The sequence below is a fragment of the Aquarana catesbeiana genome, linkage group LG10 (genome assembly GCF_042186555.1).
Source record: "Aquarana catesbeiana isolate 2022-GZ linkage group LG10, ASM4218655v1, whole genome shotgun sequence".
In the NCBI taxonomy this organism is placed as follows: Eukaryota; Metazoa; Chordata; class Amphibia; order Anura; family Ranidae; genus Aquarana; species Aquarana catesbeiana.
In genome coordinates, this window is record NC_133333.1 from 126,222,584 (window position 1) to 126,466,464 (window position 243,881).

General features: G+C 41.7%; 1 protein-coding gene across 1 annotated transcript; it reads left to right on the forward strand.

Annotated features, from left to right (window-relative positions):
- The first annotated feature begins 41,082 nt into the window (after window positions 1–41,082).
- Window positions 41,083–234,637, forward strand: TECTA (tectorin alpha). The gene is made up of 23 exons (XM_073601118.1): window positions 41,083–41,134; window positions 46,452–46,585; window positions 51,836–52,123; window positions 56,483–56,620; window positions 73,383–73,548; window positions 90,393–90,805; window positions 99,471–100,041; window positions 117,313–117,905; window positions 120,843–121,416; window positions 123,567–124,168; window positions 126,329–126,890; window positions 128,317–128,516; window positions 150,971–151,354; window positions 154,881–155,167; window positions 158,444–158,724; window positions 189,404–189,514; window positions 190,848–191,050; window positions 192,584–192,747; window positions 195,003–195,251; window positions 198,079–198,241; window positions 200,177–200,264; window positions 205,894–206,010; window positions 234,612–234,637. Exons 1-23 carry the CDS (start codon window positions 41,083–41,085, stop codon window positions 234,635–234,637), a joined length of 6,366 nt encoding a protein of 2,121 aa, XP_073457219.1.
- Window positions 234,638–243,881: the final 9,244 nt, after the last annotated feature.

The following is a 243,881-nucleotide window of genomic DNA, read 5'->3' on the forward strand; positions in this document are numbered from 1 at the left end:
CAAACTATGGGAATTTCCGGTAGGAGCTTTTTCTGTCGGAAAAATAGAGCAACCTGCTCTCATTCTTCGCCAGCAAAAGTACGATGGAGCATACACACGGTCGGAATTTCCGATCAAAAGCTCACATCAGACTTTTGCTGGCGGAATTTCCGATCGTGCGTACGGGGCATAACTGGAGTTGGGGGAACAAACTCACATGTGCCCTGTGCATGAATTTTCACCAAATAGGGAGTGAGTTGAGAGAGGTCAGAGTCTCAGGAGAATCCTTCACTGTGCTTTTAAGCACAGATCTGGGGACTCTTGTACCATGCATGTTCTGATAAAACCCAGGTTTCACCAACTGGATCCTCTGGATATACCAAGGTACTATTTAAAGATGTGGGTGTGACATTTGAGCAACTTATGGATGAGGGAAGTAAGTGTACAAATACAACAATTTGCCCTTGGGACTTTAAATGAGGTGCGACACTCCTATTGATGAAATATAAAATATACATTTATTGATACATACAAGATCAACAGTAGCCACAGGCAGATGTCAAATTGTCAAACAGATTTGGGATGTTGTACATAATATTTTACAGTCAGGTACAATTTTACATAGACTAATCCATAGTAGGTACAAGAATGCATCCTAGTGGCCCGATGCATTTCGTGAACAACCGTTCACTTTTTCGGGAGTTGATGCACACTTAATATCTATGAAATAAAACAGTGTAAGGTATATATAAATGTATTGTACCGGTGCAAAGAAAAATCACATGCTCATGTTTACTTGGCAACTGCTAGAAATTTCTGTCCCAGGAGCTGTGGACATGGGATCAAACAAAGGCCTGATAAAACAAACAGGGAGGACGCAAGCCCAAACCAACATAGTGTGGTATCCATGGTGATGACTGTAGAAGACAGAGTATGAGACTCACTACTGCAATGTATATAAATATGGTGTCAGACTGAATACAACAAATTTAATGCGGTACAGGAAGTGGGAATGTATTTTGGTATCACTGAGAGGGAGCCTAAGTACATGGAATATGTCTAATGCTTGGTGTAGTAGCTGAGGGTAGAAAAGTGAGTAACAACATGTGAAACAAAGTGAAAAAAGGAGAAATAATAAAATGAAAAAGTGAAAAAGAAAAAACAATAGGAAAAAATGTGATTAAAGTAAAAAGAAAAGACAGAACAAGGCAACCACCTCCAGGAGCAAATAGCCCTGGAGGGAGAGGTGGTGAATAGGAGTGTCCTGCATGGGTAACAATATGTAACAGCAAGGTACTGTATTAACTAATGTGTAATCATGATGAGGTAAGCATGGCTGCTTAAGTATGTCAACTTTATTGAATATGTGAGGGTCAAGGAGTGGAGAGGCTAAAAATGAAAAAAGAACTCAATGGATGTGGACAAAGTAAAAGGGACAGAAAGCCAACAGATAAACCAGCACCGAAAAAAGTAAAAGTGGGTAGAAATGACCTACCATGGTGGAGCATATGCTCTGGCACAGAGTAATTTTACTTCACTGATCATCGTGTAGCCACTGAAGGGCAGTGCACCGCTAACAACTCACTATTAGTACCCACCGGAGGTCCCGTGGGTCCTTCCCAATGTTGGGTGGGTGCGGCCGGAGGGGGAAAGAGGCGTCTTATCACTAACCTTCACCATGTGGGGAGGACGGTGCTGAGATGGGGTGCAAATGCATGGTTCTCCTAGGGATGGAGATGGAGTAACCACCATGCATGCTCAGTTACCCGATGCCTGCATAGTACAGTATGTCTGATGTAAAAAATGTAGTTTTCAAATCTGATGTCAATGTATTGCCAGTGTTAGCAGTTAGAACATATGGAGGATAATGCTTACAAGGACACTGGCAGATGCGTTTTGCAGAAGTTACAATTGGTATTACCAATATAGAATTTGCCACAACTACATGTGAGGAGGTGTACTATTCCCATGGTGTTATAATTCACAAAATGCTTCAACTCCTATGTTCATCCATTAGGCAGAATGAAAACCCTTCTTGGTTGGATGTAGGTACAGTAACTACATGCACCACATTTGAAGGTGCCTCGTGGAAGGGATTCACAAGGATCCAATCTTTTCTTTCTAGTAAAGTGGCTAGACACTAACATGTCTTCCATAGAAAAATTTCTCCTAAATATAATGTGAGGGGCATCCTCTATATAAAGTCGAATACTAGGGTCATCTACCTATAAGTGCCAATGTGTACCTAAAATTTGTTTAATTTGACCATGTTGGCTATTCAATTTTGTTATGGGTCTAATCTTTAGATTGGTAGATGTGCAATAGCAGTAAGTCATATGGGTTGTCCTTAGCTGATCTATATGCTTTTTCAGGAATTTGGCACTATAGCCTCTGTCCTTAAATTGGTCATGCAGAAGATGCACCCGTTTCAAAGTTCTCATCTTCCGTGCAATTCCTCCCAACCCTGAGGTATTGGCCTTTTGGAATTACTCTAATTAAATGTGGGGGTGTGCACTTTCAGAGTGTAATAGTGCATTGCTTGCTGTACTTTTTCTATACAGATCTGTGTGTATTAAGCCAGCTGGGTCTTTAACAATGGTTAAATCCAGAAATGGCAGCGATTCAGTGCTCCATGATAACGTAAATCTAGGATTAAAGATATTTGACGTATTGAGACACTCAACAAAATTTAGCAATGTGTCAGAAACCATGAAATCAGACCAACACAGAAGTACAGTTAAATCACACTTGTTTAATAATAAAAGTAAAAAGAACAAACGTAGTCAAAGCATAGCCAAAGTTCAGTAACCAGAACAGATAGTCAGCCAACCCAGAAGTCAGGGATCAAAGTAGTGGAACAGCAAGCAGGATCCGGTACCAGAAGGGATGTCAGCAAAGCCAGTCTTTAAACAGGAACACAGGAGATGTTTCTTGTGATGTTGACCAGGGCAAAGGCAGAGCTCCTCTGGACTGGACGGCTTAAGTAGGAAGGACTGACGAGCAGGATATCAACAACAGCTGAGTAACTGTGGAGAGAGATGGGAGCTGGCAATTAGCTGACAGCTGAGCGGCCAGCTCAGAGAAGGAAGGGCTGAGCCCAGCCCTGACAGTCCCCACTCCTCAATAACCCCTCCCCCTGGGAGGACCACCAGGCTTGAGGGGAAAACGTCTATGGAAATCACGGAGGAGGACAGGGGCATGTACATCCGAGGATGAGACCCAAGAGCATTCCTCCGGACCGTACCCTTTCAAATGCACCAGGTACTGTATTCGTCCACGGAACCTACGAGAGTCAACAATGGATTGTACTTCAAACTCCTCATGGTTCTCAACCTGTACAGGGTGAGGATGTGGCACCGAGGTGGTAAAGCGTTTGCAGACCAAAGGTTTTAATAAGGAGACATGAAATACATTTGAAATACGCATATTAGAAGGAAGGTCTAATGCGTAAGCCACTGGGTTAATCCTGCAAAAGAATACAGGAAAGGCCCAATAAACCGAGGTGTGAACTTCGGTGAGGGAACACGAAGTCGGAGATTGCGAGATGACAGCCAGACCCTGTCAACAATCTGGTAGGAAGGTGCAGGCAGGCATCTGCGGTCAGCATGGAGTCTGTACCTATCATTAGCATGATGCAAAGCCTCCTGGACTTGTGCCCAAGTGGAACGAAGACCGTAGAGATGCTCCTCTAATGCAGGAATACACTGCGAACAAACGAGTTAGGCAACATGGCAGGTTGGAAACCATAATTCGCCATAAACGGGGACAATTGGGCAGCAGAATTCAAGGCACTGTTATGAGCAAACTCTACCCACGGTAATAGGTCTGACCAGTTATTATGATGGTCAGAAATATAGCAACGTAAGAATTGCTCCAAGGACTGATTGGCTTGTTCTGCAGCCCCATTAGACTGTGGGTGATACGCAGAGGAAAAAGCAAGCTGAATTCCCAACTGTACACAAAAGGCTCACCAGAACTGGGACACAAACCGACTACCCCTGTCTGAGACAATCACCTTGAGTAGCCCATGTAAGCGAAAGATCTCCCGAGCAAAAATGGAAGCCAGTTCCTTAGAAGTGGGCAACTTCTTAAGTGCAATACAATGACACATCTTTGAGAACCAGTCAACCACATAAGGATAACTGTGTTGCCCTGGGAGTTGGGTAACTCCAAAATGAACTCCATAGACAGGTGGGTCCAGGCCCTTTCTCCATTGGGTATGGGTTGTAGGAGGCCCACTGGAAGGTGTCGTGGAATCTTACTCTGAGCACACACAGAAAAGGCAGCTACGAAGGCAGTTACATCAGCACGTAGACTAGGCCACCAGAATTGTTAAGAAATGGCCCAAACGAGTTGATTCTTCCCAGGGTGGCCAGCTGCCTTGGGAGAATGGTAAGTCTGGAGCACGGCAGTATGGAGGCTCTCTGGGACAAAGCAGCGGTCACAAGGTTTCTCAGGAGGAGCATGGACCTGAGCAGCAAGAATTTTGTCACCCAAAGGAGAAGTGAGACTGGTGCGAACCGTAGCAAGCATACGATCAGGAGGAATCACAGGAAGTGGAACCGACTCCAACTTGAAAGTGGAGGAAAATTGTTGTGACAAGGTGTAAGCCCTTACATTCTTAGTACCGGGTAAGAATGAAACAATGTAATTGAAACTTGACACGAAAAGAACCCATCGCACCCTTCTGGGAGAGAGGCGTTTAGCCTCAGACAAGAATGTGAGATTCTTATGGTCAGTAAGAATGAGAACCGGCACAGTGGTACTTTCGAGGAGATGTCTCCATTCTTTCGAGCTGAAATGATCACCAACAGCTCTCTGTCACCAATCTCGTAATTGCACTCCACAGGTGACATTTTCTTGGAAAAGTAGCCAAAAGGATGCATAGCGCTCTCAGAGGTAGGATGTTGAGACAGAAGGGCGCCAACACCAATCTCAGAAGCATCAACCTCAAGGATAAACGGTAACGTAGGATAAGGATGTGCCAACACAGGAGCAGAAACAAAGGCAGCCTTGAGACTCTCAAAGGCCTTAATGGACTCTGGAGACCAACTCTGTGGGTTACCGTCCTTTCTGGTCATATCAGTCAGGGGCTTGACCAGAGACGAGAAGTTACGACTAAACTTCCAATAATAGTTGGCAAAGCCCAGGAAACGCTGCAGAGGATGTAAACCCACGGGTCGGGCCACTGTAGGACTGCTGAAAGTTTCTCTGGGTCCATTGAAAAACCAGCAGTGGAAATGACATGCCCAGGAATTTAACCTGTTCACCATAGAACTCGCACTTCTCCAGTTTCCAATAGAGATTGTTCTCTCTTAGTTTCTGAAGCACACGACAGACATCTGTGTGGTGGCTCTCCAGGGACTTGGAAAATATGAGGATATCATCGAGATAAACCACCACACATACCTGCAACAAATCTCGGGGGATATTGTTAATAAACACCTGGAAAACTGCCGGGGCGTTACAAAGGCAAAAAGGCATTACGAGGTACTCATAATGGCCTGTGCTGGTATTAAATGCAGTTTTCCACTTGTCGCCTTCCTTAATCCTCAATATTGTATGCCCCTCCCAAATCAAGCTTCATGAAAACCGTTGCTCCCTTGAGGCAGTCAAATAACTCCATAATCAATGGAATCGGATAGGCATTCTTAATCGTGAAATGATTGAGACCCCTATAAACAATACAAGGTCTCAGTTCACCACTCTTCTTCTTCACAAAGAAGAAACCAGCACCAGCAGAGACAAGGATTTGCGGATGAAACCTCGAGAAAGTGCGTCTGCAACATACTCCTCCATGGCCTTATCCTCCAAGACCAACAAAGGGTAAACCTAGCCACGAGGGGGTATGGCACCAGGTTGAAGGTCAATTGCGTAATCATACGGCCGGTGTGGAGGCAAACTACCAGCTTGACCTTTGTCAAAGACATCACTAAAATATCGGTACTCCTCCGGCAGGGAGAAGAGTGAAGAGGTGCACAGGACCTTGGCTACCTTCTGGAAGCATGTCTCACTGCGTTGCGGAGACCAGGAGAGAAGCTCAGCACGAAGCCAATCAAAAGAGGGGTTGTGCCTCTGTAACCAAGGATAACCAATAACCAGCTGAAACTTAGGTGAGGAAATAACTTGGAATTGGATTATCTCATGGTGAAGGGCCCCTACGGCCATGGACAATGGAAACCGTCTCATGAGTCACATGGGCAGGCTGTAGAGGTCTCCTGTCAAGAGCCTCAATGTCAAGTGGAGTGTCACGCAGCTGCAGTGGAATTGAGTGCTTCAATACAAATGCAGCATCAATGAACAGGCCTGCAGCCCCAGAGTCGATTAGAGCCTGTATCTCGACGGATGACCCAGCCCAAGAAAGGGTGATGGAAACCAGGGGCTTATCCTTCTGGATAACTGGGGATGAAACAACACCACCTAAGGTCTGTCGGTGAAGGTTTGGGCATTCCCTGGACGGGTAGGACAAGACTTTAAAAAGTGACCTGCCTGGCCACAATAAAGGCACAAACTCTCCCTCCTCCTAAAGGTTCTCTCATCCGCAGAGAGACGCGTGAAACCCAAGTGCATGGGTTCACCTTCACTGACCGACTCGGTACCAGGAAGCATAGGAGGTGAAGGAGGCACCAGTGGGACTGCAAAGCTCGGAGACAAATGTACAGGAGACTTCCACAAGCGTTCCTTAAAAGAGAGTCTTTCTCTGAGTCTGGAGTCAATGAGGATGGCAAATGTGATCAACTTCTCCAGCTCAGTGGGTATATCTCGGGCTGCTATCTCATCCTTGATGGTATCTGAGAGACCATGAGAAAAAGCAGCCACGAGGGCCTCATTGTTCCACGCAACCTCTACTGCCAGAGTACGGAATTCAATGGCGTAGTCAGCAACAGTTCTAGTAGTCTGTTCAATAGACATGAGGCAACAGAAGCGGAGCGTGTGGGAATGTCAAATACCCTTTTAAAAGAAGCCACAAGCTCAGGGTAACTTAAGACAACAGGTTTTTGCGTCTCCCATGGAGGGTTTGCCCATACCAAGGCTCTCTCAGAAAGCAAAGATATCACAAAACCTACTTTGCTTCTGTCCGTGGGAAACGCCTGGAGCAGAATCTCAAAGTATATCTCAACCTGGTTGAGAAACCCTCTGCATTGGACTGGATCACCCCCAAATCGCTAGGGAAGCGGAGCAGAACCAGACATACCTTTTATAGAGGTAATACTCGAGGCGGGTGCCTGCACAGAGACTGGAGCAGCAGCCTGCAACATAGGTTGTATCGGGACGGCCACAAGTGGGAGATTCCAGGTGAGCTGTGCGACTCAGTAGCATTTGTAACGCCATGGCGAACTGATCCATGCGATGATCCAGTTCATCCACTCTAGAAAAAATTTTACCAACAAGTAGATTGACTGCATCTTCTGAATTCATGGCATTCGCCTACTGTCAGAAACCATGAAATCAGACCAAGACAGAAGTACAGTTAAATCATACTTGTTTAATAATAAAAGTAAAAAGAACAAACGTAGTTAAAACATGGCCAAATTTCAGTAACCGGAACAGATAGTCAGCCAACCTAGAAGTCAGGGATCAAAGTAGTGGAACAGCAAGCAGGATCCAAAGCCAGAAGGGATGTCAGAAAAGCTAGTCTTTAAACAGGAACACAGGAGATGTTTCTTGTGATGTTGACCAGGGTGAAGGCGGAGCTCCTCTGGATTGGACGGCTTAAGTAGGCAGGACTGACGAGTAGGATATCAGCAACAGCTGAGTAACTGTGGAGAGAGATGGGAGCTGGCAAATAGTCGACAGCTGAGCGGCCAGCTCAGAGAAGGAAGGGCTAAGCCCAGCCCTGACACAATGACTGACTGGATCCTATCCAAAAAATGAGAATATCATCTATATACCTGCACCAAATTAAAATGTGGCGCAGGTAGATCGACATTCACTCAGAAGCAAATAAATCTGGCTTCCACCCCCTCAGGTACAGGTTAGTGTATGATGTGGCACATGTTGTCCCCATCGCCACTCCTTGCACCTGAAGGTAATGGGACCCATCAAAACTGAAAACATGTGTAAATATAAAGGCTAATATGTCTAAATTGTATTCTGCTGTTGTAGTGCTCCTCTCACTGAGAAATGAGGCAATCGCAGAGAGACCTTTGTTGTGGAATGCTTGAGTAGAGTGCCTCCACATTAATTGAAGCAGTAATTGTGTCCCTGGGTACATGTAAATTAATATTGTCAGTCTAATATATATATATATATATATATACTCTGCATTTATGCATTTAGCATAGACTATATATTCGGTGTTTACTCTTTATTCAGTGCAGGCAGTGTTTTGATATATATACAGTCTAGTGTGTATATATATATATATATATATATATATATATATATATATATATATATATATATATATACTCTGCATCCAGTGTAGCCTATATCTACAGTGCATTCCATGGTGCACTGTTTCTAATACAGTGCAGGCGGTGTACACAGTATCTAATACAGTGTGTACAGTTTCTAATACACTTCTGGTGGTGTACACAGTATATAATACAGTGCAGCTGTTGTACAGTTGCTAATACAGCGCAGGCGGTGTACACAGTATCTAATACAGTGTGTACAGGTTCTACTACACTTCTGGTGGTGTACACAGTATACAATACAGTGCAGCCATTGTACAGTTGCTAATACAGCGCAGGCAGTGTACACAGTATCTAATACAGTGTGTACAGGTTCTACTACACTTCTGGTGATGTACACAATATACAATACAGTGCAGCCATTGTACAGTTGCTAATACAGTGCAGGCGGTGTACACAGTATCTAATACAGTGTGTACAGTTTCTACTACACTTCTGGTGGTGTACACAGTATACAATACAATGCAGCCCTTGTACAATTGCTAATACAGTGCACGTGGTGTACATAGTATCTAATACAGTGTGTACAGTTTCTACTACACTTCTAGTGGTGTACACAGTATACAATACAGTGCAGCCGTTGCGCACTTTCTAATACACTTCAGGCAGTGTACACAGTATCTAATACAGTGCAGTGTGGTGTTGCAAAAAAAAAAAAACATCATGTCCGGAAGGCCACAAAGGAGAGGCAGACGCTCTTGGGCCACTAAAAGAGGGCAAGCAACCTCTGTGTCCACAGTCAACAGTGGTGGTCATGGACATGGTGCATCCTCTGCAGGTGGCCGTGGGGCACGCTTGTCCTTTTTTGCTGCTGCTGGCCATGTTATTGAGCCACAACATGCAGAAGAGTTGGTGAAGTGGATAACAAAGTCGTCCTCATCCTCTGTCACCCAGGCTCAGAATAGTTTGCATTCCAATGCAGCTGCCAAAGTGGCTTATTCCACCGACTCCTTGTCCACAGTCACTCCTTCCATAGCCCCACCATCATGCACGGAGGAGTCCCCAGAATTATTCCACCATAGTGTCGGTTATATGCAGCTGGAGGATGGGCAGCGTTTTGAAGGCTCCGATGTTAATTCCCAGGTTGAGGAAGGGAGTAACAAGAGCCTAGAGAGATGGGGTGCCACAGAAGGACAAGAAACTGGCAGTCATGTTTCACAGCAGGGCCTGTTCCTGCACTCAACAAGAGTATCTGTGAGGAGTAAGTGTTGTGGCACCACCACCCAAGGCCCAGTTTTTCTGCCCCTGTTTAACAGAAACATGTAATTTCAATTTTTTATATAATATTTCACATCAGGGCCCGTTCCTGCGCCCAACTTGAGTATCTGTGAGCGGTTACAGTGTTGTGGCACCACCACCCAAGGCCCAATTTTTCTGCCCCTGTTTAACAGGGGCATGTAATTACAATTTTTGATATAATATTTCAACGCAAGGCCAGTTTCTGCACCCAACAAGAGTAACTGTGAGGGCTTACAGTACTCTGCTATCACCAACACCTAAGGCCCAATTTTCTGCAGAGTATACAGGGCAGGCTGTATAGTATATATACTGCTGTTCAGAGTATATAGTGCCTGGGGGACCCCCCACGCCATTCTTTTAAAACATTTTGTTGCGAGGTTCCCTTTAATATCAATACCAGACCTGAAGGGCCTGGTATGAATTTTGGGGGGGCATCCACGCCATTTTTGTTATTTTTATCTATATTTTGCTGTGGCACTGTTATAAACATGGGAAAGATGCGTTACTTTACAGACATATCAAGGACACCCCCAGGCATGATATTTAAAGGAATATTTCATTTTTATTGTTTCACTATAAGCATTATTAAAATCACAGCTCCCGAAAAAAACTACCATTTTTGAAACTTTTTTTTGCATTGATACATATCCCCTGGGGCAGGTCCTGGGTCCCCAAACACTTTTTATGGAAATACCTTGCATATAAGCCTTTAAAATGAGCACTTTTGATTTTTTACATTCGCTTTCTATAGACTTTAACGGTGTTCGTGTGTTTGAACACATTTTTTGCCTGTTCGCACGTTCTGCTATGAACTGAACCAATGGAGTGTTCCCCTCATCCCTATTGTACATCTATCTGGGAAGTGTATTTGTTGGAATGATACCTACATCTCTTGGTTTTGTTTGTAAGCTAATGCCAGCCTCTTTATCTGAACATTAATCGAAGGTAACTATAAGCTATGGTTATTAACAAAATATTTAGCCTATAAAAACGTGTTATGTGACATGCATATATGTTTTAAGGTACTTTTTATACTTTATCATATACTTGGCTCGTTTCATTGAACTCATATATTTTTGATTATGACTGTATGGAATTTTGTTGTTTATATACCACTAATTATAATATTTTGTTTAATTATATTTTTAACGTTGTTTTGTGTCATATGCAAAATATAAGAAAGGCCAAAGAGGTCCTGAGGAAGCCTTATTCCTGCAAAATGCATCAACCTTACCTGTTACGCATTTAGGATAATTTCAGTGGAAATTTCCCACTCTATATATATTTTCTGTATTGAATTTGAAAATAGGGATGATATCTCCTTAAGTAGTATTTAAGGAGTCACGAGTTAGTTCAGTTGTTTATATAATTATATATATATTGTGTAAGGACAAGACGTTCAGTAGGTGGAACTGCCTTATGTAGTATGCAGCATGCTGTGTCCTGCAGCTGAAGGTCGAGCCTCAATATTTTAAGCAGATAGTCAAAGCTGTTAAAAATAAATTGAAATAAAGATTAATGCAACACGCATGCCAGTCTGGGCACAAAAGATATATATATAGAAAAAACATGAAGAGAAAAATAGGGCAAACAGCCCGGACAGGATTCTTCAAAGAGGAACAAAACTGGTTTTATAGCAAAAATGAATAATTCGTTTTTATGAATAATTCCACCATCTAGAAAAGATTTGTTTAAAAAGAAGAGAGATACCTCCACCACATGGTTATATAGACTGATAACGTTATCAGAACATGGATAGCAACACCAGCCTCACATTCATTCAAACCCCAATCACACAGATGTCAGCTTAGTAGCAGTTAATACAATAAGTACACTAGTAGTATGTGTATTTTGGAGCTCAAAGGTTTAGCCGATTAATCATCATTTTGAATAATCATGGATCTGCAGCTGAAAACTTCTGTATAGTAAAAATAATGGCCACTTTCCAAAAGTTATGAAATGAAAACCACAGGACAAAAAGATATAGACATAGCTTTGCCGAAAAGTAGTTTGTAATAAAGTGAGAAAAGTGCTTTCAGAGGGGATTTGTTTCTCATATAGAGTTATCTTAACTTATTTTTCCAATTGGGAATTGGTATCAACAGCACTTGTATAGTCACACACTTAAAGGGGTTGTAAAGATGTTTTTTTTTTTTTTTTAAAATAACAAACATGTTATACTTACCTTCACTGTGCAGCTCGTTCTGCACAGAGTGGCCCCGAACCTGGTCTTCTGGGGTCCCTCGGCGGCTGTTTCAGCTCCTCCCCGCAAGCATTTACCACCTTCATGCGAGCTCCCTCGCACGGTGGTGAGTGCTTGCGGGCGCGCTCCCGTGATACAGCCGGCGGCTATAGCCGCTCGCTGTATCACTCGGCCCCGCCCCCCGGCGCGCCGCGTCATCGGATGTGATTGACAGCAGCGCGAGCCAATGGCTGCGCTGCTTTCAATCCATCCACTGCAGCCAATCAGCGACCAGGCTGAGCTGCAATGAAGCTGACGAGGACGAGGAGCGAAGATTCGAGGCGTCAGGTAAGTAAAACGGGGGGGCTGGGGGCGGCGGTACTGTCAAAAGTTTTTTCACCTTAATGCATAGAATGCATTAAGGTGAAAAAATTTTTACCTTTACAACCCCTTTAAGCCGGAAACCTTTTTGTTTTCCACACAAAAGATATATACCAGCAATTAAAATGTTAGGACAAATATTGCAAAATTTTACATTACCTTCATATAGACATCTGTGTGTAAAACTTGTCAGGAAAGGAACAAAGGTCATTGTAGAGGGTCCAAAATTGCCCTTTGCACTTTCTGTCAGCAGAAGATGAATCCTGAAATTACACCTTTGAATATGTTGTCTTAAAATAACTATAGCCAGCACCATGATCGTGCCAGTGAGAGCAGACATTGTTCAAAAATAGGATTGTAGGCGGGCCCCAACCAAGGTACCTGTTTGGGAGGAACCACATACACAGGGCCTTCAGCACCATTGTAAGTTTGTACTTATTGTCCTTAGGTAAAACAGTTACAGTAGAATAACTTTATGGCACACTGGTGAACAAAATAGATTCAGTATAGCTTTCTGTAGTATAATTCACAGTAAGGCGTGGCAGTATCTTATATGACCATAGCTACACAGGCTCACTGGGAGAATTCTTTACTGTGCTGTCTCTAACCAGCAGGTTCCTTTCCCTAGCCTACCACTCACTAAAAACATGCCTAAATTAAGTTTGATCCCCTATTTAAAATTTCCCTCATCAAGATGCCCCCCTGAACTCTCGCAGGAATTTGTCATCAACTCAGACACCTACCTTTCCATAGAGACTGATGGAGTCAATAAGGGGACAATTTTCCTTATTGGATCGTTCTTCCCTTTTAGCATTGGCACAGTGGGAAGAATATAAAACAGTCCACCGCGCTAGATTTGGTACAGATTCTTTACACAAATATGAAACAGTCCCAGTATATAGTGATATAAAGTGCTCGTGCTCAAAGTTGATATATCCCTGCTCATACTTGGGTGCCCCACATAGATGTAAACTCACCCCCTAGAGTTGACCAACTATCGCTAATATGGTCGTTTGCGCATGTGGGAATACCCCTGTAGAGGTCCATTGCTGGTGTCTCATGTAGTGCAGTGCCTCATACAGATAGACAAACCAAAGAAATCCTCACTGTGCAAAATATGGTTCCAAAAATGTATTAAAAAAAGTTAACAGTAAAAAACATCACTCACATGTTAGGGTGCCTATACATCCTGGGACCTGGCGTGTGTAACAGGTGATTTTTTCTTAGGGGAAAATCGGCCCACAATGGTGGTGTTGCTGCTTGATTCCCTGTATTCACTTGGGCGGAAGTAAGTCATAAGTCGTGATGACACGATAATACTTCGACGTGTTTCAGCCAATTGGCACTTATACCCTTACACGGAATTCCATAAATTAAATATTGCGATTACCTTTTAGTACCTTGGCAGTGCGTACAATCTAATAATTACACATACAACCATATATACCAATAATACTAAGTTAATTTGAAGAGAATATAGTTTTATAATAATCTGTGTTAAGTGCAAAATTATAAGAGGCCCTCTAGTGGTAGTAATTAGATTTGTGTTTAAAGGGGGAAGAATGCCTGCACCTGCCTAAAGGATGACACCACTATCAGATTTTTATCGCCCAGACACAATTGAAAACGGAGCACTGGATACACATTTTCAGTGGGTCCATTAAATATTACTGGGCAGACTGGCTCTTGTTTGGCAGCACTCCACAAAACTCTTAAAGAAGAGAGGTGGAGACAGAGTTTACCCAGATTCTCAACTCTAGGTTTTGCAGTCTGAGCCCCATTAGGGAGATTCACTCTCTCTAATATAACTGGTCAGCAATGTCACAGGAAGTGAAACTGAAGGTAAATCTAAAATTTTAAGTTGCCACCAGAACAAGAATGGAGGGTAAATGTTACCAAGACAGCTGTCTACAAAGGGATTTCCCTGACATTCGAAAAATATCCTTTCACTTCCTGTTCAGTCTGCACAACAGGAAGTGACGCAAAATTGGAAAATCTCTCTAATGCAACATAGATGCCTAAAAGAAAAAAAGAAATAAACAAAAGCACTTAGCCCCCTACTCTATCCAAAAACTTTGGAAAGGCAACTCATTGTCTGTAGTATGAACGTGATAGTGGGCTTGGATCTGCACAACATAATTGAAAAAAAACAAAGTACAGTGATGGGTACAATGTACAAGGCGGTAGTAGGTTCAAACAACCCAAACAGTTTTCTCACACAATCTCTCAACTAATTCTAACTTGACAGGTACCCAGTCATACAGCATTTCTAGTCCTTCATCTACTCAGACACAATTATCCAATTTTTGGAACATACAACAGAATACACTAGAGAATAGTAAGTCCATATCACCAGCACAATATCAATCACATATGACTATCAATACTATATGGTATGGATCCCTCAATATACCTGTTGAGGGTGCTGTTGCTCCAAAATCACAAAGGACTTTCTCTTTTTTAGAGAATCAGACACCAGAACACAACAAAACCAACATAGAGCACTACATGACACGAGTACAGACTGACAAACCCCTTTAGAGGCTATTCATTTATCTTTTACACCTTTATCTAAGGTGAAATTTAAATCTTGTCATTAGGACTAGGATTTTGTCCAGAAAAAGATTTTGACTCCTTTGAAACGATCAAAGATATTCATCTATTTGCTAGTAAACTGGTTCTTAAAGTAACTCACAATAAAAAAAAATCATGTCAGGATTGGATAAACAACGTTGATTGGTCCCACTACAAAAGAAGTAAAGGCTCTTCAACAACTTTTCAAATATTAGAGGAGAATGAAACCTCAGAATGGGTAGATGAAATTAACCAAATTGACTTGGAAGAATTGTTGGAGATCAATGATTCGCCCTCCAGTTCTGTAGCTTTCCCCTTACTGAATGAGTTTTAACATAAATCGCAAACTTTGCCCTCCCTGTCATTGAATGGAAATATTTTAGCATTTGTTTGTTAGAGCATTTTAGTGAACAAACAGCTTCATGAAGGCCAAGGAACACATCAGACACAGTCACAGGTCAGCAGGGTTAGGTTAGAAAAAAATATCCCAAGCTTTGAACATCTCACAGAGCACTATTCAATCCATCATACGAAAATGAAAAGAGTATGGCACAACTGCAAACCTACTAAGACATGGCCGCCCACCTAAACTGACACGCCGACAAGGAGAGCATTAATCAGAGAAACAGCCAAGAGGCCCATGGTAACTCTGGAGGAGCTAAAGAGATCCACAGCTCAGGTGGGAAAATCTGTCCACAGGACAACAATTAGTTATGCACTCCACAAATCTGGCCTTTATGGAGGAGTGGCAAGAAGAAAGCCATTGTTGAAACAAAGCCATAGGAAGTCCTGTTTGCAGCTTGTGAGAAGCCATGTGGGGGACACAGCAAACATGTGGAAGAAGGTGCTCTAGTCAGATGAGACCAAAGCTGAACTTTTTGGCTTAAAAGCAAATCGCTATGTGTGGCAGAAAACTAACACTGCACATCACCCTGAACACACCATCCCCACCATGAAACATGGTGGTGGCAGCATCATGTTCCAGGGATGCTTTTCTTAAGCAGAAATAGGGAAGCTGGTCAGCGTTGATGGGAAGATGGATGGAGTCAAACACAGGGCAATCTTAGAAGAAAAACTGCAAAAGACTTGTGAATGGGGCAGAGGTTCACCTTCCAGTAGGACAATGACCCTAAACATACAGTCGGAGCTACAATGGAATGGATTAGATCAAAGCATATTCATGTGTTTGACTGCAAGACTTGAAAATTGCCGGTTCACAGACGATCTCCATCCAATCTGACAGAGCTTGCTCTATTTTGCAAAGAAGAATGGGCAAAAATGTCACTCTCTAGATGTGCAAAGCTGATAGAGACATCCCCCAAAAAGTCTTGCAGCTGTAATTGCAGTGAAAAGTGGTTCTACAAAGTTTTGGCTCCGAGGTCTGAATACAAATGCACATCACATATTTATTTGTAAAAATTTTGAAAACCATTTATCATTTTCCTTCCACTTCACAATTATGTGCCACTTTGTGTTGGTCTATTACATAAAATCCCAGTAGAATACATTTATAGTTTTGGTTGTAACATGGCAAAATGTGGACAATTTCAAGGGGTGTGAATACTTTTTGAAGGCACTGTATATCTGTGGTAGATAAATTTCTACAAGAAAGTACCAACCAGTTAAATGAGTTCATTTTGACACTATTGAAGATTATTTTGAATTATTACTTTTTGTCTGATGGTTCCCACCACCCCCAGGTACAAGACATAGCGATGGGGACATGTTGTGCCCCATCCTATACCAACTATTACCTGGGGATGGGTCTCTCTTTCTCTATCCTGAGTGATGAGTTTCTCTTTGTACCTGTGCCACATATTATCGGAGCACAGGTACATGTGACATTCTCGTACTTTGGGATGGATCTAAGGAATGCCTCACAACCTTTGTTCAATTGCTTAACAGGAATGATTAAAATGTATCATTCACTATGGCATGTGATCAACAATGTATTTCTTTTTTGGACATTGAAATATTTATCAAACCAGACTCCTCACTGGGGACAACCATTTTCCGCAAACCCACAGCAGGGAACACCGTACTGAGAGCCAACAGTGGCCATCCATTCAGTCGAGTTAAATCTATACCTTATAGGTAATATTTGCGCATCAAGCACAATTGCTCATCACTGGAAGATTTTCAGAAACAAGCCAAAGATTTACAACATAGGCTATTACTTCAAAAAAGTGTACCAAGGGGCAAACAAATATGAAAGGGTAGATTTGATTTTGCAGCAAGGCAATAGTAATCAGAACCCAAACAAACCTAATACGATCAAAATGATTTTGAGATATACTAGACAGCAACATCAGATCAGGCATATCATCAGCAAATACTGGTACTTATTAAAAGCAGTCTAACAAGTAGCAGAATGTATAAAAGATCAGGCTGAGATAGTATACCACAGGAACAACTCAATTTCAAGATTATTTTGTACATAGCCAAAACATTTTGTTACCTGCCAAACGATGGGAAATGTTTATTTAATGGTATGTAAATGTGGCAGTTATTATGTTGGCAAAACCAAACGTTGATTCTGGCAGCGCATATATGATCATATAAAAATAATTTATGTTTTGTCAGATTTTGTGCACTAGACATATGAGGTGGTGATTGGGACCGCCTTATTTTACAAAGGGAAGTTAGGTGGATTCACCATATAAAAGCAACAAAACTACCCGGTTTAAATGATGCTGTTAGTTTAAAGCCTTTCTTATAGTTTGTACAGATATTTAGTATATAATTTATTGCTTTAACTTTACTGCCAAAAAGTTTTTTTCTTTTTTCCTTTCTTCTTCACAGGTCATATACACATTTTTGCTACCATAAAGAATTGACAGCTATTAAAATGTCGATTATGCGAATAAATTGTTTTTGAAATTCAGCTTGTTTTTTTTTTAATGTCTACCTATTTTGATTCTGTACCCTCTTGGTACAAGGTACAAGGTAATTAGGTTTAAGCTAATAGATATTTGTAAATATTTGTAAATAACATACAGTATCTCACAAAAGTGAGTACACCCCTCACATTTTTAGAAATATTTTATTATATCTTTTCATGTGACAACACTGAAGAAATGACACTTTGCTACAATGTAAAGTAGTGAGTGTACAGCTTGTATACAGTGTAAACTTGCTGTCCCCTCAAAATAACTCAACACACAGCCCTTAATGTCTAAACCGCTGACAACAAAAGTGAGTACACCTCTTAGTGAAAATGTCCAAATTGGACCCAAAGTGTCAATATTTTGTGTGGCCACCATTATTTTCCAGCACTACCTTAACCCTCTTTGGCATGGAGTTCACCAGACCTTTACAGGTTGCCACTGGAGTCCTCCTCCACTTCTCCATGACGGCATCACAGACCTGGTGGATGTTTGAAACCATGCGCTCCTCCACCTTCCATTTGAGCGTGCCCCACAGATACTCAATAGGGTTAAGGTCTGAAGACATGCTTGGTTAGTGCATCATCTTTACCCTCAGCTTCTTTAGCAAGGCAGTGGTCATCTTGGAGCTGTGTTAGGGGTCGTTATCATGTTGCAATACTGCCCTGCGGCCCAGTCTCCGAAGGGAGGGGATCATGCACTGCTTCAGTATGTCATAGTACATGTTGGCATTCATGGTTCCCTCAATGAGCTATAGCTCCCCAGTGCCGGCAGCACCCATGCAGCCCCAGACCATGACACTCTCACCACCGTGCTTGACTGTAGGCAAGACACACTTGTCTTTGTACTCATCACCTGGTTCCTGCCACACATGCTTGACAACATCTGAACCAAATAAGTTTATCTTGGTCTCATCAGACCACAGGACATGGTTCCAGTGATCCATGTCCTTAGTCTGCTTGTCTTCAGCAAACCGTTTGTGGGCTTTCTTGTGAATCATCTTTAGAAGAGGCTTCCTTCTGGGATGACAGCCATGCAGACCAATTTTATGCAGTGTGCGGCGTATGGTCTGAGCACTGACAGGCTGGCCCCCCACCCCTTCAGTCTCTGCAGCACTGGTGGCAGCATTCATACATCTATTTCCCAAAGACAACCTCTGGATATTATGCTGAGCATGTGTACTCAACTGCTTTGGTCGACCATGGCAAGGCCTGTTCTGAGTGTAACCTGTCCTGTTAAACTGCTGTATGGTCTTGGCCACTCTGCTGCAGCTCAGTTTCAGAGTCTTGGCAATCTTCTTATAGCCTAGGCCATCTTTATGTAGAGCAACAATTCTTTTTTTCAGGTTCTCAGAGACTTCTTTGCCATAAGGTGCCATGTTGAACTTCCAGTGACCAGTATGAGAGAGTGAGAGCGATAACACCCAATTTAGCACACCTGCTCCTCATTCACACCTGAGACCTTGTAACACTAACAATTCACATGACACTGGGGGGGGAAAATGGCTAATTGGGCCCAATTTGGACATTTTCACTTAGGGGTGTACTCGCTCATGTTGCCAGCGGTTTAGACATTAATGACTGTGTGTTGAGTTATTTTGAGGGGACAGCAAATTTACACTGTTATACAAGCTGTACACTCACTAAGTGTAATTTCTTTAGTGTTGTCACATGAAAAGATATAATAAAATATTTATAAAAATGTGAGGGGTGTACTCACTTTTGTGAGATACTGTACATATACTGTTGAGGCACGAGCTTATGGAACGTGATCAATGCTAGCAGCTCTCCGTAGGAGGTTAACTCATTTCAGAAGTAGTAGCTCGCAAGATCTATTTAAATTTGTTGAAGCCATTTCCTCCTTGGTCACTTTAGATAGTTTAAGGGATTGTACACCCTACTGAGATGGGTGCCCTCATGTGGGTTCATATTGTAATTTCATAACAATGTGTATAAACTAATTTACTTGTCTTTACATTGAGCACAGATTATACTAAATGGGGTCCACCTACCAAATACTCTTTATTTGGGGAGCAAGGGTGCAGGTGGGAATTTGAAGGTCCCATTATCCCAATTTAAGAACATATATATCCATAACAGGTGTGAAGCACATTTGCTGTTTCATGATGAAGCATATGCCCACATCAAAAAAATCTGTATTTAATAGTTTGGTTTGATATATACATTTTCGATTATTCCAATACTTTACTGTGCTTGCCTTCCTGATGAAGCGGGTTGTTGACCTGTGAAACACGTCAAAGTTACATCAAGCAACCCATCACCTGATTGTGGCATGGATGATGAGGAAAGCATGATGTGATATATGATATAGCATTATTTGTATGAGATTACTATATGCATTATTCTACATTTTTAATAGAACATTGTTTTACCATTTGTACTAAGAACATTTTTATATTTTATTGTATTTCTTGTGGTACCGTTAAAGTCTTGATCTTTCTAGTTTTTCTCTTATGCTTCTATATAGGATGTGTTACAGGACATTAATATTGTCCAATATGTAGAGGGTTTCCCTATTGGGGTTTTTTATCCCACCTGTTGAACGCTTCTATGCTATAATCATTTATTGGAATCAGATCAGTGGTGGCTGGTGTTTTTTTTTGGGGGGGGGGGCGGACATCGGGTAGCGGTGGGCATCTGGCAACAGGCAGTGGTGGGCATCTGCAAGCATCAGGCAGCAGCGGGCATCAGGAAGCAACAGGCATCAGGCAGCGGCGGACATCGGGCATTGGCAGGCATCGGGCATTGGCAGGCATAAGGCAGCGGCTGGCATCGGGCTAATGTGTCTTCTCCTCCTCCTCACTTCCACTTTTCGTCTCCTCCTCTTCCCTCCTCCTAGACATCCAATAGGATCACCTTTCCTTTCAGCCAATCGGGTGATGGGTTTCAGACCCACTTACTGATTGGCTGGGAGGAGGATCAGTGTTACAACAGTAAATATGCATTCACTAATGCAACACACCTGGATAGGCTCCTGATGCAATGCTCTGTGTCCAGAGCCCACCCTATTTTGAAGCCTATTAGAGCATCTGGCTCTAATCGGTTGCGTCAAAAAAACACCCCTGCTACTGTTATTCATGAGCCCAGTGTCCTGCAAGCGGCGGGACGCATGGATAGGAGGGCAGCGGCATGGATAGGGAGGTGGCGCCCGTGTGCCCTTAATCGACGGGCCGCCCCTGAATCAGATCAGATTATAAAATGCCATCTGTCACATGATTTGACAATACATGTGAGTTTGGTTTTTGAATTACACGGAACTCCAGGCATTATAAACCTTCCTACATGCACCAGGTGTTTTTTACCTGCATAAGAAGTGTATTGATCATTAGAGATGGGCGAACGGTTCGGCCTGAGCATAAGTTCGGGCCGAACTTTCGTTGTTCAGGCGTTCGGTTAATAGCTGAACATACGGGCCGTTCGGCCGTTTGTTCTCCCCCCGAACCGACCACAATGCATTGCGCCACTGAACAGTGCATTGCAAGCCATGATTGGCTGAAGCAGTGAAAGCTTCAGCCAATCAGGACACAGAGCACTGTCTGAGTCATGATTGGACACTGTCATCATGACTTTATCCAATCATGGCTCATTCCCGCCCCACAGTATAAAAGTATTCTTTCAATGGCAGCCATTTTCAGTGTGATTTCGGCGTGGAGAGTGATAGTACTGAACAGAGCCCTGTTCTATTAGTTAGTGTGCTATACTGTGCTATTTTGCTTCAATTGTCAGTGTAGAATATTAGTTTAGCGTCATTCTAGGGATAGTGTGAGGGTAGTGAGTAGGACCATCATTCAGCTTTGCATAGTGTGCAGCTAGAGTAGGGACAGCTCAGATAGTTCCACTGTAGTGTAGTGAGACCGTGTCATTAATACATACATTAGTGTAGAGTAGGGACAGCTCATATAGTTTCAGTGTAGTGTAGTGAGACTGTGTCAGTAATTTTGACATTAGTGTATAGCTAGAGTAGGGACAGTTCACATGACATCAGTGTAGTGACGGTTGAACACCGTCTATTTGATTGCGTTACTGCCAGTTTAACGCCATTTATTTCTGTGTGCGTTACTGCCAGTTTATTGCCATATAGTTTTGCGTGCATTACTGCCAGTTTAACACCATATAGTTTTGCGTGCGTTACTGCCAGTTTAACGCCATATAGTTTTGTTTGCGTTACTGCCAGTTTAACGCCATATAGTTTTGTGTGCTACTGCCAGTTTAACACCATTTACTTCTGTGTGCGTTACTGCCAGTTTAACGCCATATAGTTTTTCATGTGTTACTGCAAGTTTAACGCTATATAGTCCTGTGTGCATTACTGCCAGTTTAACGCCATATAGTTTTGCGTGCATTACTGCCAGTTTAACATCATATAGTTTTGTTTACATTACTGCCAATTTAACACCATATAGTTCTGTGCGCCACTATACATTTGGTGCATTATATTGCAGTATATTATAGTTTATCAGTGGAGTGTGTCTGTGTAGTGTGAGTACTCAAATTTAAGTGCACCAAACCCCTTTTTACATTGATTAAAGTGCATCTTCGTACAGATTTAAACTTCTTCTTTACATATGTTTAAAAGCACCGCCCCCTCCCTCCCAATAATGTCTGGGAGGACAACAAAGAAAGGCAGACGTTCCCTTGGCACTGTAAGGGGCCAGCAACAAATGTGTCCACAGGCAAAGGTGGACGTGGTGGTCAGTCCTCAGACAGGGCATAATTTCTTCTGTTTAGTGAGTTGTCCATGCTATCCAGCCACACCATGCAGAGGAGGTGGTGGACTGGCTTACTAAACCTTCCTCATCCTCCTCATCCTCTGTCACACAAGCAGAGACAAGTGTGCAGTCCCCTGCAGTTGCCAAAGTGGATAAACCTGCCCCCTTGTCACATCTATTACTGCCATAGCCCCAACATCAGCCATTGAGGAGTCAGCTGAGTTATTTGACCACAGCATCAGCCACTTGCCCCTTGATGATGCCCAGCCATTACTGGATTCAGATTTTGGTTCTGAGGTTGAGGATGACAGGCACATGAGCCTAGAGAGAGGGAGGAACACTGGTAGACAAATTGATCTTCATGTTCTCCAAGCCACAGCGTATTACCAAGTTGTCTCCAGTGGTAATAATGAAGATGGAGGAGATGGAGATGATGATGATGAGGCCACTTAGGTGCCAGATAGAGCAGAAGAGGAAACTGAAGGTGAGGCGGCACAACCCCAAGGAGGCCGACATCAAGAAAGAGTAGAGAGCAGCCTCCCTATTCCAGCACATTCTGCAGCTGTTATCTCCCCGCCCACTCCCCAAAGCTCAGCTGTCTGGGTCTTTTTCAGCACATCTGCAGCAGATCGCACTGTTGCTATCTGCAAACTGTGTCTCAGGCACATCAAACGTGGCAAAAACACCAACCATTTGGGTACTACATGCTTAACAAGGCATTTAACGTCCAACCACTGAGCCCATTGGCAAGAGCACCTAAGAGCCACACAAAAGGGGCACAAATCTGTCCCTCCTCCTCCTCCTTACCCACTTCAGTCTGCCCCTGTGATACCGAGTCATTACCTCTCAGCAGCCTCCACTGACAGGGATGATGGTATAACACAGGGTGTCCCAGGTCCTAGCAGCACATCTGCCAGCAGAACACCAGCTGTAGACTGTAGCCAGCAAATTTCTCTCTCTGCCCCATCTTCTTCAGCGGAAAAAAAAATACAGTCCCTGTCACCCACATGCCTAGCATCTGAATGAAAGCCTGTCAAAGCTGTTGGCTCTCCAACTTCTGCCTTTCAGCCTGGTGGATTCTGCCCCCTTCTGTGCATTTGCACAATGTGCTGTACCATAATGGCAGGTTCCCAGACGCTACTACTTTTCGCGTAAGGCCATTCCATCTCTCTACCATCACGTGGAAGGGAATGTTCTGGCATCATTGGGCAAGGCAGCCAGCCCTAAAATCCACTTTACTGCTGACACGTGGTCCACCAAGCATGGGCAGGGACTATATATTTAGTTCACAGCACATTGGGTAACCCTGCTTGCAACTCGAAAAGGACGCAGGACAGGGCTCTGTGCTGCAGCTTGTTGTGCCTCCACATCTCCATACAGCTGGTGGTGATGATGCCAGACCTGTGAGCTCTACCCCCTCCTCCTCCGCCACCTCCATGCCCTCCTCTGCTAAAAGTCAGGCTAAAAGGTGCTGTGCAGTGCTTCAGCTGGTGTGTTTAGGGGACAGGAACCATACCGAAGCAAAGATTCTTGCAGCTCTGCAGGGACAGGCCCAGAGGTGTTTCACGCCATGCCAGTTGGAGCCAGGAATGGTGGTGTGCAATAATTGCTTAAACCTCCTGTCTGCCCTTAGACAGGGAAAGTTGACACATGTGCCCTGCCTGGCACATGTCCTCAATTTGGTGGTGCAGCATTTCCTAAGTACGTACCCAGGGTTGCAAGATGTACTAAAGTAGGCCAGAAGAGTCTGTAGCCATTTCAGGTGGTCATACACAGCCAGTGCTCGAATGGCTGAAATTCAGTGGGAATTCCACCTGCCTGTAAACTGCCTGATTTGTGACATGCCCACCAGGTGGATCTCAACTTTGGGAATGCTGCAGCAGCTATACATGCAGCAGAGGGCCATCAACGAGTACCTGTGCCAGTACAGCACGACGACAGGCTCAGGTCGCCTCTGCTTTTTTTCCCCACGTCAATGGCTGATCATTAAGGATGCATGTACTGTATTGTCACCATATGAGGGGGCCACAAGGATGGTGAGCAGTGACAGTGCATGCATCAGTGACGCAATCCCTGTTGTGTTCCTGCTGGAGCAGACTCTGCATGGCATTATGGACAGGGCACTGGAGGCATAGCAGCAGGAGGAAGAGGACTTCCTTTCCTCTCAAGGCCCACTTTGTCCAGACACCATCATTCCTATGTCACAGAACACACAGGAGGAGAGAGGGGAGGAGGATGAGGAGGAGGATTCTTGACCACGGTTATAAGGGGAAGGTCTCAGAACTCATCCCGTCCCCACAGAGAGTGCAGAAGATAAAATCTTTGGAGGACACGTTAAAGAGGATTTTATTTAATGTTTTTCCTGACTCCAGTAGGTTACAGTGTCGTGGAAAACTTAGTTTTGAGTCTTCAGTTGGTCAAGAGAGGAGCGTTGGAGAAGGCGTCCGCCTAAGTGAGGCATTTTGGGATTTTTTTTGTCCTCGCCGCCCAGGGCTGTCAGCTTCCACATCCCATCGGCAGTGTCTGCATCACATGGTGGATGATTACCTTGGGGCCAAAATGGAGATGGAGAGCTTTCCAGCTGACGAACCACTGACTTACTGGGCCATGAGAATAGACTGGGCAAGTTCTAGCATACTGGGCCAGAACTTGCCCAGTACGCTACTGAGTTGCTGGGCTGCCCTGCATCTAGCATGCTTTCAGAATGGGCATTCAGTGCTGTAGGAGGTTTCGTTACTGATCATAGAACGCGTCTGTCCACAGACTCCGTGGACCATTTGAATTTTATAACAATGAATCAGTACTGAATTCCAAGCTATGAAGCCCCTGATACTGATGTCACTGATTAAGTCTTTTTGGGATGTGGAATCTCTGCAGGACTTCAAGGCTGCCTAGCTTTGAGGGTGTTCATTCATTTCATCTGGTAGAATGTTTTTGGGATAGGTTTCATGGGCACAATTAACACCCAAAGACCAATTTGTCAGCACCAGTTTGACAGGTGCATGTCATTGCATTTTTTTTACAGCAAGGCTAATTCTTGCTTTCATCGAGATTACCTCTATAGGGTTACGGTGGCGCCACCGACACCCAAAGACCAATTTTTACTTCTATCCAAAGTCAAAGGGACACCAGAATGTATCCAAAAAATCTCTAATCTTGTTCCCAGTGTACTACCTTGTGGCCTCATCATACACATTGGCTCCCAAGCTGTTGCTGAGCAAAATAAGGCAGCTTGCAGGGAAAATGTCATTTTTTTGGCTTTATAAATGCAATTATTGCTAAAGCCGATTCTAAACATGGTACAGATCTGCCACTTTACAGGTAGACTAAGGCGACCCCCCAGGCACTATATTGGAAGGAATTTTCATTTTATGCTTTCACTTTAAGAATCAAAAAATCACTGCTCATTTAAAAATGAACTTTTTCACAAACTTTTTTTTTTTTTTATTGATACATGTCCCTCAGGGCAAGACCCGGACCCCTATGACCATTTTATGCCCAACTACTTGCATAAAAGCCTTCAAAATTGGCACTTTTGATTTTTGACGTTCGGGTCCCATTGACTTTAATGGGGTTCATTATTCGTGTCTGAACTTTTGCAGTGTTCGAAAGTTCTGGTGCGAACTGAACAGGGGTCTGTTCGGCCCATCCCTATTGATCATGTAGTTTCATGCTGTCATTTGTTGGCCTGTACACACAGCCTATAGTAAAGTAAATCTTCACATTCCGGTGTCAGAAGTTTTTCTTTTGTGTTTAAATATGAGACATGCTGTATGCCACTGCATAGGTTAATGCCTGACCACTGTCTTTACTCTAAAAGCTTACACTTCCTTGAAAAAACTATATACCCCACAATGCCTGGGTCTTTCAGTTTAATGTTCTGCAGGTGAAAACTGCATTGTAATTAAATCTGAAACAGGCACAAGCAGGCAGACCAATGAAGGGAAGAGAAAGAGGTGTAACTAGAATCTTCAGGTCCCTGGTGCAAGAAACAATGAAGGGCCCCCTGACCCCATCTCGAGGGCCCTTGTCACTGGTCCCGGGGCCCTTCCCACTGATCAAGGCCCCCTTATTCCAGTCACAGGGCCCTTTATTACGGTCCTGCAGCGTGACCCTTTCACGTGTTCTGCAGCGGGACACCTTCCTGCATAGTTGCCAACCTATCCAAAAAAATTTAATGGAGACCTTTTTTTTTCTATGTGTTCAGCCAGCCATTGTGGGTGGAGAACGTATATTAATTAGGGGTGGGACATTTAAAATGGGCATGGTTCTACAAGAACCACTTAATTCCATACCCCTTTGCACATCTCTACACCCCTCGGAATGCCTCCGTACCCCTCAGCCCACTTTTATACCGCCAGCACACTTTTTTACCCCTTTGCACATCGCTGCAACTCCTACACACACCTCTGCACCCCCCCAGCATCCCCCGTACCCCCCCAGCACACCTCTGCACCTCATAGAATCCTCTTTATCCCCCAGTATGCTTCAATATGCCCAGCAAGCCTTTGTAACACCTCCACCCCCCCAAACACACACATACACCTCTGCACCTCCAAGCATTCTCTGTATCCCTCCAGCACCACTGTACACCACAGCAAGTAATCTTTGCCCCCCCCCCCACAAATTTCTGCACCCATGTGATGTGTACCTCCATAAACAAAATAAATATGCATGCACTAGGTGATGATAACCAAAATAAAAACTTTCAAATCATGCAAAGAAGCACTCAGTAATTGTTCATATACCAAACAATAAAACAGTGCATATACATAAAACCTGTTGCGCTGCCCCTTTAGATATATATGGACCAACAAAGATGCAATTAATAACCAAAATATAATGTCTCAATAAATATATACTGGTGAACAAATCAGTTAATAAAAATGCATTAATATAAAATAGTGTCCTACAATTGCGAAAAATTGAATTAATATAAATGAAACCTCCACAAAAGAAACAAAGTCCATCCATAGGTGAGGAAGTGCTGATTGGAAATCACTGCGCTCCAACACCAAACAAAACCTTTTACCAGAGATATCAGACCTCTCATATAAAGGTCATAAATGCACAAGGACAATCCAGGGTAACTGTCAGAAGAATTCAATCAGGCAGGCATCCCAACTCCTCAAAACACCATCAATGGACCATGAAGAGAGGAAAAGAACAGACTCATAGTGCAAAACTGTCACAAAGTTCTATATAAAAGTCACCAATGGGTACTTACATGGGAAACAACAAAATATAGCATGTATCAACAGAACGCTGTCCTTTAGCAAGAGTGAAAGTGTCAGCCACTCAGACTCTGCACAACGTGTTGTTGCTAAAGAATACCTTTGGGCCAGTGAATGATGTCCATTTATGTGTTTTGAGGAGTTGTAATTCCTGCCTGAGGGAAGGGGAGCAAAACACGTTTTATGTACATTCTGCTTGTGTGTGTAAAGGGTTAAGTGAGGAGATAACTGCACCAGTGATAATCACTTTCAGTTTGCTTGTTCTTGGATTGTTGTCCCATGAACTAAAAAATCATTGCACAGGGTGAGGCTGGGAATGCAATCCCTAACACAACCAACTTCTTTCAAATCCCTGGCAGTAGGCATAGAGTCTGTTGCCAATTTGGAGGGGTTCTGTGTGTTGGATACAAGTCTTTGAGCAGCTCCCCTTCTCCAGTCGATGATTTGCACCAACCTAGCCATGTACAGTAGGACCTGAACTTCAGGTGTGGGACAATTATAAGGTTGGTGGATGGCTTATAGGTGGAAAGGCTCTGGAGATTTTAAAAGATGCCAAATGAGAGCAGAGAAAGAGAATTTGAGAAATGAGATGAGAGTAATAGGTACTGAAATTCCAGGGATCCATTATGTAAAATCAAGGCAAAAAATTTTTTTGTAGTTTTCAATAGAGTTCTTCCTGTCCTTCTGCCATCAGGGATGGAGGCGCTTGACGTTCCATGTTTTGGCCTCATATAAAGTCCCAAACCTCTTTTTTCCTTAAATAACTAAATAGGGACGGAAGCATGCGTTTCCGACTACCATTTTTACCTTTTCCTTGGTACTTTCCACTAACAATTAAACTGGTATGGTTAATACTTTACATCTCTTGTGTAGTTCCTGATCAAATGTGATATTTTTGTCCTTAGACAGGTTTAGGGGATAGGCTTAGTTTACCTTTACATGTCCATTAATTAGTTACGTTCCTTCCAGCTATCTGTGGGGTTGGGTGTGGGTGGTTTGAGTTATGGGTATTGGCTGGGGATCTCAGTCCCGGGCGCTGCGATGCGCACTGTGAGCCCTCCCCATCCTTGTGACATGGGGCTAGGGCTGACGTCACATTGTGCATTGATGCCATGCCCCCAGCACTGAGCGTATGATTTAAACTTTCGCGTTATTACGCCCACGCTGTCTATACATCTAGGCGGCTTTCATGAGGGAATCATGGCGCCAACTGCCGAGCTACTTCTGCTCAGGTAGGGATGACTTTCCTCTAATCAGCCGTCCGCGTGACATTGGCGGTTACCCAATGGCTACATTGAAGTATTTATACTCCTCCTAGCTGATCAGAATTCCCCTGTCGAGCGTTATGTCAGTGGCCATTATACACCAGCTGTACTATATGGGATGACGTGGGACACTTGAGTGACATTGTGGATTATTTGTTTGGTTTGTTCCCTACACAACTTATTTTGGTGGCTCCGTTGCAGCCTTTTTTCACATACTTTTCTTCATTGGGCCACACTGTCACTTTTTTACTTACCTCTCATATCTATCAGAAGTTCACCTTTTTACACAGCACTTCTACCTATGTCGTTAATAGTACATATTTTGCATTTATGTAATTCACATACATATCCTATTTTTCTTAGGTAATTGCTTTTATCATTGTCACAGTTTAGGTCACATGGAGCACTGCTCCCCAGGAATGTCTGTTCTTTGCTGGCTCTCCACCATCTTGCCCCTGGGGTTCACCGCCTCAGCTCCCAGGACTGATGATATCTTTTTCCCCCAGTCGGTCCCAGCCCATGGCGTTGTCACCCACACTCACAGTTTATTTGTAAGTTACCTATGGGATATTTATGGTTATCACCCTAATTATCTATATCAATCTTCCTCTCACTCCCCTCCCCACCATCCTTGGCCGATTATATTAATTAATTTTACAATATGTTTATAGATACTGATTTGTGCATCTGCTCCTGAAGATTGGGGGTCATCCATGAAACGCGTCAGGCTATATAGATGCCTTCATTATGATTTTTTTATCATAGTGATTATAATATTTTTTAAAATATTTATAATATTGTGTTGTTTTTATTAGCCTATACCAAGCTGTCATGGACCTGATATAATATATGAACATAAATTTTAGAGTCTGGCGGTTCCCTTTTATCATGTTGTTACCCACATGTTACTATGTTATTTTTCTACTATGTGATTCATATGTAATAAAACCATATAATCATGCAATTGGTTCATGCTATGTTACTATGTACATGATATGACACAATGCAATCAGGTTATCTACTATTTTATACCCACCATACATTCCCTGTTCATATTGTCCAATTTGGCCGTTTGCTTCACATAAAGTCCCAAATTCTCTCTATATGCTAATTGCCAATAGGGATGGAGGCACTTGACGTTCCATATCTTGGCCTCATATAAAGTCCCAAATCTCTTTTTTCCTTAAGTATTCTTATTATTCTTATATTTACCGGGAAGAGCTATGCAATATTATCTGAAATCTATATTTTGCATTTATATTGATCAGAAGCCCCTGTTAAGGTCTGACCTTTTTAAGACACCTGTAACTGGTAAGAACACAAAATGAATCCATGCTTTGGCCATAAAAGGGCTCTGTCAAACTGTACCTACATCCTGTTTACCTTCCTTTTACCCCCAACTACCCTCCCGCCCCATACCCTCCACCCTTCTGTTTGGCCACTAATTCTCTTTCTCTCCGTTATCATTTGATAGTGTTAGGTTCTTTAGCAGCCAATCACCTAACACCAGAGCTTTCACGTGAATGAAAGAAAGTATTTCTCTTTTCTCCTCGTCCTGAACAGAGTGGAGGGGAGCAAAAGGTAGGTGAGATGCAGCAGCTGAGGAGGGTAGTAGTTAAGAGAACCTTTGGGCCAAGCACAGGTTTACTTTAAACAACAGCATAAAAAAAATTTCAGCAGATTACTGACCCAGTACAGTGCTACGTTTTAGTGGTGTAGGTATGTTGTTCTACTGACTGTTTCATTAAGAATTAAATAAAACATTTTTACAGAAGATTGACAGCACAGACCAGCCCCATATTACAGACAGACAGAACAGCCATTCTTGCAAATGCCTTAGTTGTGAAGTTTACCAACTCAGTCCAGTTTATATAGGTTAGAAGATGCCTTTACCTACAAAGAACCCTGTCAAGAAAACAGTGAAAGGAGAGTAGGCGTGGTTGCTGGCTTCAAACTCTCACAACAGGACAATACTAATTTAATCCTTCAGTTCTCTGCTCTATAGGAAAAAAATGAAGAGAACTGTTACAGAAAATTAATTAAGGTGACTATTTCACCATCCTATGCTCTTCTTTTTATTAAGGAATAGGAAAAACAGATAAAATCAATTTGGGAGATTGTTCATGAACAAAAAAGCTTCTATGCAAAGCTGACTTGCTCATTTAAATGCAAACTCTGCGTCTTTTGTCTAGTGTTTTAGACAAATGCTAATTTTGTAATTTAATAGGCCAAGGTTGTTTTTTCCTGCTTTTGGAAAGGTGAAAGGGGTTTTTCTCTTTTGTGTTCTTTAGATGAAAGTATTTCTGGTCAGGAAGATTAAACTAGTCCAAGGAGTTGACATTTTCATCTGTCTTTTTTTAAAGCAGGTAATCTTTCAGGGAAAGAACCCCACTCCTATTTCACAGCCCAAAAAAAAAACCACAGCTACCCAAAACGATTGTTAGATTGGTGTAATCAATAGGAATAGACATTACTCTGGCTCTTCTCTCTGTACCTTCCTATATCATCATACACACTCCACATATCTTCCAGGAGCAGGGGCCACAGGATTTACTTTCACTGCCAGAAAAGACAAGCTGGGGAAGAGAAGACAGCAGCTATAAAGACTGGTGCAGTTCTGCCATTAAATCTGGCCAGGTATGCCATTTAAATTAAACCAATGCTACTCTATTACCAGCTGTAATTTTCTTAATTTTCCTATAAACGTGTACAATAATGTATTGGTGTTGAGGATTTTTATCTCATAAATTATAATTGAGATAACAACGACATTCTATTACTTATATATAGTATATTTAAACTTGGCATGAAAAAATATGCATTCTTGTGTGCATATGGCATTAAAGGTGTTTTCTTGTTTATTTCCAGATGCTGATTTTTAAAAGGGCAATCAGGATACTATTCCACTGATTTGTTTACTGAAGTATGTATTTTTCAATTAATATACTCTCAGTGACAGAAGAATATGTAACCTACATTTTCTAGATGTCAGTGCATTATGGAAAAAAGAGTTCATGTTTACTTAAAATAGTTTTGGTGTTTTGGTACCTAAAAAAAATGCTTTGAATACTGTGGAGATTGCATTGTTAATCACTGCCATATACAAAGTTTCAGTTAGAAAATTAGAAAATTAGCCTGTTTGAAACTAATTAAATATATCATCAAATTAAAAAATGTTACTTGGTTTTTTACAGTCTGTGAAAATCTACTGTATATACCTCTGCATACTCAGTACATGACCAAAGCTTGGGTAACACAGATTAAGCTGTCTTAACTGTTACTGGTAACTTACATATTGAAAAAGGAAAGATAAAAATAATAAACTACAAAAGAACTGTTGTAGGTCACCCTACAAATAGAAAGTTGGGAACTTGGAACTAAATTGGTTATACATATATAAACAGTTTTACAAAAGTAATAAGTATTAGGCATTTTTATTTTGACATTATGAATCATAATTACAGAAAATAACATATTTGTTACAAACTAGGTACGTGTTACCATTCATTTTACATCATAACAGACTTTGAGAAAATAATGATTGAAAATATATGTATTTATTAGATTGTATTAAAACTACATGCACATTCTAAAAATGATTTCTATTTCCATGAACATAAAATGTGATTATTTTAAAGGGTCCCATGATTGCACTGATTATTTCGGACCAAACAATTATAGCTAGCCAGTGTGTGATTTATATAAAATTAGAAAAAGGAGGGAGGGGCAGAAGGGAGGGGGTGTGGAGAAAATGTTGAAAATACGGGAAGTTAAAATGCAATTTTACACCTCTGTAGATAGTAATGAGCCATTTCATTCATTTATTTTTGAGGACTGCTTAGTGTGATATACTGTAGATACAATCACTCAACCACTTGAAACAGAAAAAATGTTTGTATTTATAACTCCACTTACATTTTTTTCTGTTCCGTCAGGTACAACAGGCAGCTATTGTGCTCTTTCTTAAACATCTTTTTCATAGGGTCAAGTTGCTAGTTCTGTATCGATCCTTCCTCCTCCCTTAGCACAAGCTTATGTTTGACCATAGTGAAACAAGAAACTTAGGTTACAACCAAACCAATGCTTTCCATAGCTTTTAGCACAAGTTTAAAACACATATATAATGCATTAAGGATTATGTACCATTCTTCTCATTGGAACAATCCTTATCTTCACTTCACATTTTTGTGGGACTCAGTCTGAAAACACTGTGATAACAGTGTTTGAAGTGTGTTTGGTGTCAAAATGCAAAGTACATACAAATGAATGATAACACGTGTAAAATGCATGGAAAAGATGTGTAACATGTTTGACGCACATTAACAAAAATACAAATGGTGGCATAAATTACATTTCTTGTATTGTATAAAGCAGTTAAAAGCCACATGAAACGCATAGAGAACACATCAAAATCACAATGCAGCACAATAATAATGCATGTATAACATGCATGCAAATGTGCATTAAAACATGTATATTTTCAAATGCATATGGGTGAATGCATACTTAGACTATGACCGTTTCAGTTAGATGCCAGTTAACCCAAAAGTATGTAAATGGGAATGGGTCTCAGGACTAATCCCTCGGCAACCACGCTGCTCATGTATAAATCTTTTAATAATAGAAAAATATTTGTTAACACACCAATTCCTCTATAGATTAATGAGTTTGTGTGCTTCTAACTTCTGTTTATGAATATTATATAGTATATTATAATCTTAATTCCAGGGCTTAGAAAGTAGCACCTACAAATTATATGTCATTCTTTAAAATGTGGAATTGCTCCCAACAGATTTCACTCTTATCAATGTGATCATTACTTTTCAACTATTCTCTTTCTACTGGCAGAAAATTGCAAAATAAAAATGGTAGTGGTATCTTAGTCAATGGACTCATGTTAGGTTTGAAACTTTTGCCGTAAATTATTAAATACGACTAACCTATATTCTACAAGGTAAATATTGCCTTTATAGGTTTACGTTATTTGTAGGATGTTGTCATTTTATTTGGTACTTGGAAATTTAGAATAGGTAGATATGCTGTGTTACTGGTGTTCTTTTTTTTATAGAGAATTAATTATTTTCTGTGGTTACCCACTTAGCCAGGTTTTTTATGTTACCCAAATAATCTGGTGTATTGTTACTACACTTACCTTCAGCTTATATCAAGAAAAATAAAATTGATTCTATATACAGTATGTGTGACAGTATGAGTGACAGCATCATGGTCTAACATTCTCTCATTTCAGACCAATCAGCTGTTTGACAGCCATTTTTTCTGCAGCCACTGAACTGCATGGCTTTTTAATCTGGAGTGCGGCTCTGGCCCTGAAAACTCCATGGGTTTAAAGTAGATCTAGATCCCAACTGAATTACGTGTGTTTCATAAAATACTGTTGTCACCTCCACAAGCCTTTTACAGCTATTTTCTTGGTACTTGCATTCATTCGAAAATTTTCTGCATTTCATTGCTTTTGACCTGTTTCCTAATGAGAAAGGTGTACCATGCTTATGTGATGCATGTCAGAACAGCGCATGTAGTTTCCACTAGGGGCGCACTTACAGGATGACAACGGCGAGGCACCACTGAGGGTTGTCACCCTATAACAGGTAGTACCTGAACAATGATCTTCATAGCATATTGATCAGGTATATTTTTAATGGAAGCTGCAGATTTGAAAACAAATTTTAAAATGACAATAACATGGTAAAACTAATATGAGGGTTTAGTGATTGGGTTTAGATCTACTTTAAACTAACTCAAAATGTCTGGCTGTTCTCGAGGCCCAACCTTAGTCTGTTCAGATGTACAGATTGCACTCATGTCTGGCTTCCAACCTTCTCTAGTGGCTGTGCTGACACATGTTTAGCCATGTTCCACTCCTGTTACAGTCAGAAAGTCATTTCAGGACAATGATGTGGCGCAAATGATGCAATAAGTGCATGTAGATAAGTAGTGGCTGAAAAGGAATGGAGTAGATTAGCAACATTGCATGAAAAAAAGGTGCATTGTTTTTGCTCGTTGGGGTGCTATTCAAAGCATTGTGGTAATGCACATGGTAAATCATGCATTACAGCAAATTACAGAAGTGTTCATCTTGCCTAAAGTTTCCACAACTGTTAAATGAACTGAGCCTATTTATACAGTGAAAAGACACCCTTATGGGAACAGTAGCAATCAGTTGGCAAATATGTGGTCAATTAACTTCTTCTGTTGTCTTTAGATATGTTTGCACTGACTGACTTGTGATATTTAATTTTCCACTTTAGACAGAGATTACTTTATATAAAAAGTCATATTGCGAAAAAATATATTGTCAGGTTAGAGTTTCGATGTTATACAATGCAGGTAATCATTATCTTCAACTTCCTTCTTTTTTTAGAAATATATTTAACCCAATAGATTTAGCCCCAGGTTAACACAGGGGCGGCACGACTTGCAGGTCGCCTCACCGAGGCGACCTGCACACGACTGCCACGGCGACTTGCAAAACGACTTCTGTATAGAAGTCTATGCAAGTCGCCCCCAAAGTAGTACAGGAACCTTTTTCTAAGTCGGAGCGACTTGCGTCGCTCCGACCTAGAATGGTTCCATTGTACAGAATGGGAGGCGACTTGTCAGGCGGCTAGGTCGCCTGACAAGTCGCCCCTGTGTGAACCGGCACTAAATGTAATAATACTTCAGGTATAGCACCATGGTTTGCTACAAGTATATTTTTCAGCATCAAAAGTATGTCCATTTCAATATTTTTATTAATATATTTTGCACACATATGAACATTTCCATAAATCCTGGCATTAGATGAAAATGTGACTGACGTGGGGATGTACAATATCTATTATATATATGAGCCATTCCCCAAATCTCTGAATTAAAGAGTCACAAATGTTATGGTCACAGAAGTCCATCTATTACTTGAGTATAAAACACACTTAGTGGTCATCTGTAGGTTACAGTATGATTATAAATATTGTAATTGTAAATCACTGGCCAGCCAAACCAATCTTGATGTTACCTCTTATCCACAGCTGGGTCTTTGGGTGGGGTCTGGCTTAATGACATCCTATCTTGTCAGTAAAATTGTTGTCATTCTTGCCCAAAAGTCCCCTTATTAGAGCTGGGCGAACGGTTCAAGCCGATGAAATGTTCGGGCCGAACATCGCCTTTTCGCCCGTTTAGCGAACACCTGAATTTGCAGGGTGCCTGGTGGGATGTTCGCTGGAGCGTACCCCACAATGCACTGCGTGCTGCTCAGTGCATTCTAGGGCTTTAATTGTATGAAGATCCTTAGTCAGGTGCAAGGCTTTGCCAATTAGGGCACAGAGCCCTGATTGGACAAATTAATGATGACTTTGTCCAATCACAGCTCAGTGCTCCCACAGGAAACTTTTGCAGTATGTTGTTGGAGTGGAGATAGATAGAGCAGGGCTCAGTTTGCTACTAGTGAGTTAGTGTGTTCACATATTGTGACTGAGCTTAGAGTGTTAGTGCAGTGTTAGTATAGTGTGAGTATAGTGTAGTGTGTGAGTATAGTGTAGTGTGGGAGGATAGTGTGAATATAGTGTGCAAATAGTGTAGTGTGTCAGTATAGTGTGAGTATAGTATAGTGTGTTAGTGTAGTGCAGTGACTCTGGTGTTCCCTCTTTTTTATTTTTTTTATAGTTTTTACATTTCTGTCAACGTCAGTCCTCAATTTAAAGGCTAAGGTACCTTTGTTTACTTTTTTCTTTTCTACATTCCAGCTTCCCTATGTACCAGTATAGCATTAATGTACTTATTTTGCAAAAATAAAACAGCTTTTTATTAATTCTTCACAGGCTTGCCTAACTCTCTTCATAGCTGTTTAAACACACTACTCGATTACTTCTGCCTTACTTCCTGGACAGACTTTAGGTCATGACACAGGAAGGAGTTGACCAGCTGAGGGTAGATGATGCAGGGTGTGTGCTAATGAGATCAGCTGGTTGACTCCTTCCTGTGTCATGACCTAAACTCTGACCAGGATGTAAGGCAGAAATAATCGAGCAGTATGTTTAAACAGCTATGAAGAGAGTGAGGTAAGCTGGTGTAGAATTATTGGAAAGCTGTTTTATTTTTGCAAAATAAGTACATTAATGCTATATTAGTACATAGGGGAGCTGAAATTTAGAAAAAAAAAAATAATAAGGTGAACAAAGGTGAACTTAGCCTTTAAAGTGCACCAAACACCTATTTTCATTCAATAAAGTGCATCCAATCACACATTTCCCAGTTTCTATTCAATTTGGGTAATAAGCCCCCCACATCATATCTGGGAGGTCAACAAGGAGAGGCAGATGTTCCCGTGCCACTATGAGGGGGCCATCAGTGTCTTTGTCCACAGGCAAAGGTGGACATGGTCCATACTCCTTCAGGGCGCATTTGTCCCTGTTTAATGATGTTGTCCATGCTATCCAGCCACAGCATGCAGAAGAGGTGGTGGGCTGCCTTACTAAATCATCCTCATCACCTATTACCCAAGTTGACACTAGTGCGCAGTCCATTGCAGCTACCAGAGCAGCCTTTTCTGCCTCCTTGTCCTTGGCTACTCCTGCCATAGCCAAAGCTTCTTGAGGATGCATAGACATGCATCTGGCACTGGCCATCTCCTCCCCATATTCAGGTGTCTCACATCTGACCCTATAATGACCAACTGAGAAATGCATCCCAGCTTAGTCTCCCTATAAATTTATGGCAGCTTATGGGGTGGCGCAGACAGGGGCAAGGCGCAGACATCATGGCTCTGTCCTGAGTGGCTCTGTCACGAGTGATGCGCAGTTTCACCGACGCAGTTTAATGAAAGCAGGATAACTAAAGCTGCATGAACAACAACAAGAACTCTGCTCCACTCTGCAAGACGACAAGCAAACCAGCTTTGACATTTATTTTATATTAGGTTAGTTTCCCACTCTCTGTCCACTAACATGCTCCTTATTCTCTTCCTTCTCACATTGGTGTCTTCTATCCTCAAATTATCTTTACTCTACCCCTCCTCTCTTCCCTGCAGCATGCACATATCACCCTCACTCCTACCCTCTCCCTACTATGGCACCCATCATCTCCTGCATTTGCTGCACCCACATGCTGACATAAACACCAGGGCCACTAGACACGTGCGCTCATGCACATCCCACTCCCACCTTGCCTTCCTCGCCCTCCTCCTTCTCCTAGTCTCAGGTGACATTTCTCCTAATCCTGGTCCGCCATTTTCCAAATGCAAGCCACATATCCAATACCCCTCCCCCTCTGGCAACCACCGCAATCCACTTAGTTTAATTTCTATCCCCCTGCTTCCTCAAAGCACCCCACCAATCTCATGCGCCCTTTGTAACGCCCACTCCATCTGTAACAAGCTAACATCTCTACATGACCTCTTCATCTCTCATGGCTTGAACATACTCACCATAACAGAAACCTGGCTTCAAAATTTTGACTCAGCTTCTCCTGCTGCCCTCTCCCATGGTGGTCTCCATTGGACTCACTCCCCCAGACCCAACAAACAGAAAGGAGGTGGAGTTGGCTTCCTTCTATCCCCACAAAGCACCTTCCAAGTCCTTCCTGTCCCTCCCTCTCTATCCCTCTCTTCTTTCGAGATGCACTGTATTCGTCTGTTTTCTCCCATTTCTCTGAGGATTGCAGCAATTTATAGGCCTCCAGGACCGGTATCACGCTTTCTTGATGACTTTGCTGCCTGGCTACCCTACTTTCTCTCCTCTGAAATACCCACCATTATTCTTGGTGACTTTAACATTCCTGTCAATGTTAACAGCCCAACTACAGCTAAACTTCTCGACTTAACCTCATCTTTTGACCTAACCCAATGGACACATACTTCCACTCACTCCAATGGTAATACCCTTGACCTTGTATTCTCCCATCTCTGCAACCCTGGCAACCTCACGAACACCCCCTTTCCTCTCTCTGATCACAACCTCATTACTTTCACTGTATCCTTGCCTCCAACCACCCATCCCTCCAAGCAGCAAACAATTACTTGTTGAAACCTTCGCCACTTTAACTCTTCTCTTCTCTATTCTGCTACTGACCACCTATATGACATAATCTCTCCCCTGTCCTGTCCTGGCCACCTCTGTCTACAACAGTTCACTCTCATCATCACTAGATGCACTTGCTCCTCTAACCACACGCAGAATCAGGCCCCGACCGTTACAACCCTGGCAAACTGACAACACTGGAAATTGCCGTGCTCTTGAACGACTGTGGCGTAAAACCAAATGCCTGCAAGACTTCACCCTATATAAATCTGCCCTTCTAAATTACAATTCATGCCTCCATGCTGCCAATCAAGCCTACTTTGTCTCTCTTATTAATTCCTTGTCATCCAGCCCCAGTTGGCTCTTCTCAACCTTTAACTCTCTGCTTCGTCCCCCACCCCCTCTACCCACTAACTCGCTCACTGCCCAAGATATTGCCAATTACTTCAAAGACAAGATCGATGCAATTCGTGAGGACATCTCCACTGTGCGTACCTCTTCCCCACCCAACATAACTTGCCTAGCAGCACATTCAACACTCTCCTCTTTTGAATTGGCTACTACTAAAGAGGTTACAAAAATTTTCTCGGATGCCCACCTAACCAATTGTCCCTTGGCTCCTGTTCCCTCACAACTACTACGGTCATCCTCTTCTTCTATCCTATGCTCCCTCACCCACATCTTCAATCTCTCCCTCTCTAGTGGCATCTTCCCCTCCCCTCTAAAACATGCGCAGATCACTCCCATTCTTAAAAAGCCTTCACTGGACCCTACCAACCTGAATAACATAAGACCCATCTCATTGCTCCCAGGTGTTTGGTCCATCTCTACCCCTGATATGTTGTCCAAAGATTTTCATAAGCATGACGTAGCGGAGGTAGTGTACATTCATATTTGCCTCCATTCTGTATTCCAATCTTCGGACAAATTTATCTTAGAATTAAGGCCATTTAACAGAATACTGATTTCCGTGGACACTGGGAGGTCCAGAAAATTAGAGTAAAGATCACCATTGTTAGTGATATATAAATACTGAACTTGAGCAGTCATACTTAACTTCTGCTGAAAATCATTGGCCTATTCTTAAAAATGACATTTATTACAGATGACAAAATTACAGCTTTATCTTTTGGATGTTAAAGTCCCTAAAGAGTCTATAGGTTGTTAACATTGAGCTATAGGACCAAATTTAAAAATACATAACTGATGGAGTTTAGCACTGGAATGAACACAGCGGTTTTTGATTCCTCCCCACCCCCAGGTAGGTAGTGTTATTACCAGTGGATCCTGATGGTACTATTTTCCTACTTTCGTCAGTGAATTCAAACAACAGTGCTGTCAGAGTAGTTGTACATGTACACGTACAATTTAAATAAGTGACAAAAGTCATAAAACTGCAGCTAACACTTTCAAAACAATTACAGCAACAGTTTTTTGTTTGTTTTTTTTTTTTGGGGGGGGGGGTGTAACCTTATGAAGATCCTTGAAAGCACACAGAGCAGATTATATGGTTTATCTCAAATCCTCTCCGCATGTAAATATAGAGTAAAAAAAAAATCATATACTGAATACTATTATTACAGATGTTAATCTTATACAGTTGCCAAAATACAGTATTTTTCAGTATTGTAGGACTAAAATATATTATGCTGTTATGTACAGCTGACTGACTTACTTTATAGAATAATCTTTTATTTTACCTAAACTTATAATAAACAATGAAATAAATAGTAAAGCCCTGACATAAAAACGATGATAATAATTCCATAAACCACTGAGTATCAGATGCTGAAACAGTACATTGCTTTTACAGTACAAATTTTGAATTGAATCTTTCTTATACATTGGGATGGTTTGAAATGCTGGGCTATGCTGACTATGCTGACTACAGTACAGTTGGAACGCATTCCCCAAAGGTCTCTAAATGTCAGCCTTAAACGATACCGTTGTCCATTGTTGCTCCTATTCATTTAACAAAACAAGCACCTTCCAGCTATAACAGGGAGCACAAGAAACATAATATAGCTGATAATTAACCCTTGCTTCTATAATGGCCTGTGTGTGCTGCCATAACCTAATGTTCAAGCTGTAATGACAATAGAAAATGGGCATTAAACAAACTGCTGCATACAGTCTGTACAGGAACTAATAAACTCCTTACTAACTATATTTTATTGCTGCAGAATGAATTATTCTTCTCTGCTTGGGCTGTGGTCTGCACTCTGCTTATTACAAGGTATGTAGGAGGAACCTTCAATAAAAATTTTGACATACTAGTATACTTGTACAATCATTAGGTGTATTAGCTGGTGAAAAAAATATGTTGTCAGCAATGTTAAGTAACTTATCCTGTTATCTGAATCTTTACAAAAATACTCATTGTTCCTTCTTCTGCTCAAAGAATGAGTCTGTAAATATATATAAGTTGAACTGATTATTAAATGTTGACTAATGAAACATTTACCCTGCATAACATTAATGAAAAGATTAGAACATTAGGTAATAGAAATGATAAAAACTGCATGACTTTCTATAAAAGGTTTGTGCTACTTCCCTATACTCTGCAAAAACCAATGTAATTGAAACCAAGGACTTTGGTCAAAAAATGCTAAAGAAAGGGCAGATAACTGGCCAGCTCCAATGCTTTGGCATTGGATTGACTGGGTGGTGTAGTGTCAGACATGCCAATGAAGGATTTAGCAACGAGCCAAGTTTTAAGAGCTTCCTATTTTATCTCTGATAGCCAGCTGGACATTGTGTAATTATTTTTTTCCCCAAAGTTTATTGACAAAAAATAAGAAGAGAATGTAATTATCATTGGATGACTTTTTCTACATGTTTGGTGTTGGTATACAGAATGCCCCCAGAAATGTTGTCTCTTGTTTGTGTGATTGAGCCAATCTTGTGATTTAGTGCCGATGTCTGAGAGAATGAGTGACATTGGCACTATAATACAAGTACAATTTTAGGCACTGTCTGCAATAGGACTTTCAATTTTGGTGAGATACCTCCTAAGGTTTAAAAACTTCTAAAAGGATGCAGGCAACTTTCCTCTTTAGAACATTGAAAGAGCACCAGGTGGTTTTAATGAAACAAGCCCTTGTAGTCAAGAATCAATCTTGAAAGGACATAGTACAGGGATATGCAATTAGCGGACCTCCAGCTGTTGCAAAACTACAAGTCCCATCATGCTCTGCTTCTGAATGTCATGCTTGTGGCTGTCAGTCTTGCTATACCTCATGGGACTTGTAGTTCTGCAACAGCTGGAGGTCCGCTAATTGCATATCCCTGACATAGTAGAACAAACATATTTTTCTTCAAAAATAAGATTTTTATAACAGCTTACCTGTAAAATCCTTTTCTTGAAGTACATCATGGGACACAGAGCCACAGTAATTACTGTATGGGTTATATAGGCACCTTTAGGTGATGGACACTGGCACACCCTAGACAGAAGGTTTAGCTCCCTATATAACCCCTCCCCTTACTGGGAGTACCTCAGTTTTGTAGCAAAGCAATACACGTGTAATCAGAAAGAGGGGATGGACCTCTGTGTCTAGTGATGTACTCCAAGAAAAGGATTTTACAGGTAAGCTGTTATAAAAATCCTATTTTCTTTATCGTACATCACGGGACACAGAGCCACAGTAATTACTGTATGGGATGCCCCAGAGCAATGCTATCTGAGGGGAGGGAGACACAAACAAAAGTAGGGTGCAATCAGACCTGAGGACCTATACTGCTGCCTGCAGCACACTGCGCCTAAAGGCGATATCCTCATGTCTTCTTACATCCACCTGATAGAATCTGGAGAATGTATGGACTGAAGACCAAGTTGCGGCCTTGCAGATTTGAGCCATGGAGGCTTGGTGATTTTGATGACAAACACATCGGAAAATCTAGCGCCTGGACCTTCTTGTTCCAGGCAGACAGGATACTGTTTTGCAGCAGTCTCAAATGAAACCGAGCATAGGGAACTGCTTCAAATAAAGCCACCATCTTTCCCAACGACCTCATGCAAAGGCGAATAGAAGGACCCTTCTTCGCCCTGACCACCAGAACCAGCTCCTTTATGGCGCTGATCTTTGCCTGGGGTAAAAACACCCTCTTCTGGGCTGTATCTATAACCAGACCCAAGTACTCTAGTCTTCTTACTGGCTTTAAAGAAGATTTCTCTAGGTTGAGGACCCAACCTAGGTATTCCAGGTAGTTGACTGTGGTGACCCTGCTTTGGTCTAAGCAGGCTACTGATCAGTCTATCAAGAGCAGGTCATCTAGTTATGCTATAATTGTTATACCTTAAGTCCTTAATCTGGACAGATGAAGGGCCAGAAGTTTTGTAAAAACCCGGGGTGCAGTAGCTAGACCAAAAGGCAGAGCTACAAACTGAAAATTAAGTTTTTATACTTCAAAACGCAGATATTTCTGATGAGTGGGGAAAATAGGTACATGCAGGTATGCATCCTTGATGTCGATTGACGCCAGAAGTTCTCCTACTTGTAGGATGGAGACTACTGATCGGATTGATTCCATGCGAAAAGAGCGAATTTTCAGGAACCGGTTTAGATCTTTGCGATCTAGAATGGGCCTGACATCTCCATTTGGTTTTGGCACCGTGAAAAGGTTTGAATAAAACCCCAACCCCTGCTCTTCCATGAGGACCACCATGATCACTTTTTGCGACAAAAGTGGTCTAACGCTTGAAGGAGAGACTGCTTTTTCTCTGGATCTTTGGGAACATTTGACCTGAGGAAATGAGGAGACGGGAATTCTCGGAACTCTAGTTTGTAACCTAGAGTTATTGTGGAGACCACCCATCTGTCTTGAAACTCCTCCTGCCAGACCCTTAAGAACTGTAGCAGTCTTCCCCCCACTCGATTGAATGAGGGTGCCCCCTCATAAAGAGACTTTAACATTCTGTCTTGTAGGTTTCCTCTCCCAGGACTTCTTTTGTCCCTGGGGTTGACCCTGAGATTTACCTCTTGAACCTGACGGTGGAGGCCGTCGCGACTGCCTGGAGGCTGATGTCCCCGGCACTGGAGAAAGAGCCTGTTTAAATGAGTGACGTTTACTCCTTTTCTTAACTGGCAAAAGGGTACTTTTCCCACTTTATATATTTTGGATATATTTGTCCAAATCATCCCCAAATAGCCTTTCACCACGGAAAGGAAACCCAGCTAGGAGCTTTTTGCAGGGCACTTCGGCTGACCAATTTTTCAACCATAAGTTTCTATGCATATGCACCAACCCAAGCGTAAGGCAAGAGGTTTGAAGAATAGAATCTCTGATTGCGTCAATTGCAAAAAACAAAGCCCCTGGCAGCTTGGCTAAATCCTGGGCCTGCTGTTCAGAGAAAACCTTGAGCACCTATTTCAAGTGGTCTCTCAAGGATTAACATACCCCAATTGCCGCCACCGTAGGTTGAGCTACTGAACCTGCCAAAGAAAAAATGTTTTTTAACAGGAATTCTAATTTTTTATCGATTGGATCCCTAAGCATTTGAGCAATGTCAACAGGACAAGTTGAACTTTTATTCACAGAGGATATGGCATCGTCAATTGCTGGTATAACCCACATCTTTGTAAACTTTTCCTCCATAGGATAAAGTGTTGAAAACTTTTTAGGAGGGAAGAAATGCTTATCTGGGTGATCCCACTCAGAATACATAAGCTTTTCCAGCAATGAATGGACAGGAAAGGCACGCAAGGCTTAAAGAGGCTTCAGTGAACCCGAACAAGAAGTGGGCTTTTCAACCGATTCAGTTAAGGGTAGCTTAAATGTGGAGCGGACCATTTCAGTAAGAGACTGCACCAGAAATTTCTCAGCCTGTGAAGCTGAAGAAGGTCCTCCCCCTCAGAAGAGGAGTCATCAGCCTATTCATGGTCCCCTGAGGGGAAATTATCTTCCCCCTCCCACTGTTCCCCTGTTTGAGGGTCCTGGGTGGTAGAAGGGGACCTAATGCTTTTTCTTCCACCCTGTGAAGATGTGATTAAAGCCGCTAATCTTTCCTCCAGTCCAATCATGGCTGAGGAGAAAACTTCCTCAGTAATATATGCAGGGGCTAAAATGCCAGAAGCAGTTGCAACCCCTGACAACCCCGATGGCTTGCTCTGACCAGCCTCCCTAGGCTTTTCAGGGGGGGTGGTGTTGCAGAGGGAGGGTCCTAAGAGCCTGAGGGAGATCCCTTTGAGCCCCTCTTTTTTTGGGTATTTGTATCTCCCCTTCTGCTCATAATGCTAAGCACAAATGCAGAGTTACTACCAGAAAATGCACTCATTACTGAGCAAATAGTTCAGCAACTGCCGCTGCAATCAAGGCTCAGGCTGATGCTTAAGTAAATGTGCCCCCGTTTGTTCTGTGTCCCTCCATCAGTTGAATGCACCTGCAAAAGGTGTATTTATAGCCTACACAGTCCCTGCATTGTGAACGTTGAAGCACGCTGATGCCGCACTAAGCCCCACCCCTCCCTCCAACTTCCCACTGTGCCCCCTCACTCTTTCAAAAAAGACTGCTTTCCCATGCGAGCGGGGCTCTGAACCGACCGGATCGGCATGTAGGGGGGCTGGGGTGGAGGAGAGGAGGAAAAGTGCTGGAAGAAAACCGCCATGCTATGGTGGTGGTGGCAGGAGCGGCGCAGAATACTGCTGTCTGGTCCCTGCTCCCTCTGCCTCCTGGAGTGAAAGAAATACCTCAGTCCAGGTGGGGGATGTCTAAAAGCAAAGCCCCCCTTCCAACATCTTAACTGATGCTTGGGACTACAGGAAGCGTGCAGCTTGTACTGACACAGAGCAAGACTGGCATGCATGGAATCAGGCTCTTGACAGCCCCCGGTGATGACTTTAGGCATGACAACATTTACTTAAAGGAGAAAACCCATAAGAATTAGAAAATTCCTTAGGATTCTCCACTTACCTTATCCAGCTGCAGGGTTCTTTGGTAAACCAGACAGACCCAATCTTCACCACTCATGGTGGGCTCCGTTTAAAAAAACCTTCAAGGACAAGGGCCCCTTTTTATCGGGGGTTCCACACTCTTGGACCCGTAAAGCACCCCGCCAGGAAATATGGCTGAAAAAACCAAGCACTGGATCCCGGCTCTCTAAAAAGAGAAGCATTACAGGCAAAACCTAATTTCTTCCGATACGAGGCCAAGGTACATTCAGTTTGGCCTAAAAAGACACTTTGAATGGATCCAGTTGCATAGCTTGCCCCAGCAAAGGAATATTCTAGTGGAGCTCAGGCTAGCACATCTTTACTCGTGACCAACACCTAAGACACTGGTGAAAAAACTGAGGTATTCCCAGTAAGGGGAGGGGTTATATAGGGAGCTAAACTTCCTGTCTAGGGTGTGCCAGTGTCCATCACCTAAAGGTGCCTATTTAACCCATACAGTAATTACTGTGGCTCTGTGTCCCGTGATGTACAGAAACAGATTTTTTTTTTGGAATCTTCTAAAGGTTGTTAAAATTCTTGCAATGTATATATAACCCAGAGTGGATTGTTTTCTTCTCAACAAAAGTGAAGTTACATTTTAAAATATATTTTTATTTACAGCACAATCAAAGACAATTTTGTACCCATTCTGGCAGAATGATACTAAAACTCCAAAAGTGGATGATGGAAGTTCATCTGAAATTAAGCTCTCTGTTCCTTTTGTATTCTTTGGAGTTCCATACAAAGCACTTTATGTGAGTGTTTTTTTTCCCTAAAACTGCATTTCCAAAAGTTATTTAATAAGGAATTTTGTTTGACACCCACCTTACAAAGTTTTGCACTATTCATAAAGAATTATTAAAATTTCAGGGTCTGAGAAGAGGTATTCCAGTGTGAATCATTTTTCCAGACTGAAAGAGAATCGTTTTTTTTTCAAAAACAAGTGAATATAACTTAATTACTTTATGACTTTTTTTGTAATTACATAAAGTAATACATATTTTTAATTAATAAATAAATACATGTATGCTACTTCTTAAACGGGATACCAGCTTCAGTTTGCAGTCATTTTTTAAAATGTGTTTTTATTGGATTTTCACATCTTTAATACAGAAAAGGAAATTGGTAGTATGTTGTTACAAGTACTTTCGTAGTAGCGAATTGGCATATGGTTGTACAAGAATCAAAGATCAGTATACATAAAATCAATAGGTCTACATCTAGATAGTTATGTATTTGATAGTATCATTGTTGGTGGAGGAATGGACCTTTATAATTGAAGCCCTCAGAGAAAGTGTCAAATTCAACAGTAAAACATACAGCTAAGAAATAGTTTAGCTCTCTCTAATATAATTTTTACTAAACGCGGTATAGTCACTAGATTTATACACATTGGAGCATAGGCAGGTGAATGGACTGGTGTGATCAGTTTGGATAGATGTGAAAGGGTATCTATATAGTGGGGGAAAAATTCCACTGCTACCAGTTACACGTACTGATCTCCTGTATAGTGGATAATTATCTTCTTGCTGCTTTCTTCTGCGTGGAAGATGTCTCTTAGAATGAGAATCTCAACAGAAAATGTATTGAGTCCAAACACTTGCTACAAGACATCCACACCTAGATTTCAGTGTGCTAACCACATCATCAGCACTGGTTAGGAATGCAAGGGTTGTATATATGTAATTTGGCAGTCATAATATACCAAAACATTAGTATCTCATACTGCATTTTTTCTATATGTTATACAAATAGAGTAGTCTGTGCCTCCTTCTCATATTTGTTATCATAGAGGCAGGGGAATTTCTACCTTTTAAGTCTGTTCCTATTTCTGCGTATACAGTAGAGATTTTGCAACTCAGTGTCATCAAAAAGTTGCATAATTTAAAGAGGAGATCATGTGTTGTTGGCTGGGATCATGAAAACTTAGCTTGTTAAAAGAGGACGGATGTTCTATGTACAGGTCTGGGGTGTATGTCAGTAAAATATGTCTTACTTGTAAGTAGGAATATAACTGGGATCTCAAATCAGCTTGTTTGTCTTTGAGGGTTTAGAAAGATCTTAGTTGGGGGATCACTGAATTAGCTATATACCTAAATTGTAAGAGCCCAGGGGATTTAAAAATGATGTGAAGCTGACTGGAATGGAAGGATTAAAAATATAATGGAGGGGGGAGGTAGTTTGAAGGTGAGTTTGTAGCATTTATGGCAATGGTTTCAAATAGATACAGTAAAATTTTTTGTGGAAAGCAAGGGCATTTGTGGTTTATACTTTGTAGAGAACCATATACGAAGTGAGATGGTTGGACAGATATTAAATGATTCCTAATAAGGAAGTTCAAGTTAATCTCCATTTTTATTGGGATTGCTGGGCATCTGTGTGGGAGCTTACAACAGCTCCTATGCTACAGTATGTGTACCATTTAATGACATAGCAAAAGGGGTCAATTTTGGGGTCAACTAGAAACACATGCTGATTTCTTATATCTCTTGGTGACTCAAGTGGCATTTCTAATTCTGCTCAACAGGCGCAGCAGCGCAAGTATATAATTCTATATTGCCTTAACCATCTAAAATCCTAAATTATATCTATCTATCTATCTATCTATCTATCTATCTATCTATCTATCTATCTATCTATCTATCTATCTACAGCAGGCATGTCCAAAGTCCGGCCCGCGGGCTGTTCCGCTTTAATATGGCCCCCCTGGTAGTTTGGATACATATATCTTTTGTGGCCCCCAGGGCCACAAAAGATATATACTGTATTTATCAGCGCTGCCTCGGAGGGGACAGGGAGGGGGCGGGATGAGTGCCGTCAGATTACATACAGAAGAATCTCCTGTTTACTCGGCGGCTTCTGTAATAGGTAGTCCCATCTCCTGGGCTGCCATTGGACAATTGTTCTGTCTATTATAGGAGGCAGTACTTTGTATTAAAGAGGCCGCAGTGTAAACAGGAGAATCTCCTGTATGTAAGCTGTTGGTGCTCATCCCGCCCCCTCCCTGTCCCCTCTGTGACTGCAGATGGGCATCGATCTATCTTTATGCACACACATGCCTGTGAGGTTTGAAATTATTACAGCTTAGTCTGATTAGATTGCCAACCTGTGTGGGTATCTATTATTGTCCTGTAAAAATGCACAATAAATCATTGCATGCATTGCAGGGAATCTTGATTCACTGAATGTCATAATTCACCGATTAGCATGTGGGAACAAATTTTGAAAATGAAACAAATTAGGAACTCAGAAAATTGTAGCAATAGGCTGTTTATATTAAGTAGCAAGTGATCACCTTTCTGCTCATTTACTCTGGCTTACCCATTCATTATATATGTACAGCACCGTGAGAGTGATTTGTAGACATGTGCAATTCATTTCATAATGAAACGAAATTCAGGTGAATTTTGCACCTTTCAGACATTCAGGTGCATCCGAATGTCTGAAGAAAAAAATAAATTTAAACTAATAGGAAAGAAATTATAATGAAAATAACAAATACATTCGGCATGATTTAATATTTTGTTAAAGGTCTAATGAAACAAAAGGTCAACTCTTAGTAAATCTTACAGTCCAATCAGCTGATTAATTTTGTGCTGGAGGTTGGATTACTTGCAAAGTGCATTCCTGAGAACTGAGTGAGAAGGGTATTGTATTGTATTTGAACATAGAAGAAGAGTTATTGTCATTGGGTATGTTAATGGATTCAATAAACAAACGACTTTCTGAACTACGAATCGTTATAATGAATATATATACAGTATCTCACAAAAGTGAGTACACCCTCACATTTTTGTAAATATTTTATTATATCTTTTCATGTGACAACACTGAAGAAATGACACTTTGCTACAACGTAAAGTAATGAGTGTACAGCTTGTATAACAGTGTAAATTTGCTGTCCCCTCAAAATAACTCAACACACAGCCATTAATCTCTAAACAGCTGGCAACAAAAGTGACACCCCTAAGTAAAAATGTCCAAATTGGGCCCAATTAGATTTTCCCTGTCATGTGACTCATTAGTGTTACAAGGTCTCATGTGTGAATGGGGAGTAGGTGTGTTAACTTTGGTGTTATCGCTCTCACTCTCTCATACTGGTCATTGGAAGTTCAACATGGTACCTCATGACAAAGAATTCTCTGAGGATGTGAAAAAAAGAATTTTTTCTCTACATAAAGATGGCCTAGGCTATAAGATTGCCAAGACCCTGAAACTGAGCTGCAGCACGGTGGCCAAGACCATACAGTGGTTTAACAGGACAGGTTACACTCAGAACAGGCCTCGCCATGGTCAACCAAAGAAGTTGAGTGCACGTGCTTAGCGTCATATCCAGAGGTTGTATTTGGAAAATAGACGTATGAGTGCTGCCAGCATTGCTGCAGAGGTTGAAGGGGTGGGGGGTCAGCCTGTCAGACCATACGTTGCACACTGCATCAGATTGGTCTGCATGGCTGTCATCCCAGAAGGAAGCCTCTTCTAAAGATGATGCACAAGAAGGCCAACAGTTTGCTGAAGACAAGCAGACTAAGGACATGGATTACTGGAACTATGTCCTGTGGTCTGATGAGACTAAGATAAACTTATTTGGTTCAGATGGTGTCAAGCGTGTGTGGCGGCAACCAGGTGAGGAGTACAAAGACAAGTGTGTCTTGCCTACAGTCAAGCATGGTGGTGGGAGTTTCATGGTCTGGGGCTGCATGAGTGCTGCTGGCACTGGGAAGCTACAGTTCATTGAGGGAACCATGAATGCCAACATGTACTATGACATACCGAAACAGAGCATGATCCCCTCCCTTTGGAGATTGGGCCGCAGGGAAGTATTCCAACATAATAACGACCCCAAACACACCTCCAAGACGACCACTGCCTCAATAAAGAAGCTGAGAGTAAAGGTGATGGACTGGTCAATCATGTCTCCAGACCTAAACCCTATTGAGCATCTGTAGGGCATCCTCAAATGGAAGGTGGTGGAGCGCAAGGTCTCTAACATCCACCAACTGTGATGCCGTCATGGAGGAGTGGAAGAGGACTCCAGTGGCAACCTGTGAAGCTCTGGTGAACTTCATGCCCAAGAGGGTTAAGGCAGTGCTGGAGAATAATGGTGGCCATACCAAATATTGACACTTTGGACCCAATTTGGACATTTTCACTTAGGGGTGTAATCACTTTTGTTGCCAGCAGTTTAGACATTAATAGCTGTGTGTTCAGTTATTTTGAGAGGACAGCAAATTTACACTTCTATACAAGCTGTACACTCACTACTTTATATTATAGCAAAGTCTCATTTCTTCAGTGTTGTGACGTGAAAAGATATAATAAAATATTTACAAAAATGTGAGGGGTGTACTCACTTTTGTGAGATACTGTACATACATACATTTTAAATTATTGAGAAAACGCAACAATTAAACAATAAAATTAATCGATTAGTTATAACGAATATCTATATGATACAGAAATAACAAATTACCCGAAAACAAATTAACGTAACATAACAAATATAACAGAACGAAATTATGTGTTTTACGAATGCAAATGAAACAAAATTTAATTTTACGTTGTGCACAAGTCTAGTGATTTGATCCAACCAACATTTACTGTACATGTTTGCTGGACTGAGTCACTCTCACAGCCTTTTCTTCTTTAAAATGTGGTACATACTGTACAGTATCCCGTATACTATGGTAAATTTTAGAGTTTCTGAGCCTGATCTGTTTTTTGAAATTCACCCTTTGAAAATGTAAAATTATTGTATTTATAAAATAACCCAACCATTAACCACACTCACTCCAAGTTTTGATCACATTTCATGCAAATCTGAAAACCTACCTTTAATATCCTCATTTGCATTTCCCAGAATTTGCCCTTGGCGCCAAGTACTGTGAAAGTCTGTAGCTTACGCAAATATATGAAATGAATAGTTTTATATGCAAATATCTGGGCTGTTAAATGTGCTTATAACTGTAGTATTATGTCTCTGACACCTCTTTATTTTTTACTAGGTTAACAACAATGGAGTGATTTCATTTAATGTTCTCGTCAGCCAGTTTACTCCAGAAGCTTTTCCTCTAGCTGATGGTCGTGCTTTTATTGCTCCTTTCTGGGCTGATGTCCATAATGGAATACGAGGGGAGATTTTCTACCGTGAAACAACAGATCCCGTAATTCTTAAAAGGGTGTCTAAAGAAATTAGGAAACATTTTACAAATATACCATTGTTCTCAGCCACGTGGGTGTTCCTGGTCACATGGGATGAGGTCACGTTTTATGGAGGAAGCAGCGCCACTCCTGTAATGCACAATTAGGAATTTGAATATTTAAACATAGTAGATCATATGTTGCTTTAAACTTTTGATGATTTTTGTTGTTTTCCAGATTTGCTGAAATATAATTTATTGTGCTGGCTTTGCAATACTAAGAAAAAAATATTTGTAATTGATATAATGCAGGATCTGTTGAAATCATTCAATTCTGGTTTGTTTTTTTTTCCTTGTTAAAAGTCAATGAGAATGTAGGGTAAAAGCATGACAAACTCGTTGGCAAGTGCTTGGTAAACATGTGACAAAAGCATTCGCAATGTCAAGATACTTGAAACTTTAAAGCAGAACTTGACTTAAAAAATGTATGAACATGTAGATTTTTAATGCAGAAGAGACATGTTCACAAGCTTGTTTGGAATGTACATTGAGCTGTGCACAGGAGTTCTGAAATCCCTGCCTGGCCAATCAAGATGGCCAAAAATCAGAATCAGCATGATTTGGCCAAGTATGTACAAATATACAAAGAATATGTTTCCGGTTTATAAAATCATGCTCAATGAACATAAACATACACACCCATCCCCAAAATATATACATTTATACCTCAACACACTTATAAATCTACTCACAACATTTCAAAAAATAACAGAATATATAAATCCTATTTACACAAAAATCGGTAAAAATACAAACCGTGTCTCACTATAAAATCAGTAATCATCTAAAAAATGAAATACTATAAACTACAAAATAGCAGTTGTACAAAAAAGATTCAAGGATCATTGAATATAACAGCTTAAGACCTCATGCACATAAAATGTAGCCCCTGTGCATGTGATTCCAGTGTTCCATCCATCCCCGCAGCTTGTGAAACCCAATAAGATGCTGAAAACTGCTGGGACAGGACAATGTACCAAGTGGCTCTAACATTTAGGGCAGTATGTACCCAGGGATGGATGCCCAGCCAGAACTCAAGAATCTCATGCATAAGGACTTAGAGAAAAAAACTATTTTTAAATCTAGTTGTCCTAGCATACAGTGGCCTGCAGATAAAGCAAGTAATATGATACATATAAAGGATCCTCAACAATCCTCTCTGCCTGTTTCCTATCTCAGGAATTATATAAACCCCGAATTATAGGCAAATCAGTAACAATGATTTTTCCTGCACATGTTGCAGTCTACAGTAATCTGTTCCTGTCTTGCTTGAAGCCAGAACCAAACTAAACAGTAATAGTGTACAAAGACCAAACTCAATTCAAGCAATGAAAACTGTATTACTAACTCTTGGGGCAGATTAAACCTCTTGAGCAGTTGAAGGAAAAATCCTTCGCTGACCCTTTTTGAGAATTGTATCGATGATGGATGTCTACCACAGATCTAGCAAAAATGTGAATCCCAAAAATCTGAAAAACTCCACAATTGACGAATTGGGATTGATCCAGGAAGAAGTCTGAGTGAAGATGTTGTGCCAGTGGGGAGCTCCCAGTTGTTGTATCACTGGACGGCAAGGAAATATGTATCATTTCTCTTTAAAGTGACTCTTACTTTAAAGGCACCATGTCACCAGGCCATTCATTTCAACAAAAATCTACCAATAGGATTATATATGCTTCTAATATATTTTATGCATGTTATTTGTTTACCTGTAAACGCCTCCAAAGACATCCAAAAGCCCTGAAACTGTTGTTGGGCATGCCGTCTTGAATGAAATGTCACACGGTTTTATTTAACTTAGCAAGCTTCCAACAAGTATAGAGACCAGACACCTAATTGTGTCTGCACATACCTGCAGCAGCTTTCAGTGCACTCATCTGCCCAAATTCCATAGCATTCTGATCCATGAAAGCTTACACTGCTTACTGATAGTCTTGTTCCTGCCTCCATATCCTCTCATTGTCCTAGGGATGGAGTTACCATCTGTAGTGACACAGGTTTCACCACAAACTCTGGCTGTTTGCCACTTGGCAAATAAGTGAACCAAAAAGCCTGTTCCCCAGCCCGCTTTAAAGACCCTCCATGTGCTGCAGGGAGTAGTCCTAAATTTAGTGGCACTATTACTACTGCCACTAAATGCGATAACTTTCTGCTCAGGAAGCTTCCCCATGCATCTGCCCCCCTCCGCCTCGTTGGTTGCTAGGAAGCTGAGGGCCCACCAGTCCTTGGTTGTTATGGTACACCATAACAACCAGTGATGTTGTATAGAAGAAAAATGATGTGGGGTTGCCCCCAAAATCAGTACCAGACACTGATCCTAGGAAGGGGTCTGGTATTGATTTTAAGTTTGTATATTTGGTCAATAACATTTTTCAAGATTCTTACCCCTTTATTTTACATTTCTTTGCCAGGCCAGGAAATGTTTTCTTTGTGCCTAGAGTCAGTCAGGAGTGCATTGAGCAAGCTTGGTTTGTTTTGATGGGTTAGCAGGCATTGTTCATCATGATTTACATAGATTTACATGTGACATGTGATTAATAGTAGGTTTAAACTGTGGGACACTTTTTTTAGCCTTTTACTTAATACAGAACTTATATGTGGTATTTTCATTTACTGCTTAATATTTCTTTGTAAAAGAGTAACTAGAGGTACCACATACCCCTTACTCATTTGTGTGTGTGTGTGTATGGGGGGGGTGGACATCTAGAGGCCCCCTTATTTTAAAGCGGGCTTCCAGATTCTGATAATCCCCCCCCACAGACCCCCAGATCCACAGGGACAAGGATGTGGGGAAGAGGCCCTTGTCTCCATCAACACGGGGACACAGTGCTTTACCAGGGGGGCCGCCTATGGCCCATGCTTAGATAAGGTCCCAGTATGGATTTTGGGGGGTGGCTATGCTTTTTTGTGTGGGCTACAACCTTAAAATCCATATCAAACCTGGAGGGTCTGGTATGGACTTTGAGGACCTCACTCTGTTTTTTTGTTTTGTTTGCTGCTGTATTTATATACTGTATATCCATATGTACTTCTTGCTTGTTCTGTATAGGAGTATGTCAATGGCATTCCTCTGGATGTGCATACTCCTTGCTTATCCCTGCAGTAAATTTAAGCTGTGAGCATTAACTTCTAAATAGATATGTTCTTTGGTAGAACTACTCCCATTTATAAATATCTGCAAATAGCTTTATCAGCCATCTGGCAGAAAAACTTTACTGTCTGATGGTCACGGAGCCTGATAGGGATCTCAGGGGACAGCAGCAGGATAAATGAAGAAATAAAATTGTATCTTTGTAGACGTGCGTCAGATGCCTGGATATTATAAATGAGCTAAAGTATATTAAAATCAGATCTATTCTTTAAAATTTATAAAATAGGTATGGACAGTACTAGATTATGAAATTAGAGTTGACATTTAAAGAGACCCTGTCAACAGACAGTTTTGACAACAGTTTTTCCATAAGATTATTTGTACATTTAACATATTTTAGGCAAGTTAGTTACCTTCAAAGCCTCCCTTGTGCAGACATCAAAAAGCCCTAAAACTGCTGCTGGACGTGCCATCTTGCATGTGATGTAAGCAGTCCCAAAAGACTAGCTATGGTATTGTATTCCCCTTTGCTCCCAACTGGCTGCTACATAAACCGTTATGTAGTGAGGTGAGGGCAGAGGAGCTTGGCCAGCATAGAGATTCCAGAAGAAAAGGAGACTATGATGTGAAAAGAGGAAGGGGGAAAATGGGGAATTGATTCTTTCTTAAGCAATACGTGTAATACATAATGTTTTGTGAAGAGACAAGTAGAGGGGGGGTCAGCTATAAAACAGAATCTCGTCCCTGTATCAGAGCCACAGATCTCACAGCCACAGCAGACTGGAAGTCCAGTGATCTCTTTAGTACCTGGTGTCATCACAAGTAGTGATTTTAAAGGACACAGAGGGAATCAGGCACTGAGCTACACCTCAGGAGAGGAAAGTGTTGCAATCACTCCTAATGTTTAAAAAAATCTGCCTAAAGTTCTACTTTAAGACATAAACAAGCATATTCAAATGTAAAGTTAGAATGCCAAAATTATGAATCTGCTTATTTATTCTGTCAGTGACTTGACAATCAGAAAAATAGTGTTTTCAGAAGGAAAGGTTGACAATGCCAAACTACAAAGTTCCCAATTACAAATTTTGTTCAACTACATCATGTTCCAAATTAGCTTATACAGCCCTTTACAGTCTTTAAAATACTTTCAGCTGCTTTCAATACCAGATAGTTTGTATCTGGTATTTTAATGCCCCTCAAACAAAATATAAGCTCTTGGTTTTAAAAAGTTCTTTGTTAGTTGTAAAGTAATCATATAATCACATTGTTGCATGTTTTTTGTTTCAATGTAACCTGCCAGTCTTGAAAAGATGATAAAGAATGGAGGAAAGCTTTTCATGATACTTTAATTACATTTTCAGGTGAATACATTTCAAGCTCTGCTGATTTCAGATGGGACATCAAGCTTTGCAATGTTCAATTATGCAGAGATTACGTGGACCACAGGGACAGCGAGTGGGGGAGACCCTCTTACTGGGCTGGGTGGTGTTATGGCTCAGGTAAGCAATATGCCGTAAAAGTCATATACAGAGTTACTACTTCCAGTCAAATTATAACTAATATAATAGTAATTATAGTGCTGGAAATGTTATGTGCAACATTTACCTGTTTCTACAAAACAATTGTTCTCACAGAGCTATTGCTTAAAAATACAATGGGATCCAAAGATATATGGTAAGCTATCCTAACATGTACTGTGGATTTATTCTTTAGTGATGATAACAATATGTTTAATAATTACATACATTCATATATATATATATATATATATATATATATATATATATATATATATATATATATATATATATATATACACACAGTTTCTCACAAAAGTGAGTACACCCCTCACATTTTTATAAATATTTAATTATATTTTTCATGTGACAACACTTTGCTACAATGTAAAGTGGTGAGTGTACAGCTTGTATAACAGTGTAAATTTGCTGTCCCCTCAAAATTACTCAACACACAGTCATTAATGTCTAAACCGCTGGCAACAAAAGTGAGTACTCCCCTAAGTGAAAATGTCCAAATTGGGCCCAATTTGCCATTTTTCCTCCCCTGTGTCATGTGACTCGTTAGTTTACAAGGTCTCGGGTGTGAATGGGGAGCAGGTGTGTTAAATTTGATATCGCTCTCACTCTCTCATACTGGTCACTGGAAGTTCAACATGGCACCTCATGGCAAAGAACTCTCTGAAGATCTGAAAAAAAGAACTGTTGCTATAAATAAAGATGGCCTAGGCTATTAGAAGATTGCCAAGACCCTGAAACTGAGTTGCAGCATGGTGACCAAGACCATACAGTGGTTTAACAGGACAGGTTACACTCAGAAAAGGCCTCGCCATGGTCGACCAAAGAAGTTGAGTGCACATGCTCAGCGTCATATCCAGAGGTTGTCTTTAGGAAATAGATGTAGGTCAGCTTGTCAGTGCTCAACCATACGCCGCAAACTGCATCAGATTGGTCTGAATGGCTGTCATCCCAGAAGGAAGCCTCTTCTAAAGATGATGCACAAGAAAGCCCGCAAACAATTTGCTGAAGACAAGCAGACTAAGGACATGGATTACTGGAACCATGTCCTGTGGTCTGATGAGACCAAGATAAACGTATTTGGTTCAGATGGTTTCAAGCGTGGGGGGCGGCAACCAGGTGAGGAGTACAAAGACAAGTGTGTCTTGCCTAGAGTCAAGCATGGTGGAGGGAGTGTCATGGTCTGGGGCTGCATGAGTGAGGGAACCATGAATGCCAACATGTACTGTGACATACTGAAGCCGAGCATGATCCCCTCCTTTTGGAGACTCGGCAGCAGGGCAGTATTTCAACATGATAACGACCCCAAACACACCTCCAAGATGACCACTGCCTTGCTAAAAAAGCTGAGGGTAAAGGTGATGGACTGGCCAAGCATGTCTCCAGACCTAAACCCTATTGAGCATCTGTGGGGCATCCTCAAATGGAAGGTGGAGGAACGCAAGGTCTCTAACATCCACATCCTTGATGGAGGAGTGGGAGAGGACTCCAATGGCAACGTGTGAAGCTCTGGTGAACTCCATGCCCAAGAGGGTTAAGGCAATGCTGGAAAAATATTGGGGGGCCACACAAAATATTGACACTTTGGGCCCAATTTAGACAATTTCACTTAGGTGTGTACTCACTTTTGTTGCCCGGGGTTTAGACATTAATGGCTGTGTGTTGAGTTATTTTAAGGGGACAGCAAATTTACACTGTTATGCAAGCTGTACACTCACTACTTTACATTATAGCAACGTCTCATTTCTTCAGTGACGTGACATGAAAAGACATAATAAAATATTTACAAAAATGTGAGGGTGTACTCACTTTTGTGAGATACCGTGTGTGTGTGTGTATATATATATATATATATATATATATATAGTTAAATTATAGGTCAGTAAAAAAGATCTCATTCTAATAGCAATCTGCCATTGGTGTATTACTTGTATAAAAGAACATTGCAACGTACTGTGCATGCAAGTAACTCTGATCTAACTACAGTAAATGCTCTTGTTTAACGGGCTCTATGTGCAAGTAAAGCAAAAGAGGACTGCTCAGTCTCACTCCATTAATTCCCCAAAAATCTATAAGGTGGTGACTGATTTGTTTTATATAATACAATATAATAAATAATACATATATAATTTGTTTTATATAAATTGTTTTATGGGTTCAATACCACTTTAACTCAGTTTCTCATAATATAGCACCCACCAGCTTGCTTACACATGTATATAATATTTCTTCAAAGAATAGTGCCATTACTGGGATCATTTTCTATACACTAGTTCCAAAGTTACATAATGCAAGGTGATCAGGCAGACATTGCCACAACTTTCAACTTTTTGAACTAAAAGAAAGTCAGATTGAATTAGCTATATCTGCCAACTGGCTTAGAATTATTTTGGATTCCCCCAAGTTTGACCAATAATTGGTCAAAAGCAATTCAGTGCTTGTCCAATCTACCACCCCATAATCCCTACTAATATGAATAGAGTAACAATCATGATTATGATATTAAATGTATAAGGTAAAACAATAGTTTGTAACCACATTCCTTCATTTGAGTACATCTCTTGGCTGTGACAAGATTATACACCTTGGGAGAGTGTTGCCCCCACTCTATCCACATGATATTCTACCACTTACTGTTTCAAACATTCTCTTTTGAAATTAATTTCTTTGTATCATTTTAATTTTAAAAATTATAAAATAAATTATAAAATAATTTTTTTTTAAATTATGATGGAGACATGGTTATTGTCTCTCCAGCAATTTGCAAGATTTTATAACCCATAGCAACCATTTTTGGTGATCACAGTGAAACAGAAGGGTTGACCCATAACTTCCTTTTATGTTCCTTTTAGTTTTAATACAAGTCGGAACTGTCAATCTAAACTACAACATATAAGCAATCTGAACTATAAGCTAAAAAGGAAAACCCATTTGGAGTTGCTTCATGCACTGACTATCCCAGTGGGGTCCAAATTAAAGGGGCCAAAGAGCCATATTTGTATTCATTAGTCTATTGGCAAGTCTACAAGGTCTACAAGTCTACAAGGGCCATTGACAGTGCATGCTCTGGTTGTCTGTGTTTGGAAAATGCATGTTTGTCATTATTGTGGGGTAATTTAATATTTTCATTCTTGTCTCTGCTGCGGAAGTCCACCCTCTCTATTTGTACTGACGACTACTAGGGATGAGCCGAACACCCCCCCGGTTCGGTTCGCGGCATAACATGCGAACAGGCAAAAAATTTGTGCGAACACCGCTTAAAGTCTATGGGACTTGAACATGAAAAATCAAAAGTGCTAATTTTAAAGACTAATATGCAAGTTATTGTCATAAAAAGTGTTTGGGGACCCCGGTCCTGCCCCAGGGGACATGTATCTATGCAAAAAAAAGTTTTACAAATGGACGTTTTTTCTGGAGCAGTGATTTTAATAATGTTTAAAGTGAAACAATAAAAGTAAAATATTCCTTTAAATATTGTAGATGAAAATCATTGAGAAAAACGGCATGAGTACACCCCCCCAGCCCATTACCAGGCCCTTTGGGTCTGGTATGGATATTAAGGGCCCCAGGCCCTATATACTCTGAACAGCAGCAGTATACAGGTGGTCCCCGGGTTACAAACAAGATAGGGACTGTAGGTTTGTTCTTAAGTTGAATCTGTTTGTAATTTGGAACTGGTACATTTTTAAAGTGTAGCTCCAGCCAAAGCTTTTCGGGTAACATAGGGAAGGGTTTTCACCTCTGTAACATTTTTTTTGCTGTCTGTGCCCCTGTTCAGAAGATTTCACCTCACTTTCTGTCCCAATGAGAATTGGATTTTGAAAATTTTGGGTTATTAGGGAAACTAGAATTGGTGATAAAGCATCAGTGGAGACACCTTTTTCCCATATTAACTCTTAAAAGAGAGAATTTCTCTTCCTAGGAGTAGATTTCCTCTCACTTCCTGTTGCCTCCCTCCGTTTGTAAGTAGGAGTCGTTTGTAAGTCGGATGTTTGAAAATAGGGGACCGCCTGTATATACTATACGGCCTGCCCTATACACTTGGGCCTTAGGTGTTGGTGGTACCAGAACACTGTAAGCCCTCACAGTTACTCTTGGGGGGCGCTGGAACAGGCCCTGCTGTGAAATATTATATCAAGAATTATAATTACATGCCCCTGTTAAACAGGGGCAGAAAAATTGGGCCTTAGGTGGTGGTGGTGGTGCCACAACACTGTAACCCCTCACAGATACTCTTGTTGGGCGCAGGAATGGGCCCTGCTGTGAAATATTAGATCAAAAATTGTAATTACAATACAGTGCAGCCGTAGTGCAGTTGATACTACTTTTCTGGTGGTTTACACAGTACACAATACAGTGCAGCCGTAGTGCAGTTGCTACTACTTTTCTGGTGGTTTACACAGAACACAATACAGTGCAGCCGTAGTGCAGTTGCTACTACTTTTCTGGTGGTTTACACAGTACACAATACAGTGCAGCCATAGTGCAGTTGCTACTACTTTTCTGGTTGTGTACACAGTACACAATACAGTGCAGCCGTAGTGCAGTTGCTACTACTTTTCTGGTGGTGTACACAGTACACAATACAGTGTAGTGCGGTGTTGCAAAACAAAATATACATCATGTCCAGAAGGCCACCAAGGAGAGGCAGACGCTCACAGGCCACTAAAAGAGGGCAAGCAGGGTCTGTGTCTACAGTCAACAGAGCTGGTCGTGGACATGGTGCATCCTATGCAGGTGGCCGTGGGGCACACTTGTCCTTTTTTTCTGCTGCTGGCCGTGTTATTAAGCCAGAACATGCAGAAGAGTTGGTGGAGTGGATAACAAAGCCGTCCTCATCCTCCTCATCCTCTGTCACCCAGGTTCAGAATAGTTTTCCTTCCTATGCAGCTGCCAAAGCAGCCTGTGGAACAGGCTCCTTGTCCTCCTGTACAGTCACTCCTTCCGTAGCCCCACCATCATGCACGGAGGAGTCCCCTGAACTATTTGACCACAGTGTCGGGTACATGCTGCTGGAGGATGCACAGCGATTTGAAGGCTCCGATGTTGGTTCCCAGGTTGAGGAAGGGAGTAACGTGAGCCTAGAGAGAGGGGGTGCCCAAGAAGGACAATGTCATGGTCAGTGTCTGAATGCTAGCTTGGCCAAATTGCTAGCACTGCAACTACTGCCTTTTCAGCTGGTAGACTCTGCCCCCTTTTGTGAATTTGTGGAATGTGGTGTACCTCAGTTGCAGGTTCCAAAACGCCATTTCTTTTCATGGAAGACCATTCCAGCTCTCTACCGGCATGTGGAAGGCAATGTTTTTGTCTTGTTGTACAGGGCGGTCAGCAGTAAGGTGTATATTACCACTGACTCATGGTCTAGCAGGCATGGGCAGGGATGTTACTTTTCCTTCACGGCGCACTGGGTAACTCTGCTGGCAGCTGGGAAGGATGCAGGACAGGGTTCAGTATTGTTGGAGCTTGTTCCACCACCACGCCTCAAAAATACTAGCAGTTATTCTGCCACGGCTCTCTCCTCCACACCCTCTTCTTCTTTTTCCTCTATGGCCTCTTCTGCAGATTTGTTCTCTGAACCAGTGGTGCTCCGTAAGTGTTCAAGGGGCTACGCAAGCACTCAGGCAAAAAGATGCCATGCGGTGCATGAGTTACATAGGTGAGGTTGAAAAAGACACAAGTCCATCAAGTCCAACCTATGTGTGTGATTATATGTCAGTATTACATTGTATACATGTTGCGGTCGTTCAGGTGCTTATCTAATAGTTTCTTGAAACTATCGATGCCCCCCGCTGAGACCACCGCCTATTGAAGCGAATTCCACATCCTTACCGCTCTTACAGTAAAGAACCCTCTATGTAGTTAAAGGTTAAACCACTGCTTAGGGGACAGGAGCCATACTGGGGCAGAGATTCTGTCAGCTCTGCACAGGCAGGCTCAGAGGTGGTTGATGCCACACCAGCTTCAGCCAGGAATGGTTGTTTGCGACAATGGCACCAACCTTCTCTCTGCCTTCCGACAGTCACACTTGACCCATGTTCCATGTTTGGCACACATCCTGAATTTGGTGGTGCAGCGGTTCTTGAGCAGGTACCCAAGCTTATAAGATCTCCTGAGGCAGGCCAGAAAATTCTGTGGTCATTTCCAACGGTCATCCAATGCCAGTGCTCGGCTAGCTGACATTGAAAGGGAATGCAACCTGCCCACCAACTGCCTCATTTGGGACATGTCCACCAGGGTGGACCTCAATGTTGACAATGCTGCAGCGGCTGCACATGCAGCAGAGGGCCATCAATGAGTACCTGTGTGAGTATGGCACCAGGACAGGGTCAGGGGAGCTTGGCTTCTTTTTGCCGCACCAGTGGCTACTGATCAAGGATGCATGCACTGTCCTGTCACCATTTGATGAGGCCACGAGGATGGTGAGCAGCGACAATGCATGCATCAGTGATGTCCCTCTTGTCTTGCTGTTGGAGCACACGCTTCATGGAATAATGGACAGGGCACTTGAGGCAGAACAGCGGGAGGAAGAGGAGAACTTCCTTACCTCTCAAGGCTCCCTTTATTCAGATATTATTCCTGCAGGCCCACCAAACACACAGGAAGAAGAGGAAGAGGAGGAGGATTGTGTCAGCGTGGATGTGGAGGATAACACTCAGCAGCAGTTTTCAAGGGATGGTTTTCAGTCCCCAGAAACCCAAGGAGTTGTATGTGGCTGGGAGGAGGTTTTTACAGATCATGTGATCCTTAGTGACCCAGAGGACTCAGAATCGAATGCCTCTGCAAACTTTCGCAGGCTTTGCAGAATCAGGGAGGCCATGCAGCGTAAGGACCCTAGGATTCGTGGTATCAAAGAGAGGGATCATTACTGGCTGGCAACCCTTCTTGATCCACGTTACAAGGGTAAGGTCGCAGAACTCATCCTGCCTTCGCAGAGGGAGCATAGGATAAACCATCTTCAGGAGGCCTTGAAGGAAGGTTTGTGCAATGCATTTCCAGACCCTGTGAGGTTACAATTTCCTGGTGCTGGACAATGTGTTGCTGAGGCTTCGTTCAGTCAGAGGAAGAGCAGTGGAGAAAGTGGCTGGCTGACCGATGCCTTTAGACAATTTTTCAGTCCTCAGCGCCAAGGTCTGATCGGTTCAAGCAACCATCGCCAGCGTCTGCATTACATGGTGCAGGAATATCTAGGGGCAAGAGCAGACTTGGAGACCTTTCCAACAGAGCATCCACTGGGTTACTGGGTCTTGAGGATGGACCACTGGCCAGAACTAGCTCAATATGCAATTGAGCTACTGGCCTGTCCTGCATCCAGCGTTCTTTCTGAACGCATATTCAGTGCTGCTGGAGGGTTTGTAACGGATCATAGAGTGCGCCTGTCCATAGACTCCATTGATAGGCTCACATTCATAAAAATCAATCAGTCTTGGATCAGCAGCAGCTATCAAGCACCAGATGCTGATTTAATTGATTGCTTTTTCTATGGATGTGGGATCCCTTAAGAGACTGCCTATGCTGAGTGACTATCCTATTCCTCCTCAAGCTTGATGATGCTAGCTTCCAACAATATTTTTGGTTTAGGGCACCACCACTACTGCCTAAGGCCCAATTTTTCTGTCCCTGTTTAACAGGGGCATGTAATTACAATTTTTGATCTATTATTTCACAGCAGGGCCTGTTCCTGCGCCCAACAAGAGTAACTGTGAGGGGTTACAGTGTTGTGGCACCACCACCACCAAAGGCCCAATTTTTATGCCCCTGTCCCAGCAGCTGAAAAAAAGGACAACAGTGCCCCACGGCCACCTGCAGAAGATGCACCATGTCCATGACCAGCACTGTGTACTGTAGACACTGAGCCTGCTTGCCCTCTTTTACTGACCTGTGAGCATCTGCCTCTCCTTGGTGGCCTTCAGGACATGATGGGGATTTTGTTTTGCAACACCACACTACACTGTATTGTGTACTGTGTACGCCACCAGAAAAGTAGTAGCAACTGCACTATGGGTGCACGGTACTGTGTACACCAACAGAAGTGTAATAACAACTATGGGTGTACTGTATTGTATACACCACCAGAAAAGTAGTATCAACTGCACTAGGGGTGTACGGTACTGTGTACACCAACAGAAGTGTAATAACAACTATGGGTATACTGTATTGTGTACACCACCAGAAAAGTAGTAGCAACTGCACTAGGGGTGCACGGTACTGTGTACACCAACAAAAGTCTAACAGCAACTATGGGTGCACTGTTTGTATTGTGTACTGTGTACACCACCAGAAAAGTAGTAGCAACTGCACTATGGGTGCATGGTACTGTGTACACCAACAGAAGTGTAATAACAACTATGGGTGTACTGTATGGTGCACACCACCAGAAAAGTTGTAGCTACTGCACTAGTGGTGCACAGTACTGTGTTCTGTGTACACCGCCTGAAGTATATTAGAAAAAAGTACACCAGGAACGGCCTGAAGTCAGATATAGCTAAACTGTATGCAGTGGATATATATATATATATATATATATATATATATATATATATATATATATATATATATATATATATATATATATATAAGACTGGGACTTATCTGAATTTGGAGAAATACCCTTCACTACCTGTTGTGTCTACAGAATAGGAAGCAAAAACAAATATTTAGAATGGGACACAATATGGCGGAAAAATCTTACAGAGGGTTTAACAATTCCCTATTCTACCAGAAATAAAAAAAAAAGTTTGCCTTAGATCCTATTTAAAGATAACGCACGCTTTGACTGGCTTGTCATTAGGGTGTGGTTGTATGGTTGTTTGCTCATTTGAATGCATTTGGGAAGAAATTTTATTTTAAAGGTAGCACATGCTTAGTCTGGCTTGTCTTTGGGATTTGGTTGATCACCACTGTACATATGTAGCTAGGAGGTAACATTATCTTAAAGTGGTATTGAACCCAAAATAAAAAATGTAATATATTGCAGCTTACCAATTATTAGATGTGGTGGATGCACTTGTTTTCTTTTTTAGGATTTCCCCCTCTGTTTTCACCTGGTGATCTGGCCAGAAACAAACGTCAGTTCTGAGTGAAGAAAAGTGTTTTTTCAGGTTTTTCATCTTTTTCAATGTTTTGTATTTTCTTAATCAGGGTTTGGAGCACAGGAACTTTTCGGAGGGAAGGAGTCTCCAACTCAGTGTCTGGGTCTTGCCAGAAACCAGCAGGCTGAGTCTAGTACCTGACAATAGTTTGGGGCTCCACCCGAGAGACAGGAGTTCTCTGGATAGGGGTCAAGGAGAAGGAGGTTGGAGAAGTAGGGAGTGAGATATTTTACACAGATGATCAGAAGTGTTTTGTGATGTGATGAGAAGTAAAGAACATGTTCTCCAATCCTTATCTCAGCTACATAAACTGACACACACGTGACACTGGCCGTGATTATCACGTTCATGGCTTATCTCTCCATCATAAGTGTACACCTTACTTTAATAGATTAAAAATCCTAAAAAAGAAAATTAACGCAGCCAACACATCTAAGAATTGGTAAGCTGAAATATAATAAATGTTTGCTTTTGGGGTTATACAGTGTAAAATGTTGCCACAAAACCAGTGTAACATTAGCGGCATTTAGTGGAAATACACTCCTCTCAGATTTTCTCTAAACTGACCAGGATGTATTCCAGTGCAGAGTTTATAACAGAATATATGTATTAGGTATCGTTTTCTTATAAACACAGTGTAACCTCAAAAAAACAGTCCTCCACTCTATTCATAGCCATCTATATATATATATATATATATATATATATATATAAGACTGTCTGTATATATATATATATATTAAATACACTGCAGCTAACTGAATAACCTGCCTGCCCGAAGTATATTAGAAACAGTACGCCAGGAACGGGCTGCTGTCAGATATAGCTAAACTGGATACAGTGGATATATATATATATAGATATATATATATATCTATATATATAGATATATATATATATATCTATATATATATAGATATACACGAGACTGTCTGTATATATATATATATATATATATATGTATATATATATTAAATACACTGCAGTGGATATATATATAGGAGACTGTCTGTATATATATATATTAAGTACACTGCAGCTAACTGAATAACCTGCCTGCCTGAAGTACAGTATATTAGAAAAATTACACCAGGAATGGCCTGCAGTCAGATATAGCTAAACTATTTATATACACAAGACTGTTTGTGTATATATATATTTAATACACTGCAGCTAACTGAATAACCTGCCTGCCTGCTCAATCTAAATGATACTCTCTCTCCGTCCACGCCAACACGCACCCTGCCTTTGGCCAATTATGGCTCTCATAGCTGAGGGCGCTAGGATTGGACAAAGCATGCAGGTCATGGTGCATGCTTTGGTCAATCATCATACACCAATGCATTGCGCTCCCGCAGTGCATTATGGGCCGTTATGCCTCGCTCAAATTTGGAGCGAACGGCCCATAATGTTCAGTTTTCGACGAACGTGCGAACAGCCAATGTTCGAGTCGAACTGAAAGCTCATCCCTAACAACCACTGTCACAAGAAATCTTCAAGTGACAACTGTCTGAGAGGGGACTTATCTGAATTTGGAGAAATACCCTTCACTACCTGTTGTGTCTACAGAATAGGAAGCAAAAACAAATATTTAGAATGGGACACAATATGGCGGAAAAATCTTACATAGGGTTTAACAATTCCCTATTCTGCCAGAAATAAAAAAAAAAGTTTGCCTTAGATCCTATTTAAAGATAACGCACGCTTTGACTGGCTTGTCATTAGGGTGTGGTTGTATGGTTGTTTGCTCATTTGAATGCATTTGGGAAGAAATTTTATTTTAAAGGTAGCACATGCTTAGTCTGGCTTGTCTTTGGGATTTGGTTGATCACCACTGTACATATGTAGCTAGGAGGTAACATTATCTTAAAGTGGTATTGAACCCAAAATAAAAAATGTAATATATTGCAGCTTACCAATTATTAGATGTGGTGGATGCACTTGTTTTCTTTTTTAGGATTTCCCCCTCTGTTTTCACCTGGTGATCTGGCCAGAAACAAACCTCCTGCATTAGAGTGCCTCCACTCTTGATTAAGAAGTACAAGGGACACCTTTGGAAAGCATTGTCAGTCTGTACTCGAAGATTTAAAAACACTAACAAATTAAAGCCAATCTCCAGCTAGCACTTTCTAAGCAGCTAAAGCAGTTTTTTTCTTTGGGGGGGGGGGGGGGGGGGGATAAAGGTTTTACATAAAAAAAACTGAATATTTTAAGCACCCCTGCCAGTATTGAATGGGTTGTCTCACCTCTGTAACTGATACTTCTGCAAGACAACTTGTTCTTTTGAAAAACAACAGACTTAGGCCGGCCATATAAAAATCAAACCATTAATGGGCAGGCTGAATGTACCAAGTTGATCAATTGATCAACTTGGGTACAACCAGCCTGCTGGATTCTCTTGCGTTAGGGGCTGCTATAGCCACTAGCGATAATCACTATCTTCTCCTGAGCCTTAGGCAGAGTTTTAACCCCTGTACATTTTTTCTTTGCAAGCTATGTCCCTTTGGGGAGATTTCCCTTCATTTTCTATTCATAGCCAAAACAGGAAGTGAGAGGAAATCCCTGCAAATTAAGGAAATCCCTTGGAACCCCCCAGGTCACCAGGATTAGTGTCCCCATTGGAAGATTTTGCCTCTATTATTTTTCTGGGGCGATAAAAAATGTGGGATTTTCTTTTACTTTCACGTTCGATGATAACAATAAACATGACATTAGAGAGGGTGAATCTCCCTAATGGGAGAACAAACAGCAATAAAAACCTGAGATATGCTTTAATCCCTCTCTACTTTATCCAAATCTAAAAAAGTATTGCATTTACTTTAAAAAAATATTTTTTACTTTAAATGTGAGCCCTGGTGTTACAATTATTGCTCTCACTTTGTCGTTCACAGTTATACCTCGCATGTGTGGTACAATCACTGTTTACATGCGCATGCTGCGTGTTTGCATTTGAACATGAGCAGGGAGGATAGGGGTGCTTTAAAACATTTTCTTATTTATTTTATTTAAATGTATTATTTTTACACTCCCTTGTAAGAGCTTTGGGCAGTAACAGGTTCACTTTATGATGAGATCAGGGATCTATTATGCCGTGTGCACACGACCGGACTTTTCGACAGCAAAGGTCCGACGGAACGAATCCACCGGACAATTCGTTCGTGTGTGGGCTTCATCGGACCTTTGCTGTTGAAAAATCAGACGGACTTCAGAAATAGAACATGTTTCAAATCTTTCCGACGGACTCGAGTCGGGTCGAAAAATCAGTTCATCTGTATGCTAGTCCGACGGACAAATAAACGATGCAAGGGCAGCTATTGGCAACTGGCTATGAACTTCCTTATTCTAGTCCCTTCTATTCTAGTCAAACGAATGGACTTTCAAATGGACTTTAGCCTGTTCGTGTGTGGGCAAGTCCGTTCGTTCGAAAGTCCGTCGTAACTCCGTCGAAAGTCCGTCGGAAAGACCGTCAGACCTTTGATGCTGAAAAGTATGCTCGTATGTACGCAGCATTAGACTTCTAATGACTCCTCTGTCCTTCAAAGCAGCTGATCAAACAGAGGTCTGTTTAATCGGCTGCTTCCCTCGCTGTAATAGAAACACAGCACTGAAACTGCAAGTGGCAAAATCCTCATCACTTCTATCTTCATGTGTCACAAAGGAGAAGGAGGAATGGATGTTTCCTCCTTTCTAGTGTGGGCAACCAACCTGACCAGTGACCACTCACAATGGTCCCGGGCTTTCTGGTGGAACATGAGAGCACAGAAGCGGTGACAGGTAGTGGGAAGGGGGTTCAATTGTGTTTTTCACCTGTTTTCGGATGTTACACGAAGGCCAGCCCATTCCCTTCAAAGGGCTGCCCTTTGCATGTCAAAAGCACCCAAAAGGCTTCTGAACCTTTTCTGGTATGGAGCATTGCATGTTTTTTCAACTTGCATTTTGTAGCGTTTGTCACACCACAAAATGTGAGGAAAAATGGGTGTCTGCTAACCAAATTTGGGGTGCCATTACCCATAAATGACACTCAAATGCATGTTGCAAATTTTTATGCGATTTTGGCACAATCCAAAATTGCAGACAGTATCCCACAATGCTGCATCACTCGGATGTAAATGAGGCCTATAAGACAATGCAGTTTAACTATATATAACATTATATATTGTGACAGTGCAAGGCCCGGCCACTGTGACAGTTTTAGGGGCTCCAGAATGTCAGTTCTGAGTGAAGAAAAGTGTTTTTTCAGGTTTTTCATCTTTTTCAATGTTTTGTATTTTCTTAATCAGGGTTCGGAGCACAGGAACTTTTCGGAGGGAAGGAGTCTCCAACTCAGTGTCTGGGTCTTGCCAGAAACCAGCAGGCTGAGTCTAGTACCTGACAATAGTTTGGGGCTCCACCCAAGAGACAGGAGTTCTCTGGATAGGGGTCAAGGAGAAGGAGGTTGGAGAAGTAGGGAGTGAGATATTTTACACAGATGATCAGAAGTGTTTTGTGATGTGATGAGAAGTAAAGAACATGTTCTCCAATCCTTATCTCAGCTACATAAACTGACACACACGTGACACTGGCCGTGATCATCACGTTCATGGCTTATCTCTCCATCATAAGTGTACACCTTACTTTAATAGATTAACATAGAAGAAATCCTAAAAAAGAAAATTAACGCAGCCAACACATCTAAGAATTGGTAAGCTGAAATATAATAAATGTTTGCTTTTGGGGTTATACAGTGTAAAAATGTTGCCACAAAACCAGTGTAACATTAGCGGCATTTAGTGGAAATACAGTCCTCTCAGATTTTCTCTAAACTGACCAGGATGTATTCCAGTGCAGAGTTTATAACAGAATATATGTATTAGGTATCGTTTTCTTATAAACACAGTGTAACCTCAAAAAAACAGTCCTCCACTCTATTCATAGCCATCTAAGTGGTGCTTTGGTTTGGCAGTAGCACTGTCCTCTCGTGGGTGGCCTTGGCACTGCTCTCTTCTTACCTTGTACTTGCCAGCTGTTCTTGATTACCAGGGCTGTCCTAGATTCTCAAGCTTTATCCCTGCATACCTTTATCTCTGGAAATGTATCTTTCCGTACCATATGTGTTCATTCACACCAGCGCATTGCAGTAATGAGTGGTAAAACCTAATGGTACCACATTGTGCAGTAACAATCCACCATGCACGTGTTTGTGTGTTGCAGTGCTATTCATATTGAATGGCACCCCAGCACACATGTATTACAACACATGTAAGGGCATCCCAACACATGAATGCAGCATGACCCAAACTTTGGCGTGTTAAGGTACATTAAGTCTATTTATTTTGTTGTTTTTTTGAGTTGACCAGTGCACTGTGTCTCAATGAAAAAGCATCTTTTGTAGCACAGTGCTTGGTAATATGAATGGCCCCTACATTTCTTTCTCTTTCATAAGGATGAGCAGAGTGGCTTTAGGCAAACTGATTCTGTTGCAAAGCTACTAATTTTGCCAAAGCAGGAACGTATTTTCTTTCACTAAGCTGCTAGATAAAATTTTCTTTAAAAGGAAAATCAGTCTACTCTTTGATTTTTCCTACTTAGGGTGGGTTTTTTTAGTATATTTAGGGTACTTTTGTTTATTTCATTTTGTGTTCTTTATATTTGTGGGGTTTTATGTATATTTGTAATATTATACATGAACTACTGGTTTACATTTTTATGTCAAAAACATAATAATAAAACACAAGAGGATGTTTCTCAACAACAATACAAGGATATTTTAGAGCGGTAATAAACTCAAAACCAAAAATGTAATATATTGCAGAATAAATTTACAAGTTATGCGCTGCGCTTGGGTGACCCCAAAAACAAAATTAATAATAACCAACTCTGTGCTTACTAGTGCGATCATATTAAATACAAATAATATGAATGTTGAATAAATAAACAAGGTGTGAAAAAACAAGTGCTTGTTACACCATACATTAGTGCTTAATAGTGCTTGTTATACCATACATAGTGTCTTAATCGACATAAAAAGTGCTTAGTGCTCAATATAAAGTATCCTGCTTGTTTAAATGAAAAAATTAATAAATAATGAAAAAAGTTCTCTTTGGCACTCTAAATAGTGCGTGCAAATAATGTCCAGCAGTGATAATAAAACAATGCGTGCAGGTGGTGTTCAGCTGTGACAACAATCCAACATCATGCCGAAGATATCCTGAGTGCTGTAAAACATGCTCCGGTGCTCCTTCGTGACCCCCTTAAGCTAATGTGCTCACCTCAGAGCGTGTGACTCAGCTTCTACCCTGAGTCCAAATATGCTTTGGAGCCACCCCTGGGCTCAGTCTCAGTGTCTGCTGCACTGCTCCAGCTAGAAACAATGTGGCTCCATACATATAAATGAAAAGGAAACTATATAGTGTAATATAGTCAAAATACTTTTATTAAAAGAAAACGCTCCCCACACCGGGGTACTCACATGGCACTGGTGCGTCCGTGCACCATACTATAACGGCTTTCTATGCAAAATCACTGGATGTTTGGTGCGGTATGCTGTGCTGGGACAGCGCTGGTGTAAAGTCCGTGTCAGTCTCTCCGTCCTGGCCCCCCCTTTTTCCTGTTTGCCTTTAATCTGGCAAACAGGAAAAGCAGAGAAGTGAGGAAAGATCCCTGGTGCTGCACATCCACGGAGTCCTGTTGTGGTATAAGAGAGAGAACTCCCCAGGTTGAGGTTTTCTCTCTTATACCACCATAGGACTCTGTGGATGTGCGGCACCATGGATCATTCCTCTCTTCCTTCCGGTGACTATTGGAGCTGGGAGGAGCTCCATCCCTTGCTGGCATTCTGCTCCCCACAGTGATCGAGCCTGAGTGGCACACTAATAAACCGTGGGTCACAGGAAGAGCAATGACATGGTGTAAAATAGGAAGTTCATGGGAGGAGCAAAGAGTCCAAGTTCTACCAGAAACAACATACAAAGTAAGGTTGTCCAAGGAATCATTAGGGAGGGAGCTGTTTAGTATCTCAATTGGCTCAGTAAGACGAGTTACTGCCAGGCACAACAGATGTCCTGGGTTCAGATCTGGATCCTGACAGAGGGTGTGTCAGAGCAGGTCTGTTAGATTACCAAGTCAAACTTTGGTGTTCATATAATTTAATCACACTATGCAGCTAGAGCAAGCAAGTGGAGGCAAAACTATAAAAATGGAGGATATTAGTACAATGTCTAGATGGATATCTACCGTATTTAAAATATTCTTCAGCAACCTACTGATAGCTTAGTGCATGTACTGTGTTTTAAACCTTAATGGGTAAGGAAAATTTTAAAAAGTTTTCTTAATGATTTGCCCCCATCAACATAAGCTCAATTAGCCCCACCCCCTCCCCAAAACGTCATACTTTCTTAGCTCTCAAACCAGTGGCTCTTTGCAATGTTTACATCCTGCAGGCTAGCTTTTTCTTCCTAATGTCTGCATGTGCAAGGTAAAACAACTTAGACTTCTCTAAATCTCATAATTTGGGACAAGACCCAATAAAAAAAGAAAAAAAAATGTAAAAACTGACAGAGGTTTTATCCTCCAAACAGAAAAGTTTTACCTTTAAATTTACTATGAGATCAGTATATATTTCAATCAACAAAAAATTAACCAGCATAACTATTTTTCAGGCTGGGTTTATTGGTGGAAATAGCACAAATTTTTTCAGTGTTCCTGGATCCCGTTCACCAGAGATTGTCAGCATTGAAGAAACCACAAATGTGAACATACCTGGACGCTGGTTGTTTAAGGTAGATGGAAAGGAAATTGATCCAGCTAATGGCTGTAGTCTGAAAGGTATGTTGATCTGATAACATGTTATGCATGTGTAATATGGTAAATGTGTCAACTGAATAGATGTTAAGATGATAATTATTAAATGCTATTTATTCAATCATACTTAACACAAAATTGCAAGTATTTATTCTCATTAAAGATTCTGCAAGATCTGAATACATTTTGTGACAAGTATGAACAAGTGTGTTTGCTAACCGACTGATTAATCTGTTATTAGCTGTAAGGCTAGCCTGTTAACTAGCTGCTAAATACATCAGTCCGTACATGATGAAAAATGATCCCTGTTACAATAGCATTCAATAGCATTGACTGTTAGTCAAGCTCTAGTACTTTGCAATTACTTGAAATTAATGAGGCATTATCAAGCAAATGGATCAGAATCCAGGAAAATAACAGTGGCAGCAGCCCATATATTTTCTAAGAAATAGAACTTCCATTGACAGGTTGTATTTCCAAGTATAGTAAGGCTTCATTCACATGGGTGCTGAGGCCCTTAGTCCATAAATGGGCCATGTGTTTATGCGGCTAGAGCCAACAAGTGCTGTATGCAGGCAGACCATGTAAGTGTAGGGGGATGAATAAAAATTGCATTGTCGCTTTAAAAATAGATCAAGTGACACAAATAAACAAATTCATGAAAAAACACAGCATCTACATATGCAAAGTAAAACTGTAAAAATAATTGTGCAAAACCATATACAGTACAAACTTAATAAGTACATCAGATGCACATATGTATCAAATGAAATGATTCATCTATATATATACTATTGTTGTGAACACTACAACTATGCATCAAATTATTTAAAGTGGAACTATTATATGTTGTGAATAATACAATATAAAAGTCCACATTTTATGTGAATAGGCTGTGATAACACTCCACTTGTAATGATGTGTCCAATTCGTGTTCCACCACATGCTTGCACACCAGCTCCTTACCGGATTCAAATGACTTCTCAACCATGAGGTCCTGAGCATTTGATAGAAATAGAGGCTATGCCTCAAGGATGTCACCTGGCTCTTTAAAGTGCCTTCACTGAGTTCTAACCTGAACTCAAATAGGAGGAAATAGGAGGCACATAGGAGGAAATAAATAAACTGAATAGTATGATACTGTTAAAATCACAGTTTATACAAAGCAAAAAAGGGTACATATAGTAGCAAAACAGCATACCAGCACACTGCTCGAACTGCCGTGTGTAGTGACGTCACAACTAAGCCCCACCTGAATGTGTTTCAGAGTTCCCTGAAGATGTCTTGTGTGATGAAATGCTGTTTTGTTACTTTATGTTTGTTAGTACCCTTTTTTGCTTGTTCACTAGAAAAGTATTCGTAAATCTGAATCCTTTGATACATTTAAAGAGATTGTGCATCTGATGTATTTATTAAGTTTATATATGGTTTTGCACAATTATTTTTACTGTTGCTCTTTGCATATGTAGATGAAAATTTGGTGTGTTTATTCATGCATTTGATTATCTCTGTCATTTGATCTCTTTGTAAAGGAATAGCGCAAGTAATGTTTTGTTCAGTTTGTATATGTTATTGTACTCTGGCAACTACTGAGTGCAGCTGGCCACATTTCTTTAATGTCACAGTGCAGACATTTTTGGTTATACTTTCAAGTGTATGGGATGCAGTAATTGCACGGACACAGCTGCTTGGCCCAATTTGACAGGCATGCACAAATTCTCTTTAACAATTATGATTGATGTTTTTGCTTTGTTTTATGTTGAAGATACTGTTTCTAATAAAATTGTTTGTATTGTATATTTGTAAAGTGTTCCTGAAAACATTGAAAGAATAATTCAAATGCCTTACAAACTTGAATGTAATTGGTGATTCAGGAAGCAGGGGGAGTGAAGGTTACATAACATGGGCTCCAGGAAGTATACATTATCTCTGTATACTGGCAGAGGATTAGAAAACTACAGTGGATTAGAAAACTCAAATTAAAGTAAACTGTGTTTACTGATTGGCATCACTTGTTGGCCGGATTTTCTCTTTAATGCTGTATATCCTTAAAAAGTCTAGAAACAGTGTAGCCAAACCATTGTTCATTCCAAAGTCTCATGTCATGTTCATATTGTTATTACATAACATATAACTGAAAAGTTCTACCTTCCTCCTATTAATGTTTAGTAATGATAGTGGCTCTATAGGCTGCACTGTGCAACTTTGTTCACTTTTAACCACTTGAAGACAGACATGTTAAATCCCCTTCCTGCCTAGGCCATTTTCCAGCGTTGTCACATTTTGAATGATGCTGGAAAACAAAGGTACCCAGGCTCTGGATCGGTAAAAAGTGTCAGAATTTATTGGACACAAAATATCCAAACTTACATTTAGGAAAACAGAGAGCAGCATTGAGGTAGAGGGTGGTAATCCATAGCACAGCAGCACAGACCAAGAGAGGGATTGATGAGTTTCAACCCCAGCCTGGACTCCAACCAGGCCACACTCCCAGGAGTCGGGTGACGTCACTTCTGGTCACGGCCGAGACCGGAAGTTCGGATTCGTCAGCGTTCTGCTGCTGTGTGACCCCACAGTTACCACTGCTGGACTCAATAGTGTTATTTTAACCTAAGTGCCTATATTGTTTTTAATAAACCTGCCTTATATACTACACCATGAGGATGTTTATTCTTATTCCATGTGTGAGCTTGGTATCATCCATAATGGGGTGACATTCACTCCATGAAGATTTGTGATTATATTATATTATATTGATATATATTGATACCTTGGTGGTGAATTGGTGTGATTGAGCATTGGATTACATAATTCTTTGGATTCCACAGGATTTTGAATCAGCAATTTAGCACTGCACTAAGAACTTTATCTTTATTTGGGGTGTTTTAAGTGACATTCATGCGTTGGTTTTACTCTTTAGGTCACTATTGTCACTGAATATTTATGACACATACTATGTTTATTTGTTTATCAATTATTTTTACGTCATTATTATCGTTATCTTTGTATGATTTTGTGATTTAATTTAGAAATATATTGATTTAGTGCCACCCCATACATATATTTACTTTGTAAGTTATTGTTAGTACCTTGAACTCAATTCATTGGTTGATTGGTAGCCAATGGAGGGATTGGAAGAGAGGGGTAGCAGATGCAGAGCGGTTTGTAAGGTAGGTGAGCCTAGCAGCAGCATTCATAATGGACTGAAGGGGTATAGCCTATTTAAAGGTAAGCCAATGAGGAGTGAGTTGCAGTAGTCAAGACGAGAGATGACCAGGGAGTGGATTAGAAGCTTTGTGGTGTCATTGATTAGGAAGGGGCATATCTTGCGGAGATGTTGTGGAGGATGAGGTGGCAAGCTTTGGACAGCGATTGGATGTGGGGCCGAAAGGATAGTTCAGAGTCCAGGATTACACCTAGGACCTTAGCATGGGGGGATGGGTTGATAGCTGACAGAGAAATCAGGGAAAGGCACGTGGGGGAGGAAATATCCTGAGCTCGGTTTTGGATAGGTTGAGTTTGAGTGATGTGACATCCAGGCTCATATGTCTGTTTGTAAGCTGGTGATGCGTGAGGAGACTGATGGCGTGAGCTGGGGGGATAGAGAGATAGATTTAGGTTTCATCCACGTAGAAGTGGTATTGAAAGCCATGGGAGGCAATCAACTGACCCAGGGAAGATTTGTAGATTGAGAAAAGGAGAGGTCCAAGAACAGAACCTTGGGAAACCCCGACAGAGAAAGGAAGAGGAGAGGAGGAAGTAGAGTTTTAAGTGACACTGAAGGTGCGGTGAGATAGGTAGGATGAGAACCAGTGAAGAGTACAGTCACAGAGACCAATGGAGTGGAGTTTTTGAGGGGGAGAGGGTGGTCCACTGTGTCAAAGGCAGAAGAGAGGTCCAGGAGTAGTGCAGAATAGTGTCCATTGGTTTTAACCATTAGTAGGTTGTTTGTGAGTCTAAGGAGAGCAGTTTCCATGGGGTGTTGATGGCGAAATCTGGATTGAAGGGGATCAAGAAGTTTGTTCTTAGTTACACCCCAAAACACATTCAGCTACTCCTCTTGAGTATGGGATACCACATGTGTGAGACTTTTTCATAGCCTACTGGCATAAGGGGGCTTAAATCCCAAGGACCACCTTTACACGTCTAATATTATACTTATCATGTTTCTTGAGTCCATCAAATGCCAGGACAGCAGACAGCCACAAAATTACCACATTTTGGAAAGCAAGGTATTTTCTAAGAGACATGATGAGTCTTTTGAAGACTTCATTTTTTTGCCACAAGTTTTTGGAAAATCCGTAATTGAAATTAAAATGTATTTTTTAAAATAAAAATTTATGTTAATAATTAATAAGATATTTCTAACACACAGCATAGACATAGTTACAATTACACCCCAAAACACATTTTGCTACTCCTCCCAAGTGTGGCGATGCCACATGTGTGAGACTTTTTCACAACCTAACTACATAGAAAGCCCCAAACTCCAAAGAGCACCAGGCTTTCATGGGGCATAAATTATGCACCTGATTTTCCTGACTACCTATAATTTTTGGAAGCCCTGGAGAACCAGAACAGGAGAAACACCCACAAAATGACCACATTTTCGGGAGTAAACACCCCAAGGTATTTTTTAAGTGGTATGGTGAGTCTTTTGAAGACTTTTTTTACACAATTTTTTGAAAAAATGTGGAAAGATAATGAAAATTATTTAATTTACACAGTTTTTCATTTATTTTGATATTTGTCATGCTCAGCATGCTACTCCTCCCAAATATAGGAATAAGGGATACCGCATGTACAGTATGGGACTTTTTCAGTGTTTGAACATATTATATACCAGACATGATATATTTTGTATCACAAAAATCAATCAATTGTATCAAAAACAGTTCACTGTAATGGTTGACTCTGTACAGTGTTTAGGAAATATAGCGCAGCATCACCTGTAGCAGTCCCCATTACTATAAGCAAAGCAGTAGAAAGGGCGGAACCCCAATAATGTCATAATGCTGGTGCATATGTCTAAGCAATCCCCATAGAGGGAAGTGGTGGCCACAAGTTCTAGGTTGCTTGGTATATCTTCACCACTGTATCTCTCATATGTTTTTTGCTGCATTGTTTATTGCAGTTTGCTCATTGTGTGTTTTGTTTAGTGCAATTGATGCCACAGTAACCACTTAAGGACCGCCCCACGTACATATATTGTGGCAGGGTGGCTCTTAAGTGCAAAATCATGAACCTGTACGTGACTTTTTTTTCTTCTGGGCATGCTGCCAGAGCCCTGCTCCTGCTGTGATTAGAGATAGTGGGAGCCAATCAGCAGGCTACCGGAAACCCAGCGATCGTTCCGAGAGAGGCAGAACAGCGGTCTGCCTATGTAAACAAGGCAGATCGCCGTTATGCTTGTAAGGAAGGCAGAGATCTTGTGTTTTTGCTAATCAGGAACATGGATCTCTGTCTTTCTACAGCTAGACCTTCCCCTACACAGTAAGAAAACACTCCCAGGGAACACATTTAACCCTCCTGATGGTAACCACTTCCCTGCCACTGTCATTTAGCACAGTGACAGTGCATTTTGTAGCACTGATCACTGTATTGGTGTCACTGGTCTCCAAAAAGTGTCAAAAGTGTCAGTTAGGTGTCTGATTTGTCTGCCGCAATGTTGGAGTCCCGCTAAAAATCGCTAATCGTCACAATTACTAGTAAAAAAAATTTAAAAATTAAAAAATACATAAATCTATCCCGTAGTTTGTAGACGCTATAACTTTTGCGCAAACCAATCAATGTACACTTAGTGGGATTTTTTTTTAACCAAAAACATCTAGCAGAATACATATTGGCCTACATTGATGAAGAAATGGGGGAAAAAAGGACATCAATTTTATTTGGGTACAGTGTCACACAACCACTCAATTGTCACTTAAAGCAACGCAGTGCAGTATCGCAAAAGATGGCCTGGTCAGGAAGGGGGGTAAATCTTCAGGAGCTAAAGTGGTTAAATATAAAGTGAACACCATGGTCTCTGGTTTTTGTGCTTTCTTACATGGATGTCATGCTGCATGTAGTGAAAAAGAGTTAACCCTTCCCTACCATTCTGTCTACCTTTTATAGAGCTGGATGTGAGAAGTTTATCTCTCTTTATAACAAAGTGTAGTTAGATCTCTTTTAATTTTAGGGGTCTAACAAGGTGAGCAATGTGTACATTTGTTTCAAGAGGTGGATTTGGGACAGCATGGTTTTTCACAAGGAGCTGTGTGTTTTTTATGTATGTTTTGCTGTCTCATATTATCACTGTTTTGCACTTCATGAACTTTGGATTCTCTTTTTGATTGCACGCTTCAGCTAACATGCAATGAGAAAGCTGTTGATTTGGATGCTTATTAATGGACAATTAAAATTTTAAGTCTTGTTTTTTGGCTTGTATATTATTCTATCATTTATGTTCTTGTATTGTATTTTTACAAAAATGCTGGAGAATCATTCTTTTTTTTCTGAATAGTGCTTCACTAGTTTATATATTTCCTTTAAGCCTAGCAAGCCTAGCCTACTGGTATATGGCTTCCCCCGGAATGCCATGTTTACTGGCCAGGAAGCACAGGAGGCTGAAGAAAGGAAGAGCAAAAAAGTTCCTGTGGTTTCAGGAGTGCAGTTGTCCACAGAGGATGGTTGGGAATGGATTGTTGCAGGGAAGACACAAAATAATTTCTGAGAGCAAAAACACTGGTCCAGACCCAGCCACTTTCCCACCTGTGAACCTGTGGTGTTATTTTATTTGGAACAACATTTAGGAGTAGAATTTGTTTATTATTTTACATTTTTATCATGAAAATATTGTTGTGCTACCTTTTCATCTTAAGGCAGTATCTGCTCTGGGCAAACAAAGGCAGCTGGCTGAACTATTGGGTGTCCAGATTGTATCGTTATCCTGCTCTACTGCACATGTCATGCCTTCACTGCAGCGGAGTAAATAAGTAAATTTTAAGCTAGATTTTAATTACTTGGCATGAGGGTGTACATTTTTTGGGGTACACGCACTGTTTTAGTGATCACATTCATTACTTTTTGAAAGTCCATGCTAGAGGACTGGCTGGAGGTGGTCCTACATGCACTTTAGGTATTAGCCCGCCCTGCTGCATGTGTCATGTCATGTGTTATGCGTCATGAATTTTTGACTGGGAAGCATTTAAATAACCTGAGGTGAGGGTGAGGATGCGTGTTTTGTTTTGTATGCATAGTGTTTTTAATTTTTTGAGCCAGATGTTTTGGGAGGGATGTTTAACCTCTTGGCATCGAGAGTACACAAATATGCAGCCTCTTGGCGGGTGTGCCTTGATGCAGAGAGGCGCATATTTGTGTACATGTGTAAATGTAAACAAACATGTGCCAAGAGCGTGAGCTTTGTGCACTCCTGGCACAGTTACCGCCACCTAACGAAAAGCTCCCAAACGCTACTTGAGATCTGGAGCCTTCCGATCATCAACCCTCCCCATCTCTCGACATCTGAAACCCCTTAAAGGGCCAGGAGGTGCCGGTGTTAAGGGGTTAAAGAGTGCAGTGAGGTGCTGGGACAAAAAAAGGTAACTCTTGACCAGAATTTCTGCCATGGCTGCCTTATGCGATTTAATTAACAGAAAGGTAAACTTTACAATTAAAAAAAAAAATATATATAAAACTATATAGTTAAAATACTGTATAACAAATTATATATTATAAATACAAATGACAGAGTATTATTTCAGAGATACAGCCAGAAATATTGTGAGGGTTCATTTCACTGTATGTAAGCACTTTTACACGACCACCACATTTTAAGAGGGAAAAACCAGGAAAGTTTATATTTAGGAAAAAATAGAGTGCATCCAGAAATGTTGGAAAGACCCACTGTACACTATGGGGTTGATTTACTAAAACCAGAGAGTGCAAAATCTGGTGCAGCTGTTCATGGTAGCCAAGCAGTTTCTAACTTCAGTTTGTTCAATTAGAGCCCTTGCACACTGGGGCGGTTTGCAGGCGCTATTGCGCTAATAATAGCGCCTGCAAACCGCCCCGAAAGTGCCGCTACTTTCATTCCAGTGTGCAAGCCCCGAGGGCTTGCACACTGGAGCGATGCGCTGGCAGGACGGTAAAAAAAGTCCTGCTAGCAGCATCTTCGGAGCGGTGAAGGAGCGGTGTGTATACCGCTCCTTTACCGCTCCTGCCCATTGAAATCAATGAATGGGACGGCGTGGCTATACCGCCAGCAAAGCGCCTCTGCAGAGGCGCTTTGCGGTGGTATTTAACCCTTTCTCGGCCGCTAGCGGGGGGTAAAACCGCCCCGCTAGCGGCCGCATACCGACGGTAAAACGCCGCTAATAATAGCGGCGTTTTACCGCCGACGCCGCCCCTCGCCCCAGTGTGCAAGGGCTCTTAAGCTTTACCGTAAAAAACCTTAGAGCTGATTGGTTTCTATGCAGAACTGCACCAGATTTTGCACTCTCAAGTTTTATTAAATCAACCCCCTAAGAATCTTTAGTAGGTTGCAGTTTAGGAGGGAGACCCCATTCAGTTATTAATTGAAAAATCAAATTTAGTGTATTGTAGTGCACTGGAAAAAAAACAGCAAAATATTGTAGTGCCTATGTGCAAAGTAATCACTTCTACCACCCACAGCAGCCATTTTAAAAATCAACATTAGACTGTAATTTATTCACAGAAAAATATGAAATAATGTAGTGCCTACATACACAGTATTTATTTACTTGTAGTAGACATCACTTTGAACATGACCCACATCAGCCATTTTCAAATTAAGAAATTAACATTAAAGTTTGATTTATTCACTGAAAAAGTCCCCAAAACATTGTAGTACCTTTTTTCACTGTATTTAACCACTTGCAATAAGTCCCATTTTGTACAGGACCCACACCAGCCAGATTTTAATCAGGAAATGCACATTAAAGTATAAATACTTAGCTGACAAAAAGCCTCCAAATTATTGCATTTCTCATGTGCACAATATGTATTCATTTGTACTAAGCCTCATTTTGAACAGGACCCACAACGAAAATTTTAAAATGATGAAATTGACATTACAGCTTCATCACTTGAGTACCAGCCTGTAACACCCCTTCATGTGAAACAGCACCATAGCCAAAATGTTGTCAGTTCCAAAGTTTGAGAAACCTCATGCCACGTTCACCTTTTATTACTTGAGATATCAGTGAAAAGTTCTAAGCCCAGCCAATAATGTTAAGTAATGATAGTAGCTCTATAGGTTGTAATGTTTACTTTTAACCTTTTGAAGAGCAGCATATTAACCCCCTTCCTGCCCAGGCCATTTTTCAGTTTTTAATCACTGTCACACTTTGAATGACAATTCCTCTACCATGCAACACTGTACCCAAATTAATTCTATATTATTTTTTTGCGACCAATAGAGTTTTATTTTAGTGGTATTTAATAATTGCTAGTCATTTTTTTTAATATAAAAAGTAAAAAAGCCAACAATTTTGAAAAAAAAAAAATTCTTATACTTTCTGTTAAAATAGAAATACCAGGACAGTATGAAACACTCACAAATGATCCATTTTTGGAAAGCAAACACCCATTTGATGATCTAATTTTTTTAGCCACGATTTTATGGCAATTAAAAAAAACATGCTGGTATTTAGGGGCTTAAACAATGAACTTGGGAATGGTGCACCAGATTCATTAAATGTACAGGTCAAACACAGAGGAAAGCGAAAGTGAGGGGGTTAATGTACTGGTCACATACAGTGGCAGGATGGAGGTGAATGTGGTTAATGTTCATAATGTGTAGGATAAGAGAGATGAAGGGTAATATTTAGGTCCCCAGAGACAGCATGGCAGTAATATGTGTAGATGATAAGGGAGGCATGAAAGGGTTACAAAAAAAACATTCCATGTACCTGAAATAGAATGAATGAATCTGCAGCTGCAGCCGCTGATCCATAAATTTTTCCCCATTGACATTATGTTGTCAACCTTCCGTAAATTTATGGACGATTTGTAAAAAACTGCCACTTTTCTCCTGTCCGTAAATGACCACAGCAGGAGAAAAGTGCACATCGAAAATTCCCTTGCCGGCACCTTTGAACTGCGCATATGCCTTTCCAGAGCCAGCCAATTAGAGAACTGCGAGGCTTAGCCTTGAATCGAGCAGCAGATGTGGCTTATATTCACACACCATGCCAATGAGGTAAGGCAGAGCTTGACAGTTCACGAATTGGCTGGCTCCAGAATTGCACATGCACAGAGTTGCCAACAAGGATTTATTTTTATAGTTTTCTTGCCAGCTGCTTGCTAGTTGCTACTGGAGGAAGATGTAAGAGGACAATCTGGAGGAAGATGTACGGGTGCACTAAGGGGCACTCTGGAGGTACTAAGGGGGTACTCTGAAGTATGTAAGGGGGCATTCTGGAGGATGTGAGGGGGCACGCTGGAGGTACTAACTTAGTACTCCCAGGTCCCCCCTTCATCCTCCAGAGTGTCCCCTTAGTAGAAGAATGCCAGGGGTCACTTTGGAGAATGCAAAGAGATGGTCTGAAGGAACTAAGGAGGCAGTCTGGAGGGTGTAAAGGGTAACTCTGGAGGTACTAAGTTAGTACCTCTAGAGTGCCCCTACATCCTCCAGAATGCCCCCTGTAGTACATCCAGAGTGCCTTCTTATATCCTCCAGAGTGCCCCCTGGAAGCACCTTGGGGGTACCTAGGGACCACTCTGAGGGCACTAAAAGGGTCCTCTGGAGGATGTAAGGAGGCATGCTGGAGGCACTAAGGGGGCATTCCAGAGTGCCCCTTTACATCCCCCAGAGTGTCCCCTTAGTAGTACTAAGGGGGCACTCTGAAGAATGCCAGGGGTCACTTTGGAGGATACAAAGGGACACTCTGGAGGTACTAAGGAGGCACTCTGGAGGAGGGTGTAAAGGGTAACTCTGGAGGTACTAAGTTAGTACCTTCAAAGTGCCCCTTGCATCCTCCAGAATGCCCCCCTTAGTACATCCAGAGTGCCTACTTTAATCCTCCAGAGTGCCCCCTGGAGGCACCTTGGGGGGTACCTAGGGACCACTCTGGGGGCAAATAAAAGGGTCCTCTGGAGGCATGCTGGAGGCACTAAGGGGACATTCTGGAGAATGTATGGGGGCTCACTGGAGGCACTAAGTGGACACTCTGGACGATGCAAGTGGTCACTCTGAAGGATGTAAGGGGGCACTCTAAAGGCATTCTGGAGGATGTAAGGGGGCACTCTGCAGGCACTGATGTTAAGAGGCACTCTAGGGACACTGATGAAAGGAGGCACTCTGGAGGATGTAATGTAAAGGGGCACAATGGGGACATTGATGTAAGGGGGCACTCTGGAGGATGTCAGGGGGCTCTGATGGAAGGTAGCATTCTGGGGACATGGATGTAAGGAGGGACTCTACGAACTCTGATTTAAAGGGGGAATGCTGGGGACTTTGATTTAAGGGAGGACTGATGTGAATATAGAGCTCATCCTGACTGCTGCACTCTATATGTTGTTTTGTTTGTTACTTACTCCTGACCCCATGCACTCTAAATATTATGCCGTACATAGAACTGACCAAATGTGTATTGTTTCAACAGTTGCTGGTTTTGTTGAAGTTCTTCTTTATAAAAAATATATATGTAATAGAAATGTTTAATTAAAAAAACTTCCTGTGTCCTGAGGTTTTTTTGTGTGTAAGACTGTCAGTTTTGCCATAGTAATTAATACTTTGTGGATACAAGGACCGTGGTATATGTGTGCAGTGTATACAACAGGCACAGGCCATTGCTTGCCAAACATATTTTTCATTTTTTTTTCTAGGATGCCCCATGTCTTTCATAATCTTGGTCTTGCTCACATTTTGTCATTCTGTTTTGACTTTTTAATTTTAAGGCTATACGGATTACTTGGTATGAGTATTGTTAATGTTTACATATTATGGTACTTCTATATTATATGCTATCTATTAGTATATGAGGCTATACTCAAATTTTGGTAATGTTTACATATTGTTTGTACTGTTTGAAATTGAATTGAATCTGATGAAATTGGTATGCGTTAAAAAAGGATGCATGCTGTCATAAACAAACTGCGCCCGTCCTCCTGGTTCGATCGCATGGTGACGTCACTACGTGCCTTCCTCCAGATGCGTTATCATAGATATAAGTGCAATACTTTTAATAAATATATTTAGGTAATATTACACTATGGTCAGTCTTCTTTCTTCTGGGGCATCCACCTGAGCAAAGACGGACTCCATAGTGGGAAAGAGGGAGCGATCTGCACGATCCAGTCTGCTGATACCGGTGTTGACATCTGCAAGCTAAAGGCCGCTGGTGGGTTATAGCCACCTGCCCTTTATGCTTGCCATCTGGTAAGCAGATTTATATTACGGTGGTTGGGCACTCTCTTGTCTGTGTTGGATTATGCTGTGGTGACATCAAGAAGCTGAAGTGATTTAATATGGACTTTTATATATTTTGCATGTTTTGATTTGATTGATCGATCAAAACTTTTGCAGTGCAGCTTTCCTATTCTAAGTTATCCCTTGTGTGTATCTGACTTCATGCTGCTGCTGGTTTAGGGTGTATATGTATTTAATTGAGCATAACTTTTAGCGCGGTTGTTCTTTTTTTTTAACTGAATTTATAACAGTGATTATATCACTGAAAATCCCGCAAAACAATGTAGTGCCTACACGCTCAGCATGTGATCACTTGTATTAGGCCCTATTTGGAACAGGACCCACAATAGAAATTTTAAAATAAACAAAATGAACATTAGAGTTTAAATTCTTCTCTGAAAAAAGTTCCCAAAGTACAGTGGTTCCTAGATGCACATTTTTTAACCATTTGTGCAAAGCACCATTTTGAAAAGGACCTATACCAGACAGCTTTTAACCGATAGCCGACCAGCCGCTGTCATTATACTGCAGCAGGTTGGCACGGATGCTTGAATCGCCGTAGGTGTATGTCGTCCACTTTAAGAGCTCTAGAAGCGCCCGTAGCATGACGCTGGAGCCAATACACATGGCCAGCGGCTGCGATTTACGCCCATGACCCGCGATCGCTCCTCAGAGATCCAGAACGGGGATCTGTCAATGTAAACAGACAGATCCCCGTTCTGTCAGGGAAGTAGAGAGAGACCTGCTGTTCCTAATGATCAGGAACAGCGATCTCTCTCTACTCCCTGTCAGTACACTCCCCCCACAGTTATAAACACCTACCTTAACTCCACTTAACTCCTTGATCGCCCCCTAGTGTTAACCCCTTCCCTGACAGTTACATTTATACAGTAATCAGTGGCTATTTTTATCTCTGATCGCTGTATAAATGTCAATGGTCCCAAAAAAGTGTCAAAAGAGTCCTATCTGCCGGCCGCAATGTCACAGTGCCGCTAAAAATCGCTGATCACTGCCATTACAAGTAAAAAAAAAAATTATAATAAAAATGCCATAAATATATCCCCTATTTTTTAGACGGTATAACTTTTGCACAAACCAATCAATATACGCTTATTGTGATTTTTTTTTACCAAACATATGTAGAAGAATACATATTGGCCTAAACTAATGAAGGCTTTTTTTTTTTGGATATTTATCATAGCAAAAAAGTAAAAAATATAGTTTTTTTTTCAAAATTGTCGCTCTTTTTTTGTTTATAGTGCAAAAAATAAAAATCGCAGAGGTGATTAAATACCACCAACAGAAAGCTCTATTTGTGGGGAAAAAAAGGACATACATTTTGTTTTTGTACAACGTCACATGACTGCGCAATTTTCAGTTAAAGTGACACAGTGCCGTATTGCACTGGTCATTAAGAGGGTAAATCCTTCTGGTCCTTAAGTGATTTATCAAGAAAACAACATTACTGTGTAAATATTTAAATGGAAAAAGCCCACAAAATATTGCAGTGCCTACATTTACAATATTTAATCACTTGTACTAGAGTTTAGTTAATTCACTGAATAAAGTCCGCAAAGTACTGTAGTGCCCATGTGAAAAGCATTTAACCAATTGTGCCAATTGCTGGTGAGCAGTTTGTGAGCATGAGGAGGAGCACTGTTTTCTGGATGTTGGACACTCTTCTTAGTGTATGAAGATTCAAGCATTTTGTCACTTAAATGAATTGTTCTCATATGTGAAACGGATACAGTGGGGGAAATAAGTATTTGATCCCCTGCAGATTTTGTAAGTTTGCCCACATACAAAGAAATTAAGGGTCTATAATTTTTATCATAGGTGTATTTTAAATGATAGAGACAGAATATCAATCAAAAATCCAGAAAAAACACATACAACAAATGCTATAAATTAAGTTGCAGTTCAGTGAGTGAAATAAGTATTTGATCCCCAAGCAAAACATGACTTAGTACTTGGTGGAGAAACCATTCTTGGCAAGCACAGAGGTAAGACGTTTCTTGTAGTTGGTGACCAGGTTTGCACACATCTGAAGAGGGATTTTGGTCCACTCTTTTTTACAGATCTTCTCTAAATCTTTAAGGTTTCTTGGCTGTTGCTTGGCAACTCAAAGTTTCAGCTCCCTCCATAAATTTTCTATAGGATCAAGGTCTGGAGACTGGCTTGGCGGCTCCATGACCTTAATGTGCTCCTTCTTGAGCCAATCCTTTGTTGCCTTGGTGCTATATTTTTGGTCATTGTCTTGTGGGTAGACCCATCCATAACCCATCTTCAGTGTTCTGGCTGAGGGAAGAAGGTTCTCATCCAATATTTTACAATACATATTCTTCCTCCAAACACGGCGAGTTGAGTTAATGCCAAAGACCTCAATTTTGGTCTCATCTCCACAGCACTTTCTCCCAATCATTCTCTGAATCATTTAGATGTTCATCAGCATGACCGTACATGCCAATGAAGGAGGGGGACTCGCTGTGTTTGGAGGAAGAAAACTGCTGACTATGACCCTAAGAACACTGTCCCTACAGTCAAGCCTGAAGGTGGAAGCATTATGCTTTGGGGCTGTTTCTCTGCTAAAGGTACAGACTGACTTTGCCTCATTAAGGGGTCAATGGACGGAGCCATGTATTGTAAAATATTGGATGAGAACCTTCTTCCCTCAACCAGAACACTGAAGATGGGTTATGGATGGGTCTTCCAGCATGACAATGACCCCAAAAATACCACCAAGGCAACAAAGGAGAATCTCAAGAAGAAGCACATTAAGGTCATGGAGTGGCCTAGCCAGTCTCCAGACCTTAATCCTATAGAAAATTTATGGAGGGAGCTGAAACTTTGAGTTGCCAAGTGACAGCCAAGAAACCTTAAGGATTTAGAGAAGATATGTAAAGAAAAGGGGACCAAAATCTCTCTTGAGATGTGTACAAACCTGGTCACCAACTACAAGAAACATCTTACCTCCTTGCTTGCCAATAAGGGTTTCTCCACCAAGTACTAAGTCATGTTTTGCTTGGGGATCAAATACTTATTTCACGCACTGAACTGAAACTTAATTTATAGCATTTGTTTTATGTGTTTTTTCGGGATTGTTGGTTGATATTCTGCCTCTATCATATAAAATACACCTATGACAAAAATTATAGACCCTCCATTTCTTTGTAAGTGGGCAAACTTACAAAATCTGCAGGAGATCAAATACTTATTTCCCCCACTGTATATGGACACTTTGTGGTGAATTGTGCACTATATGAATTTACAGGAATATCATTTTTTTACACATTGTTGTTGATCTTGTATGCTTTTGAGTTATAGAGATTTATTTTGCTTTTCTTAGAGTGCTGCACGTTATATATTTTATTATCAGCTATGACAGTAGGGGTATTGAGGATTTGGTGCCTTGGTGCAATTAACAATGAGGTGATTTGGGTTAACTAAACTGAAAAGCACAATTATGTGGTGATGTGCTGCAAACAAAAAGCAGCTTTTCCTGTGTCAGAAGCAAGGTGATGCTGCTGATTCTTTCTGTCTATGTAAAGACAGTTTGATCTCTGCCTATCAGTTACAGGGAGATTGAATAGTAGGACTGACTGTATTTCCTCATTTGCAGTCCAATTGAGATAATACCTAGTTTACACGTGTTACATGCCCCTATTCACATAGCAAAGCTTAAATAAAAAAATAAAAATTGCAACTTACCTTTTTTAGATGCTTTATTCTGGACCCTCCAGCAAGGAAAAATGCTAGCTTATTCTTGTTTAGGAGGGGGCTGGGCAGCTGTGTTTGGCATAATTAACCCTGTCTGTGCTGCATAGGCAGATCTTCATTATCAATTGTACCTAGATTTGAACACTTCTCTGTCCTAATAATGAAAGATGTAGAGGCAGGGCTTCTTGCATTGCATGTTAATGAGGACAGACATGGGACAGGCTCACTCCAACATTGTTAAAAAATGTTTTTTATGCATGCTGTGGGAATGAGAATACCAAACATATAGTGGGTTTTCTCAAATTTGACTGCAAAAGCGGACAACACTTTAAGCAGAAGTACTGGTAAAATAGCAGCAACTATCTCTTGATGAAAACTCTTTGATCACTCTTTGATCTCCCCAATCTTACCAAAAGGCAATGAGCTCTCCCTATCTACCACATGCCTCCTACAACACATACAACAAAGGCTGCTGGGAAGGGAAAGGAACTTTTATATGTAGGAGACCTGAAACATTTCAAAACCCTAAAAATTGGTCATTTTAAGTCACTGGACCACAGTTTAGAGGCCAGGAGGTGCATTGTTGGTAATTAGTTGCTGTGGGCATGAACGACTGTATTAGTATGCATTTTAAAACTCAAACTGAGAATCACTTTGTCTCAAGTCCAATTTATGATTGAACAAATGCAAAACATATTCCATATTGGTGGTAATGATGTTGTTATCTTCTTTTCAGGCCATTTTATACGAGGAGGACAGCAATTTTGGGAAAATGCAAACTGCTCTACAAGATGCCGTTGCCTCGATTTAAATAATGAGATATCTTGTCAAGAGACAGTCTGTGGCCCATATGAAGTGTGTGAACCAAGGGAGAAATATTTCCAGTGTCTACCTGTTGAGAGCAGCACATGTGTAGTGTTTGGAGACCCTCATTACCACACATTTGATGGACTCCTTTTCCACTTTCAAGGTTCATGTGCCTATTTACTTGCAAGAAATTGCCTGACAGGGAATCAACTTCCATTTTTTAGTGTTGAAGCCAAAAATGAGAATCGTGGATCATCCTTGGTATCATGGCTAAAGGACATTTCTGTGGAGGTGTATTCCCATAATATTGTCATTCCCAAGGGAAGCTTTGGAAAAGTAAAGGTAAAACTATTTTTAATAGCTACTTGAGGGAGATTTGCTTGACACAGATATATAATCTCTGCTGTCTGAATTAAATGTAGCTTGGACGTTCCTACGGAAAGCTTTGCCACCAACCCACGTCCCACAAAAGCCTAGCTATAGCCATTATACTGACCAATTATTGATTAACGCAGAATGCATTACAACAATGTCTCTTGATTCCTCCACTGAAATTAGTGAAGAACTTAGGACGCAGGATTAGTGTTTCCTTGTTTGGCATGGATCAGAATGTCTTCTGGCCTAGGGACATCAACTGTGTGCAACACTCTCCTCTCATATAAATTGACTTTTGCTGCATTCTCTTGCTAACCAAATTTCACCCAGTATAGAAATTTCACTGGTAGATGTCAGTTCAAGCACAAACATTTAATAGGGGGAACTGACTTTCTTTTAAAAATCCAGAAAATACATAATGGTCAGAACAATGCTTGCAACGGCAGGTCAATAGCTCTTTTTTATATATTAATATGCTGTGCCCCCTTGTGTTTACCCCTTCACTTTGTGACTGTAATGCCCTGTACACACGATCGCACATTTCGACAAAAAATCCATGTTTTTTTTCCGACGGATGTTGGCTCAAACTTGTCTTGCATACACACGGTCACACAAATGTTGTCAGAAATTCCATTTGCCAAGAACGCTGTGACGTATAACACGTACGACAAGCCGAGAAAAATGAAGTTCAATAGCCAGTGCGGCTCTTCTGCTTGATTCCGAGCATGCATGGAACTTTGTGCGTCGGAATTGTGTACACATGATCGGAATTATAGACAACAGATATTGTTGTCGGAATATTTGAGATCCAGATCTCAAATTTTGTGTGTCGGAAATTCCGATGGAAAATGTCTGATGGAGCCTACACACGGTCGGAATTTCTGACAAAAAGCTCCCATCGAACATTTTCCGTGGGCAAATCCGACCGTGCGTACAGGGCATAAGACACAACAGGAAACGTTTAAAGAGGAAGTAAATAACCTCTAGAACAGTTGTTATCACAATTTGTGAAGATTTTCTCCCGCATCTTGTGGAAGTTACAGCTGTAGAATTTTGGATTTACTGTTACTTTATGTACCACAAACAGGAAAATTAGTCTACCCAGCAGGGGCACAGAAAGCAAAAAAAACTATGTTTTAACCCTTCTCTACTCAATCCCAGACTAAAAATACAAGTTTAGGCTTTAGACTTTTATAGTCTGTATAAAGTGGGTGTAGCGCTATAAATTCAAAGTGATTCAAAGTATATATTGATGAATAATATTACATAAACAATATTAATAAATATATAGATAATAAGTGTCCATCGTGAATGAGTCAAAATAGTCTATTATTATTACTATTTTGACTCATTCACGATGGACACTTATTATCTATATATTTATTAATATTGTTTATGTAATATTATTCATCAATATATACTTTGAATCACTTTGAATTTATAGCGCTACACCCACTTTATACACTCTACAGTTTTCAGCAAAATTTCTATTTGCAGTGTCAGCGGCTTATATGTCTTTTGGATTAGCATGGTTTAGAGTTAGCGCAAGGTTATTTTTGTTTTTGTAGACTTTTATAGTCATCTAGTGGAAACATTTGGAAAGCTGGCGTGCAGTAAGCTATAATTAAATTTCCATTGCAACAAAATTATATTTTCTTTAATACTTTAATGTGCACCAAAATACATTGCATAAGTACGTTTTTTAAATTCCCATAGGACCCACAATTGTAGTAATAATTTGAAGGAATACAGTATTTATGCGTGGATTATTAGAATTTATGGTGTTGTTTGGGAAATTAAAAAATATCTTTTTCTCAGCTTTATGGCTAGCGCATGTTGTTGAAACTGTTTGCACTGTGAACACTAGAAACATTTAGGTAAAACTTTACATTTTAAGTTTAGTCACAGTAAATGCAAGAAAACAATTTTCAGTATTTCTAAATTGGCCCTATAAAATGAGACATGTAAAAAAAAAAACATGCTGTATTTTTTTTATTTCAGAGACTTGACATTTCCTCTCAAGTCTGTTAAATACAGATCTGTTAAAACAAATTGAAAACTTGTCGAAATATGCATTAGTGAAATATTTTATGAGGTTAATATTGCTTGTGAGTGAGCCCTTACTGCTGTACAAAGCAGTCTGGTACAGTTGTGTACTTGTTAATGGACAGCTGTGTAATGAGTACATGCCATGTGAAAGTTACACTTACCTCTACAGCAGGGGTGGATTGGGGGGGCAATGTGGCAATTGCCCCCCCCCCCCCGAAAATATCACTGACTGACTGCAAGTCTCTCTCTCTCACACCAGTATCATCAGCCGATCAGCGGTGCCGAGAGAGAGACTCTGTGTAATGTCATAAAGCCTGGCTGGACCAGGACGGAGGAGGTGGGTGGAGCCGCGCGCTAGCTTGACCTATAGTTTTCCCTGCACTCTGGTTGCTAGCACCTGGGCCACCTGGTGTCTAGCAACCAGTGACGTCAGTCAGGTCGGAGCAGCGGAGGAGGAGAGCCCCAGCATTCAGAGAGGAGCCTTCTTCCTTCTCCGCCCTGAGCTGAGAGTGTTGGCTCCACCCACCTGCTCCCTCCATCTTATCCATACTGCAGGTTGCAGTGTGGCATGTACACAGGAGGAAGAAGCAGTGAACACTGTCATCTGATGCTGCCCTGCCTGCAGACAGTGCAATTACCGGGACCCTGCTCATCTCCATTGCTCCTGCATGGGAGCCCCTCCCCCCACCAGAGCACCAAAATACTTTATCAAAAGTGAGTAAAAAAATTAATCAATGTGTAAAAGTACAAAATACATGTGTGCCATTATTTATGAAAAAAAAAAAGTCTTGTTCAAAGTTAACTCCTTCAGCTCTGGAAAGTTTTACCCCCCACCCGTTCATGACCAGGCCATTTTTTTGAAATACTGTGCTGCGTTACTGATTGACAGTTGCACAGTCGTGCAACGTTGTAAAATTGATGTTCTTTTTTTCCCACAAATAGAGCTTTCTTTTGGTGGTATTTGATCACCTCTGCGCTTTTCATTTTTTGCGATATAAACAAAAAAAGAGCGACAATTTTCTAAAGAGAAATAAATATTTTTTACTTTTTGCTATAAAAAAATGTCTTTGTCAATTTAGGCCAATATGTATTCTGCTACATATTTTTGGTAAAAAAAAAATACCCCAATAAGTGTATATTGACTGGTTTGCACAAAAGTTATAGCGCCTACAAAATAGGGGATATAGTTACAGCATTTTTATTTATTTATTTTTTACTAGTAATGGCGGCGACTGCAACATTGCAAGGGACAGATCAGACACCTAACTGACACTTTTGACACTTTTTTGGGGACCAGTGATACTAATACAGTGATCAGAGCTAAAAATATGCACTGTCACTGTACTAATGACACTGGGAAAGGGTTAACATCAGGGGCAATCAAAGGGTTAACTGTATCCCTAGGGGGTGCTTGCTAACCGTGTGGGGGATGGATTCACTAGATGAACAGAGTGATCCGTGTTAGCAGGAACACAAGATCACTCTGTTCATCTCTGACAGAACAGTGGTCTGCCTCGGTAGACCGCTGTTCCATCTCTGTGGGGAGCGATCGCGGGTGGCCGGACTGTATGATACGTTAAATACAGTTCTGTAAGCAACACATTATTTTCTGGTAGTGCCCCTCCCAAGACTAGACTCTGGATATGCCACTGCTCTACAGTGGCCTTTGCTTGATCTGCTGCTGCAACATCTGCTGTTAAGACTCTGCACACTTCTACACAATACTTGTAAACTGTTCTTTTAAAAAATATATCATATGCAGTTGTAAATTTTGCACAATTAAAAATATCAAATACAGGAATGTGACCCAAAGATAAACATGACATTTTCCATATACAGTAGCAAGCGTTCAGCATATACAGTATGTCTTTTAAGGATTGGATATTACTTTTTCACCAAGGGCTTTTAAAGTTGATGCTCCTAATGAAAAGCTTCATAAAATATCTATAGAAAAGTTAGTGTAATGTGTTAATTACACTTATCTGCATGCTATCTTTCCTCAATTATGGCTCCCCGAAAATTGTGACTGGAGTGCAGTGGTCCAGTTAGTGTAAAGTGAGTTTCCACTTTTACAGTCAAATTTGAGAAAACCTCACTATAAGTATGTGTTCCCATTCACCATGTATGGGCAGGCTGAATGTACCAAAGTTGATCGATCAACTCATGTACAACCACCCTGTCAGATTTTACATTTGATTATTGCTAGAGGCTGTTATAGTCACTAGTAATAATCACTGTGTTCTCCCAACGGGGACGGCTTACCCCGCCCCCCCTCCCCCAGGAGAACACAAGGACTCCATGGGAGGGATTTCCCCATCAACAATGACTGTATTGATAGGGCAAATCAAGCAATTTTCTCCGTCTATGGCCAGGCTCACTCTATAGCCACCTCCTAAACGTTACAAAGCAGGGAGAGCATGTAAGGATTTTTAAGCGGTTATTGCCGCTTGCAATAATCACATGAAAAATCAACTTGGGTGCAACCAGCCTGCCCATAAATGGTTTAAATATGGGATGGTCCCTGCTGAATCGGCCGAGATTCAAACTGTCTATTGCTGGCTTTAGGCAGGCCATACATTAACCTATTTTCTTTCCTTCAACCATGGGTTGAAGGGAAGAAAATTGCTTGATTCCCCCACCAGCACATTCAGAGTAGATGGGGAAATCCCTCCCACAGCACTATTGTGTTCTTCCAGTAAGAGGTTTTCCATCTACAGTATCAGAATGCAATGATCACTGTTTGCAGCTATAGCCACCGGCAGTTATTGCATGAAAGAAATCCAACAGGCTGGCTGTACTGTTAATGGATGGATCAACTTCAGTACAACCAGCCTGCCCATATGTGGATCGAAATTTGGCCGGTTCATGATGACCTCAATCTGTCTGTGTCCAGCTTTATTTCAGTTTGACTGACAATTTTCCATCTTGCTCCTTGGATATGTTCCTTGGATATTCCACTTAAAATTTGTTGAGCCGAATGGTACCGAAAAGGCCACCGATGGCTCAAATTTTGTCCGATGTAGCAAAAGTTGGCTGAAATCTGAAACATGTATGGCAGGCTTTAATATGGTAATTCTTTATAGAGAAAACATTTTCTCAAATTCTGGCATGCAGTGCAGATATCTGTTGTAAATGGGATAAAATGCAATAGAGAAATCATGACATTACAAAGGGGATTTTTTACAATGGAACATAAATATTCTCTTATGAGGTTCAGAGATAGAACAGTGCCCCTCTGTGCTCCCTATATAAAGATATGGGGAAATGCAAATTGCTGGCAAAGCACCAGGTGTGCTCTAATGTCTGGCCCCGTTAGCACAAAGTGAAACTCAACTGCATCTCTGAGCACCACAAACTGAAAACACTATTTAGTTCATTTTTAATGTCCACAGCAAGCTCACTCATCCATCCATGTCTCAATGCTTTAGTTGCTGAGAACCCCCCCCCCCCCACCTAGTATTTTTAATAGGTATCTTAAGCGGTGGGCATCTTGAGTAAGGGCAGATGATTTCATGCAGCATAGCTCAGGCATGCAGACAGGGGGGCATTCTTAGCTGAAAAAGTTCCTTCTGTCCTCCAATATGAAAGTAAAAAAAGGCCACAAAAGACTCCTGGGATGTATAACATATGTTGTTTGGCCTAGGCCAGAAACCAGGAAGCAACTGATGAAATATAACAAAAAAGGTTAAAACAAGTAAATTAAATATACTTTCCTATCCATTTACTAAGGCTAGTAGCTTAAGGCTTAAAATATTTATTGCGAATTGAGAGAGTTGAATTCTGCTTTAACATATCATTTGCTGGCCTGCCATGCCATTCATCTGCCAAGAGAGAAGAAAATACCTGGTATTTTCAGGTGCATGAGCATGTCATTTATTCCCCTTCCTCTCATATGATAGCACTGGTGCTTGGCCAAACACTGTCATATGGGGGCAGTCCTCAGCCCTGTGTAAGCTTCAGCTAGAGCAGTGGTTCTCAACCGCTCTAGTGCCGTGACCCCTTGATAAAATTTCCCAAGTTGTGGAGACCCCCAACCGTAAAATTATTTTCATAGCATGGGTTGTCTGCACCCAAGGCAAGACAAGTAATTTGCACCCCTAACCCACGGACATTTAGTGCTCCCCGAGTCCCTTCCACTCGCTCAGTATTAAAACCCCTTATGGTACATTTTAGGATGTACCACTCTTTCTCTTTGTTCTCCTTTCTTTCCCTTTTATCTCTCTCTATCCTAATTTCTTGTTTTTTCCCCACATCCCTCTTTCTAGCCATCTTTCTTGTTCTTTCTCTTATTCTTTCTCTCCCTTTTTCCTCCCCCTCTTTTCCTATCCCTTCTATGTATTCTCTATTTTTATTCCTTCTCTTACTCCTTGGTGGTGGGGGGGGGGGGGGCAGTGGGGGGAATAGGATGAGTGACAATGTTGGTGGGGAGTTCTGATCAGCCAACTTAGGTGCTCTTGATCAAGCTCATCTGCTGATCTGAGAACTGTAGTGGGGACTTTTAATGGCAACTACAGTCACAGGTAGTGTTACTCACTGTGTCTCCGACTTTGTGGTGTCTCGTAGCAGTGACACCTATGCCGAAATCAGGAGATAGGGTCTCCTCCAGACGGCGGGCGGCTGTAGGCTCAAGGGACAGCTCTGCTGGGAGGCCACAAAAAGGCTGGGAGAGCGGTGCGGGCTTCAGAAAAAGCCAAGGATTTGGTGACCCCTGGCAAATCATCATTTGACCCCCAAGGGGGTCCCGACCCCCAGGTTGAGAACCACTGAGCTAGAGGCTAATTAGAACAGTAGGAAAGTGAAGGTAGGGTGATTATGTGCTACTGGAATATGTTGCTGTGCCCTGCATGACCAAAGCATAGGTTTGTTCTAAGATATGCCTTCTCAAGTAGAAGTTTTTATTATTTGACAAAGCAGTCGTCCAGGAATGTGTTAATTTATCATGACAATAATAATCTAGGATCATAAAATGGTCAAAAATTGCAAAAATACCATTAATTTATTAGGTAAATGTATTTCTATCAGCAGACTATAGTTTTTTCAACCTAAGGGCATTACCTCAATAAGATGAGACTGCAGTTCCTACGTTTTCTTTTTCTTGTGTGCTCAAAGTCAGATAAGGGTTTTTTGATACACATCCTCGTGAATTTACTTCAACAACTAGAATCATTTGGCTCCATTTGCAGTCTGTTAGCATCTATGGCAAATGTCCAGCCATTTCTTCCAAATGGTTTTTTGTTACATTCTGTAACTTAAGGGTTCATTAGGGGTAACAAGAACAGAAGAGAAACAGAAAAGTGGGTTGAATTCTAACCAAATGATTATACAAAAACAGACAAAGAGGGCTTTAAAAAATATGCTTAAAACTGGAAGACATTTAACACCCCGAATCAATTATCTGAAAGATGCGATAGCGAGCAGTAAAGAATTTAGAGACAGACTTGTCTATATTACAGTCTGTCCACCATGGAGAATCTCGCCAAAATCTAGAAAGACAAATTAGGCTAAAGTGAATAATTTGATACAAAATACAACTCACCTCTGCTTGGATCTTTTGTAAAATTTGTAATATTTACATTTTTTTTTTTTATGAATTAGGAGTTACTATATTAAACCTAAGCAACTGAGAGGGTTATAGCTAAACTTTCATATGGAAAGAGGTCAAATTTAAAGCAAACTGTCACTGAATATACTGTTCCTGAATAATCCTATTATTTGGGAATAAGTACCAGTGCCTGCAAAAAGCTGTATATGGCCTTAAAGTATCTTGTGTTTGAACCACATTCTTACATTCTTCCTTATTCTGCACAGACAGCAAAAAGATGGTCTTGACTTCTTTTAATGTGCTCCATCGGATTTTTGGATCAGCACAGAGCACTAATGCCTGAGAATGCACAAAAGATCATTTAGGGGCCAATTATAGATACATGCAATAAAAGAAAAAAAAAATGAAAGGGAGTTCCATGTAATTCATTTGTATAATATTTAGATAACTACCTCATATTATCTTAAATGTCGAAGAATTGGAAATTACTTTTGTGTAAAACACTGAGAAAAAAGGGAAGAAAAGGGTAAAATTATACTGCAATTAACAATGATTGTGTCTGAGAAGAAAAGAAAAGATAAACATTTTTAGTTACCTGAGATTCTCAAAGAGGAACCACATTGTGATTCTTGCTAAATTGCTTTGCCTACAAGCTAAGGCATGCCATCCAAGATCAGGGAAGTCTCAGAATTTCATTATATAAACTTTGTGTCTTTACAAAATAGATTGCCCGTGCATAAAAGTACTGCGCTAATTAACACATATTAAGGGCCTGTGTTTTCGGACTTCCGTTCACTTCAAATACATTTTGTTCTCAGTAGCATCTCAAACTGATGTCAAACTAATGCTATTGACACAAACCCAAAGCTCTTTGACACAGGGCCTTACATTGGTTCCTTTTAATTTTGAACATTATTCATCATTAATATTTCTTATTACCACAGGGATATTAGCTTTCTAAGTAGTGTGGTTTTATGTGTGTGGAATTTGTGTTGTTTAAACAAACACTGTTTAACCATTATCACATTTGCTTTACTACAGGTAAACAATCTGATATTTTCACTTCCGATAAGTTTAGAACATGGTGCCATTAAAATATACCAAAGTGGACTCACAACTGCTGTGGAAACTGATTTTGGACTACTAGTGATGTATGATGGAGAACACTATGCTTCTATATCAGTACCTGGCACATACATCAACTCTACCTGTGGGATGTGCGGAAACTACAACAAGAATCCTGAAGATGATACCCTCCGCTCAGATGGAAGAGCAGCTATATCTGTCATAGATCTGGGAGATAGCTGGAGAGTGTATCATCCGGACTGGAAGTGTTCCTCTGGGTGTGTAGATAACTGCAGTATGTGTGATTCAGCAATGGAGTCACTTTATTTTACCTCAGAATACTGTGGGTTTATTAACCTCACAGGAAGTCCACTGTGGGAATGTGGCACCGTAGTGGATCCCACTGCCTTTGTCCACAGCTGTGTATATGACCTTTGTGGTTCTCGAGACAATGGCACTAGCCTTTGCCAGGCAATTCAGGCTTATGCACTTGTTTGTCAAGCACTAGGGATTAGTGTTGGTGACTGGAGAACACAGACTGGATGTGGTGAGTAAATATATGTACCTTAAATTGATATATATTATTGATCATGACTGTTTAAATACAACAAGGTAGAATGGCATTCTGAATATAATTAGCAATTAAGGTCTGCACGCCAGTTTTGTCTACACCATTAACAACCAACAGTAGATTATATTTAAGGGTGCTTAAGCCTAGTACACACAGGCCGAATGTTGGGTGACATCAGCCAGTTAAATAAAAACCCGGCAACGTTCGGCCAACAGAACGGACATGCATGCTGGAAAACCAGCAGCCGACCGGCTCATGATTAGTGCTCTCAGCCAGAGGTGCTTACTGGAGTATTCTGGCGGGGGGGCTGTCCCCCTGTCAGAACACAATAGCACAGCAGGGGGAGATCACTATACTAATATCAGATTGTTAGTACAGCGACTCAGATCTGAGCTGTGAGTTGAGCTAAAAAAAACCTGGTAGTGTGTACCAGGCTTTAAACCCCTTCACAATGTATCAATCTGTTAGTACATTTGTTTTAAATATATGCATGCTTTTACACACACATGAACTTTAATGGCACCCCAGTCTTAGTCCGTAGGGTTCAATTTTGAATTGGCCCACTCTTTTTAGCTATAACAGCTTTAACTCTTCTGGAAAGGCTATCCACAAGGTTTAGGAGTGTGTCTATGGGAATGTTTGACCATTCTTCCAGAAGTGCATTTCTAAGGTCAGGCACTGATGTGGATGGGAAGGCCTGGCTCGCAGTCTCGAGTCTAAATAATCCCAATGGTGTTCTTACCAAGCTTACCAAGACATTTTGGACAATTTCATGCCCCTAACTTTGTGGGAACAGTTTGGGGATGGCCCCTTCCTGTTCCAAAATGACTGTGCACCAGTGCACAAAGCAAGGTTCATAAAGACATGAATGAGCGAGTTTGGGGTGGAGGAGCTTGACTGGCCTGCACAGAGTCCTGACCTCAACCTGATAGAACACCTTTGAGATGAATTAGAGCAGAGACTGCGAGTCAGGCTTTCTCGTCCACATTAGTGCCTGACCTCACAAATGTGCTTCTGGAAGAATGGTCAAACATTCACATAGACACACTCCTCAACCTTGTGGACAGCCTTCCTAGAAGAGTTGAAGCTGTTGTAGCTGCAAAGGGTGGGCCAACTCAATATTGAACCCTACGGACTAAGACTGGGATGCCATTAAAGTTCATGTGCGTGTAAAGGCAGGCATTCCAATACTTTTAATAATATAGTGTATATCACATTGCTAGAAGAGCAGTTAAATGATTTGATTAAAAATGTTTTTCTGTGTAAGCATGGCATTCTGAAACCTGAATGGTGGCTTATTATAACTTCTAAAGCTAATCTAAAGCATATGGACAAGGCACCTTAAAAGATCAAACAGAATCTGTACTGATATATTCAAAATGTTTTTCTTGTAAAGAAAGAAAACAAACTAAATATTCAAGTACCTAACTAAAAAGACCTAAGATGTACAACACATTGAACTATTTTGTAAGTGGATGAAAGCTATTTTTTTAGTCAGTAGTGTTGGAAGCAGTATTTTTACAATATAGAAATTGTAAGTCTCCCTTCTAAATAAATTGGTGGTGATGGCAAAGTTAGGCCGGCCATACTCTCCCTACTTACCCTCCAGCCATGTTGATTACCTAATCTTGGTGGTCATAGACATTATATGATCATTGGATATGCAGGGATATTCCAACTATTAGAAGGTTTTTCTTCTTTTTTTTGTTTTTACAGTATACTGGCATAAACATGTTGTACGAATGCTCAGGTTGTCTGTGCACTTATGTTAATAGTTATAACTGGAAGTAGTCAAGATTATTTTACCTCCAGGGGAACAATAGATATCAGATAAGGGCAGACTTGTCCAGTCTTTTCTCCTGCCCTTAGGATGGTTAACTTTTGTTGCTTTTTCTGTCACCCAGTCTGGCTCAAAATAGCTTTATTTAATGACCCACACCTCATATCTCTGGCCAGATAAAATTAGTTCTTTTATAGCAACTCTCACAAGGCCAAAATGAATAATCTTAAATTATTATTTTGTAGGCATACTGCAGACACACATTGATAATAGTGGTTCAGGCTGAAGTGAACACCCTTCTAACTTGCCAATTGAAGAGTATCTTACAGAAGTCCACTTTAATTCCACTTTTTAATGTTTAATTTGAAAATGCACTGTGTATACTGTATACCGTATACTGTATATAACTTCCATTCTTAAAGTCAAGAAGATTTGTCACTCGTTTTTTTTTTTTTTTTTTGCAGAATAATTAGTTTGTTCGTGCCTTACTCTGGACTAAATCTGTATAGATTTCTTAAAGCAGAGCTCCAGCCCCCTCATCAAAAAATTTAAAGTCAGCAGCTACAAATACTGTAGCTGCTGATTTGTAATATTAGGATACTTAACTGTCCAGGGATCCCGTGAATTTGGCACCGCATTGGGTTTTTCTACCGGCTCTCGGGTGCTGCCGACGCCATTCCTTGTAAGGGGAACCGGCAGTGAAGCCTTTACGGCTTCACAGCCGGTTTCCTACTGCACATGCAGCGAAGCGTGCTGCACTTTTTGAAAAGCCTGGCAGCGGTGGAAGGAGGAGGGTGGGCGAACTTCCGGGGGACTTCGCCACGGTGAGGTCTCTTGGAAGTGGGGATGGGTACCTGTCAAAAGTAGGTACACACTCCCTCCCTCGAAAGGTGCCAAGGTGTGGCAGTGGAGGGGGGGAAGGAAGAAAACAATGGAGCTTCCCCTTTTGGGTGGAGCTCTGCTTTAAAGTTATAAAAAATATTGCCGTACCAGCTATGAGATTTGTTAGTCACAGGATTTGATGCTACAAAGAATCATAAGCAATTAAATAAAATGCACATACTAAAGCTAAAGTTGCTGCCTATTAGAAAAATTGAGTAAAGCATCCTGTATACATGTACAGTACACAGTTTATTCTAAAGCTGCCATAGATGGATCGAAGCTCAGTCGATTGTTAGGTCAACTTTTGTTTTCTATTTTTCGCTCAGCCCACTGACTGAACAGAAAAAAAAATGACCCATCTATGGCCAGCTTTAATGTATTCCCTGTCACAGCCACCCATTCTCTATATACACAACCAAAAGGTGTACAAAAGCATCTTTGCTCTTTGCACATAATCAGCCTTTAAAGCAGTGCTCCACCCAAGCTTTGGTTGTTTGCTCCCCCCCTTCGCTGCCACATTTGGTACCTTTCGTGGAGGAGGGGGGAGCGGGTACCTGTACCTGTCTCCCACTTCTGGGAGACCTCGCCGCGGCGAGGGTCCCCAGAAGTTTGGCCCTCTCCTTCTTCCACCGCCGCCGGGCCATTCAGAAAGCACAGCGCGCTTTGCGCATGTGCAGTAGGAAACCGGCTGCCGGTTTCCTTTACAAGGAATGGTGGCGGCAGCGCCCGAGAGACGATTGGAAAATTGGCTGAGGTGCCAACATCATGGGATCCCTGGACAGGTAAGTGGCCTAATATTAAACGACAGTACAGGCATACCCCACTTTTAAGTACACAATGGGGTTTATTTACTAAAGCTGGAAAGTGCAGAATCAGGCTCATTTCTGCATAGAAACCAATGAGCTTCTAACTCCAGCTTGTTCAATCAAGCTTCGGTAATAAAAACTGGAAGCTAATTGGTTTCTATGCAGAAGTGAGCCGGATTTTGCAATTTTTAGCTTTAGTAAATAAACCCCATTGTGTACTTAAAAGTGGGGTATGTCTGTATTTGTAGCTGCTGACTTTTAATTTTTTGGTGGGGGGGCTGGAGCTCCGCTTTAACATTGCTTTATGCTCTGCTATCTTCCTAAATGTTCACTAGTATTGGTGATGAAAAAAGTGCATCCAAACAGGAAGTGGTTGAAAAAAGAGGTTAGAGTAGATAATCAGCTCTGAGATGTGGAAGGGATGAAAAAAATTTAAAAATCTAACTCGGTGAATGGTTATTATATGCAGTGCTTTAGAAAACGACTTACCATCCATGTAGGGTTTCCATCTAATATAACTCAGGAGTCCAGTACTGTAAGATAAGAGTGCTTAGCACGTAGCCCCCATGCTGCATGCTGTTTTTCTCTGCAGTCTGTAAACTGTCATCTGTTCCTACAATTTGTAAAAGGTAATTTTTATTTTTAGCTGGTACTCGGTGTAGGACAAAAGATTAAACAGGTTGTGTTAAACAGCCACAACAGGGCTTCCTATTACACCAGTCAAATACAATAGGCATATTCACTGGCTTCCAGATGGCTTGAAATACCAGTAGCTTTCCTGATTACATTCCCACATATGTACCTTTGAAACTTTCACTGGAATCTGTATTCACTGGAAAATCAACAATGAAATCCAAGAATAAAACAAAAATGAGGTACTAACATAAAATCCCTTTTAACCAGTATTAATAACAAAAATAGTAAAAGGTAAAACAGCAAAAAATGTAACCTAATCATTGATGTTCTAATAGGAAACAATACAGTGCATAATCTGAGCAAAAAAAAGGGAACAAATCAATGGGACTTTTAAGGTACAACAATGATGACAGTTTTTCGAATTAATAAAATCTAAGATTTTATTTGATACCAAAAATGTTATTGTTTATAAAACAACACATAAAATAGTGCAATAGATCTACAAAATTGTATTGCAAAAAATGCAACAACAACACCACCTCATAAAATAGGTCCATCCACACATATGCTGTAAAAATTATGATGTTAAAATCCCAATATATATATATATATATATATATACCTATATACCTCTATTACGCTAAAAACACCTTGACGGGTTTCATGGATAATCCACTTCTTCAGGAGAAATTTTGAGGAGAAAGCCCCTCTTAAATATGCACTTACTGTATCTGTGGGTGCACCAAATGAAGAGGGGGCCCCAGAACCTATTAAAGGTAAGTAAACGCTAGCAACCAGTAAGAGGGCCAGGATGCATAGCATGTACTAAGAAACCATAGGGGTTGATTTACTAAATCTGGAGAATGCAAAATCTTGTGCAGCTGTGTATGGTAGCCAATCAGCTTCTAACTTCAAGTAAGGTTTGACAAAAAAAATGGAAGTCGATTGGCTCCTATGCAGAGCTGCACCAGATTTTGCACTCTTCAGTTTTAGTAAATCAACCCCATAGTAATACCACTGTATTGATATGAGGTGAAAATGAGGAGGGGCTCCAGGGACAAAGTCTTTAAAATGGAGGGACCTAGGAGAGGGAACATGCATATTCAGTGGGGACGGAAAGTATTCAGACCCCCTTAAATTTTTCACTCTATTTTATAATGCAGCCATTTGCTAAAATCATTTGAGTTCATTTTTTTCCTCATTAATGTACACACAGCACCCCATATTGACAGAAAAACACAGAATTGTTGACATTTTTGCAGATTTATTAAAAAAGAAAAACTGAAATATCACATGTCCTAAGAATTCAGACCCTTTGCTCAGTATTTAGTAGAAGCACCCCTTTGATCTAATACAACCATGAGTCTTTTTGATAGATAGTTTTTCACAGCTGGATTTGGGGATCCTTTGCCATTCCTCCTTGCAGATCCTCTCCAGTTCTGTCAGGTTGGATGGTAAACGTTGGTGGACAGCCATCTTTAGGTCTCTCCAGAGATGCTCAATTGGGTTTAAGTCAGGGCTCTGGCTGGGCCATTCAAGAACAGTCACGGAGTTGTTGTGAAGCCACTCCTTCATGATTTTAGCTGTGTACTTAGGGTCATTGTCTTGTTGGAAGGTAAACCTTCGGCCCAATCTGAGGTCCTGAGCACTCTGGAGAAGGTTTTCGTCCAGGATATCACTGTACTTGGTGCATTCATCTTTCCCTCGATTGCAACCAGTCGTCCTGTCCCTGCAGCTGAAAAATACCCCCACAGCATGATGCTGCCACCACCATGCTTCACTGTTGGAACTGTATTGGACAGGTGATGAGCAGTGCCTGGTTTTCTCCACACATACCACTTAGAATTAAGGCCAAAAAGTTCTATCTTGGTCTCATCAGACCAGAGAATCTTATTTTTCACCATCTTGGAGTCCTTCAGGTGTCTTTTAGCAAACTCCATGCGGGCTTTCATGTGTCTTGCACTGAGGAGAGGCTTCCGTCGGGCCACTCTGCCATAAAGCCTCGACTGGTGGAGGACTGCAGTGATGGTTGACTTTCTACAACTTTCTCCCATCTCCCGACTGCATCTCTGGAGCTCAGCCACAGTGATCTTTGAGTTCTTCTTTACCTCTCTCACCAAGGCTCTTCTCCCCCGATAGCTCAGTTTTGCCGGACGGCCAGCTCTAGGAAGGGTTCTAGTCGTCCCAAACATCTTCCATTTAAGGATTATGGAGGCCACTGTGCTCTTAGAAACCTCAAGTGCAGCAGAAAGTTTTTTGTAACCTTGGCCAGATCTGTGCCTTGCCACAATTCTGTCTCTGAGCTCTTCAGGCAGTTCCTTTGACCTCATAGTAAAGGAAAGTTAATTAGGGGTGAATGGCGCTACCTTCCCAGGGTACCTTAATTGAAATATGTTGAGCCTCAAAAGGAGAAATAAAAATAACTAATAAAAATATAAATAAAAATATGAGTAAGTAAGTGTGCTTAGAGCAACACCTTATTCATTCAGATTCATTGGACAATGAATATCAGTATCCAACATAAACTATAAACTATACTAACGTGTCAGTCTTAAACCTTCATACAGGTGTACACCGTGTAATTGACCACCATAAAATAATATAAGTGACACCTTATAAAAATTAATATATGACAATACAAAATAATGTATGACAATACAAGATGAATTAAACACCACTGTTTGTGCCACGAAAGGGGATCAGTCTTAGGGGGATCCCCCTACTCGGACCCAGTGTGCAATCTACTATCAAGATATAATCAAGATATCTAAATCCTATGTTGATCCCCAGGTGTGTCCAAAATGTGTTTTTATGCATAAAGTGAGTCAGATAAATATAAATACATATATCATGAGTGAATAAATAAATATAAATACATATATCATGAGTAGTCCCAACTTAGGCATACAGTGCAGAAAAAGTGGTAAAAAATTGTGAAAAAGTGAAAAAATATAAAAAAGTATATAAAAAATATATAAAAAATAATTTGCATGTATATCAAAGTCCAGCATCAAGGAGCAAAAAGCAAAAAACAGAGAACAAAAAACAAAGCAAAGCGTCTATGGTAGGTGACTTTCGTGAGAACAGCTGATCAGATCCAGTGACTTGCGGTGCTCCCCCTCAAAGATCCCCACTCACCAGCTCCCTACACCCCTGCAGGGGTAGTAAGCGTGTAGTACCAGGCAGCGATATGATGTTTATGGGTTCTCAGGGTCCCCCGCTCCAGCTGTGAAGTATCCTTCAGTATATCCTCATATGGAAGAAACAGGGCTCCATAGTGTGATACGTTTTAAATACTTTATTTAGCTATCATAACAGCACATAAGATGAGATAAATAAATAACTCAAAGAAAATAAATTAAAATTAAAATTAAAAGCCAATTGGTCACACAGCGTATAGTTTATGTAGTATGGAGAGAGCTCGTGCATCTAGAACCAGCAGCTGCGCGGCGTGCGCCTCAGCTGCGTTCCACACTCTCCTACTTCTGCGTGTGACGTCAGTGCGTAGCTCCGCCTTACGCGTTTCGTCATCGACGTTATCAAAGGCGCAGCTAACGTACCTCGTCCTATGCTATTTAAAGACAAGCAGTGATAGTATATTCCTCCCACTCTCCTCCCCTAGGCGTGATCACAGACTCATGTCACCTCCCAGGTCAGATCATAACAGACAATGGAGGATAATCCGATTGCCATATAAGGGAACCTGAACTTATATCTCCGCTTGTCGTTAAAAGGGCAGACATAACATAATGCGATCCTGAACTACATAAATAACCTCTCAAGCTGCATTTAAGCGATACCATTTCTCATTCCAAGCTGTTTTTATGCAGAAATAGGGGGGGGGGTCAGATAAAGCATACGATAAATGAGCCTAGTGATAGCCCAGTATATTGCTAATCTAACCATAATGTTATATCATAATACCCCCTATGTATGCAAGCTTTGCGTGCGAATGAGATGTCAGAGTCATAGGGTAGAGTATGTCCCTAAGACCCGGGTTCTAGCCCCCCTATGGGGTTCCTTTCATCTAATTTTACCTGCATAGGTCGGAATTAGGAATTGATATCAGCATAATAAAAACGTACATATGCATATATGAGAATAAAAGAGAATAAAAATTAAGTAATATAATATAAATAAAATAATATAAATAAGGCAACTTAACACAGTATGGGCATCACACGCATTCATATTCATATACATAATGGGGTATCATATGCATATGCATACGGTGTTCTATAATATAACAGAACAAACATCCATGTGTGATCGGATGTGTGTACTTCCCATTATGTCCCCTCCCGGGGTCATTCCACATAAGGGGCTCCACATGTAAGCCTTTGGCCGTATATTCCCAAGCCAGAGTGATACCTTGGGGGCCCGTACACCTAGACTGTATGGTATTAGATAATACCCCATAAATTTGTAGGAAGTCATAGGATATTAGCCTACATAAAGGAATATATTGGGGCACAGGAGGAGTGCCAGTACTAAGATTAATTTTAGTATTAATATTACTTGATCCCAGGTAAGGGATCTTAATTCAAGTGTGTGAGCCCAAACATTAAAAATAAAAGTAAAAATTAATAAAAATATTTATCAATCAATATTTATTAAATTAGGGGGTCTCTACCCTATTGTCTTCCCGCTCTCTAGCTAAAAGGGAAGTAAAAGGAGAAGGGCCAGGAAAAATCAGAAAGTTTTTGCCCAAAATTACATAAAACTTAACCCAATGATTACCCAAACAAACATCCACCGGGTTCATTAGGTAATTAAACAAACCTATATCTAGGGATTGGCTATAAAGCAATTTAAGTCTATGTCCAGGTTTAACCCTTTCGGGGCCAGGGATTGTAAGCGATAGATCCACTCAGTTTCATTTTGGGAGATCGGAGTGAGTTTGTTGTTTCCTCTCCAATGATCTTCCACGTTGTTTTAATTACCCAAACAAACATCCACCGGGTTCATTAGGTAATTAAACAAACCTATATCTAGGGATTGGCTATAAAGCAATTTAAGTCTATGTCCAGGTTTAACCCTTTCGGGGCCAGGGATTGTAAGCGATAGATCCACTCAGTTTCATTTTGGGAGATCGGAGTGAGTTTGTTGTTTCTTCTCCAATGATCTTCCACATGGTCTATACCATAGAATACAAGCCCTGTGGGTTCTCTCTGATGTACCTCATCAAAATGTCTGGACAGATGATGTTTAGGGAACCCCTTCTTTATGTTGTTAATATGTTCCCTGATTCTGACTGCCAGGGGGCGGGTGGTTCTTCCCACGTACTGGAGGTGACATGGACATTCTATAATATACGTAACGTAAGTGCTCTGGCATGTGATTAATTTTTTAATCTTATATTGTTTGTGGTCGACTGTAGATTTGAATATTTCTCTTTTCCTAGGTTGTGGTTTGCTGACTCTACATGCTAGGCATCTACGACATTTATAGAACCCTTTTAGACCGGTGCTGATTTTAACTTGTTTCGGGGGGTCTATAGCATTATGTACTAAAAAGTTTCGGAGATTGGGTGCTCTCCTGTAAACAAATTTAGGTTTCCTAGGGAGGATTTTTGATAAAACTCTGTCTTCTTGTAGGATTGGCCAGTACTTGTGGATAATCCGTTCAACGTCCTTATATTGATTATTGTACCCTGTGATGAACAAAATCTCTCCTTGTGCGTTTTTTCTCTTCCTAGTATTTTTGAACAAGGTCTTCCTATCTATCTTCATGATATCTAGTTTCAGCTTTGCTAGGGTATTAGCTGCATATCCTTTTTCTTGGAACCTCTGGATGAGCACATCTGCTTGTTTATCAAAATCCGCAGTTAGATCGCAATTCCTGCGAAGCCGCATTAGTTGGCCCTTTGGGACATTTCCCTTCCACCTCGGGTGGTGGCAGCTGGAACTGGGTATATACCCATTGCGGTCCGTTTCTTTAAAAAAGGTGCGAGTGCATAAAGATGTACCTAGCTTGAAGATTTCTAAATCAAGGTACTCTATCTTCTCAAGGTTCCACTTTCCTGTAAAGGTGATTCCATATTTATTGGCATTCAGTTGTCCGAGGAATTCCTCAAATGTGTCCGGTGTTCCGTCCCATAGAATGATCAAGTCATCAACGAATAAGGTGTTGCACTAAGCACACTTACTTACTCATATTTTTATTTATATTTTTATTAGTTATTTTTATTTCTCCTTTCGAGGCTCAACATATTTCAATTAAGGTACCCTGGGAAGGTAGCGCCATTCACCCCTAATTAACTTTCCTTTACTATTTTAACTCACCCCTTTGGGGGTAAGTGTAAGGGGAGGCTGCAAGCCTTCAGGTCTGTGAGCGCGGAAACTCGTCCCTTAGTCCTTTGACCTCATGATTCTCATTTGCTCTGACAGGCACTGTGAGCTGTAAGGTCTTATATAGACAGGTGTGTGGCTTTCCTAATCAAATCCACTCAGTATAATCAAACACAGCTGGACTCAAATGAAGGTGTAGAACCATCTTAATGATGATCAGAAGAAATGGACAGCATCTGAGTTAAATATATGAGTGTCACAGATAAGGGTCTGAATACTTAGGACCATGTGGTGTTTCAGTTTTTCTTTTTTTAATAAATCTGCAAAAATGTCAACAATTCTGTGTTTTTCTGTCAATATGGGGTGCTGTGTGTACATTAATGAAAAAAAAAAATGAACTTAAATGATTTTAGCAAATGGCTACAATATAACAAAGAGTGAAAAATTTAAGGGGGTCTGAATACTTTCTGTCCCCACTGTATATGTACTGTATATGTCTATTTGATAAACATATGATTTGCTTCTGTTATCACTTCAGGGTAGCAATTACTCTGAATCTCTAATGCAGGCTTCGGGGTATGCTTTCTCCATTGCTGCCACAACTGGAAAGAATTACATCCCTTTTACAATACCATTGTATATCTTTCGGTTAGGTATTCACATCTCAATCACTAGAACGTACTTCTGCATTCAAAGTGAAGTGTTTTTAAAGATTATTTTACAATATAAGATCTTATCAAGAAAGAGTATCACCTAGAATCATCTAGAATAAGGGTTTGTTTTACATGAAGGGGTTCCCCGGCTGCTTTGTTTTCCAGAAGAAGAAATATGATGGGAGCTGTCATTTACTGGCAATTTAAAATGACTTTTTTTTTTAAATGCCATTTGCTTAACAATCTCATGACTATTAGTCTAGAAATGACCATTACTGTTTTATAACATTTGGCTCCAATTGACTTTAGTGGGGTTCAGATCCGGTACCCAAACAAATTAATGCTTGGTGAACCCACCCTGAACTGAACCTAGGAAAATTCAGCTTAGCACAATTAGGGACCAAGGCTATGGTTAGAAATTGCCAGAGAAGAACAGTCGGTGCAAGGAATTATTGTTAAATATGCCCAGGAGCTCCCCAGCATTTTTCAGCATCAACTGATTTTTTGGAGTACAAGATCTTAGGACTTTGGTGTTGTTTTATTCCCTTCTACCCAAGCTAGCAAGGGCTATATATAGTGGTTTAATAGTAAGTAAAAAATACATATTTATTTTTGTTAGTGCTCTTATGCCTGACTACTTTCCTTAATTCAAAGTTCTTTAAACAGTGCAACATTACAAACCTCAAATAACTTTTTAGGTTTAGAAAAACTCTGAGATTTTTAGCCTTGAGAAGACTGTGTTAAGATGGCCATACAGTGTTTAATGCATTTTGTATGAAGATGTTCAGTCTCAAAATGTTAGTTTGATTTTCTAATGGCTAATGGGCACAAACCCATGATGATTTTTCTCCATAGTAAAGAGAAAAATTAAGGAATGGAAAATGTTTCTTGTTCTGAAAGAATGAAAGTTTCCTGCTAGGAAAATTTTTAACTGGAAATAGAATTTTTGTGGGCATGGAATTTCCTTCTTTTAAACAATTACAGTTGTGCTCATAAGTTTACATACCCTGGCAGAATTTATGATTTCTTGGCCATTTTTCAGAGAATATGAATGATAACAATTTTCTTTCACTCATGGTTAGTGTTTGGCTGAAGCTATTTATTATCAATCAACTGTGTTTACTCTTTTTAAATCATAATCACAACAGAAACTACCCAAATGATCCTGATCAAAAGTTTACATACCCTGGTGGATTTTGGCCTGATAATATGCACACAAGTTGACACAAAAGGGTTTGCATGGCTATTAAAGGTAACCATCCTTATCTGTGATCTGTTTGCTTGTAATTAGTGTTTGTGTGTGTGTATAAAAGGTCAATGAGTTTATGGACTCCTGGTATACCCTTGCATCTTTCATCCAGTGCTGCACTGACGTTTCTGGATTCTGAATCATGGGGAAAGCAAAAGAATTGTCAAAGGATCTATGGAAAAGATTAGTTGAACTGTATAAAACAGGAATGGGATACCAAAAAATATCCAAGGAATTGAGAATGTCAATCAGCAGTGTTCAAACTCTAATCAAGAAGTGGAAAATGAGGGATTCTATTAAAACCAAACCACGGTCAGGTAGACCAACTAAAATTTCAGCCACAACTGCTAGGAAAATTGTTTGGGATGCAAAGAAAAACCCAAAAATAACTTCAGGTGAAATACAGGACTGAATACACATGGTGTGGCTGTTTCAATATGCACAAAAAGTAGGCACTTGAAGAAAGATGGGCTGCATGGTCGAGTCGCCAGAAGAAAGCGATTACTACACAAATGCCACAAATTATCCCGCTTACAATACGCCAAACAACACAGAGACAAGACTCAAACCTTCTGGCACAAAGTCATTTGGAGTGATGAAAGAAAAATTGAGCTTTTTGGCCACAACCATAAACGCTACATTTGGAGAGGAGTCAACAAGGCCTATGATGAAAGGTACACCATTCCTACTGTGAACACGGAGGTGGATCGCTGATGTTTTGGGGATGTGTGAGCTACAAAGGCCCACTAAATTTGGTCAAAATTGATGGCAAGATGAATGCAGTACGTTATCAAAAAGTACTGGAGGAACATTTGCATTCATCTGCCAGGAAGCTGCGCATGGGAGGTACTTGGACATTCCAACATGACAATGATCTAAAACACAAGGCCAAGTTGACCTGTCATTGGCTACAGCAGAATAAAGTGAAGATTCTGAAGTGGCTATCTCATTCTCCTGACCTCAATATCATTGAGCCACTCTGGGGAGATCTCAAACGTGCAGTTCATGCAAGACAGCCCAAGAATTTACAGGAACTGGAGGCTTTTTGCCAACAGGAATGGGCAGCTTTACCATCTGAGAAGATAAAGAGCCTCATCCACAATTACCACAAAAGACTTCAAGCTGTCATTGATGTTAAAGGGGGCATTAAGAACTGGGTTATGTAAACTTTTGATCAGAGTCATTTGGGTAGTTTCTGTTGTGATTATGATTTAAAAAGAGTAAACACAGTTGATTGATAATAAATGGTTTCAGCCAAACACTAACCATGAGTAAAAGAAAAAATTTTCTGTTATCATTCATATTCTCTGAAAAATGGCCAAGAAATCATAAATTCTGCCAGGCCAGGATATGTAAACTTATGAGCACAACTGTATGTATGATAAAGGAATGTATGAAAGAACAATAACAAAAAAGGTTTCTGGATAGTGTATGCAAAATTGGAATGTATAAGTCGATTTTATAAATATACTTCTAAATGTAACATACTTATACATTTAAATACCGTAAACTTTTATCAATATTCTTTTATTGATTTAATAAACAATAAAAGAAAACAGTTTTTATAAATCTCATGATATAGCGCTGTAATAAATATACACATTTATATTAATAACAAAATCATCTTATGTGAAAAAAAGTCCCATTATGTTTATTACAGTCCCAATTTTTATCAGTCCTGTGCTTCATCTAATTGTCTACTGTAAAATCACTATAACTATATCTAGCTGCAGGCAATTCTTTGCTTGCATGCCTTCTCTAGTGCTGATGTATGAAAGGTATGCTGATTAGAAGAATTATTATTGGCTATAGCAGCCAATTCCAATCCTTCTTTTATTTTCAGATCTGTATTGTAGACATGGCAGCTGGAAGTTGATTGATTGCCATGGGAACACCTTTTTTCTTATTTCACACTTTTGTATACCTCAGTCCCTTAATAAGAAAAAAACAATATATATTTATATATATTTATGATGACATATGTGGGTTCCTAGAAAATCTGAAATATGAATGTGAAACATATTTTTAAAGTCCAATAACATTTGACACATGAAGTTTTGGAAAGCCAACACAGTAGATGGCAAAATAAGCTTAATTAACAAATGCACCTGCAATGATAGGATGCCAGGCATCACAATTTCTTCAATCCTATTTGTACTGACTGAGGCCAAAGAGGGCTCTCTGTTTCAAAGAATTAGATCTTAGCGTTTTCCTATTCCAGATGCTGTCCTGACTCTTTTTAACTCTCAGCTGGAACGGTAACTGCCAAGGAGTATTATATTACTGGTTAAGGTCCCTGAATGAGCCAAGTATTTCTTCTATTTTCACGGATAGAATCTCTTATTTTTTTAGTAAGCCTACTTTTCCTTTCTTATATATATAGTATTATGCAAAAGTTTTAGACAGGTGTGAAAAATGCTGTAAATTTAGAATGCTTTCAGAAATAAAAGTGTTAATAATTTATCTTTATCAATTACCAAAAAAATGAAAGTAAAGGAACAGAAGAGAAATCCAAATCAAATCAATATTTGGTGTTATCACCCTTTGGCTTCAAACCAGCCTCAATTGTTCTTGGTACACACAGTGCTTATGCACACAGTTTTTGAAGGAACTCTGCGGGTAGGTTGTTCCAAATATCTTGGAGAGCTAACCACAGATGTAGACTCGATGATGTTGAGATCAGGGCTCTGTGGGGGTCAAACCATCACTTCTAGCACTCCTTGTTCCTCTTTATGATGAAGATAGTTCTTAACTGCTTGCAGACCAGCCGCCACAGTTTTCCTGCGGCAGAATCGCACGGCTGGGTGAAACAATGTTATGTTACGTCGCTTCGCCTTTTGGCCACTAGGGGAGCGTGCACGCCGCAGTGTGTGCCCGACCCCGATGCGAGTGCCCGGCCCCTATGCGAGTGCCCGGCGGGCATGATGACCGCTGGGATCACGCAGTCGCTCGTGACAGAGCGAGAACCAGGATCTGTGTGTCTAAACACACAGATCCTGGTTCTTTCAGGGGGGAGGAGACAGATCATGTGTTCATACTATGTATGAACACCGATCTCTGTCTCCTCCTAGTCAGTCCCACTCCCCCCGCAGATAGAACACAAACTAGGGAACACAATTAACCCCTTGCTAGCCCCCTAGTGTTAACCCCTTCCCTGCCATTGACATTTGCACAGTAATTAGTGCATTTTTATAGCACTGATCAATATATAATTGTCAATGGTTTCAAAAATGTGTCAAAAGTGTCCGATATGTCTGCCATAATGTCGCAGTCCCGATAAAAATCGCAGATTGCCACCATTACTAGTAAAAAAAATAATAATAAAAATGCCATAAATCTATCCCCTATTTTGTAGACGCGGTAACTTTTGCGAGAACCAATCAATATAATATATTGTGATTTTTTCAAAAGTGTCGCTCTGAGGAAAAAAATATTTTTTTTGATTAAAAATGTGGGATATTTATTATAGCAAAAAGTAAAAGATATTGTGTTTTTTTCAAAAGTGTCAAAAGTTTTCAAAAGTGTCGCTCTTCTTTTGTTTATAGCCCAAAAAATAAAAAATGCAGAGGCGATCAAATACCACCAAAAGAAAGCTCTATTTGTGGGGAAAAAAGGACGGAAATTTTGTTTGTGTACAGCGTCGCACGACCGCGCAATTGTCAGTTAAAGAGACGCAGTGCCGAATTACAAAAAATGGCCCGGTCATTGAGCAGCCAAATCTTCCAGGGCTGAAGCGGTTAATGACATTGACTATATGTTTGGGGTCATTGTCTTGCTGCAGAATAAATTTTGGGCCAATAACACGTGAATCACAGGATTTGAGGCAGCTTACATCCATAGATGATCTGTGATTAGCTATCCAGGATGTTCGAAACAACCTGCCAAGTTCCTTCAAAAACTGTGAAAGTGTACCTAGAAGAATCGATGCTGTTTGTTTACTGGCTTTGTTAATTGATAAAAAAGAAAAATCTATTAACTGAAAGCATTCCTAATTTACAACATTTTTTTCACACCTGCCTAAAACTTTTGCACAGTACAATATATATATATATATATATAAAATTTTCACCACACGTCGGTAACAACCCACGTAGTCCATACATACAAAGAAACCAAAACAAATACGTTCAGAAATTAAGTTATGAAAGGATGGGAACACAAAGTCAATGTATGTATCCAGATACAATTTTATTTGTCACAATAATAAAGTCTTTCAATAATGGACAGCCAACTCATTTCAGTTTATTTCAGAGGTTATACAAAAGTCCCCCCTCATCAGGGCTTGGATTTATTATGCAGAAGGAGTCCAGATGGATAGTTTTAATCCTAAGATTTTGGTTGTTACTAAATGCAGTTAAAGCGGGGGTCCACCTATCTATCTTTTTTTTTTTTTTGAGTTCATTCACAAACTTTTCTTCTCAGCATTACATACTCACATATTGTGTGTAATATGTCTGCCTGTGTCAGATTTCGTCGGAAAGAATAACTTATATTATTCACTGCAGGCGGTTTCCATCTTCATTGTGGGCATTTGAAGCCCACAAGCATTTATTTCCTGGATGTGGTGAATGCTGTGCTCCCAGCATTCACCGCTCGTTCCCACACATGCTCAGTGGCATCCTGGGAAGCCTGAGACTAGCTCCCAGGAGTCTGGGAGAGGCTAGAAACACGCCTACTCCCACGAGAGGAGAACCAGGAAGTGCAAAGAAGAATAGAAAAATAAAAGGTAATTACAGCGATTTAAATTTTTTTAAACGGCATGTCAGCATCTAGGCAAGGAAGCGAATACATACAGATATTGTTCAAAATTTGGGTGGAACTCCGCTTTAAATGCTCACTCAGGTCAGTTGTCTGGCAGCCATGAGGTTTTGCTTCTGATGTGATGTGATCATTAAATATATCTATAAAATGTCCTCATGTATTTATTTTTCTTTACTGTCTTTGTTTGCAGCCTCAGTTATCCAGTGTCCAGAATTCAGCCATTACTCAGTATGTACAAGCAGCTGTCCAGCCACGTGTTCTGACCTGACAGCTCCTCAGTACTGCAGCAGCCCATGCATGGAGGGATGTGAGTGTGATAGTGGGTATGTGTTGAGCGCAGACTCATGTGTTCCTGTAAGCAAATGTGGCTGTGAGATGACTGGGAAATATTATGTGGTTGGTGATTCCTTCTGGACCTCTGCAGACTGCACTGTACAGTGCTGGTGTGAAAATGGAGGGGATATCGTTTGCTTCAACACCAGCTGCCGAGATGGTGAGATCTGCTCTGTGGAAAATGGATATCAAGGCTGCTACCCCAGAAGGGAAAGTGTGTGTCTTGTCAGCCAAAACCAGGTGATGCACACATTTGACTCAGTGAGCTTCTCTTATCCGGTAGAATATTCTTATACTCTGTTAAAGACTTGCTCAGAAAAGACAGAGTTTATTGAGATTGACATCAGCAAGAAGAAACCAGACTCAGGCCCCAACTGGCTCAGACCACTAAGAATTCAGGTGGCCAAGCAAGAGATACGAATTGGTGGAGGCAGCACCTCAGAGATTAAGGTAGGCAATCATAAATAATAAGATAATTATTTTTTATTATATTGTATTCTAAATCTCATCTCTTGGGAAAAAACATTTCTTACAGCTAAACTAAAGTCCACTGCAGTTCTACAGGATGTTTGATGTAATGCACAAGTACAACCCCTGGCAAAAAAAATATGTAATCACCACTCATGGAAAATGTTCGTTCAGTTGTTTAAATGTGTAGAAAAAAATAATTATAGACATGCCTCAAACCTATTTTCATTTAACCACTTTAATACCAGGCACTTTCGCCCCTACCCGCCCAGGACAATTTTTAGCTTTCAGCGCTGTCGCATTTTGAATGACAATTGCGCGGTCATACAACACTGTACCCAAACTAAATTTTTATCATTTTCTACCCACAAATAGATCTTTCTTTTGGTGGTATTTGATCACCACTGGGGGTGTTTTTGCTAAACAAACTAAAACAGACCAAACTTTTTGAAAAAAAAAGTTTTCCTTTGTTTCTGTTATACAATTTTGTTTTCTCCTTCACTGATGGGGACTGATGAGGCTGTACTGATGGGCACTGATGAGGCGGCACTGTTGGGCACTGATAAGGTGGCACTGATGGGCACTGATGAGGAGGCACTGATATGTAGAACTGATGGGCACTGATATGCAGCACTGATGGGCACCAATAGGCTACACTGATATGCAGCACTGATGGGCACTGATAGATGACACTGATGGGCACTAATAAGTGGCACTGATAGGTGGCACTGATGAGCACTGATAGATGGCAGTAATGGGCACTGATTGGTGGCACTGATGGGGACCAATAGATGGCACTGGATAGGCAGCACTGATGAGGAGCTACTGACAGGCATTACTGATTGGCATCTGAAGGGCACTGACAGGCATTACTGATGGGGCACTGATTGGCACATTTATGGGAACTGATTGGCACTGTTATGGGCACTGATTGGCACTGTTATGGGCACTGACTGGTGTTCTTGATGGGTCACAGACTGGAAGCTGATTGACAGCTGATAGGGGCTGTGCTGATAATCAATGTGCTGATTATCAGCACAGACCCCCCCTCTGACAGGGAGAGCCACCGACCGAACTTCCTGGTTCATGCGATGGTCAGCTGTGATTGGTCACAGCTAATCACATGGTAAGGAGCCTCCATCAGAGGTTCCATTCCACGATTGGAGATGCGGTGTGTCAGACTGACACACAGCACCAGCGATCGGCGCGCTGCACACCCCCGCGGGCGTGCCCGCATGTTATCCTGCTGGACGTCATATGACGCCCAGTCAGGATAACAAAACCACCGTTCAGCCGTCAATCTGCTATAGGCTGGGCGGGAAGTGTTTAACATTCCAACCCTCTGGCTTTAAGAAACAGTTACAAAAAGAAAGAAAACTGTAGTCAGTTGCATCTGTTTTTGCAGATCAAGCAGAGTAAAAAAATCATGGAATCACTCAATTCTGAGGAAAATATTATGGAATCACCGGCACCTTTCCTTCCACAGTACTGTCCACTTCTTGTTCTGCCTTTATCTTAATGTCTCAGGAAACCACCCAGTGCTCTGCTAACCCTCCGAAAAAGCTGACACACACTATGGGGTTGATTTACTAAAACTGGAGTGTGAAAAATCTGGTGCAACTGTGCATGGTAGCCAATCAGCTTCTAACTTCAGCTTGTTCAGTTAAGCTTTGACAAAAGATCACGAAGTTGATTGGTTTCTATAAATCACTGCACCAGCTTTTGCACTCTCCAGTTCTAGTAAATCAACTCCTATGTGTTTGGAGACTAAGGGCTGTTGGGAGATGTAGCTTTGCAGGGTGACCTATGGCACAGGATGTGACAAACAACATATTGCAGAATGCTCCTCCTGGCAGCCTGAAGCAACTTAGTTATAGGCCAAATCTAAAAGGGTCACAAGAGGTGTCTTACACCTTTACATTTTAAAAGAAGAACATTCCTTGTCAGCTTAATGTGAATAAGGATCTATATATTTCAAAGTATAATACAACTATTGATTGTTGATTCTCTCAGAGACCTAACAAATTTTCAATTACTGTTTTGGAGGAGTGATATTAATACTTTACAAATTTAAGAAAATACTCAAATTGTGAAGAACAAAATTAGAGGTCTTAAACTTAAAGTGTCTAGACCAAATGTAGCATTTTAATTATGCATTGGTTGACTTGACAATAACTAATACCAAGAGTTAAATTTCCATCAATGCTTGTACAACCTCTGGTTGCAATATGCCTCTACTAGGATCACCTGTTTTAGGCCCTATTCACACTTGTGAATGGGCCATTTGCAATTAGCTGCAGGAGACCAAGTAGGTTGGGGCAGTAAGCCCTAATAAAACCAATAGGAGTCTGACAGCTCCCGCAGCTATTCATGGCTGATCTCATGTATTTGCTCATGCAGCAAAATTGACCCTGTACACAGACTGCATGAGTGGTTAATTGGAATCAATGGCGAATAGCTGTGGAACCCCTGCTGGTCCAATTTACAAGTCTGAATAGGGCTTTAGCCAAGGTTCACACTATTGCAGGAGCCGTAGTGTGTGTAAATCTTACGCGGTCTCACACCCGCAGGCAAATGCGCTGCTCTTCAGCAGACGCACGTTGATGACATTAATTCTTAGCACCCTGTCTTTCCTTCAGGTACAGCAGACCTTTCGAAAGAATGGGCTCTGTGCCTGCGCAAATGCACCCAGACAGAGCTGCAATAATGTTAACTTAGCCTTACACAGGACCTTCCTTGCTATACCACTACGAATCTAGCTTAAAACATTGTGAGCATGTCAAAAAATTGTATATGAGATGAATGTATTTCTAATGATAATAGGAAAGAAACGTGGCCAATATAAGCACAGACCTTTTATGCCTAATGATGAAACTGACTCTGCTTACAGTTACATTTAAGAGAATGTATCTTTTTAAGGTTAATGGATTTCAGATTGAACTTCCCTTTTACCTGCCATCTGGTGAGCTGGAAATGTACCGTAACAGAAATGGAACAGTCATTGAATCTGAAGGGTTTGTTAAAATACAGTATTCGGACCAAGGCCTGCTTTACATCACTCTTTCTACCTTGTACTACAATTGTACAGGAGGATTATGTGGTTACTTCAATGGAAACAGTGAGGACGAGTTTTGCTTCCCAAATGGAAAGTGTACGGATAATGTTGCTATATTCTTAGAGAGTTGGACAACTTTTGACGAGATCTGCAATGGAGAATGTGGGGATTTGCTGAAAGCCTGCAACAATGATTCTGAACTACTGAAGTATTATCGAAGTCGTTCCAAATGTGGAATTATTAATGATCCATCCAACAGCTCTTTTCTGGACTGTCATGCTGTTGTTAATGTATCCGCATATTACAGAACTTGTCTGTTTCGCCTGTGCCAAAGTGGGGGTAACCAGACAGAGCTATGTGACTCTGTTAGTCGTTATGCCATGGCGTGCCAAAATGCTGCTGTAGATGTTGGCCAATGGAGGAGTACAAACTTTTGCCGTAAGTTTATGCATTTTAATTTTTACTTACAAATGCAGAGTTTATCATAATAGTTTAGTAATTTATACTTACACTAATTTGTGTGTACTATGTGTTCAACCACTTCAGCCCCGGAAGAATTTAACCCCTTCCTGACCAAGCCCTTTTTTGCGATACGGTACTGCGTCGCTTTAACTGACAATTGCGCGGTCTTGCGACATTGTACTCTAACAAAATTGACATCCTTCTTTTCCCACAAATAGAGCTTGCTTTTAGTGGTATTTGATCACCTCTGCGGTTTTTATTTTTTGCTCTATAAACAAAAAAAGAGCAAACATTTTGAAAAGAAAAGCAATATTTTTTACTTTTTGCTATAATAAATATCCCAAAAAAATATAAAAAAACAAATTTCTTTCTCAGTTTAGGCCGATATGTATTCTTCTACATATTTTTGGTAAAAAAATCGTAATAAGAATATATTGATTGGTTTGCGCAAAAGTTATTGTGTCTACAAAATAGGGGATAGATTTATGGCATTTTTATTATTTTTTTTTATTAGTAATGGCGGCGATCTGCGATTTTTATCATGACTGCGACATTGCACCAGATGGATCGGACACTTTTGACACTATTTTGCGACCATTGGCATTTATACAGCAATCAGTGCTATACAAAAGCACTGATTACTGGTTAAATGTCACTGGCAGGGAAGGGGTTAAAAACTAGGGGGCAATCAAGGGGTTAAGTGTGTTCATTGGGCGTGTTCTGTAGGGGGGGTGGGCTCCCTAGAACATGACAGAGATCATTGCTCCCGATCACTGGGAGCAGTAGATCCCTGTCATGTTGCTAGGCAGAACAGGGAAATGCCTTGTTTCATAGGCATCTCCCCATTCTGCCTCTCACTACGTCACGATCGCGGGCCACTGGCGGACATATAGTCCGCGGGACCCGCAGACACGCACATGCCCGATAACCGTCGATGACGTAGCAACGTACGGGTTCGTTGTTTTGCGCACCTGTGCCACTTTGCCGACGCATATCGGCGTGAGGCGGTCGGCAAGTGGTTAAAACTAAAGTTTAAATATGAATTTTATTGTATAGGTTATTTGGTCCAGGTTGAACCATACTTGAACCATCATCGTGGAAGCTGCAAATCACTTTAGTACTAACCACTACTGTATTGATAGTCGCAGTCCCAGGTCCTCCCAGGGGCTCACTTGCTCGGCACTGCTGCCATTTACAGAACATCTTGTATGTTTTTCAATGAATAAAAGGAAATCTTTGATTGGATGAGGGGAAGAGGTGAGGCATTGGCATTGCCGATGTTTTCATTCCTCACTAGTTCTCTTTCAAGCCAGTTAAGTACAAAGACAAAACATCAACACATGTTTAACCTGTTCTTACTGGCCATAGGCACATATGCAGCCGCAGGGGGGGGGGTGGGCTTTAACACGGATTGGCTGTATATATATGCGTCCATGGGGGAGAGCTTTCCTGTGCTGAGATCATGCTTGCTGTGTGCTCCCAGCACAAAAACGAAGATGTCACAGGCAGCTCTGATTCCTGGATTTTAGATCCTCTTATAAACAGTGATACTGTGGAGTCTATTTACAAAGAGGTGGTCAACCTATTTAGTCTAGTAACCTTTTTTTCTGGTTTTCTGAAAGAATTAGCTGGAGGACATTTATAAATCATGTTCCCTTTTATAATAGATTATATTTAAAGCAACCTTGTTTCTCTGAGATCTTCATTACGTGGTCTGCCGAGTCCCAACACTGCCAATTTCCTGAAAATCTTGGGATTTTGTATAGAGTTTGGAATTTTGCATGTGTGCCACAGACTTTCTACATCAATAGAAAGCCAGTCTCCTGGCCTTTCGGACGACACAATGAAGATCCCAGGAGCTGATTGCAGGTAAGTATGATTTACTTGAAATGTTTTGGAAGAGGCCCAGAAAATGATAAAAGCCATAAAAGTTCACTTACAACTACTATTAGAGTAGGTCAAATTGACCAGAGTGGGAAAAGAGCAAAGTCGCAAAGCTGCTTACATTACATGCATTCAAATATGTACATGGAAAAAAAAAACAGGTGGAATGTTTTTGCTCAGATAAAGTATTGCTGATATCTTCTTCATTACTGTATTAATAATACCTGTGTTGCATACCACAGCCCTAATGTGCCCTGAAAACAGCCACTTTGAGGAATGCATTACTTGTTCGGAAACTTGTGAAACCCTTGCCTCTGGCCCAGTCTGCACTGATAGTTGCACTGAAGGATGCCAGTGTGATGAAGGTTTTGCCTTGCAGGGTACGCGGTGTATTCCTAAGAGTGAATGTGGCTGTAATTTTGAAGGTCATCAGGTTTCCACAAATGAAACTTTTTGGATCGATCTGGATTGCAAATCTCTTTGTTTTTGTAATGGGACAGACAACAGTGTTTACTGTGAGACTAGTCCATGCAAGGATGAAGAATACTGCATGGAGGACAATGGGCTGTATTACTGTCAGCCCCGTACAGATGCATCATGTATTGTCTCAGGATATGGACATTATCTTACATTTGATGGACTCCCATTTGATTTTCAAAGTAGCTGTTCACTAATCCTTTGCACTACAGTTACTAATTCCAAAGCGGACACTGTCCCAAGATTTACAGTTACTGCTAAAAATGAGGACAGAGATTCTTCTCTTGCACTATGGGTAAAGCAAGTGGAAGTAGAAGTTTACAGTTATAACATTGTAATTTATCGGGCATACAAACACACTGTCCTGGTAAGTGAGTATTAGGTTTGTATAAACTTGTTTTTTAATGGTCATTATTTCATAAAAAACATATTCATGTAATGTAACATTATCCATTCTTTCACTGAAAGCATTAAAGCTGAACTCCAGACAAATATAAGACACAAAGCAGTGCAGAACTATATACGTTAATGCATCATTCAGTGTATTTTTTAAATACAAGCACTGTAAGTACCTGAGTTTGACCTGGTATCAGCCTAATAAAGTCCCTGTGCAGTAGATCTAGGGAACCAATCAGTTTATATGTTGACAAGTAGAATGCTGATAGGAGGAGAGAGCATAGTGACAGAGAGGTGAGCTGGAATATCATAACACTACTGAGGTCACCTCTCTGCTTACATATTGGAGACCAATATTAAAAATAAAATTTTCTTTTTTTTTTTCAACAACAATTATTGCCATTTTTTGCCATGACTTGATGTTGGGGGATTAGCTAGTCAAGGTACTTATCTAGCTTATTTTATGAATATTCTTTATCAATTTAATGTTGCACAAGAAATTGTGATGTTTAAAATGTAGTTAAATTATAATTGCATGATTTTAAAGTGTTTTTAAGATGTTTTGATTGAAAATTGTCCCCTTTTGCTTTTCTGCTCCATTCTATGGAGGATACAAAGCTCATAAGGTAAAGTATGGAGAACATTGAAGGAAAAATATAGTCATTTTGTTTATTTATTTGTTTATCTATTTACGGTGAATAATGCATTTATTATAGTTTTAGTCAGGTAAATATGAAAAAATACAGGTAGAGCTTTAGACTCTATCATATCACTTTGTCCCTTTGTTTGCTGTTGACAGAGCTCAGTAGCTCTAGCTGAAATTTACACATGCCATGGAGTTTAAAGCCTAGTACACACTATTTGTTTTTTTTCTTTCAACCCAGCGAGCTGAACGATAAAAAAACTGAAGAGCTTGGTAGGATATGCTGTATTAACTATGCAACTTTAGATTTCCCCCACTGAGCTATTGTGTTCTGACAGGGGGAGGGGCCCCCCTGCCAGAACACGCTCTCAGCCTTTGGCTGAGAGTGCTGATCGGATGCCAATCGGCAGACCTTTTTCAGTCATGCCCCACGGCTGAATGCTATTTCTATTACACTGGCCGATGTCGCCTGATATTCAGCCTGTGTGTATGACCCTTAAGCCTTATCTTAGAACTCTGTCTGAAGTCTCAGTCAGACAAAATGAGCCTCAAAGCAAGCATTGTCTGCTGTGCTATCTCTTTAGATAACCTTTTATTAAATGACCATTGTTAAACAATAGATTCAAAATGTGTAATCTTTTAATTAGTGGTTATTGCACACAATGTTCAGTTCCCCTACTTTGCTAGCATGCTGTGCTTTATTAATCACACTAGCCTTAGACCCCTTTCACACTAGGGCGCTTTGCAGGCGCTACAGCGCTAAAAATAGCGCCTACAAAGCACCCTGAAAGAGCCGCTCCTGTCTCTTCAGTGTGAAAGCCCCGAGGGCTTTCACACTGGAGCGGTGCGCTGGCAGGACAGTAAAAAAAAGTTCTGCTAGCAGCATTTTTCGAGCGGTGAAGGAGCGGTGTGTATAACGCTCCTCCACCGCTCCTGCCCATTGAAATCAATGGGCAGTGCGGCTATACGGTCGGCAGCTTTGCGGGTGGTTTTAACCCTTTTTTGGCCACTAGCGGGGGTTAAAAGCGCACCGCTAGCGGCTGAATACCTCTGCAAATATAGTGGCGCTTTACCGCCAACGCCGCCCCCACCCCAGTGTGAAAGGGGGCCTTACACTTCCTGGTAATTTTAATGTTTGTCATTAAATCAGTACTGACCCACTATATTACAACATGTTGAGGGACATGAAGCCTTCTCCCAATTAGTTCTATAATAGAGTTCAAAATTGTGCCCCATATAGGCTAGATACCCCCACAATCACCTTTAGTTAGTTTTACTATTGGTGATTGTGGTGGTATCCATCCTATAGGGAAAAAAGTTATGAACTCTATTGCATAGTTTAAAAGCTTACACGTTTTCTCCTGCCCGTCATACAGTACATTCATATTGGCCTATCACTGGGTCCTGAACTGAGTAATAGACTGCTTTTTTATGAATTTCACATGGACTGTGAATTGATTTACATACTATTATATGTTCTTTTGCCAGGTAAATAATGAAAGACTTTATTTGCCTCTGAAGTTGGGTCATGGCAAAGTGAATATTTTTGCATTTGGTTTTCACATCGTTATTGAAACAGACTTTGGCCTGAAGGTGGTCTATGACTGGAAGACATTTCTGTCTGTAACAATTCCCCGCTACATGCAGAACAGCACATATGGCCTGTGTGGGAGGTACAATGGAAATATGGAAGATGACCTGCAGACCTCTAGTGGTTTCATTAGTATGAATGTCAACGAGTTTGGTCACAGCTGGGTAAAAAGGGACACATTTTGCCAGGTTGGCTGTGGGGACAGATGTCCAACCTGTACAAAAGTGGATGGATTGTGGAAAGCCCAGCAGCTTTGCGGCTTCATTCCCAACAGGAGTGCTGTATTTGCCAAATGCCACAGCAAAGTGAATCCTAGATTTTTCTTCAAGAATTGCATTTTTGACTCCTGCATTGATGCTGGTGCTGTTCAAACTGCTTGTAGCTGGCTACAAAACTATGCGAGTACATGTCAGACACAAGGGATTGCTATCACTGGCTGGAGGAACCATACATCCTGCTGTAAGTTTTAGTTAAAAAAAAATGTACTTAAAAATGAAGTTGTATTTTAGCAAGTATGGCAACATGAGTTATTGTAACATGAAATGTGCATGTTATTTACAAAATGTGTCAAACATTGCTAAACATTGAGAGGTTAATTACACACATTAGTTTTAATAGATGCTTACCCCTCCTGACCTAAAATAACATATCACCCCTGCCCCGGATTTCAGCCAGAGACTGGATTCCTGTAGATGCTCATCCAATTCAGGTAAGTATTTATCTAGGTAGGGGAGAAAAATTAATGTAGCCCAGAAGTCTAGGCAAAAAAGATTCCATAAAAGCACAGTTATCCTTTAAAAAGTGTGAAGGTTTATTTACTGAAGTTTTAATGCAGTAATAATGAGTTCTATGACTGATTTCCATTGCTTACAGTTATTACCACCCACTATTGTCGTGGAATATTGTCCGGTGGTCCTTGATATGTGAGTACAGACAGCACACAACAAAGAGTGACTGCAAACCATACTGAGTTTTATTGGCTCTGGTGACTGAATTTATAGTAATCAGTTACATAAGCAATGTAGAACTATAGCCTTCTTCAAATCACAAGATTATTATGTCACAATGATACAAAATATGGAAATTATGTATTGATTATGCCATATCACTATCCCTGTGATGTAATCACAAGCCAATCTTTATATGCAAGTTCACAAATGACAGTCTTTGTAAAATTTATACATGAAAGTCCTATATATAAGCCATACAATTGTTTGTCTCTTTACATACTTGTCATATAAATAAACCCTTGAATACACAATAGAACAGCCACTCTATACATAGTTTTTAAATCAGATGGGCTATTCATGATTTGTCAACTGTACAAATTACTTTATGAAAAGCTTATACAAAGTGGTTTCAGAGATAAGTCACAAATTAAACATGTTACTTCTTTAGAATATCTTAGGAAGCACATATTAGTTAAACTGGGTGAAAAAAGTTAAAGTTAAATAAATAAGTTAGCTATCTGATACAATATTAGGTCCAAACAAGATTATTCACAGTTTACTAAAACTCAAATCAATCTATAGCTATAATTACTTTAACACTATACACCCAATGGCTTCACTCATTCTTACAAGCTTGTGAATGTGAAACCCTCTTCTAGCTAATAAATACATAATGGTGAATGATGCTTCCATTAGTGCCCTGGAGAAAAACAGACATATTCATGAATCAAGTTAGTGCTGGGGCTTCCTAGGATTTTGGGCTTTGTAATGGATGCTACTGCTTTTATCATTGATAGCACACCAATGATTTAAGTCCCATCTTTTTTATTTTTTCACATTCAGCATAGTCATTTTTTTTAAATGTTTCCACTATCTCATCACTGTATTTATAACGTATGTTATGTGTTGATTTCTTTTAACTTTAAAACTTACAGATCTCACATGCCCAGCATACAGTCATTATGAGAGCTGTGTTAGTGTGTGCCAACCTCGATGTGCTGCGATCAGGCTTAAAAGTGATTGCAATCATTACTGCGTGGAGGGTTGTCAGTGTGATCCAGGTTATGTCTTGAACGGGAAGAGCTGTATTCTTCCACATAACTGTGGTTGTTATGCTGATGGCAAATACTATGAGGTAAGAGTCACTACCAGTTTTCTTAAAGCTGAACATCACTGAATCAAATTATTCATTCATTTAAAATAATAAAATGCCTTTCTAAATATTGCTAGTTTAAATAGCTGAATAACTTGACTCAGTATTTTGTAATTTCTGGTGTAGCCCCAATCAGACTGAGAGAGGGAAGGGCAGCATAAGTCCTGCATGCATACGTGCTGACCATGCTAATAAGAGGAGCAGATAGATGATCCAGTCAGTCTGCTGTTGCTTCTTTATTCAATCACAGACAGGGGTCAGAGAGGTGACCATGCTGTGTTGCAGCTGGAAAAGTCAGGTCACCAGCCTTTCTATGCCTAGCAGAGCTGTGTAAATCTCAGGAGTTTGTTAACAGAAATTCAAATCCTTTGGCAGGTAGAAGAGATTCATTGTATATTTTTTAACACAGTATTTAGCTGTTTGCTTGGAGTGCAGCTTTAAACATAGATTAGGGGTTTAATTTTCTTGCACTACTAATGCTATAAATGGGTGTATGGAGTTTGATCAACATAATATGAGATTTTCTGACCAAGAATCCTAACTATTTGTTAAGAATAAGGGTTCAGTTTACTCAATAGTGAAACCCCATTTTTGGCAATTGCAAGATTAGTATTATAACTCAACGATAGCTTTATATTTTGAAGCAAGTCTATACTTGCTGCTGTAGGAAATAGTAGGTGGGGCTTTATTGTGACAGGACAATCCTTGAAAAGTATTAAAAGCTTGTCAAAAACGGTGTATAGATTATGCACTGCAAAGCTTTGTTAGCAAGTATAAAACTACTCACTACTAAATGTAAAGTTAGGATTATTCATGTGTCAGTAATCAATTGCTTGAACCAAAAAAAATGCTGCATTACATTAATAACTACAGTCCCTGCCAACTGTGCTGTCAAATTCTAATTTTCACAATTTGGAAGAGGTCCGGTTCATTAGAATTACTTGGAGAAAACAAAAAACTGACATATGGAACAGATTGCTTTGAATGTGAAAAAAATATTGTTTTCCGAACTATTTTATTCCCAGTGTCCACTATCAATTCTGTCTATTTTCTGAGTAATCTGAAGCCCCGGTAAAAGAGAACCCATTTGAGCCCCCAAATGTGTTGGCTTTTATTGAATATTACAGCTAATAATATTTAATTTCTTGACTCTACAAATAAGTGTCTAAAGTGTCTAAAGTTTTACACACCATGTTTTATTTTTTTTGTGAGCACCTTTCCTATAAGGGTTTACTATTCCATGACACTGTAGCAAAATGTCCCTTTGAAAAACGCCGGTGTTGTAGGCTGTCCTCATACAAAGTATTATTGCAACTTTAAAAATTTAACTTGCTTGTAAGCAATATGGCCATGGTTGTTTGTGTCTTCCCTGCATTATTTAAGGCTTTTGCAGCTTTGTGATTACCTTGCTAAAATATGTTTTTTCTCTGATTTATACTTGGTCTTGAAATGTCAAAGTGATTATGCTCCCTAGCAAATTTGTTCTCACATCCTTACTCAATGAATGAATGAGAACATGCTGAAAACTTCTGTTGTCTGGGGTAAATTAGTAAGCTTTAATTTCTTTTTAGAGTCCTACCAACAATCTTTACTTTTCATCTAAGTCACTCTTTATTTGTAGTCCGCCATTAAATAGGTATGTAAGTTGTCTTCTAAGCAGGCAGTTGAAGCTCCAACAATTCCTTAGAGCTCAGAGAATGTTACTCCGTCTGCACTCTGTGGCTTACCAGTTCCTGGGCACATTGTGTGGAATTGTTTTGAAGAGAAGAGAACACAAAGAACACAAAGCTAGAGAGAGAAAGTTGTCCAGAAAATGTTATGGGGGAAAATGTTGTTCTTCTAAGATCATACTAAAGTAATATTTTTTTCCAATTTAACTGACAATGTACATAAAAGTTCAAGGATCTGATATACAAGCTAAAGCAATTTGCTTCAGGACTAATAATGACATGGACATAATCTTTGCCCCTGTCATCTAAAGTGAAAGACATATAGCATGCCAGGAAATTAATGCTTTATTCTGAAAATAGACAAATACACCATTTCTTGCCATTGCTGGCCTGCTTCTTAAATGGTAGAGGCCTGGTTGTCATGCTGACCATCTGGGTTCAAATTTTTTAAGTTACTGACAAGAAGTAAGTATAACGACAACTTCTGGTTTAATTCTCACTCTCCTGATTTGTATGGTTGTTGCAGGTAAATGGCTCTAAATATTAAAGCCAGAGACAGCCAGACAACTAATATTTTCTAATGGAAGTCAGCAATGGAAGTCCTCATACAGTAGTGTTAAAACAATCTGGTGTAAATTGTTTGTGTTTTTAGAATGTTAGTCACTCTTATGGATGATACAGTAATGGCATAACAGTCTTTCATGCCCTGTGTCTGATGAGCTCTAATAGGAACCATTCAAAACATGGTAACTATTATTCTCCGGAAATTCTTTTATTTGGAGATTGTGTACCTCCAGATAGCTAATGAAAGCTAGGGCATGCAAGGTAGCATAGAGGAAGATCAGAAAATGAAAATGATGCAGACTTTTTGGCAATAACCACCAAAAGTTTACAGATAGCTACGCTGAGTGAATTGGCTCAATTCTCTATTGTTTATACTGACTATTGCTGACTGCTGGATGCACTTATAAATGAATATATTTTTACTGTATTTTAGATGCCTCCAGTGGTCAACAGTATCAGTGATTATTGATCCATTCACCATAAAGAGCTACTGTCTCTGTGGTGACACATGATCTTCACACTGTGCCCAGGAGCCGCTAAATGCAGAAGTACGCAGTTGGGAACAGGCAAAGCAAGCAGCACTTGTAAGTACATTGGAGAGATGTGGAAGGTGAATTGAGTTGTGAGGTGTGAAGATTTGTTGGAATAAATAATTCAGGCACCAGTGCACACTAATGCAAAATTTGGAGACGTTTCTAATATACAGTACATTGATTGCTTACCAGCAATCTGTACAGAGATAGTATTTAGAATCATTTGTCTCATTTTGCAAATGCCCAGCAATGTCTCAGCTTCTCTTTGTTCTGTGATACAATAAAATTAAAGTAGATGTAAAGGCTAAAATTATCAAAGTTTAAAGCTTTGCCTCCCTACTGCTGATAAACATGCTGCATACTCTTTGAAATAAATCACAATGTAGTTACAATTTTTTTTCACTTCTTTACTTGAGTAAGAGGCTCAACAATGGAGCTGAATCAACTGAGCAGTGATGTCACCTGCCACCTTCCAGTGAGCTATCTATTGTAAAAGGAGGAGAAAGCTCCCTTCCACCAGCTGCAGCAAGCCTCTTACTGACACACAGAAGATGGTGCTGTGAGATCTCATAACCACTCAGAAAAAGTTAAAAAATATATAATTTGTATAATAGACACCTTGTAATTTTTCTTTCCTGGCGATATTCCATGGCAGCATACATATGGTAGTAGCCCTGCCTACTTCTGCCCACAGGACCAATGTAAAGCTATAAAGCTGAATGAGGTGAGGAGGGTTTAGCTTGCTACCATGGATCGGCATCAAGAAAGGAATATTACAAGGTAAGTATGATACAGACCAATAACCAGCAACTAGGGTGGTCATTTTAGGCAAATCCTATTTTATTAACAAGTGGGGAAGCTCCAGCCTTCATGCCAAAATCAACTGTAGTGAGGACTGCTGAGCCTATTAGTATTACTTTAGTATTACTTAAAGAATGTCAGTCAGGGATAAGGCTTGGAGACCAGTGGCAGTAGAAAGGCTCCTACCAACCATCTGTACAACAGCACTGGCAACCTGGCAGATGATACTGGCTCACCCGAGGTGCAGAGTCGAAGCATTAATCAGTGTTCACCAGGGCCCCCAGTGGTGGAGATGGGTTTTGCTGCATGTTAGTACCAGATCACAGTCCTCAGAATCGCCCCATCTGGAGGTGTGCAAGCTGGGATCTAGTAGTGTATATATCTGGTAGAGATCAAGCTGAAGTGTAGACAGTAAACAAGCAAAAGGTCAGTAACAAGAGGTCGCAGGTTGAGATCAAGCAGAAGAGTAGTCGAGGAACAAGCCAAAGGTTGGTAATGAGTGGTAGTGGAGATACAGATGACAGCAGGAGTGACAAGAATGAGATATTGGCTGGAGAGAACACAATAATCTGGCAAACAGGAAGGGCAAAGGCATAGCTAAAATAGGAAGTTCATTGGAGGAGCAAAGGGTTTAAGGTTCAAGAGAAACAAGGTTCAAAGCCAGATCATTCAAGAAATTTTCCTGGGAGCTGTCCTGCATCCCAGGTGGCTCAGCAAGAAGAGACATTGCCGACACAACAGAGGTTGCCCGGATACTGACAGTAATTTGCTCCTTCCAGGACATCCCCTGGAAGTCTTAGGGCCACGTTTGTGAGGGAACCCCTGGTGGAATTCTCTTGTTAATCTAGGAAATGAACGTTCTCCTCAGGTTTCCAAGAATTCTCACCTGGCCCATATCCTTCCCATTTAATCAGATAATGTAATTTGTTCCTAAAGATCCTGAAATCAAGAATTTTCAAGCAGTGATCTAGTGAGACGATCGATGACTACCAAGATAGTGGCCATCTCTTTCAAGGGAGAAAGATCGACCTTGAAGTCCATAGAAGTTGACCCCCAGGGTCTTGATGGAACAGGGAGTGGTTAGAGTAACCCCAAAGGAGAAGATCAGGGTGTCTTACTGCGTGCACAGGTCAAACAGGTCACATCACTTCTGAGATAGGATTGTACATTTAGAGTTGCCTCGCTGGAGAGGCTCAAACAACATTCTTGATAAGGCATCAGCTTTTCAATTCTTTGACCCAGCTTGATACGAGATGATAAAATTAATCTGGAAAAGTGCTTGTCTAGAAGATAATCTCTTGGTAGATTGAATGAACTACAATGTTTTATGATCAGTGAGAACAGTGACAGGATGATTAGCCCCTTCCGGCAGATGCCTCCATTCCTAAAAAGCTTCATTAATTGCCAGCAGCTCCTTATTCCAGATGTCATAATTCCTTTCAGCTGAAGACATTAAATGAGAGAAATAAGCACAAGGATGAAGCTGCATCTTTTCCCCTTTTTTACTGAGAAAGGATAGCTGCCACAGAGTCTGAAGCATTAACTTCCACGATAAAAGGAAGTTTAGGATCGGATGCACCAATATTGGTTCCAAAGTAAGAAGAGTCTTTAGCTTACTAAAGGAAGTCTGTGCATCAGGTGACCACACAAAGGACATCCCTTTCTTGGTCAGCTGCATAATTGGTGTTATCATCTTAGAGAATTTTCTCATGAATTCTCTGTAATAGTTAGCAAATCCAATAAATCATAAATTTCCTTACCATTTCTAGGGGCAGGTCAATCAGCTGCTTTGATCTTCTTGAGATAAATGTTCACTCCTTCTGGAGAAATAATGTATCCCAGGAACTGGATCTGGGTTTGTTCAAACTCACATTTCTCCAGTTTGATATAAAGTCGGTTCTTTACTAATCTTTCAAAGAGCATGCAGACATGCTGGCATTGCTCCTCCAGATTTTCAGAAAAAAACTGAATAGCATCCAGATCTACAATCACAAACTGGTCCAACAGATCTTGAAAAACATAATTAATGAACTGTTGAAAAGTTGCAGGAGTGTTGCAAAGACCACAAGACATAACCAAAGACTCGAAATGCCCATATCTGGTTCTAAAGACAATTTTACATTTGTCCCTTTGACGAATGCGAACAAGGTTAAATGCCCCTCTGTAAGAATAGTTTTGTAAAGACTTTGGCAGTAAGGAGTCTTTACAACATTTCAGTAATTAAGGGAAGTGGATAACTGTTTTAAATTCAAATCCCTGTAATCGATGCATGGACACGTAGTGGAGTTCTTTTTCTCAACAAAGAACAGGGCTGCCCCTGAAGGAGACATTGAATGTCTGATAGAGCCCTTCTCTAAATGCTGCATGCTAGTATCAGGTCGTGGTCCTCAGGATTACCCCACCAGGAGGTGAGCAAGCTGGGGTCCTATAATGGATATACCAAGTAGGGATCAAGCAGAAGCATAGTCAGTAAACAAGCCAAAAGTTGGTAACACGTGGTCGCAGGTTGGGATCAAGCAGACATTTAGTCAAGGAACAAGCCAAAGGTCAAAAACGAGTGGTAGTGGAGATATGGATGGTAGCAGGAGTGACAAGAGCGAGATATTGGCTAAAGAGAGCACAGTAAGGGAAAGGCATGGCTAAAATAGGAAGTTCATGGGAGGAGCAAAGGGTTCAAGGTTCAAGAGAAACAAGGTTCAAGGCTATCCCATTCAATGAATTTTCCATGGAGCTGTCAAGCATACCAGGTGGCACAGCAAGAAGAAACGTTTGCAAACTTAGCAGAGGTCACAGGTTCAGATATGAGCAAACATTCTCCTGCGCTCACAGTGGTTGACCCAGTGGTACACAGTGCAAAAAGGGGGCAGAGGGGCAAAAACACACAGAAGTGCAGTACAAACAACTCCAATACATCACTTACTGGTAAGACTCCATCCACACAAATAGAAATGGATCAACATGACACACCCCTACCAAGTCACATTACCCTGGGGGATGATGTAGGAACTGCGTTGGTCACCGGAGGGAGCACTTTTCCAGTTCCCAATCAAGAATTAAAAAGCACCACCAACGTTGCACAATTAGACCCGGAGTCTTTTTTGGGGAAGGAGCTACGGGTTCCCTTAAACCCGCAGCGACAAAAGCCACAACATCCAAAGTTGCCCCCCAAATGTCAGAAAAAGAGAAAGCCAATGAGGTGGAAAGGGGGGGGGGATAAACACAAGGAGAGGCATAAAGGGCGTGAATATGTATTCCACTATCAAAATCTACAATCTTTCACAATTTACATTTTCTGAGACTGAATTTAATCTATTAAGGAAAGGCCTCAATTCTGCACCTGAAAACCCTCCAAATCAGTTCAAGCTTTTTATTGATTTGACTAGATTTATACGTAATCTTGCAGTCCAAGTATACTACATGATTAAGCATAATAATTCAATAGAGGAAGGGGAGTCTGTTCCCTCTCCCACCATTTCCCACAGGTCCATGGAAACTGAGATTATGCAAACACATTATAGGCCCAAATCCACTTTCTACCCACATTGAACAAAGGGAAACTTTGTGTCCACCTTCTACGAAGTTGTGCTTGAAGACTTCAGGTCTCTTTGCAGTGGCAAGAAATACAAGCAAGGTGGAGGTCAAGAGAGTGACATCAGAGGACCCCTGCATAGCCTGAAAAAGACAGATGTCATTATCAGGCAAGCAGATAAAGGCGAAGGCCTGGTAATCCAAGGTAAATCTTACCTTGAAGAGGCCTATGGAGTGATTGGAGACTCAAATATCTATGAAAAATGAACATACAACCTTACTGATAAATACACAGAGGGGAATTCAAGCATCTGTTGGATAAGGCTCTCAGCGATGAGATTTTGACTAAGAATGAATATCTATTCCTCTGTAAACCATCCGGTAGTTCCTCACTTTTACCGAAGATCCACAAGGATATGGAGAATCCCCTGGGGAGACCCATTATTGCTGGAATCGATCATTTGACCAGTAATTTGGGCTGCTATATAGACCAATTCTTGCAAGATCAAGCTATTAGCCTACCTTCCTACATCAAGAAATCAGGCCATGCGTTGGTTATAAAAAAAGAAAATGCAGATAGAAAAATAAAGGGAAGAGAGAAAAAGGAAGGAAAAACTCACAGGGAATCAGTCCGCTGTGCAAACATACTCATTCATAAAAGTGGGTAAGATCCCATTCATAATTTAAACCATTAGGAATGCAGGTGCGTAAATGAAAGATCCAAAAGGCCTCACACTTGCACAGCAGTCTGAACACATCCCCCCATCCATCCCCAAATGGTCTACTATCTCTCTCAATTCCCTGTATACTACATAAGTCTACATGATCGCCCCCATGTTGACCATTAAAATGATTAACACAAAAATTGAACCTCCGCTTTTCGGAACCCTCCCCCCTCCGGTGTCACATTTGGCATCTTTCCAGGGGGGAGGGGGGTGCAGATACCTGTCTAAGACAGGTATTTGCACCCACTTCTGGCATAGACTCCCATGGGAGTCTATGCCTCTTCCTGTCCCCACCGCGCTGTCTGCTGGGACACACACAGATCCCAGAGACAGCGGGGACCAGTTAGGAAGCGCAGCGCGACTTGTGCATGCGCAGTAGGGAACCGGGAAGTGAAGCCGCAGCACTTCACTTCCTGATTCCCTCACAGAGAATGGCGGCGGCAGCACCCAAGGACCGAGGGATGATTCGGTCTCGGGTGCCGACATTGCTGGACCCTGGGACAGGTGAGTGTCCTTATTTTAAAAGTCAGCAGCTGCAGTATTTGTAGCTGCCTACTTTTAAATTTTTTTTTTTCACGGGGCTCCCTCTTTAACTACATTCATAGAATGTTTCTTCTGTATGTCATGGTCATGGAGGTGATTCCGCAGCCTCTTGGTTGTCCTGCCCACATACTATATATGGTAAATCTTATTAACGCTGCACTTTCAAATATACTCTTCACATTATATATATATATGTGATAACCAAACTGCAAATATGCGTGTGAGTCACACACCATGATACATCCAGTAGGTAGTGACTGTAAAAAGTGACAATAGTGCAACAAATAGTTATGAATACTTAAAAATGAACATATAAATGAAAATAAATAATCACACTAGTAAAAAGTGCTATAACGTGCATCCGTATGGTGATTGGTTGTATCAAAATTATTGTTCATAAAATCATATAGTGTTCATAAAATCATATATTGTTCATAAAAATATATAGTAGACGCAATCCACTAAAACATATATATGAATAAAACGTGCTTCTATGTGCATGTGTGTCATCCAATTATTTCAATTGAAACGTGCTTCCAAAGTCCATGCGATTTGGAAACTACTGTGTAGATAATCCAAAACAAGCCGTAGTGATCCAAGCGATTTGGAAACCGCTGTGTAGCAAGCCACAGTGATCACACTCAGGTGTTCCCCCCTAGGTATTAAACGATCACCTCTGAGTGTGTGACTTTGTACTTAAGCTTAGTCAATACATGCCTGTGAACCACCTCTTGGGCTCTGCAGTTTTAACCAGACTCCTGGACCCGTCAGCACTATACCTTGGTTGAGTAAAAAAGGACTGGATGGTGTAATACCGTTTTAACAGTTTATTAATCACATAAAACCCCCTATGGGGTACTCACATAGTACAGGCGCGTCAGCAGGCATGGACTGGTCATCGGGACTACCGGGAGTTTCCCGGTGGGCCGATGGCTCAGTAGGCCAGTGAGGTGCGGTCCTGGAGCCGCTCCTCTCTGACAGTGAGTGATTGCAATTTCACTCCTGTCAGGAGGAGCTGCTTCCGTCACTTGCTGGAGAGAGCATTAGGCGTTATGCTTCCTCCAGCCTGCAGGGGGAGATGGACAGCTGGCAGACTTTCCTTTCTCTCTCCCCTTAGCACTTGTTATCACATGACTGGAGAGAGGAACGAGAAGCTGCCTTCAAAACGGTGAGTACATGTGGGAGGGGGAGGAGAGGGAGGACTCTCTGATGTGAAGGGGACTTCTGATGGGGACTCTCTGATGTGAAGGGGACTTCTGATGGGGACTCTCTGATGTGAAGGGGACTTCTGATGGGGACTCTGATGTAAAGGGGACTGCTGATGGGGACTCTGATGTGAAGGGGACTGCTGGTGGGGACTCTGATGTGAAGGGGACTTCTGATGGGGACTCTGATGTGAAGGGGACTTCTGATGGGGACTCTGATGTGAAGGGGACTCCTGGTGGGGACTCTGATGTGAAGGGGACTTCTTATGGGGACTCTTTAATGTGAAGGGGACTGCTGGCGGGGACTCTCTGATGTGAAGGGGCTTCTGATGGGGACTCTCTGATGTGAAGGGGACTTCTGATGGGGACTTTGATGTGAAGTGGACTTCTGATGGGGACTCTCTGATTTGAAGGGACTTCTTATGGGAACTCTGATGTGAAGGGGACTGCTGGTGGGGACTCTGATGTGAAGGGGACTTCTGATGGGGACTCTCTGATGTAAGGGGACTGCTGGTGGAGACTCTCTGATGTGAAGGGGACTGCTGGTGGGGACTCTGATGTAAAGGGGACTTCTGATGGGGACTCTCTGATGTGAAGGGACTTCTTATGGGGACTCTGATGTGAAGGGGACTGCTGGTGGGGACTCTCTGATGTGAAGGGGGCTGCTGGTGGGGACTCTGATTTGAAGGGGATTTCTGATGGGGACTCTCTGATGTGAAGGGACTTCTTATGGGGACTCTGATGTGAAGGGGACTGCTGGTGGGGACTCTGATGTGAAGGGAACTTCTGATGGGGACTCTCTGATGTAAGGGGACTGCTGGTGGGGACTCTTTGATGTGAAGGGGACTGCTGGTGGGGACTCTGATGTAAAGGGGACTTCTGATGGTGACTCTCTGATGTGAAGGGACTTCTTATGGGGACTCTGATGTGAAGGGGACTGCTGGTGGGGACTCTTATGTGAAGGTGACTTCTGATGGGGACTCTCTGATGTAAGGGGACTGCTGGTGGAGACTCTCTGATGTGAAGGGGACTGCTAGTGGGGACTCTGATGTAAAGGGAACTTCTGATGGGGACTCTCTGATGTGAAGGGACTTCTTATGGGGACTCTGATGTGAAGGGGACTGCTGGTGGGGACTCTCTGATGTGAAGGGGACTGCTGGTGGGGACTCTGATGTGAAGGGGGCTACTGGTGGGGACTCTCTGATGTGAAGGGGACTGCTGGTGGGGACTCTGATGTAAAGGGGACTTCTGATGGGGACTCTCTGATGTGAAGGGACTTCTTATGGGGACTCTGATGTGAAGGGGACTGCTGGTGTGGACTCTCTGATGTGAAGGGGACTGCTGGTGGGGACTCTGATTTGAAGGGGACTTCTGATGGGGACTCTCTGATGTGAAGGGACTTCTTATTGGACTCTGATGTGAAGGGGACTGCTGGTGGGGACTCTGATGTGAAGGGGACTTCTAAAGGGGACTCTCTGATGTAAGGGGACTGCTGGTGGGGATTCTCTGATGTGAAGGGGACTGCTGGTGGGGACTCTGATGTAAAGGGAACTTCTGATGGGGACTCTCTGATGTGAAGTGACTTCTTATGGGGACTCTGATGTGAAGGGGACTGCTGGTGGGGACTGATGTGAAGGGGACTTCTGATGGGGACTCTCTGATGTAAGGGGACTGCTGGTGGGGACTCTCTGATGTGAAGGGAACTGCTGGTGGGGACTCTGATGTAAAGGGGACTTCTGATGGGGACTCTCTGATGTGAAGGGACTTCTTATGGGGACTCTGATGTGAAGGGGACTGCTGGTGGGGACTCTGATGTGAAGGGGACTTCTGATGGGGACTCTCTGATGTAAGGGGACTCCTGGTAGGGACTCTCTGATGTGAAGGGGACTGCTGGTGGGGACTCTCTGATGTGAAGGGGACTGCTGGTGGGGACTCTGATGTGAAGGGGCTTCTGATGGGGACTCTCTGATGTGAAGGGAACTTCTGATGGGAACTCTCTGATGTGAAGGGACTTCTTATGGGGACTCTGATGTGAAGGGGACTGCTGGTGGGGACTCTGATGTGAAGGGAACTTCTGATGGGGACTCTCTGATGTAAGGGGACTGCTGGTGGGGACTCTCTGATGTGAAGGGGACTGCTGGTGGGGACTCTGATGTAAAGGGGACTTCTGATGGTGACTCTCTGATGTGAAGGGACTTCTTATGGGGACTCTGATGTGAAGGGGACTGCTGGTGGGGACTCTTATGTGAAAGTGACTTCTGATGGGGACTCTCTGATGTAAGGGGACTGCTGGTGGAGACTCTCTGATGTGAAGGGGACTGCTGGTGGGGACTCTGATGTAAAGGGGACTTCTGATGGGGACTCTCTGATGTGAAGGGACTTCTTATGGGGACTCTGATGTGAAGGGGACTGCTGGTGGGGACTCTGATGTGAAGGGGACTTCTGATGGGGACTCTCTGATGTAAGGGGACTGCTGGTAGGGACTCTCTGATGTGAAGGGGACTGCTGGTGGGGACTCTCTGATGTGAAGGGGACTGCTGGTGGGGACTCTGATGTGAAGGGGCTTCTGATGGGGACTCTCTGATGTGAAGGGGACTTCTGATGGGAACTCTCTGATGTGAAGGGACTTCTTATGGGGACTCTGATGTGAAGGGGACTGCTGGTGGGGACTCTGATGTGAAGGGAACTTCTGATGGGGACTCTCTGATGTAAGGGGACTGCTGGTGGGGACTCTCTGATGTGAAGGGGACTGCTGGTGGGGACTCTGATGTAAAGGGGACTTCTGATGGTGACTCTCTGATGTGAAGGGACTTCTTATGGGGACTCTGATGTGAAGGGGACTGCTGGTGGGGACTCTTATGTGAAGGTGACTTCTGATGGGGACTCTCTGATGTAAGGGGACTGCTGGTGGAGACTCTCTGATGTGAAGGGGACTGCTAGTGGGGACTCTGATGTAAAGGGAACTTCTGATGGGGACTCTCTGATGTGAAGGGACTTCTTATGGGGACTCTGATGTGAAGGGGACTGCTGGTGGGGACTCTCTGATGTGAAAGGGACTGCTGGTGGGGACTCTGATGTGAAGGGAACTTCTGATGGGGACTCTCTGATGTAAGGGGACTGCTGGTGGGGACTCTCTGATGTGAAGGGGACTGCTGGTGGGGACTCTGATGTAAAGGGGACTTCTGATGGTGACTCTCTGATGTGAAGGGACTTCTTATGGGGACTCTGATGTGAAGGGGACTGCTGGTGGGGACTCTTATGTGAAAGTGACTTCTGATGGGGACTCTCTGATGTAAGGGGACTGCTGGTGGAGACTCTCTGATGTGAAGGGGACTGCTGGTGGGGACTCTGATGTAAAGGGGACTTCTGATGGGGACTCTCTGATGTGAAGGGACTTCTTATGGGGACTCTGATGTGAAGGGGACTGCTGGTGGGGACTCTGATGTGAAGGGGACTTCTGATGGGGACTCTCTGATGTAAGGGGACTGCTGGTAGGGACTCTCTGATGTGAAGGGGACTGCTGGTGGGGACTCTCTGATGTGAAGGGGACTGCTGGTGGGGACTCTGATGTGAAGGGGACTTCTGATGGGGACTCTCTGATGTAGGGGACTGCTGGTAGGGACTCTCTGATGTGAAGGGGACTGCTGGTGGGGACTCTCTGATGTGAAGGGGACTTCTGATGGGAACTCTCTGATGTGAAGGGACTTCTTATGGGGACTCTGATGTGAAGGGGACTGCTGGTGGGGACTCTGATGTGAAGGGAACTTCTGATGGGGACTCTCTGATGTAAGGGGACTGCTGGTGGGGACTCTCTGATGTGAAGGGGACTGCTGGTGGGGACTCTGATGTAAAGGGGACTTCTGATGGTGACTCTCTGATGTGAAGGGACTTCTTATGGGGACTCTGATGTGAAGGGGACTGCTGGTGGGGACTCTTATGTGAAGGTGACTTCTGATGGGGACTCTCTGATGTAAGGGGACTGCTGGTGGAGACTCTCTGATGTGAAGGGGACTGCTAGTGGGGACTCTAATGTAAAGGGAACTTCTGATGGGGACTCTCTGATGTGAAGGGACTTCTTATGGGGACTCTGATGTGAAGGGGACTGCTGGTGGGGACTCTCTGATGTGAAGGGGACTGCTGGTGGGGACTCTGATGTGAAGGGAACTTCTGATGGGGACTCTCTGATGTAAGGGGACTGCTGGTGGGGACTCTCTGATGTGAAGGGGACTGCTGGTGGGGACTCTGATGTAAAGGGGACTTCTGATGGTGACTCTCTGATGTGAAGGGACTTCTTATGGGGACTCTGATGTGAAGGGGACTGCTGGTGGGGACTCTTATGTGAAGGTGACTTCTGATGGGGACTCTCTGATGTAAGGGGACTGCTGGTGGAGACTCTCTGATGTGAAGGGGACTGCTAGTGGGGACTCTGATGTAAAGGGAACTTCTGATGGGGACTCTCTGATGTGAAGGGACTTCTTATGGGGACTCTGATGTGAAGGGGACTGCTGGTGGGGACTCTCTGATGTGAAGGGGACTGCTGGTGGGGACTCTGATGTGAAGGGAACTTCTGATGGGGACTCTCTGATGTAAGGGGACTGCTGGTTGGGACTCTCTGATGTGAAGGGGACTGCTGGTGGGGACTCTGATGTAAAGGGGACTTCTGATGGTGACTCTCTGATGTGAAGAGACTTCTTATGGGGACTCTGATGTGAAGGGGACTGCTGGTGGGGACTCTTATGTGAAAGTGACTTCTGATGGGGACTCTCTGATGTAAGGGGACTGCTGGTGGAGACTCTCTGATGTGAAGGGGACTGCTGGTGGGGACTCTGATGTAAAGGGGACTTCTGATGGGGACTCTCTGATGTGAAGGGACTTCTTATGGGGACTCTGATGTGAAGGGGACTGCTGGTGGGGACTCTGATGTGAAGGGGACTTCTGATGGGGACTCTCTGATGTAAGGGGACTGCTGGTAGGGACTCTCTGATGTGAAGGGGACTGCTGGTGGGGACTCTCTGATGTGAAGGGGACTGCTGGTGGGGACTCTGATGTGAAGGGGACTTCTGATGGGGACTCTCTGATGTAGGGGACTGCTGGTAGGGACTCTCTGATGTGAAGGGGACTGCTGGTGGGGACTCTCTGATGTGAAGGGGACTTCTGATGGGAACTCTCTGATGTGAAGGGACTTCTTATGGGGACTCTGATGTGAAGGGGACTGCTGGTGGGGACTCTGATGTGAAGGGAACTTCTGATGGGGACTCTCTGATGTAAGGGGACTGCTGGTGGGGACTCTCTGATGTGAAGGGGACTGCTGGTGGGGACTCTGATGTAAAGGGGACTTCTGATGGTGACTCTCTGATGTGAAGGGACTTCTTATGGGGACTCTGATGTGAAGGGGACTGCTGGTGGGGACTCTTATGTGAAGGTGACTTCTGATGGGGACTCTCTGATGTAAGGGGACTGCTGGTGGAGACTCTCTGATGTGAAGGGGACTGCTAGTGGGGACTCTGATGTAAAGGGAACTTCTGATGGGGACTCTCTGATGTGAAGGGACTTCTTATGGGGACTCTGATGTGAAGGGGACTGCTGGTGGGGACTCTCTGATGTGAAGGGGACTGCTGGTGGGGACTCTGATGTGAAGGGAACTTCTGATGGGGACTCTCTGATGTAAGGGGACTGCTGGTGGGGACTCTCTGATGTGAAGGGGACTGCTGGTGGGGACTCTGATGTAAAGGGGACTTCTGATGGTGACTCTCTGATGTGAAGGGACTTCTTATGGGGACTCTGATGTGAAGGGGACTGCTGGTGGGGACTCTTATGTGAAAGTGACTTCTGATGGGGACTCTCTGATGTAAGGGGACTGCTGGTGGAGACTCTCTGATGTGAAGGGGACTGCTGGTGGGGACTCTGATGTAAAGGGGACTTCTGATGGGGACTCTCTGATGTGAAGGGACTTCTTATGGGGACTCTGATGTGAAGGGGACTGCTGGTGGGGACTCTGATGTGAAGGGGACTTCTGATGGGGACTCTCTGATGTAAGGGGACTGCTGGTAGGGACTCTCTGATGTGAAGGGGACTGCTGGTGGGGACTCTCTGATGTGAAGGGGACTGCTGGTGGGGACTCTGATGTGAAGGGGCTTCTGATGGGGACTCTCTGATGTGAAGGGGACTTCTGATGGGAACTCTCTGATGTGAAGGGACTTCTTATGGGGACTCTGATGTGAAGGGGACTGCTGGTGGGGACTCTGATGTGAAGGGAACTTCTGATGGGGACTCTCTGATGTAAGGGGACTGCTGGTGGGGACTCTCTGATGTGAAGGGGACTGCTGGTGGGGACTCTGATGTAAAGGGGACTTCTGATGGTGACTCTCTGATGTGAAGGGACTTCTTATGGGGACTCTGATGTGAAGGGGACTGCTGGTGGGGACTCTGATGTGAAGGGGACTTCTAAAGGGGACTCTCTGATGTAAGGGGACTGCTGGTGGGGATTCTCTGATGTGAAGGGGACTGCTGGTGGGGATTCTCTGATGTGAAGGGGACTGCTGGTGGGGACTCTGATGTAAAGGGAACTTCTGATGGGGACTCTCTGATGTGAAGTGACTTCTTATGGGGACTCTGATGTGAAGGGGACTGCTGGTGGGGACTGATGTGAAGGGGACTTCTGATGGGGACTCTCTGATGTAAGGGGACTGCTGGTGGGGACTCTCTGATGTGAAGGGGACTGCTGGTGGGGACTCTGATGTAAAGGGGACTTCTGATGGGGACTCTCTGATGTGAAGGGACTTCTTATGGGGACTCTGATGTGAAGGGGACTGCTGGTGGGGACTCTGATGTGAAGGGGACTTCTGATGGGGACTCTCTGATGTAAGGGGACTGCTGGTAGGGACTCTCTGATGTGAAGGGGACTGCTGGTGGGGACTCTCTGATGTGAAGGGGACTGCTGGTGGGGACTCTGATGTGAAGGGGCTTCTGATGGAGACTCTCTGATGTGAAGGGGACTTCTGATGGGAACTCTCTGATGTAAGGGAAGCGCTGTTGGGGACATTTACAATTAAAGTGGGCCGGTCATGATGAAGTTCAGGGCCAAATTTTTGTCCCAGTCCAGCCCTGGGCGTCAGTGCGCCACTCTGCATCAGGCAAACAGCATGTAAAGATACCGGATCGATATTGGGATGGTATGGGGTTCTTTCCTGACAGGTCACCTGCTGAACGTCCGCCCTGTCCTCTCCCCAATGCGTATCAATACAGGGAACTTCCGTATCTACTTCAGGGGATATGGACATTCCCCCTGAAGTAGATACGGAAGTTCCCTGTATCGATACGCGTTGGGGAGGGGACAGGACGAACGTTCAGCAGGTGACCTGTCAGGAAAGAACCCCATACCATCCCAATATCGATCCGGTATCTTTACATGCTGTTTGCCAGATGCAGAGTGGCGCACTGACGTGCCTGTACTATGTGAGTACCCCATAGGGGGTTTTATGTGATTAAAAAACTGTTAAAGCTGTATTGCACCATCCAGTCCTTTTTTACTCAACCGAGGTTTAGTGCTGACGAGTTCAGGAGTCTGGTTAAAACTGCAGAGCCCCAGAGGTGGTTCACAGGTGTGTATTGACTAAGCTTAAGTGCAAAGTCACACACTCAGAGGTGAGCGTTTAATACCTAGGGGGAACACCTGAGTGTGATCATTGTGGCTTGCTACACAGCAGTTTCCAAATCGCATGGATCACTGCGGTTTGTTTTGGATTATGTACACAGCAGTTTCCAAATCGCATGGAGTTTAGAAGCACTTTTAAATTGAAATAATTGGATGACACACATGCACTTAGAAGCACTTTTCATTCATCTATATGTTTTAGTGTATTTAGTCCACTATATATTTTTATGAACAATATATGATTTTATGAACACTATATGATTTTATGAACAATAATTTTGATACAACCAATCACCATATGGATGCACGTTATAGCACTTTTTACTAGTGTGATTATTTATTTTCATTTATATGTTCATTTTTAAGTATTCATAACTATTTGTTGCACTATTGTCACTTTTTACAGTCACTAGTTACTGGATGTATCGCGGTGTGTGACTCACATGCATATTTGCACTTTGGTTATCACATATATATATAATGTGAAGAGTATATTTGAAAGCGCAAAGCGCAGCGTATATATTTATTTCTGCTTTTATCTGCATGTTTTTATGAGATGTGTTTAACGCTTTCAGCTGTTTCACGGTGCCATTTAGGCAATTTATAATCAGAGGAGGCTCACGGGATCTTTTTTTATATATACATATGGTAAATCTTACAAGTGATGAGGTACCCTAAATGCTTAGTATTGCAATTGATGCAATTCTTGATCCTGTACTCCTTCCCACTAACAGTGAATTTGAATCTCTTTCCCCTAGCCAAGTGGGGGCAACAAGAGCACTCTTCTGCACCACACTGGTAATTACCCTTATAGATCAACTAGGTGTCACCTCATGCACCCCGAGAAGAAAAATAGCTGGGGGAGAGAAAACTAACCAATCTCGGGGCATGTCAAGAGACCACCCTAACCCCATCTGAAAGTATACAAGCATATACATTATCACTATATAATACCGGAAGATAACATTCTATTATGTTTCTAATCTTCCTAAATTACATGCTAAATGCTGTGGAGAAAACCGCTGGTCCAATCTGTATCTTTCCTTGTGTTTTGTTATTCAATAAACTATTCCTCTCTGTTTTCTTGGCTATACTAATCGCTCTATTTACAACTATATTTGGGTATCCCCGCTGCTGAAATCGATCACAGATGTGGGCCAGCTCTTTTTCAAGGTCTTCATCCATGTTGCATATTCTCTGCAGCCTTAAAAACTGGTCCACAGGAATGCCCCTGACTTAATGGCTTGGATGACCCGAATCAGCCCTCAAAATCCTGTTGCCTGACAATGGTTTTCTATAAAGGTTAGTAACTTCACGTCCACCATGACTGGCTAAAACATCATCCAAAAAACTGATTGAATCCCTACCCATCTGTCCTGTAAATTTAAGGTTTAGCTGATTATCATTCAAATATAACAAAAAATCTTCAATTGTCTTCAGTTCCCCAGAAAAGATAAATATAAGGTTATCAATATACCGCCAAATAAACCTAATGGGCGGACAGAACAGGATGTCTCATCCAAATATTCTCACCCTCTCCCACCAAGCCATGTGTAGGTTGCTAAGAGATTGAGAAAACATGGCACCCATCGCCACCCCACATTTAGTAAGGTGAAATTTTCCATAAAATGAGAAATAGTTATGAGTGAGGAGATATTCAAGACATTCAAGAATAAACCCTCCCTGTGTCCAGGAGTACATGCCAGGAGTACATGCCACAATGATGCAAATAAAAATAAACGGCTTTCAATCCCAGGGAGTGTGGGATGGAGGACTACTGTACAGGCTTGACACATCACGTGTAATCTATATATATCCCTCAATTCACTCAAAATCCTGGCAAAAATTAAGGAGATGCTTAGTATCACGTAAATAACTGGGGAGCTTTGTGACCAAAGGGTGTAGCTGAAAGTCAATCCACTGTCCCGCTTGTTCAGTTAAAGCCTGGATGCCTGCCTCCATCAGTTTGCCCACAAGGGGATTCAAACCCTTGTGGGTTTTAGGCAAATGGTAAAAGACTGGGATGTCAGGTGCATTGGGGATTACAAATTCACCTTCTAATTTAGATAGCACTCCCAGTCTGATACCTTCCTGGACCAGAGTAGTTAGTGTAAGTTTGTATTCATTGGTGGGATCCTTTCTAGGCCACATATATGTGGTCAGAGAGTCGTGTAAAAGCTTCCTGCTTATACACATCGTCATCCTGAACAACAACCAGGCCACCTTTATCCTAGTTCTTAATGATGATAGAGCGGAACTCGTGCAACTGTTTTTAAGACACTGTATTTCACTGGGACTGAGGATCCCATTTGGGATGCACCCACCGGTAGCACGTTACGATACGTGAGGCTAATCTTGTAAATTTCTGCTCTACCATTTTCTGAAACTGGTCCAGCTCTTTGCCTCTAGATTGTGTCGAAAAAAAATCCGACCGACATTTCCTAATATAGGTGCATTTGGTCTTAAAAGTCTGGTAATTAGTTGATACATGTGAATATGTTCTTATTCTCAAAGTGATACTAAACATACCCAGTTTAATTTTCATTATCTCTTATCTTTATGTATATGGATTATGGCACTGTATTTTAATGAAAAAAAAAATTAAAGTACCTGTTTTCATAATCAATATACAGCTGTCATGTGACCCAGCTCTTTCCCAGCCCATTTGCAGGGAAACATCAGTGGAAGAAGCTTATAGTCCTCTGCAGTTGGTCACATGTAAAAAAAACAAAAAAACAAAAAACAAAAAAAACACAGCCTTCACAATACAAAGGCAAAATACACAATTAAGATCGAATAAACATTTAAATCATTATACACATATGCATTTAAACTCAAATATTTATTATCTTTGTGCAAAAACATGGTGTGGACTATCTAAGGGGAGGTTCTGTCAATCACAGCCTGTTTCCTGCCCCTCCAATCTGTGTCTATTGTTTGATCATGCTTAGAATTACAGGAAGGTGATGCCTTTCTGCAGGCCAAACTATTTTATGATAGGGCAATAAACCTGACCTAATACTGTTAGCTTGGGCAGATGATCCCTTTTAGGTCCAGTTAATGGGATTTATGATAGGCTAAAGCCTCGTACACACGGTACGATTGTTGGCAGGGGATTTTCTGTTGACAGACTGTTGTTTTATAATTTTACCGTTAGTACACTCCTTTTAACAATTGTTGTCCAACTTTCGGCCAACAAATGTTGGATGACAGGCTAGTAAATTTTTGGCGGACAACGGTTTGACGTCAGATTTTCGTATGGTTAGTACACAAATCTGTCACACAAAAGTCGAATGTACAAACACGCATGCTCGTTATCAATGCTCACCAAACACGAAATTAGCAGAAGGGGCCCAAATGGTGGCGCTCAAGAGCTGAAATTTCTTGTAGTATGTCACTGTGTTTGTGGCACGACAATTGTGTACCATTAGTATGCAAGACAAGATCCTGGCACACTCCCTTAAGACAAAAATCAGACGCTCAGTTGGCCAACAATCGTTCCGTGTGTACGAGGTTTTAGGCTCAATTAAAAGAGTATCTGTTTTGACAAGTTCTGTCCTAATGCTAGTTAAGATGTTATTTAAACATTTAGAGGTTCTGTAGTGTTGTATCTCATTACTATCACAAAGGGGTTCCCTGCCTTACTGGAAAATTTAGGACTAAGTACAGGGACTGTGCTACAGGAGAGGCCAAACCTGCATGGACAACACCAAAGGTGTCAGATAAGGGTGTCTCTGCTTTACACTTGTTTTGAGTTCCACAAGGACGAAAAAGGGAATGTGCTGTTGTGTGGACATCAACACTTTATAGCTTTACCCTGGTCCTATGGGTGGAAGTAGGCAGTGCTACTACCACATGCATGCTGACCTGTTGGTACCAGAGAAAAAGCATTTATACTCTGATGTATTGCTACTTGTATGCAACTTGTTTATCAGCAGTAGCAATGCAAAGCATTGCATTTATTTAGAATGTTTCTACCATAAGGAGAACCACTGCTTAAGTAAATTTGTCCAGCTTCTTATTTGTATTGCTTCTTTGGGAAAACAATGAATTCCAAAACCAATTACTAGCCCTGATGATGATGCTAATTTAGATTTCTATGTGCATGTTTACCAGCATGATGTCATTAAATTGGTAGTTTCATTCACTTGTATTACAGATTTTGCTTATATTGACACAATTTGCTGAACTTCGTGATGCTTAAAATGTTGCCCTTTAAATAGGTTTGGGACTATGGTGGCATACAGCCATAGAGAAATTTATTGCACTCCCCAAACATTTATATATAGACGATGACAATTATTAAAGTGAGTTTGTATAGGCTGTGAAAGTGCTATATATGGTGATGCAAGTGCTTACAGGGACTCAGGTGATAAGTTATCTGAGCTTGGGTTTCTGGGCCTGTACACCTGTCATAGTGATTTACAAAGGGCCCTGTCTGTCTGTTGCATTTTATTTAATTTAATAGTACTAAGAATACAACAAGATAATCCAAAACTCCATCAAAACCTCAAATTGTGGAATTGAAATCTCATTGCTGGAGCCCAAATAGACAATAGTCTTGTTGAATATTCAACCTAATAGACTTCGATTGCAACTGAAATAACTTTTGGGTAGACTGAGCCTTTAAATAAAGCAACGGTCGTTGATAATTGTGTTAACTGTAAAAAAATCAATTAGGGTAAACCTGTTAGATATGACACAACTAAATAATTACTATGGATGAGCAAACCAGTTTGCAGTAATCAACCTTCAATGTGGTTTTCACTGCTTGAGCTGGGTCACCCATTCTATGGTTGTTACTCTAGAACTGTGTTATTCCTTGTATCCATTTCTCTTGGCATATCAAGACACAAACTGATATCAGCGCCCTCAATTAATAAATTATCTTTTTTGAGCAAATTGGCAATCTGACTATTTTGTCTACGCTTATCAAAACTGGATGCAAGGACAAGCAAGTTTTTTTTGTTGAAATAAAAAAAAAAAATGGAAAAAGACACAGGTGGTTGTTTCCAATAGCAGCCAGTCAAGTTTCAACTTTTAATAGTGTCTGTGGTCACTGTGGCAACCCTGCTTATGTTCTAATTTCTTTTCTCAGTGTTTAGGTCTCTTAGGAGCATCAAAACAAAATAAGTTCAATGCTTGTGGAAGGCATCTGTAAAGCTGTTTATTGATATTGCAGGATATAATGCATTTGTTCTTTACCCTGGTAGCCCAAGCAGCTCTTCTGGAACAGTGACTGCACGAGGCGATGCCGCTGCTTTGGCAGGAATCTCATCCAGTGTGATCCCAGGCACTGCAAGTCAGATGAAGAATGTGCACTAAGAAATGGCGTGCGAGGCTGTTTCAGCAAGAAAAGTTCCTACTGCATTGCAGCAGGAGGAGGTGTCTTCAGGACATTTGACGGGGCATTTCTTCGCTTTCCAGCAAACTGTGCATTTGTATTATCAACAATTTGTCAAAAGCTGCCTGATATCTCATTCCAGCTAATCATAAACTTCGACAAATGGTCTTCTCCAAATTTGACTGTTATATCACCTGTATACTTCTACATTAATGAAGAGCAAATTCTCATCAGTGATCGTAACACTGTAAAGGTAATAGGCTCACAAAATTCTCTGAACATGAATATTTATGTTTCTAGTAACTTTTTTTTTGGCAAGTACTAGTTGCACTTTTTATTAACTACAAATATGTTTGTTCACATAGTAGATTGAGTTAAAAAAAGAACACAAACTAATCGAGTTCAACCCACAGAAAAAATAAATAAATAGAAAAACCTTCATAAACAGAGTCCTTTAACCACAGCTGATCTAGAGTAAAGCAGAAAACATTTGTAGTCTAGGTTCACATCTATGCGGGCTGCGCTTTATGTATTTTTCAGGCATGTTTTGCATTTTTAAACCCTAGTTTTTGATGCATTTTTGCTTGCAGTTTACGTTTTTTTTTTCTCTTCAAACACACTGTAAACACACTGTATATAGATGGTTGCTAATGAGCGCGCACGGGAAGCCCGCATCCTTAACAACCGATGAGTCATGTAAAAAAAAAAAAGAATTGCCAACAAAAATAAATTGTAAAAAACACCTCACCGCACGCCAAAATAATTTTAAAAAATGGCATGGGGTCCCCCACAAAATCCATACCAGACCTTTATCTGAGCATGCAGCCCGGCAGGTCAGGAAAGGGAGGGGACGAGCGAGCGCCCCTTCCCTCTTAACCATACCAGGCTGCATGCCCTCAACATGAGGGGTGCTTTGGTGCTCTGCCCCTCCCACCCCAAACCACCTTGTCCCCATGTTGATGGGGACAAGGGTCTTTTCCTGACAACCCTGGGTGGTGGTTGTGGGGGTCTGCTGGCAGGGGGCTTATCGGAATCTGGAAGCCCCCTTTAAGAAAGGGGCCCACTGATCCCTGATCCTGGCTGCCCCCATATGAATGAATAGGGGTACATTGTACCCCTACTCATTCACAAAAAAAAGCAGTATAGTGTTACAAAAAACAAGAGGCGGTCTTCTCCCTCCGGTCTTCTTCCTCAGTCTTCTCCCTCCGGTGGTTTCTTCTTCCTCCGCTGTGTTCTCCCTTGGATGATTTCTTCTCCCTCTTCTCTCTCCAGTGGTTTCTTCTGCCTCCGCTGTCTTCTCCCTCCATTGGTTTCTTCTCCTTCTTCTCTTCTCCGTTGATGTCTTCTTCCTCGGTCGCTGCTGAACCACTAAATATTTAAAAAATGGTCTTCCTCCTTCCTTCTTTCCTCCATTGTGTCGGCTCCCGCTGTCTGCCATTTCTTATATAGCCATGGGCGTGGCCATCCGGTGACATCACCTGGAGAAGACTGGAGGAAGAAGACCGGAGAAAGAAGAGACATTGGAGCTACAACGGGGGACATTCTTCACTTATAGTAAAGGATTTGTCAAAAACCGTCTCTTGTTTTTTGTAACATTACACTGCTTTTTTTTTTGGTGAATGGGTTGGAGTACAAGGCACCCCATACACATTCACATGGGGGGGCCCTTTCTTACCCACAACCCTGGCTGGTCGTTGTGGGGGTTTGTGGGTGGGGGCTTATTTGAATCTGGAAGCCCCCTATAACAAGGGGGCCTACAGATCCCAACCCCCCATGTGAATGAGTATGGGGTACATAGAAAAAAAGAAGGTGTAGTGTGCAAAATGACAGTAGTCAGTTTTGACAATTCCTTTATTAACAAAACAAAAACAACTTCCCCCAAAGTAAATCCATCGTCAATCATGGTGCCTGTTGGCACAGCAGACCTGGAAAAAAAAGGTCCACTCTCGCCGTCTGCCAGCTCCGCCGCCTGACAGTTAATAAATAACTAAGGGGCAGGGTCACCCGGTGATGTAAACAGATAACCCGGCCCCCTTGTGATGCTGTCGGCCAGGGATATGCAACCCCTTAGTTATTTAAGAACTGTCAGATGGCGGGGCTGGAAGACGGCTGGAGCATTTGACTGGAGTGCACTGTTTTTTTTTTTTCATTTTCCGGGTCGGCGGTGGTGACAGGCATCGTGATTGGTGATGGATTTACTTCAGGGGACAGGTATTGTCAAAAACTGCCTAGTGTAATTTTTTACACTACACCTTTTTTATTGGTGAATGAGTAGGGGTACAATGTACCCCATACTCATTCACATGGGAGGGCCGGGATCTTGGGGACCCCTTGTTTAGGAAGGCTTCCAGATTTTGATAAACCCCCTGCCCACAGACCCCAACAACCACCAGGCAGGGTTGTGGGGGAGAGGCCCTTGTCCGCATCAACACGGGGACAAGGTGCTTTGGGGGGCAGAGTCCTCCCTGCCCCAAAGTAACCCTCCATGTTGAGGGCATGTGGCCTAGTATGATTCAGAAGGGGGGGTGCTTGCTCGTCCCCACCTTTCCTGGCCTCCTGGGCTGCATGGTTGGATAAGGGTCTGGTGTGAATTTTGGGAGGCATCCCATGCGTTTTTTCTCTTATTTTTTCTTTTTTTTACATTTAGTTGTCAGTGGGGAATCTCGCTGACAGCTGATGACTCATGGGTTGTTAAGAACACGTCAACCGCCCGCTCCTTAACAACGGCTATTCACAGCTTGTTAAGGAGCGGGCGTCTCTCCTCATAGGACCCCTAGACCCTTATTCTGAAAAACAAGGCAAGAGCTACTTCTGTGCTTTCTTATTAGGAAGACTGTCAGCTTCTGCAAGCATGGAAACACTATGTATTAAATATATAAAAGAAGATACCTAAACCTTCATAGTATTCGTATAGCAGTATAGGTGACCAGTAACTTTTCCCAGAGATCGGCAGTATCATAGCAATAATTGCAACGTAACAGAATTCAGTATACACCTACTTCTATTGGTGGTCTTTTCACAGTTGTGAATGAGATGTTTTTTTTTTACCTTGGGTGCCTAATTTTAGCTGGACCAAACAACTTCAACCTGGTCCAAGTACTGGCCCCAGAGCAGCATTGAGGTGAACACTAAATACACCCATATCCAGGTAGAAATCTTCAGTACTCTCAGCTTCCTTAGCAGGGATGCAAGGCCACAGTCATGTGGTAGCCAAATATTGTCTTACGCCCTTCTTGTACATGTCCCCCTAAAACCAAATTATTTCAGTCATGTGTACGACCACCTTCCCCCTTAAAGTACAGCCAATCAAACCTAGACAAGTTGCAGGCCACAACATCCAAAACACTTTAAGGAGCAACTATGGATAGTTGAACTGAAAACTATATGGATTAAAGGAGCTTTGTGCCTTCAGTCATTAACATCTCTTTACAAATATAGAGGTACACTGGACCTTCAACATACACAATAAAAGCTCCTTTAAAACCTGGGAACAGAATGCATTCATCTTAGTTGGGTGATAGCTGCAACATCTGCTGTTCCATGCATTCTTGCATTTATGTTTCATGCTTTCTATTCCATTGTCATCTATAACAAGTTAAACATCTATAACAAGATAAATCATCCATTGAGCAGCAGAAGAGAATGCAAATTTAGTTGTCGACTCTTTTAAAACTATTATTACCGTATAAAGACAATGCCTCCTAACTATTGGATTATTGCTCACACATTTCACTAATTCTTATTTTGTTTTTTTGTTTGTTTTATTTTTTTTATCATAGGTAAATGGAACACAAGTGACAATTCCATTCGTAACTGGACTGTCCACAAAAATATACAGCATGGAGGGATTTTTGGTTATTGACACAAGCCCTGACATTCAGATTCATTACAATTATTACAACATTATTAAAATTACCATCAGTGAGAGACTTCAAAATAAAGTCTGTGGTCTTTGTGGAAACTTTAATGGAGATCTAACTGATGATTATGTTACTCTAAGAGGGAAACCTGTCGTTAGTAGTGTTGTGTTGGCACAAAGCTGGAAAACCAACGGGATGCAAAAAAGGTTGGCTGTTAATAATTATAGACAACTAACATGTGGACAGGAAAATGATTTTGGTGGGATTTTAAGGGTGCCAAGCAATAAAGTTACTGACAATACATCAAAGTGTAAAAAAATATATAACAAAATTTATTACACAAAAAATTAATTTAAAAATATTGGCTGTACATATATTACGCAGACAGAAATACACATCTAATCAAATGATGGAACAAATGGTCACTCAACAATAGCATGGAGAGACATATCCCAACTAACAACTAACTTGGTCTTCAAAACTTAACCAACCAGTCCAATAATTTTTATGTATTATATTGTATTTTAATTAATGGCTTTATAGTATGTAAAAGGTAATAATGTGTACATCATTCTTTTTAGATGCTTTTATGTTATTATATTTGAAGTTTGGGGATTTGTACATTTAGGCTTCATGCGCACTGGACGTTATAAAAATGCCAGTAGCTTTAGCTGTAGAATGCTGCATTAGTGTTTTTAAGCGTTTGTGTTTTTTGGATTTTTTTTAGCAAAACTGTATTCCCGCAAAAGCTTATGGCTCAAAAATTCTCATAAATGCTGATTAGCCAATTTTTTTAGCGATTTTCAGAATTGGTGCACTTTAACAGCTGAAAAACTCCTCTTCAAACCCACTAGTTCTGTTTTTTTCCAGGCTCTTTACCGTGATCAGGGTTGGGCTGTATCAGGGTGACAAGTCTCGTCCCTGATCACCGCTCTGCAGGCACCCTAGGGGCGCGCAAGAGCACCATGCACATGGAAAGTCCATGTGACCGGCTGTGATTGGACACAGCCAGTCTCGTGGTAAAGAGCCATTTTATTGGCTCTTTACACGGATCTGGGATGGGCTGTGTCCGAGGGAAATGCCTCATCCCCTATCGCTGCGTTGCGGGCCCCCGGGGGCACGCAGGAGTGGCAAGAAGCCGAGGACGTCATATGACGCCCGACCAAGATGGGAGATCCCATCTGCAGATGTCATTTGACTATGGGCCAGGAGTGAAGCGGTTAAAGTGATGTTAAAGGCTCACATTTTTTTAAAATAATAAACATGTTATACTTACTTGCTTTGTTTAGTGGTTTTTCACAGAGCAGCCCTGATTCTCCTCTTCACGGGTCCTCCACCAGCGCTCCTGGCCCCTCCCCCTTGCGGAGTGCCCCCTATAGCAAGCCCCTAGCTGTGCTTGCTCCCAAACTGCCTATGTGTGTCCATAAAACACACAAAGTGTGGCTCGACCCACCCCCCACTCTCTCCTGTGATTGAGAGCAGTTTGAGCAAATGGCTGTGTCTCAGCCAATGAGGACGGAGAGACTCGGGAGGACCGCTGATCTCATACACATTGCTGTTTCGCGATGGAGCTCAGGTAAGTATTGAGGGGGGAGGTTCCTGCGCATATCCTTTCATTTCTTCAGCCTTTATAACCACTTTAACTGGTTTTAAAAACAAAAACAAAAATGTATTATATTGCAGCTTACTAATCCTTAGAAGAGGTGGCTACATTTCTTTTTGACAGACTCTTTCCCCTTTCCCCTCTACCTGGTGATCCTGCCGGTAATCTGTTATTTTTCACCCATTTATTATTGTAGCCACCACATTTAAGGATCGGTAAACTGCATTATATGACATATTTGATTTAGGTTTAATACTGTTTTAAATTGGTTGTAAATCCTTACACATACACAGTGAAGTGACTGGCCTCACGTGAAACAGAGATTAAACAAATCCTGCATAAGTTGTACCTGTTGATATGCAGTCTTCTCTTCTCTACAGCCCTTCAAAAATCAGAATTTATTCAGCTTGTCTGAGCTTTCAGAAAGCAGGGGATGGGGAGCTGAAGTTACACTTTGCAGAGCTCAGTGAGGGGAGATTAGAGCTGATTGGAAGGAAGGGACACACCCACTGATACAGCACACAGGAACATAGCTGAGGCTGTCATATAACAGACTGTGTGCTGGCGCTCCCCCCTTACCCCTGTCATCTTTTTACCTCTTGATTTCAGGAAAACTTGTCAGAAATTACTCATGCAGATAGCAGAGGAACAATGCAGCAGATAGAAAAGACACTTAGTGTTCTGGATTGAGACAAGCACACAGTGTAGATGGATATACTTTGTTCATATTTCATATCAGAGGTTTACAGTTTACAAAAACAATGACATGACTCCTTGCCTCAAAGATATAAGGTTGAATTATAGCAGTGGTCGCCAACCTTTCAGAATTCACAGACCACTAAACTCACAATTTTGAATCCCACGAACCAATAACAATTTTACATGCCTTATACACACAATGCTCTGTCTCTCTGTCCCCCTTTCCCTGGATCACACTGCTTCCTTATACACACAATTCTCTCTGCCCACCCCACCATGCATTCTGCATTACAATGCTACCTTACACAGACTCATCATTGAGTCTTACCTCCTTATCCAGCCATGTGCCCGAGCTCTGTGCTCCCTCCCACAGCCTGTTATCAGCGCTGCCATTGGAAGTCCCCTCCTTCTTCACCTCCCGCTCTCTGTACTACTTCTGACGCCTCCCTATAAGTTCACAGGAGCCAGGACTACAGAGGAGGCATTGGGTATCAGTCAATACTGTCAGCACGAATTGAGAACAACACTAGAAACAACATTAGATGGTATACATCTGTCACAATGTTGATTTGCGACAGAACCCCTGGGGACCACAAAAATTTTCTCATGGACCATCAGTGGTCCACGAACCACTGGCTGGCAACCGCTAATTTATAAGAATAGACTGTTTACTTTGCAAAGTGAATGTTTGCTTTGTTTATTAAATAAGGGGAAGCTGAAATGTATTCATCCAGTCACACATAAATCCTGTTTTTGATTTACTCTGTAAATAATTGGGTATTTAAAGTGAAAACAGTTTTGGTCCACATTTCCTTTTAGAGTATACATATACTTTTTAGAATGAACTGTCTGTATTCCTTTAGCAAATCAACCCTAGTGTCTCTTCACTACACAATCCAGGGTCATTTTTGTGAAATGCTAATTTACCTATCAATGTGTTTTGGGGGGAAATTGAGGCCACCAGTGGAAACCCAACCAAACTGGTAAAAAACCTACAAACTTCATCCAGATGGTGTCCCCAGGGGATTTCAAAACCAGGTTTTCGGAGCTGCAAGTCAAATAGGGTGCACATGTAAGCATTGTGTTGTTACACGCACAAATATGTATATAAGCATACTATGTGTTTGCTTGTTTTAAATTGTAAATTAAACATTTCTTTCTTTCTTTCTTTCTTTATTAGCTGCAATGAGTTGCAGTATTCTCAGTATGCCTCTACTTGTGACAATGTTCAAATCCAGAAGCTTCAGAGTGATGGATATTGCCTTAAATTGACTGACATGAAAGGCTTCTTTCAGCCATGTTATGGTCTGTTGGATCCTGTCCCCTTTTATGAATCTTGTTTTCTTGATGGATGCTACAACAACAAAAAAATCCAGCTGTGTGGTTCATTAGCTGCCTATGGAGAGGCATGCCGATCATTTGGAATTCTCAGCACAGAATGGATTGAGAAGGAGAACTGCTGTAAGTCTGAGCCAGTTATCCACTTTTATTTTACAGAAATACTCAAATGCTCAAGTGGAGTGTTACAAGTTATATTGAAGAGAGTTGGGAAAACAGAACTAGAGAAAACCTAAAAGACTTATTACAGTTTAAAACAAAAACTTGCATTCTCAGAACACGATGGAAACAGAGAAAGGCAAAGTACCCTAAAGTGTCACTAAAATAAATATTCAAAACACATTGCTCCCAATATAGAGGACTCTCACAGACGACTTCCCCACTGACCACCCACACCCTACGGGTCTGGGACCTCACTAATGTCCTATATACCCTGGCTCCCCACTGGCACCGCTGGGGGGGATTCAAGTGGTTCCTTCTTGGGGAACAGGTAGCCTTTTTTGGGTCCTGGGTTACCGACGGTAACTATAGCTGTGGCAAATTTCTGGATAAGGGCAAGTTGATACCCCTGGATGCCAGGGGTCCAGGCCAGGGTCGCGGAGGCGGAACATTTTCTATGCCGTGAAATGGTGAAGTGTTATCCCTATCCCCCACTCCCTTCCCATGTTCCCCAAGTTTTAACTTTTTTTGCTTTATTTAGAGTATGTCGATGTACAACGTCTGACTCTTATGCCCTGTACACACAGTCGGATTTTCCAACGGATAATGTGCGATCGGAGCTTGTTATCGGAAATTCCGACCGTGTGTGGGCTCCATCGGACTTTTTCAATCGGATTTTCTGACACACAAAGTTTGAGAGCAGGCTATAAAATTTTCCGACAACAAAATCCGATCGCGTCAATTCCTACCGTGTGTGGACAATTCCGACGCACAAAGTGCCACGCATGCTCAGAATAAATTTCGAGACGGAACTGCTCGGTCTGGTAAAATTAGCGGATTGGATATAGCACTTTCGTCAGGCTGCAATGTTTTAAATTGTTTAATGCAGCGCACTCTCTTCTTCTTTATAATGCTAGAAGAATGAAGTAGTTTTGTTGCTCATATTCACACAGACTTCTCACAAACTTCTTTCTTTATTATTTATCGTGATTTCATCAATATAATATTTTTATTTGTCACATCTACCGAAAAAATATTATTTTTGGGATGTTTTTGGATTAATTTTTTTTTTGTTTTTTTTTAAAGCCTGATCTTGTGTTTTCTTTTTCTTTTTCTTTTTTACTCCAGAATAGTTTTGGGTGTGTTTTGTGTGTCAAGTACCCAAAACACCATTATTATCTTGTATTATTTAATCTCAAGGAGATTGTTTGGTGTTGGTGTCTCTTTGGTAATTTCACATTGTAGTTTTGAAATGTACCTGCCTCCTCACAAACAAACTGTCCTTTTTGAAGGAAAACACACATAGGCGAGTATAATAAAACAAACCAAAAATGTATTAAGGGGTCATAACCAAACAAAGAGGGAGGCAACGCTGGAGAAACAGCAGAAATTGGTGAAGCCTTTGGCCCCCAGGGCACACATAAATCATTTTACTGCAAAATTGGTGGCCTGAGGAGTCCATATATAAGGGAGTACAATCTGGTCCAGAAGGCCAAGAGATCATGAACAGCAGCAGATGGCATGTATGTCCCCAGGCTGTGGTCATTCAAGAGCCTGCATCTTTTGCCAGACCAGACTGAACCCAGGGCCATCACTCTCTGGTCTTCCTTAGACGCTTCCTTCCAGGCTGTGGCTCTGGTGTTTGAGGTGTGGCAGGAGGAGGAGGAGGAGGACCTGTAGGAGGAGGAGGAGGACCATGGTTGAGCTCACAAATGTGGCTTTGGCTTGTGAGTTGGCCCCTCAACCCCTTATTTAGTTCTTGTAAAATGATAAACTCACATAAGAGGCGTTGGCCCTTCTCCATTTCCATCATTTTGCATGCTGTTATTTCTGCAGAGTCCTCTTCAACACTGTGGGGGATTCTGAGGGCCGCAGTAGCCTTCCAAAATAGGCCAATTGCTGCCTCCTTCAGGTTACTCCTCTTCCTGACACTTTTTTTGAAGGCAGAGAGGAGGGTCCTGGGTATCGGGCAGACTACTGGGCCCGGCCACCTCCTGGCTGAGACTTTCCTGTGTATGAAAAATTGACATCGTTTTAGTTTTTGGTTCATCAATCACAATCAGAAATTAGGAATCCAAACTAACCTAGATTTAACATCATTAATTTGACCAACAGAAATATTTAGAAGAATGCTATACCTGACTCAAGCTGGGCTCCTCCACATGTTGCTGCCTGGAAGGCCCAGGTTGGATGTCAGAAGCCTCAGCTGGGGGGGAAGGAAGCGTGGAAGGAAGAGTGGAGAGTGCTGGCCTGGGTTCAGTCTTACCTGCCAGAAAATGAAGTCTTTCTTAGTACCACAGCCTGGGGACATAAATGTCATCTGCAGCTCCTGATCTCTGGAAATCCTGGACCTTCTTGCGCTCCCTTAGATAAGCTCTCCTCATGCCACCAATTAGGATCTTCAAATAGGGGATGTCTGCTGTGGGGATCACCGGCTTCACAAATTACAGCAATTTATCCAGCGCTGTCTTCCTCTTTGTTTGATTCTTATAATGTGGGTGGTTTACCTGCCACAGACAGGGCAGCTCCCTAAACATATCAATGAATATGGGGATAAAGTCCTGATCATTCAATATATCCATTTTCTCTGCAAGACACAACACAAGACTAACCCTAATGTCAGGCTAAACTCTCCTAATCTTGTCCCAATATAGGCCTCAATCTATAAGCAGTATAGGCCCAAGTTTAAATTTTACCTTCGTTATCACGATCGGTGCTTCCTATAATCCTTCCTCCGCTCACAGATCGTGAGCATGCATGTTACGCTTTATATACACTGCGCATGCGTGAAACTCCGCCCGTCTCTGACGTTCTTTCTAGTCTATTCCCTGCCCCCTCTCGTTCGGCGTAGTGGGGAAGAGCACATGGCAGAGACACAACAGGTGCATGCTAATTACAGCAATGAGGAGGAGGAAAGCCCGGAGCCAGAAACGTTACGATCCCGGAGGAGACGATTTAAGGAATCAAACATGTCCTTTGTGGAGATGTTGGGGATGGTTGACATACTGAAGAGGGCCGACTATTTTGGGGTACGTCGATCCAAGGATCAACTCAGGAAACGGTGGTCGGACCTCAAATTAAGGGAGCACGATCAGTATAGAAGGATCAGGAGAGTACTGCAAAAAAGTAAGTAGTTGTCCTGTGTTCCTATTCATTATTTTTATTATATTTGTGCTGCTCCATGTGCTTTTCTTTACTGTTGTACAGTTTAAAATGGCAACTTTCATGTTCATGGACATATTATTCATTTGTAGGAAACAATGTTCGTTCGGCCGATAAAACACCATGTTTTGTCCAGATGCATTTCAATACATTTTTTCTGGCCTACTTCTCTTAAAATAAGTTTGGTGTCTAGATGGGTTTGTAACTAGAATGAAATGCAAACTAGATTCTGTGTAAGGAGAGGACACTCAGCAGCTGTTTACACATCTGGACGCTGGAGCACTAGTGTGGGACCCCAGAACACTTTTTATTAGGGGGCCCACACAGGTGCTCCAGTGTATACTACAGGGGTGACTCCATCTGTGAAGCTTGTACAAAACAGGTAAGTATTCAAGCTTGAAAAAAGGAAAACAATATTTCTTCATCTTGGAACTCTGCCAAAATAGACAATTGTACCCCACTTCCAAGCAATGTTTCATATTCCTATTTCTCCCATCAAATATCTGTGCTAAGTATAACTATTTTTTTTTACATGGGGAGAAAAGACTTGGAGGACACCACTCATCGGAGGAGACAACAGACCCCCCCACCTCAGGAAGAAGGGGAAATCCCCCAAAGCCAAGCAGAAGAGGAGGAGGGAGATGTTGTGGAAATTGTCAGCACAACAGGTGAGTGTCTGCGACCACAGGCTCAGGTAAGAGATGGATGCCAGCAAATTTATAATACATGGTGTGTTTTTTTTTTCTATATTTTTAGGTGATCGTGATGTTGTGGATGAAGGTCATTTCACCAGTGAAAGTGTCCAGATCCTGATCGGGGAGATCATGGGGTGTAATAGGGACTTGAAAAACATCAAGCAAAAGATGATGTTCAAAACAAAATAAAGAACATCATTGATGTTTTAGGGAGAGTTTTAAACCCCTCGAAATCCCTTACTTCTTTCTGCTTTATTTTTCTGAAAATTTTTTGCACATGTTTTGACACATTCTAGAAAAGCCAAATTTTGAAGATGCACACAGTGTGTCAACATGTGCTATCTGCCATCACAGGAGATCAATGTACGCGTTTTGGGGGTGCAACCCCTTCCTCAATAATAAAGTAGCTGAAAGGAAGGGGTTGCACCCACAAAACACGTCCATTGATCCCCCATGATGGCAGCTAGCACATGTTGACATTCAGCAATGTGTGTGCATCTTCAAAATTTGGCTTTTCCAGGGGTGACTTCACCCCATCTGAACGCAATATCAAACACAGTTTATAAATACTTGTGACAGACCTAGCCGGGAGAGAGACTTTTGGAGGGGAATGCTAGACTGAATACTAGCCTCTTGCCGATCGATCGTGGGCCCTGGCATTTGGGGGAACGGTGCTCTTTGTGAGCTGTATGCCTGGGGACTCTTGAGGTAGTATTACTGTGGATTCGGGTCCTGGTCCCCCCAGGACACACAGACTCTGGGGACCCTGTGTATGCCATATGGGAAATGGTGACTTGGAGGGTATGTCTTGGATTGCTTAAAATGGGACAGTAATATTTATCCCCAATATCTCCCAGGATATATATGTAAAGACTATTATTGGTTTGTTTGATTCTGAACTCAACATGTTAATTGAGTGAGCTGATCACATTAGCCTCCAGGACTGGCTAGGAGACGAACAGTCTACTCCTACTATAAGTGTTGATGACTAGGCTGAGGAGGGGGAGAACACTGTTTGTATTGTTAATTGTAATTAGCTCCTGCTATTGTGAAAATGTCCTGTGGTTGTACTTATGATAATGTATAATGTACTGTGTGAAGCTCGGTGACCACAAGTCTGGGCAAAAGGTCATGTTAGTAAACTAGCTCATGTTAATTAGGTTAATTAGGTTACAGGTGTATTGTTAGAGTAATATGAGCAGGAGGTCTGCACCTCCTCTTTTACTGTATAAAAGAGCCAGTATTCCTGTCAATAAAGAGAGATTCCTGTTTGAACTTACATACAGCCTGCCTGGTGTTTGTTCTGAGCTATCACAACTGGATTCGATCGGCACATAGCTGTAGTTCGAATCCCGGAGCATTGGATGACCAAACCATCAGATGTTGCGATCTGCAATCTGATTCTATAGCCGTAGAGGAGTGTCGGGAGAGTGGAATAGAGCGAGCAGGGGCTCGTTACATTGGTTGGCAACTGTGGGATTTGCTCTCCAGTTACTGGGACACTCCAAACCAGCCTGCAGGGGAGCCACTCTGAAAAACTTACTTGAGAGCAGGGAGGGACCGGTGGGATCGTGCTTCCTTGCCGTGAACACATCCAAACCATCACCTGGATCCAGGGTCCAGATAGCAGGAGAGGAGAGGTACTGATACCAGCCACCATGGAAGAGGAATTTAGAAGGAGGTTGCGAGAGATGCAGATACAGCACAGAGGACCAGTATCAGAGCAGGTCCTGCTAGGATGGTTTTATTCTATCCGCTGCGAACTCTGGAAGGAAGCGCTAGCCCGTGAGCAGCGAAACCAGGGAAAAGTTCTCCCCTCCATCCATGTAAGGTACTGGTCGCAGTATGAAGTGCGAATGCTTTTATTGGGGGAGCAGCCAAACCAGGAGTGGACAGCTGAGTTAAGCAGGCTGATCCGGGCAGAAATGCGTTTGGATGAGAGCTACAGAGCCCTCCAGTGGTATGTAGCCCAAGTGTGCCCATGGACAGCGGATGACAGCCCCACGGAAGGCTTTGACTATGATGGCCTGGGATTGTTATACTGGAGTCTGTCCAGGAACCCTGACTTTGGGAGTGATCGAGAGTGGCGTTTGGAGGAAATAATGGAGCACAGAGAGCGAAGACTGAATGTCTTGGAAGTGCACTGGGCACAGGAAGATTTGGAGTTTCTGGCCGTTCAGGAATGGGAGCTTGAGATGGCCTACAGACAGCTGCTAGACTCTGCTTAGCAGCAGGTTGGGGCTCCCTTTGCCTGGGACTATCAGGAAATACCAGTTGACAACTCTGAAATCCTGGCTGAAGAATTGACAATGTGGCAGAGTAACAGTGTGCTTTGCCAACCTGGCCCCGCAGCTATGGAGGCGGAAGTCTTATGGCGGATGCAGCAAGTGCTGACTGACCTTGATGAACCTGTTTCTGCATTGGATGATCTTGGATGGAGGAATGTGCCTGTCCAGCAGCATGCCAGAGAATCGGCAGTGGAAAATCTGAAGATTGCCGTCCCCAAAACTGAAGTGCTGACAACAGGGCAGAGCTCTGCTAACCTCTGCCCAGCACTGATAGCATCTTCTGGGTTCCAGGGACATGAGATGGTGAATCTTTATCCCCAGACACCAGTTGCAGAGACAGAGGATTTGATAGACTTTTCTGCTGAGGAAGAACAACCTGTTGAGCCTCCAGCAGAAGAAGAGCTGTTATTAGGGCCAAACTTCACTGTGCTCTGCCCAGCACCTACAGAAGTATCTGTGAAGTTACAAGGAACTTCCCCAGCTGAAGCGCTGGCAACCAGACAGAGGGTCCAAGATCTCTGCCCTACACCTGTGGCGGTTCCGGAGGCTCAGGGTGAGAACGAGGTGGTCACTTCCCAGCAGCAGATCAGGATACAGGGGGAGAAGGGAGAGGAGGTGTTCGTCGTCCCTCCCCAACAGTTGGCCAGGTGGAGGAAGTGGTCTTTCCTCCCCAGCAAAGATCCGTGCACCTGGGAGACAGTACCACAGACATATCGTCCCAACATCCAGATGAGGGAATGGAAAAGGAAGCAGCCGGCTCACCTCCCCAATGGCAGCTACACAGTTTGGGAGTGGAGGAAGCCAGCCTCCTGCCCCAACAGTTAGCTGGAGCGGAGGATGCGGAGTCCCCAGCAGAAGTGCTGGCAACAGGGCAGAGTGCTACCAACCTCTGCCCAGCACCGGCGACAACTACAGAGTTCCAGGGAGGCGGGGCAGTCGGCCTCCCTCTCCAACAGTTAGCCGGAGCAGATGGTGTGGGGTTTCCAGCAGAAGGGCTGGTAACAGGGCCTAGTACTGCTGGACTCTGCCCTCAACTAACAGAGGATGGATTTCCTGTGAAGGTGGATGGGACTTCAGTCTCCACCTGTATACCCCAGGGATGCTGGGCAGTCGGCCCAGATCCCCAACAGCATGACAGAGTGAGCCCAGACACCCTGTCTTCTCTCCAGTGGCAGAAAGGACTGCAGGGAGAAGGGCCAGTCCAGGCCTCTTTCCAGCGGCAGATATGTTCTCTGAGAGAGGCAGAGGTTGGCTGGGTGAGTAATGCTTTGTTTGGAACAATTTGTTTGGGGTACTGTGTGGGTACAGGCATTAGAGGACTGGAACTACTGACTAACTTCAGAGTCAACCCATCTGGGGTCTCCTCCTGTGTTAGTCTCCTGCTGAAAGGGGAGAAATGTGACAGACATAGCCGGGAGAGAGACTTTTGGAGGGGACTAAATGCTAGCCTCTTGCCGATCGATCGTGGGCCCTGGCATTTGGGGGAACAGTGCTCTTTGTGAGCTGTATGCCTGGGGACTCTTGAGGTGGTATTACTGTGGATTCGGGTCCTGGTCCCCCAGGATGCACAGACTCTGGGGACCCTGTGTATGCCATATGGGAAATGGTGACTTGGAGGGTATGTCTTGGATTGCTTAAAATGGGACAGTAATATTTATCCCCAATATCTCCCAGGATATATATGTAAAGACTATTATTGGTTTGTTTGATTCTGAACTCAACATGTTAATTGAGTGAGCTGATCACATTAGCCTCCAGGACTGGCTAGGAGACGAACAGTCTACTCCTACTATAAGTGTTGATGACTAGGCTGAGGAGGGGGGAGAACACTGTTTGTATTGTTAATTGCAATTAGCTCCTGCTATTGTGAAAATGTCCTGTGGTTGTACTTATGATAATGTATAATGTACTGTGTGAAGCTCGGTGACCACAAGTCTGGGCAAAAGGTCATGTTAGTAAACTAGCTCATGATAATTAGGTTAATTAGGTTACAGGTGTATTGTTAGAGTAATATGAGCAGGAGGTCTGCACCTCCTCTTTTACTGTATAAAAGAGCCTGTATTCCTGTCAATAAAGAGAGATTCCTGTTTGAACTTACATACAGCCTGCCTGGTGTTTGTTCTGAGCTATCACAACTGGATTCGATCGGCACATAGCTGTAGTTCGAATCCCGGAGCATTGGATGACCAAACCATCAGATGTTGCGATCTGCAATCTGATTCTATAGCCGCAGAGGAGTGTTGGGAGAGTGGAATCGAGCGAGCAGGGGCTCGTTACAATACTCATGTCTGATATTGCCTTTCTACAAAAGTTGAACTTTGTAAGTTCCAGATTTGTGTATTTCTTGTTGGTTTTAAACATGCCTGTTTTACCTTAAAAGGACATTTCTACTTTTAATGTCACCTAAAAAAATTGTTATACAACAAACATGTTGGTTTGTTTTAAAAACCTTTTATAAATGCACATGTGATTGTGCTTTGATTAAAAAGATTGAGAACAATGCACATCAACAATGTGTGGTTTCTTCTTTCAATGCTCAAAAGCATTTTTGGGTTGTAAAGTTGGTGTTTTCAGTGACAATGGGGGTAATTTACTAAACTATACCATGTGACTAAAGGCAAATCCACTTTGCACTACAAGTGCAGTTTCTGTGCAGTCTCAAGTGCACTTGTAGCGCAAAGTGTCTTTGCCTTTAGTAAATAACACCCAACAGTGCTTTTTAATTTTACACAATCACGCCATTTTCAGGAATCCCCAAATTTCAGTCAGGGTCAGCTAAAAGAAAGACAAGCAGTAAATCTAAGCAAATATTTGTTCACTTTAAAAAATCTTTTTATTTAAAAAATGTCTCAGACATTGCCTGGCATATTGATGGCCCCCCTACCCGCAAAGTATTCCATATATCTTAGACGGACCTCACGGGCACTCTGGGGGGGCAAGCCAGGATGGCCAGCTTCAAGCGCCGTCAGGGTTGGTTCATTGAGATTAATCCTGGATTTAGGCCCAACTGAGTCAGCATAGTTCACAGAATTTCTCCTTAAAAAGTTGTATAGAACACAGCAAGCCAGGATGATGTGATTGAGTTTATATTCCACCATGTGTATCGGTGTAAGAAATAAGCGGAACTGTGTTCTCCACCACTCTTCTGGCTTTGGCCAGCTGGTAATTAAAAACCCTCTGGTCCGGGGTGAGGGTCCTCATAGGGAATGGCCGCATAAGATGGTCCCCCAGCGCAAAGGCTTCATCCGCAACGAAGATGAATGGAAGTCCTTCCGCATTGTCTTCTGAAGGTGGCAAATCCAAGCTGCCATTCTGGAGACGCCTGTAGAACTCCGTGTGGGTGATGACTCCACCATCTGACATCCGGCCATTCTTCCGCATGTCCACATACAGGAACTCGTAAATAGCCGACACCACCGCCAACATCACAATACTATTGAACCACTTGTAGTTGTAATAATATGAACCCAGAGTTGGGTGGTGGGAGGATGTGGACGTGTTTCCCATCAATTGCCTCTCTGCAGTTAGGAAAGTCCCACCGCTGGGCAAAGTGGGAGGCCACAGTCTGCGATTCCTGTGGGTTGGAAGGAAACTGTGGAGTCAAACAAGAAAAATAAATTAATCATTTTGTACATAAACATGGAAAGCAGATTAGACACAAACATTCTTGGCCAACATCAGTATAACATTTATTTTAGGGAGTATTTAAAGACAAAGGTATAAGGTCCACCTATCAGATTCCCCCCCCCTTCTCATGGGCCATTTTAGAAATTTTATGGGGGGGGGGATGTTTTGGACAGGTAACCCTCTCCTCTTAATTGAGAGCTGAATGCATAAATAATGTGTATTACTTTGGTCAGCCCCTCCTTACTTACACTATTGGCAGCCCACTGGACAGGTAAGAAGTGTCATAATACAAAGATATAAATACACACTGTACACATTTTAGCACATGTTTACATTATGCTATTACCTATCAAGATAATAATAGGATACAAAAACTTTGAACAATACCATTTGAAAGTATTCAGGCAGGCCCTTGCACTACATGCTTTGTGGAATTCATCCATAAATCTGACCACAAAAGAGGTGGGTATAGTGTGTATGGGTTTGGCAAAATCAGCAGATAGAGGATTGGTATCAGCTGAGTTAGCAGTTGGGGGGAGGTAGGGTTCCAAATGATTTTGGGACCCCCCAAAAAAACCTCTGGCACTCTGCCTGAATTTAAAGCACAAATCACAATTTTACACATTTTAGGGGGTGTTTAGGGTAAAGCACTACTATGGAGCTGACAAAATACATTGTTAAGTGACTAGACGAGGTGAATATAAGCCCAGGAGAGCATGCTGGGGAGGTAAGTGAAGGCAAATATGTATGAAGGACAAAAAAAAATAACATAAAAATCCAGCATGCATGAGGACAAAGGGGACATTCACAACATTACAATCATGGTAATTAGGGAATGAGGAAAGAAATACAATACATTAGCAAACATTCTATACAATAAAATGTGATATTAAAGGATAAAAATCTTACCTTAATATAGTCCTTCTGCAGGACCTGCATGATGGCAGAACAGGTCTCCGGGATAATGAACCCCAGAGCCTGGGGGGAGATGCCTGTCGAGAACTTGAGGTCCTGCAGGCTTCTCCCCGTCGCCAAGTACTACAGGGTGGCTACTAGCCTCTACTCCGCAGTGATGGCTTGCCTCATGCAGGTATCCTGCCTGCTGATATAAGGGGTCAGCAAAGCCAACAAACTGTGAAATACGGGGTCCGTCATCTGGAGAAAGTTCCTGAAATCGTCAGGATTATTCTCATGGATCTCATGGAGCAAAGGCATGTGACAGAACTGGTCACGCTGGAGCAACCAATTCTTGGTCCATGAACTCCTCCTCGCCCTGTTCATGGGCTGGGCTTGTGTCAAAGTAAGAACCCCAACACCAAGCCCCAGCACGAACTCTACGATGAGTACGTACACGCAACATGGCTAGAAAACGGTCGGCTGGTCAGAACGAAGTAACAGAACGCACTGAAGAACAGCAAGGCCTGTGAAGAGCGACCTGAAAATCAGTAACGAACGAACAAGAACACAATGACAAAGTCAATGGTAACTCTCTGCACGCACTGAAGAACAGATACAAACCCACAAGCACAAACTGAACACCAGAAAAACGAACTGAAAACCACGAGTCTGAAAAAGCGCGAATCGTTTCTCACCAAACTTTTACTAACACGAGATTAGCAAAAGGAGCCTAAAGGGTGCCGCGCTTGGTACTGAACTGCCCTTTTATAGTCTTGTTGTACGCGGTGTACTTCACTGCTTTCTTGGCGTTCGGAAATTCCGACAACTTTGTGCGACCGTGTGCATGCAAAACAAGTTTGAGCCAACATCCGTTGGAAAAAATCCATGGATTTTGTTGTCGTAATGTCCGATCAATGTCCGACCGTGTGTACGGGGCATTAGGCTTACTAAAATAAAGATTACATAACAAAAAAAAAAAACACATTGCTCCTTGCAAACAAGCTATAGAACAGTGGCGGCCCGTGCATTGAGGGCGCATGGGCGCCACCCCCCCTTTCCCTGCCGCCGCCTCTCTATCCATGCACCCAGCCTCTATCAGGACGCCGGACACATGGATTCCTATGGCGGGCCAGAGGCTCTAATCGGCTTCAAAAAAGGGTGGGCTCGGGGAGCAGAGAGTCCGCCCTGATCCCACCTAATTGTGTGACCATAGTGAATGAATTTTCGCTATCTTCTCACTACAGTGCCTCCCCGCCAATCAGGAGGCAGGTCGGTGAGACCTGTTTCCCGATTGGCCAAAGTGCCAGGCAAACCTATTGGATGCCTAGTGGCGCTTTGGCAAGCGGAGGAGCATGAGAGGAGCGGATACCTCCGCTGCTGCTGCTGCCCGAGTGTGGAGGAGAGGAGGAGAGTGGAGACACAGAGGATGCTCTTCAGGCAAGTGCCGGACCTCCTGTGGGGGGTCTAGAGCTGTGAGTCCTGCGCGGGGGGGTGTGTGTGTGTGCAAGACATTTAGTGCTTTTTCTCTCAAATTTCTTTTTATTGCCAGGGTAAGTGGCTGCATTTGACGGGCACAAATGGCTGCAGATGATGGGCACAAGTGGCTGCATTTGATTGGCACAGGTGGCTGCATTTGATTGGCACAAGTGGCTGCATATGATGGGTACAAGTGGCTGCATATGATGGGCACGAGTGGCTGCATTTGATTGGGACAAGTGGCTGCATATGAAGGGGCACAGTGGCTGTATATGATGGGACAGAGTGGCAGCATACGATGGGCACAAGTGGCTGCATATGATGGGGCACAAGTGGCTGCATATGATGGGCACAATGGCTGCATTTGATGGGCACAGTGGCTGCATTTGATGGGCACAGTGAGGCTGCAATTGATAGGGGAGTTCCGTATTTTTCAGTTTGTTTGCGCCCCCCAAAAAATTTTGAACACCAGCCACCACTGCTATAGAATGCTCACTTTTCCTGCAAGCCCAAGTCCTGATCTCCTGCAGAAATGAAGAAGAACTCCTTGCTGAATATCCTGTCGAATCAGACACTTCCTAGGTTCCTGGTCCCCCAAACAATTTGCCATTCCCTATTTTACTACGGTGTCATCTAGTGATGGGATCAAAAAGAAAAGCACCTCAAAGTGTAGCATTTAGTAAAACTTAATTTCACACAGACAAGGAGTCAGAGGCATAACTAGAATCTTCAGGGCCCCGGTGCAAGAAACCATGAAGGGCATTGCTGGGTCTACAAATAATCTTGGGCTAGAAGTAAAGGATAGTAGGATAGGATAGGATAGGATAGGATAGTAAAGAATCGGTGCCATAGTCGCCGAAGTTGGGACATAGGTCCCAACAAGCAATCGGGGTCTACCTCCGCATTTGCACTCCAGAGTAGGTTGTTTGGGTGTACTGGGGCGAGCCATATCTTTTCGATTTAATTCCATTTGTTATAGGAACGCTGGGTAAACCAAGAGGCTATTGCCCGCAGCTGGGCCGCCTGGTAATATTTAATAAGGTTAGGGTAAGCCAGGCCCCCATCTGAGTGTGCCACCATAAATTAGGATAAAATCTTAAGAACAAAGAACACGGAGGAAAGATGGGTTTGCTTTAAAAGCATATTAAATAATGGCATTTGCCAATGCATCCCATTGGGTAATAAATTTAAAAGAGCGAACAAAAGTCCTGGATGGCTTAACTCCAATGTAAAATTGCATACAAAAGCAAAGGAGAAGGCCTTCAAAAAATACCAAAAAAGGTTGAAAGATCATCATCAGCATTCACACTTTATAAAGAATGCAACAAGAAATTTAAGGGTGCAATAAGGATGGCTAAGATAGAATATGGAAGACACATAGCGGAGGAGAGCAAAAAAAATCCCAAGAAATTCTTTAAGTATGTAAACAGTAAAAAAGGGAGGACAGACCATATTGGCCCCATAAAGAATGAGGAAGGACATCGGGTTACAAAGGATGGGGAGATGGCGAAGGTATTGAATTTATTCTTCTCCTCAGTCTTCACGAGGGAATTGGGGGGCTTCAGTAACCAAAACTGCAGTGTTTATCCATGACACATCGCAGGAAGCACCTCCATGGTTAACAGAGGACAGAATTAAAATTAGACTTGAAAAACTTAACCTTAAAAAATCACCGGGACCAGATGGCTTGCACCTGAGGGTACTTAGGGAACTCAGTCAAGTAATTGCCAGACCATTGTTCCTAATTTTTACTGACAGTCTACTGACTGGAATGGTGCCAGCAGATTGGAGAAAAGCCAATGTAGCACCAATATTTAAAAATATTCAAAATACATCCCTGGGGACTACAGACCAATTAGCCTAACATCAATAGTATGTAAACTCTTGGAGGGGATGATAAGGGACTATATACAAGATTTTCCTTGTCAAAAGAAGTTTATTGAGTATACAATGTTATAAAGATACATAAAGTAAGTTTACAAGGATCTATAAAGTAAGCTCATTGTTTTACAGTGGGGTTTATATAGGTAAATATCATGAAATTTCAAATATTAAACATTGGGTTCACGTAAACCTAAATTAAAGATATATATAATTTCCTTAGTTACTTTTGTAGGTATTTAAATGATTTATACCTACTATACATATTGTTTACAAGTAGAGTGTATATAGATCAAATAAATTCTGATAATGAGCTTTAATCGTAAGGTGGAGAAAAGGAAAGAGAAAGAAGAAAAAGGGTTGAAAGGTAGAGGTATGGTCCACAAGGTTGTCCCGCTCGTCAGTTTATTATTCTTTTTAGTTCTCTTTGAAGCCTTAGAATGGGTGTCTCTGTAAGTCATTTAATCTGTTACCATGGCAACAGGACAGAGTCATTGAAGTTTGACAGGAACTGTTGTTTTATCCAAGGATGCCAAAGTTTTTCAAATTTTGGAATTTGATTTTGATCGATGGCTACCATCTTAGCATGGGACATTGTATTATTCATTCTGTGAATTGTGTCTGCTAGTACCAATGTAGGAGATTTCCATGCCTTGGCCACTGTCTGTTTTGCAGCCGTTATTAGTTGGATCATTAGTTTGAATTGAGAGAGTGTTAACCATTCCGGTTTTAGATTAAGTAAAGTTAAATATGGATCTGGTTGTATTATTTTTTGAAATATTTTAGATGCAATCACGAAGACTTCCTTCCAGAAGGTTTGGATTACTGGGCACGTCCACCATATGTGTAAATATGTGCCTATTTCTGGGCATCCTCGAAAACAAAGAGCTGAGGTATTAGGTGAATATTTTGCCACTCTAGCGGGTACAAGGTACCAGCGAGTTAGGACTTTATAATTTGTCTCCAGTGCTAAGATGTTGGGTAAAGATGACTTAGATGTGAGCCATATGTTAGACTAGTCCGTGTCTGCTAAAGTTCGTCCCAGGTCCTCCTCCCACCTCTGAACGTAAGAGGGTCTATTAAGATTTGCTACTCCATATAATTGATTATAAAGTGATGAAATTGTACCTTTAGCAAATGGATCTTTTGTACAGATTGATTCAAAAATGGATAATTGGGATAATGGTGTATCCCCCTTTAGGAATGGTGTATAGAAATTTTTGATTTGGAGATATCTAAATATCTCAGAGTTTGGTAGATCATATTTTTCTCTAAGCGATGGGAATGAAAGGAATGATTTAGATGCTTTGAAGTCATTTAGTGTCTGAATGCCTGATGTTGTCCAAGCTTTAAAAGAATTTGGGTAGATCCATGCCGGATAAAAGGCCGGATTTCTGATAAAAGAAAGGAGAGGATTGTGTGGAGATTGTAACTGATATTTGGTTTTTAGTTTATCCCAGAGAGATAAGAAGTGTTTAGTTATGGGATTATGAATTTTAAAGCGGTCTTTAGGATCAAGCCATAATAAATTTGATATTAATAGAGGGTCATTTTCTGAAACCTCTATAAATACCCATAATGGGATTTCCTGTTTTGCATGGTATTTGGACAGACTGGCCAAATGTGCTGCTCTGTAGTAGTTAGTAAAATTAGGGTATCCCAGGCCTCCTTTATTTTTGGGAAGATGTAGTGTGTGTATAGGTATACGTGGTTTAGAAGAGCCCCATATAAACAAAGTTGCTCTTTTTTGTACTATTCTCAAAAAACAGGAAGGAATTGGAATAGGGAGGACTCTGAATAGATAAAGCAATTTGGGTAGAATAGTCATTTTGATTGCATTAATCTTCCCCATCCAGGATAAAGGAAGTTGCGACCATTGTTTTATTAGATTTGTGATCTGTCTTAATACAGGAGGATAATTGGTTGAGAATAAGTCAGAATGAGATGCTGTTAAATGAATTCCAAGATATGGGATTGATTTTTCTGCCCATGTGAATGGGAGTGCAGCCCTAGCCGGGATCAATTCCATGTTTGTGAGTGAAATATTAAGCACTAGGCATTTCTTAGGATTAATCATAAGGCCGGATAGGGCTGCAAATCCATCAAGAGCTGGTATTAAGTTAGGACCAGAGACCTGTGGTGATGATAGAAAAAGTAATATATCGTCTGCAAATATACATAATTTGTGTGTAATACCTCCTACTTCAATGCCAGTTATAGTTTGGTTTGTTCTGATGTATTGGGCCATGGGTTCGAGTATAAGGGCAAATAATAAAGGAGATAATGGGCAACCCTGTCGGGTACCTCTTTCGATATTAAAGGCTTCAGATTTGTATCCAGCATATTTTATATAGGCTTTGGGTTTATTATATAATGCTTTGATCCATGTTAAAAAGTGGGGTCCAAAACCCCATTTTTGTAATGAATATTGCATATATTGCCAGGATACTGTGTCAAATGCCCTCTTAATATCGAGAGATAGAAAACATAAAGGGATTTTCCGTTTTTTAGCAATATGTGCCAATAACACTGCCCTGCGTATATTATCGCCTGCCTGTCTATTTGGCATGAAGCCTACTTGATCTCTATGTATTAATTTTCCTATAATGCTATTGAGGCGTTTTGCTATTATTTTTGCTAATAATTTAATATCGAGGTTTAACAGAGAGATAGGCCGATAATTCACACAGGAAGTATCATCAGAAAGGGGTTTTGGGATCATACAAACAATTGCCATTAGTGTTTCTTGCCGAAAAGAATGTCCATCTAGAAGTTTGTTAAAAGTTTTAGTGAGAATGGGAGAGAGTATTTCTGAGAATGTTTTATAGTATAAAGCCGAGTAGCCATCTGGGCCTGGTCTTTTGTTAAGTTTTAGGTCTTTTATGGCGTTAGCAACTTCATCTATAGTTATAGGCTCATCCAAACTGCTTTTTTGATTCTGAGATAACTCAGGTAAGGTTATTTTTGAGAAGAAGGATTCAGCCTCTGTAGGATTAAATTCATTGTTTGTCTTGTATAAAGTTGCGAGATGTGAGTGAAATTTATGGACTATTTTAACTGGATTACAAGTGTAAACATTTTTTGATAATTTCAAACGTATTGGTTTGAAAGATTTTTTTGGTTGAATTTAATGCCCGAGCCAAATATGTACCTGGTTTGTTTGTATTCATGTAGAAATTGTGTTTGGAGCGTTTGAGGGATTTATCAACTGACTCAGTGAGAAATAGATCGTATTCCAATCTAGATTTTTCCAGATGAGATTTTGTACTCTGAGATGGATTATCTTGAAATGATATGTAGGCTGCATTAAAATTGAGTTCTAGTTTTTTTGCTAGATTTTTGCGTTCCCGTTTAATTTGTCTTTGTATTGTACCATGCAAGACAGGCTTATGAGCTTCCCACAGTGTTATTGGGGAGATGTCTGTTGTATTATTAATTGATATGTATTCCTTTAAAGCTTGTTCAATGGCCATCTGATGTAGTGGGTGTTTGAGCATTATGTCCGGTAAGTACCACGTTGGGTCATGCGCTTTTGGTATGGCTGAGGCTATAGTAGTGTATACTGCATTATGGTCAGACCACGGAATCGGAATTATATCTGATGCAATAATTTCTGGTATCATTCCTATTGTTAGAAAAATATGATCTATTCTGGTGAAGGTTTGATGAGGGTGCGAGAAATAAGTGAATTTCTTTTTCATTGGGTTACTTTCTCTCCATGAATCTACCAGATTGTATTTGGAAAGAAGTTGAGAAAAAGGTAATCTAGAGGTTATTTTGGATGGTGTAAAAGGTGATTTATCTAGAAATGGGAGGAGGACCTGGTTCGAATCCCCACACATTATCACTGTTCCTATTTTGTGTGTATTAATCACTTGTAATATATGTGAGAGGAATGGTGTAGGTTGTTTATTAGGAGCGTAGTAAGAAATCACAGTGATTGCTGTATCCATTATATAACCCATGAGTATCAGGTATCTACCTTCTGGGTCTTTAATTTCTGATGATAAGGTGAATGGTGTGGATCGGTGAAATGCAATTAGAGTTCCCCTTTGCTTGGTACAGGCAGAAGCCGTGTAAATTTGTTGATAAAAAGGAGAAATATATTTTGGAGTAGAATCTTTGGTGAAGTGTGTTTCTTGGAGGCATACTATGTGAGCCTTCTTGTTATGGAAAGTACGGAAGGCTTTGGTCCTTTTTTGAGGGACATTTATTCCCTGAACATTCAGGGAAAGTATATTCAGTGGTGCCATGGCAATAGATCAAATAGTTTTGACTTACTTTTTGTTATGCAGAGCTGACTGCGCAGATCAACCTGTGTGGACTGAAGAGATGAATAGATAGAAAAGAAACCAGTGAATTCTGGAGTAAAGAGTAAACAAAAAACATATGAGATTAGATGATACATTGTATAAATTATTTTTTGCAAGTAATCACAATTTTCCCGTGAAAGAGAATAAATATCTCTCTCAGGGGAATAAGTGCCTTCGTCACTCTCCCACATAATATGGTTGGGAGAATGAGGAGGGCTAATGGGGGTACACGGATCTTCCGCTTACAGGAGAGAAGTGCTATGTCAAAAGACATCAAAATGATGTTTCATTAATTGGAGTGCAGAATATAGTTTTTGTTGAAATTATTTATTCCAGGGTGGTTGTATATGGTTAGTCTTGCCCTAGGCTAAATAATTCAGTTAGAAAGGTACTGTTAATAACTTTGGTATTGATGAAGATAGTTTGAATTATTTTGGGATTTTAACCCTTTTAGAGTAAATAATTACATATTTTATTCATATGTAACTGTTTAAAATTGAGGTTGTATTGCTTCAGATTAGAATAAACAAAAACATAATTCTAGGAACTAGTTAGGTAATAATATATTTGTTTTAAGAAAAGAAAGAAAAAGCTTCCATTACTTCTGGATTATTGAACATATTTGTCCTAAAAAGTAATAAATATATTATTATTACCTGATAATATATAACTGAACAAGAATTTCCTTATTTCACTTATATATTCTAAGGCTATATGAATCAGAAGTAATAAGAATTATAACTGGAATGTAACATGATCCCACACAGTGTGTGACTATCAGAATGCAGTTACATTCAGTTATAAATACAGGTTTTTTATAGAGAACCATCTCTTAGTATAATAAATGAAGAGATATCAGGAATTAGGATGTCAGTCCATTGAATCTTCTTGGTCCATGGATGATGTGGCATAACGGCCTCTTTTGTGAGAATGATGATTCCCATTTTGTTCTGAAATTTTCTGAGTGCTGCCTGAAGGTGAAGATGATGCCATTTTTCTGCGTGTGGGAGTGTTGCTGCTTGTGGGTTCTGTCAGATTTAATTTTAAAAGGGTTTGTTGTAGTTCATCTGCTGATCTGCTTCTGTAAATTGTACCTTGGTAGTTAAATCTGACTGAAAAGGGGAAGCCCCATTGATACATAATGTTGTGGCGTTGCAGTTCCATTAGTTGGGGTTTCATGGATCGTCTTTTAGTAATAGTAAGTTGGGATAGGTCAGCAAAAATTTGATAATTGTGTCCATGAAAATTAAGTTCCTTTTTTTCTCTTGCAGCAATTAGTATTTGTTCTTTCGTTCTGTAATAATGAAATTTTGTGATTATATCACGTGGGGGTCCATCTTTCTTTTTGGCTGTGAGGGCTCTGTGTACTCTGTCCAGTTCTAAATGTTCAATAGGGATATCTGGCTTTAGTTCTTGTAATAGAGCAGTAATAGTAGATTGCAGGTCTGTCACAGTTTCAGGTATTCCCCTTATGCGCAAGTTTGAACGTCTGGCTCTATTTTCGTAATCTTCGAGCTTAGTTTGAAGTATTAAATTCTCTTTTTTTAATTGTTCCAATTCTGTTATATTTTCTTGGGTTGTAATTTCAATTTCATCCATTTTTATTTCTAAGGCTGAGGTGCGGTTTCCCAGCTCTCTTATTTCTTTGGTTAGGCTTTTTGTTATTTGGTCTGAGGTTTGTTTTAAAGCCTTATGAAGCATCTTTTCAAATTGTAATAATATTACTGGGGATACTGAGGAGGCTTGTGGAGAAGTTTGTGAGAGGATTTGTTCTGTATCTGACTCAAATGGAGAGTCTTGCTGTGACATTTTCTGTCTGTGAGAGCGCCCTGATGCTGTACAGTAGGTGACCGCGATATTGTGTCAATCTCGCCACACTTCTCTGCGAGATTTGACACCTACGAGCCCCGTCGCAGGGGCCAGCGCCGAGATGGCTCACTCATCGCGAAAGGAAAACTTTGTTTTCCTTCCGCGATGAGTGACAGGCAGTGCTGACAGCTGTCTGGTATGAATCCTGAGGCGGGAACACCGCGCCAAATTTTAAATGAAAAAACCGGCGTGGGTTCCCCCCTCGGAGGCATACCAGGCCCTTAGGTCTGGCATGGATTGTAAGGGGAACCCCCCTATGCCGAAAAATCGGCGTGGGGGTCCCCCCCAAATCCATACCAGACCCTTATCCGAGCACGCAGCCCGGCCGGCCAGGAAAGGGGGTGGGGACAAGCGGGCGGCCCCCCCCCTCCTGAGCCGTACCAGGCCGCATGCCCTCAACATGGGGGGTGGGTGCCTTGGGGGAGGGGGGCGCCCTGCGGCCCCCCCACCCCAAAGCACCTTGTCCCCATGTTGATGAGGACAAGGGCCTCTTCCCGACAACCCTGGCCGTTGGTTGTCGGGGTCTGCGGGCGGGGGGCTTATCGGAATCCGGGAGCCCCCCTTAATAAGGGGGCCCCCAGATCCCGGCCCCCCACCCTGTGTGAATGAGTTTGGGGTACATGGTACCCCTACCCATTCACCTAGGGAAAAGTGTCAATATAAAAAACACACAGTACACAGGTTTTAAGAGTAATTTATTAGTCAGCTCCGGGGGTCTTCTTCCGACTTCGGGGGGTCTCCTTCCGACTTCTCCCGGTGTTCGGCCTCTTCTCCCGGTGTTCGGCCTCTTCTCCTGGGCCCCACCGCTATCTTCTTCCAGCTCTATTGCCAGCGAGGGGCCCGGTCTGCTGCCGCTGTCTTGTCGCCGCTGTCTCGCCACCGCTGTCTTGTCGCCGCTGTCTCGCCGCTTCTTCTCTTCTTTTCTTCTTCCCCGATGTTGACACAACGCTCTCTCCGGCTCGAATGCTGTATGCGAGCTGCGGAGCCATTTATATAGGCGGTAACCCCGCCCCCTTACGACGTCATGGTCCCAGCATGCGCAGGGACTCTGGCGTCATAAGGGGGCGTGACCCCAGAGTCCCTGCGCATGCTGGGACCATGACGTCGTAAGGGGGCGGGGTTACCGCCTATATAAATGGCTCCGCAGCTCGCACACAGCATTCGAGTCGGAGAGAGCGTCGTGTCAACATCGGGGAAGAAGAAAAGAAGAGAAGAAGCGGCGAGACAGCGGCAGCAAGACAGCGGCGACAAGACAGCGGCGGCAAGACAGCGGCAGCAGACCGGGCCCCTCGCTGGCAATAGAGCTGGAAGAAGATAGCGGTGGGGCCCGGGAGAAGAGGCCGAACACCGGGAGAAGAGGAAAATTAATGGGGTGGGCAACTACATGGCAAATGAGGTTCAATGTAGAAAAATGTAAAATATTGCATTTGGGTGGCAAAAATATGAATGCAATCTATACACTGGGGGGAGAACCTCTGGGGAAATCTAGGATGGAAAAGGACCTGGGGGTCCTAGTGGATGATAGGCTCAGCAATGGCATGCAATGCCAAGCTGCTGCTAACAAAGCAAACAGAATATTGGCATGCATTAAAAAGGGGATCAACTCCAGAGATAAAACGATAATTCTCCCGCTCTACAAGACTCTGGTCCAGCCGCACCTAGAGTATGCTGTCCAGTTCTGGGCACCAGTCCTCAGGAAGGATGTACTGGAAATGGAGCGAGTACAAAGAAGGGAAACAAAGCTAATAAAGGGTCTGGAGGATATTAGTTACGAGGAAAGGTTGCGAGCACTGAACTTATTCTCTCTGGAGAAGAGACGCTTGAGAGGGGATATACTATCGATATACAAATACCATACTGGTGACCCCAAAATAGGGATAAAACTTTTTCGCAGAAGGGAGTTTAACAAGACTCGTGGCCACTCATTAAAATTAGAAGAAAAGAGGTTTAACCTTAATCTACGTAGAGGGTTCTTTACTGTAAGAGCGGCAAGGATGTGGAATTCCCTTCCACAGGCAGTGGTCTCAGCGGGGCGCATTGATAGTTTCAAGAAACTATTAGATAAGCACCTGAACGACCGCAACATACAGGGATATACAAGATAATACTGACATATAATCACACACATGGGTTTGACTTGATGGACGTGTGTCTTTTTTCAACCTCACCTACTATGTAACTATGTAACTATGCCATTAGTACCAAACGAGGGATCCTGTGTCTTTTGTAATTCCAAATATATTGAAGCAAGTCGGTCTGAAGCTTTCTCAGGTGACCGTAGGGTATAGGAATTGACAGGGTTTGGAACAGGTACAATAGTTTTGGCAGGACTGTCATCTTTATGGAGGCAATCCACTCCAGTAGGGAAATATGGTGTTTTTTCCACTGCAGTAGGAGGGCTCTAATGGAGTCATAAAGGGGGGGGAAATTTTCCTGGTACAGGGTGGCAAATTTTGGAGTGATATAGATCTCCAGGTACTTCAAGGCCGTGGGTTTCCAGCTGTAGGGAAAGTTGGCCTTCAGGTGGGCTGTCTCTGCGTCAGGAATGTTAACTGAGAAGGCCTCTGATTTAGATGTGTTTATTTTGTATCCCAAAAGGGCTCCATATCGATCAAGTTCCGCGAGGAGGTTCGGAAGGGAAGTTCTAGGTTGGGTCAGCGTAAGGATAATATCGTCAGCGATTAGTGAAATTTTGAACTCCCTACCTCTAACCAATATGCCCTTTATGTCCAGGTTTCCACGGATATTGGCGGCCAGGGGCTCCACGCAAAGCGCGAAAAGCAGGGGGGAGAGCGGGCACCCCTGCCTAGTGCCATTAGTTACTGAAAACGAGTGGGAAAGAGCAAAGGGTGTTTTGACTTGGGAGGATGGGCTGGAGTATAGGTGTCGAATTACTCGTAGGAAAGGCCCCTTGAACCCAACGTGGCATAGCGTGGCGAACAGGAAGGGCCACCCAAGGCGATCGAATGCCTTCTCAGCGTCCAAGCTAAGAAGCAGGGACTGCAAGCCCTCCCTGTTCGCCACCTCAACCAGGTCAATTATTTTCCTAGAGTTGTCCACCGCCTGTCGGAGCGGGACGAAGCCCACCTGGTCCTTGTGGATGAGGGAGGGGAGGACAGTGTTCAAACGGAGTGAAAGTAATTTAGTGAAGATCTTCAAGTCCGAATTCAGGAGAGCAATAGGCCTGTAATTGGCACAGAGGGAGGGATCTTTATCCAGTTTAGGAATCACTGTAATATAGGAACGCTGCATGTCCGGTGGGACAGAAGTGTCCTGTAGAAAGGCGTTAAACAGTTTACACATATAGGGGAGTAAGAGGGGGAGAAATGATTTGTAGTCAGGGGTGTAGGGAGGGGGTGGCTAGGGGGGGCTGAAGCCCCGAATGTAACCCTGAAAAGCCCAGAGTCTATGGAATGCTGCATTCCATTGTTAGCCCCGAGCGCCGGGACCGATCTGATTGCGAGTGTGGCCAAAAGTGGCCGAGTGCGGCCGAAAGTAGCCGAGTGCTATAGCGGCCAAGTGTGGCCGAAAGTGGCCGAGTGCTGCAGGTCCCGCCTTCTGGACCCTGCAGTGCCAATGCCAGGACCACGGGACGTGTGACGTCCATTTTAGCCTACAGGCTCCAGAAGGCGGGAACGCTACATCCCCGCTCGGGTGTGCGGCTCTCCTCTCCTCCTCGGCTCGGCTCCTCGCTGACGGTGACGAGTGACTGACTGACTGTCTGCTGTGACTGCACACCACGGCTGAGCTGAGGTAGTTCAGTGTATGTAGGTCAGTGTATGTAGGTCAGACAGGTCAGTGTAATGGTCAGTGTCAGGCAGGTGTGTTTACTGGTCAGCATTGATAGGCACTGGCAAGTCACACAACCCCACCACCCGGCCCAAATAAAAAGCCGGGCCACCCCCCTGGTTTTTGGACTTCGGGCTGAAGCCCCTGGTCTTTTTGCCACCTAGCAACGCCCCTGTTTGTAGTATTCATAAGGTAAACCGTCTGGTCCTGGGGCCTTATGTGAAGGTAGGGATTTGATGGTCTGCTCTAGTTCTTCTACCGTGATCTGTACGTTTAGGAAGGTCAGGTCTGAGGGCTGAAGTCGGGAAATCCCACTTTGCTCAAGATAGTGTTGCATACGCTGGGAAAGTTCGGGGGAAGGAGGATTGCTGGGAATACTCGGATTGTTGTAGAGATCCATGTAAAATTCTGCAAAGGAGTGGGCTATTTCCCTGGGGTGGGATACCAGGCATCCTGAGCTATTCTTAATCTGGTGTGGCACTGTTATGTAGGTGATGTCACGCAACTTCCTGGCCAGGAGGAAATGGGCCTTATTGCGTTTATCGTAGTACATTTGTTTTAGGCTGATTAAGGCTTTCTCCACTTGGCCGATTGCTAAGTCGCCAAGAATCGCACGGAGGGTGGAGATTTTTTTAAGGCGGGGCAAGGCGGGGGAACTTTGCAAACGATGTTCCAGGACCTTAAGCTCCTTTTCCGTTTTCAGTTTCATGGACTTTGCATTTTTTTTTCATGGCAGAGGACAGTGCAAGGCATCTACCCCTCATTACCGTCTTATGGGCTTCCCACAGTGTGGGGAGGGTCGTGTCTGGGGTGTCGTTTTCCGCAAAGTAGTATTTTAAAGTGGAGTCAAATTCTGTTCTCAAGGGAAGGTGCTGAAGAAGAAATGTGTTTAGGCGCCAGTCATACTGTAGGTTCTGCGATTGGGAGTACCAAGGTCTAGAGTCAGCAGTATAGGGGCATGATCAGACCAAGAGATCGGAAGTATCTGCGCTGTATGAGTCAATCTTAGAGTGGGGTTGTTGACGAAAAAATAGTCTATGTGGGAGTGTGTGCGATGGGGGGCCGAGTAGAAAGTGTACTGTCGCCAGGGTGGAGGACCCGCCAGGCATCAAAGAGAGCGTAACATCTGCAGAGCTGTCAAAATAGTTTTGAGTCTCTAATTTGAGCCAGGGATGCCCTGGGGTTCACCATATGGCGATCCGAAGTAGCTGATTGGGTTAAGTTGAAGTCTCCCCCCATTACCAGTAGCCCATGGTCCAGTCTGAAGAGATGGGCTTACACCCTAGACAGGAACCCAAGCTGTTTAACATTTGGGGTGTAAATCACACAGAAAGTAACCTCCAGTGATTGCCATAGGCCTCGGAGGATAATAAAGTGGCCTTGAGGATCACTGTAGTGGTCAGGTGGTCAGAGCAGATAAAGGGGGACCCCTGTTACAATAAGTATGGCAAACCCCTGCTCTTTTATGGAGTCCCAAGGAGAGGTAGATCTGGGGATAGTACTTGGAGGCAAATACAAAGGAGCCCCCTTTGTCAAAATGTGTTTCCTGGACCATAATTACATCCGCTCCTGATTGCCTAAACTCCCTTAGTGCCAGGTGTCTTTTTCTATTGGAATTCAAGCCGTGAACATGTAAGGGTAAGATCTTAGCCATGGAGGTGGATAAAAGCAAAGGGGAGGATACTTATCTGATGTGGCTGGAGAGTTTGCAGGTGCTAGAGGTCGGGAGAGGGCACCTCACGGAGCCAAACGATGATGGGAGAGTAGAAAAATAAAAGGAAAGCTAGAGAAAAGAGAAAAAGTTAGTTTAAGGGAACATCGAGGCCTAGGTCAACACAGCTTCTCGTGAGCTTCTCCAACTCAAGTCAGGGGGGCACAGGGGAATCCTAGGTCAGTCAGGTAAGACAAGAAGACCATTAGCAACTGTAATCTAACAAATGGGGGGGGTGAGGGGTGAGGCATGGAAGGTTTCTATCTCTCTAGTCTCGTCTGAGACATGGCCGTAATGCAAACTTGGAATAAAGCTAGGGCATTAGAGGGTGGACTGGAATTTGGGTAGTCGCCAGGGCAGAGCCACTGGCTAGGGGTGGGTGGTTGGGCACTAGGTAAGCCAGCAGCACAGTAGCAGGAACAAAGTCAGGTTACCTGTTATGTCTGGTAGCTTTTCTAGACACATCTGGTGCCCAAGGGTGTTTAGTGGGGGTAATCTTCTGCCAGACTGTAGGTGGCAGGGGTGGTGTGGCCACAAGGTCCCAATCAGGGAGCTGGGGGACATGGATTTTGAGAGTGTCACAGAAAGCAGCTAAGTCCTCTGGGTATCTCAGCACGGCTGTTTTGCCTTGGTGTTTCGCTGTGAGACTAAAAGGGAATCCCCAGCGGTAGGGAATATTCTCATCTTGTAGAGTGCGCATTAGTGGTTGAAGAAGTCTACGTTTTTGCATGGTGATCCAGGAAAGATCCGGGCATAGCTGAATTTGAGCATTATCAAGGGTCACTCTGCAAGCGAGACGGGCCTCTCTCATAATTTCCTCCTTCAGGGGGTAGGAGCTTAGCCTGCAGATGATGTCTCAGGGTTTGGAGGAGGCTCCTTTAGGACGCGGGACGCGGTGAGCTCTGTCCATTTCAATAGATCTAGTAGGGGGTTCACTGATCAAGTTGTTGAACAGAGTCTGTAATGTAGATTGTATGTCCTCAGAGCCCTCTGTTTCCGGGACTCCCCGTACTCAGATGGTGTTCCTGCGCCCCCTGTTGTCCAGGTCCTCGACGTGTCGTTGCATGTCCCTAAGTAAGGAGCGATGATCTGCACCCTGAAGTTGGGTCCTGTGGACTGCTAATTTGGTTTCCTGCATCTCCTCCTCCGCCATTTCTACCCTGTCAGATAAGTGTTTAAGGCCTGACTGGAGAGCCTGGATCTCCGAGCGGCAGGTGGATTTCACATCCTCTATTAGCTGTCTAAAGTCATCTTTGGTAGGCATCACTTGCAGGTAGGAGTGCCACTGGGGGGTATAGGTTGAAACTGAGCAGTTCCCATCAGTTGCTGAGGGAGGGGGGGATTGGGCGGTGGTTGCTGATGTGCCCACAGGGGGATGCCGGGATCTGAGTGTGGGGATGGCTGGTCCCAAGGTTCACACCAGGCTGGGTCCTGTGCAGGCAGGGGGGCCCTCTCGGTAAGTCCCACGGGCAATGAGAGCGCTGGGGTGCATGCCATCTGTGCATAGGTGGCAGAAGAGGCAGCCTGGGGTTTGGGAAGGCAGGGGTCTCGGGATCGAGATATCCCCTGTGTCTTGGGGGATGGGGCTGCTGTAGGGACCCCACGGGCGGCCTGGGCTCCTACAGGCCCATACCTAGAGAGTGGGTGGATGCACAGGGCCTGACAAGACCAGAAAGTCCTCTGAGGCATCCGAGGGTGCGGGGAGCCTGGATCCGTCCCATGGATGCAGGGATCTGATGCTGTCCACAGCAGCCTCTGGAATGCATCCGTGCATTGGGTGTACTGCTGCTGTGGGTGACCCAAGATGGCGGCCAGCGAGCCTGCCGGTGAGGCCTCAGGGGGGAGTAGGCCGACTTGGGGGACTCACCGCTCCGGACCGTGTGGAGGCATCCCCGGTGTACAGCGCCGGCTGCTGGGAGTTCGCGGGGACCTGGTGCTGTGCGGGATCCGAGGGGGAGAGCTGCGTGGAGGCCCTCGTGCTGGAGGTGGAGGCGTCCGGCGCCATCTTGTCCATCCCACTCAGCGGCATGTCGGGCGGCGTGAAGTAGGACCGGAGGTCCGTGGAAAAGCGGGGGTTGCGATGATCCCCGGGTTTTAGTAGATCAGGTCGTCCTGGAACCACCCATATAAGTGAGGCGGAAAGTCTTTAAAGGTACCTGTAGGTTTAAGGCTGAGAGAGAGCTATGAGACTAGGCTTCCATTTATACATGTTATTACAGGCTTCACCATTGGCTGCATTCTTTTCTTCATTGGGCACTGCTGATTCTCCATGGTGAATGATACATGTATGAGAATCCTATGAAGTTATAATGGAGTGGAAAAGTCTGATGTTTTACTGCAACCCTGATCTGAAGTTGGTTTGAGGCTGAGAAGTGGTGCTGTTATTGTGGTTTATCCACTACATGCTGGTTTGTTTAAGCTATCTGGTAAGCAGATTTTAACCCCCCACGTGGTGCAGTGTGCCTTTATACATACACTGAAGTTGGTGACGGACTCATCTGATCTTCTCTCTGGAAAATGATTTCTTATTTTAAGCACTGCATGTGGACTTTTAAATAAATTAGAATCACTTGCAGAATTGAGCGATAGTGATTTGTGGGGAAATTCATCATCAAACACTGAAAGTAATGATAGCGACAATTCTGCAATTTGATTACATTATTGAATAATAATTATTATTATTATTATTATTATATTATTATTTGTTATAATTATATATAGTTATTTATTATATTATAATTTATGATTTCGTGTTTCAAATTTGATCATACCCGGGCTGTCAACTAGACTCTTGCTTGGACAGATTTAAGTGTGTTATTCCTATGAATTACAGGCATACAATATAAAACGCCAAATTTCCATGCAAAACATTGTATCTCTTTGAGCATCAAAAATCTGACATAATCATACTGCCAGGGAGGTTAAAATGAGCACTTTTGATTTTTCATGATCGTGCCCCATAGACTTTAACTGTGTTCGCGTGTTCATACAAATTATTTGCCTGTTTGCAAGTTCTGGTGCAAACCAAACCGGTGTTCGGCTCATCCCTAATGTGCATATGGCAAAGCACAGCAACAGCATGTATCCAGCATCAAAAACATGATAGTGTTTGCTCCAACAAAGAAAAAAGTTATATTCTGGAACCCCAAAGGCATCTACTTCCTTGCCATAAATTCTGCCATATGTTATTAGTTGATATTTCTTGTATTTAGAAACTTATATTTAGAAATAACCAGTGCCAATTGAAGACATTTTTAAAACACTAACAGGAAAAGAACCCTTAATGTATTTAGAAATGTAACCTCTTTTCCTCCAGTTAAAAACATTGCCCTCATGTTTTTTCTGGTGACCTTAAATTGAACAACTTTACAGCAAATGTACTATATCGTCTTTTTTGGGTTTTTACAAGAAGATTATATCCCCTTTAATCAATTCTTTTACAGGAAAATTAATTTCAGTTAAGGTAATCTTGGCTGATAGCGGAGTTCATCCATGGCCATCATAAATTTTCATGTCCTTATCTGCACTGTTTATGGTTGAACAACATAATTTTTTGTGACTAGGTGTCCAAAAATGAATTGTATATTCAAGATGAGGTGTTACTAATGCTTTGTACGGTGGCAGAGCTGCTAAATAAGCGAAGTAAGGAACTACTCCTATTTGTGCGAGAATAAATTCAGTATTGTGCAAAACAAAATATTCCTTAGTATGTGATATCAAGCTTATTACACAAAAGCAAAATAATTGGGATATTGAGTGGTCTCCACAAATAATTCATACATTTAAAATATATTTTAAAAAATTATATATGAAAATGTCCACATAAACTTCAAAGAGTGCCCACCTTAAACCAAAAATAAAAATAAGTCTTCTATTTGAAAATATAATACAAGCATTGCATAGAAGACTTCTTTTGTTTTATCTTTGGTTTATGGTGGACACTTTTTGAAGTTTATGTGGACACTTTTATATATAATTTCTTTTTTATATTTTGTTTGTTGGTGTACATTTATAAATTATTTGCTGAGACCACTTATCATATTGATCTTATATCCCTATTATATTGCTTTTGTGTAATAGGTTTGATATCACATACTAGGGAATTATTTATTTTGCACAATACTGAATTTACTTGCACAAATAGGAGCAGTACCTTACTTCACTTATTCACACATTTTTTGAGTGGGTTGTTCACTTAAAGGGGCAGCTGCTATATTATTTTCAAGGTTCAAGGTTGGTGCCATTTGTACTTTAATATTATATAATCATACTGCTACATCCCTTCTCTGGGATGAGCATTTTGTAGGGAAACAATTTGATAATTTCCTCTTCTGAATTAGCATACTTATCCATCACTTGTCACTTGAGCCCTGAATAGCCCACATTTCTGACTCACCAGTGCTTTCTGCAAGAAGCTGGAATCTGCTTATTGTACACATACCATCTTAGGTCTGCACACAGTACAAATCCAACTTATGAAAGATGACGTAATATGTGACAACAGATTTGAAATTAGGAACATTCTGTTGTGACACAGGCCACAGCAGGGGTGCAGATAGAGTCCTTGGGCTCTAGGTTATGTGACACTGAATCATCCTTGAGCTGCAGTGATACTATAATATTTTTTGATCAAATACATTTATACCACCCTAAACTAGCATAACCCACTGGTAACTGAAAGATCCATGAAAAAGAACTTTTTTGTTTCTACACATTTTAATATCTTTTCCTAACTCTTCTTTTGTGGGTATATAACTTTCCATGACTAATAAACTGTATATTTCGTGGACAAGATAGTTTGATGGGACTGCAGGGAATGTGTGGTGTCAGTTATATTAATATTCCCCTTAAAAGAGCAGTAAATGATTTTACCAACCCCAAACTCATATGTGGTATAGGAACATTATGTTATTCTTTTCTCCTTTTCATCTATAGCAGGAGTGATTGAAGATCCTTGTGTGGATGCAGGCTGTCCCAACAAGAGCTGTGAAGTAGACAATGGAGGAGAGCTTTGTGGCTGCATGGATCCACCAGTCTATGGAAATGGTAAACATTTTTAAGATAGAGATTATACAATAATACAGATTGTGCAACAGAGTTCTTGTAATGGATACAGACTGGAACATAGGTGCAAACCCTTTTTAGTCTATATTGTTTGACCATGGGCCAGCTACACTCAGTTGTAGGCCTATTGTGAAGGCAATACACAAAGAAAAAATAAAATCTAGAGCACACAAATGCCCTACACTCTCTCTCTTGCTTTAAATAACTCACATGTATCTGTATTATTATATCACATATTACATATGTAATGTTTATAAGGTGATCCCCACTAAATTAAACAATATATTGTACATATAGTTCTTAACCAGTTGCCGACCAGTCGCAGCAGTTATACTGGGATTTGATCATTCAAGTTGTCGTGATGCAAAAAGGCAACCCATTACTGCTTGTTATGCTCACATAGACTCAGAATAAAAAATATATATAGTGCACATCATACACTTGACAGTCCTTGCATGGAGAGGAGAGGCATAGCATACAGAAGGGCACTGTCTGACCGAATTCTCTGGGTCAAACTGGCTGCATCAGAGGCAAAAGTGTCAAACATTTTTGCTAATAATAAAGAGATAAAAGACAGCAAAGCCATTAAAACAGTGTATAGAGGGAAAGCAGGTCAAGGTAAAAGTTGCTATTTCTTTTTTATCCTCATGAGGGTGCACTGGGTCCAGCAAATTGAAATTGTCTAAACAACTTTGCTGGCAACTTATAGCTGAAACATAGGCCCCTCTTTTAGAAAAATTGTTATATGGGTTTTATACATTTAAATTATAAATGAAACTATATGTGGGCATTTCACACTGAGGCACTGGGGCGTCAGCGGTAAAGCGCCGCTATTTTTAGCAGTGCTTTACCGTAGTTTTAGTGGCACTTTTAACCCCGCGCTAGCAGCCGAAAAGCAGCCAAAAAGGGTTAAAAGCGCCCACAAAGTGCTGCTGCAGCGGCGCTTTGTCTGTGCTGCCCATTGATTTCAATGGGCAGGGGCGTTTTAGGAGAGGTGTATACACCGCTCCAGTGTGAAAGCCCTCGGGCTTTCACACTGGAGTGACAGGAGTGGCGCTTTACAAGCGCTTTGCAGGCGCTATTTTTAGCGATATAGCGCCTGTAAAGTGCCTCAGTGTGAAAGTTGCCTAAAAGGTATTTTATTATTTTTATTATTGTGTGTTTTAGTACAGTTAAATCAAAATAGTAAAGGCTTTTCTTGCACAGACACCTGCCTTGGCACTATGGAAACACTAAACTATGAAACTGAAGTATGCTGATAAAATATGAACATCTAGCTGTTTGCCAAAGTGTGTTGTGTACTTTGTCTTTACAGACACCCATGATATCATTGATGCAGAAGTAACATGCAAAGCTGCTCAGATGGAAGTTTCAATATCAAAATGTAAACTTTTTCAACTTGGCTTTGAGAGAGAAGGTGTTCGCATCAACGACAGGCACTGCCCCGGTATTGAGGGAGAAGACTTCATATCTTTTCAAATAAACAATACAAAAGGAAACTGTGGAAATATTGTACAGGTAAACAAATATATGAAAGTAAAAAATTGCTAAGCTCTGGTTTTAGAAGAATGAATAGAACATATCCTTAATTTTATATTTGAATTCTAGCTAGCATTTACCTCAGAAAAATACAATTGTTTAAATATTAAATGACAAGAAGCAAGAAGGCATACCTTAGGCATTATTTATTGAAGAAAATCAATGCAAATAGTTATACTCACAAACAAATGTTTTGTATTGCACTGCTTTGTTAGGTGCTTTGTTGCTATAAATAAAGAATTTGAAAAAAAAAAAATCAGTCCATCGATAGTACAATACAATCTTGCTAAGAATGCATAAGTGCTGGAAACAAAAACAATTGATATTTCAATGTAAATCTCTTTTAAAAATCAACCTTATCTTCAGATGGTTGATGCCCATTGTGAAATCTTTTCCGATACATTAACATAATCCTTCTTTTATATTGTCTTTTTAACATTATCAATGTAATGTCTTCAATATAGCTCCTGAATGTAATAATAATTTTAGAACCTGCACTTTGTAAGTAAGATTAACAGATAATTGCTCTGGGCAATATATCTTATCCTTGTTTAATTTTGTTTCATTCAAAAGAAGTAAAATTCCCCTGCTGTTTATATCCAACTAGGTGTAACAACTAGAAGCAACCATATCCTTCAGAATACTACCACAAAAATATAGCTGAAATTTAAACAGACTCTGCACTTACCCTTGGATCATGTGCTATTAGTATGTAAGCTCAGGAGCCCAGTGGTGCCTGCATATATCATTAGTTAACTTCCAATGAGTCCCAAAACTCAGTGTTCTGATATTCAACTGTTGACATTCACTAGGAAGTTGGATCTTGCCCTATACTTTGCCTTACAATTCGTCCATAAATGTTACAGAGAGCCCCACTACAATGACAAAAATGGCATCCAAGAGGTGCTGGGACTTTCATATGAGTTTAAATGAGGTAGTGAGAGGGCAAGAAACATTTGAAGACTCCACTGGCTTAGGATAGGCTGCTCACAACAGGCAAGGCTACCCTACTGTAGGTACTCCAGCAGGTTACCAGGAAAAGATGTGCATATATGGAAGGAGGCCAGACCAAAAAATAGGAATCCAAATTAATTTATCGATGTGGTGTTATAAGACAGCCAACACATTTCGGGGGTCAAAGGAACTCCCCCTTCATCAGGGCTACAATAAAACATAATATAATGTAAAATTAATTGTGCCTTATAAAATAATTATTTGACTTTATCAGTTACAATTATTTTTAAATTATATTATGTTCTATGTCTATATATGTCTTTTAACACAATATCAAAAAATTAATTTGGACTCTTATTTTTTTGGTCTGGCGCTCCTTCTATATATGCACGTCTTTTTCAGAGAGCCCCACTAGTTCATCATTAGACCATGAGACTACTAAAGGGTATTTCTAAGTGCCAGCTTTCTAACGGAATACAGTATAGTATTTACAAATTAAAGTTTTCTAGTAGTGCTCTAGTAGTGCTCATATTTGTAATTATATTGTTTGTATTACAGTCAAATGGCACTCACATTATGTACAAAAACACAGTTTGGATAGAGAGCGCAAACAACACAGGGAATATAATTACACGGGATAGAACTATCAATGTGGAGTTCTCATGTGCATATGAATTAGACATCAAAATTTCTCTGGATTCTGTCATAAGACCGATGCTTAGGTAAGAAGCTATACTCAAAGTTATACCTTAAAAAAGATCACTGTGATATTTTTGTTGTGTACAGATGATTGTTCTTATGGTATTCCTCCTGAATACTTAAGTATTGAGCTAAACTTCTTTATAAACATTTTTTATCCATTTATGTGTATTATTTATGAAGAGGAAAAGTGAAACGTGAATTTCATTTATATATAAAATAGTGATTTCAGTTTTAAAGAATTTATATTCCAGATGTTTATGGGCTTAATTTTCATTGTAAAATATGTTTTATTCTATATAAAGATTAGTATACAGTATATTATAGTGGTATAATATCAAAAATGTATAGTCAAAAAATGTGTCCTCTAGTGATGAAAATTACTGTCTGAACTGGTGAAAAAAGTTGAATCACAAGGATTTAAAATGTTACATGGTCATCTCTACTCTGCTACCAAACTGGAACTTTAGGAATGTGGACTGATATCTCTGTGGCAATGTGGTTTCTCCATGATAAGTTAATAGTGATTGTGCATCCTCCTGCCATGTTGATAACCTCTTACACTGGTACAGCCACTTTGAGAGGGGTTGCATAACAGGTGCCACTTATAAAGCACTGGTGTCAACATCTATTACATAAGGCTTTTGGCACCCATGGAGCCAAGAAACATGTAGCACCATAAGAAGTTGTTTATATGCAATAAACCCTTATCTCCCTACATCTGCATCCTTTGGACCCAACAGGTCATGTTTTTCATGTTTTTTAACCACTTAAGGACCGCCGCACGACTATGTACGTCTAAACTTTGAACGGGGATATCGTTGTTATGGCAGCAGCTAGCTGCCATAACCCCGGTATCCCCGTTTTTGTGCGGCGGCCGGCTTTCAGATATAAGTGGTCCCTGTGGCGAATTCGGCACGAGATCACTTTTATCGGTGGCGGGAGAGGGCCCCCCCTCCCGCCGCAATCCGGTGCCCTCCACCGGAGGTGATCGCGTCCTTCCCCGTGGTGTGTCTGGAGACCAGTGAGGCTAAGATGGCGCCCACTCGTCTCCATGACACTGCTGGGCGGAAGCGACGTCAATACGTCACTTCCGTCCACACCTCTTAAAGGCATATTTTTTCAAATGTCATTTTTCTAAATGACTTTTTTTTTTATTGCATTTTAGTGTAAATATGAGATCTGAGGTCTTTTTTACCCCAGATCTCATATTTAAGAGGTCCTGCCATGCTTTTTTCTATTAGAAGGGATGTTTACATTCCTTCTAATAGGAATAAAAGTGACACCATTTTTTTTAAAACAGTGTAAAAATAAATAAAATATTGTAAAATAAATAATAAAAAAAAAAAAAAAAAATTAAAACCCCCCCGTCCCGACGAGCTCACGCGCAGAAGCGAACGCAAACGCGAGTAGCGCCCGTGTATGAAAACGGTGGTCAAACCACACATGTGAGGTATCGCAGCGACCGGTAGAGCGAGAGCAATAATTTTAGCCCTAGACCTCCTCTGTACCGCAAAATATGTAACCTGTAGAATTTTTTAAACGTCACCTATGGAGATTTTTGAGGGTAAAAGTTTGACGCCATTCCACGAGCGGGCGCAATTTTCAAGCATGACATGTTGGGTATCAATTTACTCGGCGTAACATTATATTTCACAATATAAAAAAAAATGGGCTAACTTTACTGGTGTCTTATTTTTTTATTCAAAAAAGTGAATTTTTTCCAAAAAAAGTGCGCTTTTAAGACCGCTGCGCAAATATGGTGCAAAAAAAAGTATTGCAATGACCGCCATTTTATTCTCTAGGGTGTTAGAAGAAAAACCATATATAATGTTTGGGGGTTCTAAGTAATTTTCTAGCAGAAAAACCTGTTTTAAACATGTAAACACCTAAAAACCAAAACGAGGCTGGTCCTTAAGTGGTTAAGCAACTGTAGTAATTACTAAGGAACACCTGAAAACATTACCTGCTGGGGTACTTCTAGTCTGGACCTAGGAAACACAAATGTATAACATGTGGAACCAATAGAAGACTTGGACAATTGGGTTAAAACCCTGGCCCTCCTTCACTACAGTTTTCATACCTGAATTTGACTCCTTCTACATTAAGGAAACAGTCCAGATACATTTATTTAAAGCTGAGGTCTGGGCTAAATGAATATTATCTAAATACAAGGGACATGTGTAATTTAGGAGATAACACCGAAAAAGATAATCTATAAATGTTGTTTTAAACCATTGCTGTTTCATCTATTTATTTGTTCTCTGCATATTTACAGTGTAATCAATCTAACAGTTCCAACTCAAGAGGGGAGTTTCACCACCAAGATGGCGCTTTACAAAAATGCATCATATAAGCATCCATATCGTCAAGGAGAAGTAGTGCTTACCACTCGAGATGTACTGTTTGTTGGTGTCTTTGTAGTTGGAGCTGACTCTACTCACCTGATTTTAATACTGAATAAATGCTATGCTACCCCATCAAGAGACAGCAATGACAAATTGCGTTACTTCATTATTGAAGGAGGGTTAGTGTTATGTTAAACTCTGGCACAAATATAAAGATAAATATATCTGAAAAGTAATAGAAACCTTTGGTAAAATAATGTTAACCTTACTTGGGATATTCAGGAATTCAGATCAAATTTATACCTTTGTTTCTTTTGGGAATTCTTTCTTGAAAATAGCTTTAGACATGTTGGTTAGAATAGGTTTATGGGTAAAATCCAAATTCTGGTAAGAATTTTTATGCAGAAAGTTGTGGAGTGTTTTTCATGTTCTTCTGAAGAAAGGAGGGACATGCTTACTTGCTTTTAAAATTCAAATATGCTTTTACATATGATTATTTTGAGGAAAATGCTGATTACCTGACTTTTATAGAATATAATTTCATAAAACATACCATACCTGACTTTTATAAAACATATCACATCTGTTGAGAACTGCGCAAATGTTGCTCATGACATTGATACACCTCCTGTCAAATGTGCCCTGATCTCTTAATGTGAGGAAAGGCCAGAAGATGTGTTCACCATCTGAAGTACCTTGACAATTCAACCCAAGATAATTCTGAAAGAAGCTGGGGCACCCTTCTTTGGACCCTTAGAGAAGAGCCTGTCTGGCTTCCCAAGTTATCTGCTCTCTAAAGGTATTCCAAAATCAGAGGCTCTAAGTCAAGTTTTGCCAGGTGAAACAAGTCTGGCAGAGGGGACTACAATGGAAAAAATGGCAGCATTGTCTCCAACTGAAGTAAAATACCAAAATTACCTTTTTGAAGATAAACTGTACAGGGTATGACTTTATCAGAAATAGCTGGCAGTACAGTTCCTCACTTGATAACATCTCTATTTCCTAAACTATGCGTTTGCAACTGCCGCAAAGAAAAGTGTCAGCAAAGATACATGCCAATGAGAACAGGAGGAGGCTGGGAAGAATGTAAGAGAAGCTAGGACCTTTAGAACCAAGAGCAGGTCCCATTGAAGGAAGATTGAATTAAAAGGAGGTCTTATCTTCATTGTGGCTCTGAGGAATTTAATTGCATTGATCCATTCATTGAGTCCCCATAATTGCCTACAAGGCAGACACTTAAACCTACAAGTCACTTGTCTGGAGTCAACTGAATAAAATACAAGGACAACATTGACTGATGTTCAACATTGATTTTGCTCCATCAAAGTAGTGTCCCGTCAAATGTTCCAAAAAAAAAAAGAAGATCCTTCAAAGTTGATCCCAGTTCCACCCTTCCTTTTTCGTTGTGTCAGTAAATTTATTCTAGGCCCTAGGGAACATAGATCTTCTGGTTGGCTTCGTAGATTACTGGTGTATAATTCCCCCTTTCAATCTTCAGACCATCATGCCTAGCCTGCTCACATTCAGGTGAAGAATGTTGTCCTGACACAGAGATCCCTCTTTTGCAGAGCAAAGGAATATGGGCACAGGTTCATGTTTCATACAAGAGAGGAAATCATGGTCTCCTTGGACAGAATGGGATGATGACAATTAACCAGCCCCCCCCTCCTGCTGAATCTTTAGCAAGAATCTCAGGATCAGCTTAGTAGGATACAGGTGCACAAATTTTAAGGGCCACCAACTGGAGAGAGCATCCTGGTCTCTGGCTTGTGAACAGTAATGACGAGTAAACAAACCTGTTATGGGAAAATTCTTTCAGGAGGGCTTACCGCTAACAAAGAATCTTCCACCTAGGAGAGCTTGAACATAGTCAAGAGTGTAGGGAAATAGGATGAAAGAGTTATCTGAACTTTTACCTAGTCTGAGTGTTGTCCAGAACAATGTCAGAGAAAAAAACACTAGGGTTAGAGTCAGGGAAAACTGGCTCAAATCTGAGGATTGTTCTGATGCTCTAAAGGGCAGAGTTGACCCACAAATTTACTTACATGAGATGAGCGAGAAAATGCATTAGTGAAACACATATACTGTACGTTTACAGTTTTACCTGGAATACTGCAGGCATATTGCACACTTATTTCAGGTTTCAGCACCAAACATTCTGTCCCATCCTTCCACATCTAACCTTCTCATTTGACATTAAATTAGCACCATCACCTCTTTCCAGTTGGCAGAGAGCTGGCTCGGTAGTCAGTAATGTAATCGTAAAACAGAACGTTGCAGAGTGATCATCCTGGCTGGCAGATGCAGGGCTGGGATTCATCACTGGAAATTGTAGGTGCACACCCTTTAGTGTCCAAACAACACTTGTCTGCTAGGATCATCTCTTTTTCACAGATCACTTTTCTAATGGTCCTACCCTGGTTTAGAACATTGTGATGAAGTGTAAATAAGCTTATATGAGATTACTTTGTTTTCACCAACAACAAGAACAAAATTGTGGCTCACCAATAGTCTCACCAATAGTCTCTGATACTTATAGTCTCTACCGCCTATAGGAACAAGCTTACTATATTTGTAAACATAGCCTTGGGCAGAGGTGTGTGTGTGTGTGTGTGTGTGTGTGTGTGTGTTGCAAGCAATAATAGTTGGCCAAAATTACACATACAAAGACATTACGTAAAGATTAAGAAACAAACATTGCATTTCAAAGCATTGATATGGTGCAGGTAATTATTAGCCCGGAGTTCCATTTTAGTAGAAATACACCATAGCAGAAGGGAATGGCAGTTCATGTATCTTAAACTAAAATTATTTCCTACCTTAAAATTTTGTAAAATGAACACAAAAACATATTTACCTTTTGAATATGAACTTCTAAATACAGGGTTTATTATTTTTTTTGGTGCTCAATGGAGCAATATTTAACTGATGAGAAATGTAATGAAAATGTTTTGAACATGCCATCATGATGTTTTCCCTTTAAAACTTTCCTTTTTATTTAACCAGATGTCCAAACATAAAAGACAACACCATTGGGATAGAGGAGAATGGAATTTCTCTTACTTGTCGTTTTCATGTCACAGTGTTTAAATTCATAGGAGATTATGATGAAGTTCATCTCCACTGTGCCGTATCTTTGTGTGACTCTGAAAAATACTCATGTAAAATTGTAAGTGTAGAATGGCTTTAGCAATATGTTTATTGATGATTAATTGATTGTGAGCTTATATCCTGTATTCTTTTTGATACTCAATATACTGTACTTACAATAAGCTGATGCATTGTTCATTTTACTGTATGTTTTTATCTCAATACATACTTTATACTATACATATTAAAATATATGTAAACCCTTACCTGTTAAAACAACCCATTCAGTTTAAAATTGAAATGCAAGGCAAAACATTTGTTTATATTCATAAAACATATAATAAATACATTTTGTTTCTTTTTTGGAGGACAAGAGGACAGTGCTGTGGAGGACATTGGAGAACAGGCAGAATGTGTTCCCAGCACAGTCAAAAAACTGACCACGCTCCAAGGGATGGGTTCTCATGCCTTGCATGGTCAGTTTGCAATAGAAAAGCAGAGAGACTGACTAGATCACCAGGTATTTCACACAAAGGAAGCATTGCAAACGGAACAGGATAGTTTTTAACATAAGTACACGGTACAACATACACATATCAGGGATATGAAATGTTGAGATAACAAACACTATATTTACTGTGGCAAACTGTAGATGATTCATGACATGTGAAAGCCTCAAACTAGAAAAATAGTAAAACCAACTTCGCTACTCACAATTTCTGCTTCTCACATTAACAAGTATGTCTAGCCAAAGCTTTATTGCTTTTTTGTAAAGCTTTGTATTGAGGGGGATCGACTTTGAACTTCTGTCATGTTTTACTTTTCCAAACTGGAAGTATGTGAAAATCTGCAACAGGGACAGCAATAAAAAAAAACAACAACTGCTACGGCTCTAATCCATCTCTATCTATCCAAAACTATTTGCAGAATGGTACTAGAGACCACTATTACCAGTGAAAGATTTTCATCTTTCATGTTCTAGCCATGGTGTACCTTTATGAACTATGTTCACAAAAACTGCAGGCCTATTGACACACATGACTGTGGGCCCTAATGATATCACAAACACTAATGAACAGAATACTTAAAGTGGTTCGAAAGTCAGAAGTGGTCCTAAAGTCACCTTCTGTGTGCAGCAGCCCCCCAATACTTACCTGAGCCCATCTCGATCCAGTGATGTTGCACAAGAGTCTCGGCTGCCCAAGATTCCTACTCATTGACCGAGACAGCAGTGGGGCACCCTTGGCTCCCGCTGCCATCAATCAAAGTCAGTGAGCCAATGAGTAGAGAGAGGGAGTGGGACCGAACCGCGACTTTGTGTCTTAATGGACACACCGTGCAGTGTCTCTACTCCGGTGCCCACATAGCAAGCTGCTTGCTGTGGGGGCACTCGGCAGGAGGGAGGGTATAGGAGCGGACCCAACAAGAGAAGGATCTGGGCTGCTCTGTGTAAAACCACTGCACAGAGCAGGTAAGTATAACATGTTTGTTATTTTTAAATGAAAAAAAATGAGACTTTAGTATCACTTTAGCTTTCCAAACAGATAAGAATATTGATTAAGACCTATTCCCTCTAGGTGCTCGACAGAATTTGTCCATCCTCCAACCATTTGCTACTTGGGATCCATAGAAAAAAACCCTTTACTCACTCATTTTACTTACTTTTCAAAATAATATCACAACTTTTCCTTGGAAGTCATCCATTTGTATAAATTGTTACTGATTTGCACTCTTTAAAGTTTTCAAAAGGCTTTATTTAGAGGCCAACCAAAGTTCCAAGACATGCAGTTGAGCTTTACCCCAGAAGTATAGGTGTAAAAAAACAAAGAATAGGAAATATAGTTATATCTGTAAAGCAACACCCTAAACTTTACACAGAATAAAGTCATTATCAGGAAGATGCATAAAAAGCTAGGTATAGTATCAGCTAATTAATTTGAGAAAAAAACAGAAGGTGAAATAATTAACATTTTTTTGTATTTTTATTTACTTCTTTACTATGTTTATTTGACAGAATTGTCCTCAGAATTCCAGAATTTCCAATGATCACGGACAGGATTCAAAAGAGCAAATTATTTCTGTTGGTCCAATAAGGAGGAAACGTCAGTATTTACTATACTTTTAATCATAATAATTCTGTTTTTCCCTTACAGATGTACAATTTTTTTTTTTACCCAAGGTACCAATAAGGAACTTTTAACAGGATCAGGAAAATGTCTTTCTGTAAGAGTAAACTGTGGATAGAAGTTCAATACTTTAAGTTTAACATAGAACAGAGTAAAACAGATACTTAAAGTGTATGTATAGCCAATCCATTTTTTTAGCTTTGGTTAGATCAGGAAAGGTTTTGAAGCTTTGGCCTGTTTCACGCGGGCTTCAGCCTGTATAAAAGCAGCGTGAACAGCAAGCTTTGACAAAACATTTACAGAACTTTCAGCAAGCTATGTTTAAGCTTTTAACCACTTCCGGACCTCTGCACGCCGATATATTTCCTCACTTTGAGGACGGATATCATTGTTATGACAGCAGCTAGCTGCCATAACCCCGGTATCGCCATGTTCGGCCGGCAGTCCGGTACAAGATAAAAGTGGTCTCTGCAGCGGATTCACCGTGAGATCACTTTTAGCGGCGGCTGGAGAGGGGCCCACCCCTCCTGTCGCGATCCGGTGCTCTCCGCTTACTGGAGCTATCGGCAGCGGCGGAGGCAATCGGATCCTTCCCGTGGCTGTGCATGGAGATGAGTGAGGGTAAGATAGCCCCCACCCGTCTCCATGACCCTGCAGGGCAGAAGCAACATCAAAATGTCACTTCCACCCATAGCTCTTAAAGGGCCTTTTTTTTTCCATTTTTTAAAAAGACAATTTTTTTTTTTATAAATTGCATTTTAGTGTAAATATGAGATCTTTTTGACCACAGATCTCATATGTAGCCTCCCTGGCGGTATTCCCGAGTCTGGCTCGGGGTGAGACTTCAGTACCAAAAGCGGTAACCTCGAGCCAGACTCGGGATCGCATCGCAGGGTCCATGTAGAGGTTACTTACCTTGTCCCCTGGATCCTGCGATATCTCCCCGCTGTGATCTGCGAGCCGCCGTGTCTCGCTCGATTCACATTGCTGAGCTCCGTTCCCTTTGAGCGCTGCAATGCACGGGGACAGAGTTCGGCGCCAAATTCAAAAAGTAAAAAACACAGTATAGATACAGTACACTGTAATCTTACAGATTACAGTACTGTATCAAACAATTACACATCCCCTTTGTCCCTAGTGGTTTGTCCAGTGTCATGCATGCAGTTTTATATTATAAATACTATTCTTTCTGCCAGGAAACTGGAGATTGTCCATAGCAACCAAAAAATGTCCGCTTACGTCAAAAGTGGTTTTAGACCAGCTAGAAAACAGCGATAATAAATTAGAATCACTTGCAGAATTGAGCGATAGTGATTTGTGGGGAAATTCGTCATCAAACACTAAAAGTAATGACAGCGACAATTCTGCAACTGAGCAAATTTCAGTGTTTTTTATTTGATTACATTATTGAATAATTTTTATTATTATTATATTATTATTTGTTATAATTATTTATAGTTATTTTTTATATTATAATTTATGATTTTGTGTTTCAAACTTTATCATATCCGGGATGTCTACTAGACTCTTGTTTGGACAGATTTAAGTGAGTTATTTCTAAGAATTACAGGCCTACAATATAAAACGCCAAATTTCCATGCAAAATAATGGTACTGCTTTCAGCACCTAAAATCTGAAATAATCATACCGCCAGGGAGGTTAAGCGGTCCTGCCATGCTTTTTTCTATTACAAGCTATGTTTACACATAAAAAATAAAAGGTAAAATAAATTTTTAAAAAAATGTAAACGCGACCTGTCAAGCTCGCGCGCAGAAGCGAACGCATACGTGAGTAGCGCCCGCATATGAAAACGGGGTTCAAACCACACATGTGAGGTATCGCCGCAATCGGTAGAGCGAGAGCAATAATTCTAGCCCTAGACCTCCTCTGTAATGCAAAACATGCAACCTGTAGAATTTTTTAATTGTCGCTTATGGAGATTTTTAAGGGTAAAAGTTTGTCGCCATTCCACGAGCGGATGTAATTTTGAAGCGTGAAATGTTGGGTATCAATTTACTCGGCATAACATTATCTTTCACAATATAAATACAAAAATTGGGCTAACTTTACTGTTGTCTTATTTTTTAATTCAAAAAAGTGTATTTTTTTTTTAAAAAAGTGCGCTTGTAAGACCGCTGCGCAAATACGGCGTGACAGAAAGTATTGCAACGACCGCCATTTTATTCTCTAGGGTGTTAGAAAAAAATGTATAATGTTTGGGGGTTCTAAGTAATTCTCTAGCAAAAAAACTGTTTTTAACTTGTAAACAACACATCCAAAAAAGAGGCCCGGTCCTTAAGTGGTTAAAAGTACCATTCAACTCCAGTTTCTAAATGTTGAACACAAATCCTAATAGGAGTGTTGATTGGCTCTTTACGCAAGCTACTAGCAGACTTTAGCAGACTTTGAACAAGTTCAAGAAGTCCTGAAGCCTACTAGCAGCTTGTTCAAAGTGGCAATCAACACTCCCATTAGGATCTGTGTTCAAAATTTACATATGGGAGCTGAATGGTTATTTAAATGCTTCAACAAGGCTTGCTGACAGCTCTGCAAATGAAAACCATGTGAAACAGGTCTGTGACATGTATTTATTGCTTGAAAGATGTAGGTCTAAGGTGCTGGATCTTGGGCCATTACAGTTCTTCTCTTGTACACTACATGGGCACGGGGAGCACCCCTGGGAGACATCCAAAATGTATTAACTCTTATAAAGATATTATCAACGCTACATTCAATGTGTTTTCTACTGCCTACCTTCATCAGGGCTTAAAATGCTTTGTAGAACTGAGTGACAAGACTAAGCAAATAAAAGGTACTTGAAATAGGTTATGCGGTTATGCATATAGAGTTGATTTACTTAGTAAAGTTACATGAGATACAGTGCTCATCTTAGTAAATAAGTTAAAGCTATGTTCACCATGAACACTCAATACTGGGATACTGGACATTAAAAAAAAAGGATTTTTGCTGGCATTCGATTGGATGAGAGAAATTAACACAGTTTCATCTCATTCACTAAGCTGATTGTAAAGTAAACATACACTTTAATAGAGAACACTTTCTATTTCTTTAGCAAATCAACACCTCAGAATTTGACGTGAGATATCACACCCTTCTCACAATTCCACTATTCTAATAAAGAAATAAGACATGTTTCATACATTTACAGTTGCCTACAACATACAGGGTACAACAAAACATGCAGATTAATTCAATGGTTTGCACTATTCACTGAAACCTTTATTATTTATTATTAAAAGTGATGAATTTACTTTTATTAACTTGGAGTCAGGAAATGGGAACAAGTATATGAGCAACATTAGTACTTTACTTTGATTTATAGCTTTTGAAAATCAGCAGCACAATAAGTTACATAATGGATTCCACCATAAAGTTAATGCTGAACACCAGCCAGAATCTTTAGGAGAAATAGTAAAAAAGGTCCTAACTCTTAACCACAATTCCTCAAATCAAAGAAAGAAAATGGCTGCACATGAGCTTTAAGCACAATATAAACTCTGTTGGTTGGTAACATGGGAGTCACTAGCACTGGCCACCTAGAACACATGTTCCACATCTTTTGTTGAGTGCCCCAGGATATGCCTCTGCTATCACCCTCCATTGACTGGCCAGCATTTTTCTCCATTGTGAGGCTTGTCAAGACAACAGAGCTGAGAAAAAATTTAGCTAGACTCCCCCTAAGATCTGTCATGTCACATGACACAAGTCGAGGGAGAGCCTGAGAGAAATCCTCACATTTGGTGCAATGCAACTGGGGTCTAGTGAGTACAGTGAGGGATGGAGCAGAATATAGTTTTTGCTGAATGGCATTAGGTTCAGGGAGGAAATTTCTACTAGAAGGGGGATATTTGTGCTGGGCGGGAAGAAGATTTGTATTGGGAGGAGGGATTTGAGCTTGAGGAGATGACTAGCTTGTAGAGGGAATTGGAGGAGGAAGAGTAGTTACATACCCCTGACCCCTGAACTTTGTGCATTACTTACACCCGACCTCCACACTCTATGTGTTGTGTATCCTTAACAACTGTACTCTTTGTGTTACGTAACCCTAACCCTAACCCCTGAACTCTGTGTTATGTACTGCTAACCTCTTCACTCTGTGAATTACATGTCCCTATGCTACAGACCTCTGACCCCTGCATTCTAGCAGTACACATTCCTGAACCCTGTACTCTGTGAATTACATACCTCTTGACCCCTGCACTGTCTGCATTCTGTGTACACTGCGACAACTCCTGAGTATTAAATGTACCAACATGTGCTGGATGCTAAGAAGTCTCTGATTATTTAATCAAACAGAGAACCCAGCACAAAAAGAAGCCTCTAAGTGTAGCAAAAAGCTCTAAGTGCTTGCACAGCCTAGGAAGCCTGATCAGAGCAAACAGAGAGGGGATTTCCCCACAGGACTTACTCACACCGCTTAAAGAAAGCAGAGCCACTGGTTTCCGTCAAGTGAGTTCAAGTGAGGAAGGGATACATTTCTGGGATCATTAACCTACTCAATGGGCTACCTGTGTCATTTTAAAGCTGTCAGAGGCGGTAAGTACAGTATACAAAGCAGCAGCGGACAGCACAAATTCATAATAAACAAATACATTGATACATTTATGAGATATATCTACTCACCAAAAAGCAGCACTGGCTTAAAATTATATATATATATAAGTAGCAGAAAATATATCTGCAGCAAAAAAAAATGATAAATAATAAAAAGTTAATTTGTTTGAATTTGAATATTTCATAAAATACATAAAAATGAATATGTATTGTATATAAGGTTTGATGGGGCACATCCACGTTATAGGTAAAAAGAGAAACCCTTAAAGTGATTATAAACGATCACCTTGTAAAACAACACATTCAGTTTAAAATAGAAATGAGAGGCAAAACGTGTGTAGATATGAAAAAAACTATAAACACCTTTTTTCCCCTATTTTATAAGTGAACACATTCCCTCTGTTCTCTCTGTTCTCAGCTGCATAAAAGCTAGGGGTAGGAAAAGCAACAACACACAGTGAGCTTCCCAGCGAATGGGGAGGGGTGTCAGATCAAGTCTGACCATTGGAGGAGAGCAAGCTGATTTCCCAGCCAAGCTAGAGAACTGACCACTATGTGTTTGCCTGCTTAATGGGGTCAGTTTTTAATAGGAAAGCAGAGGGACTGGCAGGAACACCAGGGATTTCACACGTAGGAAGCAAAATAAATAGAACAGGGCACTTTTTTATATGAGTACATGGTACAACAGGCACATATTAGGAATATGAAATGTTGGGGTAACAAACGCTTTAACAGACACCACAAATAACAATGTTATTTTTGCCAATGATTCATTCTATAGTTTTTACTGTGTGGATCTAAGTGTGGAGGATTTTTTTACATGCATCTGATTATTTCAATGAAGATTTTCTTTGTGGTAGGCTCAGGCAAAGTGTTAGTTCTCAGTCTATTTTTAATGTTCAGAAAAGCATATGAAATGCAAGAGTTTAATTAAAAAAATGATTATGCTGCAGTTTATGCATGGCTCATAAATGTAGAATTATTAGAAGATGTTTTATTGTGAATAGATCCTCTTCTTTTTGCATTATAGGTTTGGACTGGTGTGAGGAAAACGGTGGATGTGAACAGATCTGTACAAGCAGACTAGATGGACCTATATGTAGCTGTGTTACAGGAACGTTGCAGGACGATGGACGTAGCTGTCGAGGTAAGAGATATCTGGAATTAAATCTGTAACTAAGAAAGAAAGCAGTTGGGCAGTTCAGTTATTAAAGTACCATATGTCCTAAGAGCCTGTCAATGTGTGAATAAATGTAATAATTTAGTTTTTAACAGGAAAGCAGAGGGACTGGTAGGATCACCTGGGATTTCACACATAGGAAGCAAGAAAAGGAGAACAGGATACTTTTTTATAGAAGTACATGGTACAGCAGGCACATATTAGGAATATGAAATGCTGGGGTAACAAACATTATTTAACAAACATTATTTAACAAATTATTATTTAGCCTGGAAAAAGGCTAAATAATAATTATTAATTGTTAGTGTAGTGCTGGTAGATTTTCAATCTACCGCTGATAGGTAAATCTAGTGGGTTACTTGTTAGAGGAAGTTAGATTTGCCTCTGTTCCAGCTTGGCTGAGTTGCGTGTAGTTCCACACTGTGCCGGTGGGTGTCGTTGTCACCATGGGCTGGTGTTGGAAAGGCAACGCGTTGAAGCGTATGAGTGCTCCTCTTTCCCAGGGACAACTCGGTGGAGGTGGTCCTCCGAGTTGCATTCTGGGAGAGGGTATTTATGGGACAGACGCCATATTTAGGGGTTCGTTTTCAGCCACCTGCTGGCCCTCCTGGCCAACAGGTATGCGGTAAGAGTACCACCTCGTGGTCCTCCGCTCCAGAGGCCCATGTCGCTGCGGCGTGTGGGTGGGCCCAGAAGCCTGTCTGGGGCCTAACACAGCAGCAGAGGAATGGTCCTGAGCTGTCTATCCTGAGTGAAGCTGGACAATCGAGGAGATCCCGGGGGGAACCCGTCATGGAAGGATCATGCAGAGTGCTGGTCTGGAGAGGGGCCTGGAGGACGTATGCTGAAGTAATCTTACTGCATAGTACTGCCAGGTTGGCTTAAATGTTCAAGTACTGTGTCTGACATTCATCGCAAACCAATACATGCTGTGGCAGAGGATCGTATGGGTTTTATTCCAAACAAGTCTGTGGCAGAGACTTTTGTTCCTGCTGTGTATTGGCTGCTAGGCAAGTGAGAGAGGCCTATCCAGGCGGGCAAAGATTGAATTCCACAAGGGGAGTGCTTTCAACTACAAGTGCTCGATTCCAAAGAATGTTCTAAAGAATACTAAAGAAAGGTATTTGAGCTTCCCTGCAACTTTCCTTCTGCCTCTTTCCTGCTACTTCCGTTATTACTTGTTCATTAAAGCATTGGAAAATATACTCAAGTGTTTGGTGTCTACATCATCCAGAGGTAAACTCAACGGGACCCTAGACCCGGTGCCAGTGAAACAGAGGTATCGAGAGTGAAGGTAACAGCCCACTTTAAACCAGCAGCTCCACCGAGAGTTATTGCTACATGTGGGGGCATTGTCCGGGATTTGTTGGCCATCGGTTCTCGCAACCTGGAGAAGTGTTTCACCGGGAGTTTACGGTGAGAGCTGGACTTTGTCAATTTCTCAGGAGAAGAAGAGGTTAAAAGTTGCAGGACTTTATTTCTGACTGTGTAGGCGGCGGGCGCCAGTGAAAGCACGGGAGCTACGTGATCAGAGGAACAAGTGGGAAGAGCCTAGCCTACTTGATACCGCGTGAGACGCGCGTGTGTGTATGTTGGCGCCAGAGAAGAAGAGAGGCCTTGTGATCGTGCTGAGAAGATCAGAGTGTGGCCATGTCTTTTTCGGTGATGCAGCCAACTGTGGGGCCCAAGATGTTCTCTACCAGCACTGCTGCGGGTGCTATGCTGACCGGAACCTTGCTTACAGACACTGGCATTCGTCTGAAATCGCAGGGGAGGTTTGTTCTTTATACAGTTGGAGATATTGAAGGACTGGGCATGCTTTGCCACAAGTGTGAAGGACTGGTCATACATCTCCGTCCATTTGTTCGCTGCTCGCAATGTGGAGAATAGTTGTTTGTGGTGGAGCAACCTACCATGTCGCCCCGTGCTTATTGTATGGACTGGGCTACAGGTATCGCCACAGTAGAAGCTGCTACTACTGCTGAAAAAGAACGGCAGGCCGTGATTTTGCCTGTTGTCACCGAAAGTGTTCCTGAGAGAGATACTGCGGTAACCAACTCATCAGCGGACATTACTTTGATTTCCGCGTCCACTACACCTATCCCTGTTGTGCCTGTCCAGAGGAAGGTGGAATATGTAAAGGCTTCCCGCGGCCGTGGTCGAGGCCTGCCCCAGAGACTGCCCGAACTGGAGAAGTCCATGTCAGGAACGGGTGAGAGTTCACAGGGGAATGTATCTGGGACTTTGTGAAAATATTTTCCAGCAGAAGAATTGAGAGATTCGGAGATAGATTTCATGTTGGATCTCTCCGGTGATGATGATTTATTTGAGACAATGTCACAAGAACTGTTATGGGCCCAGGGTGAAGACGTTGCTTTTGCCTTAACTTTTCCAGAATGGACCGCCCTAAATCCTGGGAGAACATCACCTTGTGTGGAGCCACACAGTACTGTCGGGGAGACATTGCCTAAAGTTACTACTTTATTGCCGACATCTGTTGGGTCTATGGTGAGCAAGTCATTGGACTCTTGTGTGCCTCCTGGTTTGGGGAAAAATATGTTGTTGCCCAAACTTGCACGTTTGCAGAGAATGCTTAACAAGTGTGTGGCCCGGGAATATGGTTTGGAGTTCCCATATGTTACCCAGGACATTATGCAAGAGATTGAAGCTAACTGGGAGCTGTGGTACAGTGAAGCTGTTTGGGACTATTTGTCTGTGCCTAAGCCTTTCCGGAAAACTGGATATTCTGTTGTTATGGATGAACGCTTCAGTGGATGTTTCCTACACTGGAACTATGGTCGGCACATCTATGCTGACAAAGTGGTCATTTGCAGACCAGGGAAAGATGACATTGTGTACTTTATTACCACAGTGGATAAACAAGGAAAATCACTGACATTGCCAGATCCTCGGTTCTACTGGTGATTATGGATAAAGAACTGTGGGGTATGTAGCTAGATAGTGTCAGTGTTCAGAGATCTTCGAGGTCAAGATTTGGTGTTCAGTGCTGTGTTTCCAAATCCAAGGCTCGGGGGTTTTTTCTTCGCTAGCTGGACTTCTTTCGTTTAAGATATGACATACCTAAATATACATAGTAATGGACTCCTCAAGTTATTCTAGTTGGTTCCTTAGTGGGAACAAAGGAAAGATTATAGGAAGAGAGTTTCATTTTTTTAGAATGAGACTTTGCTCCTAAAAACTGTATATATCTTGTGTGTGTGTTTAACTTTGTGTTTTTTTCAGGAGCAAGTGGATCCTCCATCAAGCTGTTAGGATTTTCAGCTAGATAGACAGTGGGGTTGTGGCAGTCATAATGTGATTTTGTTTGCGGATGTAAACATACTGTTATATAAATGTTAAAAACTGTATATTTCTATACTGTCTTTCCTTCTTCTTTGCCCTTATCCAAGTTTTATGCTCAAATACCTGCTCTCAGGCTTGGGAGTTATTATTATTTTTTGTGACAGACGTTGAGGACAACGTCTATTGTAGTGGGGGGAGTATGTAGCGCTGGTAGATTTTCAATCTACCACTGATAGGTAAATCTAGTGGGTTACTTGTTAGAGGAAGTTGGATTTGCCTCTGTTCCAGCTTGGCTGAGTTGCGTGTAGTTCCACATTGTGCCGGTGGGTGTCGTTGTCACCATGGGCTGGTGTTGGAAAGGCAATGTGTTGAAGCGTATAAGTGCTCCTCTTTCCCGGGGACAACTCGGTGGAGGTGGTCCTCCGGGTTGCATTCTGGGAGAGGGTATTTATGGGACAGATGCCATGTTTAGGGGTTCTTTTTCAGCCACCTGCTGGCCCTCCTGGCCGACAGGTATGCGTTAAGAGTACCACCTCGTGGTCCTCCACTCCGGAGGCCCACATCGCTGCGGCGTGTGGGTGGGCCCGGAAGCCTGTCTGGGGCCTACCACAGCAGCAGAGGAATGGTCCCGAGCTGTCTATCCTGAGTGAAGAAGCTGGACAACCGAGGAGATCCCGGGGGGGACCCATCATGGAAGGATCATGCAGAGTGCTGGTCTGGAGAGGGGCCTGGTGACTCGGTTGGAGGACGTATCCTGAAGTAATCTTACTGCATAGTACTGCCGGGTTGGCTTAAAGGTTCAAGTACTGTGTCTGACATTCATCGCAAACCAATACATCCTGTGGCAGAGGATCGTACGGGTTTTATTCCAAACAAGTCTGTGGCAGAGACTTTTGTTCGTGCTGCGTACTGGCTGCTAGGCAAGTGAGAGAGGCCTATCCAGGCGGGCAAAGATTGAATTCCACAAGGGGAGTGCTTTCAACTACAAGTGCTCAATTCCAAAGAATGTTCTAAAGAATACTAAAGAAAGGTATTTGAGCTTCCCTGCAACTTTCCTTCTGCCTCTTTCCTGCTACTTCCGTTATTACTTGTTCATTAAAGCATTGGAAAATATACTCAAGTGTTTGGTGTCTACATCGTCCAGAGGTAAACTCAACGGGACACTAGACTCGGAGCCGGTGAAACAGAGGTATCGAGAGTGAAAGTAACAACCCACTTTAAACCAGCAGCTTCACCGAGAGTTAGTGCTACATTAGTAATCATTAATTATTACGTCTTGCAATGCGCCAGTCTAGGTGATGGTCGCTGATGTTTTGCTTTGTCTTTTAAGGTTACTTTGCAGCAAGGAAGAAAAATCTATGCACTATATTATTGTGCTGTACTAAATAAGAATGTTGAGCATACAAATTGCTCACAAATTTAGGAAAACAATACACAATATATATTGGACTACAAACATACATACAATATACACATGAGCAAGCTATCTATCCTTCCTATCAAACGAGCATTGACAATGTATGCAACGCTGTATCCTGTCCTGGCCTAGGCCGACAAGGCCCAGGCCTAGGGCAGCACTTTGCAGGGGGGTAGCACAGAAAGGGTCCCCGCCGGCTTGTGTTACACTGTTAGTGTAGCGCCAGTCTTATGAAGCGTACTGGGCTGAGGGGCAAATTAGTCTAGCGCCCCCCATAAAGCGGTATGCGGGTGGCCGGCATTCTGCAACTGTGGGGGGCTGCTTCTAATTTTGACTGTCCTATTATCCTGGACCACAAACCTTCCTCACTGTGCTATATGTTTTCTGCTGCACCATTGGCAAGGTTATATCTTCTTAGTCCTCTCCATAAAATTATCAGAAATGTGTGCTTAAAGTAGAACAACACTTTTTTAGGCAACACTTTTTTTTTTCATTTTGGATAGAATAAGGGAGGGTTATAGCCCCTGTCAGTTTATTTTCTACCATCCCTGTCCCATTGCAGAGATTTCCCTTCACTTCCTGCCCCATAGCCAAACAGGAAGTGAGAGGAAATCTATGCAAATTAAGAGAATCCATTCCCCCCCAGGCCCTCAGAACTAGTGTCCCCACTCGAAAATTTCAGGGCGGGTCTTAAACAGCAGGGGTGTGGTCTTGACAGGAAGGGGTGGGTCATATTTAAATTAGAGGGTGCACAAGTTTAGTCAGGCCTAGGGCAGCACAAAACCTAAATACACTACTGATGTATGCGATAGGCATACACTAATAGTTACTTAACTTGGGTTGCAGTATAGATTTTGTGCCATCCTCTGGTGAAGTTCCTTCTTCCAGTATTCCAGGTGTTATTGAGCCCTCTCCTATTCCATGTCTTCTTCTAGACTGCTCTTCTTTACTTCTCCTAGTCCTCAAGATTACTGTTTCTTTTGTGTTTAAAAACATGGCTGCATTTAAGTCTTTTGTTCGGTCCCCCTACTCCCTGCCAACATCACTTCCTGCTCCACTAGCCCCCATGAACCAAGTAAACAAGTTAATTAGCATATAGATAGCCAAAGCCCAACTTTCAAAAACAATACATGGTAACTAAAATGTAATATTCCATATATTTATGCTATAAAAATCACTAAAATAGCTATAGCAAAATACCTAATCTAACTCCATTTCATCTGTGGGTAACAAAGCTAAAAGCTGAGCCTTTCAGAAGCCTGAGCTGCTCTCTCACACTGTGTAGTTGGCCCAGACTGGAAGCTATGGACTTGTCTGGTCAAAGCTTGAAACACCAAGATAGGAGGCCTTGTCCTGTGGGTCTAAGAAAATGGCACCCACCAGCCCTTTAACAGCACCCTGTTTTATCCAGATCACTGTCCCCAAAAATTACCCATATGCTTCTCATTGTTAGAGAGGGAAGTTAGAAGTCCATCCTCCCTACTGGATACATTTCAGACTATTCTGTAGAAAGCACTAGATACCACCTCAAAGCAGATCAGGAATTACTTATCTCAAGAGGGGAGATAACTGTGATCTTGCTTTGCTAATCTTGAGGGTAGAATGAATGATACCACAACAATGATAAAAGTGCATGAAGAATAGATTTAAAACCTCAAGATAGAAATACAGACAATTTATTACAAACAGGAGGGTGCTAAAAACCGTGCCAGGAGATTTAATCTCAGAATCAAGGGCCTGGTGGAATCTATTGTTCCTTGGTATTACTTGACAGAGTATGAGCTTTCCAGAATGAGGTTAGTGCTATGGCCTTGCGCTCCTAGTCATCATGCACACTGTCTGGGGACACCATCTGGTTACTTAGTTTTATACTTCCAGTTTTTTTGAGACAAAGCTAAGGGTATATTCTCTGTGTCCCATTTGTTCTATGGGGCCCAGTTCTACTGTAGCTAACTGTCGTCCTCCTTCCTAAGGGCAACTGATTTGTCAGCCCTCAGTAAACACTTAAAACAAAAAATGTTAGCTGTTAAATAAATAGTGCAATAATTAACACTCCCTTGAGATGCACCAGTGGACCCAGATTTGGGACATAAAATACATAAATACCTTCATGTAGCGCAATGCAAAATAAGAAATTAAACGTTCCCTTGATTAAAATAAATCATCACAGAACATCACAAAATATATATTAACACAAATAAAACATCTATATATTGCAATCCAATGAGGAAAATCCTATATCAATGTGATGTGAAATTCTCAATCTCTTCCACTCCTTTTTAGTGCAATCCGTGCGATACATGCAACCACCCAGTGCTTGTATTAAACTTGTTGCCCCTCTATGGGCTATCTGAACTTTGTTCCTCCACTGACTAATGTTCTTTTGTGAAGGCAGTGCCACACTCGAAGGCAGATTGCATGTAAAAACAGAATGAGAACACCCTGAGTGTCTGGGAGGCCTTGAGCTTTGTGGTATGAAGAAGAATGCTTGATATACCGTGTCTTTATAAAGAGCTTGGTCCACAGCACTTTGGGTGATTTTTTAATGTGATTTTTTAATGTGATTAATGAGAATTTTATGAGTTTTTAACTAAAGCGTGTTATACAAAGAGCACTATTGGTCCCATTCAGTTTTTACATGCAATTTGCCTGTGAGTGTGGTGCTGCCAGAGGTGAAGATTAGCCAGTGGAGGAGCAAAGTTCAGATAGCCCATAGAGGGAAACAAGTGCATATATGACCTTGATTTGTTATCAAGGTCAAAGCAATCAGGTAAGACTTTAATAGGAGCACTGGGTGGTTGCATGTATTGCACTAAATCGGAGTGGAAGATATTGAGAATTTCACAGCACATTGGTGGAGGACTTTCTTCATTGGATTGCAATATACAGTATGGACATTTTATGTATGTTAATATATACTGTATTTTGTGATGTTTTGTGATGATTTATTTTAATCAAGGGAACATTTAATTTACTATTTTGCATTGCGCTTCATGAAGGTATTTATGTATTTCATGTGGAGTGTAGTGAAAAGCACTTTGTCATGTTTAGCAGCAATCACGGTTGGTGATACATATACACAAAATAACTTTGCGTGGTGACTGTGCTGATTGATTTGTACCAGCCCCAGATTTGGGACACAATTGCGCACAGATTACTGAAGTCATTTAATGAGACCAACTATAAATTAATGCTAACATGGTATATGGTACTCTATATTCAAATTTGTTCAGGGAACGTCAGACTGTTGTTTTTGGGGTTGTGGAGTAGCTGGACATTTTAGTACACATATGGTACAAGTGTCCTAGAATCAAACATTTTTGGACCATTGTCTACCAGTTAGTTTATACTGTGCTAAGCTCCAGTATCCCTAAGAATTCCCGTAAAGCTCTACTGAATCTTAAATCAGACTGTACTCTTGGCCAGTTTATTTTTCTGACTCTCATTTTTACAGCTGTCAAGAAGATTTATCCAGTCCATGATGGTCTGGTACCTGACTGTTACACAAGTTAAACAAAAAATGTAATGGTACCTGTTTAATATAAAGTTGTCAGTCATTCTCCATGATAACGTAAAAAGATAAAAAAAAAAAAAAAGATCTAGAATCCTTGGATCTCTTACGCTTTGTCAGAAGATTTCAATGACACCCTATGGGCAATTCAATCCTCAGTGGTAACGAGGGTTGAAGCATCACATTGAGTGGAGACGTCCGAAATGGCCAACTCCAACTTCCCCACCCAACCCACCATCCTTGCCTACCTCCACCCCCCTTCACTTACTCTTCTCTCTCTTCCTGTTCACTTTTTTCTCTGCCCTTGTCTACATTTCTTGTCTTTCCTTTCTCTGCAGTATATACTATATCCTGTTAACAGATTTCCAGTGTGGTTTGCGCTACAATGTGTCTCCTCTTACACCACGAGTGATACCTCATTGCACTTGCACCTGGGTTTTGTCTATGTATACTATGCTTTGATGTCTACTTCCATATGTTTGACGTTTCTTTGTACCTCTGTGCCCTGTTTATGTTATGAAAATGTATTGAAACTGAATACTTATTTGCAGCATTCAAGCAAGCATTAGTGTCAAGAGTTTAGAGAAATAACATTGTGTGTCCCTTGAGTGACAGTCTTTTGTCTGGGTAGGCTGCTGACATCACATCCAAGATGACGGCATCTAAAAGACATCTCAGGCCTTTTGGATTTTTACACATCTATTGTACAAAATCCATTGAATGCACATATAATCTTATGGGAAGATATTTGTTAAAATGAATGGGCTGGTAACAGGGTCTCTTTAAAGCCATTTAAAGAATAATTCCAGGCATCGGCATGTTACACATAGTTACATTGGTCCAGCTTGGACCAATGTAACTATGTATATGACATACCTGGCCAAAGCCACAGGAAGCTGGAAATCACTGACGTAGACACTGCTGCTCCAGTGATCTCCATTTGTTTTTGAGTCCCATGCTGGCCTGATATCCTGTGAACACAGGAGGTCAGCTGCTCAGCACAGGTGCCATTTAGAGAATCTTTTGTGTTTTCTAAATGAATGCAAAACATTCTCTGATTTGATGAGGTGGAGAGCAAGACGTCCCTATTGGGAGAAGATAGATATAGTGGAGAAATGAGTATAGCCATGATGGGACAGGACGTTTATTATTTACAGGATTACTAGGAAGAAAGGGTAAAAAGCCTGAAAAATGAAAATGAATGCAGTCATTACATTTAAGAAGTGGTAAGCTGCCATATATAACATTTTTGCTTTTGGGTTTAGATACGCTTTAGTTTTGACCAAAGAGTGTTTGAATTAAGCACAGCAGAGACCTGTAAACATAAATAAATTTGCCTTTAAAGGTTGACATCAATTATTGAACAGCTGAATTTCAGTTAAAATAGAAGATTCCAATTTCATATTCGACCTTGTTTGTTATTCAGACAGTAATGACTGCAAATATCCGGTTTAACGTATTTGCTTATAGCATATTTATTGACATTATTCTTCTGGTAATCTGTTCATATACTGTATGTATTGCAAATTGTTCATCTGTTATTATAAACAGATCTTAAATTTACTATACTATATACTATATTACTATATTAATCTCCTTAAATGTTACATCTTAAAATGTACCTACATTCAAAAAATTAAGAGGTTATAGGGATCATTCAAAAAGGTAAATTTTTTGTATCAAATTCCTCCTAAAAAATGCTGAAGCCCGCTGTTGGCTGAAGTCCCAGAACTGGCTCAAGCAAGATTGCAACAATGAAGTCAGGATCCGCCCACATGCCTGGACCGGCACTAGACTCAGCCACTCAGTGAGCCGTTGAGAGTCTGAACCAGCCGCTTCTGCCCCCTCCACAGCTCAGTGCTCCAGTGAGTGGGGGGGGGCAGAGCGGACAATAATGACTGACAGTCACCAGCTCTCTGCTTAGGGAGCCCTGAGAACCGAGCGATCAGTGTTTGATTGCTCAGTCCTCAGTCTTAGAGCCGGCAGGGGACCAATGCAGCATTGGGTAAGTATGATCCTGAAAAAAACAAAAACCCATACTTCTCTTGTAAGGCACTGCTGCCTCTACACAGAGACATAGAGTGGAACAAGGCATGGTAAGTCAGCAATGAGAAAATATCAGCTGCAGAGAGACTACAGGCAATGCTGGTGACTAGTGCTCTGCCCCATGATTGCCTTTTTTTGGTACAGCTTTCAGAGATTTCTTCCTCTGTGTTTTGATGGATAGCATATTCCTTTATGATATGTTTAATTGTAAATTAAATAGTATAGAAACAAAATTATACTTGCCCGTTTCTCATACTAAAATCAGTTATGCTTTTAATTTATTAATTTATGAATGCTATTATTGTCAAGACTACTTATTCATTTTAATATTTACTTATTTTACAGTGTCAAGCACTTCAACAGTACACCGTGTCTGGCTCTTTTATTGCATTATACATCAGATATGTATGCTTGGAGTTTATTTATAAGAACAATTACCAAAAAGAAGTTGAAGTTTTTTTTCTGATGAAGTTACCCAAGACATTCTTTGGGGACATATAGCCCAGGAAAAGACATTTTGCAAGTCATAAGAAAAAAGACATTAAAAAATGTTTTATGACTACATGCAGTTTGTGATTATGGTTTTTCAAGCAATAAATGGTTGTAACTATAACCTCTTGAACATTGATATGGCCAAATGGAGTGTTTCAGGTTGCTTTGATTCATTTTAAGGACCAACTGTGTATCTACTGTATACCTTGCATCCCTGACCTCATACAACTTTTTATAAATACATCTATTTTCTGGCTTGATTTTGTATTAGATTACTCATTTTTTGTCCATGAAATGTGTCATATTAGCTGAGGTTAACTAAGATCTATGGGGTTGCGGAAATATGTGTAGCCATTGAAACCTTCTGTAAACACATTTAAATACATTATTGCACAAGTTTTGTGATAAAGCATGATCTCTATTTTAAAATACACATTTTATATACCGTTATCAGTTATTCTTGTTAATAACAAATGAACGCTACTGGCTAGTTCCTGAAGTACACAGAAGTGAGCAATAAAACTTTGGGCTTTGAAATAATGCAGTAATAAATCTAGTATTTAAATGCATTTAATTTTCTCTTGCTATGAAGAAAAACAACATGTACAGTTCAGGGCTCAAAATTTCAAGTCTTGAGCTACTAGCCAGGCCTTAAGGGTTACTCGCCACCAGTTGCCCCACCCAACCCCTACCCCGCCCCGCCCCTAATTCCACTCCTTAACACACTCTTGTAAATTATCTCATGAAATGACACTTGAATGTTTTATGCAGAATTAAGTTACAAAAATAAATATGAACACAACCTTATCAATGCCTATCAGTGCAGCCTCTCCTGTGCCCATCGATGCAGCCTCACCTGTGCTAATCAATGCAGCCTCACCTTTGGCCATCAATGCAGCCTTTACCTGTGCCCATCAATGCAGCCTCACTTGTGCCCAGCAATGCAGCATGACCAGTGCCCATCAATGCAGCCTGACATGTGCCCATCTATGCAGCCTCACCTGTGACCATCAGTGCAGCTTGACCTGTGCCCACCAATGCAGCCTCACCTGTGCCCATCAATGCAGTGTGACCAGTGCCCACCAATGCAGCCTCGCCTGTGCCCATCATTGCAGTGCAACCTGTGCCTATCATTGCAGCGTGACCAGTGCCCACCAATGCAGCCTCACCTGTGCCCATCATTGCAGCCTTGCCTGTGTCCATCATTGCAGCCTCGCCTGTGCCCATCATTGCAGCCTCGCATGTGCCCATTATTGCAGCGTGACCTGTGTAGAGGAAGAGAGAGGGAGGCCGGATCATCACAGAGCGGGGATTGCCCGCTGTAACAGCTTACATTAGAATTGCCATCGGCTCGCTGTCACAAACAGCCCTGCCTCCTGACCCGGCGCCTGTGACAGACAGAACGCCGGTCCAATGCTGACAATTCTAATGTAAGCTGTTACAGTGGGCAATCTCGGCTCTGTGATCTGGCCGCTGTCCTCTTCCTCCATTCTCTCTCCCCCCAGGGGTGATTGATGGGAGAGGGACTCCCATTCAACCCCGCCTGCCGGCAGTGCTGGCCCCCCAGCTCAGGGGCAGCCCACACTCGCCAGAAACCATTTTCCACTTGCCAAATGCCAGTAGGCGAGTGGAAAATTTGAGGGCTGTGCTAGTTCATTTTTTTTTGGTCATAAAGAACAAACAAACTTGGAGAATTTTTATGAATCACTGAATGCAACATTCACTGAATATTCACTGTGAGTGAATTATCCACTGTAATTTAAAATACATGCACCAGGAATATACACCTACAGTGAATGTTTGGTGAATGTAACATCCACTTTATAGGTATACATTTTATATAAAGTATACACTCCTATAGTGTATGCAAAGCAAACATTTTTGTGATTTCGTTTTGGATAGTTGTGAAGGATTAAAATCTTCATTAGGTTCTTTTTATTACTGTCTTTGCACCCACTTGGTAGAATCACCATCTGCATTTCTCCTGATGACTATTGTCACAGAAATTGAAAGCAAATCCAAATTTTGAGCTGTTACCAGAGCAGTAGGTGAAGGGAAAGTTTTCCAATGGGAACTTTTGTTCTGGAGACAACTGACTAAAGCCTAGTACCATTATCGGACGAATGATCGTCCGTTTTTTTTCGCATGCTAAATGCGAATAGGTTACTAAAGTACGGAAATTCTTGTAATACAAAAAAAAATTGGAAGTGATATAATGTATTTGTATTGTATTTTTCAGACATAAACTATACTGATTGAATTAAAATCGTACGATCTGGTATCATACGAGAACATTTTTTGTGTTTGTCCCTTCGGAAAATTTCGGTTGACAGCTGTATACTAACGATCAGATTATCGTACAATCGCATCGAAAGCGGAATTTTTCATCCGGTTTTCTCATCGTGTGTATAAGGCTTAAGCAGAGATTTCCTTTACCTTTGCAAGATTTCCTCTTACTTCCTGCTTTGTCTACAGGGCAGAAGGTGAAGGAGAAGGTTACACAGAGACCTCTATTTTATTTAAAATGGGAAGATATGTTTTGGCTTTAGGTTAAAATAGATTTAAAATATAATTTGTCATTTAAAATAATAACAAGACACTTGTCTCTCTATGTATAATTTTAGAAGATTGTCATACATGTAAAAAAATTTAAAATTATTTGGGTGTGTCTGTCATGTAATCTCTTAGGGTGGGGGAGCAAGCACTCATTCTCCCTACTGCCTTTCTTCAGCCTGATATGGTTGACTATAAGGAACAGATAGTTGCTTGTAGCTGCATGCCAAATGGAAATTCAATATGGATTTCTCAGCTTCTGTCAAATCACAAGGAGATTTGTTTTAGGTCTACAGGTCTTTCAATACCACAAATAATATTACCAAGTTTTTTCTTGATAACTACTACAATGGGTACTGCAAATAGTTTACCAATTGGCAGTTTCAGTTCAAGAAATGATAACGGTAATTGTAATTATGTACTCTTAGTTCTTAGCAACAGCCATGATAATAAACATTTACAAGAAGAATCAAAGTCCAAAACATTCTGTTTTATAGGTTCCGTATATCCAATATGTTTGCTTGAATAGAAAACTCAGGAAATGTGAAGACAAATACCAAATGTTTTAAGCTCAGCCAATATATATTTTATATACAATAACTGTGACAAAAAAAGCCAAGGAATCGATTAATGAAAAGTGTAGCTAAATGTTTAAACATTAAGCAGAGGACACAAATAATACGGCAAATAATAGAATTGTTATCTAGTTACCTAGTTATCAAACTATAGTTTATGACTTAGAACTGAATTTAACTTTTTTCTTAAAACTAAACTGATATTATGCTAATAGCATAATCAAAATTTTCTTACACCACTTTACAACTTCCTTTGAGACATTCCAGCATCCAATTATTTATTTGTATTCCTTACCTTAAAAGTGACCTAGTAAATGCCTGCATTTGATTATATAGTAATGTTAATGTTATTTTTTTAATTATTCAAGTTGTGAACTACATTTGGAAAACTATGAACCCAAAGTATATTATGGACTACTACAATTATCTGTAGTTATTTTATTCAATTCTGAGGCAGAAGGTAAGATGGATTGTGTCCAAAGATTCTACTAGTTTCATATTTTAAAACCAAAAGACCCAAATTTAGCCAGTTTTCACTAAAAAAAATCAGACATCTTAAAAAAAGCTTGAATATTTAAAATGTTCTGTTACAAGTGGTCTTATCATAGAATATCCATCTGTTGAATTCAGTTTTTTCATTTTTAAGGTCTTAATTTTAGTAGTTGACTTACATACGTGTGTTATGTAGTAAACATAGAATTGAACATGCTGTTTCAAGCTGTTAGAATGTGATTTTTTTTTTTTGATAGTGATAATGTGATATGACACAATATTCACAATATGTTTACTGTAACGTAATGTTATTTGTGGGTAAAGACCCAAACTCAGGTGTCCAGATTTTCAGCACACTATGCTAACAATCAGCAGTTCTACAACAGAGGCCACATTGATATATCCCATCCCAAACTATGGTGAGCTTAAAATAAAGTTTATAATACACAACAGTGATATTTAGGATTACCAATAGGGTTTTAGTCGGGCCTTCTACAGTATAGAACAACAAAAAAGTAGTCAACACACCCAGTAATCCACTTAGGACTATAAATTTAATCAAAGCATGACATATTAAGCACCATATTTACAATATAGGACAACATATTATCTTTACAGCTAAGACACTTTTGAAGTAAAGGTGTAGTTCTTTGAGGTACCTTAAAATTAAAATTACAGCTAGAGTATTGGACATTATAAAAATAAATTCAAAATTATAGGCAAAGAGCATGAGACTGTGCAAGTCTCAACTTTTAACTTAGATGACTAATGCCTTTCAAAAAGATTGTCATCACCTCTGACATAAAATGTATTTTAAAGTAAAACTTTATTTCTTAAAATACAATGTACAGTAGTAATATGTCACTAGAGCTGGATACTGCATTTGACCTTCATTGGGTCTTTGTCAAATTAATTTAAAACAGTGTCAATAGCAGATTTAAATATCTTCAATCTGAATATCCCACCCTTCCCGTTTTTTATACCCACCAATAATCCAGTTTGGTTCAGCGGTCATTTCCCCCTTTATACAAGCTGAAATGATTGCAATAATAGTAAAAATCTGTTTGTTTTTTACTAGATCTCCCTGATGCTCTTTGTACTGCTCTACAGAAAAATATTGTAATTACATCTAGGGGTTGATTTATTAAAGCTGGAGAGTGTAGCATTTGGTGAAATTCTGCATGGTAGCCAATCAGCTTCTAACCTCAGTTTGTTCAATTAAGCTTTGACAAAGAAAGCTTGGGAGCTGATTGGTTTCTACGCAGAGCTGCACTAGATTTTGTACTCTCCAACTTTAGTAAATCAACCCCTAGATGTAATTACGGGCCTTTTCTGTAGGGCAGTACAAAGAGCATCAGGGAGATCTAGTAAAAAACTGATTTTTACAATTATTGCAATCATCTCAGCTCGTATAATGGGAGAAATGACCACTGAACCAAATTGGCTTATAATTCAAACAAGCTACCCATTAAGCGTTGTATATGTAAATAGCCCAAAGTTGTGTTGAAGAAATCCAGCTGCCTCTCAGCAAATGCATTGCCGTATAGCACATAACATATTCTTCTGGGATAATTTAAATACAGAGCTCAAGCCCATTGTAATTTTAGTACATCATGGAAGGCTAGCAGAACAGAATACCCTATGCATTATTAAACAATAATGCATAGCAATTAATCTTCTAAATCAGGGGTCTCCAAACTGGGGTCCTTTGCCTGCTTATCTGGCCCTTGGGGCACTATTTTTATCCACTAATGCTAACAAGGGGACATAATTACACCCCACTGACACCAATGAAGGAGCAGAGGTTCTCCCAATGATACCAAAAATGGGCCACAATTCTTCCCAATGACACTAACAATGGGGCCCAATCACACCAACAATGGGACTCTATTCCTCCCACGGACACCAAAGATGGAGTACTTATCCTCCCACGGACACCAAAGATGGGGCGTTGTTTATTCCCAGTGACGTCGGGACCTTTTCTACTCCCAATGCCCACAGTCTGACCCCCCTTAAGTCTAAAGGACAGTAAACTGGCCCTTTGTTTAGAAAGTTTGGAGACCCCTGTTCTAAATCAATGACCATATGGCTGTTATTTAGAGGCACTAGTTTTCATTATTTTTTCAATGGAAATCTGATCGTTTGATTCAATAGTGGAGTAAAGAGTGTTCACTTTAAATGTGGATGTTCACTGAGCTAAGTAAAGTATGTGAACCAGGAGTCACCTGTTCAATAATGTGTTAGCCAAAAAATTTTATTTTTTCTATTTCCCTTTCATATGATATTGTATTCAAAGTGAACACAGCTCAACCTTTTTTTTAACAAAGCTAGGTGAACCTTAATTTTGCAAAGTGACCAGTCTACTACTTAATAAATCAGAGAGGAATCATCACAGAGAATGTAAGGAAACAAGCTTGGCTCTTTATTATCTGGTGCAGGGGTATTCACTGTCAATATGCTTGTGTTTCATAGGTATAAAAAAGCAGTCATGGATAATTTGCTTTAAAATATCGTGGAACACAAAGAACCTCTATGCCCAGCCAATGTTCAGTTGTTAGGACATTGTAAAATTTGATATTCACTAAAAACTGAATTCAATGGAATGTGTCTTGTTTGGCACATGGTGGCCTCTATGTAATAGTATGGTTCTGCAATCCACTGTTATTGCTTACTTTTGAGTAAATTGTAGGGATACTTGCCTAAACAGTATAAATGTGTATTTTAGCTAAATAATATATTTTCTTCAATTAAATTATTATTTACAAAATGATTGACTAATATACATGATCCCAAATAAAATAAAAAAAACAAATTTGTTTTTCCATTTTATTCAAAACTTGTTTAGAAAACTATCTATTTGTGTAGAAAATATTTACCGTGATACCAAGTTGACTAGATTGTCAAAAGACATCTGTCCATTAGTTTCATCCTCTCACCAACTTCAACAGCCTTGGTCCTGCAGAAAGCATGGGACCTTTGTATGTTAAAACTGCAGTGCTTGATTTTTTTTTTTTATGTTTACTTTTTTACAGCCAGATAACTTTTTAAAGGCAGAGTAAAAAAAAGAAAAAAAAAAAAAAAAGGACAGATACAGTTCTGAAACATAAACAATATACTGTATAGTCATTACTGGATGCATTATTGAATCAATTGTTATAAGTCATGTCTACTTTAAAATAAAGGTGATTAGGCCTATTTTCAATAAAGTCCATAATGCCAAGGAAGAATAAAGTATTGTACCTAGGCACTACACCTGCATTTTGTGCCATAATGTGTAAATATCAACATTTGGTATTTATTGCTAACATGTGCAGTTGCTTTATTCCGGCAATTTTCTTTCTTAATGCTACAAGTGTATTCTTAAAATGTTAAAGTATGATACAAACATGTTATGATTGTGAGTTAAAGTGTTAAATTAATAAAAAGAAAGCAAAACTAGTTCGTTTTATGTTTTTTTTTTCTTATAAATCTGTCAAACTGAAAAATCCATATACACTATATTTTTGAAAGTATCGGGATGCCTGCCTTTACAAACACATGAACTTTAAAGGCATATATTACAGTTATGCCGCGTACACATGACTGGTTTAGCCTTCGGAATAATCTCTAAAGGTTTCTCCGACGGAATTCCATTCAAGCGGTCTTGCCTACACACGGTCAATCCAAAATCCAACCACCCCGACCGCCCAGAACGCGGTGACGTACAGCACGTACGACGGGACTAGAAAAAGGAAGTTCAATAGCCAGTAGCCAATAGAGTCTGTCTCGTACTTGCTTCAGAGCATGCGTCGTTTTTGGTCCGTCGGAACAGCATACAGATGAGCGGTTTTCCCGATAGGAATTGGTTCCGTCGGGAATATTTAGTGCATGTTCTATTTCTAGGTCCGTCAGAATTTTCAAAAAAAAAAGTCTGATGAGGCACACACGATCGGAATAGACGATGAAAAGCTTCCATCGGACTTTTTCTGTCGGACATTCCGCTCGTGTGTACTCATTTGTTGTCCTAATCATCTGTGCTAATGTTGAGTGATACATGTGCCATGTGTTCTTAATGTTAAACTACACTATATTGTCAAAAGTATTGGGACATCTGCCTTTACACACACATAAACTTTAATGGCATTCCAGTCTTAGTCTGTAGGGTTCAGTATTGAGTTGGCCCACCCTTTGCAGCTATAAGAGCTTCAACTCTTCTGGGAAGGCTGTCCACAAGGTTTAGGAGTGTGTCTATGGGAATGTTTGATCATTCTTCCAGAAGAGCATTTGTGAGGTCAGGCACTGATGTTGGACGAGAAGGCCTGGCTTGCAGTCTCTGCTTTAAATCATCCCAAAGGTGTTCTGTCGCGTTGAGGTCAGGACTCTGTGCAGGCCAGTCAAGTTCCTCCACCCTAAATTCGCTCATCCATGTCTTTTTTTAGGACCTTGCTTTGTGCACTGGTCCAAATCATTTGGTGGAGGGAGCATTATGGTGTGGATTTTTTTTCAGGTGTTGGGCTTTGTCCCTTAGTTCCAGTGAAGGGAACTCTTAAGGCTTCAGCATACCAAGACATTGTGGACAATTTCATGTGGGAACAGTTTGGGGATGGACCCTTCTTGTTCCAACAAGACTGCGCACCAGTGCACAAACCAAGGTCCATAAAGACATGGATGACCAAGTTTGGTGTGGAGGAACTTGACTGGCCTGCACAGAGTCCTGACCTCAACCCGATATAACACCTTTGGGATGAATTAGAGCGGAGACTTTGAGCCAGGCCTTCTAGTCCAACATCAGTGCCTGACCTCACATATGCGCTTCTGGAAGAATGGTCAAACATTCCCAGAGACACACTCCTAAACCTCGTGGACAGCCTTCTGAAAAGAGTCGAAGCTGTTATAGCTGCAAAGGGTGGGCAAACGCAATACTGAACCCTACAGACTAAGATTTGGATGCCATAAAAGTTCATGTGCATGCAAAGACAGGTGTCCCAATACTTTTGACAATATAGTGTAGTTTAACATTAAGAACATGTGTAACATGTGTAACATCTACATTAGTATAGTATTCAAGCACAGATGATTAGGGCAACAAATGAGTACCATAGCTGTAATATAGAAACTCAAGATTTTAAAGTTAATGTGACATGAGAAATGCGCGAGGGCTGCCATTGCTGGCCCTCTTTCGAAAATTCTAGTTCATTGGCTTTGTCTGGCTTCAATACTTTAACCACTTGCTTACTGGACACTTAAACCCCCCTCCTATCCAGACCAATATTCAGCTTTCAGCGCTGACGCACTTTGAACGACAAATGCGCGGTCATGCAGCACTGTACCCAAATCAAATTTTTATCATTTTTTTCCCATAAATAGAGCTTTCTTTTGGTGGTATTTGATCACCTTTGCGGTTTTTATTTTTTGTTAAAAAATGTAAAAAGTCCGAATTAAAAAAAAAATAATTTTTTTTACTTTTATATTTTGTTATAAAATTTTAAAAAAGGTAATTTTTCTCCTTGATTGATGTATGCTGATGAGGCGGCACTGATGGGCACCGATAGGTGGCATTGATGGGCACTGATGGGTGGCAGTGATGGGCACTGATGTGTGGCAATAATGGGCACTGATCTGTTACACTGATAGGCAGCACTGCTAGGTGGCACTGATTGGCACCACTGGTGGGCATTGATAGGTGGCACTTGTGGGCATTGATAGGTGGCACTTGTAGGCATTGATAGGTGGCACTCATGGGCATTGATAGGTGGCATTGGTGGGCACTGTGGGCACTGTCAGGTGGCAATGGCAGGTGGCACTGGCAGGGGGTACTGGTGGCATATATGAGGCATTATTGCCTCTTCCTCTTCTGGACCGATGTCCCTTGCTGATGAGCCGGTGATCGGGAAAAAAAAACGATCACAGAGCTTTTGTTTTGATCACGTAATCAGCTGTCATTGGCCGGCCCCTTACTCGGATCGGTGATCACCCGAGTCTCAGTGACTCGGTGATCACAGCGTGCTCCACACGCGTCCTGGGGAGGACCTCCCGGGAATTCAGGTCCGCGTCAACTGTTTAAAGACACCAGATCTGGAACAAGAATTTTTCCAGGTGAAAGATTCAGAAAGCATTGACGTCAAGGTATCAGCATAGCAGCTAGGGAAACGACATTAACAAAGCAGAGATCAGAGTCACCTTAAATTAATCCTTCCATTATGCCTCTTGTTATTTGTAAATTATAGAGGTGATGGGGGATAGGGATGAGATCTGCGGTGGTGGTGGGGGGGGTAGGATCAGTAAGAGGCAGAGGTGGTGGAGGTTGGGATCAATTGCACTGCAAAATGTCAATTTACTTACCATCAATCAATCAATTCCCCCTCAGAATTCCGTCACCGTGCCTCCTCCAGAAATGCCTTGCCTCATGGGTAGTCGGGATAGGGACTCCATGCAGTTGTAGAGGTGAGAGCTCCTCCCCCGCCTTCACTCAATTGGTATCAGCAGGTCTGCTGACTTTATTTTTCAGTTTTCCGCCCCACCTCAATACATTCTCTCTGTCTCTGGATAGGCAGGGCGGGGCGGTCCACAGTCTCAGCGCTGCCTCTGCCTTCTCTCTCTCTCCTCAGCGGGTGAAGGCCCCCCTTCCCGCAACGGAACAAACCGACACATGCCGCCCTCACCACAGCAGCCAGAATGGACACAAAACAATCAGGCAAGCCCCTCACACGGGCAGACGGGGGCCCCCCTGAAGTGGCTAATGCGACTGCTGCAACCCTGATAATTCCACCACTGCTACCCACTGTCATGCACTTCTCTCCTGTACATAGTGCCCCCCTGCCATACCCCCCCATCCTCTCCTGTACATACTGCCCATTGTCACACATTTCTCTCCTGAACATAGTGCCCATTGTCATACCCCCACACTCCTCTCCTGTACATACTGCTCACTGTCATACCCTCCACACTCTTCTCCTGTACATACTGCTCACTGTCATACATTTCTTTCCTGTACATACTGCCCGCTGTCATATCCTCTGCACTCCTCTCCTGTACATACTTCTCACTGTCATACACTTCTCTCCTGTACATAGTTTCCACTGTCCTACCCACCACATTCCTCTCCTGTGCATACTGCCCATTGCCATACCCTCCACACTCCTCTCCTGTACATATTACCTGCTTTCATATCCTCCACACTCTTCTCCTGTACATACTGTCCACTGTCTTACCCTCCACACTTGTCTCCTGTACATACTGCTCAGTATTATACCCTCCACACTGCTCTGCTGTACATACTGCCCACTTTCATAAACTCCTCTACTGTGGATAGTTCCGGCTGTCATACCCTCCACACTCCTCTCCTGTGCATACTGCCCACTGTCATACTCTCCACACTCCCCTCCTGTACATACTGCCCACTGTCATACTCTCCACACTCCTCTCCTGTACATACTGCCCACTGTCATACCCTCCACACTCCTCTAATGTACATACTGCCCCCATAATACCTTCCATACTCCTCTCCTGTACATCCTGTCCAATTGTCATACCCTCCACACTCCTCTAATGTACATACTGCCCCCATAATACCTTCCATACTCCTCTCCTGTACATCCTGTCCAATTGTCATACCCTCCACACTCCTCTCCGGTACATACTGCTCACTGTCATCCCCTCCACACTCCTCTCTTGTACATACTGCCCGCTGGCATACCCTCCACACTCCTCTCCTGTACATAGTGCCCACTGCCATACCCTCCACAATCCTCTCCTGTACATAGTGCCCACTGTTATACCCTCCACATTTCTCTCCCTCGCCTGTGCATACTTCCCACTTTTATACCATCCATACTCCTCCCCTATGCCTCTTACCCACAAAAACAGTTCTTTAAAATGATATTAAATATTCTCAATGTTACCAGCTCTAGAATAGGCACACTTTTGTTATTTCAACTAAAGGAAATCTTCTCAATCCTCATATTTGTTCTGCCCATTATTAGTACTCATTTAATTTTGTGATTACTATTGTGATGTATAGAGGAACATAGGGGATGTCAGCTACTCTATATATACTATTGGTAAAAAAGTGTCCACTGGGTCCGTAGGGGGCCCCCATGAGAGGCTTCTGGGATCCTATAAACTTTGCTAACATTACTACTTTTTAGAGGCCCTGAGGTAGGTTATGCCTTAATGTACAAGTATGCACAGCATATTAGCACATTAGGGTACACATTAGGGTACACTTACCTGTCAGACTGAGCCCTCCAGCACTGCGTTGTGATAAATCCGGCGGGTCCTAGGCGCTTCTATCTTCACCCAGTTTTCCTTCTGGGTTCTGTGCCTTGGGTCACTTGCCTTGGTCGGGCTGCGTTGTTGTCGCTCCCACGCATGCTCATGCGCATTCACTCTCTCTCATCCCCCTTCTCTCTCATCCTCCGTCTCTTACCCCTCACCCCCCTCTCATCCCCTTTCTCTCTCTCTCTCATCCTCCCTCTCTCTATTTAATTAAATTTGTTATAACAAAAAATTGTTTACATCTGTATTTATTTATTTTTATAAAAAGCCCCACCAAAATCCTCAGCACCAGGCCCATGATGTTCTTAATCTGGCCCTGCTAATAATACAGAAAAGTTAGCCACAAATCATGGGCAACTTGAGAGCAACGGACAGAAAAGAAAGTTCACCCAAATATCATGGTTTGCACAGACCTTCATGCTCAGATAGTAAACAGATATAAAAGCCAAAATGGTCAACACTTCAATTCTCAGTTAAAACATATTTGCTCTTGGTTCATATAACCTGTAAAGCCCAATGTATTTGAATCCCTAAGCCATCTTCATCATGGCAGCATTTTTTGTAACAATTTTCAAATTTGCTGGATAACTAAATCACCAACCATGTGCAATCCACTAAGATAGGTACTGTATAGAGACTATTCCATTAATGTAAATTTGTTTGTGTTGGAGGTACTGTACTACTTGCTTACACAATTTTAGTTTTTAATTATTCTATTAGAAAGGGTACATAGAAATATTTTTTTTGCCAAAGTCCCCAGATAGGGGGCGAAAGATTAACATACAGGTGTCCATTTATGAAGCAGTGAAAAAAAATCACTGCTTCATTCTCCAGCATTCTCAGAGGAGATCGTTCTCCTCTGTGTGCCAGTTCTTGAAGCATTGTAGGTCTCTTCTCGTTTGGAGGAGTGAAGCAATCTACAAATGCTTCAAAGAGTGGAGAATGGCCCCTGATACTGGAATCTTGTGGGACTCTGCGAGATTATAATACCAGAAATTCAAGAAACACAGAGGTGTCCGTTTATTAAGCAGTGATAAATTATATCTGCTCAGTACACGCACAGACGGCGTGGTTAATGCTAATAAGAAAAAGAGTCCCCCTACATTATATATATATATAGTATCTTACAAAAGTGAGTACACCCCTCACATTTTTGTAAATATTTTATTATATCTTTTCATGTGACAACACTAAAGAAATGACACTTTGCTACAATGTAAAGTAGTGAGTGTACAGCTTGTATAACAGTGTAAATTTGCTGTCCCCTCAAAATAACTTAACACACAGCCATTAATGTCTAAACCGTTAGCAACAAAAGTGAGTACACCCCTAAGTGAAGATGTCCAAATTGCGCCCAATTAGCCATTTTCCCTCCCCGGTGTCATGTGACTTGTTAGTGTTACAAGGTCTCAGGTGTGAATGGGGAGCAGGTGTGTTACATTTGGTGTTATCGATCTCACTCTATCATACTGGTCACTGGAAGTTCAACATGGCACCTCATGGCAAAGAACTCTCTGAGGATCTGAAAAAAAGAATTTTTGCTCTACATAAAGATGGCCTAGGCTATAAGAAGATTGCCAAGACCATGAAACTAAGCTGCAGCATGGTGGCCAAGACCATACAGTGGTTTAACAGAACAGGTTCCACTCAGAACAGGCCTCGCCATGGTCGACCAAAGAAGTTGAGTGCACATGCTCAGCGTCATATCCAGAGGTTGTCTTTGGGAAAAAGACATTTGAGTGCTGCCAGTATTGCTGCAGAGGTTGAAGGGAAGGGGGGTCAGCCTGTCAGTGATCAGACCATACACCGCATACTGCATCAAATTGGTCTGCATGGCTGTTGTCCCAGAAGGAAGCCTCTTCTAAAGATGATGCACAAGAAAGCCTGCAAACAGTTTGCTAAAGACAAGCAGACTGAGGACATGGATTACTGGAACCATGTCCTGTGTTCTGATGAGACCAAGATAAACTTATTTGGTTCAGATGGTGTCAAGAGTGTTTGTTGGCAACCAGGTGAGGAGTACAAAGACAAGTGTGTCTTGCCTACAGTCAAGCATGGTGGTGGGAGTGTCATGGTCTGGGGCTGCATGAGTGCTGCCAGCACTGGGGAGCTACAGTTCATTGAGGGAACCATGAATGCCAACATGTACTGTGACATACTGAAGCAGAGCATGATCCCCTCCCTCCGGAGACTGAGCCACAGGGCAGTATTCCAACATGATAACGACCCCAAACACACCTCCGAGACGACCATTTCCTTGAAAAAGAAGCTGAGGGTAATGGTGATGGACTGGCCAAGCATGTCTCCAGACCTAAACTCTATTGAGCATCTGTGGGGCATCCTCAAACAGAAGGTGGAAGAGCGCAAGATCTCTAACGTTCACTAGCTCCGTGATGTCGTCATGGAGGAGTGGAAGAGGACACCAGTGGCAACCTGTGAAGCTCTGGTGAACTCCATGCCCAAGAGGGTTAAGGCAGTGCTGGAAAATACTGTTGGCCACACAAAATATTGACACTTTGGACCCAGATTGGACATTTTTACTTAGGGGTGTACTCACTTTTGTTGCCAGCAGTTTAGACATTAATAGCTGTGTGTTGAGTTATTTTGAGGAGACAGCAAATTTACACTGTTATACAAGCTGTACACTCACTTCTTTACATTGTAGCAAAGTGTCATTTCTTCAGTGTTATATATATGTGTATATATATATATATATATACAGTATATATATATATATATATATACACACTATATATATATATATATATATATATATATATATATATATATATATATATATATATATATATATATATATATACACACTATATATATATATATATATATATATATATATATATATATATATAGATAGATACAGTGGGGCAAAAAAGTATTTAGTCAGCCACCAATTGTGCAAGTTCTCCCACTTAAAAAGATGAGAGAGGCCTGTAATTGTTGTCATAGGTATAACTCAACTATGAGAGACAAAATGTGGAAATCCAGACAATCACATTGTCTGATTTTTGAAAGAATTTATTTGCAAATTATGGTGGACAAAAAAGTATTTGGTCAATACTTTGTTATATATCCTTTGTTGGCAATGACAGAGGTTAAACCATTCCTCCATGTAAATCTCCTCTAGAGCAGTGATGTTTTGGGGCTGTCGCTGGGCAAAATAGACTTTCAACTCCCTCCAAAGGTTTTCTATGGGGTTGAGATCTGGAGACTGGCTAGGCCACTCAAGGACCTTAAAATGCTACTTACGAAGCTACTCCTTCATTGCCCGGGCGGTTTGTTTGGGATCATTGTCATGCTGAAAGACCCAGCCATGTTTCATCTTCGATGCCCTTGCTGATGGGAGGAGGTTTGCACTCAATATTTCACGATACATGGCCCCATTCATTCTTTCATGTACACGGATCAGTCGTCCTGTTCCCTTTGCAGAGAAACAGCCCCAAAACATGATGTTGCCACCCCCATGCTTCACAGTAGGTATGGTGTTCTTCGGTTGCAACTCAGCATTCTCTCTCCTCCAAACACGATGAGTTGTTTTTCTACCAAACAGTTCTACTTTGGTTTCATCTGACCATATGACATTCTCCCAATCCTCTTCTGGATCATCCAAATGCTCTCTAGCAAACCTCAGATGGGCCCGGACATGTACTGGCTTAAGCAGGGGGACACGTCTGGCACTGCAGGATCTGAGTCCCTGGCGGCGTAGTGTGTTACTGATGGTAGCCTTTCTTACATTGGTCCCAGCTCTCTGCAGGTCATTCACTAGGTCCCCCCGTGTGGTTCTGGGATTTTTGCTCACCGTTAATGTGATCTTTTGACTCCACGGGGTGAGATCTTGCGTGGAGCCCCAGCATCAGTGGTCTTGTATGTCTTCCATTTTCTAATTATTGCTCCCACAGTTGATTTCTTCACACCAAGCTGCTTGCCTATTGCAGATTCAGTCTTCTCAGCCTGGTGCAGGTCTACAATTTTGTTTCTGGTGTCCTTCAACAGCTCTTTGGTCTTCACCATAGTGGAGTTTGGAGTGTGACTGTTTGAGGTTGTGACAGGTGTCTTTTATACTGATAACAAGTTCAAACAGGTGCCATTAATACAGGTAATGAGTGGAGGACAGAGGAACCTCCTAAAGAAGAAGATACAGGTCTGTGAAAGCCAGAAATCTTGCTTGTTTGTAGGTGACCAAATACTTCTTTTCCACCATATTTTATAACAAATTCTTTCAAAAATCAGACAATGTGATTGTCTGGATTTGTTTCCACATTTTGTCTCTCATAGTTGAGGTATACCTATGATGACAATTACAGGTCTCTCTCATCTTTTTAGGTGGGAGAACTTGCACAATTGGTGGCTGACTAAATACTTTTTTGCCCCACTGTATATATATGTGAGGTACCCCACCAGTGTATGAATACAGGATTTTCAACCAGGCAGGTTGAGGGGCTCCAGTGTATTTGCTTGTTTGGGAGGAAACTGGCTTTTCAGTTTCCTCATTATTTACTAAAGTCCACTTTGGGACCTAAAGCCCGAGGATTTCTTAGAGACCCGGGTGGGATGAATCCCCAGTCCTGGGTCCAGGTTTTGAGACTCACTGGCACACTGATTGTTCAGGTGTGTGTGGGCCTGATAGTAGAGTCAGGACCAGGGTTCTGGGCTCCACCCTCCTGAGGAGCTGAAGAGTCCATTCTTGCAAGGGAGAACCCAGAAAGTGCAGGTGTGCACTGAAGTATCCAGAGAGGGCAGGCTGCAAGGTGAAAGCCAGAGACCTGAGTCTGAGGTCGCTGACAGTAGTCAGTAGAGCTCCGTGTGGGAGCCTGAGCAGTGGTGCGTCTGCTGCTGAAGAGAGCCAGGTGGCTCGGTATTTTTGTTTGCAATGCTGCATCTGTAAGCCAGGAGGCTGAAGATCCTTTTATTTATTGCTGGCGGTGAAACCCCCCTGCGAGAGAAACCACTTTTGCTGGAACCTTGTTTGATTTTCTTTAATAAAAGTGGGCCAAAAAGCCCTGAAAAGGAATCATTTCTTTGGATTGTTCTCGCTAGCGGGTGCTACACTTGAGCTAAACAACCCCCAAACTTTACAATGTATACACATAAATTTGGCAGGGGGCATGATTACTGTCTTCGAGGGTCTGAACGAGGTATAAGGAAGTTAATAATCTTTCTCTTTCCTCCTCAGATCCCCCGGGATTCTCTCTTCACTCCCTGATTCTCCACCTCTGAGTTGGTGAATCCGAGTGTCAGAGAGGATCCCAGAGCAGGATTGTCGTCGGGCACTCTGGCGTGCGCCATTTCGTGCTGGCTCGCGCGCCTGTGCGGGTCGGTGCGCACGCAGTGTTTGGCGCCAATCGCCCTACTTAATGTGCTGGTGCATTGTGCTCGGTGCTGTCCGATCTTCAGCTTCCTGTTCCTGAACTTCCTGTTTACCTACCTGAACGTCTGATCTCCCTGTGACCCGGCTTGTCTATTGGACTCTCCCCTGCTATCTGCCTGCATCTGACCCCGGCTTGCCTTCAACTTTGTACCTGCCTGATCCCTTGTACTGTGCTGACCGCCTGCTGCCAACCCTGCCTGTGACCTGGACTTTGAATCTGTCTGCTCCTCTGTACTGTTCTGACCGCCTGCTGCCAACTCTGCTTGTGACTGGTAGTTCATGGGTGTCAGAAAATTCTTGGTTCAGTTTTGGTAATGTAGGTGATCTTATAATTTTACTGGGATTAGAAGTAGTTTGGGGTTGAAAATTCAATGGACAGTATTAATTTTTTCTGCATGCTTAATTTAGTTACTTGCCATTTGTCAAGCATATCGAACTGTTTGTACTAATTTGTTTGCAACCATTGTTTGGTTCTGTCTGTTCACTGGACAAGATAAAGTTTAACAAGAGCTTAACATTCCTTATTTGGTGTTGCAGAAAGTGGGATGGAGGTTGTTGCTTAGCAATCTCTAGTTTACCAGCTAATATTCTAAGTTAGATTCAGCTTTTGTGTGTCTATATTTATGATAGGTAGCAATTTGTACAGGCATACCTCTAATAAATGTTTTTTGAGCTAGCCACAACATATCTGGCTTAGTGTTTTCTCGTAAAGAAAGGGCTTTGAGCCACCAGGTAATTTTAGAACAGACCAAGAACAGGGAATATGGCAAGAGTATATCAATTTTGTGAGGTTAGCCGATTTAGAGAGCGTGACATCTTTCCTTGGATATGTTCTTTGGCATAGTGAGAAATATGCTTATCTCCTCAGTAAGCCATTTATCTATCCACATGTCTGTAAGACTATATATAGGGAGGAGTTTCCAAAGTGAACAGAAATTTGCTTTTCACATAATTGGATTTATATATGTGTGACCTTGGTGGTGTGGATGTGACACATCCACACCACCGAGGTCACACATATATAACTTTATAAACAGGGTGGATAATACACCAATACCTCAATTTTGACCCAGGTGGCTGGATGTGGACCCCTTGAAGGTATACTATAACAAGTTTGTTTTGATGATAATAGTCCACTTATTTTGCTCTCCATAGACTTTTCTTATTGGGGGAGATTAGTGCACTCATAATCGATAGAACCTATCATTCTCTGATTCCTTTCTTATTTTGATTTCTTTATCTCTATCTTGTCACTTGGATGCTTCCAGGGGGAACCATGGGGGATTTACAGGGAGGAGAGTGGGAGGAGTTCATGGCAAACATTCAGAAGAGCTACCAAGGGAAAGAGCAAGTTACCTCTGATCTATCTTCCCTTTTCTCTAGCTTGTCCAAAATTTTTGAAAAGAAATCTGCCCTACATTGGCACATTGAATCTCTTGGGAGATATATTAGAGAAGGAATAAATCCAATTGGCCTAAGAATCCAAATATTCCCCATTCTAGAAAACATCTCCAAAGAACTAAAAAATAACTGGGAGAGCAAACTAAACGATTGCTCCATGAACCTCATGTTGCTACTACAAAACGAATATAGACAGCAACTTGAGAGTATGAATGTGGAAATCAAAACATTATATGATCGACTCTCCCCACTGAAAAAGCATGAGGAATATGCGATCTATGAGAAGAAATTAAAAGATCATTTGGAAACCTTCGGCAAAGCTATTCTCATCAAGAAAGAGAAGAAATACTTGAGAGACAAGAATGCCTTCAGAGAGGGTAGGGCTTACAGGTGGAACATAGACAAAAAAAACAAAAAAAGAAATCCAAGAACTTCATATCACGAGAACATCAACAGATCGAATGACTATCTATCTGACACACCCTCAAACTCTTCCTCCTCAGCTTCCTCACATACAAGCCAATTCCAGGGTAAAAGAAAGGGACTTCTCGGAAAACAGCAGGAAATAGAGGGAGAGATCAAACAAACTAACAAAAAACGCACCACGGACCAGCAAACAATGGAATCGCTACGGAGCGGTGGACCCAACACAAATAAAGGTACAACTCAGGGAATTTACGAGGCCTCCCCTCCAATCAAGGAAAAGGAAATAGGAAAGATCAGGGGGCCTACCCTAAGACTCAGCAAACACAACTCGACAGTTTTTTAGACAAGAACAATGTACCACCATTCAACCCACTGTCCCTTACACAACTAACAATGATACCCACGATACCCTCAACTCAAAAGGAGAATTAAACGTTATTAATCTCTCCTCACACTTGTTAACGACAGCTGAGCGAAGAGTACTATCCTTGGGTCTCTCTTTCTGCCCCAATTGAGGCATGGATAGTTTTGAGACTTCCAAGGATATTCATCTCTTCGCCAGGAAGCTGCTGCTGAAAAGTCTATACACCAAACAAAAAACCACGAAACCGGAAGTAGCACCTAACCTAAAAACAGCTCACTTCAAAGCCTTAAGAGACTTGAACCTATTACTGCAAGAAAATAATGTCATGGAGGATCTGTGGGAGGAAGAACCAGGAAGTGGAGAAAGTGATGATGAGGAGTCAGAAGAAGAGGGTGCTAAACCCATCATAAATACCAACAAAAAATTAAAAAAAGAAATCACACAAATTTCCACCTCTCAACCTTAACCCAGCGATAGCACTATTCGTAAAACAGACCACTAGAGAAATTGAGAAATTAGATAGACAAACAAACAGAAACAACCTTAGTCCAGAACGCCGACATGCACTAAATACCCTCAAGAATGATATGGACATTACAATCAAGGCATCTGACAAAGGGGGAAACATTGTCCTGATGGACAACGAAAATTATGAAAAAATGTGCCTCAACATACTTAACAACACTAAATGTTACAAAAAAATCTCCCCGGCAACAGTGGAAAGATTTAACCAGGAATTCCTATGCCTGGTTGATGAATCCCTCAATGAGGGTGCCATCAATAGGGACATGTGGGAATTCATACAAACACGGCATCCCCGTATACCTACATTTTATGCTTTGCTAAAGGTGCACAAAAAACTAGATGACCCGCCAGGGAGGCCTATCATCTCGGGCAATGGCTCCATCACGGAGGGCATCAGTCAAATCATAGATCACCACCTCAGACCCCATGTTATGGATTTACCCTCGTACACTAGAGACACGATCCATCTGTTAGAAATCCTAGACAACTTGGTTATCCCCGATTCTGCTCTACTAGTTACCATCGATGTGGAATCACTTTACAACAGTATCCCACACGATGCAGGAATTGCTGCCGTTGAACGCGTCCTGAGGCAACGAGCTACCACGGACTGGAAGTTTAATGCCTTTATACTCCAGATGTTGGAATTTATCTTGAAACATAATACTTTTCTGTTCAGGGGCTCCCACTACCTCCAGGTACAGGGTGTGGCTATGGGGACATGCTGCGCACCCTCATACGCCAACCTGTACCTGGGGGAGTGAGAGAAAGATTTTTTACTGGGAGAGAAGTCGTCTATGTACTCTGGCCACATCTGTATGTGACAGAGATACATAGACGACATTTTCATTATGGTGGAGGATGTACAGGGGGCTGTACAGGGGGCTGCACATACAGGCGTTCTTCCAAAGAAGTGGGGTTCTTTAAATAAGTGGCACTTCTGCTCTTGCACCATCCACCTGAACATTTTCTTCTCTCTTCACAGGTAATCTGCGTTTATATTCCCATGTCCTGGAAACTGAAAATTGTCTGACCGCTTATATACATTTTTGGTAATCTGCGTTTATATTCCCATGTCCTGCAAACTGAAAATTGACTGACCGCTTATATACATTTTTGGTAATCTGCGTTTATATTCCCATGTCCTGCAAACTGAAAATTGACTGACCGCTTATATACATTTTTGGTAATCTGCGTTTATATTCCCATGTCCTGCAAACTGAAAATTGACTGACCGCTTATATACATTTTTGGTAATCTGCGTTTATATTCCCATGTCCTGCAAACTGAAAATTGACTGACCGCTTATATACATTTTTGGTAAACCTGCGTTTATACCTCCACATACCTTAAAACTGAATATTGCCTGACTGCACAAATGCTTATTTGGTAAACCTGCGTTTATACCTCCACATACCTTAAAACTGAATATTGCCTGACTGCACAAATGCTTATTTGGTAAATCTGTTTGTAATCACTGTTTCAACTCCATCTGTAGCCATGCTCACATTATTTCAATGTTTATTTAGCCATTAAGTCTTACCTAAATTATGGGTTGCCTTATCTTTACAATTTTGGCCTTTTAGTCCCCTTGCAGTTTGATTGTGGTGTGAAAGTTATGCCCTGCTAGCTGTGTTGCTAATATGCCCTCCTAATTGATTAATTGCCAGATTCAACCCACACCCAACACACAGTATAAAAACAAGGCCTTCCTTACGGGGGAGCACATACAGGGGGCTGCACATACAGGGGTTCTTCCAAAGAAGTGGGGTTCTTTAAATAAGTGGCACTTCTGCTCTTGCACTTCAGCGATTTGCACAAAGCAAACTAAAAAAGACTGCAGGTGACCCCATTTCCTAATTTTATCATCTTCCTCTCTGAAACATGCACTCTTTACCTCTCCTCCTTTTCACAATTGCTGCCTCTCTCCTCAAACTCTCTTTTCTACATCCCTCTGCTCCACCCCACAATTTGTACATATCACCCTCACTTCTCCCCTCCCCCTATTACTGCATTCATCACCTCTTTCTAACTCTAAGCCCACTTGCTAACATACCCCCCAGGATCCTGAAGCATGTCCCCTCATACAAATCATATTCTCATATTACCTCCCTCACTCTTCTGCTTCTCCTAATCGCTGGAGATATTTCCCCAAACCCTGGGCCCCCTTTATTTATTTAACTGTGCCCAACACACCCATCACCCTACACCCTCTGGCAGTAGTCGCAATCTACGCAATTTAGTCTCCATTCCTCTTCTTGCCAACACCAGCCTCCCTCTCTCCTGCGCCCTCTGGAACGCCCGCTCTGTCTGCAACAAACTCACTGCTGTTCATGACCTCTTTGTCACTAATTCCTTTAATCTACTTGCTCTCAAAGAAACCTGGCTCCATGAATATGACACCCCTTCTCCTGCTTCCCTCTCCCAGGGTGGCCTTCACTGGACTCACTCCCCCAGGCCTAATGGACGCAAGGGAGGTAGAGTGGGATTCCTCCTATCCCCCCAGAGCACCTTACAGGTTATTCCCCCTCCTCCCTCTTTTTCACTCTCATCATTCGAAGCCCACTGTATACGTCTATTCTCTCCTACTTCCCTAAGAATTGCTGTGATCTACCGGCCCCCTGGACCATTATCGACTTTCCTTGATGAGTTTTGTGCCTGGCTACCCTACTTTCTCTCTTCGAATATTCCCACAATCCTTCTCGGTGATTTCAACATCCCTGCTAATACAAACACTCCTGCTACTTCTAAACTTCTTAGTCTAACCTCTTCATTTGACCTGAAGCAATGGGTACAGGCTTCTACTCACTCTGATGGCAACACCCTTGACCTTGTATTCTCTTACCTATGCACTCCATGCAACTTCTCAAACAGTCCTTTTCCTCTCTCCGACCACCACCTTAGTTTCTCTCTCCCCCTGTCTTCCACCACCTTTCCCTCCAATCGCCTAACCATCACCCGTAGAAACTTTTGCAACTTCAACTCCTCTCTCCTCTATTCTGCTACCGACCACCTCTATGACAAAATCTCTCCCCTGTCCTGCCCCAACCAAGCCATGTCCATCTACAATAAATCTCTGTCCTCCACCCTGGACAAGCTCGCTCCCCTCACTACACGCAGAATCAGGCCTCGACCCCTACAGCCCTGGCAAACAGATGACACTAAAATTCTCAAAAAACGTAGTCGCGCTCTTGATCGTCTGTGGCACAAGATAAGTCTCTCAAAGACTTCAACCAATACAAATCTGCCCTCCAAAAATACTATTCTTTCCTCCACACTGCCAAGCAAACCTATTTTACAACTCTTATTAACACCTTCTCATCCAATCCCTGTAAACTCTTCTCTACCTTCAACTCTCTACTTTGTCCTCCACCGCCTCCCCCCACTGACTTACTCACTGCCCAGGAAATCGCTAATCACTTCAAAAACAAGATTGATACAATCCGTGATGAAAACTCCACTCTACAGGTATCTCCCCCAGCTAAGACCCCATGTCAACAGATACAACTGACACTCCCCCTATTCAAATCTGCTACTCCAGACGAAGTTGCTAAACTCCTTTCTATCACCCACCTAACCACCTGTCCCCTGGACCCTATTCCCTCTCAAATGCTACGGTCACCCTCTGACCCCATCCTACACTCTCTAATCCACATCTTCAATCTCTCCCTCACCTCTGGCGTCTTCCCCGATGCTCTAAAACATGCACTGGTCACTCCCATACTCAAAAAGCCGTCCTTGGACCCTACCAATCTTAACAACCTACGCCTATCTCCTTGCTCCCCTTTTCCTCTAAACTCCTTGAACGCCCGGTTTACAACCAACTGAGTAACCACCTCATTAAAAACAACCTTCTTGATCCCCTTCAATCTGGATTTCGCCCTCAACACTCCACAGAAACTGCTCTTTTAAAACTCACAAATGACCTACTAACTGCAAAAACCTACAGACACTATTCTGTACTCCTACTACTGGATCTTTCAGCTGCCTTTGACACGGTTGACCACCCCCTCCTCCTCGAAAAACTTTACTCCCTCGGTCTCCGTGACTGTGCTCTTCAGTGGCTCTCATCCTACCTATCCCAACGCACCTTCAGTGTCACTTACAATTCTACTTCCTCCACTCCTCTTCCCTTCTCTGTCGGGGTCCCCCAAGGTTCTGTTCTTGGACCTCTTTTATTTTCAATCTACACCTCTTCCCTGAGTCAGCTGATAGCCTCTCACGGCTTTCAATATCATTTCTATGCTGATGACACACAAATCTATCTCTCCACCCCTCAACTCACTCCATCAGTCTCCTCACGCATCACTAACTTACTAACCGACATATCTGTATGGATGTCACACCACTTCCTCAAACTCACCTTGTCCAAAACCGAGCTTATAATATTTCCTCCCCCACGTGCCTCTTCCCCTGACTTCTCTGTGAAGAGCAATGGCAAAACCATCCACCCGTCCCCACATGTCAGGGTGCTAGGTGTTATCCTAGATTCTGAACTCTCCTTTCAGCCCCACATCCAATCACTTTCCAAAGCTTGCCGCCTCAACCTCCGCAACATCTCTAAACTACATCCCTTTCTAACCAGTGAAACCACAAAGCTCCTGATTCACTCACTGGTTATCTCTCGCCTTGACTACTGCAACTCATTCCTCATTGGCTTACCTTTAAATAGACTATCCCCCCTTCAGTCCATCATGAATGCTGCTGCCAGACTCATCCACCTTACAAACCGCTCAGTGTCTGCTACCCCTCTCTGCCAATCCCTCCATTGGCTACCACTCGCCCAATGAATTAAATTCAAAATACTAACAATAAGTTACAAAGCCATCCACAACTGTGCCCCCAGCTACATCACTAACCTAGTCTCAAAATACCAACCTAAATGGCATCTCCGTTCCTCCCAAGATCTCCTGCTCTCTAGCTCCCTCATCACCTCCTCCCATATCCGCCTCCAGGACTTCTCCTGAGCCTCGCCCATCCTCTGAAATTCCCTACCCCAATCTCTCAGACTGTCTCCAAATTTATCCACCTTTAGGCAATCCCTGAAAACTTTCCTCTGCAGAGAAGCCTATCCTGCCTCCATCTAACAACTGCACTATTTTCTCCACTAGCTCATCCCCCACAGCTATTACCCTTTTGTATAACTTGACCCTCCCTCCTAGATTGTAAGCTCTAATGAGCAGGGCCCTCTGATTCCTCCTGTATTGAATTGTATTGTACTTGTACTGTCTGCCCTAATGTTGTAAAGCGCTGCGTAAACTGTCGACGCTATATAAATCCTGTATAATAATAATAATAATACTCAGGGAGCGCCTGAGCTCCATGAACCAGAACAGTTTCAATCTCTTTTTCACCATGATATATGACCCGAAAGAAGGTAATTTTCTGGATATCACCATCTCAAAAGACCATATCGGAGGACTCTCGAGTAGGGATGAACTTCGAGTCGAACTCATGTTCGACTCTAACATCGGATGTTCGCAAGTTTGCCGAACAGCGAACAATTTGGGGTGTTCGCGGCAAATTCGAATGCCGCGGAACACCCTTTAAAATTCTATGGGAGAAATCAAAAGTGCTAATTTTGAAGGCTTATATGCATGGTATTGTCATAAAAAGTGTTTGGGGACCTGGGTCCTGCCCCAGGGGACGTGGATCAATGCAAAAAAAGTTTTAAAAATGGCTGTTTTTTCGGGAGCAGTGATTTTAATAATGCTTAAAGTGAAACAATAAAAGTGTAATATCCCTTTAAATTTCGTAGCTGGGGGGTGTCTATAGTATGCCTGTAAAGGGGCGCATGTTTCCCGTGTTTAGAACAGTCTGACAGCAAAATGACATTTCAAAGGAAAAAAAGTCATTTAAAACTACTCGCGGCAATTAATGCATTGCCGGTCTGACAATACACATAGAAGTTCATTGATAAAAACGGCATGGGAATTCCCCACAAGGGAACCCCAAACCAAAATTTAAAAAAAAAATGACGTGGGGGTCCCCCTAAATTCCACACCAGGCCCTTCAGGTCTGGTATGGATATTAAGGTGAACCCCGGGCAAAATTTAAAAAAAAAATGACGTGGTGGGGTTCCCCCTAAATTCCATACCAGGCCCTTATCCGAGCACGCAAACTGGCAGGCTGCAGGAAAGAGGGGGGACGAGAGAGCGGCCCCCCTCCTGAACCGTACCAGGCCACATGCCCTCAACATTGGGAGGGTGCTTTGGGGTAGCCCCCCAAAACACCTTGTCCCCATGTTGATGAGGACAAGGGCCTCATCCCCACAACCCTGGCCGGTGGTTGTGGGGGTCTGCGGGCGGGGGGCTTATCAGAATCTGGAAGCCCCCTTTAACAAGGGGACCCCCAGATCCCGGCCCTCCCCTCTATGTAAAATGGTAAGGGGGTACAAAAGTACCCCTACCATTTCACTAAAAAACTGTCAAAAATGTTAAAAATGACAAGAGACAGTTTTTGACAATTCCTTTATTTAAATGCTTCTTCTATCTTCTTTCTTCTTTCTTCTATCTTCCTTCATCTTCTTCATCTTCTTCTTCTGGTTCTTCTGGTTCTTCTGGTGTTCTCGTCCAGCATCTCCTTTGCGGCATCCCACTGTTCAGGGCATGTGGCCTGGTATGGTTCAGGGGGGGCGCTCTCTCGTCCCCCCCTCTTTTCCTGCGGCCTGCCAGGTTGTGTGCTCGGATAAGGGTCTCGTATGGATATTTGGGGGACCCCACGCATTTTTTTTTTTTACATTATGGCGCGGGGTTCCCCTTAAAACCCATACCAGACCTGAAGGGTCTGGTATGGAATTTAGGGGGACCCCCACATCATTTTTTTTTATTTTGGCCGGAGTTCCCCTTAATATCCATACCAGACCTGAGGGGCCTGGTATGGAATTTAGGGGGACCCCCCACGTCATTTTTTTTTAAATTTTGGTTCGGGGTTCCCCTGTGGGGAATTCCCATGCCATTTTTATCAATGAACTTCTATGTGTATTGTCGGACCGGCAATGCATTAATAGCCGCGAGTAGTTTTAAATTACTTTTTTTCCTTTGAAATGTCATTTTGCTGTCAGACTGTTCTAAACACGGGAAACATGCGCC

Coding starts and splice junctions, on each gene's coding strand:
- TECTA (XM_073601118.1), top strand. CDS start 41,083: ATGAATTATTCTTCTCTGCTTGGGCTGTGGTCTGCACTCTGCTTATTA. Junction 198,242..200,176: donor AAAAATACTCATGTAAAATT/GTAAGTGTAGAA, acceptor TTTATTTGACAG/AATTGTCCTCAGAATTCCAG. Junction 200,265..205,893: donor TGGTCCAATAAGGAGGAAAC/GTCAGTATTTAC, acceptor TTTGCATTATAG/GTTTGGACTGGTGTGAGGAA.